The sequence below is a fragment of the Camelus bactrianus genome, chromosome 6, assembly GCF_048773025.1.
Source record: "Camelus bactrianus isolate YW-2024 breed Bactrian camel chromosome 6, ASM4877302v1, whole genome shotgun sequence".
NCBI classification, from domain to species: Eukaryota; Metazoa; Chordata; class Mammalia; order Artiodactyla; family Camelidae; genus Camelus; species Camelus bactrianus.
This window is the reverse complement of record NC_133544.1, coordinates 34,775,165-35,063,522: the sequence shown is the minus strand read 5'-3', so window position 1 is coordinate 35,063,522 and position 288,358 is coordinate 34,775,165. Positions and strand designations below refer to the sequence as shown.

The 288,358-nt window shown below is 43.6% G+C and overlaps 2 protein-coding genes across 3 annotated transcripts; one reads left to right on the top strand and one right to left on the bottom strand.

The window, feature by feature from the left end:
* Positions 1-49,410: 49,410 nt before the first annotated feature.
* On the bottom strand, positions 49,411-53,049 carry TMEM30B (transmembrane protein 30B). Its single transcript, XM_010962234.3, has one exon. It carries the CDS (start codon positions 52,576-52,578, stop codon positions 51,517-51,519), a length of 1,062 nt encoding a protein of 353 aa, XP_010960536.1. The 5' UTR covers positions 52,579-53,049; the 3' UTR covers positions 49,411-51,516.
* Positions 53,050-80,998: 27,949 nt separating this feature from the next.
* Positions 80,999-287,770, top strand: PRKCH (protein kinase C eta). Of its 2 annotated transcripts, XM_010962235.3 has the most exons (14): positions 81,009-82,352; positions 142,458-142,521; positions 187,556-187,706; positions 190,193-190,227; positions 193,588-193,676; positions 195,201-195,330; positions 197,550-197,677; positions 201,144-201,287; positions 201,471-201,644; positions 223,966-224,120; positions 263,757-263,895; positions 264,560-264,748; positions 284,964-285,107; positions 286,484-287,770. In XM_010962235.3, exons 1-14 carry the CDS (start codon positions 81,990-81,992, stop codon positions 286,628-286,630), a joined length of 2,052 nt encoding a protein of 683 aa, XP_010960537.1. In that variant the 5' UTR covers positions 81,009-81,989; the 3' UTR covers positions 286,631-287,770. The 2 variants fall into 2 exon arrangements, with proteins under 2 accessions (XP_045378034.1, XP_010960537.1); XM_045522078.2 differs by lacking the exons at positions 284,964-285,107; positions 286,484-287,770 and adding an exon at positions 284,390-284,957 and having other exon boundaries at positions 80,999-82,352.
* Positions 287,771-288,358: the final 588 nt, after the last annotated feature.

The following is a 288,358-nucleotide window of genomic DNA, read 5'->3' as shown; positions in this document are numbered from 1 at the left end:
GTTTAATGTAAATGAACTTAAAACATCTGGATCAAATTTCCTCTCATACAAACAGTGTTATGAAAATAGGTGGGTGAAAAATATCTTCTGGCCAAAAGTATTTTGGGTTATTCCTGAACCCAAACTGTCTGCAGTTATGGTTTCAGAAGGGGGCCCAGGTGAGGCTGCTCTGTTGCTTTTATGGCAAATCGGGCTGGAGGAAAAAGGACTGACCACATGAGTCATCATCTTGGTAATGCAAAACTGGGAGCAATTAATTCCTTTCACAGTTGTTTACTGAGCACCTGCTAAAGGCAGCTATTATGCTGTGCTCAGGGGAAACTGCAGGAAACAAGACAGATCCAGACCCCGCTCTCCAGGCGCCTGCGATTTCAAGACAACTTAGAGGCACATACGTTAGGCAAGCAGTTAGCATAGAACATGGTGGTTGTTTCAGGTGCTGTGGGTGCTCAGAGCAGCCCAGTGAGTCACTGACTGAGTGTGGGTGGACGGAGAGTGTGTTTCTGGGAACGTGGCCTCTGTGCTGAGAGCTTGAGTGTCTGGATGACTTCTGCACCCCTTGGGGTCAATCTCCATGCCTGATACCTGGCAGGGCCTCCAGAAATATCTGCTAAATGAATGGTTCTCCAGACAAATGCTGACAGGGGAGCTGGATGAGGAGGGGAGGGGAGTGTGATCAGCCCATGCCCAGTGCTTCGGGGGAGAAGGAAGTCTGGTGGGCTGGAGAAAGAGGGGTCGGTGGGGAGGGGGAGAGTGGAAGGACGTTGGAAGAAAGAGGGGTCCTGATATTGGAGGGTCTTAGAAGCCCAGTTAAAAGTATAGATTCTACCTTAAGGACAGTGGGACATCCTTGAATTCTAAGCAGAGAAATGCCATGATCACTGTTTTATTTGGGGAAGACCCCTCTTGGCTACTGTATGAGAATGGGGTCATATATTATAAGGTTGGAATCCAGGGGCTGTTGTGGTCGTCCAGCAGGAATGAGATGGTGGGTGGGGACAACGGGAAGGAAAGAACTGGACAGATTCCAAAGACATTTAGGAGGCGGGCTCAGTGGGACTCAGTGGTCATTTGAAGGAAGTGGATGAGGGGATTCTGGGAGGGGGCTCATCCTGAGACAAAGATGCACCTGCCAGTGATTCATTGAGGAAGTGCTCCCGAGTGGGAGTGGCAGAGCAGGAGGTGACAGAGGCTAAGCAAGGCTGTGACTTTCAGGAAAAATCCCACAGAGTGTGCATTGTCTTGACCCTATGGGGGAATTCTAACATATCTCAAACCATTTTCACTCATTTATTTATTCATGCCAAACTTGATCCACATAGGATTTGAGGTGGACTCTAAGGATATATAAAATACAACAGGATTGCATAAAGATCTAAGAAAAGAAGAAAGGAAATGGGAGAGGAGCCTAAGGAAGATGCCAGGATTGGGGATAAAATGTATACTTTAATCAGCACACTCCCCCTACATGGGCCACGTGCTTGGCTACAACGTGAAAGGGAAACTTGGTCAGTTATGCAATTTGATGTTCAGAAAATAAATACCAACTTCAGAAGTGCAACTATTTTTGATGCTAGGATGGGATGGGAATTTCTTCCAGAATGTTCATAAAGAGACCACTGTATAATTTTATAAGTAACCTCTTACAATGTCCAGGAAAAAAAAACAATGAATCTCATGACAATTTTAAAAATAATGATTGTCAATAGAGGCTGACAGCATCTCATCAAAAACACAATCCAGCAAAATCCACCTGTTGGGGGATGGATATGTTGTGGGTCAGATTACCAGTTCTCAGCTGCCCTTACCTGACCCAGAAGTAGATTTTAGAATATCTCACAGACTATCGCTTGAAAAATAACAGATGTCCTCCTTCAAGAAGCCCTTCCTGTTCTTTGCAACTGAAGGAAAGCTAAATATTAACTTAGAATGCACTTGAATTTTCTTCTCTATTTGCTATCAGTTGCAGTTACTGTCTATTTGCAGTTGATTGTAGACCTACATGACTTGGTAGACATTTGTTCCAGGGGAGCACGTGTGGGCAGGGCACAGTCTTCTCAGACATCATTTTGAATCTATGTTAACGCACAAGCTGATGAGCTGCCAAGGCTAAATGTTCTACTCACTACACCACAGTTGTATCAGTTTCATCCTGGAAAAAAATTTCAAGGAGGTATAGGCAGAAGTCTATCTCCATAAGCAATGTGCAGTTCTGGGTCTGGCTTGATTAGGCCCTTACCTGCATTTGATAAAGGTGGATAACCTTAGAATAGTGTTTAATCAGTTCTGGAGCCACAGTGTCTTCCCATGGTGCTTCCTTCAATCAACGTTTTAAGATCATCTACACAGGGAGCAGGTAGAGAGTGACCTGTGACCCACACAACTGGGGCCATTGGCCTTACTCTCTGAGGCTAACAGAACTGATTCCTCCAGGAATCAGCAAGGATCCAGGTTTCTTTGGGGAACGTATGTCCTGCAGTAACTTTCCAGGACAAATAACCCACCAAGTGGCACAGTGCCAGCATTTCCTGCTGATTTTGCCTAGGAAGTATCTCTTGGATTCACCCTCCTTCCCATGCCCTTTGTCCCCCAAGTACAGGATATTGTGACCCCTCTCTTTGCTTACACCCTGGAGTCGACCTCTCCTATCCAGTTTACCTTGCACACAGTAGCCAGACTTTCTGTTTTCCTTCCTAAGAAACCATTTCCTTCATGCCACTTTCCTGCTTAAGCATATAGTTGGTTACCAATTTCCTATCATGCTGCGACCAGATTTCTCTGACTGGACCCTCTACACCCTGGTTCTGCTCTACGTTCCCAACTTCATTAACCATTCTCCCTTTTCTTCTGTGAATTAACACGGCATTTTGCTCATTCTATTTCTGTAACACTTGCCGCTTAGAAACTTATATACTACACTCTTTTACATTGTCTTCTGAATTTTTGTTTTATATATTAAATGCATATCAGTTTAGAATGATGATATCTTGCACTGACCCTATTTACCACGAGCACAGCAAGTTTTTTTTTTCCCTGTAAAAAATCTACTTGGTGTCATAGTAAAACAGACATACCAAATTTCTCTTGGTTTATATGCCTGAAAAATGATATTCTACCCATTTACTTTAGACCTTTCTATATCCTTATGAATCTCTGTAACAGCATATATCTAGATTTTCTTCTTACATTTATTTTGGTTACCAGTGTATTTACATTTATTTCCATTACTTTATTTTGCACCTTCTTTTTTTTCTATCTCCTCTGTTGCTTTATTTTTCTCTTGGCTTATTTTTGTATTGAATTACATCCTTTAGATTTCTCTTTGAATTAGAATTCTTTTGTATTAAACTGTCCATTTTTGTTTATCTGAAAGTGTCTTGTTTTGTACTTGTTTCTGACAGTTTTTCTGGGTATAAAATTTTTATTTGATTTATTTTTTCTGCACATTGTAAATATTACTCCACTGTCTTTTGCCTTTCACTTTGCTGCTGAGCACTACTTGCTCCTTTACATTTGTTCTGTATTTTTCTCTGCAGATTTTTACTCAGCTTTTTAATGTCTTTACTATTCCTTGGTTTCATTATGATGTGTCTAGAAATGTTTTCCTAGTTATTTATCTTACTCAGGTTTCACTGGCTTCTTGAATATCAGGTTTGAGATTTTTCAGTCATTCTAGAAATAATTGGAACACCTACTAGGTTTATGGTAGACTTTTGTGATTTATCCATGATTACTAGCCACTTTTTCATATTTTCTCTTTTTATTCCTTGGACTAATTTCTGGATAATTACTTCAAATCCATTTTCTGGTTTGTAAGTTCTCTTTATATCCATTTAATCTGCTAGTTAACATATCCATTGAATTCTAAACTTCTAGAAAATCTATTTTTATAATTCCCTGTTTTTTGCTTATATTTTCAGGTCTTTCTATTATTTCTTAAAGCATAGTGAACCTATTTTTATATTCTGTATCTGATAATTTCAGTTCCTGAAGTCTTTGTAGATCTAATTTTGCTGACTGTCATTTATTGTGCCTTGTTTGTTTATATATTTTGTGATTTGCGACTGAGAGTTCATGTTCTTGGTGCCTTATCTGTGGGAATTCTTTGAAAACTGAGTTGCAGTTGACAACTCCAGAAAAGATTTGTGCCTCCTTTTGTTAATTGCCCAAGGGGAATTACAACTTGGAACTTCTTTTAATTAAATTCGTCACTTGAGATTTTAGCTTACAGAGATAGTATGAATTCAGATCTTAAACCTATATGAAGACTGGCTCCATCCAGTGTCAAGTTTCCTTGATAGTGCCCTCTGCAGAGTGAGCTTATTTCCAGCCTACTCTAACTCAGATATGTGTCTCTCGGGGATCCTGGCTTTATGCAAAAGTCTTCTGTTTGATTCCCCATCTTGGTTGGATCCTGGGCTTTTTCTCTCATCTCCTGTCCTGAGCAGTTATCACAATAAAAGCACAGTCACCAGAGTTTTATGGATAGCCTCCTAGAGTTCCTGCTTTCAGTGAATTTTTGGCCTCTGCAGATTTATTATTTTCCTTTAGTTCAAGAAATCATTTAAAATTATTTTTTAAGTTATAATTTTAAAATACTTAATCAAAATGGCTTTTCAGATGATCTAGTTGACCATATTTTTGTAGAGAGACAGGAAGGCACTTATGTCTTCTCTACATTGCTAGGTTATAAGCTTCTTGAGGAAGGATCATTTCTTATCAGTCTTTGTGTCTTATTTTCCATGAGTGTTATCCATGGTTCCTAGCACAGTGTTTAAACAATTAAATGCTATGGAATTAATTTTCTGTATTATGGCTATAGTGACAAGTCATTTGATCAAACACCAGTCTAGGTGTTGCTCTGAAGGTATTCTAAAGATGTGATTAGCATTTACAACCAGCAGACTTTAAGCAAACCAGATTACCCTCCATAATGTGGGCTCGCCTTATCAATCAGTTGGAGACCTTAAGAACAAGTACTGAGGCTTTCCAAAGAAGAAACAATTCTGCCTCAAGACTGAAACATAGAAACCCTGTCTGAATTTCCAGCCTACAGACTTGCCCTCTGGATTTCAGATGCAAGATTTCAACATCACCTCTCACCTACATTTCCTGCCTGCCAGGTCAGCCTGTAGATTTCAGATTTGCCACCTCTACAGTTGCATGAGCCAGTTCTTTAAAATAAATCTCCCTATGTACATAAAAATATATCCCACTGGTTCTGTTTCTCTGGAGAAACCTGACCAATACAGACACTCAAAAAATATTTATAAATATCTGTTAAGCGAATGTATTTGTAAACAAAAGGCATCTAATGAGTGTTGGCTGTTTAGTTGTTTGATTTATTAAAGCTTCTATCCTGAGGCTTGCCTCCTTCTTAGGGCTTGCCCCTTCCTTCCTTCCTTCCTTCCTTCCTTCCTTCCTTCCTTCCTTCCTTCCTTCCTTCCTTCCTTCCTTCCTTTTTTAGTAAAAGAGTTAACCTAAGCTCTGTTCCACTTTCTATTTAGCAATAAAGCTTTGGGAGATATTTCCAAATTCAGATCCTGTTCCTCAACCTGTGTTCAATTTTGTGTGACACAGGAGACCTTTGTGCCAGACTCAGAATCAAGACTGCTGCTCAGAACTGATCCAAATTTTAAGAGACATTCAGGAGAACCACCAGGCATCTAGGGCTGCACAGTCCCCTCTGTACAAGGTCGTGGTATAAAGTCCTTGGCAGATTTCACACAGTCTGCTAATAAAATGTATGGTTCAGGGCTTGAAGCATTTCTGGGCTATTTCTCTCCACATTTATTTTGCGATCCAGGTCCTAGGCACCTTTTATTATCAGGTTGGCAAAAAAAAAAAAAAAAAAAAAACCTGGGGATAAAGAAAGAAAATCAGAAAAGTCAAGGGTTACCAAAGAAATAAGAAGCAGTGATAAACAGTTGGAGGACACATTCACAGACCTTCTGGAGAAAGAGTCTAGAAAATTCCACCTCTAACTTCTCCAAGCTCGTAAGTCATGCTTCTATCCTCACATGGAAAGCCCTTCACTGCTTTTTAGGCTTAAAAGAAGCTGGGTTACAATGCAGGGGGAGGGTAATAGCTCAAGTGGTAAAGCATACGCTTAGCATGCATGAAGCCCTGAGTTCAACCTCCAGTATCTCCACCGGAAAAAAAAAGTTAGGTTGCCAAAGAGTTGGTTCTTGAGTTGCTGTCACATGAGTGAGTTTGACTAGGCTCAACAGCAAAAGTGAAAGTGTTCCATTGTTTTGTGTAGCTTTGTGTTACAAAATTAAGGTAATTTTAAAAAATTGTCATTAATTTAACATAGTTGTTTCTCCATGGAGAAGACTTGGGGCCAGGCCAGGAGAGGTTATTCTGTCTGACATTAAGTATGAAACTCTTACACATGGAATGTTGTGGTCGGAGCTGCCTCTTTCGGAAACTCCAGCCCCTTAATCTGGTAGTGGCTAGATGGGAACACACATTTGTAAGAAGTCATCAAGCTGTGTACTTCCGGTGTATGCTCTTTACTAAGAGTGAGCTGTACTGCCGCATCTCAGCTTAAAGGAGAAAAAGAGGCCCTTCGAGTGTAGAGGGTAGATTGGCATGGAATTCATCTTTTGAGTTCCCGTTAACACTTAGGTTCACAGTCCAGTGTCTCCTTAGTCCTGCCGTCTCCACTTACTGCTCCCACATGTCTTCTTGACCTCTCCACAATTCACCTCAGCCACAACAGGAATGTCATCACACTTTCCCTCCCCACTGACTAATGGCAATTCCACTAGAATAGGTATGGGAAAGGCGTGCTCCAGGCCTGGGAAGAACATTCCTGTGGCATATAAAGGAAAGGATACATTGCTGTGGTACCGCGATACACGGCTGTGCACCCTGGATTCACGGAGCTGACTCAGATCTCCGCTAGGATCTTTGACGAGCAATCTTCTGCTCTTCGAAAAATCCCTCTTCTACTTTTTAAAAGAACTCCCATTTTGTAAGTTTCCAAACCTCTCTCAGGCCAGAGCAGATATTGTAAACCTCATGCTAAGGCAACTATGGGACCTGCCTTGGGGGCTTATGAAGTTTTGATTTTATCTTCTGTTTCTTTCTCCGGCATAGCTGACGTTATGTTTCTGGTTGGTAGACGTGAATGCGGAGCTACCCTGAGGTGGGACGTTCCGGTCCCCAGCATACTTAACTTCGACTCACTTTTGTTTCTCTTCTCTGGTTCAGTCAAATTCATGAAAGAGTTATCTGCTGGAAAATGAAGTCAAAATAAGCTAGTTTCCCTCCAAATAGCAAAACTTGAAATATTTTTAAAGGGAGGGGGACCACATCTACCTCACTTATCACAATCATCCATCCTATTGGCCTCTGCCTCCCTGTCTCCTCATCCTCTAACTCTACACCCTCTTCTTGAGCTACCCACACACCCATAGCCAGCCCTTCATCAGATCCCTGTAGATGCAGGTAAGACATCCTCCCTCGGGGCTTGAATGATAAACTTTGGTAAGTAAATGAACACATTCACCAGATTTATGGTTACCAAATGAATAGTTTTGTACATTCCAAAATGGCCAAATGCACCTAAAAGGTTGTTAGTCAATATAGCTGCAAAGTACGATGTTCTCCTGCCCACCCTCCCCAGATTTCAAGGGGAAAAAAAAGCGAGAGTGGAAGCAAAGCCTACACAGACACACAGACATAGTTTGGCAGCTTAAAAAAAAAAGTCTTAGAAAGTTTTAGTTGAACCTTGGCTTTTGTCTCTAAGCCCTCAGGGGGAAAATGTGAGCTTGTTTCCTCATTGAAAAAAATATCATAGCACTTGACAGGCTGGATGCTTTGATCCTCAAATATTACAGTGATTTCTCCAGTGCCCTCCTACACCCTATCCCTCCTCACCCCCCAGCCTCCCAGTTACAACTGGGGCTTTGTAACCTGATGCTCTGTAAAGAACGTTTCCACAAAAGCATTAAGACATGTCCTCGCATAATATTAAACCTGTCCCCCGATTGCCCTCCTCCTCCTCTCAAGCACAGTCCCCTCCCGAGGCTTCCACCGTGAGACTGGGCTGGCAGGAGAAGCTGGCTCAGCTGTTTCGAATTAGGGGCAATGGGAGGCTTCCTTGTAATATACGACTTAATCAGGAGTCCCTGAAGTAAACAGTCCAAACCGAGTCTGGAAATGACCCGAAATTGGACTTCATAAGCCTCCTTTGGCTTTGGAGCTGGGAAGGAATTTGAACCTCTCGTAGGTGTGTGACACGTTATCATTAGCAGATGGATAGCTGTTGTCCTCGGACCCCCATAGGGATGAAGTATGCTGTGTGGTGGCTGTGTACTCTTAGGGTCGCCAGAAAAAATATAGGATGCCTAGTTAAGTTTGAATTTCAGATAAAAAACATTTTTTATACATATAAATGTCCCAACTATTGCATGGCAACCATTGTGTTCTAGTATTATAGTGTCATTACTGTAATTTTCAGGAGTGAGGGAGCCATGCTGTTCGTTATGTTGCCTCCTTCCCATCACGGTAGGGGTGGTGAACTTCTCTAAGGCTCCATCTGAAAACCTTGGGTCATTTCTGTTTCTGTTGGTCCATGATTTCTCCATACGACCAGTTCCCTGTCACTTTTACTCTGATGAGCAGCCAGAGTTAGTGTCACGAATAAGAAGGAAACTGCTGCCCATGAGCACTCCCCTCTCCCCTTAAACCCGAAGCTGAACACTTAAAATGTTGTCATTATATGAATCAGTTCTGTGTCTTAGGGCTTTAGTACCCGAGGAGACATATTACTTGATGTTACTCAAATGAATCATTACCAATACCCACCATTAAATAAAAACAGAAACATACAAAAAGGAACATTTGAGTTGCTATCATTTCCTCTAATGGTAACCATTTAGAAAATTCTGTCATATTTTTCAACTTTGCAGCAAAGCTTCTTTATAAGTTACATTTGTCTTCGTCGTTTGAGAGCCACAGAAAAGTGGCTTGTGAGAAATGAGGCCGAGATCTCAGAGCCGCTTTATCAAAATATTGAGAAAAGAGTCAGAAGGCTCAGGGACGTGGCAGTGTTAAGATGGACTTACTATGTAAGACTTGAGAATCTGCCACTCAATTCCATTCCTTGGGAGGGCTTAGAATATCTTCTTCTCACTAAAGGTAGAAGGACTGCATGCAGGTGGGGCATCCATATTTTTGAGCTCAGTGGTTAATTGTGGGAGATGCTGCGCTGGTCCTAGAAGACCCCTGGAAAGGCACAGTCCTAGGACCCCAGCATCCCCCTTTCTCCCAAACCAAATCACTCCAACAGCAAATCCCAGCTTCCCGTTGCATGTACCCTGCCCCAAAATGGTTATGCCAATGGTGAATTCTCCTGACTGTCCCCGCCTAAGGACACCTCCTCTGTCAGGTGGCAGGGTCCTGCTAGGAGGTGTACACTCCAAAGAGAAACTTTTTGATCACCTCAGAGATATAGCTAGTGGACTAAACAAGAGGAAAAGCCCCCACAAAATTCGAAGTTTATTAGATTGGGTGAAGGAAAAGGAAGCTCCATCTCACCCTGCATGCCAGTCAGGCAGGACAGGGCATTTGAGGATTAAAGAGATTTCTCAGGAAATACAACAGGAAATGGGGGCGGGGTTTACAAACAGTGTTGGAAGGAAACACTGTGACAGTGAAAAATTAGGTAAGATTTGCAAGAGCCAACAATGAGGAAACCAAGAGATAGTCTCGTGGCACAGAGCACCAAAGACAAAGAGTTCAACTGGAAGGGCTCACTCCACACCAAAGACATAATAAGAAAAGGCAAGAGAGGAAATTGTTCCAATAGTGCAGGCAACCTGCTTGCCTGGAAAATTCATAAGGAAAGGCTAGGTGTATTAACATCATCAACACAGGAGTCAAAAACAAGGCTAGGTAGCAGTAAAGAATATGACGGTAGGAGAAAAGGAGGGAAAGAAAAGGATTAAAATTAAAAAGGAAAACTAAGCCAGCAAAGATACAGAATTTAAATTTTTTTTGGTATTTATTCCTGTTCCCACATTTTATTGTATTTCCCTGGCAGACATCCACACTCTGGTAAGTCTGGGGGAGAGGGAGGGGTTGGCAGAATAATGTTGCTTTGGGGACTTAAATCTTATTACTTGGTGCTGTTAGGGTTGGGTAGACATTTATAAAAATTACATGCTGTAGTGGCAGGTCATTTTTTTTAAAAAATTAATCTTGAGCTTCAAATTTAGGACAAAGGTGAGGGTTTAAAAGAAATGAGGGGAAATAGGATGAAGGCAAAAAGAAAGTGGGGTGCCAGTGGGCAGCAGTTGGCTTGGAGGAAGGTGGAGAACCCATTGGTGACCGAGAATGAGGGAAACCCAGCTTCCAGATCCCTGATGAACCAGACACATTTACTTCCAGGAACTTGCCTTTTGGGATGCTTACTTCCCTAGGGCTCGTCCATTAAATTAACATTATAAGCCACACGCTTAGACAAAATCACTGGAGTTGGGTTTGGAGGTTAGATACCATCATAATTAGCCCTGCTTTTCACATTTTTATTATTATTTTTAATCTCGCTCTTTGCTTGCCCTCATGTTCTGCTCAGGGAAATTTTGGCACATCTCACTTCCCTCGTGTGCATCCCCCCACCCTCTTCTTCCCTTTGCTCCTCATCGGAGGCTCATATTAGGGTGACACCTGTCTGAGGTCTGGGATCTGAGCTGCTGCCTCCTGCATTCCTCCTACATTGATTCTGTCTCTAAGGATGGGATCTGACCTCCTCCTGAGAACCTCACTGCTCAGAGCACAGCTGTCTTTGCAGAAGCTTTTCCACTTCTTGGTCTTCAGGAGGATGGCATCCTTCCTCCAAGCCAGGCACTCCAGACTGCCTTCCTCTTCCTTCTTGCTGCAGCTTTGTAAAGTCATTTTCTAAAACATTCACCTGAGGAGAGAAGAAGGGTTACAGGTGCCTATTTACCCCAGTGACTGTTTGCTAAAAGCCCACCTGGGAAACTATTTACAGTCCAAATGGTCCACAGGGATTGTCTCCCAGTACAGTGTCCCCATTTAGGTAAGAGCCCTCTGGGGCCTGAGTGAGGGGAGGTAGGGGCAGCTCCCTCCCCAGCACCGCCTGACCTGGCCCTTGTCACCGCAGCGTGCTGAGATCACCTTCTGAAAAGTAGATTCTGTAAAGTGATATTTTCCTCTTTTCTAATCTCAGAGAAGTTGTCAGACCAGTTCTGAGCCTCCCCATAGGCACTGTTCTTTGCTACACAATTTGATATGTGATGCTGGGTTTAATCATGAAACTAGTGTATCCAGGACCATCAAAAGATTTTCGCAAGGAAATATCTTTGAAATGATTCTCGGTTGCTCAGTGTCTTGCTTCAGTTTTGTTCTTATTAGATTGTGTGCATTTTTGTTATTTCTTCAGAGTGGTACAGCCCAGAGGAGCATTTCCCTCCGTAGTATCCTTGTGTGTATATCTCTTTTAACTCCATTATTAAGACATAAGTGGCATTTTACTCCAAAACTCCTTCATACACATGGACTTGGAGAGATACAGACTAGATTCACATTTCCTGTATTGAAATACTTGCACAAAAATGCTGTTCCTTCTGGTTTATCAAGTAAGCTAACGTGTCTCCCGAGCATTTTGAGTTCAGACATGAACAGCTCCGTGAACCTTTTTGTGTGTGAATCATTTGAGCTTTGGACGGGTTTCCTCAAGGGGAGATACGATTGCATAACATTTTCTGCTTCTACCTGAAATGTTTCATGAGATGATCTTTCAGCAAAGACTGTTAGTTTTACAATGGCTAAGCAGTGTTTGAGAAAATAAACTCTGTGTGGACTAAAAGCTTTCAGCTTCTGGCTTGTATTCTGTCTTCTCAGAAGACCAAAGGGCTGTCATGAGCTCATGAAACTTGAACCTCAAAGATTCCATTAATTGATCTATTCCTGCTTCCACATTTTAATCCCAGTGGCCAGTTTCACACCCATCACATTTTGGAGGCTTGGAAAACTCAGGAGATAATTTCAGCCTGTCAAAACACAGCTTTTTTTTTTTTTTTCCTTTAACTTTTGAAAAAGTCATTGATTCTCATTTTTTTTGCACCAACTAGCCCAACTCTTCGTCTTGTTGAATCACCCCAGGGGATTTAAGCTCTGCGATCCATCTCCCCTCAAGCAAAAATATTTCACAGGCTCTTAGAAGTGGAGAGGACCCTAGAGTTGTTTAGTCTCACCCATTTCGTCAGGGTCAGCACAGGAAAGGATCCAGGGAGAGGAAAGAGGAATCCTACAATACTGGGGGGACTTTACCCAGAAAGAAAAGATTGTTGCAGCCTTCAGATTCCAGACACTTTCCACCATGAAGGCCCATAAAATGGCGGACATCACAGGGACCAGAAAGGAGAATGGGGTAAAGGTTAAAGATTTTCCTTTTGGTTTGAGTTTAAAGTGAAGTGACAATGTTTCCCTACAACCCACTTCAGCTTTTAGATGGTCTGGAGTGTCTTGCCTTTGAGGCTGCAGCCTGAGATGAGTTAGCACAATTTCCGCTGCCTGCATCCTATATAGCTTCGTCCTTGGCTCCTACCATTTGGCCCCAGCTCAGCTTCTCTCCAACTCCTGCCCTCCTCCCCAGCCTCCTGGGACGACTCTGTTGCCTGATCTTTATTGCTCTTTTCCCACACTCCATCATCTGGCGTGATACCGGCCTCTGAATTTATTTATTAGGACTCAGATCTACCGTAGACAACCCCACGCTTCCTGTCTGACACAGCGGCTTTGTGGCAGAGCACAGGAGGGGCGCTGCTGTCATAAACAGTCGTAGGAAGTCAGCGCCCAGAGAAGTAGGGCCAGAGGCTGGCCCCCGAGCAACCCTCTGGAGGCCTCTTGGAGCCAAATTGGTTTTTCAAAACTTCATACTCAACAGTCCCCCAGTCCAGATGGGCAGCCACAAACAGCTGCTCGTGGGGGAGTGCATTCGCCACTGGCAACCTTCTACCCAACACGTCTGGCCTTCACTGAGGACACTACCTCTATTTTTAAAAAATTAGCATTTTGCTTAAGAAGCTTAATCTTTGTCATCAATGTTCCCATTCAATATGTTTAAGCAGCCTGCAGACCTAGACTGTGTCTTTTATTTTTTTAAAGCAGGTAATACATTCACGTTGTTGAGAGCTCAAAATGATATTAAAAATATAGACGTGAAGTCTCACTCCTGCCCTTGACCCTGTGCCCCCATCCCCACCTGCTGTGCGTAACCACTTTTATTAGTTTCTTATATACCCTTTCAGTGCTGCTTTTTATTTTCATTTTTCCACCTGTTTTTTAAATAAACTTTTTATTTTAGAATAGCTTCAGATTTACAGAAACATTGCAAAGCTAATAACAGAAGTTTTTGTATTCTCTTCACCCAAGCTCCTCTATTGGTATCATCTTATAGTACCTTGGTACCTTTGTCACAGCTAAGAAATGAACGTTGTATACGACCATTAACTGAATTCTGCATGCTTCATCTTTCACTGGTTTTTCCACTAATGTCCTTTTTCTGGTCCAAGATCCCATTTAGGATGCTGCATTAGTTATCAGGTCTTTTTTGGCTCCTCTTGGCTGTGATAGTTTCACAGACTCTGCATGTCTTTTTTAAAAAAAATTTTTTAATTGGATAAATTTGATATGTAACATTGTGTAAATTTAAGGTATACAGCCTGGTGTCGCTTTGATACATTTATATATTGTAATATGTTTGCCATTGTAATGCTATTTATCACGTTATATACTTACAGTATAATGTTATTGTCTATATTCCATATACTGTGTATCAGATCTCTGCAGTTTATTTAGTACTCATTACAAGTTCTTACTGTTAAACATCACCAATCATCCGCTCCTGCCATCCACTGGTAACCACTGTTTTATTCCCTGTTTATTTACAGGCTTGACTTTTTAAGATTCCACATACAAGTGGTATCACACAGTGCTTGTGCTTCTCTCTGACTTATCTCACTTGGCATAATGTGCTCAAGGTCCATCTACATTGTTGCAAATGGCAGGATTTCCTTCTTTCTCCTGGCTGAGTAATATTCCACTGTGTGTATGTACATCTTTTTTTATCCATTCACCCACTGGTAGACATTTGAGTTGTTTCCACATGTTGGCTATTGTGAAGAATGCTGCAATAAACATGGGAGTGTATCTGTCTACAGTTTTTGTTTCCTTTGGGTTTATACCCAGAAGTGAAATTGCTGGATCACATGATAGATCTATTTTTAATTTTTTGAGGACCTTCCATATTGTTTACCAGATTGGTTGGACTAATTTATGTTCCCACCAACAGTGTGTAAGGGTTCCCTTGTTACTACCACCTTGCCAGTGCCTGTTGCGTGTTGTCTTCTTGGTGATGGCCATTCTAACATGGGTGAGGTGACATCTCATTGTTGTTTTTAGTTGCATTTCCCTAGATTTGTCTTGTATTTCATGATTTGGACAACTTAAGAGTACCTGGTTGGCTATTGTGGTAGAACATTCCTCAATTGGGGTTCTTCTGATGTTTTTCTCAGGATGAGACTGGGGGGAAGACCCCAGAGCTGCACTGCTATTCTCATCACATCATCTCAGCAGGTACGTGCTGGCAGGATGACTTATTGCTGTTGATGCTGACCTTGCTCACCTGGCTGAGATGGTGCTTCCCAGGTTTCTCTGTTGTCAATTTACTTCCCCCTCTTCATTTTTCATACTCAGTTCTTTGGGAGCAAGTCCCTAAGTGCAGCTGCATTCTCGGGGGCCTACTGAGTTTCTTAATCTGTATTTGGTAAATTGGCGGGGTCCTTATGCATACCAAAACTTATGCCAGTACTGTTTCTCTGAGCCAAAGTCAGGCTTTCTCAGCAGGATCTCACCTCCTGACAAACTCACACACTCTCGCAGGCAATTTGTACACTTGCCAGATTGCTAGGCCTTCACGCTGTCATTTTAATCATGCTTTTATAGTGACCCCTCTGCATCAAAATCCACTTTTACGAGGGTAAACACCACAGTGTTCTGGCACTAGGAAAATGCTCTCTCCATTAAATTTCAGTGGATTTGCACTGGATTTTGTTTTGATCTGAGTCCTGAAAAGGAACGCGTGGCTCACAGGACAGTCAGTGTTTGGCGGGGTGGGGGGTGTAGATTCACGTGGGCTTGTAATTGCCTGTGCAGTCCTAGCTCTGGACCGTCCTGTTGGGAAATCAAACGCTTAGAACTTATTTCTGTTTTACCACTGCGTCTCACACTGTGGGCTTGGGAAATTCATTCTTGCCTCCTGGGACCTCAGTATTGCCACCTGCCAAATGGAGAGGGCAACACGGGTCCCTAGCAGGGCATCCTGCTGGTGTATATTTTGGTCCAGGACAAGTGTATTGAAAAGCTTTTAATAAGTCATCTAAATACTTCATAACCGGGATCAGACGGACTAAAGATGGGCAGCTCTTGATGTCAGAGGTGATGTGCTACGAAGACTCTGGGGCACAGAACTCCTCCTCTGTCCCCTGACGGGGAGCCTGGGTGCATGACAGCGGCTGTGAGCTCTCCGAGGTTCTGGGAGAGACAGCTCTACTTACACCTGAGCAGGTGTTGTCTGCTCTGTTACTGCAGCAGTAACACGGAATCTTTCCTCTTTTTTTTTTTTTAATCAACTTATAAAAATCAAAAAGGCAAAGCAGCATTCTCTGGTGTAAATGTATAAATGTTTTTGAAAATAATAAATATAATCTCCAGAGTGGGAGTGGTCCTAATGAGAACCAAAATACCTATGTCAACCAATATGGCTCAGAGAACAAACTGACAAAATGAAAATCACCTGCTAAAGTCTGGCAGTCCCTTTAAGACCCTGCTACAGTCTTAACCATAGGTGAGTTACACCATGTCAAGTTCTCAGTACTCACAGGCTCTTTGAACCAATAAGCATCTTTTGGCCTCCACTCTAAGCCAGGCACTGTGTTAGTTATTCATCCTAATGAGCATGAAAAATATTGTTCTAAGTGTCAACACTACCTTCATAACTCTTTAAAATCTTTTCAATACAATGGTCCTGGACCAAAATATACATCTTCAAGCCAAAGATTATATTTTTCCTTGGCCACACCCTTCAGCACGTCATCTTTTCTTTCCCACAATCTGCCCTGGCCTCGAAGAGAGTCAGGAGAGGAAAGTGTTTGTGGGATGTTGCAGGTCAGCCAAATAGAAAGGATGTGACCCCTTGATGTGGGTCTGTGATATTTCACTTGGTTTATAGCAGGCTGGGGTGACAGATGTGTATGGGGCAACCATGTCATACTCCTTTTGCTTTCCTTAGTCACAAAAATGTGCCAGAAAACTAGGTGGTATTGTGGAGAGACTGAGGAATTATGTATTTGGCAGTGGTTGGCAGACGATGGTTATATTTAAAGCTCCTGAGTTCTCTGAAGTTATCTCTTGTGAAGCAAACATCTGAGCTTTTGGTCAAACTGACAAAGGCCTAAATTTTATGTCTAGGGCTTGTCTTGTCCTATATGCTGAGTGAGCCATTGGCTGATAATGGCAGAGGCTCCCCTACCCAAGAATATTCTATCCACCACACCCACCACCTCCTATTACCACCATCACCTCCCACCAACATACCTTTCTCAGATGTCTTTGGCTGCCACCAGTAGTCTCTGAACAGTGCAAGTTCTAGTGAAATATACATTTACTGAAATGGGTAATGCTTTGGTCCACCATTGGCCATTAGCAGACTGAATTTGTTTATCAGATTAACTTAGCCCACTCTGCAAGGACCAGACAGAATAAGAGGACAGGTTCTAGAAAAATCCAGAACAACAATAAAAAATTGAGATCGATTGAAAAGACAGAACAGTGGTGAATCATGTCCTTAAGAGTCAGACTGCTGCCCTCACATTATAAGCTGCCAGTTCCATGACTTCTTACCGCTTCAGCTTCTCCATTTGTACGACAGGAATAATGATAAGAGTACCTACCTCGTAAGATTGCAGTTGTGAGGATTAAATGAGGACATCTGTAGGTGAGTGCATAGGAATGCCTGGCATACAGCAAGTGCTTAATAAATATTACATCTTGGAAAGAGACTTGAGCAACCAGATGTTAGCACCAGAGCCCTGGCAACCTTGGTGATGTGGAGGGGAAGAAGAAACATCCCAGAGCCAAACACACTCACAAATAAAGACTCACATTCATTTTACTAGAAACTGGTTTCCATCCCTAAGTGGATGGAAACTTGTAAACTCTTCTTGTCAATCCTCCCTCGGATACCTTCCAAGATTCCATCCACAATCAACAAAGGTATTATCTGCCTCAGTTTCTGGGGAGAGTATCATTTTACCCTTAAACCAGAAGTGGGGACCCCCTGGGTCTTCTGTCTCATGGGTCAAGTGCGGTCAAGTTTTCCATTCATTTCACAGGGAGGACGTGGCTGAGACCACACCCACACCCAGTCGCTGCAGTAGCTTGGGTGATAAGTAATTCAGTAATTCGACTATTGAACCTCCAGGAGACAAGAATTGCTTGAGTCCAGTACAGACACAAGGACAGAAACAAGGTCAAAAGTTGAAGCTTGGAAGACAGAAAGAAAAGGAATCTTTTCAAGTCTAGACAGCATATTAACAGCAAGGGCTTAATGTGTTGCTCTGTTTATAGGAACTTTTTGCTGACAGCGGTGAATCTGAGCCCTTTTTTTTTCCCCATCATGCAAGTTCCCTTCTGCTGTGTCGTTAAAAGCCACCTCTTTGGCCGTGAGCCCTTGGAGGACTGGCAATCAGAAGCTGTGGCTGGGGTCTGTGGGGCAGGGGGAAACGGGAATGGGAAAAAACAAGCAGAGGGTTTATATTTTGGGGGTTGAAGGTGAATTCATCACATTAGTCTCATAGCTGCTCACAGCTGTATTTTAGTCCTCCCATGACTTTTTCTAGAAATGTTATGGTAATAAACGAGGGAATAGGCAGACCATCAAACATTTTCTATATGCTTTTATTTTCCTAAGGAAAACAGTTTGGGAAAGATCTTTTCTTTCATTTTTAATCATTTTAAAAATCATGAAATGATGTTGGTTAGAGTGTTGGGCAGTAGCCTATGGGAGTATAAATCCATCTCACCCTTCTGGAAGGCAATTAGGCAGTGCATAATAAAGTGCCATCACAAAGGCCATATTCTTGACCCATCACTAGGACTTTATACTGTGGGAATAGTAGTATAAATATCTATATGAGAGAATGTTCCTCACAGAGTTATTTATAATAACCCCCCCAAGTGGAAATGATCGAAACACTGAAACAGGGGACAGGTTAACTAGAATACAATGGGAATGCCAAACAGCCACTCAAAGCCTTACTTAGCAAAGTATGTAATAGCAGCGAGACGTAAGGCAGGGCTTAATTTCACAGACTTCCGAGGCTTTGAACTTGAGCTGCTATGTGAGGGTGGTGATTCCAACCTCACAGGGCTGTTTTAAGGACAACTGAAGTAAAGGAGATAAAAATGAGAGTGAAGATGAGACCAGTGTGATTGCTGATGGTGACGTTGTTGAGTAAAAAAGCAGATTTCAAAACAGAATGGCCAGCATAGTCACAATGTACCATTTATTTAGATATTTTATATATATACACACATGCATATCGTTGATATGTGTATACGTATAGACATTGTGTACGTACGTATATGATATGCATAGAAAAAATACAGGAAGGATATATACAAAAGGTTAAAAGTAACTAGCTCTGGGTAGTGGAATTATAGGTGAATTTAATTTTCTTATTTTTATGTATTTTTCAAATTTTAAAATTCTGAATATATATATGGCTTTTGTCATCAGAAGACTTCATACAACCAAGAGTAAAAGGCACCATTTTAACCCTGATATTAAAAATGCTAAATCTGTTCTTTGTGAAGAACAAGAATCTATAAGGGGGTGGGTTCAAGTCCATCGTACAAGACTCTTTAACCTGGAGAGAGACCGCAGGAGGGACTTGATCTCCTGGAGGCGTCCAGCTGTTGGAACGAAGTTCCCCTGTAGTCAGAGACCGCAGCTGTGGGACCCGCCGGCCACTGTTCACCTGAGGCACCTGCAGGAGTGGACAGGTTCCTCTCATTTGTGTATGGGGCTCTGGTTACATAAGCCGCTTGCTGTTTGCATAAATGGCTACTTTACCCTGTTCTGAATTGGAAGGAGTCTATTTGATAGAACAGTTTATATAACCGAAATCTGAGACTGAAGGAAGGATTTGGCCGGGACTGTTGATTGCATTGGAGGATGGGTTGGAAAGGAAACTTCCAGAGTGAGAGGCTCTTATTTTGAGGCAGTGAATGAGAACAAACTGTCCCCCGTGCTCCACCTAACCACATCAGCACACAGCGGGATCAAGCCCATTGAGAAAAATGGGTTCTGACCCCCTTCCGGGGAGGGAACAGGGCTGTTTCTCTCCAAGGATCAAACTAGGCTGACACACAGATGCGCAGAGGCCAGGGGGATGCCACATTTCTCAGTCATTCTGTGGCCCGCGCCCCGTTGACATTCCAGCCCCCTTCTGCTTTTTTTTTTTTTTTTTTTTTTAAGCTCAAAAACATTTTCATAAAGGTTTTTTTGGGGTGGGATTTTATTTTTGCAAGAGTGGGTGTGCTTGTTGTCTTTCTTCCTCTTTGAAAACTATTTCAATTTTTTCCTTTCCTGAATTTTAAGGGTCCTGAGAGTAGAAGTCTGCCAGAATTTGAACATTCTGAGAAAAAGGATCCAAGATCTTCCTCTCTCAAAAACTGGCTTAGCGAGCATTTTTCCGGCCTTTCTCCCACACCCATTCAGCTTAAACCACGGAGCCTGCGTGGTGCCGGCCAAGGCCTAGCGCTGTAAGCGCGTACGCTTCCTGTTTTGTCTTTCACCTCATCTGGACCCCGGATGAGACTCAATTCTCATCTCTGAGGCTCTGTTATTTCAGTCTTTGGTCTCCATGTCACTTAATCAGGAAAATGCTAATTCCTCAGCAGGGAGAAGAAAGTCATAACTCTCTTCTTAGCTTTACATTAAATCCCCCAGAACCCCCCCAACAAGTAGCCGACGCTCTTCCCTCTATTTTTCCGTCTGTAAAGGAAGAGCTGTAACATGTGTTTAGTCCTCAGACACAGGAATCCCTGAAAGCCGTTTAGGAATAGTTTAGTTTGTGCCTCGTTATCTCAAAAGGTATAGCGAAAGTATCCGATCATTCAAGCGGCACTCGTCTTAATCAATACATAACAAGTCATGTGTGTGTCGGTCTGTATTTGGAGTAGAAGTGTGCTCTCATAGAAGCACACAGAGCAGAGAAGGTGGATGCAAACTCTGACCACCCCCGTGTGCTCAGTGGTTTCAGGGGGATCCTGCCACTCCTAGTTCCTTCTCTGTCCCTGCCTCCACCAAAAGGACCCCCTTTGAATTCAGAACCCCACCTCCCTTAAGAACCTGTCCACATTTCATACCAGAGGGATGGCAGTCTTGTTAAGACAGTTTTTGCAGTGGTGTGACTTGCTAATAAGATTAATCCTGCTGAGGAGAGTTGCTAATTTTTGTTCTAGGATGTCCGGTATTGTAAGCTTCACCATCAATTTATTAATAGCTTTGAGGGGAGAGGGGAAAAATGATTACATGAATTGTACACATTAACAGGGAGATAACATCCCAGGTTCAGGGCAGGAAAACGCATGAGACATTGAGAGCTCTGCCAAGGAGGCATTTGATCACCAGGGATAAATAAGAGTGGAGACTCAGCGAATCGCCTGGATAAGATCCCTCCACCACAGTCGGCTGTGTGACCTTGGACAAATGACAGCCTTTCTGTGTCTCAGTTTCCTTGATGGTAAAATGGGATAATAGTGCCAATCGCATAGAGTTATTGCAAAGATAAAAGAATTTAATACGTGTAAACTGCCTAGAACAGTTCTTGGTAACCAATCAACAAATACTAGAGTAATTGTTAATCCAGATGAATCTTTATTTTTCTTGTTCCAAACAAATCTGATGAAATATAGAGATCTCCCCAGGAAAAACACAAAATCTGTGCAGACAGACAAAACTGATAAACAAGCTCAGGAGTTTTCAAGGCTCTGTGAAGTCCACTCATATTTCTGATCCACTTGGTGGAGTCTGGAGGAAGCACCTCAGGGCAGCGTGGTGCGGTGGCTCAGAGCCTGGGCTTTGGAGTCAGGCCGTGTGGTTTTGACCCTGACTCAGCCGCTGACCAGCTGTGTGGCCATGGGCAAGTCCCGTGACCCTCTCTCTACACCCTGTCTCCTCATGTACGAAACGGGCATAACCACAGTACCTGCTCTGTGGACTTAGCCCACTGATAGGAATGCGTTCTAGGTAAGAAACTGTGGTAAGGGAGGGAGCAAAGAAATCAACCTGTTATCTGGGGATGGGGATTACCCCGTTGCTCCCAGTCTATTTCCAGACACTTCCCCCTTTACACAAGAGCTGGGAATTGACAATCTGGTACCACAATTCTGCAAAATGTCCCCTATAATATGAATCCGGGGAAGAGTAACAGCCATAGCTACAAAAATTAAACAGTGAGGTGACATATTTCCAAATATTGAAGAAATTGTTCCTTTACTAAAAGAGTCTAAATAAACGTTCTTAAAATGACAGTGGAGCAGGGTGGGAAGATCCCAGAACTTGCTTCCGGGAGCTGGTTTGTAAATCCCTCACCAGCCTTAGAGGGCAGAAATGGTGACAACCCTGTTTAAACTCACCCCCACTGACATCAGTTTTGGACACCAGGAACCTGGTGCATTTTAAGACTTTTCTAAATGTTCTTCAGACCTAGCTTTCAGCAGGTAATGTTTATTTATACACACCACAAATATTTGTTTTTTAAAAAAGGACATAAGGAAATACAGTGAAATGTTAATAGTTGTTATGCCTGGGATGTAGAGATATAGATTATTTGAATTTTCTTCTTTATATTTGTCTTCACTTTCTGTAATTCATTTTGTGATGAGTATGCATTATTTAAATAATTAATTCAACAATTAGACATTCGTCTATATGAAAGCTACTCTGCTAGGCCCTGAGAATACAGCATCCATTATCTTCTGATGTCTACAGTCTAGCTGGGACCAAGGCATTGAATAAGTAATTACACTAATAATGCATTGCTTCCAATGACAATAGGCCCACTAGAGAGGCCTAGAGGGCTATGAAATCAAGAGGGTCTTGACCTAAGCTCGGAGCTGGGAAGGATTCCCTGAAAAGATAATATTAAAGCTAAATCTGAAAGAGCTTCGGAGGAAGAAAGAAAGAGGAAAATATTCCAGGTGTAGAGATTAGCATGTGCAAAGACCCTGAGGCATGGTGAGTTCAAGTAGCTAAAAGTAGGCCAGCGTGGCTACAGCTTGGGAGAAGGAGGAAATTCAGACTAGGCAAGCGCCAGAGCAAGTCTGGTCTTAGAGATCGTGTTGATGGGTTTTGCATTTGAGTTTAAGAGAAATAGAAAGCCAGAGTTTTAAGCGGAGGAGTAACATACAGCTATTTCCATTTTGGAATTTTTTTTTTAAAGGAAAACAACCACAGAGGTATTTCAAATCATGTGTTATCAGTAGTTTAGGAGTTCTTAGATTTAGATGTTTAAGGTCAACTCAGTAGACTCACCCTGTATATTAAAATATTGGTTAAAGCATTTTTATAATAAGTGGCTGTTTGTGAAACACTAGCTTCCTTGATACAGGGAGTCTGGGACAGAGGCAGGAGCTCTACACTGTGGCCTGGTCTCCCTGCCGGCCCAAGGCCATGGGGCATGCTGGGAACCCCAGGAGCATGAGCCTTCTGTCCTGAAACTTCACATGCCGTGGAAACACAAAACGATGCAATTCCCAGACCAGCTTTGGTCAAAATACAGCTGGACAAATGACAGCCTCTAGAGCCTGACATATCGTGAGGGTGTTTTTCAGCTCCAGGGTTCAGCGTTGAGTCATTGTCATGCCAATTAATGACAGCGTGAGCTCAGGCAGTGACCTCAGGGACTTCTATCCATATGCACCCCAAAATGCTGTCTTCAGGATACTGACACACTACTGTGGGGTGTACCTTGGCTGTGATGCTTTTGCGTTTATTAAAAAAAAAATTGTTTTTTAAACCACTGTGCTCTGTAACAGACGAGATGTTTCCAGCAAATGCTCCTCTCCAGTGATCCTAAATCAGCGGGGTGTGTCCTGACCTCCAGGTCATTTGAACAGCAGGGAACTGCCGAAACCCACTCTCACTCCTGGAGTAACTCAGAGCTTTAGTGGGCTCTGGAGCCACGGTAACAGGCATCTGGTGGTCAGCCTTTTCCTGTAATGAGGAGTTATTAAATATTCACGTCAGGACTTGGGACTTCTGTCGGCCCTCAACTGGTCTTCCAGCCTGTTCCCTATTATGCCTCACACTTTATATACCCCCCAACACAACAAGAAGAAACTTGTGAGTGTTCTATAAAACCTGCCACTGATATCAGGGTGGGTCTTTGAGGCTTATGGTTATCCTAATAAAACCAAGGAATGTGTAACAGGCTGTAGCCAGCAGACCACCAACCACTTTACTGTTGAAGCACAAAAGAAAACCTCCGGGAAACCTCCCGTACCTGAGGCGCAGCGCGTGGCTTGGTCTTAACCCTTGAAGATTTTGTTATGCCCAACTTAAGACGACATCTGCATGTTACCGGTTTCCCTCCCTGGGATGAGTCTACTAAGTTACACACTTAGACAAGAAATATCTATTGATGGAGTGGTTATGAATTACAGATTGGAGGTTACAAATCAGTTCAGGATTTTTTAAACATAAATTCAAACCAGATCTGTGAGGCCAGCTTTTCCTCAGACAGATAGGCAGCCACACGGCCCTATGAGAAGTGTGAAAGAGGTCTTCTCTGACCCCAGAATCCTCTTTCTTGATCTCTGCCTTTCTCCATGGCTACCTTCAGGCTCAGGAGCTCAGTGCCCTACCCCTGTCGAAGTAGAAAGGCAGGAAAGGACCTGTATCTGCAGGGGAATGGCAGGAGACTCTCAAGAGAGTTAACTGAGGAGAACTAAATGAAGTTACTATTTAGCGAGGTGTAGGCTGGTAAAGGGAATTGGTGAGAGGTGGGGCAGCCCTCAGGACTGTCACAAGCAGGGAGCTGTTCCCACCCCAACTAGGGGCCAGGGTGGCGGAGCCCTTTTGAGAATCCAGGAGGAGAATCCTGTGGCGCTGCCTATAGCAGCCAGCCTCCTGGGGCACAGAACAGGCTGTGGAAGCACCGACAATCCACCCAGAGAGGCAAAAAGAAAAGAAGTAGCATAGGCTCTGACGACAGATTACGCAGTCTGTTACTCTGCTCAGACTCTGTGGCAGCCCAAGGCTAAGAAGTATAAAAGAAAAATTGGGGGTCACGCAGTTACCTTGTTTGTAATCTCTGTACTGAAGGGTTTTCCAGCATCACTGGGCTGATATGGAAAAGGAGGAAGAAGGGGAAAGAATTCTGTTTCCAGAACCACACCCAGTGGTTGGTGGCCTCTGGTTTGGGGATGTTCAGGGGTGAGGGAGAGCTTCCAGAGGAGGCAGGGTACACACGGTGCACTAGGTCTTCCGCCGTCCCCAAGCGCTCCCAGCCACCGGACAAACAGGGAGTGCGTGGCAGCGTATCTGCATCTAGAAGAGCTCTCCCACTAAGCTTATTTAGGTGTCATGAATCCATGCCCCTTGTCTTGGTCCTAAACTTTTGACAAACCTTTTGCATTTCCCTGCTGGTCTGGCTCCCTCCAAGCCACCATCCTCCACATAATCATCAGGATATTATAGCTAAAAAATAGTAAGTCCCTGCTTAAAATCCTGCTGTGACTCCCCATTACCTACAGTGTAGACTGCAGACCCCATGATGGACTCCCAGGTACTTCCACACCCTCACCTCCTTGCCCTTCAGGGATCAGCCACGTCAGTAATTTGACACATGAGATTCGTTTGGGGGTCTTCTGCCCCCATCGCCGACCTGCCTGACTTCTACTGGTTATTTTGAGAAGCAGCTTAAGAGTAAGACCTCCAGCCTGAGATGCAAAGACTCTGCCACCCTGACGCTCCTCCAACACCGCCCCCCCTCCAACATCACATTGAGATGTCCCGTTGCCCCACTGGCACTGGGAGCACCATCAGGCCGGGACAACGTCCTATTCATTAACTCATCTTCCTAGTGCAGTATCCAGCAAGAGTTTACAATAGAAAACATTTGATGAGCTACACTAAATTATGACTTGCCCAAAACAGAGTGCTCCTCCAAAGCAGAGTTTGAAATTTTTTAAACACCGTAAGAACCCAACCTGTATAGGTATTCAATTATGTTTCCTACGTCTCTGTCTATATTCTGTCTACACCTCAGCTCCTTAAGAATTGATTTAAATGATAAATCAAATAATTTTGAAAGCTGGTTGATTAAAGGGTGTTTTGGTAGGGTGACTGGAAAGAATTAGAAAAATAGGGGGAGGGTATAGCTCATGTGATAGAGCGCACGCTTAGCATGCACAAGGTCCCAGGTTCAATCCTCAGTACCCCCTCCAAAAAAAAAAAAGTAAATAAATAGAAAAATACACCATAGAGCATCTGACTTAGGAAAATGCCCTCCAGCAGAAGAAGTAGAGTGACATGTATCCTGAAGACAAGAGTGAGGATGAGCTGGAAGCAGCAGCCTTGAAAGGCTGACCTCCACGTCCTTGTGGACTTAATTTTTTTCTCTAATTCTAAAATGGCTTTAAAATGCAGACTACTTCATGGACTTACTAGTGGAGACATAATCATTTCATGTCAGTTGTCTCACCATCGCGGGGCTACCAGGCCACCTTGTGTAGTCTGGGTCTGTTTCTAGGAAATGGGCGCGCTTTATGAAGTGCTTTGAACATACCTCTGTTCTCACAAGCTAAAGCCCCTGGCAACATTATTTGTCCTCCAAAATCAATATCCTGTAGGTGTCTTTATCCTCCTGGTGTTCTCCAGTGCTCCTGGGATGGTGGCTTGGACCGAATCTAGAATGTAGTTTCATCCATTCAACTGGAGCTCACTCACTGGAGTTACTGGATAACGTCCATTTTTACCTTCAGCACATTACCTCAGCCATCAAAATAACCTGGTGTTGGTTTACTTTTTGGAAAACCATTTGTTGCAACCCTCCCCCCCCCAAAAAAAACTGTTAGAAAAATGATGTTAAGGACAGAGAGACCTCAGCAGCGTCAACAAAGCAAAGATACCGGCTGGCACCACGCAACCCGTAGACGGTGCAGTGGAGGGCTGGCATTTCTTGGCTGTTAGCTCTCAATCTCCAGAGTAGCTCACCAACGCCGAACCTACTGGCGTCATCTGGGAAGTCTGTGAGTTCAAAAAGGGCAAAGAAATTACCTCAGAAGTTCCAGCTCCTTTTGACAAGTATCCAATGCTGGGATCCCAAACTGAAATCAAATTGACAAGAAGTTGACATAAAATTGATGTCAATTTTCATGATAGCCCCCCACCCCTGCACACCACCACCTCCGATGCACCATGATGTTTTCTTTTTTTGCCCCCCAGAATGTGAAGTTGAAATGAATCAGATTCATTGGCAACTGGAAACCCAGCATAATAAGCAGTGTATTTCATTGTGTCTGGTTTGGTCTGATTCTGGATAAACCACTCATAAAGCCGCCTCCCCCCACTTTTGTTCCCAGCTGAAGAGGCACCAACAGCGACTGCAGCCTCTTCTGCAGGGCTGCTGCTCCTCTGAGCATTGCCACTCAGATGCAGGGCCTTGTCCCGAAGCTGATGCTAGAATCAGGGAGCAGAGGGAGCAGTCATCCACCTGGACGTAAGCTCCAAACATGGGAAAGCATCTGCTGTGTAATTTTGAAGGTAGGATGTTGACACAAGCATTTTGAAGACCACGAGGAAAAGATATTGAGGTTATCCCTTGATCCAGCAATCACTGTACTTGGCACTTACCCGAAAGAGTTGAAACCTTAAGTCCACACAGAGACCTGGACCTGGATGTTTGTAACAGCTTTATTTATAGTTGCCAGAAACTGGAAGGAATCACAATGTCCTTCAGTAAGTGAATGGATAAGTAAACGGTTGTAGATCCAGACAGTATTACTGAGTGCTAAAAAGAAATGAGCTATCAAGCCATGAAAAGACATGGAGGAAACTTAGATGCATATTATGAAGTGAAAGAAGCCAATCTGAAAAGGTCCCCTATTATAGGGTTCTGACTATATAATGTTCTGGAAAAGGCAAAGCTATGGAGAGAGTAAAAAGATTAGTGGTTGCCAGGGGACAGTGAGGTGGGGGGGATGACTAGGTGGAGCACAGGACTTTTAGGGCAGTGAAACTAGTCTGGATGGGCCCACAGTGTTGGAGACATGACATTATACGTTTGTCAAAACCCACAGAATGTACAACACAAAGAGTGAACCCTAATGTGAATGATGGACTCTGGGTGACTGTGATGTATCAGTGTAGTTCATCAGCTAGAACAAATGTACCGTCTTGGGTGGGATGCTGACTGTGGGGTGGGGCAGGCAAGTCTGGACAGGGGGTATGTGGAAACTCTCTGTACTTTCCACTCAATTTTGCTAGGATCCTAACACTGCTCTAAAAATTAAGGTGTATTTTTTTTTAAGTCTAGCGTATTAAAAAAGAGAAGCAGAGTAAGAGTGAGTCTTAAATATTTCATTTAAATACCTGTGTTTGGTCACTGAGCGTTTAGAGTAGTCCAAAGGGATGCTTTATTTTTAATATGCCTTTATGGACGCAGCCCCATCCTCAATGGACCACTTTCCTCAGTACTAGAACCCCACTCCTGCCTTCCTCAGTATCAGAACCTGGCCACGCGGGAGCTGTTTCCTGTTTGCTCTGCCCCTGAGGCCTCAGGAGAAGGCCCTGAAGTGTGGGGAGGTAGGTAGACCGTGCCTTCCCCAGCACCCCTTCCGCATGCACCCGCAGACTCGGGATCTGGTCTAAAAGGCCCATGTGAACTCGCCCCGAGTTCCTGGAGGAGGACGCTGCTACAGCTGAAGACTAACTTCCACCCAAGACTGGACAGTCACTAAGGATTAGACAGTCATTGCTCTCCAAGGTGCGTGCAACCACAGGCTAGGCTGAACCCGAAGGAAGTATCTGGCTGACAGTGGCCTGGACAGACAGAGGTACATGCAGCCCCACTCCCCTTTCCCTGCTTAGCAGCCTGGTAATGACACAGTGTATACTCAAGTTTAACAGCAAGAGTGAGCAAAGGCTAATAATTTTGCCATAGGCACTGACGATTTATTTGTGAAGTTCGTAGTACAGACTTGAAGGCTACTGTTCATACACAGAGTCATTATTAAAGCACCCGTTTCCCCAACATTGCAGTCCCACCTCCCAAACCACAGTCTCTCAGGCCTGATGTCTTTGGTGTATTTCTTCACTCTGCTGCCTGGAATAAAGGCCCTGTACTGAATAGTAGAGACAAGCCCCGATGCCTTTTAAGAGTATGGTGGGCAAGAGTGACCCCTGCTGGATGAATGAGGACAAACGTGCACAGCTCGTGGCTAACACTGGAAAAAAGAAAAATCGTTTCGAGTGGTGTTTCTGGAGGAGAAGAAAAAAATTGTTTAATCATCTCTTATTTTAACTTTATTGGATTAAAGAACAAATCTGAAGGATTTATTCCTCTTTAGGTTTCTAGAAATAAACTTTGTGGAGTGTTTGTCACTCCTACAATATGTTGATACTTACCTAAAGTGATTTTTTAAGAGCTCCGTCTATTCTGTGCGCGGGTTCTAAAAGCACTTAATAGCTGAACTGTTTCTTTTCTATCTAATTGCCTGCTAGGGCTCCAAGTTATTTGCGCACAGGCAGAAATGTATCTGCTTCGTGATCAGGAGTAATTCTGATAAGTCTGAAAGCATATGGTGGACTTCAAAACTGAGTTTTCAGAACTGCCTGGGGATAAGGGATGTGTCTGAGATGGGTCAATGGGATCAGAAACATTCAAAGAGAATGTGACACATTTTGCCAAACCTTTGCCTTTGGCCACAGTGTAATTTGGATATTTTCTGAATCCTTAGATCCCTAATTTGGAGAGTGAGAGCTTTTTTTTTTTTTTAAAAGAAATTGTTACTTATACATAGCACATATCTTGATGTGTTAAAATATGCTCTGCTTTGCAATATCCTCTTTGCACACTCTGTTTTGGGGGCCTGGAGAAGACAGAGTTTGGTGTTTCAATTCACGGCCTCTCATGTCAGAATGCCTGATCACACCGTTTTTTGACTGTGCCACTCCCTAGTTAGGCAGCTTTGGGCATGTATTCTAAACTTCCTAAGGCTCAGTTTCCTCCTCTGTAAGATGGGCTTGCTTACAGTGCCCACTTCAAGAGGTTATTGGGAGGATTCAGTGAGATAATGTGTGCTCACTGCTGAGACAGCCGCTGGCCTACAGTAAATGCTCAGTGAATACAAGGTATACTTACTGGGAGTCAGCTAGCCCTGCACACAGACGGGTTCCTTTTTCCTTTCTTTCCTTCCTTCCTCTTTCAACAAACATGTATGGCATCTCTACTATGTGCAGAACTCTGTGCAAAACATGAGGAGTCTAAGAAACTAAAAAAGACACTTTTCCTCAAGACGCTTTCAGTCTAATGTCTTATCATTTGAGGTTAGTGATGCTAAAACTTGTTTGCTCATACCTCAGGATAATCCCAGTTAGGTTTAGATGAAAATGTCCAACTTTGGAGATAAAGATATAGAATAATCATGATTTTTTAAACATGCTAAAAAAAGTTAGCAATTACATATGCCAGTTTTTGAGAGGGAAGTCATTGATGGTAGGCAAGCCTTTAATTTGGGGTAAGAATAAAAATTATGTGGTTTTAAGTTTTCTCTGGCTAAATAAACATCTCTACTGAAGGACAGGGTGGGAAGCCTCCAGGGAATTTCAAACCACTTTTCAGGAAGGAATCTGGTCTTCATGGTATAGACAGGCTCCCCTGACCCATCATCAGTGCAACATCTCTACCTCCTTCATCAGCTCTGCACCTGCCAGGTGTTGGAAGAGGGGTTCATTACAAAGACCCTACCCCTGCCCATGGGAAGTGCCCACTTTGTAGGGGGAGGGGAAGAAGGCTTCTGAGTTCTTCCAGATCTTGAGATTTGCACCATTCCATCCTCACTGCCATCCGACACACTCTCAGAAGGGCCCGTCGAGATTGGTGGCGGTCATCCTGCACTGACCAGGATTCGTGTTAGAGCTGAAGACACAGAACAGAGCAAAGCTAATTCCTTTCAAGCCCATTCAGCCAACTGGTTTAGCCAAACTAATTTCTCAACATGGTCCTTTAACCTCTTGACAGGATTAAGGGAGTGTCTTTCTCTTCCATAATCAGACTGTGGACCTCACAAACACCTAGCAGGAAAGAGGTTAATTGAAAGGGTTTGGGTTGTTAAGTATATGCCACATAAACACCCAACTGGTCCTGGTCTTTGCGTTTGGCCGTATCTCAGCGGGATTGTAGGATGAACTTGACACCTGTGGGACTCCCAGGAGAGGTCTTGGGATTTGGGAATGTAGACTTTTGAAGTTTGCCATCCGCTTCAATCTATTCTTTAGGCCAAATCCTCATAATCACACCTGTTTTCCTTATGAGGGTTTGACTGTGGATGAGGCAATTTCTGCCTTTTCTCCCCAAAGGAGATCATTATCTTAAAAAAAAAAAAAAAAAGACTGTCTTATAAGAGGTAAGTTCAAATACAGATGGAAATAATAATATGACTTAGCATTTCCACCCCACCTTTCATCTACAGAGCTCAAAGTACTTGGCAAACATTAATTAATTCTCAAAACACCCTTGTGAGTAAAGTAGGGTATTATTTTTATAATAATATATAAATACTGGCTGGTTCATGAAAGTAGCCACTTTAAAGGGACAATTCTGCAGGATCAATTTCAAAAACAACTTTCTCACCTGGCATAGACTTTGTACTTTTGTGTAACACATTTGGGAGTGCCAAATTTGCTAATAATATGATATCCTAGAGGGAGCATAGACACCCTTTCAAAATGATTTCTTTAGTGATTTTTGACAGTCTTATCTATTTTGAGGAACTTTTTTTATGTTAAAAGAAATAGTAATTGTGATTCATTCTATCTAAAGGGTGTCAGTCTCTACACATGAAAGAATTTCAAACTGTCCTAGTGCATAAAATCTAATGGTGAGAAGTTGGGATCCTATTTCAAATGCATGTGGCTTTGAAGGGGGTGTGATAATTTCAGGGTGTTGTAATGTTTTCTGTCATCATCTTAAATTTTGAACACTTTGCAAACTGTAGTTCTAAGACTTGTCAAAATGGGTACCAGCCAGAGTTTCAAGATGAGAGACACTGACAGCTGGTAGAAACTGACCAGGAATGAATTAAATTCGCTCCCCTGCTCCACTTCCTTCCCTTCAGAAGGGTCGCACTGAACACTTCATACCAAAAGGTGGTCTATTTTTATTTTGTATCTGTCCTCTGTATCCCTTAGCAAACAGCATAGTGTTCCCTTTCCTGGTTGCTAACCTGGGTCTGATCGGCTATTTATCAGAGTTGATTTCCAGGCATATCTTACCACACGTTACCACGTTCTGTCGTACGAAACTTCATTTCCATTTACACTCTTCCTGATGACCGTGCTCATCCTGGTGAAGTCTGACTGGCTTTTTGATCCTGGAAAGTCAATTCTTTAGGCTAGTAGAAATTAGACTTTTTCTGTGTCTTTAAACTCACTCCGCATCAAGAACTGCATTGCATCCAGGAAGCACTCCATAAACAGCAATTCAGGATTTACTTTGCTCTGCTGAAATGGAAAAACATCCCCCGACTCTGACTGAATTCTTTGTTGGGTAAATCTTCTCCATGACAATTTCATGTCTGTTGCTCTGAATTTTCTGTTTACTGATCCTAATAAGTGCATTATTCTGCTAAACCCTGTAAGAATCCGTATGTACCGCTTAACTGTGCAGCATTGATTCCCTCAGTCTATCTGCTTGCCTCGGTCAATGGCTTTACTTAGGAGCCTCAAGAGAGAAAACCTGGTTTTGGTCTCATAACTTTGGTTGAGCTGATGGTCTCCAATCTCCAAAGTGGGATAAACCAGATTCCTTTGCTGTGTTTATCTTGGCCCGCCATGTCTCTTTATGGAGAAAATGGTCCAAATAAAGTGCTTCCTCTGTGTATTTTGACAGGAAACACTACTAATATGCTTTCCTTTTGTTGTGTGCCTTGCTCCTTTCTCCCAGTGTTGTTTAAATATTTTCAGTACAATGACAAATTTATTAATCCACTCCTCTCTGCATGGGGCACGAAACGATTGGTTCCTCTGTAAAGCCCTCTTAGAAAAGGTGGTTTCTCCAGCGAGAGTTAATAATATTACCACTATTCATGTAAAAAACGCTGAGACAATCTCTTAAAAATGGAACACATTTATCTAAAACAGCTGGTGAAGAAAGCACACAGGCCCAGCCAGAGGCAGCGAGGCCAGAGGTCAGGGTTAACACCGATCTCGGTGGAACTTTGAAGCTGACATTTTACAGATTATATGTGTCTCAGTGCACAGTGGGCATGGCATATAAATTGGACTTAGAGGCCCCTATTTGTTCTCTGCATTTTTATGAGCCCACAGAGCTCTTCTTTGAAGCAGCATACATAGAAAATAAAAACTCATTTTAATGTTGTGGAACTATTTACAATAAATCACATTTACATCCCGGCTTTGCTTAAGTATAAGGGCCCTCTGTCTTTCTCTCTTTCACACACATGCATTCAGAGGGTCTATTTTCCAACTTGGGTAGCTTAGTTTTTTTTGTTTTTTTTTTTTTTGTCTTTACTCTATTGGAAGCCCAGCTTTTCCTCTTTCTCCTTGCTTTGACTTAGGAATTCAGATCATAGACGCAGCTATATTTAGTACCACAAGGACACCTATTGTAAGTCATGTGGGGTGGTTCAGGTCGAATGAGCTACTTTTTCTCCCCTGGGAAAACCCCCCTGATACCATAAAGTGCTGGTGATAGCACGGCCCTTCAGCACTAGAAGAAAGCATCTGATTTCAAAGCTATTGAGTTCCACTCTGGATCTAATTATATCATTCGTTTTATGGATTTTTTAAGTTGCTAGGTGTTTTAACTGGAGAAGGCTGGCGACCCAGAGAGAACCATGGACCGGTGGAGTCTGCTGTGGGCACTTTAGCCACCTAATTAATTTTCAATAAAAGCTCACAATCGTTAATTTGCTCTCGACCCAATGTAAATCAAACAGAGACAAATAGGTTAAAATTAGAAATGTGTGATGGGAACCATGTTTATGGTCAAAATTGCCTTTCACCCTGGAAATAACATGCATTGACAGGGAGAGAAAATGGGACCACACAGACTTTTGATTGATTCTTAAGTGAATTTAAGATTTTATTAAGGAGAAAACTGGAGTCTCCCCCCCCGACACCTCCCCCCACCAAAAAAAAAGATCTGAGATCTACGGAAAAAAAAAATCTTCCTTAAAGCAAAAGAATAGTTTAGAAAAATGTTACCTTAAAAAAAAATCACAGAATTAAGACATTGTTCCCATTATACCAAGTTGCCTCATTCCACACCCCCACCCCCACCCCAGGTTTAACTTAGTGCGGGTATAATAGTAAAAATACTATAAATTTGTTAAGTTCCCAGGTCTAAATTGCCTGACATGCCTACCCAGTGCTATTCCTTTAGCTCCTATATTTCAAAACACTACTTTCTAACATCAAACAACCATTTTTACTTTTATTAAGAACATAGACAGGTTTTTTTAATAATTTTATAATGATACTTCAGGCCTCCAATTAAAATACCTAGACAATATAGATATCTTTGGCCCAGTCCATTGGACAAATATTATTATTAAGCTTCTCTCCAGGATTTTATATTTGCAAAATATTTTGTGGGCTTTAATCATTTTAAGTTGCCTCAACTTTGCCCATTTTCTTCATTCCTCTCTGTTATTCCTCAAGTAACCATTTCATTTTAACCCCCGAACTGCTCATGTGATGCAAGGTGAACTACGCTAATTTTTTTTTAACATATTGGAATGTTACTCTCAGAGTTTGTTAGCTTTTCCCTTGTCCTTTGCCGAACATGGCAATTTAAACCACCCCTGGATTCTATTTTTATTTCGCTTTTGCCAAGTTCATGAAGTGAATTCTCTCTTTTCCACTCAGTCTGGTTTTCCCTCATGCCCCAGAGGAATGATGTTGTCACCATAATGTCTTCTAATGCACTATAAACGCCGTGATGAATTGGAGGCAGGCTGGCTTCTTCTGAGCAGGAGTCCATTATCCTGTCACAGTGTTCCTTCCCTGTAACTTAATTTTTATTGTAACAAATGACTAAGTACCAAAAAATGAAACAATGTGATGGGCCAATCTAAAGTGGCCTGACTCGGATGGTAAGTGCCTCCGCGGAGGGACAATTGCTTGCAGCTGCCTTCCAAGGGCCCTCTCCCAGATGACATCCACCATCCAAACTGGAGTTATCAAAAGCATTTTCTGGATGTTTATGTAAGGTCTTCATCCACACTGACTGACTACCAATGCTAATATAAATAAAGTGCTTTGCAAAAGACGAAAGATAAGCGTTAAGAATAAGAATTTAAGAGACAGGCTTAACTGTGTATAAGAATCACCTGGAGATTTGTTCAGCAGCATGTAGGGGCCTGGCTCCCACAGGAGATGCCAATTTAGTTGGCTAAATATGGGGCCGAAGAATGTGCATTTTAAACAAACATCTCTCCTAATTCTGTTGAAGGAGTTGTATAGATTATATTGTGAGAAACCCTTGAGCAGAACTTCTGGTCAGTCAGTCTTTTCAATAAATACCCACTGTACACTTGACCTGTATTTTATAACAAGGAACCTTTTTTGTTTTCTCTGATTGAATTTCTAACTATGGTAGTTCTCTCAAATCATAGTTCCAGTTTGAATGTGATCTGTACCCAAATAGCACACTTTCCCTTCATTTGTTTTATAGATTAACTATCACCAACATGTCTGGAAGATTAAAATCACCCCTATGTTACTGTGATAGGAGAATATTATTCTGGAATCCATAAATTGCAGGAAATTCAATCAATTTGGTGTGCAAGTGACTAGTCTTTTTAGGGATTGGAGGTTTCATAGATTTCACCATATTCCCAAATGGGTCTGTGACCCCAAAAAAGGTTAAGGACCACTGTCCTGAAAGTAGGCAAACTTAGTAGTATTGGCTTCATTAATATGAAACTTCTACATCAAATAAATGGTTGGAATATCTAAACAGTACAACTGATCACATGTCTAAATAGTACAACTGATATTAAGATTATAGCTTTATAGTTGCTAAACAATATATACCCAAAAAAGGTTTATTTCAAACCTTCTCACATATTAGAATGTTGTCTGATATTTGCAGTTTAATATGTAGTATTATCAGATTGTTCCAGAAGCACTGATACTTCTTTCCTAAGAAATACTTAGTCACAAAGGATAGAACCACTAGATTTTGCTTCTAGTGGCTTAAATGGTGTTCTATTTTTGAGGTAGTGTGAAACTGAACACGTTTGGGAAGATGGTGAATCTCAGCATTAATTCATCTATTAAATATTTATCGAGGACCCATCAAGAAAAAGAAAAACTATCATGTTTATTGGAGCCTGAAGCTAGCCGATTTGTGAAATATCCCAGGTTCGTCTAAGCATATGCACACCTGTGAATTCTCATGGTGGAATTCCCCAGTCATTAAACTCTCAATTGGAGAATTTCAGTAAAAATCACAGTTTATCAATCCATGCAATTTATAAGAACAAAGGGGCTGACTTAAAAAAAAATTTGACCGTCACTTAGTGAGCAAGGCTGGAGGAGAGTGGGAGAGTGTTGAATAAAAGCACAAATCCTTAATCCATTGATTCCACAGGATAATGGCAACCATTTTGGATAATCATTGTTGGTTGTTACAAGAGTGGAAGACATATCAAAGAAATATCAAATATTCTAGCTATACCCAAACCACTGGTAAGAAGACAAGATGTCCTTTGAATGCTCTCCAGTATTTCATTTTAATCATAAACTGTGAGGTGTTAAAGGAGTTAATGAGGTCTCAAGTCATTGTCAACTAATTATCTTTAAGTTGTTGTCATCACTTTCTAATTGTTATGCTTCTGCCAGCTTCGCCACTGGGGGTCCCCAATCTTAGAGTAATTGGCTACACACACACACACCCAATGGTTCACCTAGCTCCTGCTTAGTTTGTTAACCTAAACCATTGCTGTCTCCAGCACACACACATGCATGCATACAAACACACATACATACTTGCATGCAAAAAGCTTTTAGGAACTTTCATCTTTTTAAAAGGGCAGGGAGAAAAATCAATAAAGTGGTAGCCTGGCCAGCAGTAGGGGATGGTTGAAGCAGCATGGGTGGCTGAGCTGTATGAGAAACAGATGTAAGCTCTTTGGGGTTAGGCCTTTCTCTTTACAGCCAAATCAACCAATGGAAAGCAATTAATGTCCCTACCATCGGTCACCGGCACCTTCCCACAAAAGATTATTCAGTCTGTCTGTTGAAGCCAACAGCAGAAAGGGCCATCCACCCAGCCAGGGAACCTATGATTGAGGCTCACGCTTCACTCAAACCGTATGTAGTCTTAAAAACAATTCGTTTCACGGTCTGAATCGGCAGGGAAGTGCTCTCTTGCTGTTCTGTTTTGTACATTCTACCATCTAAATTCACCTATTGCTGTTTACATTCATCTCTCTGTTTAAAATTTGTTTCCCTGGCCTGGGAATCGTTTTGGAGTTAATAAAAGACAGGAACCTGACACAAATGGAGCATTGCTGGTATGGTTACTTAATCAGCTTAAGTTAGATGTGACCAATGTAAGGATCTGTAATGATTCAACCACTCTGGAAAAAGGGCAGTTTTTTCCAAAAGATAAGCAGGCATCTATCTACCCTACCACTCAGCAATTCCACTTCTAAGGATTACCCAAGAGGAATCAAAGATGTGGCTACAAAAATAATCATATGAGAATGTTCATAGCTGCATTACTCACAATAGCTCCAAACTGGACACAGTCCAGATGTCCATCAACAGGAGAAAGGATAATCAAATTGTAGTATGTCATACAGCAAAATACTACTCAGCAATAGAAAGGAATGAACTACTGATATACGAAAATATGAGGAATCTCAAAAACATTAGGTTGATCAACAGAAGGTGGGTGTGATTCACTTATATGAAGTCCAAGAATGGGCAAAATTAATTGACAATGATAGAATTCAGTAGTCAGAAAGAGATTGCCTCTGGCAGGGGGGTAATTGACTGGAAAGGGTCACACAGGAGCTTTTTGGAGGTGATAGAACTATTCTATATCTTGTTTTAAATGATGGTTATGCTTGTGAATACAATTGACACAACGCATGGCACTGAACACTTGAGAGCTGTACCCTCAAGGGTTTTGAAGATTAAAAAGTTAAGGATTTTGGAAATACAGATGCTGCAACAGGAAAAAAAATAAATGGATGAGAAAATCAGGAAATGGGGGAAATTGATGATGCTGCAGGAAGTTAGACTCATTAAGGATGAGAACATTTGTGGATATATATAGAAATACCTAGCCAGTTACCTGAAATTTTCTTGAGTACTGTGTACCAAGCACTGTACTAATCACTTTCTTATATATTATCTGATTTCTTCCTTTTTTCATTGACCCTCCAGTGCACAGAATTGGATTAGTCCTATTCCTTCGTTCATGATGCATTCTCATCATTGGCCCATGCATGGCTAGTTTTATTTAATTAGCTAGTTATTCTTATTCACATTAGGTACTTGTAAGCCCTCCACCCAAGAACAAACTACATAGAACCTTGACTCTAACCCATTATCCTGGCTACATAATCCCAACTCCCAATCTGCACCTTCCCCCAACTCAAAGTAATCATCATCTTATACCTTGTATTTACCATTCCTTTTCTTTCCTTTATACATACAATTTTATTAATGCAGGTGAATTCTTACACATCTAGGCGTAATCAGTACTTAGCTTTAACTTTCTGAAAAAAGATGTTATACATAACCTTTTGGGATTCACTTTTTCCCCCTTGATATATTGCTAAGATTCATGTCAATTGTTATGTATCTCTGCATCACAATCTTTATTATAGCCCTATGAAATAGGTGTTTTTAGCCACACACTAAAGATAAAGTTGGGGCTCAGAGAAGTAAATTAACATGCCCAAGGACACACAGCCAGGAAGTGGTAGAAGCAAGATTCAGAGCTGAGGCTCTTAACCAACATGTTACACTACCTTCTCCATTCTATGTTGCCTGATGTTTATGACCACGTCTCTGTCGCTCCCTATACCTCTCCTTATCCATACCCACCACTATGCATACATTCATATAAACAAGAATGTCAGTAAGGAGCCTGGGTTGTGGAGTATGAAAGAATCAGTCAAGTCCATCTAGTAATTTATGGGTTCTTATACTCTTGTAGAGAAATAGAAAATATAAAAGTTATATATGCATATAACTTCAAGGGTTTTAGTCCTTTAAAATTCAAAATATGCAAGCAGGTAAAGTCTGAGGAAAAGGGCAGTAGCCTGTGAGCTTGCACACACGTGCTCATTTGCCTTCTGGCATGTGTCTTAGAATAACATCCTTATTTTATTTAATCTCATACTCTAGACAGGCAAATGCATGGGCAATGTTTAACGGAGTCGTTGCTCTGCACCTTATAACTGTATACAGGAGGCTACGGAAACTGGATCGCTCTCTCAGGATGCCATTACAGCCAAGCAGAATCTCATTAAAAATCAATTCCTCAGGTCCATAAAGCCAGTTTATTTTATCTTCCTGGAGTGCCTGCTGCTAGCCGTTACACAGTTCCATTGTGTGGCAGTCTTGTCTGTGAAGAACATTGCACAAAACAGCCATTTAAAGATTTTCCACTTTTATGTTAAACTTTATAATTTTGCAGTAGTTTAAGTTTACGGGGTTTGAGTCTCAGGCTTAGGGTATCTTGTTACACGTGTTAGAAGCAGCATTGCCGGCCCTAGGTCTCACTAATAAAATATTTGCCTTTATAAAATAGATGTTGTCCGATGTGAATGTGCAGATTTAATTGGATAGCAGGGGCTCCAGAGCTAAGAATGTCTGACTTGGTCAATTTCTGCAACTTCTCACCCGTTCCTGCTTTCTGACTGTTGAGTTGTCCCTGTGGCCTCCGCACACACAAACATCAGGTAGGGAATTTGCTCTCTGTACTGATTTTAATTCAAGTATCTCTATACATTCTAGAAATCAGTATGTATGGGCCAAATTTTATAAATGGGGAGTTGAAAGCACATAGAGATTTAGTGACCTGGACGGGTCACACCCTGAATGAGCAACAGAGGCGGAAGAAATCGGAGAGGCTGCTCTGGCCTCATCTGGAATCTTTTAACTCTTTTGACCCCCTTCAGCGATTTAGGGGCGGGTGGATTTCAAAGATCAGTGAACTTTTTGGAGCAGCGCTTGGCAATGAAACATAGGGGCTTGGATTCCTTAGCTTCTAGCTATTCCAGGATGCAGGCTCAGTTTGCATTTTCGAAGAAAGGATTCTGTGTTGAGAGGAGAATAAGGAGGATGGAGAAGTGGGAGCTGGGCTGGGATTAGACTAGGAAGAGGGCTGAGATCAGTACAGAATCCAAGTGCTCCTTTCTCGTATGTTGGGGACTATATAAGCATATCATTAAAAAAGAAAAAGGTTAGAAGTTGACATTGGAAGGAACCAAGTCCAAAGTCAACCTCAATGTGATCTTTTAAAAAATTTCCGTGGAAAGTGACAGGATTCTCCTCAGTTATAAACTCTTGCAACTTTGGCAATTGCCTTTCAAGAAACCATCCCTGGGCATTCTCCAAGATGCCTTACGTGGAACCCTATAGCTATAAGATGGTAATTGGTGTTTGAACAAAAAAGAGATATTTGTTCAAATACATTTGCATAGTTTTGCAACATTTGACCTCATTCCTGGAGATTTATAAGCATATAAGCATGTCGAAGGCTCTGAAAAGTCCTGCAGAGAATAAACCTTATTTGAACTCGTCTGACCATTGACCTTCCGCGCATTGCAGCAGAACAACTACTAAAAAATAAATACTAATCAAAACTAAAATATAGCATCTCATGAAAATAGAAATAGTCTACAGAAGATATTTCAGGGGAATGACAAATCCTTCAGCATTAAAACAAAAAATTAGTCCTATGCCCAGACTGCTGCAAAAATTTCCATCAAAATCCCAAGCCACAGAATTCTATCACTGGAAAGGAATCCAGTGGTTAGTCCAAAAGCCTCATTTTACAGAGGAGGAGGCACAAAACATTAAGTAACATATCTGTCATATGACAGAAAAGTGACCATCCCCAGCATCTCCACCTCCCAAGCCAGTTCTCATCTGTCACCGCCCTGTCACTCAAAGATCTTTAATACTCCCCCATCTAAAAATCATCTATGAAGAATAATTTTCATCTGGGCTTGAAAACACAAAACTGAAATGTTGCTCCATCAGTGTTCTGTGCTAATGTTTGCCTAGGATGAACCTAGGCTAAGAGCATTGAGAGCTTGAAAGAAGGATGCTACAGGGTGGGGAAGAGTTTTAAAGATTCCTAATGCTTTCCGAAATATTACAGATGCAGAAAGTATGCAGTGTCCAGTAAACATTGAAGCTGCTTAAAGCCAGCAGGTGAGAAAGTTTTCAAATGCAAGGAATGTTTGAGGGTGCAGAAAAGGTGGAGTTTGTTGCAGGGAAACGCTACCACTATCGCTATGGGGAGAATTACTCACCAGTCTTTGAACCAGTGGCTTGATGCAGTGCTGGAACAGGGATGGAGGGGGAAGGCAGATGGAGATGGATCTTCTGAAGGACCAGAAAAGGAATGGTCTTGTAAGAAAGTGTAACTAGAAACAGCTTTCTATGCCGGAGTCATCTATAAACCTGCTATTCCCCATATTTGTGTATATTTTATACTACTGAAAATTGGCATGAGTCTGTGTACATTAAAAAAAAAAAACCTGAATCTGTGAACTTTGCTCGAGAAGGAGGTGAGGAGGTGGGGGATGGATGGTGGGGAACAAGAAACACATTTTTGAAGGAAAAACAAAAACCTGATTCCTTGGTCTGGGTGGTGAGGGTGGGGTTGAAGTGAATCTTCAACCAAGCTGAGTCTAAATTGACTTTTATTTGGAACTCTCCCCTGGCAATGTTTTATCACAGTATGGTTTCCATTCTTGGCCGAGAGAAAGAACTGAGGTGGAATGGAACTGGCTCTGTCTAAGCTCTGACAAGACAGTCATGATAATGGAAGACATCTTTTCCCCATAACTTTGAAAAACAGGAAAGCAGATATTGGCTCTGAGTATGTCTGATGGCCTAACTTTATTTCCTGTCAACAGAAATAACTCTGATTTATACTTGGTCATCAAGTTCACACACTCACATACGGCTCACATTGAGAGAGCACAGAGAGATGTAATACGCAGAGCCGTGATGTATGCCTGTCCGGCAGAGCATCCTGGTCCAAAGGAGACCTCAGGGGCTGAGAAAGACACTTCAGTATTCTCACTCTCCTAACACTGTATCCCCCGGTGCGTCCTTCCAGTGAGCTATATTAGACGGGCTTCAGATGAGCTACGTGTCAGCTTTGATCTCCGAGCCCTTCACCTCCGCTCTTTGTGATCCAGAAGGTTGGTTGGCCTGCATCCAGTCATTACAGTGAGATGCTGAAGGCTGAGAGGCTGATCTGTGCTAGCATCTGGCACATTGTTTTATTCTTCTAATATCTGCGTACCTCAGAGGAGTGAGAGAATTTTTAAAATTCCATTTCCATCTCAAAATTGATCGATGGTCCAGGCAGTAGGAATTGAGTGAATATACCTTTTCAGTTAATGCTATCTTATGTCATCTGGTTTTGAATTCAGAAGCATTCCTTCCACCACCCTGTTGTTATGTCCTGTAAGTCATTGAATTTAAGATGCCATCAATCATAACATGAACTATTATTTTATGTACCACTATGAGAAAATGCTGCCAATTAAAAGAGCAACTAATAATTCCTTACAGTTAAGTTTTTATATTTTATCCTTATGAAAGGGATTCTTTTATATTTATTTAGATAGTTTTATTATGGATTCCTCTTGTGCAGACATAAAAAGGAAAGTATATGAAATAAATAAATTGGCTATGTTCCTCCTGAAACTTTTTCACATTCCGAGCCCAATTCTCCCAAAACCCTCTAGGGACAGATTCTTCAATGTGTTATTATCCCAATGCTATGTTTTGCCGCAGACTATGATAACAGTGCAGCACAGCGACAATGACATCATGACTGTGGCCTGGCTGGCAGTGAGTCTAAGTGACAGCAATTGTAAGAAGCTATGGACAGTGAGAAGCCAGGAAATTGAGACACATCCTGTTTCAGAGATGTTACAGTGTGGTGGTGGGGGAGGTACGTCTTAGAATGGAAGAAATATGGTGTGCTTCAGTCTCAATGCACAGTACCAGATTCAAGTACACAAAATTTAGAAATATTTTACAAAAATTTCTATTCTTATTTCTGAGGTTCAAACATCAACCTCAGAAAAGAATGCAAAGTTTAAAATCATCCATCACTGAATTGCTGTTTCATTGTACACAATTCACAGGATGCTAAATCAGCATACTTATTTTGCATCTAGAGAGACTCCAGAGGCTTTCTTCTTAAACAAGTGGCCATGGACAGGGCTTATCTATTAACCTATTAAGAGTGTGAGGCAAGTTCGTATAGTTCCTGGGAAAGGTGCCTGTCACTATTTATTGGCCTTTCATTGTAAAAAAAAAATCTAATTTCTAATACATAATGAAAATGTCTAATAAGAATTACATATTCATGCCCATCTGGCAAAATTGTTTGGTGAAAATAAGAATAGTTGCAGCCTTTTTCATTTTTTTTGTGCCTAAGTTTACAAGAAAGTAGATGATATATACTTTTTCAACATTAGCTTCAAGAATCTTTTTTATGCCATAGTTCTAAAATAAATGCAGGATTTTTAGAAGAGAAAACCTTAAATTGGTAGTAACTCAAAGAATTATATCTGAAGGAACTATTCTAGATTATTTGAATACAAATTAAACATTCCAGTTTCTTTTTTGATAGATTAATTGGAACGTATTAAAGTTCACAGAATTATTTGGAAATTTACAAGCATTTGTATTTTATTTACTCTAGGGAACTTTAATTTCACAAATGAATGTTCCACATGAGCATTACACAATCACATAAAAGCAGATTTTTTTTCCTTCCCACCTGCGTTAGGCCCAGAGGTAGTTAAATGCTGGCGATTCTGTCTCCGTCCAGCAGAGGGTAGTAGTGCACATCTTTAGACGAGGGGTTCCCAGTTCAGATTGGACGAGCATCAACCTGGGAAACCGTACACCGCGTTCTGTTTCTCTTGAGTCAGGCTCGGGTCGCAGCCCTTGACAGGGTCAGCAAAGTCACAAGGAGCTGGCTTCAGGTGGCCAGGTGGCAGAATTGAAGACTCCTCTTCCCAGTCCTGAGGGATGTTCTCCCTCAGCCTGGGGTGTGCAATATAGGAAAAATGCGAACCCTTGTGACATGCAAAGGATCTGGGACCAAACCTCACTGCTTGGCTACTTGAGTTCACCTGTGGCAACAAAGTCGAGGAAATGTGGTTAAAATGCGACTCATTCCCTTCCCAAGATTTATGCCCTTAGGTTGCATTTCCTCTTGTTCTCTGCTCTGATGAAGGACAATGAGGAAGAGACCAGAGGCTTTGGTCCTGTAGGGACATCTTCTAATCCAAAAACTGCCTCCCCATCCCACCTATACCCAGAGCTTGGCATCCTTTATGCCGTATTTGGACAAACGACATCCCTGCCTCCTTCTTCCATCCATTCCTCCTCTCTCAGAGGTAACCACTCTCCTAAACTGTAATTGCTTCTGGGCTTTTCTTCACAGGATGCTTCCCTCTCTATTCTGTTCCATTGTTCTAGTTGTCTATCCCTGCACTAAAATCACCCTGTTGTCTAAATTACTGAAGCTTTATCGTAGTCTTCATTTCCGGTGGGTCAAGCAGACCTTCCCTTCCAACTCCTCACTCCTCCAACCCCTGTTCTTCCCCCGCCCCCCGGGGTGTCTTGTCTTAATATTCATAGAGGATGAAAAGTCCGGTGCCTTAGCGTGGATCCTCAGTCTGATGAGCTAGTTTGAAGCCTGGCTCTTCATTACTCTCTGTGCTGCCTTAGGTGGGTTACTTAACCTCTCTGAGCTTCAGCTTCTTCATCTGTGACACGCAGATTATGGTACACCTATTCCACAGGATGGCTGTGAGGATTACAATGTGGTAATATAGGTAGGGCACTTAGAACGTTGCCTGGAAAGCGTCGCTGTTGACTTTGACTAGCAGGGAGCTTCTGCAGTCACACTGACCTCCTGGCTGTCTCTTGCCCACCATGTCGCCTTGGACTAGTTTATGTATTTTCCCAAACCTCTGTTTCTGTGCATGCCCAGTGAGGATAATATCAGGGTTGTTATGAAAATTAAGGGAGAAAACCAAGGGAAATTGCTTAGCAAGTTTCTGGTGAGTGCGTAACAGTTTTGTTTAAGAATTTTAACTGTATTTAATTTTAAAAGTGAATTGCCCCTTAATGCTAACAACTGTCTCTTCCTTGACTTCTTGGTATCTACAAAAACACTTGCCTGGGAATCCAAAACATTTGCCAGGGAGAAGAATGCTGGTAGTTAAGAGAAGTTTGCAAAACCACCTCTTGCGTTCTTGCAGCTTTGCTTTGCTTTCATCTTTTGGAGGTCCAGGATTCCAGGGAGGAGCAACTGCTCCTGATTCAAGGTCAAACTCTCCTTCCTAAGCCTTCCCTGGTCCCCACAGCTTGCTTTGCCGGCTTAGGGCTGACCAGGCAAAGCCATTTCTTAACGTGTTTTCCAGAATCAGAGGAAAGCTTAACATAACAAAATTTTATAGCTCCTGCCCCGTAACATATATTACTTTAGAAAAATAAAAATACCTTTCCCTTATCATGCATTATTCTTTTACATGTACCATTTTCCTGACGTATTGAAGCAATATTCCACGGTTTGCTATGACTTGGAGGTTTATGGCCCTTTTGTGGCAGATCAGACTAAACATAATTCATTCATAGCTACTTAGTGCTCAGGGAAATAAACCCCTGAACTTAAATAACTATGGTGTGACCTCTGTAAAATATTATTTATGGTTTTAAAACTCCTATTATGTAGATATCAAGATGTGCCAAATGTTATAAACCAAACACCAGCCGGCAAATGGGACAACTAGTATTCCATTTATTTTTGCTTTTCTTTCTGCATATTTCTTTATGCAGGCTATTTTCATTTAAATGGATCCTGGGGTAATTATCTGGCAGAGGAAAGCAATGTTCATTTACATTTTGCTATAGAATACTAGAGCAAGTAAAAAATTCTCTATAGAGAAACTCCACAAAATGTAAACATTCCATTAACTTGCTGCAGTTTAATAAGAAGGACACTGATTACCTTTGAGTATAAAGTAACTGTCCCCACTATCAATGAACTAATGTAACCCATCTGCAGTTCATTTCTGCAGATTAGTTTATGGGGGAAAACCCAATTGCACATGTAGGTTATCCAAATGAGAACCCTAAGCTTAGCCTTTTCATGCTCTTAAAAATACATGTGCGTTCTTGGTACTCCTGATTCGATGATTTTCAAAAGTTTAGGGTGTCATCTCCATATCTCCTTTGTTTCCTCAATTATTTCCTAGACGTTCAACTGTATTGTAAGAAGTAATACGTTCAGTGGCAGGAAAATCCTGGAATCACTGGTTTCCTAATAATTCAATACATGTTTGAGGACACACCATATGCCAGTTGCACAGCCTGGCACTGGCGACAATAAACATAAATGAGGAAAAAGGATCCTCAGCCCTCAAAGAACTAAGTCTGAAAATGGAGGCAGATAAGCAAGGAAGCAGTTTGTAGGCAAGCATCAGGTGCTGTGAGAGAGGAAAAAGCACACAGGGAAAGTAGGCTGAGGATGGGGGTGGAGGAGGCAAGGAGGGGTTGCGGAGGACTTCACAGAGGAGAGAGGACACAAACTCTGAGCCCACGTGGTCCTCAGGATGAATAGGGAGAGTCAGGTGGTCAGGTGGATGTGCGAGACCAGTGCAGGCAAAGACATAAGGGGATGCTGGGCTCAGGCCCCTTTAAATCACTCAACATGGCTAGAATTTGGTGGAGACTTGGAGGCAAAGGGGATGGACATCTAGAGGGAGACCCTGAAGTCCCTGCTGAGGAATTTAGACCTCCTCCTGGAGGCTGTGCATAGCCATGAGAGATTGGAAGTTGAGGGTGATATGGTAAGATCTGTGTCTTGGCTAGCTCTCTGTGGCTGGGAATAAACTGCAGTCCAATTAGCAGGCTCCTCCAACTTCCAGATGAGAAATAACAAAGTCCCGGGCCAGGGCTGTGACAGAGAGAGACCTGATTGAAAGTGCATTTGGGATATGGAAGCAACAGGATCTGACAACCAGTTGAACGTGGGAAAAACAGAGGAGGCGCCAAGGAGGCAGTTCGGGTTTTGGGCTTGGATGATGGGGCGGGATCGATGAGTCATTTTCAGCATCTGGGACTAGCCTTGGAAGAATGGGTTTGGATTAAATGTCAGTGAGTTTCACACTGACCACGTGGAGCTTGTGCTATTTGTAGGACATTTAGGTGTGTCCCAGAGGCAGCTGGACATGTTTGGAGAGAAGGTAGGGTGGAGATAGAGATTATGCCATTTACATTTATGATGTTCAACAATGTTTTTAAAGATTCATCAAAGTGAATATTGAGCTAATTTGCCCCCTAATGGTATGAAAGATACCATCATTCAATGATTTGCAAATTATGTTGATGTAACAAGATAAAGTCTTAACCCTGAAAGCCCTGTAGGAAAAAACAAACGGAAGGAGTAAAATGTGTTCTACCCTCTATCCTTTACTATGACTAGGAAATGATGCAGCTCTCATTTTGGATTCTTCAAAAAAAAAGTGGGATGTCTTTTACTAATTAATATCATAACAAGAAATAATCAAGTCTTCCTTCGAGAATATTTAAGTGGCCCATTGAAATGACTATCAGTGCCTCACCCAGAGGTTATGCTTTTTTTGTAGAACACTGTTTACTTTTGTAGAGTTCTGAGCAAAACTGAGCAAAATAGAAGGGAATATACTTCTCGCTCGTGGGTCCTGATGACTTTCTAAACGCTCATGCGTTTTGATGGCTGAGATTAATGAGACCACATAGTGTTAAGCACCTTGGACTTCCAGAACAAAGGCCTTTTAGAAGCACAAAGCATCATTATTAATGACACATCATTTGCAGTTTTCATCAGTAATGTAAGGTTTCAGCCACTTTAATGGGACCTTAGTTAAGAGCTCAATATGGAAAGCAAGGCTATTAGGGAAGGTTCTTGACAGTAATACCTTTTGCTTCTAAGGAAAAAGATAAATCACACACTCAAATTGATCAAAAAGACAGGCTGAGAGGTTCAGAGGTGAGCCACCATCCGCTTACTGAATTTCTCAAAGGTCTTGTCATCAGTGGGTCCGCTGGCGGGCTCTGCCCTCTGCAGTGGGCTGCCTTCGCAGCCAAGATCCCCATTCTAGACACCCTGCTGGCCCAGAAAAATGCCTTGTGCTCCAAACCTCACCTTTCCCTTGGATTACCCCTCTCCTCTCCCTCTGCACCCCCAGTCCGTGTTGGGTTTCACCGCCTCAGGACTTTGCTCTGTCCAATGGCTCAGCCAAGTGCATGAAATAAAGGAATGCCACCTTGCTGTGGGAACTAATTTAGCCCTAAAGGTGAGAATCATAACGCCACATGGCAAACCAGTGGGGAAGTATTTTTTCCTGAATACTCATTGCCTGTCTTATCAGGGAAATTATGGGGGATGGTGTATAGAGTCAATGCTATTTGCAATTTTTGCAAATTCTTTACACAAAGTGCTACTCTCATGTAATATCTCTCCAGGACCTTAATGGGTTTCAGTTAGATTCATTAAGACCTTTTTTAATGACACTTCATAAATGAGTTTGCTTTTGTGGGAGGGAAATTATGATAACTTCTCCTGGGGAAAAAAAATGAAGTTAAACATTTTTTTTAAAATGTTGTCATCTAAAATCAGTCAGCCGTTTTAGCTGCAGGGAAAAAAAATCAGAATGCAAAGAAATGCCCGATAAAAATAAAGGAAGAGGGAATTTACTGTTATTACAGTTAACTGATGACTTATATCCAGGGGCATATAAGGAACTGATTACACTGCAGCTCTACCAATAACTCTCTTTGGGAATTTACTCCAGATTGTTGAGATCCCCAGTGACAAGAAGAGAACAGAGATTATGAGGTAGAAAGGGTTGTGGTTATATAGTGTGAACTGTTACTTGTTACTAAAGGAAATCACAGACTGTTATTCTGTCTCTGATTTTTAACTACGGTTGTTTAGTTGATTTGATTCTGGAGATTCTTGGAAAGTCTTTCTTGTTATATTATTCTGTTTGGGGAGTTCCCGCCAACCACATTAATGTCTCTTTTGTTTGTGATTTATTTCACAAGCACATTTCTAGTCCTATTGTTGAGGTTCACTCTTTTCTGTCTCATTCCAGATGACAGAGCTCTAGCTAGGAGGTATTTTTTTGGACAACATGAAAATTCAAGCCCAGCTAGAATCCTACAATGCCAAACAAAATGCTACAGCACAGGAAAATATTTCACTTTTTGTTTTTAATGTTCCTGAGGTTTTTGTAGTCCAAAATACCCAGCAAATAATTGCCATTTAGAATCTGAGTAAGGGGGAGGGTATAGCTCAAGTGGTAGAGCACTTGTCTAGCAGGCACAAGGTCCTGGGTTCAATCCCCAGTACCTCCTCCAAAAATAAGTAAACTTAATTACCTCCCTCCCCCAGCCAAAAAAAAAAAAAAAGAAAAAAAGAAAGAAAAGAATCTGAGTAAAATGCAGAAATAGAGAAGATTGCTGCAATCACATTCTGTAGTAACTGTTAATACTGAAAATTATTAGAAATTGACCATTTTACCAGATTCAAACAATAGTTGAAGATTGTCTCATTTGTACTACACATTGATCTTGATATAAGTTCAAATTCTATTGATTCTGTTGATATAAGTTCAAGTTCACTTTAAGTTTTATTCTGAAAGATGATTTTCTTGCTGCATTATAAACCTAATAACAAATGAGCAAAGTGGTTGGTATTGGTATGTTTTTTAATGTTTGTGCCTTTAAGATCATAGTTCGAAAGAATTAAGCAAACACGATAACAAAGGAAATGCAAACATAACCTTTATTCTCTTTCAAAAACCCAGAGAACAGAGCCTGGAACCGTACTCATTGATTTAATCAGAAAACCTTAAGTTTTGTAGTCTCATTTAAAATTTTACAGCAATAGAATTAATATTGTAAAAATGATAGCAAAAGACATGGTTGCTCTCAACTACGTAGTAAAAAAATGTGGTAAATTTTCTTATCCATCATAAAGAAGGGCTAGGCTAGTGAGCTGCTCAATCAAACATTCATAATAAATAAAAATTACTCTATATACATATGATCATATATTCATAGGCTAAAACCACAGTACGAAATCTAACAATAAAATTGTGTCACATTCAAGAGTTGGGAAGCCAATAGATAGGAATTATAAAACATTTTTTGTTTTGTGGGGCAGAATCCCTTAAATCACAACTGCTTCAAAAGATCTGAGACAGACTTTGGTGAATATGCCTGCTGTCTATTGATGATTAATTTTCAAAGAACTAGAATAGAGTAAAATAAAATGAAAGTAAATTATTCAATACAGATCAATATTTTTGACAACTTAAAAAAAAAAAAGGAATTCAAGGTCTTGCACTGCTTCACAGGCATGAGCAAAAATTGTAGCATTTGGGAAGTAGCCATAATAGAGAACAGGCACCAAGAATTCTGATAGAAAACCAAATAACTGTTTGCTTTCAGTAAATAAACTGGTTAAGATGATCTCACTTTTTTGAGTTACTTTCTCATAAAAGTCCATTTTCTTAGAATAACTTTATAGATATGAGAATGATTCTAGAGTAGTCAGAGTTGAGCATCATCTCAAAGGTTCAAATAATTCTTAAGATTCTAGTTTATGTAAGGCTCTATTCCTTCGCATGCATTCAAACATATTACTACAGACAAACATGCTTCATTTGAGAACATAGATTAAATTTTTTTCTTAGACCCAAGGGGAAAGGTACAAATGTAGCCCTTTCTAAGCATAAAAAAATCATTTAGATGACAGAGGACTGAGTCAGGAGATGTAGATATGACTTTAGGGAAATCACTTTCGCTTTAAGATCCCTTCCAGCTATCTTATTCTAAGGTTAGAACATCCCCTCTGAGCTATACAAACTGACCTGGTATTTTCAAACTTCTACACGGTACTTGATTAAAAAAAAAAAAAATATATATATATATATATATGTAATATATATGTAATATATATGTAATATATGTAAATTCCTCACACTCAAATATCAAATGAATTGATACAAACCCCACTATACAAATCTGTATGCCAGGGAGCTGTCTTTACTCATTCGTGGAGAAGTGCCAGACCAAACCTACAGCATTCAGCTTGTCATTGCCACTGGTAACAAATAACTACCTGAAAAACTGGACGCAGTGATTGCTTCAGGCCCAGCCTCAGACACACGAGGAAACTGGGAAGCAGGCAGTGTTCTACTTGCTCCCTGGTTCAGGGCACTGATTCCCAAACTTGAGGCAATACAGTGGAAATCTGCAGATGGGTCTCTTAAAACTGCAGCTTGGAGGATCTCACTGCAGCCTTGCTGTGTTAGAATCTCTGGGGATGAGGCCTCCTCATCTACCTAACATTTTTAACCAGTATGTTCTCCCCAACCCCTCCATGCCTCTGCAGGTTACTTGGGGGCTTCACTCTCTACCTCAAACCGCCCCCACCCCCAACGCCTGCTAAAAGAAAAGAAAACCACTGTGCTGTGGTGGTTAAATCTCTAGAGTCAGGAGCTAAGGAGTAGCTGCTAGATCTCTAACGAGATGTTTAACTTCTCTGGTCTGTCTCTTTATCAGATGGGAATTGAATAAGAGGAGTCTCTAACCGTCCCTTCTGCTCTCAAAGAACCTAGCGTGTCAACTCGGTAAATCCTGAAGGACGTGGGGACAATTTGCAGGGACTTCTCACTCTAGCAGTTCGAACACCCCGGAAGAGTCCAGAAGCTCCCAGTTGGGTTTAACTCCCCTCTCTCTGGTCCCCTAATCCACAACAGGAGGCGAAGTGAGGCAAGGTTGGAACTGGGTGAGAGTCGAGAGGGAGAAGCCAAAAGAAGCTTGCAAGACAATTTTGGCAAGAAGCAGAAAGGATACTCTGAAAGCAAGAATTACTCCTCGTCCTCGTCCTCGTCGTTCTGGTCCTGGTAGCGAATGTAGACGACCAGCATGACAAAGCCCATGAGGATGCAGAGGGAGCCGACCACCAGGTAGGCGATGCCCAGGAACGGGTTCTTGCCGCCCATCCACGAGATGCTGCTGAAGATGATGAGCTTGTGGCCGCCGAAGGCGCGCACCGGGTAGTTGTAGGTGATGTTGACGCGGTAGGCGCCCCGCGGCAGCCCGGTCGAGTAGTTGCCCTGGCGGATGCGCGCGTACAGCTTGCGGAACGTGGGCAGCGCCGCCGTGCGCATCCACACCACGAAGTCCTGGTTGATGAAGCCGGTGTTGTTGGGATCGGTGCTGAGATCGTAGACCGGCCGGTGCCAGTTGGGCGGGGGCGCTGTGCCCTGGAAGGCCAGCGCCAGGCTGCCATTCACCAGCGGCGGATTGCGGAACTTGACGTGGTAGTCGGTCCACCAGGCGATGCCGGTGCGGTCGAGCGGCACCTCGACGTAGGGCCCACCGGCCCGGCGCTGGTGCCACAGGGAGAAGGAGTCGTTGAAGAGGCTGTTGGCGATGGCGCCGCAGGGCGCGATGGGCAGGCCGGCCGCGCTGAGCTGGTAGGGGGCGCACTCGTTGGCCGGGTGGCGCAGCGCGCTCGGCAGCCCGCTCAGCTGCTCGTCGTCGCGGGACACGCCGTAGCGCCGGTAGTTCTGGTAGAAGTTGGTCAGCTCGTAGTACAGATACACGGGGCCCTGGAAGAGCTCGGGCAGCGAAAAGTACCAGGCGCAAGAGCAGCGGGGCGGCGGCGAGCGGCCCTGGCCGGCCGCGGCGCACACCGAGCAGTTGCTGGTGCCCAGGTCGCCGGTGTAGTCGTACTCGAGCTCCTTGATGCCGTTGGAGGAGTAGTAGAGGCCCAGCCCCAGGCCGATGAAGGCCAGGCCGGCGCAGAAGAAGAGCGGCAGCGCGATGCTGGCAGACAGCAGCGGCTGCCAGGCGGGGAGGCGCTGCTGCGTGAACGCGGTGTTGTCGGGCTGGTGGGCGCCCCGGGCCGTGGCGCTCCAGGTCATGGCGGCCCCGGGGACCCACGGAGGGTCGCCGTCACCTCCGCGCCGGGTGAGCCCGGGGCTACTCCCGGGGCAGGTTTCCGCCGGCTCAGGTGAGTTCGTGCCCCGGCCCCGCCTCCGGCCCCCGCACAGGTGCGTCTCAGTTCCAGGTTCTTCGTGCTGTGACCGGACCCCTCAGTTCCGCCTCGGCCAAGGTGATGCGGCCGGCTCCGCCCCTGCTGGTAATCCGGAGCCGCGCCCCGCCTCTTCGGAGGTGAGCTGGGCGGGCTCACCTGGCCGGCTTGGGGCTCACTTTTCCTCTCGATCCAGGTGGGTCCGGACGCCAGCTCCTCCTCCCCGAGGTGAATGGCGGCCCAGGCTGCCTCTGAGTGGCTCATACCTTGCTCAGGTAACTCCTTCCCTTCCGCCTTCCAAGTGACTATAGTGCCTGGGCCAGTCTTGACCGACATGGTAGGAGCTGCAACCTTCAGCACAAAGTTCCACTGAGCGTGCATCCTGGAGACTTGAAGATTTCAGATAATTAATCCTCTTTTATCTGAACGGAAATAAAAGCGTCTCTAGACCCTCTTGTCTTTGTAGATTCACTTATGAACCCCCTTTCAGTCAACTCAGCCACAAATTGTAAGGCCCGAGGGGATTGCATTATGGTAAATCTGTTCCGGATTCAATGTCTGCATTTAAATTCTAGCATATACTTTTCAAGGGAAAATGATTTTCCGGCCAGGTGCCCCAATCTGGCTGTATAACTAAGAAAAGTGGAAAGTTCTTCTCTAAAAATAAAATGAGACTTAAAAAAAGAGAATCAAAGAAGGCAAGAGGTTCAGAGCCTTTAAATGTCTCTCTAGCTAGTGGAAAAACCACACAAGGAGAAAAATGCACTGGAATCCTTGTGATTTTTTTTTCTTTTTCAGAATATTTCCATGACTGGAAAAAGGCTGGATCCAAAGTCCCCAAAGACCCAGCTGCTGTCCACAGTCAAAGATGTTGGGACTGTTTGGCTTAAGGAGGAACTACAAGGATTTATAGGACTTAGGGCAAAAAAACCCAAATTAGGTCTGAACATTGCTTGGGATTCTGGCTTTTATATCTCAGTTGGTACAATATACACAAGGGGGTATCAGATCAATTCAAGTTGGTGCTAAATCCTCCTTAGGTATTCATTCAGGTGTTCCTGCTTCTCCTCCAGCTCATAAAATACAAATTAATTAAATAATTTCTATATTATACTTCTGCACCTAGAATAATACATTACATTCAGCAGTTATTCAAAACCCATTGAAATTTGGGAGGTTAAAATACTTGCTTAATTAAACAACAGGTTTGTTTTTTTTTTTAAGCATCTTCCATGTGTCACCCCTATGCTAAGCAATGTAGAAGACAGAAGAGAATTAGACTGAAAAGGACCCTTGAGCTCAAGGCATTTGCAATCTGACAAGGGTCATATTACTTATAAGTAGGAAAGAATCAACATTGCCAATAGATGGCATGTACTCAAGTACCAAATTATACTCTGTAAGAATGATACCAAAGTTAAAAAGTAATATTATTATAATAATGGAAAAGTCATTCCATCTCATTGAATGGAATGAGTGCAGGTTGAAAACTTCAGCTGTTCAAGAACACTAGGGAGACCCAGATGACCTGAATTCCACTTCCCTCACTTCTAATCCTACCTCAAGAGAGGAAATCCCAGCGTTGTCCATAGGTTCCTATACTGTGAGCCAGTCTCCACTACACCTTTTTTTCAACAAGGTAAAATAGTAAACAGTTCTCTGTATCATTTTGGTGGCTTCCACCCACCCCTATATCATTGAGTCATCAGGTGGCTTGATATTTGAGTCCACAAATCTAGTCTCTAGGAAGGAATTCAGTTCCCCCAACTTAATCTAGTGGATTTTAAGTCTAACAACTGCCCTGCCACCACTTTTCTGAAGCCCTCCTGTGGAGCTGAGAGCCTTGCCAGCTCTGCTCTCCCTGGATGACCTGAAGGCATCCATTTATTCATTCCAATAACTAAGGTAACACTAGAGTGTTCCGAAGCAGAGAATATATCAAGACAGGGAATGGTCAACAGGGTAAAACCCAGCTGAGGGTTCAGCGAGGTAAGAGGTGAATTTGTGGGAACAATTTGGGTGGTGGGATGGGAGGAGTCTGGCTTTCTCCGGGGAGGGAAAGAAGACAGGGAGATGGCCAGAGTAGGACAACACTCCTTTCAGAAGTGTCGGGGAGGGGGGGAGAAAGGCAAGTTGTCATCATTTAGAAGAGCATGTATCCCAAGGGAAAGGCTTCTTTATAGATGACAGCTAGGGTTTATTCTGGGGGAAAAAGATAACAGCTCAGTCAAGGTTGAAGAGAGGAGCAGGAAGCTCATGGATGGTACAAAGGCAGGAGTAGTCAGGAGGCGCTGGGTCCAGAGGGCAGGTGCAGGGTCAGCTCATCTCTGAACCTGGAGGGCAGGGAGTAAATACGGATGCAGAATGCAAGTGGGCTTTGGGCTCGGCTCAAGTGGAGACTAGTTTAATGTAAGAATTTCTTTCTGTGCAGTAAAAGGCATTGGGGGAGCGAAGAGAAAGCACAAGATCAGGGAAGGCTGCAAAGAGGAGGAGAGGGAACTAGCCGGGGTTACGTTGAAGGGATGCTGGATGGCTTCGTCTAGGAGAGTCCTGTAACCCAGGCTAGGAGAAGGCAGGTGATCGGATATATGCAATGCATGAGGGTTTTCAGCACAGGTGAACTGCAGATAAAGGCTTAGGACACTGCACTTATTGTGGGGGGCTTGGCTAAAGTGATAGGCCTTAGTATCTAAGCAGAAAAGCGAAGAAAATGAAGCAAAGCTGGGGAGTCAAAAGAAAGCGTGGGGACTAGCAGACTGGCAGTCCTAACTGTGTTAACGAGTAGGTGGCCTGAAAGCTGGGAGGGGAAAAATCCTGGTGTGTGATGGGATGTTAGAGATTTTGCAGGTGGAGCAGTGCCAAGATCCATGTATATATCATATTTTCCCTACCAGCTTCTAAGTTCCGAGAGGTCAAGGACTGGTATACATTGTTGTGTCCCTCAGAGTTCAGTGCATAACAAGGGCTCTGACTTCATGTCTTTCATTTGGTTATATGTTATCATGATGCATGAAAGGACACTTGGTTCATGTAAACTCTTCCCAGTCCTAACAAAGAAATGGGTTCATTCGAAACAATTCTTTATTGCATCTCTTTATTATGAAGAGAACTCAAAATGAACGAAAAAGGCATTCCCAACCCCAATACTCCTAAAAATCACTTTATTTTCCATTTTATTTTCTGGATTTTATCCATAGAATTATTTAATTTTTAATTGATTATAATTATGAAAAAAATATAATTATTATCATTCTCTGTGTTAAATTACCTCCTTATGGAATGATATGAAGAATAAAATAAATATTTTTGTTTCTTCATAATTTTTAAAATAGTTCCAAAATTCATAGGTCTGCCATATTTAACTACTCTCTTGTTGTTGGGCATGCAGATTATTTCAAGTTTTTCAGTATTCCAAAGACTATGGTAGTAGATATCTTTTTGCTTATAACCTTCTATTTTATATTACTTCCTTAGGATAAATTTCTAAAAGTAGGAAAGGGGCTTAAAAGTCAAACCTGTTAAAGATGCATACTGCTAGAGTCTTTAGTGCTGCCATGACATTGTCTACTTTGCTACACTCACCAAAATTTTGCCTCCAAAATCAATTGTTAACCACAGAATATATTTAGTCTGTGCTAATAAACTATCTGATACTAGGAGAAGCAGTATAGGATAGGGGGAAAAATTACCTCACATTAAAGAAGTCCAAGTTCTACTCTAAAGTTCATCAAGAAATAGCTGTGTGACCTTTGTTAAATTGCTTAACTTCTCTGATCTCCTCATTGCTTACCTGTATGTGAGTGTTTGCCAAAATGATAGTATCTCTTTCAATGCAAAGATATTTGTTCCTAATCATCCCAAGAGGTCTTCCTTGCACAGACTCATTGAATAAATAGTGAACATTTCTTGAGGACCTACTGTGGGCCAGTCACCCTGTAGGCACTTCATATATAGTATCTCATTCACACCTCGAACCTAGGTGGTAGGTACTACTATTATAATACCCATCGAACTGATGCAGGATCTAGGCTAAGGAAATGGAGGCTGGCCAAGTTCTTACAGAGGTAAGTGGGAGACTGGGGAGTCTAAGGGATACTAAATTCCAGCGTCCTACATTTCCAGTCACCACACTGTAATGCCTGGGCATACGTCCTTTTAAAAGAACCCCAAAGACTTGAACCAGTTTTTAGTGTTGCAGGTCTTTTATACCCCAAAGATAAGAAAATTCTGTCCATTTATGCATAGTCCCGGGACATCTGAGTTGCCTTACTTTTGTTGAACAAAAGCTTTTGTTTGGAAGCCAACTTTTGTTCAGCATGTCTTTTTCTCTTGCTAAAGTAAAAATAACTTCACTTGTCTGGCTGTACTCAGCTTTTGCATTTATTTCACTTAATTCATGACTATTTATCTTACCGAAATAGAGCCAAGGGTTTTTAATTGGCATTCCCTTATATAAGTTTATACTGTGCAGAATTGTTGCATATTACTCTGCCCATGGGGCAGCTTTTATTTAAAAGGAATCAAATTAAAGTGCTTCATAAAATTACAGCATGTGTTCAGAAAAGTTTGAAAAAATCCACTGTGCCTGGACTTCATTTTTCATTAAGAACTGTATTCAGCAGACTTCCTGTTTTAAAAATTATGGGGTGGTACCCCCTAGTGGAAGATGCAGAGAAACTTCAGTGAATGAATACTGTAAGCATTGGAGGCAGAAAAGATAGACAGGAATTCTTTCCACTCCTTGCTGCAGTAAGTCATTAACTTACTGGGAAACAATGGAGGTCAATTGTGAGCAGAATTGGGTAATCTGAGCTGCAGAGGGCAGTATAAAATGAACAATGGGACTGAGATAGGTGACAATAGGTCTTAGGTAGCCTAGGCGTTCACTATGGAATGGCCAGGTTAAAAGACTAGCCAAGTCAGCAGGGATGGAATTGGACTTGAACTGTGTACATGGAGTTTGGTTGTAGGAATTGTGCTTGGTGAGTTGGCAGGAGAGAGACCCAAAATATCAGGAGGACAAGTTGGATGACAGAAGTGAGATAGAGGGTAAGGAAGGGCTTTGTAACTAGAAATAAGAAAGAGTTAAATCAAAACTGAATTGGGCTATCCAGGGTGAAAGGTGAGAGGGACATATGCCAGGGTGAGGATGGGAAGAGGGAGGGGACGCCTACAGAGCAGTGTCTATGGAACCAGCCCGTCCATTGAGGCTAGAGCCCACCCTCCCCTGCCATCCCCACCTCCCTGCCGGAGTGAAACTCACTGGTTTGGGGCTGGCCCCACTGAGAAGTGTAGTATACACGCTGGCTTTCCCTTTCACACAGTGACAGTATCTAGTTGAAACTCAGGAATTCCTCACTATGTATTAGGAGTGAATAGTTAAACATTTAAAAAATTCAACAAGTTATCAGATTGTGACATTGAATAAAGTAGATATCCGTCATCACGCAAAGCCCTGTATTCTAACACCCATAACCTCAGGAGGAGGAGAGACATCTTCGGAAAAATTGAAGTGCTGAGGAGAGATGTGCCTTAGATGTTCCTTCCTGTTTGATACACATACTTTCAATGCCATTATCTAGGTCACTGATTCAAAAGTTTAAATACCTTGGCCCAGAACCTGGGAACCTGTTCTTGTCATGGGTGCTGATCAATACGACTTGTTAATATTCAATCTGGAGACTGTGTTACCCTTGGAGACTGCAGGGGCCCCTGACCTTTCCTTCTGAAACATGAATTTTAAGTGGTTGGGTTTAAAACTTTAGGGTTTTTTTCCTGTAAGAAGGATACTGTGAGGAGAACTGCATCGTGACTAAGACCCTAGACGATATTTCCTCAGCGGTTCCCGCACTGGCCAGGTAGCAACATCACTGGAGGCAGAGGAGTGGTAGTTAAAAAGATACATTTCCCAGAGTCTGATTCTTGCCACTAAGGCACAGTCCCCAGGACTGGCACCCAGGAAGCTTACTCACAGCGGTGGGATGTTCGCCCAACCTCAGGGGCCGCTAATCTACTCCAGCCTCATAATCCAGCTGGGGACTGGCTTTGACTGTAGTCAGGGATTTCTGCGGAGCAAGGAACAGCTTCAGTAGTGGGCAGCTATTGTTCAGAGGTGAGGAATGTCACAGGGAAGGAACTGAGGGGCCTGGATCGGGCTCTCACAGGAAGAGTCATCAGGCTTCTCCCCTCTCTCTGCACTGTTTCTTGCCGCTGCCTCTCCCTGCATTTCCACACCCACCTTCTTCAGCAAGGCTCTTAGTTTGCTGCTCTGGATCTTGGGCTTTGCATGCTTTGGGTTGCCACAGCTCTGACGTGGACATGGGTGCAGGATCACCTATCAGCTCCTGCCGACTCTGGCAGTTGTGTTCTTTAGTTCAAGGGAGGCTGCAGGTTGGGTCGAGGATCCAGCCCTTGTCCAATCTATTGTGGCAGGGGTGGGGAAGGGTCCCATGACAGATACGTGGCTGCCTACATCCACCTCTTCAATAAAAGTTGAAGGGACTCTCCAAGAGGAGGGGATGTGATCTGGTTGAGACCTTTGTAACTTCCCAGCCAGGGGGTCTTTTGGGCTCTGCTTGAACAGCTCTTGTGACAAGAACTCACCAATTTGTGAGGTCCCCTCCTTGTCCAGTTCTAAGATTTGACAGCTTTGGGGGTAATGACCATTCTAGGTTCCATCTCTGGAGTAATACACAATAAACTTACTCCTTGCCCTTTAAGAATTATGAAGATGGCTATCATGTTCGTCTTGAGATTGTTTATTTCCCGAACATACTTGCTTAGTTCCCTGACTTGGTCCTCTTTGGGTCTAGACCCTTATCATCCTGGTCTCCTTCCTTTGCACATGGCTTGAGTCAGTATATATTCTTAATAAGAATTTGCTTATATATAGACATATTTTTAAAAGGATTGAGGTAGCTTTAAAATATACAATAGAGCAACATACAGAAAATACTTCAAAACAAAAGAATGAAGGCAAAGAGAATACATTTTGTTAAAAAGAAAAAAGTGGAGCTGAGTGATAAGTTGGTTCATGAAGCACCTATCATGAAATCATGTGGCTTACTGGGAGTGGTCTGCAGGCTTGCTTCTTAAGCTAGTTCTAGGGGCCAGCCCCACGGGGGAAGAACCAATCTCTGCCTCCATGGGAGAAAACAAACCATTAGCTCAGAAGAACTTAAGTGATTTCTGGTGTAAAGAATAGGAAACATTTTATCCTTGGGCAGAGATGTTGTGAAACCAGGCACAGAATATCTTTAACAACAACCTTGCAGTAAATATTGCAGTCGTCTCCTAGAACTGTTTCTTACAGTGTCTGCTGGAGTGAGATGTGATGGTGCTTGGTCAAGGCACAATTAGTGAAGCCATTCTGGGGAGGACCCTCGATCCAGCCTGCATGTGCCAGTCTGCTTCTCTGCCCCACTGTCTAGGGAGGGGTGTTAGAGGATCTAATGATGGCTCTCTGGCTATGCTCTGAGGGGCCCATCAGTGGTGGGACTCCGAGCGCCCCATCCCTTCCTCGCATCCCATTCTCTGACCCTGAGCTTCTGAGAAAGACATGGTTTGAACAAGGATTCTATGGTTAAAAAAGAAGTTTGAAAACGACTAATCTAAAAGAATGGGTGCACTGCTACCCTTCAGATCTTCCATAAAGACTGTTCACTTCCCAAAGTTCTTCTCAGCTAAGCATCTGCTGTGTTTAATCCAAGATTAAACATCCTGCTAATTTCCTGGATCACAGAGCTTCTGTGTTGCCAGTTAGATTCAGAGCCATATGTTTTAATAATCAAGCAAGCTAGGGAGGGATTGACAACTTCTTATTAAATCTGAGGTACCGAACAAGGACATATGGTGGCCAGACGGCCACTGCATCTCCACTTAGAGGTGGACTAAGAAAGGACCATCTGTCAGGGCCCAGATTCTCCTTAAGAAACAGTTTGGCGTTTGCTCTAACAAGATGATGTGCAAATACAACCTTAATAATTTTAGCTTGGAAAAAAATTAATATCTCTTATAAGCAAACACCTATTCTATTTTATCCCCAAGCAAATCTCAGTCAATCACTCATAGAACATCTGACTTTTATGTTGAGAAGGGTCTACACACATTGAAAAATACAGCAGATATGTAAAAGTAGGAAGTTGATGGCTTGAGATTTAGAGCAACTGGCTTTTCTTTGTGATAATTCTAGATGGGATCAGCTGGCTATTAATGCCTGTCTGGTCCTTGATACGAAAACCCTGGGTTGGTGTACCAGCCAAAGCCCATCTTTCTCTTCCATGTAACTGGAGGAAACACTGTATCTGATCCATCGATGAACTGTTATTCCTGATCTTGAAACTCAGAGGATGGGACAGAGCGTGGGGAATCACTCTGGAGCTTGTATATCTCAGCCTACCATGGAGTTTAGTCCTCAGTATACAAGATTATGGAAAGAGATAAAAGCAGTGAACGCTCTTAGGTGTTTCTTGTTAGATTGTTCCACAAGGTTGACAAAGAGTTTAATAATGATCAGTGGTGGAGTAGCTGCCTCACTTTGTGTAGAACATTGGCCCAGCAGTCCTGGAAGTTACAATCTATTTTACAGGGACCACCTAGTAAATCAGGAGATGAGTACATGGCTGTCTTTAGGGGAAATGTGATAGACTTAACTGTGGTCCAATCAATAAGGAGAGATTTCCCATTAAAATACCACCAGTAAAGTTCTTCCCTATCTATTCACGAAACCACGTGATAACCATTTTTAAGAGAGATCTGCGGGAAGAGTGTATACACATGAGGAGCCTGTGTATTTAGCTGCAGATGGTTGCAGAGTGAAAGTGGGAAGTTGCAAACTTAATCAAGCGTAAGCTCATCTTTACTAACCTCCCAAGTTGGCAACAGCAATCTGTTAGGGCAAAACCCTAAAATGCCTGATGGACCACAGCTTCGTGAAATGATAGGCCTCCCACCTTCTCAGAAGGCCTGGCAGCTAGTGCTGAACGCGGAAACCTCTGGTTGCCTGTAGGCCTTTTTTACATCATCTCAAATGACCATAGCAGGGACCACACCCCAGAGCCCAAGAGCCTTGCAGGCTGGGGAGCGAGGATGACAGCAGCAGAGAACAGACTTGTGAACGACTGGTCTCAGGTCTTCCTTCTAGACGTGTGGGTCAGACCCCCATTGTGCCCTCCCTGTAGGTTCACACAGCCTACCTCTGGTTGCCCTTCCATTCAGCTGGGTACATGGCATCTCTTCCCCACGTTGAAATTGCCGAGTGGCCCCTGCCCAGCTCATACAGACACTTATCTGGAAACCAAATCTCTTGGTTCCCCAAACAGCTGAAGAGAAAATCTTTTTCTTTCTTTCTTTCTTTTTTCCAGCAAATAAATTTGCTAAGATCAGAGCTCTCGATTAGAAGTGATCTGTGGGTGATCAATGTTCTCCGGGAGTTTTATTTCGCTCGATTTTTAAATCATGCTAAGTGATAAAAGAATCTTGCTATGTCCCCATCCCTGTCTGCAAACAGAGCAGTCAGCCTTCTCCTGACAAGCTGTGAGAAGTTAGCCTCTGAGGATCTCAATGTTGGGGCTCCTCCCAGGAAAACCCTACTGGGGAAACTGCCGCAGAACCTCACCTATCTGGTGGGGTGACCGAGCTCTTCTGAGTAATGATACGTGTATACTGAGATTTGCATCTTACATGTTCCCGGGTGGCCATTTATAATTCGATTTACCACTGATCTTGCTGCACCTTGTTTGTTTGTTGATGCCTGACTGAGGTGGATGGTTAATTTGCCTGCCCTATCTTTGTTCCCTTCCTAGATCCAGTGTATGCCCCACTCTCCAAAATATGGGGTTTGGACAGAGAGATACTAGACAGACACTGTTTGAAGTTTTATATTTGTTGAGTTTTATATCAGTTTAGAGATGATTTACATTCTGATTCTTTAAATCTAGTGTGTTAACCATCTCTGCCAACTTAGTGTCATCCAAATATTTGATCAACATACCCCTTCATCTCAGTCACTAAGAAAAATGTTGACTAGATTTGACTCAATGTTGACTTGTTGACTAGGCGGTAGATTTATTTGATGGACTATAAGATGAGCTTCAATGTGTTGTTGCAGATCTGTTCATTGCCATGCAAAGATATCCATAATACAGGGGAAACTGGAAGAAAATCACTGATTGTGCGTGTTTCATTCTGTTGTTAAAATATGTGTGCTGTACATAAATACAGAAAAGGGCCTGGAGAGAGATGCATCATAAAAAGTCAGTGTTTATCTTTAGGTGGCCAGACTACTAGTGATTTTTCACTTTTGTTTTTTAATTGAAGCAGAGTTGATTTACAAGTTTGTGTTAGTTTCTTGTGTGCAGCATAGTGATTCATTTTTACATATATATATTCTTTTTCATTGTAGGTTATTACAAGATATTGAATATAGTTTTCTGTGCTATACAGTAGAACATTATTGTTTATCTATTTTATATATAGTAGTTAATATCTGCAAATACCAAACTCCTAATTTATCCCTCCCCCTGCTTTCCCCTTTGGTAACCATAAGTTCGTTTTCTATGTCTGTGAATGTTTCTGTTTTGTAAATAAGCTCATTTGTCTCATTTTTTTAGGTTCCACATATAAGTGATAATATGTGGTATTTGTCTTTCTCTGTCTGGCTTAACTTCACTTAGTATGATAATATCTAGGTCCATCTGTGTTGCTGCATATGGTATTATTTTATTCTTTTTTTATGGCTGAGTAGTATTCCATTGCATATATATACCACAACTTCTTTATCCAGTCATCTATTGATGGACACTTACATTGTTTCCACGTCTTGGCTATTGTAAGTAGTGCTGCTATGAACATTGGGGTGCATGTATCTATTTGAATTAGAGTTTTCTCCAGATACATACCCAGGAGTGGGGATGCTAGATCATATGGTAAGTCTATTTTTAGTTTTTTAAGGAATCTCCATACTGTTTTCCATAGTGGCTGCACCAAACTACATTCCCATTAACAGTGTAGAAGGGTTCCCTTTTCCCACACCCTCTCCAGGATTTATTATTTGTGGAATTTTTAATGATGGCCATTCTGACTGGTGTGAGATCATACCTCACTGTAGTTTTGATTTGCATTTCTCTGATAATTAGCCATATTGAACATCTTTTCATGTGCCTATTGGCCATCTGTCTGTCTTCATTGGAGAATCAATTTATTTTTAATGCTTGTATGTATCTTCTGGAAAATGATTTAATGAGCATGGCTTATTTTTATAAATAGAGGAAATAACATAGAATTTTATAGTTTAAAAAATTCAAAAGAAATAAGGAAAAAGATCAACGAGAGCCCTATGGCATGTCTCTAAAGACCTTTCTCCAGGTCCGATAAAATGGTTCTCAGACCATTATGCTAAACAGAATTATTGGAAGAGATTTTAAAAAATATCTCCCCTGGGAGACTCACCAGGTAAAACTGCTGTTGCCAGTCCCTGGACCACCAGTCCCTGGACCACCCAGAGGACAGAGCCACTTAACCAGCTATGAATACACCTCATTTCCCTACCTTTTACCAGCTGTGGGGCCTCAGATAACTAACCTGAGCTTCAAAAAATTTTTTTCTGATCTTCAAAACGGGATATTAACATCTATCTTGAAGGATAGATGGCTTACTTAGTGGCGAGGTGGTGAGGCTTACATGGAGTAATGCTCACAAGATACCTAATCCAGTGCCTGGCATGTGGTAAAGCCTGGGGAGTGATACGTTGGTCTTCGTGGCATCTTACCCAAGGTTCTCAACTTTATCCTCAAAGTCATTCCTTATCACATCTCTTCTCCCTTTCCAGCACATTTTAGGATCTTATCTGAATCCAAGAAGAAAGCACAGAAACTGTTTGCTTAATATTGATGCCAATTTGCAAAAATCATCATTTCTAATGATCTCTATATAAAGCAATAAGCCTTCCACAAATAACTTAAGTTGTAACCTTTTTATTTAGACTCTTTGCTTCTTTTTTGTGGCTTCCGTATTACAAAATCCCCCTTGCATTCTGGTAAGCCTGGAAGTTAATTCAAGAAAGATTTGCAATTGTACATAAAGCAGTGTGTGATCTTCATTCCCCAAAGAACTTAAAGGCAGGTGGAAAAGACTATGCAGTAAAATACTAGCTTTCCACATCATAACATTTTAGAGGAATTTTTGTCATTTTGAACAGCCTGTGATAAGGGAAGAATGAAACAGCATACTTTAGTTTTTAAATCCCTTCTCAATTAGAGCAGGATATTTTAACAATTCTTATGAGAAGTTGTCTATTTCTTTATCATATAGTTCAAGCCACCTCAGAAAGGCTGAGACCAAAGTGATGTAGCCTGGAAGAGACCAGTGAGCTGGCAGGGAAGGTGACTCATTTGACTCGGGAGACTCACAGCCAAGCCTCAGTCTGGGAGGCATTGTTCTTGGAGGAGGAAGCTTGACTAAGATGGTACACAACCACGTTCCTCCCTTCCCTTCTCGCACTTAGGCCCCAGAGCTGGATGGTGCGTGTGAGGATTGGAAAATTCCCTTGATCCCAGAATTGGTCTCAAAGGGGAAGGATCATGCCACACGCTACAGCTTCCCAAAACAGAAACAATAGATGGCAGCTTCACTTTCTTTCTCTGAAGTCCAAGACTCATGCAGTAGTCCCATAATGTCCCGAGTCCTGAGGGTCTGCAAGGAGAGTACTTAGAATAATTGTTTTCCACGCAGAAGACTGGTCCCGTGTTAGCCTTGTAGAAATCAAGATAAAGTCCTTCCATTGATACCCCTAATTTACCTACTTAAAAAAAAAAAAGAATCACCCTAGTTGAACATATTATTTCATCCAAGGTGTTTCTGATGATTTTGTGATTTTTTTTTAAAGTATGTAATTTATGTTTATGGGTTTGTCAAGAATTACTTAAATTTGAAATGTGATCTATTGCTATCTATGCAATATGATCATGTGTAACTCACATTACAATGATTAGGGAAAAGATAAAATTGTTGTATGCCAAGCCAGTTGACTAAACAATTTTGAAACTTTAAATTTATTTGATTTACTTTTATCATTGTTAGTATTATTTTAGTTCTCATCTTCTTTCCTTCCTCTTTCTGTTGTGGTTTGCGGCCATTAGATGGCACTGTGCATTTCAAATGTGAAAAGCACATGGAATTCTAACGCTAGGCTGTGCAGAAGAAAACAATATGCATTAGTTAACATTGTCACGTGCTTGTTTCAACGAGGACAGATACATTTTATTTTTCATATTAAATTTTCCAGTATTATAATTTACTAAATAATAACAAGAACATAATCCCACAGTCCCACATGAAAATTTACTTGCATAAACAAAATGTTCCTTCCTTTGTGACACAAGAGTAATGCCTCTTAGACTTAGAGATTTGGGTGTGGGACTCCTGAGTCAAATGAGATAATCTAACTGCTTTACCTCCCCTTTGGAGCATCGTGCCCCTGATTTGCTAATAGTGTTGCCGAATTTAGTGTAGCCATATTCTCTCATTTAGAGGTCCTTGTTACTGGAAGCATTTACTTACAGATAGAATGCAAGTTCATTTATATGTTATCTGAAATGCTAGCTTTAACTCTGGAAGAGAATAAAATTTATTTTGACTTTCTTAGGGATCAGTCCCAGGGGCTGGCTTCATTACTCTCATTGCTAACCAATCAATGGAAGGTGTTACTCAAGTTTCATGCCCAGATCGAAGTATAACACAGCCCCTGCTATGCCTTAGTCTCTGCCCCCCTTGCTCTCATCCTTCCCTCCCACTGCACACCCAGTCACTCTAGAGCTCAGCCAGAGGCTCCTCATCCTCTCCTCTCTCTCCTCTCCCTAGCAGTCCCGCCTGTGCCCAGAACTCGAGTTATCTTTTGGTGTTGATGTTTCCCAGTGTATATCTTCAGCCCATGTATCCACTTCTTCCACTTGGATGTCTTCAGGCTAAAAGTGCCTGAAGAACTTAACTCATCTGAAATGGGACTCACCATGCCCAGCACCAAGCCAGCGTTCCCTCTCTGGGGCCATGGCCCCTTCACCCACGCAGGTGCCCATGAAGAGATCTGAGGGTCAGGCTCTACCTCTCTTGCTCTCATCTCCCACGTCCTTAACGTTCACTCTGCCACTACCACAAACCTTTGCTTGGTGAAAATTACTCATGCAATCCTTGAAGGGTGATTAAATAATGTTATGAGTGTGCCACAGTTTCTGAGTGGGGCTGTCAGAGTTTCGGGTGTGTGTGAGGAACGTGTGTGTATTCTGACTACGGTTTCCCTCTTCTAAACGCTCTTTGCATTCATTTCAAAGGAAGGGAGTTGATTATCCATTCCATAGTAATACAATACAGTAAAATTTTTCAAGCACATACTATGTGTCAGACAGTGTTGTAAGCATTTTACATGCTTTAACTCACTTAATCCTAGAAATAACCCTTTGAGACAGGTGCCAGCAAGTATTATCATTCCCTTCTTAGAGATGACAAGACTGAGGTACCAAGAGGTGTAGTACTCGCCCAGGGATGAGTGGAGATCCAGTATTTGGATCCAAGCACTTTGGCTCCAGATTGTGACCTTTTATTTACTGTATTATAGAGCTAGCTTGACAGGAAATACATTTTTAAAAATTTTTAAACAACTTTATTGTGGTATAATGATGAATTTTGATAGATGTATAAGGAAATACATTTCTGATTATTTTCGTTGAGGATATTAGCAACCATTTAACATTTACTGAAACATTGTGACGTGGGCCTGTGTCAGTATGCAGATACCTGTAAATAAAAGGGCAGTTTGTGACCAAAACCTCCCCTCTCCTCTGCCTCAGACCAGAGCCTTCCCAGACACAAACCTTGCAGAAAACCTTGTAACCCTTTGCCTTTCAGGTGGTCAATCCTACTTATGTTCTCACCTCCCATGACACTTTTCCTGAGGCAAGCAAAGCCTTGCTCTTTTCTCCACAAAGAGCCTTCTTTCTTGCTTTTCTTGATCACAGATTTCTTAACTGCTAAGTTACTTTCCTTCCATCTTCCTGATCCTAATTTAGAGACTTCTTAAGTTTTACAAGATCTCTTGCTAAACATTATTCACTGCATATGATAGTATACCACACATCTTGTCCCTAGGAGTTCACATCTATCTGAGTACACCCCACGTACAGGGAAATCAAACTAGAACACTGCAACTCCCAACACAGCTGCAGAAATTAACAAACTGCATCGTCATTTGACAACACAGTGTGGTCATATGTATTGATCTGTTATTAGAAAGGATATTTTAAAGTAAATGTTTCAAAGCATAAATAACATTTTTTTCATACAGTTTGAATACTATCTGACCTTTTAGGAAGTGATTTAGAAAGATCTTCCCATACGTAAGTTTTCCATCCTCTTATAATCCAATGCCTGTGTCCAGTATGTCCCTGGTCTCATGTCCCCACTTCATTTTATCTCACAGTTTTCCTTTATCTTTTCTGTTTTTCACTAAATCTTAAAATGGAGCATTTGTGAGCATTTCTTCAGTATCACCCGTCTAATGTTTTTGTTTTATTGGATGTTTTATTTTTCCTCAGGGGTGCTGGCATACTCTTGTTAAACCAAGTTGGCAGATAGAATTCTTCAAATCATTTGTATCCTTATTAATCTTTTGCCTAGTTCTTCTATCAGTTACAGAGAATGGTGTTAAAATCTTCAACTGTGATTATGGGTTTTTATATTTGTCCTTTAAATTCCCATTTTTGCTTCTTGTACTTAAAGCCTTTTTAGTTTCATAGATATTTAGAATCTGTATATCTTCATGATGAAATATCTATGTGACCATTTATCATTAAGAAATTTTACTCTTCAACTCCAATCATTTTCCTTGACTTGGTGATAGAAATCAGATCAGTGGGTTGCCTATGGAGGATGGTGCATGGAAGAGGACTTGAGAGAACTCTCTGGAATGATGGAAGTCTCCCTTGAAGTTTATCTTCTATAATGATATCAATACCACCTTTCTTAGATTTGTTTCGTCTGTCTTTTTGCCTCCTTTTACTTTTAACTTCTTTGGGTCTTTAAAATTCAAACAGTATATAGTTGAATCCTGCTTTTTATTCATCCTTGCAATCTCTTCCTTTTCATTGGATTGTTCAGTTTGTTTACATTTAATGTAATTATTGACACAGTTGGATTTAAGTCTGTTATCTTGCTATTTGTTTTCTTCTTGTCTTATCTTGTTTTTTCCCCTTATTTTCTCCTTTTCTGTCTTTGTTTGGGTTAACAAAACATTTTTAATTCTCTATTTGATTTTATTCTTTTAGAGTTGGAAGACGTCAGACATTCATTTATTTAACAAACAATTGTAGAATTTCTTCTGTGTGTCTGACACTGAGCCTGGCTGCATACAACAGTGAAGAAAATGAACATTCCTGCATCCGCTGAATTTATAGGATAGCAGATCTAAGATGACTAGTATTCTATTTTAATTCAATTCTCCTATTGGTTTTAAGTCATACATCTGTGTATTTTCTTTTAATTTTTTTAGTTGCATTCTTCAACTAAACTTTCTTCAGTGATGAAAATATTCCACGTGCTTTTCCAATATGGGAGCTCAATATATAGCTATTAAGACCTTGAACTGTGGTTAATACAACTGAGAAAATGAATTTTAAATTATATTTAAATTTAGTCACTTGTGATTAATGACTCCTGTGTGTGGACAACACAACCTTACCAGTTTACTTAGAGTTAATATTGTACTACTTTATGTAAAATATAAGAACTTTATAATAATATAATATTAACTCTATTCTTTTTGTTATTGTTACCATATATATTTACTTCTACATGAGTTAAAACCCCTACAACATATTTGTCTTTAATCAATCTTTTGTCTTTTTTTTAATTGAAGTATAGTCAGTTACAATGTGTCTATTTCTGGTGTACAGCATAGTGTTTCAGTCATACATATACATATGTATATTCATTTTCATATTCTTTCTCATTATAGATTACTAAAACAGTCTTTTGCCTTGTAAATAAATTATGAGGAGAAGGAAAAGAGACAGTCCTTCGTATCTGTACACCTGTTTGTCACTTCTTCCTTCAATGCTCCTGTGTTCTGGTGCTTTCTTCCTCTGAGGAAGCTTTCCCCTTGCTGCACAGTCACTTCCCATCATACTAAAAACTCCTCTCTTACTACTTCCTATAGTTTACAATGAATTCTCTCAGCATTCATTCATCTGAAAATGTCTTTTTCGTTTTCATTTTTGAAAGATACAATTATTGTGTATATAATTCTCAGTTGACCGCTTCTTTTAGTATTTTAATAACATTCCATTTTTTTTCTGGCCTCTGTTGTTTCTAATGAGAAGTCAAATCTCAGAGCATTGTTCCCCTCTGTATGTAATGGACTTTTTTCTCTGTTTTCAACATCTACTCTTTATCTTTTATTTTCAGTCTTTAGACTATGATGTACCTAGGTGTGGTTTTTTATATTCATTCTTGTTGGATTTTGTTGATTCTACAATCTGTAGGCTGATGTTTTCCACCACATTTGAAGAATTTTCAGCCATTGTTTCTTCATATTTTATTCTACTCCATTCTCTTTCTTCTCTCCTACTAGGGCTCAAATTATGTGTGTGTGTGTGTGTGTGTGTGTGTGTGTGTGTGTGTGTGTGTGTGTGTATGTAATTTCAGAGAGGTACTTTTTATTTCTAATATATCTAGTTGGTTTATTTACTTGCTGATACTCCCCATCTGTTTATTCAATATATTTTATCTTCTCCTGTGCATCCTTAAATGTATTTATAATAGCTGTTTTAAGGACCTCATCTGCTAATTCCGATGTTTGCGTCCTCTTGGATTCTACTTGTATGACTGTTCCTTTTCTTGATTATGGGTCACATTTTCCTGCTTCTTCACATGTCTAATATTTTAAGTATTATTCTTGAATGTTGTTTTATGGGAATTATAGACAATGGATTATTGTATCTTTCTTTAAAGGGCATTGAGGTTTTTTTCTATCAGGCTGTTAAATTACTGGCAAACCCTCTTGACCTTGTTGGGCTTTGTTTTATGATTTGGTCGGACAGTTCTATGTCAGTTTGTCCTTAGTCCCGGGGCATGGCCCTGTCTCTGGCTCATGGTACTTACTCCTAAGGTGTGGCCTCTTTGGAGTTTCAGTTGAATGCATGAGGTGCTTAGTAAGGCCTCTCCATTTTGGTTGGGCCAATGTTCTCATGTTTGAAGCATTGCACAGCCTGTGACATCTTGGCTCAGGTCTCTTACCTGCAGATCCATCCTCCCTTAGGACTCATGAAGTCTCATCCTACACATGGGCTGTCAGGGAACACTCATGACATCTTTGTGCCCCTCTGCACAGCTCCTTCCTGTCTGATATCCTGCCTTACAAATTCCAAGAACCACAGACATTCTAAACTCTATCTGTACCTATTCAGCTCAGCAGGATTTCTGTATCCCCTAGGATTCCACTTCCTTATATTCCAGTTGGTATCCCAGGCAGAAAGCTGAAGATGTGGCCGCACTCTCTTTGGGTTTTCCTTCTCCCGAGCATTGCAGCCCTATGATGTTTATTGCCAAATGTGTGAAATCCGTTACCTCAGATATTTATAGTTGTTTTCAGTGGGAGGGCAGGTCCAGCACCAGTCTCTCTGTACGGCCAGAAGTGGATGTCCTCTGACATACATTTTGGTATGGTTTGTACATCTTAAAAATCACTAAGATAAAAAAATCACTTTTCTTTTTTCACTTAAAGATCTTTGTTTCGTTTCTATGTCAGAGCCCTGGTCTTTGATGATTATTATGTGTTCTTAACCTGGCCTCAATAGTTGCTAGTTTGTTGAAGTTCATTTAAATTATTATAATTAATATTTCTAAAGCACAATGATTAATAATTAACATTAATATCTGTGAAACTCATTACAGTGTTTATCGAACACTGAAAAGACATTTTACAAGACTTTAAAGCAAAATTTGGGTAGAACAAAGTGTATTCTAATATCCTATTTTTAAAAGTGGGATATAATAAAATTGAGATAGTAAAATGATCTATGCAAAACTTATTGTTCACTGGCACAAAGTTCAATTTGTAATTCTATTTAAAACAACAAAAATTACTTTTTTCAGTGGTTATAGTTTAACTGGAACATCAAAGGAAAATGCTAGAAACAAATTTTCCTGATACTGTATTTCTAAGAAACTGATATAAATCATCAACTCTACCATAATGTATGTGTTTTACTTTATTGTTTAACAAAACATATCAAAGCAATATGAATGATACTGCTGTTTATATAAATCCCTTAGAGATAAGGCATGTTGAGTCAGTAGTTTACTTGAGAAAGGGACCTGCTCTGGGGAGCTCTGGCTCCACATTCTGAAGACCCGGGGAATGTGTAATAAACAACATGAGAAATGCTTGACTTCCGTTTCTGACTCTTCATCTTTGGGATAAAGTTTTGGTCTCGAGTTCTCAGGCATGTCTTCCAGGTCAAAGGACCCATCTTTTTTGTGTTCTTATTTCAACTTGTCCGACCCATCTTCTTACTGCAATATTCTATTTTTGTTTTCCATCTTAAAACATTCATTGTATACATTTATTTCATCTCAATGACAGCTCTGTTTCTGGGTGCTCATAACACGCACTGGCTAATTACAAATGGGAAAAGGAAAACAAACATGGGGCTAAATGCCAGGTAATTTTAAAACAAAAAAGAAAGCACGTATCCCATAAGTACAATGCATTGAGTCTCTGATTGCTATGACAAAAACAGACCCAAACGAAGAGAAGTGGCTTGTGCGTTTACATGGAAATACAGACTCTGGAATGATATCACTGCCTGCCATCAGTTATCTCAAACCGAGTCCAAGTTTTTAAAGTCATTTCCTAACTAATGTTAACAAGCACAGGTGTTTCCTGATTTCAGTTGTTCGGACTCTTAAAAAAAAAAAAGAGTAAGTCAGGGAAATGTGTAAAATTCCTTTGTTGGCTTCCGTTCGCCTGTATTGAGCCCAAGTTTCATCTCAGTACTATGTGTGGGTGGCTTTTGTGTTTCCATGCCTATTTAGCCCGTGAGCTTGGTTATACTCACCAGCGGTTTCTTTTGTTTCTCTTGCTACTGGAGGGTTTTTTTTTTTTTTTTTCAGGTTTCCCTCCATATTTAGATTCTCAGTTTGGACTGATTCTATTTGAACTAAGAGAATGTGTTACAAACTCTGCCACTGATTTGCAGAGTCTCTGCGGGTGGTGGGGTTGAGCCCCTGCGAGGCCATGGGTCTGTGCCTGGTTCTGCAGTACCAATGCCTCACCCCGGAGGGACACATGGCGTGGGGTGTGAAGAGGCCAGGCCGAGGTGGGGGGATGGGAGAGTGAGCAGCAAGACCAGTAACATGTATATAATGCGGCAGGACTTTGCCACGTGCTTTTGAGCTGGGTTCTCATTTAATTCTGTGCAATTGTGTGACTTCTTTAAGGTCATCTAGCAATTTGGAGGATGCAGACCTAGGTCTTTGAACGCTCTTGTCTCTTGTGCCTGGGTTTCTTGAACTCAAGTACAAAAGAATCACCTATACTTGTTCAGCTTTGTCAAAAGTGCCAATTCCTGGGCCATCCAACTCCCCACTCATGCCCAAAAATCATGGCCAGAAGGTCTGAATTGCCCTTCTCTCACTTGTTGGCTTCCAGAGCTAAAATTATGTTAACTGTATAGTGAGACTTCATTAAATTATTAGAAAATAAACAGTACCTTGATTTGCTACGAAGTATTTACCTACTTTCCTTTTCTAGTATCTACAATAAACATTTGCTAACTTTCTCTATTCTAAACAAACGCCTCGTTTCACAGTTCTAAGAAGGGAAAATGGGAAGGGACTGGGGGGGACTATGTATCAGTTTTGTAGACAGTTAAATTTTTCTCTTTGGGGTTGATATGAAAATTTTACACTTCATTACCAAGATTTCAAGGACAGAGGGTTGTTTTTTTTTTTTTTAATGCCTCCTTATTTTTATGAACTATAAGCTCCTGGGAAGAGGGGCCAAACTGCGTTTTCACTTCCAAGAACCAGAAGACGTTCATGTTTCACCAGAAAGATGACAGGAAATGATTACAATTGAAAGAGTTAAAGTCCACCTATCTGTGATTTGGTGTGCAGCATTTTAATATTAGCTTTAAGAACTGAAATTGCTGAAATTTTCATTATAGAAAAAAAGAAAAATCACAAAATACAGATAAATGATAAGAAGAAAAAGCCACCCATAATAATAAATGTTATAAAGTTGCTTACTATGTGCCTGGCACTGTTTAAAGGGCTTTACAATCAACTTCTGTAGAACACAGTAACCCACTTTACAGATGAGAAAGCTAAGGCCCAGTAAGGTTAGGTACAGCCTAAAGTTACACAGCTATAGGAGACAGGATTTGGGTGGAGGTATTAGATAGGATATGGGTGGAGGCTATCTGGCTCCAGAGTCCCTGTTTTCAACCTCTATATTAGCCAGACTCCACTCTGTAATCTATGACCTGCAATAACCATTGTTCACTTAGGCGTCTACTCTTCCAAATTTACACGTGCACACACACACACACACACACACAAAACATACAATGTACACTCTACACGGCATAGGATCCTGCTGAATTATAGTTTAATAGCCTTTTTTTTTCACTAACTATATATTGTGAATATCTTAATGGCTACTGTCATAAGTAGTAATGGCTACATCTTGGTAAAATATTCTATTTAAAGTGAAGCTCCTCCCATCTCCCTGCTTACAACGATGTAAAAGCATAGCCAAGAAGGCTGGATTGATCTTCCTATTAAGATTATTTGAACTGACAAAGGCCATTTTATGTACTAAATTTTATCACTATCTATTATTCAATTCCAAGGATGAAAGAACACGTGGAGGGTGTTACAAATGACCTAAAGGCAATTCCAGGGGACTTTGAAAAGTATGAGCATGATGCCCAATGACCAGAATGGAATTACTCGTTAGATGGCCACTGAGTACGCCAGAAAATGTTATCAATGAGACGTAGAGAAAACCCAGCAAAGGGCAAGAGAAAGATGCTATTAAAGCAAAATAATCATTTTCCTCTTACAGGTTTCTTACACAAGCCATAAACTCTAATAACTCAGTTGCTACTTGTAGTTAATAACCACTCAGCTTATTAATGGACTAGGACCAAATGATAAAAGTTAATGGACCAACCTGACCATTAGCTGTATTAATAATAGGTTTAGAGAAAATTATTACAATTTTAAACCATATTCATTTGCTTCTATCACTAGTGATTTTTAGAAATATCAAAGTATTAAGAAAAATACTAAAAGGAGGATTTACAGTAAGTTATGCATTCAGAAATAAGTAATTTTAAATTATTTAAGTTTGAAAGATATTTTGCCTCATCTAATGACATGCTTCTCTGGGTTGTAATTACAGAAGTGGGTACAAAGAAATGTTTGAGGTGACTAAATGCAAATTAGTCTTGGCTCCCCTAAACTATTTCTCTCTTATTGTACATGAGATATGTCTTTTTTTTTTTTTGATCCATAAAACTATAATTCAGGCTGAGGACTTTTATGAATCTGCTTCTTAATAAAGTGCCTGTAGTGTTTTCTAGGGTTGCATCCACTACTAAGAAAGGCACTTTAGGTAATGTGGAAGATTTCAAATGAAAATATTCTAACATGGGTAGATTCAAGTAGGTGAGTTATGTCAAAAAGTAACACAGCCATGGGAGAGATTTGTGTTTGTTCTTTTTACACACAGAAAATATTTAACTGTACTGGAGTTCCTGTTAGAAAACAATGGCAGAAATGTTTTCTGGAGTCACTGCTCCTGTTCCCCAGGCTCCATCTAGGCCGTGGTCAGGACGAAGTGTGCTATCAACTTGACTGCTTTTTACGGGGGTATTACTTTTATGTTTGCACTTCTGTTCTGATCTCAATCCCTGGAATCCGTCTGACTTAAGTGGGCTTTTGAGGCTCTTCTCTGAGAAAGGCTGAGGAAGGGTGGGAAGCCCAGCTGATCTACTCCGTCTGCTATTTTAGGACTTGGCCCCTCAGACTTCCTCTCCCCCCTTCCCTCTCTCATGATGAGCTGTTCATCCAGTGACACACTGACTGACTGACGTGTCACGACCCTTTGGCTCCCTGAGGATCTTACTACTCTGATTTCATCCCAGACTCCCCTACCCCACCCCCTTTGCCTCTGTTTCTTCCTTCAAGTCATTGAAGAGCTTCCTTTTATCCTGGCTGCAGAAACCTCACAATGATGTGTCTAAGCATGGTTCTTTTTTTTTACTCATTCTGCCTATTACACTGTGTACTTTTTAATGTGAGACTTGTGTCTTCCTTCCATTCTGAGAAATATTACTATACCTGTGAAGTATCTTACCTTTTTCTATTTTTTTTGGAACACTTGTAAGTACATGGTGGCCTACCTGTGCCACACCTGTACTACCTCTGTACCTTTATACATACACTATTATGTATACGTACCTATGCATAGTTAGAAACCAAGGGGAACAGCATTGCTCTAATTCCTGCTCTGTGTACCACTCTCTCCTGCCTCCTGAGAATCTCCAGATTTTTCCTCTTTGTACTCAGTGTGTATAATAGTTTTCATTCCTACTATGCATTAAAACTACCTGGGATGTACTCCTAGGCATATATCCAGAGGAAACTCTAATTTGAAAAGATACATGTACCCCAGTGTTCAAAGCAGCATTATTTACAATAGACAAGACATGGAATCAACCTAAATGTCCATCGACAGATGACTGGATAAAGAAGATGTGGTATATCTGTATACACACACACACACACACACACACACACACACAGAATGGAATACTACTCAGCCATAAACAAGAATAAAATAATGCCCTTTGCAGCAACATGGATGGACTTGGAGATTGTCCTACTAAGTGGAGAAAGTCAGAAAGAGAAAGAAAAATACCGTATGATACCACTTATATGTGGAATCTAAAATAAAGGACACAAATGAACTTATTTAAGAAACAGAAACAGACTCACAGACATAGAGAACAAACTTATGGTTACCAGGGTTGGGGTGGGGCAGGGAAGGAGTGGGGAAGGATAAATAGGGAGTTTGAGATTTGTAGATACAAACTACTATGTATAAAATTGATAAACAACAAGTTCCTACTGCATAGCACAGGGAACTATAGTCAATACCCTGTAATAGCCTATAATGAAAAGGAATACAAAAAGGAATATATATGCTGTACTATGCTGTACACCAGAAATTAACACAACATTGTAAATCAACTATACTTCAATTAAAAAAAAAACCTGGGATGGGGCTTAGGCATGCATTTCTGCAAAAATGGGCCAAATCTCAGCTCTTTCATGTATTTACTACGTGATCCAATTCAGTTAACCATTCTGGCCCTCAGCTTTCCTATGTATAAAATAGGAGCTAAGAACATTTCTATGGTTGTCATGAGGCTTAAAAGAAATGTTTGTCAAGTGCCTTGTCATAATGCAGGCGCATTATTAAGTGAGAATATGGCAGCCAATGTAACAGCTGAAATGTACGATGTGCTTGGCAATGTATCACATGCCTTATGTGAATTATTTTATCTTCAAAGCCCTTGTAGAGAAGTACATTTCTCATTCATTTGTAAATTCCACATCCTAAGAACTATTTTCACTTATCTGTGTTGCATTCTAATCTTAATCCTTTGGTATACATATTTTATGTGCTTCATGGCACATTTATATTTCTTACTCTAGATTTTTTTAAATGTTATTTACTAGCTTTTTTCTGTGCTGCTTATCATATGTCATTTTAATAACTATGTAATATCCCACTGACTTGTTATTCTATAATTTACTTGGCCATTTCACTATTGCTGGACTTCTTCAGGCAAAGAAGTGAATTCTTACCTTGAAGCTTTTGATGTATGGTGTCAAACTGCCCTCCAGAGGGTGTCATTTTATGGTAACATGGGGGTAGTTTTTGACCTGGCTGCATTATTCTCTAATTCTATTTTAAAGTGGAATGGGGGTTGTGTCAAATATTCCTAAAGAAATTAGAAAAGTGACAGTGATTTAGTCAATCAAGCAGTCAATCAAAAAAGCATTTGGATAAAGTATTAAGAATTGTAGACAGGGAAGTCCAAAGTTATAGTGTGATGAAGACAAGAAAAAGTGACAGTGATAAAGGAAGAAAGAACAAACCTCTAGTCCATAAAAGAACCTATAATACATATTTCAAAACAATCTATACAGTTAAGCAAGTTGCAGTATTGCATTGTATACAAGCCACCAGGGAGCAGGGTGGGATGTGTAGAGAGGAAACTTCTTGCTCCCCTGCCTTTCTTAAAAGTCAGCACCAGCTCTGATAACAGCAGCTGCGCTGGTGAGGTTTGTACTGGCAGAAAGTCCTTCCCTACAGGGACTCTGTCCCATGTCCTGTTTACTACCTGTCTAGTGTCCCCCAGGAGCCACCTAATGACACATGACATAGCCTGGAGACAATCAGAGTCTTCCCCAAGATTGATTTAAGGATGCTATTACAGAAAATCCTCCTTCTGCTGGGGCTGTTAAACTGGAAGTCCAGGAAGTTGGGGCCTCCGGGGACCATCCCCTCTGGCTGTATGCGGGCAGTTTTAGACAGCAGGCTACGAGCCCCAGGCATAGGTGTTTCTTTTAAATGAAGGCCCATTTCTTCACCTGTGTCTTAAACGGCATGCCCTCCTGCGGGCTCAGAACTGTGCCATCTCTTTCCTCCCTTGCGTTGCTCCTCTTACTAAAAAAGCCCTCCACCTGGTGATTCCATTCTCCTCCTCAGCTCCCACTGTCCTCCCCACTCCAGCCAAGCCTCTTGAGAGTGTCCACACTCACTCTCTCCACTTCTTATTTTCCACCTCAAGCCCACCCCAAATAGGCTTCACTTCCACCCTGCTGCTCAGTCAGCTCAAAGAATATTCAGGACCTGTCCACCGCCAGCTCCATGGGCCTGCTTTCCACCTGTTTGCTTAATCGTTTAGCATCCTCTGACCCAGCTGACCTTTCCTTCCTGCTTGAGAACTTTTGGGTTGGTTTCCACAATAACTGGATATCACATCCTCCTGGGTTTTCTCTCACTCCCGCCTGCCAGTCCCAAGCCCCTTGCCTGCCTCTCTTTCACCTACAAATGTTGGAGTTTTTGGAAGTTTCTTTTCTCAAGCTACATTCTCTCTCTCTCTCTCTCTTTTTTTAAGTGGAGGTACTGGGGATTGAACCCAGGACCTCATGCATGCTAGCACATGCTCCACCACTGAGATATACCCTCCCCTCCACATTCTCTTCCTATGTTTTCCCATAACGGTGATCTCATCCACTATTCTAGCTTTGATTGCTATCTGTATATTGATGGCTCCTCCCTTTATGCCTTTAGCTCAAGCTCCACCTCTGACCCCCACAGCCACCTAGCCGACTGCCCACTTCAGATTTCCACCTAAATGTGTCAAAGGTATATCCAACCTGACATGTTTCAAACTGAACTCTGCATCCCCCTCCACAGGTCTGCTCCTCCTCTAGTGTTTCCTAGTCACTAATGGCTCCGTGATCCACGCAGTTGCTCAAACTGAATTCCTGCAAGCCCTCCTTGATACTTTCCTCTTCGCCATTCCCTCTATTCATCCCATCACCGAGACCTGTCAATTCTACCTTCCAAACCTTTCTCAAACCCACCTCCTTATCCTCATCCCTGCCACACCACCCGAGCCCCAGTCACCGTCTCCCCTCTGGACTTCTGCAACAACGTCCTTCCTGGTCTTCCCATACCTGTGTTGCTCCTTCCCACCCATGCATCTCACAGCCCCAGAGAGATACTTTAAAACACCCATCTCACCCTGTCCTGGCCCTGCTTAACAGCCTTCCAGAGGCTTCCAGCTGTTCAGAGTTAAAAGTTCAAAGACTTTCCCATGACCTACCAGTCTGGTCGGTCTTGAACTGTGAGCCACCTTTGCAGACTCATTTCAGCCACTAGACCCTGCAGCCACAGGAATCCTCCCTGGTCCCCAAACAGGTCAATCAAATGGTCCCTTTTCTCAGGAACTCTGAGGAAACTGATCCTTCTGCTGTGAATTTCTTCAGGGGGCCCTTCCCTGACTACCCCTTCCAGCTTACATTATCCCATGGCACCTTGGCCATTCCTCCCCTGCATCCTCTAGTCATTGAGGGACTGTAAGTCCCAGGAGGGCAGGCTCCATGCCTGTCCTGCTCAGTGCTCCGTCACCACTTCCCACCTCTGCCTGGTGCTGACTGATGGGGCAAAAATGGAGGTAAAGTGTCCCTTACCTCCCAACCCTAGGGCAGCTGTGTATCTGCCCACCATTTGGGGACTATCTTCTTTTAGTACCAAAGTCCAACAGCAGCAAATCTTTCAGTGGTTCTTAAAGCCAGAGTCCCACTCTTTGGAGGAAAAGGAGACCAAGGAGACCCAAATCGTCCCCTTGATCTCTTCCCCTGGAGCACTAGGGCCAGACAGGCTCTCCCTGGATGTTTGGGAGCTTGCTTTACAAGCCCTGTCTAAAGCTAAGTTGTCATTAGGGTGATTTGCCACATCCTGGCCCTGTTCTCCTAAGGAAGTTCTGGTGTTTTTAATTCCTACCTCCCCTCACTGACCCATTGTTCTTATTTGTTTTCATTCCATAGTGTGCCTAGGTGAAATGCTGAGGACCTAGGTTTGAGAGCCCCCATTAGGGCACTTGGGTTAGGGGGCTAGAAAGACTGACCTCCTCTCAGGAGACTCAGAGTCGCCAGACAGAATATAATTAAGTATCTTAAGAATGTCTGAGGCTCTATGGGAGACACACTGGTTGCTCTGGCCCTCAGGGAGTAAGCTTCAGGGAGAGCTGATTACACTGAAAGGAGTATCCAGGGGACAAAAACTGCAGGAACTATGGGTGGGGAAAGACACCAAAGGCTGCCCGCTCTGACTCATAAACAGAGCAACAGCCCAGAGTGTTCCTAGAAGAGACGATTTCTTTGGCCCACATGTGTCAGGGACAGTGTGTGTGAACATCTTCTGTCCTCATCTTGTAGGGCTGGGTGGACCAGGAACCACCCCGCCAGAGGAAGAGATTTATGACGTCTCAGCCATCTCTGTCTCCAGAACTGACCCTTCCTGCTCTTTGTGCAACAAGACACACCTCTCCGAGAAGGAGGCAGACAGGATTTCCATCATTACTACTGTCCTATTAAAACACACACACACGCACGCACACACACACACACAACCACCATGTAATTACTCTCTGCAGGAAAGGCACACAAACAGGATAGGCCCAAGCTGAACCGGGATGAGCCACCCCTGTAAAGATTAGGAAAAGGAACCTCCCCGCCGTGCACCCGCGTCCGGCCAGGGCCTCTCCCAGACAGCCAGGCAGGGTCGCCAGCCCACCTCCTAGGCTGGTAGGGAGGGCGCGAGCGACTCCCAGGCGCGCGGGTTCCCAGCTCCTCCTCCCCGCCTTCCAGCCCTCCCCGGGCTTGTCTCCCACGCCTCAGGTGTTTGCTCCGGCTGGGCCGAAAGCCCTTCCTCTTTTGGCCGCCACCTGGGGTAGCCTCCAGCCCAGAGCGCCTACCAGACCCTGATGCTGGGAGCGCGCGCGGAGCGGTGCGAGCGGGCGGGCGCGGGGCTCCCAGGGCGGAGTGACCCCGCGTCTGACGGACCTCAGGGGCCGGCAGCCGGCCGCGCGCCACGCCCCCGGGCTTCAGAAGGCGCGCGAGCCCGCGCAGGGCTGCCGTGAACTTGGAGCTCCAGCTCGGGATGCGGCGGCAGCTGCTTCCTGGTTTGAAGCTCGCCGAGTGGGGGAGAGCGTGAGCCCGCGGAGGCGGGGGCAGGAGCCGAAGCGGGAGGAGGCGGGGGCAGGAGACGCTCGGGGCTCGAGCTAACCGGACGGGTCGCTCCGGCTCTTTGAGGAGAGGCGCTTCCCGGCCCTGGCGAAGGGGCGAGTCCTGTGCGAGCCCCCGGGAAGCGCCGAGCGCTCAAGAGGGACGGTCGGGCTACCCCGGCCCGCTAAGGGCTTGGCGCCCGGCTCCCCTCCTTTCCACCTCGCTAGGAAGGGAGGGAGGGAGGGAGGGAGGGAAGGAGGGGAGGGAAGGTCCCGCGGAGAAGGCAGAATGGCCGGTCGAGGGGGGCTTGGGCGCTGCTTTTCCCGGGATTTGCCTCCGCTCCTGCGGCCGCCGCGAGGACTAGCCTGAGCGAGGGCCCCCTGCTCTCCCTCTGCGAGCCCGCGCCGTCCCCAGAGCCGGGGCAGCGACGCCGGCATGTCGTCCGGCACCATGAAGTTCAATGGCTACTTGAGGGTCCGCATTGGTGAGGCCGTGGGGCTACAGCCCACCCGCTGGTCCCTGCGCCACTCGCTCTTCAAGAAGGGCCATCAGCTGCTGGACCCCTACCTGACCGTGAGCGTGGACCAGGTACGCGTGGGCCAGACCAGCACCAAGCAGAAGACTAACAAACCCACGTACAATGAGGAGTTCTGCGCCAACGTCACCGACGGTGGCCACCTCGAGCTGGCCGTCTTCCACGAGACGCCCCTGGGCTACGACCACTTTGTGGCCAACTGTACCCTGCAATTCCAGGAGTTGCTGCGCACGGCCGGCGCCTCGGACACCTTCGAGGGCTGGGTGAGTACCTGGAACCCTCCCCTTTGTGTCCACTCGGCACCCTCTCCCTGCTCCGTTTTTTAAAACTCGCCGGGTCTCGCTTTCCCATCCTCTTCCCAAGCTGCGCGGCGCAGGGAATTCCCTCCAGACTTTGGTCCTCGCCCAGGTGGCCGCGGCACTGGTGACGCGACCGCGTGGGGGTGTGGGGGCTCAGATGTGTCTCTAGGAAAACATTCTGGACACGGTCCCCTTTCGGGATGGCAGCTTGGACTAAGGAGAAGTCGGGGTAGGGACAGTCACCCCCTCCTCTGTCCAGACTTTGAGTAATGCACCCCATCTCTTTTGCTCACGGATAATATGCAGGAAAGGCAAGGAAGGTGTGATAGGACAGTGATTTGATTTGGATAAAGTACTTCAGGAGCTTCTTAGGAGAAGGCCATACATTCTCGCAAGTATTATTCATAATGTTTACGGATACGTGTTGGTTCTGCGGCTCAGACGTGCACGCGTGTTTCGGCATGCACATCCATTACATCCCAGAGGTACATAACCTACAATGGCAGGGATCGGAGTGCCTGGGTCTACAGTTGGCAGGGTTTTCTTAGCAGTTTTCCAAGGAGATGAGGTTTACATGTGTTTACAAGTAACTTCAACTCAGTTTCGGCTTGAGAGATATGATCCTTGCAGTGTGAGTTTCTGCTGTTGTTGGTCTTGAGAGCTTCCAGAGCTCCTCAGCCGTTTGTGAACACCCGCCCACCCCCCCTCTTCTCCCCTCACCTGCTGGTGTTTCTGTGTATTGACGAGTAGTTACCGGCAACTTCCTACTTGCCTGTGCTTTTCACATAGTTCTCATGAGGCAAAATTTCTGCTGCAAATAAAATTTCTAGAGACTCTACACAGTGCTAAAATGCTTTTGCTTCTTAATCTTCACGTTGTCTTTGATGCCGGTGTTACTCTTCCCACTTTTATGTTTTATGATTATTGTAATGGAGTGGCCTGATTTGGCAAATTGGAGTAAGCTGTTTGAAGACCCTCAGGAGTTTACTGATTTAAATTCTGAAGGATGTCAGTTTTGAGCCCAGAATGTGAGTCAGTATTGAAAACCTGTTTGAAATTAACTAGTGGGGGGAATCAGATGGACAATAAGGAAGAGTCATTTAGATAGTCATTTTATACTTTGAGGAATTGACAATTTTATCATTTATTCTGTAAAATTACAGCTCGCTTGTAGCGCTCTTACATAGGAGTGAAAAAGCCATAATGGCTGTTAAACCGTACCATCAAATTATGTTGAGTTAATTTCCTTTCAGCTGAATTTACTTTGTGAAATTTAGAAGTGGACTGGAGAGGAATGGCTAAAATAGAGATTGACATTTAATCCTGTGAATTTCTGTATAGGAAATAGAGGTGAGCCTAGGAATCTGCATGGAATTATTAAATTAGTGTCTGATTAGGAGTTAGGTTGTGCAAAGCTCTAGAACAACTAGGTTCTGATGTGTGGTGGTGTAAACTGACCAATGGCCATTAGAAGCATGTTGTCCCAGAGAGATCCTAGGCTGATTCTTTTTACCCCCTAGTCTGCATATTTGAATCACCTGGGGAGTTTTTTTTTTTTTTTTTTTTTGTTGTTGTTGTTTGTTTTTTTTAATCCCGACTTTTAAAGACTCTACAGGAATCTCTAGCTGGAGGACCCCAGCATCAATATTTTTAGGCTCTCCAGGTGCTTCCAATGTGTAGTCAAGTTTGAGAACCTGTAGCCTCAATGAAGACTGAAAGATTAGGACTGGAAGAAGCATAAGCGTAGGAAGATTCAGGCTACCTGACAAGGTAGGGGTATTTTGAGCTGCTTACTGTCCCACTGGATGAAGAGATTTAAATGTAAATTAAATTTCTGTATCTATAATTATCTGAATTAATTATATTTAGATGTTTAATATAACCCACTGGTGGTATTCCAGAAAACATGAGTGTTTGGTAGGATAGGCCAGCATTTAAATGACCTCGAAACCAATGATTTGTCAGTCAGACATTTATATTCAATAAGGAGGCAGAGTGTTTTTTTTTTTTTTTTTTTTTTTCTTTTTAAGTTCTAGGTATTTTGAAACTGTGATGATAGGGTAGATAGAATGGATAATGTGCTTCCTTTTTAAAATTTTTGTTAAGAAAATAATGTTAAGAAAATACTTGGAAATATATGGATTGTTTGTTTTTTAAATGATCCTTTATAGGTCTAAAGGTGGTTTTAAAATTTAGGATTACAGAAGTACTTATTTATCTTTAGCATATTAAATTAAAATGTGTAGCTTATTCAGAAAGTTACAAATGGAGTAACTTACTCCACAATAAATTTATTTGTTGCAATTAGAATTACAAATTGCTAAACTTCAAAAAACCTAACAACTTACTTTTTGCTAGATTATGAGAGGAGACAAAAACAGATGATACCTTTATCAGAAAACAAGGTTGTTATGCTTTTTTGCATAACATACTTTCTAAGTATTAAGAAGATAATCATTGACATTGATTTTACACGAATTTCATCAATGTTTTCTTCTAAGCTTGATGAGAGAAGGAGTTAGATCTGTTATGCAGTATATTCCTAGAGCCAAGCACAGTGCCTGCCATGGATCTGTCAATCAACTATTTCTTTCCTAACTATACACATTTCATTTAATTTGCATTATATCCAAGGAGGTGGTGGGACACAACTAAAGAAGCTCTTAAGTGGAAATTCACAGCTTTAAACACTTAAATTAGAAAAAATCTCAAAGACCTGAGTTTCCACCTGAAACTAGAAAAGAAGAGCAAATTGAATCCAAAGTAAGCAGGAAGAAGGAAATGTAAAGATAGCAGAGGTCAGTGAAGTAGAAAACAGAAACAATAAAGAAAACTTAGTGAAACAAAAAGGGGGGAAAATAGTAAAACTGATAAACCTCAAGCCAGACTCATCAAGGAAAATAAAAAGACACAAATTACCAGTTTTAGGAATGAGAGACCATCACTATAGATCCCATGGACATTAATTTTATGCCAGTAAATTCCATAATTTAGATGAAATGAACAAATTCCTTGAAAGATTCAAATGACCAAAACTCAATCAAATAACTTGAATGGCTTTAATCTCTATTAAGGCAATTGAATTTGCAGTTAAAAACCTTCCACAACGCAAACTCAAGGTCCCAGATGGCTTTACTGCTAAGTTTTATCATACATTTAAGGAAGAAATACTGCCAACTCTACACAAACTGTTTCAGAAAAAGAAGAGAAGGAAACACATCCCAGTTTATTTCATGAGGCCAACATTACCTTTATACCAAAACTTGATGAAAACATTACACGAAAAAGGGGAGCTAAATGATCATCCTAGTAGTTGGAGAAAAAAATATTTGGCAGAATTCAATATCCATTCATGATAAATACTCTCAACAAATTAGTTACAGAAGGGAACTTCTTCAACCTGATGAAAGACAACTGTGAAAAACCTATAGGTAACATGTTAATGGTGAAGAAATGAATGATATTCCCCTAAAATCAGGAGTGACCAGGATATCTACTCTTACCACTTCTGTTCAATAGGAAATTGGAGGTCCCAGTCAGTGCAACAGGCAGTTAAAAAAATAAAATAAATAAAATACACATAGAGGAAGAAATAAAACTTTATTTGCAGACAAATGATTGTCTATAGAAAATTCTAAGACAACTACAAAAGGGCTACTAGACCCAATAAGCTAGGCTGCAGGATCCGAACCAATACACAGAAATCAGTTGTTTTATATACTGTCAGCAGACAACTGAAAACTGAAATAGAAAAATACAGTTTAAAAGAGCATCAGAATATGAAATTGGATAAATGTGATAAAACATATGCAATACTTGTTCACTGAAAATAACAAGCCATTTCTGAAATAAGTTAAAAATATAAATGGAGAGATATTGTGTTCATAAACAGGAAGATTCAATATTGTAAAGACCTCAGTTCTTCCCAAATTATTCAATAGATTTAATGCAATCTACTCAAAATCTCATCATGCTTTGTTGTAGAAATTGACTGATTCTAAATTTTTATGAATATGCAAAGGCCCTAGACTCATCTAAGAATAATTTTGAAAAAGAATGAGTTGGGGAACTTAAACTATCTGATTTCAAGACTGACTGTAACCATAATCAAACTGCTACCGTAATCAAGATAAGGTGGTATTGGAGTAAAGAGAGTCATATAGATCAGTGGAATAGAAGAGAGTCTAGAAATAGATCCATACTTAATAAATTGACTTTTTATTTTTGAGCTATAGGTTTAAAAGATGTCAAGGCATTTCAATGGGGAAATGATAATTTTTTTCAACAAGTGGTGCTTAAACAGTTGTACAGCCGTGTGCAGAAACTGGCATTGACTTTTACCTCATACCAGACACAAAAATTAACTCAAGGTGAATCATAGACTTAAAATACAGAAGAAACTCTTAGTGACCTTGAGCTCAGCAAATATTTTTTAGATAGGACACAAACATGTATTAGAAAAAGAAATCAAATCAGACTATGAAAATTAACTGATATAGTCACACTGAAAAACACTTTGACCATTTTCTTAAAGTCCAGTAGATGCTACTCAGACTAACAAAATTAACACTTAAGAAAACGAAAACACAAGCCACTGGGAGAAATTAGTTGCAACATATAAATCAGACAGAAATCTTTCAATGAGAAAAGTACTCAACTTAAAAATGGGATGAAAATTTGAATAGGCACCTTTGTAGAAAATAATACATTAAAAGATGCATAAAATCGTTAGTCAGGGAAATGTGAATTAAAACCAAAACCCATGGGAAAGACTAAAATTAGAGACTGATCAAAGCAAGGGTTAGTGAGGAAGTGGAGCAACTGGAACTCCTGTATACTACGGTGAAGAATATAGTCACATTGAAAAACACTTTGACCGTTTCTTAAAGTGTTAGACATATGCCTGTCATGGGACCTTGCTACTCTTAATTATTTACTAAGACAAATAAAATTATTTATACAAAGGCTTGTATATGAATGTTCATAACTCCTTTACTTGTAATAGCCCCCAAATTGGAAACAACTCAAATGTCAGTCAGCAGGTGAGTATTTAAATTAATCGTGTATCTGTACATTGGAGTACTATCCAGCAACAAAAAGTGATGGATTGTCGGTGCATGCAACAATATGGATGAATCTCAAAATATGTAATTTACACTGAGTGAAAGAAGCCAGACCAAAAAAAGTACATACTGTTTGATTTCACTTACACAAAATTATAGAAAATGAAAACTAGTTTGTAGTGTTAGGAAGCAGATCAGTGGTTGCCTGGCAATGGGGGAGTGAAGGTGTTGGAGGGGTAGATTACAAAGGAGGCACAAGGAAACTTTTGAGGGAGGTGAAGATATTCATTATTTTGATTGTGGTGATCGTTTCACAGCTGTCTACTCATGTCCAAGTACATCAGATAGCTCACTGTTACGCATGTTCATGTTATTGTATGACAGTTATACCCCAATAAAGCCGTAGGGGAAAAATGAGGATTTATTGTCCTTATTTTACCGAAGAAGATGGTAAGTGCCTTTATTAGATTTGAGCCAAGGCTGACTCTTGAAAACTACATAGCCTTTTTAGTGCATAAAATATATCAGAGTAGGAACATTAAAACATTCATTAACTGTAGTTTCTGACTTTTGTACACAGTCTCATTTTCTAAATTGTCACTGTCAGCTTTTTTCCTGTTTCTTTTTGAACTGGCTTATTTTGTATAATTTCTTGAATTTCTGAAACCTGAACGATTGTCCAAATTAAAATTTGTCCTTATTTCCTTTTTTTCACATATTTGCTCTTGACTTTCTGACATTCTGAATGGGGATCAGCACCTACATAGTAAAGCAAAGTAAAATTTTAATGCAGGGCATGGGGACATGGGAGGGGGCAGGAGGAGCTGGAGGCTGCGTCATGGAAAGACCTTGGCATTCCCTCAGGAAGGAAGGCCCTGCTTGGCGGGGTCCCAGGCTGCCTTCCTGGCTCAGCCATCCTGAAGACATTGTGTTCCCCGCAGCCCTGGAGGGCTGCTTTCTCTCCACTTCTCAGGGAGGTACCTGTGTGGTTGTCTTGTCAGGGAAAGCAGCCTGGTTACCACTGGGCAGCCGTGGGTTATCTTTCCCCTTGATCCCTGGATCCAGTTGCATGAATTTATAGCATTAGATCGAATCTTCTAGACTCATTATCTAGTGGTTTGTTCTCTTTTGTACTTTGTAGTGCAGTTACTCATCTTTCATAATTTTTTCAGAGCCAACTGGTGCTGAGGGGATAAACCTATCTTAGCCTCTCTAAGGAGGTTGAGTCCAGTGTCCGTGGATTGTGTTGGATGTGTTGTGCCTTCCATTTCACCGTAAGAATTTTGCTCAGTGGGGCTGGCTGTTTCTCATCACAGCTAAGTTGCAACTCAGATGTTTCCCCCTCAGAGAGCATTTTTCTCACTGCACTATTACCTGTCACCCTTCATTGCACTCATCACCCTCTGAGATGATTTTGTTCATTTATTTGCTTATTATGCCTTCCTCCTTTAAAGGATAAACACTTTGGGAGCAAGATCCCACCTCTCTTACTCACTGTTCTAACTCCAGCACCTTGAGCAGTGTCCAGTGTATAGTGGACACTAAATATTTGTCGAAATGTGATTTTAGAGCAAATGAAGTATAAGTGCTCTGGGAAGAGCTTGCCTTAAACATTTTATCCATCTTTCTAAAACAAAGAAATGAGGTAACTGGGGAGGGACCAAGTATCACAATGATTACAGTGTCCCTTTTTAAAAACTAATGAACGACATACCAACATGTGCTTGAAAGACTGGGCCAGACCTTTTTTGTCCTTCAAATATGGTAATGGATTGAAAATGGTGTTTAGAAATTTCTTGCTTTTGTTTCATTTGAAAAGACTGTGATTTCTAAACTTGTTAGTATGTTGCAACTTTGTTCACCAGTCATCTGTGAGCCTAACTTGTTAAAGTCAGGCTGAAGCAAGAAATAAGCATTTAAAGGTTGGGCTTCAACCTTGGAGAGCTAACGAGGTTGGTGGGCAGAGTGAATCATTTTATCTTACGTAACTCTGAGCACCATTTTTGTATCTAGCAAGTGTTCAGGATGATGACTCTTTGTAATAGTAAAAGTGCAGTGCATTTTTATGAGATGAGTGGTATTTACCTAGAATCAGAGAGGTGCCTTGGATTTTGTGTAGTCTTCTGTTTTAGCAAACAATTGGCTAGATCAGGCACTCCATTTGTTTTGGTTGGTTGCTCCATTTTGTTAGAATATGATAAAAATGAAGCCCAAAACTCAGTGCCTGACCACTTTTTTTTTCCATTCTCGTCATTGCTGTATCCAAAATGATCTTTCTCAGTTGCCAAGCTGATAGTCATTCCTTTAGTTAAAACCCTCTGTGGTGCCCCACTGCCCTTAGATGAAGCACAGCTCTTTAAAATGGTGTAGCCTGTTCTCCACGGTCTGGACCCTGATGGCCTCTTCGGCTGTATCACTCACCTCTCCCCAATCCACACCATGCTCCTGCCACAATGAGCAGCTTTCAATTGCTCAAGATCCACCTTGCTAATTCCTACCTGTGCTTCAGGTCTCACCATAGACACCACTGACCCAGGAAACTTCCCCTGACATGCCAAGTCTGGGTTTGGTCTTCCTCTTCCTTTGTGTTTCCTCAGCATCCTAAGATGTCCATTGCCCGCCTCCTCTCTATCGTGAAAGAACGATGTGTGAATAGGTTGGCTTCTCATGAAAGGGTGTGGTATTTGTCAGAGGAGTTCAGGGTTTAAAAGTACGAGTGAGTGACTGAGATTCATCCCCGCTCCTCCTGAGGTAGCGACCGTAACAGACTGTGACCCGTTTTTCTATGAAATGCTCATCCACCACTGAGTATGTCCTCTGTACCAGGCACTGCACTCTACCCGGGAGAGGTGAGTGGGCAAGACAGACATGGCCCTGTCCTTCACAGGCCTCGTAGTTCCAAGGGAAAGAGAGATTGGGGCAGGGGGACGGGGGGACAACAACCAGGAAAAGACAGAACAGAAGTAAGTACTAAGATGCTGGTGAGTGCATGGTTTGGGGAGATCAGAAAGATTTCCCTGGAGGAAAAACAGCTGATTTTGAAGACTGCAGCATAGACAGCATAGCCTCAGGCTTGCTTCAGTTAAAGGCCTGTAAAAACTCCTTCCTCAAAAGAAGAAAAGGCACTTCTGACCTGATACTACTTTCCCAGAGAGACATCACAGATCCCTTTTGGAAGGTAAATGTTCTCCCGACCCGTAGAAATCTTTCCATCTCCTGGAAGTTTGGGAGGGGACTAAGTTTCGATGTCTGTGAACAGATGACCCGAAAGAACTCTTAACTCTCCAAGGCAGAAAACAGTAACACCCTTTTTGAACCATCAAATACACTGAGCTTCATAAAGATGGTATGAGAATCATAGATGTTGAAGCAGGAGGGTCACCTAGTTCAGAACAACAACGAAAAGCCTGACAGCTCTCAGGCCCATGGACAGGCTGCAGACATGTTCATTTGGCAGAGATGTTCTTAATATTGAATCTGAAGGCATTTAGTTCTGTGGGGCTCCAGTTTGCCACAGATCCCACTACTCCCTAATACTCGGCCTTCTTGACTCATTACCTACTTGGTCCTGGGAAGTTTTTGAGTTTTTGAACCTACTATAGCTCAAGCCTTTGTCTTCAGAATGTGGGAGCCAAAGCTCTCGCCAAAGCATTACTGTTGCCTTAGCTCATGTGATGTGTGACTGACAGACAGACCCACACTTAACATCAACATGCATATTTAAATGTATTTAGACATGTATTAATTTATAAATACATTAAATTAGATATTTATATGTATATATATTTGTGTCCTAAAATTTTAGTGGAAGCCAGCTTATAAGTAAATACATGGGGAGTTAACTTTAACTGCAAATTATTATAGTATTAACTACCCAATTAAAAAAGAAACTCTTTGTATTTCATGGTACAACTTCCAGCTCTATCTAAGTGCTGTGCTATGGAGCCAGGAGAGCTGGGTTCAAGATGTGGCTTTGCCATCTGTCCACAGTGACCTCAGACAAGCCTCTGTGTATCAGGGTCTCAGCAGCTTGGTTTGTATCAGGAGGGAGTTGTGCTGGAATATCTCTAAGGGCCTTTCCATCTCTAAGGCTTCTGCCTCCATGTGTTACACCATTACATCATTTCTTTGCTTTTGGAGTAATTGGCTTGGTTTTAAGCAGTCAAAATGAATTATGTCTTATCAAAGTTAGTAACTCTTAAGAATTAAACTGATCCAAATCTAAATTGCTCAGGCTTGGAGAGGATTTAGCTCATGTCTAAATGACTTTCAGCATTAGTAGTGAAGTAGTACTTGCTTGGCTTAGAATCAGCCTTGAGGAATTACAGTGGGTCCTCATTTCAAGCCATGAAGTTACATTTCTTGATTTACACTGATGGACTTGTACGGGGTGGTTGTAAGTTATGTGCCTGTTTTCTTACATCACAGACAGACTGAGAATCCCACTGTTGGAGCTTTTGCTAGAAGCCATTCTCACTAGCATGGTAATTAATGCTTTGTAGTCATGAAATATCTGTAGCCACCAGTGTATATATCCACCCTATGTCATGACAATACTATAAATCACTTTAGGACAGACATTATATTAGATGGAGGAATGAGCCTAAGGGTATTGGCTATCATAGTGTTTAAGTGCCATACTGAACAATTTTATGAGATCAGCAATTTTTGTTGAGAATCATGGTACTATTCAGGGAGATTTATCAAGATCATTATATTAGTGTGTTTCTGTAGCAGCAGTAAAGTAAAGCAGTGATTGTCAAAGCACACAGAACATTTTAGCAGAAAGCCCACTGAATAGAAGACCCACCAGCAATGCTTTTATCATGTGCTGCCTTCTGGAAATTTCCTTTGATTTTTACATAAGTTTTACCCTTGCACAACTTTGACCTTACAGGGAGAGAAATGCTTAAAAGGTAACCAAAGATATTTAGTTTGTGCTGTGGTTAAGAAAAAAAAAATAAGAAATTCTCCAGAGGATAGAACCATAGTCAACATGAGCCCCTCATAATTACCTTAAGCAGATAAATCATATGGGGCCAGCGTGAGCATGTTCTAGAAGTACTGCCTGTATTCCAAGTGCTTAAACCCAAACCACAAAGCTGCGTTTTCATTCTTAAGTCATATTTACCCCTCGTACTTGCTTAGCACTGTTTCTGCATCTCTCTCATAACACTTTACATGTGATGGGCTTTGGTGTCCTTGCCTGCAATGGCAGCGACTGGGCAGCCTGCGCTCTGTGGCCCTGTCTGGTATCAGAGTTATGTGGTTCTAGTCCTTGCTCCCTTGGACAATGCATACCCTGCTCCCTTCGGAAATATCTTCTGGAGACTGTTCTGCTGATGCTCAGGTTTGTGCTGGGCTCTGAAATTATTTTTGGAAGAGTACACAAAAAGCCATATTTGCCTAATTTCCTAAACAGAATGCATTTATTAATTTGTGTGCTCTGGACCAGTTAAGGGCTCCATTAAATATTGCTCTTCTTCCATCACAGTACAGAAGAGGTCAGAACAGATATTTTTTGCAGAAGCAGTGCTTCAAAAACTGTTTTTGAACCCTGGACCTTTTCAGCGATGATTAAAGCTATGGATTCTGTTTCTAGAAAAATGCACATCATATGTGTGTTGACAATATGCTGGGAAGGGTGCCATCAGATTAGTGGTCCCCTGAAGCCTGACTTTGTACACAGGAACTCAGGTTAAGAAACCCCAATCGAAAGGGGTTTGACAAGATGAGGTTTTTTATTAACTCTTAATTCCCAGGACGTGGTTCTGATATTTCCCCCTGTATTTGAGGACATTTTCACTTCAATTAATTATAAGAGATAGTTAATTAGTACAGAAGAGGAGCTATATATTTTAGAGAAGAGGATGTAATTAAAATGTGTTCTTACTTACTTCTGGACTCCTGGTGAAATGTACTAGATGGTGACCCATTTTAGGACCTATTTGGTTGTGTTATTTAGGTATTTTCAAGAGCCTCTGCTGTTGAAGGGGTTTCTTTGAGGTTTGCAGTAGATGAAAAGTTAAAAAAAAAAAAATGAAACTAGGACAGTTTGACCTTGGTTTGGTGTCTTTTGTTAATATAGACTTTTCCCCTGTAAAAAGAAATAGAATTTATCTGTATACTTAAAACAGTTACCCTCTTTTTGAGCTATACTAGGCCTTACGGTGAACTGCTGTGTTAGTCCAAGACAAAATGATGAAATCAGTGATGCTTGCCTGCCTCCTCACCCTGTGACCCCTGGGCTTCTCTGAACCCACAAGATTTTCTGATCTGCTCTTGAATTCCAGCTCCCCTTGCTGACACCTTGGCAAAAAAGCTGATGATGGTAGAAACTGAGCTGAATGGAGGTCGTCCAGAGCGCAGGCCCCTAGCTAGATGGAGGTGAGGCTGGAATCTACCTCTCTGGACTTGCAGATTCTTTCCTGATGCCACCTCAGTGTGTGGTGGAGGCAGAAAGCCGTTCAGTCATTCATAGACCTTTACTGAGCACCTGCTGCGTGCCTGACTCCAGTCCAGGGGTTATAGATGGTGCAGAGGATTCAACACCCAGGATCTTGGCTCTCTCAGGGCTTCTACCCTCGCATAGAGAGGCCGATGGAAAGCAGGCAAACAGGTGATTATGAAAATAGCAAGTGGTGGTTAGGTGCCAAGCGGCGAGTTACAGCAGGGTGACGTGATGGAGTGTGACAAGGTGACTGCTTTTCCTAGAGTGGACAGAGGACTCACAGAGAGGTGACATTTCAGCTGAGACCCAAGTGGCAAGAAGCAACCAGCCATATGAAGATTAGAGCATCCCAGGTAGAGGGGACGGCCAAGACAAAGGCCCCAAGGTGGGAACAAGCTTGACGTGGGAGGAATGAGCAGGAGGAGAGAGGGTAGACGCGGTGCTAGCAAGCGCGGCGCGTTACCCCAGCTCTGCTTCAGTGAGCCCGTCTCTTGTCTCTGACTCTTCTCTTCTGGAAAATGGTGCTGAAGTTAGCTACCTCATAGGATTGGTGTGAAGATTCGAGTTAACACTTTAAACATGCTCAACACAAAACAGGTCCTCAAGAAACGGTAGCTTTGGTTGCTTTTAATCTCCCAAGGAAATGACTATTTTGACAAGGGCCTTCTGAAAATAATCATAATGGCCAAGGAGAGACATTCAGAGGGTTGTACTGTAGACAGTGGAGGTGGTGATGTAAGTTTCTTGGGGGTAGGGTAAGGTGTAGTCTTGGGGGTGTCCCTCACATGACACAGAAGCATCTGCGTGCTCTCCCCTTCTTTCAGTGTTGTATTCTCTAAAAAGAGAATGGGGAAAAGAAACGAAGACACTCAAGTATATTTCAGATTCTTGAATTTTTGAATGATATTCAATATGTGTTTTCTATGGTATCGTAAGTATTAATGAAAGTTTTAATACTTAAAGGGATAAGATAATTGTACTGCAATATTATTAATAGAGTCCCAGCTGTTTTTATTTTCATTTTTTTTACAAAGTAATAAATGTATACATGAGAATTAATAAACATGGCACCAGTAAGCATAAAGGAAATAAAACCTCAGAAATTATGAATAACTAGATGCAGTTGATTCTTACTGACTACTGAAAGCTCATTTACTTTATTGACTCTAATTCTGTCAATTAACTCTGGATAATTTTGTCTGTTTTGCATGATTTTGGGTCATGCCTATTTTGGCATCTCCCTAACCTTCGGAATATTTCCTACTGTCCCTTCAATATCCACTTGGTTTGTGTTTAATGTAAAAAGACACATTAGCATTTGCTTAAGCCACATAAATCAGGAGGCAGAATCTACAATTATGGAGTCATAGCAGACAAACACAGGCTCGGAGGAATAGTTATTGGGCAACTGCCACAATTATCAGCTCATCATAGTGTGATGTTTGGGTGTCAGCCAGATTGGGGTTCAACTATTAGTTCTGCCAGCTTAAATCTCTGCCAGCCCTAACTTTCTCATCATAACATAGTACCTACCTCACAGGCTTATGTGAGAATACGGTGAGGACTTATGTAAACCATCTAGCACAGTGCACATCCCATAGCCCTGCAGAAAAATCATCCATGTCACTGTCAGCATCATCATCACCACCACCCCTCTACCCCAGTGCTTAAATATGAAGTCATGGGCCCAGCCTTTTCTACAATTAACTCTGAAAACAGTAAGATATTTATTTACATAGAATTTTAGAATTTTTAATTTTGGAGAACTTAGAGTTTTTAGAATTTTAGAAAGGATTTTTTGGGTCCAGCCTTCTTGCTGTGTTTGCTTTTTATTTAAGATTCTGGAGTGTAAATCAGCAGGATGGTTACTGGTGGAAGAGGGGATGGTTTCCTTTTCCTGGATTTGAGGTACATTCGGCGCATATGTCCATTCTGAACAATCTTGCAAGGAATAGGGGGAAAAGAAGCCAGAATTACTAGAATTGCAATGTTGCCAAAGTTAGTTTCTGGGAAACCTTGAAACTGTGTCTGTTGGATTTGCTCATCTGATATTGGACAGATAGAAATTTCTGAGTCAGTGTGAATAACCAGAAAGATGTAAGGTTGTAATATTTAGTGGCAAAAGTCTGACAGAGTCCTTTGAAAAGCTGAAGAGAGCACATTTATTGCTGCAGTTAAAAGATGGTAAATAGCCTCCTTAAACTGACATTAAAAGGCATTTCTTTAAGTCTGAACATATAACGCGCTCATGTGAATTGTTCTTTCATGCTTTCAAGGAGGAAAACTACAACTCTAAAAGTGCATCATTTGGACTTGTGGATTTATAGGTGGATCAAAGGTACCAATAATTTTGATTTGGTTTATAGAAAATATAAAGTTTTCCCCTATGTTGACTCATTTTGCAGGTGATTGCCTCTAGTTTTATTTGTTGACTGGATACTTGTTTTGGGTCCCACATCTTTCACGGGTGATTTTAAGTTAGAGGCTTTCTGAAGTGTGCACATTTACTTTTTCAGAACAAAAGTTTCATTTGTGAGGCCAGCAGTATTTGCAGCAATGTTCAGCACAGCCTTGGGTTTGGTTGTTCAGAAGCTGTGGTTAGCTCTTGGGCGATGCGGCAACTACACGGCTTTTGTATCTCCCTGCTGGGCCTCCTCACCTCGTGCACATCTGGTGCCTGGGCTGTGGTTGTGTTGATTTGCTGGGGCGCTGCTCTTGCAGATGTCTGGGGGTGATTGGGAGTGCGTTCATGGGCGTTGACTTCCGTTGAGCCGCTGACCTCTGTTCAGCCCAGTGGTACCTCTTCGTGAGCACCAGCGACCCTCAGCCGCACCGCCACCTCCTGCCCCTGGCAAGTTGCCCTGTCCGTGGTAGGGATGCAGGAAACATTTGTAGAATGAAGAAATCCCTCCTTGTTCTCACGTGCTGGGTCTGCTTCAGAATTCCAATAGTGTCATCCATCTTTGCTAAGAGATCTTCTCTTTAAAAAAATTTGTATTTCAGATACTGACATTAATACTTGATGTGAGTTTAAAAGTAGCCTTAGGAGTGGTTCAGAGAGAATGTACATGCCAGCATGATTTGTGTTCCCTTGATTATTTACATAAGTGTGAAAGGTGGGTGAGAGGACAAGCTGAATCCCAGGTTCCCCAAATAGAATGTTAACTTGTGATTATGTGATAAGAGACGGTTTTCAAAGTAGGAAAAATGGACTCAAACCATCTTCTGGTACACCAGGTGTCAGGACTGTATTAATGGCAGCCTGCCCTTGGTGAGAGCAGGACACCCACATCATCACTGGATCAGGGTTCAACTGTGACCTTTGAAGGAATAGTTGCCATTTAAGCTTATTTTAAAAAAAAATCTCTGTTCTGGCAAAATAAATAAGGAGCTCCTGAAGTTGCCACATTAGGTGTACAATGTGCAATTTTCTCTTGGACCAGAATATCTGATAGCTCATTGTCCACTCCTTCCACTATAATTTGGTCCCATTGAACTTGTGTGTGTAGAATTTTGTTTTAAAACAGGAAAAATAATGCTTCTGAAAAATTGTTCCTGTCAAGATATTAAATGAGTCTTTCCATTAATACCGTTTCCATTAATATTTTGGAGTCAGATGACCTAGTGACAGTTTTGCTTCAACGAAGCTTACACTAAAAGGAAGAAAGTGACTGAGAGGATGGAATGAAGGAGTGAAGTCTCCCCACTCTCCTCAGGCCCCTCCCTTCACCAGCTCCACTTCCCCTTACTCTTAGCAGGACCCTGGCTTTCTTACTTGTCCTCTGCTGGGCCATCAGTTGGAAGAGCCCAGGTCAGAGTCAGCATTATAATCAGGGAGAATTTAAGTTTGTTCCCTGGCATCCAAATTCTTCTGTGTAGTCAAGGGCACTGGTGTTCCAAGAACACAGGGGTGGACGGGTGTCACCTTCCTGCTCCCACCTGTGGCAGTTTGGGCAAGAGGCCCAGCCCCACACGTGCTCTGTTCAGGTCCCCTCTGTGTGCCCCTCGGATCAAATGTTTCATCCTCTCCCTTCCTCCTGACACCTTCCCTTTAGAAATGACCCAGATCTCCAAGCACTCAGCATCCCCAAACCCCACAGAAAAAACCACCTAGGACTCTCTTGGCCTTCTTGTTTCCCTTTTGAGGGGGCTCGGTGTATCCCCTTCCCATCTCAGTCTCCTCTCCAAAGAGCCGTTAGCCTCTGTCCACCCCACCCCATCCATTCTTCTTCCCATTGTGGGGATATTGTTCCTGCAAAGCCCAGGAATGAGCGTGTAATCATGTCACCTATTTGTCTTGTTGGCTGCTACCTTCTCTTTGCTTCCCTGCTTCTGTGTTTCTCCAGCACCTCTGGGGATTTTGTTTGTTTGTTTGTTTCTTTTTGTACCTCTTTTATCATCCCTGGATCTCCTTTAGTGCTGGTGTTTCCTGGGGGTTTGTCCTTATGTTGTTGTTTTTCTCACTTCAGATGTTCTCATCTGCTTTCCTGGTCTTAACCAAATTGCGCATATATCAAGGACTTCCAAAGCTCTGTCTCCCATCTTTGTCCTGAGCCCGACTGCTGCTTCTAGGACTGAGGCAGGCTCCAGGCAAAGGGCTTTCTATCCTGTCTCCTTCGATCTTTATAGCAGTCCTGAGGGAAAGAGCGGTTTAATGGAATCTACATTTCCTACCTGAGGAAATGGTGGCTTTAGAAGGTCCAATAATAGGTCCAAGGTTTCATGTCTACTGTGCTTGCTGGACAGACCTATTTGGCTTCCTTCAGGCATCTCTAAGTCAACACTGTCCACAAGTGAATACTCCATCTTTATCCCTGCCTGCTCCACACCCCTTCTCACCATCATTTGATCACCTAGGCATCATTGTGGGGTTTTCTCTCCCCTTTCCCCTCTTTGCCCATTGCATTCAGTTGCCAAGTTCTGCTGAATTGGTTTGCTAAATACTGTTGAGTCAGTATTTTGTTTTTCTTTTTCCCATCTGCACCACACTTGTTCAGGCCCTGATCACATAGACAGATTATTGCAGTAGCCTTGGAACTGGTTCACCATGGATCTACTCCCTGAAATCCATCCTCTGTAGAAGTACCTGGCTGAGCTGCTGAAAACTCAACCTTAACCTCTCTCCTGCTAGAAATCTTTTAAAGGTGTCCCGTTGCCTGTAAAGTTTGGGCTCCTGGGAAAGATTCCCGGTCGTCTGGCCCTGGTCTCCCTCCCCTACTCTATCTCCCTCCTCTCCTGGCCGCCTAGGTCATGATCTAGATTTTCTTGCTTCTACTCATGTCTAATTCAATTTCTTTTCCATGCAGATTGGGGGAGGAGAGCAGGTATTCCTCTGACGTTTGTACAGAGGACTTGTTATGTAACATTAGAAAAGACAGGAGGGGTGAAGGAGGTTACAGAGCAAAAATATGTCACTTTCCATGTAACCACACACACCCACAAACAGGCCTGAGCACGCACATGTGCATACGAACACACGCAGCATTCCAGAGCACCTGCTACGGCCAGAGACCATGTCAGATCCCAGGGGTGCAAAGCTCAGGGAGCTCACCGTGTAGTGGAGGAGTTGGCACAAGCCCACTTTCTCCTCGCAGGATAGTTGAGTCCCGGAAAAGAGATGTGGGCAGGACAGTCGGGGATTCCAAGCCTGGCATTCAGGGAGAATTTCATGGAGGAGGAGATATCCAGGTTCAGTCTTCAGGGAAAGTCAGTATTCACCAGGTTTAAGGTGGCAGAGACACCTTTCCCTGTGTCCCCCTTGGGGATTTGTATTTTTTTCCATGGAATTTTACCTGCGTGGGTCATTTGACACAAGGCTAACAACACTTTAGTGCCTTTTAAAAGCAAACCGTGTCTGGTTCAGAGCATCGGCAGGAACTAAGTTCACGAGGGCAAGGAAATTGTCTTGGCCCCTGTTTTTCCTCAGCACCTGGCCCTGGTAGGTGCAATATAAATGGTTGCATGGGACGCCTTGAGGTGAGGGGTGAGAAGGAGTTCTTCTCCCCTTTCCCCCTGAGGTGGTACAAGTCAGTGTGATAGTTGAGGCTGTTGGGGGGCAGGCCCATGGGGTCCTGGGTAGGTGGCCTGTCTCTGTAGTGTCACTGGGCTAGCTCATGGGAAGGGCAGAGTGTAGGCTAGATGTCCAACTCTGTTCTGAACATGAGGGCCAAACTCATTTGCAGCCGAAGGGAGTGCCCTTTTAAAGGCTCAACTAGTAATTAAACTCAAGCAGAAGGGTGGTGAAGATGGAGCTAACTCATTTATTAGCATATAACATGATCACCCCAACTCCTGCAAAGGTAGCTGATGGTGCTTGGTCCTTTCCCAACTGCGGAAAAGCCTGGGAGAGATGCCCTTGATTATGAGTTAGTCAATGAGCAGCTGCTGGAAGATCTCAAAATACCAGCATATGTCATCTCTGTGGGCTTTGTCCTCTAGAATTACAGGTTTTTATCTCCACCTGTGTGAAGCTGATGATGATCTTGGTTTGGGCTCGGAATTATCTACCCCAGACCCCCTATTCCGCTGGGCCTCGTCACTGCATACTGCTGGTGTGCAGGCTTTGCTTTTTTCCACCAGAAGAGTCACACTGTAAGTGTTTCCACAGGAACTCTGTTCTTTGCCAGTGTCATTGTTGTGGCTGTTCAGCAGAACCCACAGGGCGGAGGTGTTTTAGCTCTCAGTGAAAATGCCACAGATCTTTCCATCTCTCACGGCAAATTTTCCAGTGTGTTCTGGTCCACTGTGGAGCCTTCAAACCAGGTTAGTGATCATCGTGTGAGAACTGATAAGTTGATGTCATAAGTGATCCATTGAAGACTAGCATCCGGAAAGGTCATTCAGCGTGTCTTTCCAGCGGCTAACATTAGACAGTGCCACGTAGATGCTGCCGTTAAGGTCTGAGACCTGCATGGCTTTGCTGTTAGGACAGCCAGGGAGGCTTACCTCTGACTGAAGCAATTTTGTCCCCCTCAGTTTCCTCAGTGGATCAACAGATATTGTTCCAATTGAACCACTTGTTTGTTTCACTGATACCTCTCACAGAGACGTCCTGCTTTCCTTTTTTCCCGAGTGCTTACTAGGTAGCCTGGGTTGACTGTTAACTGGTTTTCATGCTCTGCCTGGTTGTTTATGGTGGAGCGGTTGCCACTGTGATCTAGCAGTTATTTGGATTGATAAGTCACGGGAATGGCTCGGAGGCTAGTGTACTGTCTGGAGGAAGGTTCACTGTAACTCTAATTAAGAAATTAATGAATCCGAAATGATTAGAACCCAAATGAGAGATCTTACAAAAGACTGCCCCTTGAGAGATCTAGTGACCAGTTCATTGAGAAATAAGACACTAGGCTAGAAGAAGGAGACTTATGTGTTCAGACTGCTTGATTGCTGTTATGAACTGTGAACGAACCAGGCTTTAGAAGGACAAAGTCTTTAATTTTCATTTGTTCTGGAGCTGGGATAAAGCAGGGACTGGACAATACAAAGGCAGTGAGACTGATTTCTTTACATGCTTGTCTTAAGGATAGAACATACGTGAAGACCTAGCCTCTTTTTGTCACTAAGCAATATTCTGAGTAATATTCATTGTGTAACAGCACATGACACACTGTGAAATTATGAAAATTGGTTAAAAAAATGATATGAGTATGAGGATGTTTAAAAAGAGTCTTGTTCTTAACTTTGTTAGGATGAGATGGGTGGAGTTATATTTGGCACCAGGAAGTTGGTCTGGATTATTTAGAACCATTTTTTGCCAGGTTCTGTCTTTTGCGTATAAGCAAGCACACAGCCTGACCCCTTGGCTTTCTCCTGGGTCCAGGATTCTGACTGTCTTCTACCCCCAGAATCACGTCATCTTTGTGCTCCACCAGGCCTGTACATTCTAACAGTGACTCTTTTGGAAGGTGACTTCCTGCCTTTAGTCACCTCTCCTCACGGTCCTGAAGTGATGTCCCTTTCCCTTTGGGACATGGTGAAGGCTGTCGTTTGAGGGACATGGTGTGGACCGGAGAAAGAAGAGGTGTAGCCTTGGTGTGGGTTGTTGATGGACCCAGGTGATCTCTAAAAGTTCCCCGAGCTCTGAGAATTCTATGTGGTCCATATCCGTCGCCAGGGTTTTATAGCTTCTTGTCGCTGGAGGTGTGAGGAGAAAAGGAGGCAGGAGAGACGTGGCTTCCGTGGGCCAGCAAGAAGTGGGTCGGGAGTCGAGTGAGACAGTGCCTTGCGTTTCCCGGCCACACCAGTGCAGAAGTGGCTAGTGATGCAAACAGTCAGGCCGACGGGTCCATTGTGTGCCATGTGTTCCCCTGAAAATACGCTGCTGTGTGGCCAGCTGAGCACACCGCAACCTGGAATGAGTGATAGATTTCATCTTTTTTGTTTCTTTTTGGTGATTTGCTCAATGAAGTGCTTAATGTTTGTAAGTAACTTACTTGAGGAAAGAAGAGCCTGGGAAAGTGCTGGCTGGCTGGGGAGTGACCAGACCTGTTCTTTTCAGGCCGGCAGAGCCAGCTGCAGAGATAGCTGGGGCAGCTCCGCCGCCTGCAGTCAGCAGGTTTGCTTGTGGATGAGGTGGGCAGAGTGGTCACCTGATGACCTGCTCTGATGAAAGTGCTGGGCCTGCTGATATTTGCTTGGGTGACTGTGTGTATGTGTGTGTGTGTGTGTGTCTAAAAGCTCCTCCCACGGCCAGCCTGTGCCTGTGTGACCTTCTGCTTTCCCCAGATCCAGGTTGCTAGCTCCTTAAAACTAAAGGAATCTTGGCTATCATCTAGGACCAAAGTTTTCTTTATTTTTTAAATCCCAGTGACCACCTCCGACTCCACTTGAGAGATTGGGGCCGCGCTCGAATGGCTTACCATGTCTCCTGCTTAACATGCTAGTTTTCCGGTTTCCCATTTGAGGGAATGACCTTCTCAGGCCTGCGAAGGGCTTCTTTCTGTTCCAGTCACAATACCTGGCTGCAGGCTCACTGGCCCTCAGTTCCCTTTTCTAGCATATTTCCTCACAAATCATTTTCCTCTTTGCCCTATTTTTAGGAGAGCAAGTCCTAAGATACATACAGAGGACCTCCCTTCTCAAACTTCCCTTTTCTGGTGAGCACATACATGGAGGACAGTCTCTGTCTACGGTCTCCTGTCACCTGTGGTCCCTTTGAGGCTAGCATGAACAGGGTGTTTTCAAGTCTTTTGTAAGAGTCTTCACTTAATGTTTGATTATCCCAGACTATGTAGGTTTTAGACCTCGAGTAAAGAGGGATCTGCATTAGGTGTCTTACCTCTCGTGGCCTCTAGTTAACATCGACCACTGCATTGGAGTAGTAGGTCCTTTGTATCCTTTCCCCATCCATAGACTAAAACTTTCAATATTAGTATCTGGAGACCAGATGGACACAGCCTCAAACAGTAATTTGATGGCAGTGGAAATCAGATGTGAACTGTGCACACTGAAGAGGATGAATGATCCTCCACCATGAGTCTCAGCTTGTCCCTGCTGTCTCAGTTCTGCTACAGGGTCCGGAGGGAGCAGGGAAGCCATGGGTGGAGTAGGTGGGGGTGGGGTAATGCATGATAATGGCAGGTACTCAGTAAAGGTTAATTGTCAGGCTAAGAGCTTCACATGCATTAACTCATTCAATCCTTAAGACACCTTTCAGATACATAGATCTTATTCCTTCCTTATGAGGCCATTGAGGCCCAGAGAGGTTATGATACTTGCCAGGTCAGTGATGGAGCTAGAGTTTGAACACCTGCTTAGATCCACTAGGCTGCTTTACACCTCCTGTAGGGGACGGGTAGGAGGCAAAACGTAAAACTTGCGTTTCCCGTGTGTTTGCTGTTTGAGGGTGTATGTCTCTTAATTTTGACAAAGTGGCAAAGAAACTATGAAGGGTTTTATAGTCCAGAGGGCCCTGGAGGGGGACAATTTTCTCTGCTTCTGCAGCAGATGACGACCTGTCATCTCAGCCTTGTGATGCCTGCCTTAGCGATGGAATGAGTGAAGTATCAGATGGTCCCATGGCAAATTCGATTGACTTTCTCTGGGACTTAACCTCCCCTCAAACTCTGTGCTTGCTGCACTATGCCTTTCTTCTCTCTTTAATTTTATGCCCTCTTAATAGAACCGTGAACGGCTAGGTGGAGTCCCGGTGGCTTTATCAGCAAGCACAAGCGTAGTGCAGGAGGTGTGAGTCTGCTCTACAAACAGTAACTGGCGGTAGGTGGGGGACTTTCCCAGTGCGTTAGGCGGTAGCCGACACTAGTGGCCTTTTTTTCCCCCCTCTTTTGAGATATTTAAAAATTAATTGTAGCTTTGCCAATGGGTTCAACACTTTCTTGGAACAATTATTATGTGTTTGGGGTTGTGTTAGATACAGATCACGCAGAAATAAAAAGATAGATTCTCTGTCCTCAAGGAGCTTATCTCTTAGGGGAAACAGACTCCTAAGTACTTCTAGGGACCATAGATTCTGTGTGTGTGATGTGGCCTTAATGCAGCACTCTGATTGACTGAAACACCGTGAGCAAACATCTCATGTATTTCCGTTCGTGTTTTGTGAACCATTCTGTGAATGTGGGCTTGATTTGAAGTCTACCTGCAGTCCTGGACTTCAACCAGACAGCCACTCTAGGAATGAACACTGAAATGAGTCCCTTTGCCTGAGCATTACAGCCTTCCTTATTCATCTTTCCATTCCATGATTAGCTAATGATATTCTCCCAAGTCATTTTTAAGTTTAGGGATGGCTTAGGAATTGTACCATATATTTACTTGGGCTTGTCTGTGGCCCCTTGTTTTATAATATGTTCAGTAGTGATTGCGTTGTTTCTTTGAGTCCCTTTGAAGTTGATGGTGAGAGGTGGGGACTGGTGGGAAGAGGAAACAATGATGGTTATTCCTAAAACTGTGAAGGTATTTTGGTGAAAATCCAGGAGATGCTGTCACGTTGCTACTTATCTAAGGCGGTTTGGTTTGTGCCAAGTTTGGAGGGAACTTAATTTTAAAAATGCAATTGCTTTTGATCTCATTGTTTTCCTTAGAGTCGCGGGGCTGGGTTACGGTTTAAAGCGATTTCCTTGTGCTGGTGGTAATTTTCTGATCTTCAAGGCTGCAAGGGAAGTGTCAGCACAGGTCTGTCTGTGCTGTCCTGCTTCAGCTGCCTTCACCTGCGCTCTCCCAGGCCTCGGTGCCCACATCCAAGCAGTTGCCAGCCACCTGGTACCCGGTACCTCTCACCTGCTGGGCTTAACAGTGGTGTTTCTGGGCCTAATGCAGTTGAAGCTTATTTGTAGCTTATTCCAAAATCCTCATTTTGTGGAGTTTTGTGCTCTTAGCTTAGATTTAATTACCCCTGAGTGGTGGTCAGTGTTAACTAGGGGTCATGGGAGGTAAGACACCTAATGTAGGTCCCTCAGAGAGAGGTGCTTGGTCTGTTTTCATCAGAATTTGGTTAACCATGCGTGTCTCTGTTGTACACACCGGAAGCCTGATGTAACTAGTAACAAACCTCCTCAGTCATTTTATACTGGCAGATCCGAGGTGTTAGGGGTTGAAACATTTCACACCGTGTGTATTAACCTCACTGAGTCGGTGGAGTGTTCTTGGGGTGAGGGAGGGTGCAACCACCTCTACCCAAATAAAAAGGAAGGGAAGACCCAGGTTTTTCAGTGAATGGGATGAAATGCACTTTACTGAGCTTGGTGGGGCAAGGAGCGGGAGTTAGCAGACCTGGGGAGGAGGGCATCTCGCTGCTTCCCAAAGCTGATTCATCCAGGCGCCAAGAAAGCTGTCGAAACCCACAGAGGAATTCCCCAGTTCCTTTCCAGTCCTCTTTCTGACACGATCTCGGACGAGTTGATTTGCTGCCTAGCTGTCCAGTTTTGCTGGCCCTGATCACTTTTACATCCTCCTAAATGGCAGCCTGTCCAGTGTGGTGTTTTCTGGGGAGGGAGTCCCAGCCAGAGCAGGGGGCCCTGGAGAGGGCTGCCTGCCCAGGTGTCAGGGCGAGTTGTGGGAGCTCGCCCTGCATTAGAATGCTCTGGAGGAGTGTGGCCAGAAAGCGAGTTTTGAATGAATTGAAGGAAAGGCTGGGTGGATCACAACATGAGGCCTTTGGAACCACCTGTGGCCTCTGGAGAGGCGGGAGGTAGGACAAGTTTTGGTGGCAGATGGAGGGAAACAAAACTCTGCCTCCGATGTGCAGTTTGGGAAGCCAGCTTTCTGCTTGGATGGTGTTAGGACGGGGTGGGGGGAGGGGGAGCTTCCCTTGTTCTTTATTGGATCCAGTAAAAGAAGGGCCTTTATTACTTGTGTTCTTAGTTTTAGTAAGCTCTGCTGAGCTGCTTTGTCGACCAGCCTTGGTTCGTAACTTCTGGGGCTGTGTATTTTGTCTTCTTTCTCCCCTGTCTCAGTCGCCAGAAGCCAGTTAGCCCTCAGTTAATGCCATCTTTGCTCCGAGTCCTCCAGGCTCTGTTTGTCCCCCACTCCCATTTTATCCTTGCCTAGTAACTGGCACTTCTCCCTGGTAGCGCCTTGTACACAGTTATTTACAGTTGGTTAGTTATCCCCTCCTTGACTGTAAGCTTCGTGAAGGCGGAGTCCACAGTCGCTCAGCATCCTCTGCTCCCTGCACATGCTTGGCGCACAGCAGAGGACCCGTTAGTACTGGTTGTCCCACTGACCAGGAGGCTGACAGCCTGACCCAGAGGCAGTCTTTGCAAGTGTTGTTAAGTGGAATCATGCTGAGAATTTGCTACAGTGATGATGGGTATCAGTTGACACTCTGAAAAGTCTGCCCTTGAGACTTCTCTGAGTGGAGGTTTGTTTGCTTAGCCATTTACAGTTTTCACAGTATTTTCTGTTTCCTTTCTTGTGCATTTCCTACTTTGACCCTCACGGTCATTCTCTGAGGGAGGTAGATCATCATTTCCATTTCAGCTGAGGGGACATAGGAGGGACAGCCTGTAACCTAAGGGGTGTAGCTGGAACTTGATGACAGATCTTCTGATTCTACATCGGGGCTCTTTCTGCTCTCTCATGGCCCCGCCCCCCTCCATGTTTATGGAGCACCCATCCTTAACATATCTTATTTAATCTCCTGTCACTTCTGCTGAGGTACATATAATCCCCATTTTACAGATGAGGAAACGAAGGCTCAGAGAGGTTAAGTAACTTCCCCAGAGACACACAGTAAAAGGGACAGGAAGAGTCTGGTTCACACCCAGGTCTCCAGTGCTGGAAGGCACAGCTGTTGTCTGCAGAGTGCCTTGCTGACTCTTCGATGGGGACTGGGGAGCAATGCTCATCACTTCAGAAATTCTGGTTGATGTCTCTACGTTCATTCCTTTGTTCATGGTAGTGTTAGAAATACTGTATTTCTTTGTTGTTGTTGTTTTGTTGCATATTTTATATATAACAATATTTGCAAATCTCATACTCCCCATTTATCCCTTCTGAATTTATCTACAAGACAGAAACAGACTCAGACATAGTAAACAAACTTATAGTTACTGGGGGTAGAGGGGGTGGGAAGGGATAAATTGGGAGTTCGAGAAATACTGTATTTCAGGTGCAGTGAGATGCCAGGACTCTGTTTGGGGTGCAAAGATGAATAAGGTGACCTTACAGAGAATTATGACAATATAATATGTTATCAGTGTCTCCCGAGAGGTCTCTGTGAAATGCTGGAGAGAGAACCAACATATGTATTCATATGTTGTCTCCTGCTTTCACATCCACTCCTTTTTATATTCTTTCTCCCTCCCTCTCCATCCCCTTCCAGTCAGGGCTGAGGTTCAGACAGTAGCCCATCCAAGCCACCTGTTGGCTGCCAGGCCCTAGAAGAACACCAGCACGTGGGTTTGCCTGGCTTGGGTTGTGCATAAACAGTATAAAAACAGAAGAGAACAGACAGATATTGATCTAGAAGCTTGTACAGAAAATAAGAATTACTTCTTTTTTTAATCTGGACAGTATTTATGCCTTGGCTGCTGGCTCCATCCTCCTCTAGGGACTAAGAACATCTCATTGCCTCTCAGAATCATTTCTGAACCTGAGCCTAGATACTGCAGCAGAGTCCCTCTCCTCACCTCTTCATCAGAGTCCCATGCCTCTTGAAGACACTAACAGAGTGTCTCCTCTTCCCCATGTCTGTCTATACCGGGGAGCTCAAAGTGCTTCACAGCTACACTTGCCCCAGCATCTTGGGGGGCAGGAAGGGAATATTGTCAGTGCTCCATTGGGGCAGAGATGTCACCATGACAACCCTTGAAAAGCCCTTCTCTTAGCCTAGACCCTCATATAATTCCAAAATATCCTTTCTGATTCCGTCTCACAGCCCTCAGAGATAAGTCCCTGAGTGTCAGGGGTGACAGACATTTCTGTTGAGGGATTATAAGTTATTTGTTGACTCTCCCTGGAAGAGCCACTCTGTCTCAGGCAGACTCAGCCAAGGAAATGGTAGGTTCGGTGCTTCCTCTTCACCCCACGCATTTGACAAAGCCCTGCGTGGCTTTGTTTCTGGGATCCTGGGGTGAGCTGCTACATGTTTCTCATCTCACAGTCACTTTACACAGCTTAAGCAGTGCTCATTTAAAACATTGCAGAGGTTTTGTGAAATGGTACCCTGTTAAAAAAATTTGAAGGTGGCTACTGATGCCCCTAAATATATGATGGGGCTGTAGCCCCAGGCATGTTGAGTGGGGGCTGCATCATGTAATTATTTCCCTTGTCTTGGTGGGGTGAGGGTTCCTTTGAAGGGCCACAGGATTCTGGAAGAAGGTGTTTATAAATCTTCTCACAGATGGCCCTTCTAGCTAAGGTCCTGTGGGACTGCATTCTGCCACACTTCCTGCTCTGGGCGTGCAGACCTAGGAAGTGGGGAGTGCGTGTGGTTGGGGCCATGCTGGGGAGGAGGACAGGGAAAGATAGGCTGATACTCTGTAGCTTTAGTCCGTCTTTTATCCTCCTCTGCTTTTCTGTATTCTGAATTGTAGGATTGGATGCCTAGGCACATTTAAGCTTTGCCCTATAGAAACAAAGGCACCCTTGCTTGCTGGGAGGGGCATATTCGCATGAACTATGCGGTGTTTGGAGGCAGAGTAAGGGGTGGGTGGATTCTGGGGGCGACCCACTCAATGTTGGTGGTTTACCAGTCGCTAGAACAATGTCTGCGTTCTCTTCTCTGATACAGGGTTAGCTCTTTGGGGCCCCAGAAGACAAATCTAGATTAGTGAAAAAATGACATGTTCTTAGCAGGCACACTGTGGCTTGTACTGAGGAAAAAGTGACCCAAATTTGAACACCCAACTTAGTAATGAATTCAAAGAGGAGGTGGCTTTTCATCTATCTTTCTGTTTATCTATAAAACTATAAAAATGCATGCTGGGACGTTAGGAGGCTGCTCCTCACAATGGCAGGAGAGCAGACTTCTACCCCGACAGCTTGGGCTCACCCTGGGAGCAGTCTGTACTCCCTCACAGAGAAAGTTGCTGTCACATTTTTCATATCAGTGTGGCGGCCCTCACCCGGGGAGTGAGGAGTCTCAGAGCAGCAGCACTGAGTGTGGCAGGAAGAGTCAGGTATTTGGACTCCAGTGTTCCCGCCCCACATCGGCTGCCCAAATAGCAGTTCCGTGTGAACTCACGGAAACCATCACTTCTGTCTACACGGAGGTTATCTTCTCAACAGAAGAATCAGGCCATTATTTCTAAGGGCTTTTCTGGCTCTGAATTCTGTGATACCGACTCTTGGAGACTTTCCCCGTTTTTGTGGGTCTGATTTTTGAATTATATACCCTTCCCTTAAAATCAGGGTTCTCCTTTTTCTTCTTATCCTTTTACCTCCTCACTCATGTCCACATGGCTGTTAAAGTATATAGTGGATTCAAACAATAAATTCTGGAGAGGGTGTGGAGGTAAGGGAACCCTCTTACACTGCTGGTGGGAAAGTACATTGGTGTAGCCACTATGGAGAACAGTATGGAGATTCCTTTAAAAACTAAAAATAGAGTTACCATATGATCTAGTAATCCCACTCCTGGGCATATGTCCAAACTCCAATTCAAAAAGATACATGCACCACAACCTTCATGGCGGCACTATCTACAGTAGCCAAGACATAGAAGCAACCTAAATGTCCATCAACAGATGACTGGATAAAAGAAGATGTGACATATACACACAATGGAATACTACTCAGCCATAAAAAAGAATGAAATAATGCCATTTGCAGTAACATGGATGGACCTAGAGACTATCATACTAAGTGAAGTAAGCCAGAGAAAGACAAATATCATATGATATCACTTAATGTGGAATCTAAAAATAAATGAGACAAATGAACTTATTTGCAAAACAGAGATAGACTCAGAAAACAAAATTATGTTTACCAAAGGGGAAAGGGAGGGTAGCAATAAATTAGGAGTTTAGGATTAGATACAAACTGCTATATATAAAATAGATAAACCAGGTCCTACAGTATAGCACAGGGAACTATATTCAAAATCTTGTAATAACCTATAATGAAAAAGGATATAAAAAAGAAAATGTGTGTGTGTATATACATATATAAATATGTGTGTGTATGTGTATATAAATATATATATATATATATATATAGAGAGAGAGAGAGAGAGAGAATACAGTTAATTGTTGTGGAAAGATGTCCTTGATGTGTTATTGAATAAAAAAATCTACTTGCAGAGAAGTGGGCATGGTATGGTCCATTTCTGAAATAATAATGATAGTCATATTAGTACAAATCCACATCTTTTATTTGAACTCTTGGGGCCAGATGTGTTGCTGAATTCAGGAGTTTTCAATATTACATAGGGCCATGTGTTGTCTGTTAAATAATACTTCCTCTGGGGGCTGGGATGGCACCCTTCATTGCTTCTGCAGTGAAACGTGAATAGTCATTCAAAGTGGGATGAATGAAAATGGCAAATTGTCTTACATTTGTTGCAGTCAGATTTTGACAACAAATGTTATAAAAGTTTTCAGTGTTTTGGAGCATTTTGAATATCAGGATTGTAGGTAAGGGATTACGGACCTGTGTAGCCAAAGGGGAAAAATTCTGGAAGAGTGTGTATTAAATTCTTAGTGATGGTTTTCTTGGGTGGAGAAGTAGGGTGGAGTTATGGAAGACTTTTATTTTCCAAATCATATATTTTTTCTGGTAAGCACATATAATGTCATAATCAGAAAATGTGAGTAAGGACATGTGTAAAAATAGGTAGAGACACATTTAACAAATCTATAGCAGTGTTTATGTAAGGACATCATGGTTTGAATGATTTTTTTCTCAGTTTTTCAAACTTTTGAAGTGTGACTATTTTATATATACTTACATTTTCTTCTAGATAATATTAGAAAAAATATAAAAAGGATATGTGATAATAATTAAGAAGTGGTAAAAAATAAGCCCCTTGTAGTCCCATGTGGGAAATCAGGAGACACCTCCTCCCTGCTGCTTTGTACAGCACATTATATGAAAATCACATGGAAGAAGCAAATGATGATAGACAAAATACAATGTATAGGAGAACACTTTAATGGACACATAAGACCTTAGAAATAAAAGGTGTTATTGAAGTAACATTGCCATTCTTTTGGGGCGAGAATGAATGGAGTTAGTGGGAATTGGCTTTGTCTGAAAATTGACTGGAAGAATCCTTCCAAAATTGAAGGAACTTGGAGTTTTATGTATGGAAAGTAAGTGCGATGGTTGATAGTTGATTGTTTAATTTTATTAGTCAATATATAAGGATCTAATTATTCTTAATTTTCACACTTTTTCATAATTCTAATTAAAATATATTCATTTGTTGCTTTGCATTATTTACTGTCCTCCTGTTGCTATTTCTTTTTCTTTTCTTTTCTTTTTTTTTTTAACAAATAACACTTGTCTGTGCCAGTAGCTCTTCCTTTTAATCCCCACCCCCCATATCTAGGGGTTGTTTTCTTATGAAAGATTTTCTAAATGCAGTAAGAACTTAAAGTTTATTCCATAAGCATTTATTGAGCACCTACGATGTGTTGAGGCTCTGGAGATGAATTTTTAGAACCTATGCTTGAGCTGTATGCATTTCCTGGAACTCTTTCCCTATAACCTGGTTAATTCTCCATTTGAATTCCACTTCGTCAGGAAGCCTTCTCTGAGTCCCCCAAAGCAGTTTAGGTTTTTCTTTGCTTTTTCTTCTCATTTAATCACAACTGTAAACAAATAGTCACTGTTGGATTATTTGTTTCATTTCTGCCTTCCTCATTAGACTGTCATCTCTGAGAAGAGGTCCCATGTCTGATTTGTTCCCCTTGGGGCCCTCTCTACCTGGTACTTTACTAGGCACTCAAATATCTCTAATAGATGAGTGCTTGGATAAATAAATGAACAAGTGTTTGCATGTGTTCCCTGCTTTGAGAAACTTAGAACATTAGAGGTGAACAATGGATTGGGTTGATCATTTCAGTGGTATGTAAGTGCTTTATGAAAATAAACTTTTTCCCCTTTGCAACAAAGCCCCCAGAGGAGGACTCAATGCCAACGTGTTATTCCATGTCTAATCTGATTCTGCCCATATTCTGCAGTAGGAATGGGCTCATCTTAAGGTTTTTTTCTGCTAAAGGTGTTGCTTTTCTGTACAAATCCTTCTTTATCTGTCATTGCATTGTATACCATTAACATTCTCCTTTTGGACTTATTTTGACATTTTTGTTGTCTTGTTTTCCTCATATTAAAAAAAAAAAAACCCTGCTTTTTCAGGGTCTCGTTTACTGGTATCATCTGATAGCTATAGCTATTTTTGTCTTTATGCCATTTTAAAATCTTCTGGTCCCTTGAGGAAAGGGATGGCTTGATCTCCGATAGTATCTAACACAGATTCATTCAGAAGACAGTTGGTAATAAAAATTTAAATAGGATACTTTGGAAGATTCATGTTCTTACGTATGTTTTAATGTATCCTTTGGGTTAAATGGAGGACTTTTTAAAAAAAAATAATCATCAAATAAGTATTTGAGTAATTGGACCAAAATTTATCTTCTTACCTTTTTATTAAAAACATACACTAAGTAATTTTAAGGGAAAATTCGGTAGTCTCATGTTCAAGATTGAAGTCTCTTGCTTTGATTTATCATTTGCTTCGTTGGTGGCTTCTGAATTCCTTTCTTGGAATGTTGCTACTCAGGGCCAATGTTGTTAGTATTGCTACGTCATAATTTTATTTGTTGCTACTTCCACATTCTAGCTGACCTGGACTCTAGAAGGTCTCCACCAAAACACCTGTAAAATTCAGTCTGAATTTAGAAGTGCCACTTGCAAGAGAGCAACCTCAGGCTCATGAGACGCAAATGAAGTTTCCTTTAATCATAGATCTCCTCATACATAATAAAAACTGGCAGGTGACTCACCAGGGGTGGAAGCCTGGAAAACAACCTGCTGAGGAGGGTAGTCTTTCAGGTAACACATCACCACCCTTTTGAAGCATCCAGAAAACCTGAAGAGCAGGAACTGCCAGTCAGACTGACTGAACGCTTGGCATTCTTTCATGGAAAGATGACAGCTCATCCAGGATGAAAGAAGAAGTGGAGGGGGGCATGAAACAGGAGGGTGACCTGACATTTCCACTGTTTGTAGGCTTCTAGCTCTCGTGCAGTGGTTGTTTGAGCGAGGGGAGGAGTTGGAATCATGTACTTTACTGTTGATGTCTAAGAGGATGTGTTGTACCATTTTGTCGAGGAGGGGAATTTGTACTCATTTTATCCTTATGTCAGTTCAGCATCCACTGTTTATAATCCCTGCTATTCCCCTCACACTGAGCCCTGGGACTCTACTGATTGTAATTCTAGCATCATTTTAAGAATTGAGACTCTCCTGTGTCAGCTTTTTGTGAAATTTGAGAGCCAAAAGACTTTTTACAGGCTATTTCTGGCTTTGCCACTAATGTGTTTTGAGTGTTAGTTGATTTTTGTCTCAATTTAGAAGCATAAGTAGTAAGAGTCAAAGGACTTAATTGAGTGTTATTTTGGTAATTTATTAAGTGTCATCTTGGGAGATCTTTGGGGAGAAAAGAAAGTTATTTTCCTTAGTTCTTTGTTACTTTGGGTAGAACCCACCAGGGAGTCAAACAAAGACTACATTAGACATCTGGTGGTGAGGAGGGAGGATGGTGGTTCATCTGAAGACTGATCAGTCCCCCAATTCTATAGTATATCTGTGCTTCTACCATCCTTGCCCAGCAGCCCCAAAGCCAGGACTGCCTTCTCCACGCCTGTACTGGGGCCACCATGCTGTGCAGGGAGAACTGAAAGCTGGGCAGGTTGATGCTGTCCATTTCATCCCCCTTCTACTGAATGATTAGTCCAAGCAGTTGGTTCTCCAGAAGGCCTCTCCACCCCCTCACTCAGATGACCCTACATCTGACTCTAGTCGTCTAGAATGATCTCCACCAATTTCCTGTCCTGATGCCTGCAAAAATGTGGGTAGTCACCTCATTCTCCCAACCCCTCCTGCTTCCTCCTAGGCTTTACTCTATTAGTCATTGTGCCTTCATCTCTAATTTTCAACCTTTGCATCTTTACTGTCTCTTTCCCTTTGGCTGTGAAGTGCTCTCAGCGTTTCCTATGTTTGTGTTTCTTGTACCTAAATGAGCTATCTGTCAGATCCAGTGGATGTAATGCACTCTCTTCTCCTGAAGAGTCTCTGGCTTCTAGAAGGGATGGTCTATGCCTCTGCTTTTCCTGCTGCTTCTCTGTCTTCTGTCTCCTTTGTGGACTTCCCCTCTTTTATTCAGCCCTTGCTGTTCAGTTCTGGGAGTCATGCTCCTCTATTCTCTACTCTGGCTTCAGGGCTTCATCTGCTCATGGGGTTTTCATCACCATCTATGTCCCGTGATCCCCTAGTTCTCTGCCTTACACTGCAGCCTGGTGTCCACATCTGCTGTTTACCACATGGATGTCTGAAAGCCTCCTTAATTGTACAGGGGTTGAATGCACCAACTTTCCTCCTAAAGCTGCCCTTTTCTCCCATCTTCAGAGACTGTGTTGCATGGTGGTGAAGGTTGGCGCTCTGGAATCAGAAAGACCTGGATTCTGGCACTCCTTATTGTTGGATCTTGAACAAATCATTTCATTCCCAAGCCTCAGTGTCTTTCTTTTTAAAATTGGGATTAAAAAATAGCACCTATCTCAGAAGGTTCTTATGAGATAGATTCCAATACATCAGTCTGGTGGCTGGCTCAGAATAAGAATGCAAGAAATACTGGTGGTATTCTATCCTCACTCACTGAGTCATCCTTAATACCTGTTTTCTTTAGCTCCAAATCCAGCCCATCACCTTGTGTGGCTGATTTCTAATTTCCGTTTATTTCCTAGTTCAGGAAATTTCTGAGTTTCCTCTCCTCTTAATTCTCACTGCTACTGCCTGCATGCAGGCCCTCATTATTGCTCTTCAAGATAAGGCTACAGTCTCCTGCCTTTTTTTTTGTTCCTGCAAGTCCAGTATGCTCCTAGGTGGCCTCTCTCTAATAGGACCACTTCCCTGGTTGAAACCCTCTCATGACTCTCATTATGTGTAAATCAAAGACAGCCTCCTTACCATGGTATACCTGGCTGTCCCCTGGCTCTTGGTGGCATTTTAGTCTATTTTTTCACCACTCCCTGACTTCAGCTTACTATGTGAACAAAATGTCTCTCTGTTCCCTATGCATGCCATGGGGTTTAGACTCTTTATCACCTGTATTATCCACACTACTAAGGAATGCTTCCTTCCCTGCTCTTGCCTTACTAATGCCTTCTCATTCTGAGGACTGAGCTCAGTTGCCACCTCCTCCAGGAAGCCTTCCATGACTCTCCCAGGATAGATAATCTTCCACAGAATCCTGTCATTCTCTGTACTCATCATTCATTTATCATGTTAAATCATGATCAGTTTATGGTCTTTGCTTCCAACATAAATCCTGACAGGCCGACACTATGTATCATTCAATCTGATATAGTTTGTGCCTAACTGAATGCTTGACATGTAATAGGTACTTCTGAAATGTTTGTTAAATGAATGACTGAATTTAAGAACAAGCAAACCTCCAGTTGACCTTGGTTTTCCTGTTTGTGTGGACTACAGGGGCAGGGCTGGGTATCAGCAGTTCAAGCCTTGGCTGAGCAGCCACAACAGAAGTAGACACCCTGGTATCTCTTCCTTAGAGACCCTAGTCCTAAGTGACAGTCCTGGAGTGAGACTGTCAACTCAAGAATGTCAGAGCCTGAAACTTATTCCTTTGAAGAATAAAATATTTTACATTATTGGCTTATTTTTTTTTTCCAGGGGACATGTTAATATTTTAAAAACCTGTGGTAATGTTAACACTTTCTATTTGTATGAGAACTTCCCTGATGGGAGATAGTGCAGGTGTAAAGGTTTCTGAGTAGTGTTACAACACGCTGGAACTACTTGCCATCGAGGTGGAGGTAGAGAATACGTGTATGCTCTGAGACAGAACTTCTTTAGAGATGGAATGGACACTGACCTACTTTATAGGCGGCCTGTTTCCTAATGGCTGAACACTGAAATGCTGAGGACATTTTAGAACCCTGCTGCCCAATTCAGTGGCCATTTGCCACATTTGGCAACTTCCATTTAAACTAAATTGAAATTTTGAAAATTCAGATCCTTAGTCACATTAGCCACATTTCAAGTTCTCAATAGCCACCTTGTATGGCTAGTGGCTACCATATTGGACATCTCAGATATAGGACATTTCCTGCATTGCAGAAAGTTCTCTTGGACACACTGTTTATGAATGTAAAAGTCTTGATGGATGGTATCAAAACCACCTTACCACAGAGGGAGTTTTGCAGAGCTATGAAATAAGAATTCTTACTGGGAATGCTGTGTAATTGCCATGTCATTTTATGTTGTTTATATAGCATTATATCACCTTATCATTTGAGCTTGTGTTTATCTTTAGGGACAACAGCATTCAGACACCAAATGTTCTATCATCTGTCTGGAAATGTTTTCTTAGACAGCTGAACAGGGAAAATGAGGAATGAGAGTTGATAAACGGAATTATTTTTCTTTGCTTCACATCATCAGAAAAACTCAGAGTCTAAATGTGTCCTGGCACTAAATATTTACATTTCTTAAAGAAGGCTGTGTGTGCACATGGGCGTGTAGGTGTTGGATAAAAGGGAAACAAATGATTTGTCTTGTGGGATAATATAAAAACACTTTAAAAATTAAAAGCAAAATGAAGGCTAGATTGTCTGCTTTCTTTTGTTTACTTCCGCATTTGCCTCATCCATTTGGCTTCCAGTGGCCTAAATTAAGAAATTTTAGAAGCAAGCATAGGCTTTGTTGACCTGGAGCCATGCTAGGAAGCCCTAGCTGTCTTGTGGTGCCATGGAACTCACTGGAATGTTTCATGGTGGAGCAGCAACTTTGTACACTGAATCCCTTGGATACCATACCGTGGACGGATAGGAGGGACAAGAGTGATCATTCAGAGACAACAAGAGTGGGAGACCCACACAGCTCATCTCACTCACACACAGATTCAGCAACAGCTGCCATGCGCAGAGAAAATGGTACGAGCTATTCCATGATTAAAGACCCTGGGAGGCCAGAGCTGACTCCATCTGGACAGCTTTGGAACCCAGTTCAGAGGCTGCAGCAGGTGGGCTCTTTTTTGGATTATGGAGACCTGTTTGGTTTCATATCAGCACCTTCTTCCCCCAGCCTGTGTAAGACAGTGCCTGGGGATGATATTAGGTTTAACTTTTTCTTGAGAGGAGGGATGTGAGCTTGAGGGTGAAGGGCACAGAATTTCTACTCTGACCCTTCTCTGCCTTTGTCTTCTTAGGGCGCTCCATTATTGAGGAAGAAAATAGAGGGCCTCTAAGTTGGAGTAGCATGTGGAAAGGTTTGTAAGAGTGTAGAGTGAAGGGTTTTGATCCTAGATAATAATCACAGTGGTTGTAGTGCAGGCAAAGTGGGCTCCGGCCCCACGTTACAAGTGTATTTTACCAATGAGCTTTTATTTAGCAGTGGAACATTGGAATTTCAGAGTTAATTATTTGTTCATGGCTTTTGTAAAATCTTCAACTTTGTCTTCTTTAATCACAATGGGGCTTATTTTATACCCTTAGCCTAGTGTTACGAACGTAGGTTTTGGAGGAGATAGACAGGGGATGGAAATCCATGGTCACTGTTTGGACAAGTTATTTAAATATCTGAGCCTTAAATTTTACAACCTATAAAATGGGAATAATAATGCTTACCTCACAGACAAGAGAAGGACATCTTCATGTGTGGAATAAAAAATTAAGTCAGGTTGACTCATTTTCAGAAAGGCCTTTGGACATTAATAAACATGCCGTATTTCTTGTTGTATTTTATGATTGGTCATTTTTTTGAGTTTTACCACATGTATCCATTTAGTGTTATAAAATTATAAGGAGAAAGGGCTCTTGATGAAATCAATCTCAGAATCTGCTGCTGTTAGAGTTAATCAGAAAATAAAATTGAATGTGATCAAAGGATCTGTTCCTTTTAAGACAAAACATTGTGTTATTTCAAGGAAAACAAAGGAGTCAGGAGACATGAGAAAACTAGGAAATTCAAAGAATATTCATTAAAAAAAACCCTTGATTATTTGAACTTTGGAGTAATATCATTGTTCACTGATTTCAATCCAGCCTAAGAGAAAAAAAAAGAATCCAACTTAACTTCCAGAGAGTTTCTGAGGACAGACTACTCAGTTTTGAGTGATCATGTATATTATTACAGACTTGCAAAAGTCAGGTTTCATGTGACTGTGACACAGAGGAGGTGGAATAATCAAGTGTTCCTCCTCCCATGAACACTATGCAGTGATCATCACGGAAGGAAACGAAGTTCCCTTTCCTTAATGGCCTGGGCTGCTTGAGGCAGCATTACTGAAGGTGTGTTTTGTTGAAGCCACAACATGTGTTGATGGCTCTCTTTGCACCCAATACTGGGCTAATCTCTGGAGGTACAAGAATAGGTAAAATACAGTCCCAGCCTTGGAGATGCATATCATGTGGAAGGGAATGTGGACATGAGCACAGGCAATGTCAGTATCAAATGATGAGCACCAATACAGGGAGCTGGGAGACCACAGAAGACAGCTCCTTACCCTGTGTGAGAAGAGCAAAGGTCAGGAGTAGGCTTCCTGGAGAAGTCACCTGAACTGAGTCTTGAGTGATGAGTAGGACTTAGATGATGAATGGGCAGGAGAGAAGGGCATTGTCTGTAGGCTAAGGGAATAGCATGAGTGTTAATGCATTAAACAGCCTGTTTATACTGGTAAGTGCAAGGCTTTCAATGTTGACCAAGTATAAAGCAGGGGGTTGGGGGTCAAGGGCTTTCAGGGGAGTAGTGTGGTTGAGGGCCAGACCATGAATAGCCAGGCATTCTATGTGAGGGCTTAGGGTATATGCTTTAGCTGATGGGGAACCACTGAAGAATTTTAACCAGATTTGCCTTTTAGATGGGTTGCCATGGCAGCTCGGTGGCTCACAGATTTAAGGCTGAATGGCTGGAAGCTATCATGGTAGGCCAGATGAGAGAGGATCAGCCATGCCAAAAAGGGCTGGAGAGAAGACAGTTTTGAGAAGGTCCCATGATGAGAAGTTTGTAACTTGGATCGCTTGGCTATTGGGAGTGAATGAGATGGAGGAGACCAGAATGACTCCTAAAGTTCCGGTGTCATTATGGATCTAGGGAATGTAGGAGAAAGAATTGATGTGGTAGCCAAGGTGATATACTGATTTTAAAGGGGGTGGCAAGGGATAAATTTGAGAGTTTGAGATTTGCAAATGATAGCCACTATATATAAAAATAGATAAAAAAATGAATTTCTTCTGTATAGCGCAGGGAACTAAATTCAGTATCTTGTAATAACCTTTAATGAAAAAGAATATAAGAATGTATGTATACATATGCATAACTGGGACATTATGCTGTACACCAGAAATTGACACATTGTAACTGACTATACTTCAATAAAAAAAGAAAATAATAAAGTATCTACCAGCCAACTGAATGTGGGTCTGAAGCTCTGGGAGGGTGGGTAGCTGGAGACAGGGACCTGGGAGTCACCCAAATAGAGGTGGACATTAGAATCAGATGAGTATTTTGATGCTCAAAGAGAACACAGAATGAAAAAGGTAGAGGGCAGAGGATGAAGCCCTGCAGAATAGCAGACAGAAGTGGAGGGATGGATGAAAGAAGGCATTCCTAGAAAAGACTGAGAAGAATGAGTCTGAAGATAGAATCTGTGTTTATCGTAGACGCAGGGAGGGGGAGACTTTGAGGAGGCTTGTGGTTGAGACAGCGAACCCTAGGTCACCCCAAGTATTTGATGAGGTAGTAGTCAAGGTGGAGTGGGTTTGGGAGTTTGAAGAGAAAGGAACATTCCAGTCAGAAGAAAATGGGAAGTGAGTTGATCAATGAAGAGTGAATGAAATGTGAAGAGGTGCTGAGGCCTGAGATGAGAGACTCTTACCTTCACTGGCCCCATACATGGGGCTCCTCAGCCTGTATACAGAAGCAGAGGCAGCAGATGATGAGATTGGTCCAGGGTGGGGTTTTGCCAGTCAGAGTGGCAGAGGAGCAAGGTGTGAGGACATGGGGGTGCTGGCAAGAATCGGGAAGGAAATGTGGCCCAGAGGGGGTCTCAGAGGTTGGAAGGACACAGCTCGTGGCCTTGGAGGGCTCTGTGTGGTCAAAGGACAATTGTAGCGGGAGCAGGCAGCGGGCCGTAGGGTGGTGCAGATTTCAGGACAGAGCAGTTGCAGGTTGTGATCATGGGAGTGGGTGGCAGAAGTAGCCTGGCATAGAAGTAGCTGAGTGGAGGACAGACCCTGAGGAAAACTCTAGAAACAGGACTTTGATTCCACTTGGACAGGCTTGTAGGATTCACTCTGAATTACAGAATAAAAATGTATAGAATAAAAAAGTGTATTGGTGTTTAAGCACACGATAGATAGGTGTGTGTCCAAAATATTGTGAGCAGTCTGGCTAGATGTGGGGGCATCTCACCTTTGTATCTCTGAAGACACTTGTTGGGATTCTGCTGTCATTTATTCAAGGTGTGGAAACCAGTCTGGGTTTGTGACTCTTTAAGGACGAAAATAAGAAAGCTTCAACGATGAATATAATTTATGATAAGACTTTGTATGTATATATACTTTTCAAAGTTGTTTCAATGTTTGCTATTCAGTTTAGTTTGGTGGTTCTGGGTAATCTATTAAAAGTCAAGTTTTAGTGTGTTACTTTCTGCAGAGAGGGTTGAAAAAGAGTACATAACCCGCATATTTCACTGAGTAAGAGAATGGGTTATTAACAAAAATAACTGAAAGCTCTAAATTTAAGTCTTTTCCTCATGCTAAGGAAGGCAATAGATTGATGCTGAATTATATGTGCTTCTATGAAATCCCCCCTGAAGTCTCATTTGTAACTTTCTGTGTTTCTGTATTTGGTATTTTTTTTAACTGCAGGTATGTCTTCTAAGATGAGAAAAAATAGAAATAAATCACATTAGTGTGTATTTTCTGGTCTCCTACCATGTGCTGAGTGGTGGGAGAATGTGAAGATGCAAAAGACTTGCTTTTTGCATCCCAAGAGCTTCAAGTTTAGTTGAAGAAAGAAGACGTAAACACAGGAAAAGTTAGATAATTATGCAGGATGTAAATAGCAAGGCGTGACATGACTAATGGACAGAGGCATTGTTCAGGCAGCAGCTCCACAGGAGGTCAGGAGAAAGGCCATTTCTGGCAGTGACGGCAAAGGAAGGGGTGTAGTGACAAAAAATGAAGGGAAAGAAGGAAGGAGTTAAGTAGAGGGACTGAAACTTGGGAGTTACGAAGCCTTGTTCCACAGCTTCTGCTTTACCTTTTGCCTCGATTTCCCAATCTGTAAAGGGAATGATGGTGTGCCGCCTCCCAGACAGTCAGAAGGTGAGACGGTGATTGCAAAGGTCTTTGCAAATAAGCCTGGTCCTTCTGTCACATGTATGAGTACAAACTGCACACCTTTGGAAAGTACATGAAGTTTTAGTTATTAGGGTCTCATTTCTGTTGTTCTTGAGAAAAGATAGGAATTCATAAGCCAAACAGGAGAGGAGCCAGATTCCAATTTAGGAAAGTAATTTGTGATTCACTTGTTCACCCGGCATCCTTAAATAAGTCAGTGGAAGTTGCAGGTTGGCTAGTGACCACTTTGGGTGACCCTTGGCCCCCAGCATTTTGGAGACCATGGCCTCAGATTTCATGAGCTTTCTGGATACAAGGACATGAGTGTTAGTCACTTCAACTTTGTTCTTAATTGCTTTGGGGATGTGAATGGTGTTCATTAGGCAAGGAAGCTTGTACCCAGACTGTAACAAATGTGGACCCTTCTTGTACAACCAGTGATCCTTTATCTCTGTATTCCAGGTTTATGCAAATATTTATACTTGCCTCAATTGCCAAAGACTTTGAGGCATTCAGGGCTCCTGGGATCTTAGTGTAGTGGGGATGAAAACTGGACCTTAGAACTTTAACCTTAAATCCACTGAGAGTACTTCTCTGTCTAGGGAGGTGGGGCCTTCTGCTGTGGTCTTCCCTTCTCTAAGGCAGCAGTAGTGAGATGGACTAGAAGTGAAATTTCAGAGAGAAATATTTTGAGTAGGGAATTCTCTTATCTTCGGTGCCTCCACTTGCTTACATGTTTTGTTGTTCCACTCCTTCGCTGCTTCTGGAACTGGTGACCCAACGGTCCTCAGTGTGATTTTTTTCTTGCTTTGGCTGATTGGGGACCTAGAGCTAAGAGAAGGCAGGAGGTGTGACAGGAAACTATGCTGAAGAACAATGGGAAAGAGGAGGGGCAGGAAGATGAAGAAAGCATGCATGACAGACACAGGGAGGGGTCGGGTCAGCTCATAGTTCTCAAAGTGACGTCTGCCCCTTCCCCAGTCTAAACGTCCACACCTGACTCAACGTCCTCAGAGGACACGCACCCAGAAAAACAAATAGGAGATGGCGCGACTCTAGTATTGCATATGTGTGTGTGTGTGTGTGTGTGTCAGAGGTCGGCCCTGATGTAACTGCCTCTGAGGTCACTGTGGGTGAGGTTACTTGTAAGAGGCCCCACATGCCCGAGCCACCCCGTGGTGCTGCTCTCCTCCCATGATTTCCCGATTTCCAGCACCCACCTTAGTGCCTGGCACACAGGAGGTGCTCAGGAAATGTCTGCTGGGTGAATGGGTGCTACCTCTGACCTTTGCCGGAGGTTCTGTGACGTGGAGTAATTCTACAAAGAGCAAGAGGGCCCAGGGTGGATTTGTGTCCTGCTTGTGACTTTCTTGTAACAACTGCAAGTAACGCGTTACCCAGAGAGACTACGGGCTCTTACCTGGCACTCCTCCGAGGAGCCTCCAGGCATCTGAGGGCCTCCTGAATAGGATGCAAGGTTACGATTTTCTAGGGAGAGAGCCAGGGAGGTCTAAGACCCCACCTGGCTGAGGGGCAGTGCTTTGACCCAGCCTGACCCTCCCATGGGCATTCCAGTACCTTCTAGTTCCACATCTAGTTCCTAACACAGCCCACCTTTTGCCTCTCATTATGGGGGGGAGAAAAAGGAGAAATCGTGCCTCCAAGATGATCTTCCTTTGAGGTCCGTGTGTGTCTGGACAGGGAAGAAGGCCTCCTGCTGATGGCCGTCTGCCTAATGCCTGAGACGGAGAGGCTCCTCTAGACCGATTTGTAAGGAGCACCTTTAAAGGCAGAACCGACTTTATGGAGCCTTGCTCAGCAGACACACAGATGTTTATGAAGTAACAAAGGAGGAGAAACTAGGCCAGAGGTCAGAGGACTTAACGTTGATGTGCCCTTTGGCAACTCATGTAAGTAACTCTCCTGCAGGTATTTTCCATCTGTAAAACTCGGGCTGGGACTGATCATCTCCTGACTGGAGCTGACAAGGTCAGTGTGCCATGGAGGTCTGAACGTTCTTGCAATGAAAAAAAAATGTAAAATAGAAAGATGTTTGATTATACATGGCGATCCCCCCTCCCTTTCTGCCCAGTAAATTCATTAAAATTTTTGCAGCCTTTGAAATGATGCATTGGATATAGGCATCCAAAGCACAGCTGATAATAATTGGTACTTATGGGGAATTGCTTGAAGGCTATTCAGCCATGCATTCATGTAGTCACTGCTCATTTATTCAGAAAAATGTGTAGAAGTCTATCTAATGTGTGTCAGGCCATGGAAACATTTCAGCCCATGCTTCCTCTCAACACCCGCACTGCATACTTGGCCACATGGCTTGGGTTTTGTAAATCAGCTTTAGAAGAATGCTGCTAGAATTTGCTGCACGAACTGCACCGTGAATTTATTGTTGGGATATTTCTGAGCAGGTGTGTAACCACTTTCAGTGCATCCTATATGAAGATGTACTGAAGCAGTGGTTCTTAAACATTAGACTGCGTCAGTATCGCCTGGAGGGCTTGTTAAACCACAGATTGCTAGGCCCACCCCCAGAGTTTACGATTCACAGCTTAACTATTGGCAGTTTTAAGGAATGTCCGGGTGATTCTGATGTGGCTGGTCTGGGGACCACACTTAGAGAACCACTGCATTCGAGATATTTCTTTAAACCTAACTAAGGGCTTTGGAAGCTCTGTCCTCCTGAGGGATTGGAGTGGTTTGATTATGGTTAATGTGACACATGTTTGTGATATTTGATTCCTTTTTTTGCTTTACTTCAGAAATTTGGATTCAAATATTTAGTTCAACTTTAATAAAAGTTAAACTGTTCACATTTAATCTTGGCCCTGGCCTTGATCTCCTATTTCATTTTCCCCATTCTGATTGGTTTGACCTGTTTATATTTTGCAGTTTTATTATATAACTTCCTGTAAACTGACTCTGTTTTGTGGAATATAGTATATATTGGTAAAAACGATAGCAGTCACTGTTCTTTTCTTGGGCTTTTGACTTTCAAATCAGCTATAAAATATTATGTTTTTATTTATCTTTTATAAGCTATTGGGAAATTTTTCTTTTTTTAACATTTTTTATTGATTTATAATCATTTTACAATGTTGTGTCAAATTCCAGTGTTCAGCACAATTTTTTAGTCATACATGGACATACACACACTCATTGTCACATTTTTTTCTCTGTGAGCTACCATAACGTTTTGTGTATATTTCCCTGTGCTGTACAGTATAATCTTGTTTATCTGTTCTACAATTTTGAAATCCCAGTCTATCCCTTCCCACCCTCCGCCCCCCTGGCAACCACAAGTCTGTATTCTCTGTCTATGAGTCTATTTCTGTCCTGTATTTACACTAAAATATTATGTTTTAACTGTTCAGTGTATTAGCTATGGGAGTCGGTTCTCCAGAAAGGTTGAATTATTAACAGCAACTAACCCAAGTGGACTGCAAATAAAAAACTGGGTAGGTGGGTGAGAAAGTTCCCAGTAAAAATATATGGAGCTTTTTTTTAAACAATTGGCACATAGATAATATGACGTAATATGTATGATATAGATATAAGCAGAAATCTACATTTTCTGAGAACCTTACTATATAAAAGCAAACTGTACAGTTTCTCAGGTTGTGGGACGAGCAGAGAAGGGATGGAGTGGTGAGAACAGAGAAGGTAGGACTAATTATAGTGGTTGCCAAGCTTCAGCGGGCGTCTGAGTCCATTGCCTTAGGAGTTGGTTACCTGGGATGCTGGTTGACCAGGCCTGGGCTTGGGGCCTGCATTTGTATTAAGTCCATCAGGAGATTCTGGCTCAGGGTGGTGGGGTGGGGCACCTGGGAGAAGTCTTGCAGCTTTTGCCCCTTTAACCCCGGGGAGAAAAATCAAAAGTGAGGGTGTCTTGGAAACCTGTTCCCAAGTCTGTTTATTTATTTTTATTATTATTTTTTGGCGGAGGATGAGGTTCAGATTTTCTGCAACTCTTTGTGAAATCAGACAGTGCAAAGGGCATGACATCATTTGAATTGCACAGCCTTGGCTTTCCCCCAGAAGTACTCATTATGCTTGATGCCAGCTGGAAGCAGTATGTAGCTGATTTCTCTCTATCTCTCTTACTACTTTTAGTTTAAGGGAAAATACTTCACCAGTAGGTTGTCTGAAAACAATTTGGAGAAAGGGAATGAGTGGGAGTACTAAAAAAAAAAAAAAAAAGTCTTGGGGTTCTCACCGAGGGTCTTCCCCAGGAGAGTGGAAGAACACTAAACGCTGCAGTATGAAAACTGGCTCAGACTGGGGTGTGCTGACCCCGCGCAGGATGGGGAAAGTTGGCAATTGGGACAACCTAGCATTAGTATGGTCATGCTGCCTACACGATCAAAAAAGCTCAGGTCGCCTCTTGCACTGCCGCCTCCGGCTGGCTTTTCATCCATATTTTTCACCTGTAGTACTGTTACTAATTCAGATTTTAATTTCTCTAAGGGTTACCTGGATATAGGGCTCCACGGAGGCAGGTTTTATTTAAAAGCTACCTTTCTTAAATAGACGTTTTGTTTTAGAACAGTTTCAGATTTACAGCAAAATTGGGACGATAGTACAGAGACTTCCCATACGCCTCACGCCCAGGTTCCTCTATCATTAATGTCTTATGTTAGCCTGGTACATTTGTCACAGCTGATCACCCAATAATGATACATTATTACTAACTAAACTCCATTGTTTGTTTAGATTTCTTTAGTTTTTCCTCATGTCCCTTTTCCCGTCCAGGATACGATGTTATATTTAGTTATCATGTCTCAGGCTCCTTGAGACTGTCACAGTTTCTCATTTTCCTTATTTTTGGTGAGTTTAAAAGCTTGAGGAGCACTACTCAGGTATTTTGTAGAAAATCCTTCAATTTGGGGTTGTCTGATGTTTCGCTTGAGGTTAGACCAGAATGAGGGGTTCGTGGGGAAGACGACCAGAGGCCAAGTGCCATCTTTCATCACATCCCATCAATTACGTCACTACGCATTACGTACACACAGCCTTGCAGACAACTCACTGCTGTTGATATGACCCTTGATTGCCTGGATGAGCTCTTGTGTGTTAGGTTTTTCCCATAGGTTGCTCTTTCCCCTTTTCCCATCCAGTATTTTTTGGAAGGAAGTCACTATGCACAGCCTGCACTTAGGGTGTGGAGTGTTACAGTCCACCTCCTGGAGTGGGGGGCAGTGTGTACACACATTATTTGGTGTTCTGCTTGCAAGATTTCCCCCTCCTGTTTATTTATTCAGCACTTTCTTTAGGTCCACATGGACTGGTGGATATTTTCACTTCAGGTTGTAAGCCAACATTCCATTATTTCATTGCTCCAACTGTTCCAGCTTGGTCTTTGGGAGCTCTTTTAATAAGCTCCTGTGTCCCTTGATGACACGGACCCATCACTGTGGTTTTTTTTGTTTTTTCTTTGTGCACTTTATTCCTTCCAGCACTACATGATGCTCCAGGCTGATTTTGTGTGTTCCTTGCCCCAGCCCTTGAATCAACCATTTCCCACAGAGCACCAGTTCCTTTTGGCGGAGGATGGTATTAGAAACCGCGGTCTGGGCACTGGGTGTCCTTGTTGATCCTGGAGTGTCATTGCTTCTAGGTCCTCTCAGCAGACATTGCAAAGAATGAGATGTGTATATACTAAGCCTTGTGTGTGTACACATATCTCTTAAGTATTTCTCTCTATATTAAGCCAAATGTGAGTTGACACTGATGTCTTCAACTCCCATAGCTAGTACAGGGATTGTTCTAGCCTTTCTCCCTTGCTGGTCTGCAAATTCCAGCAATGAAATTTGCTTCCCACCACCTGCCATCCATTTACTTACACATGTAGTGGTTTCAGAATGGTTAACTGGTACATCCTACCCCCACCCCTCAACTTTTCCAGCTAGAATTCAGTGCTTATGTGAAGTTTCTTTTGCCTTTAGTCTTAAGAGTCTCCACTCATTTCCAGAGTTACTAGGTCAGTGCCTTTTCCCTTCCTCCCTTCAGTGAGGTCATCTCATATGTTTTGAGTGCACTTGATTCTGGAGTTGTAGTCTCTGCTCCATCCAGGAGATCTCTGATCTCCCTGAATGCTTTTTCTCTAATTGCATACATTCAGGTTCACTGTGCTGTAAAGTTCTATGGGTTTTGGTAAATGCTTAGTGTCCTGTATCTGTCGTTACATCATCATACAGAATAGTTTTACTGCCCTAAAAAAATCCCTTGTGCCAATGAAGCATTTTTAAGAGCTTGAAAGTGTGGCTAGGTGGAAGAAATAGGAATGAACATTAGAAAACAGCTTCTCATGAGAAGGCAAGGGCTGGTGGGGCCTTGTTTGCTGGTCTAAGAGAAGGCAGAGCCTAGAGGCCAGAGGATGTGTTCAGGTTAGAGTCAAGTGATGTGACTGAGGAAAGAGTGTGGGGTGGATTTTTCACTTCAGCAAAAAGCCTCCAAAGAGTCCTAGTTCAAGTACATCTAATTTAGATCTGGGGTGGGAGGTTGGGTGGTGGACATCCTGTCTCGGGCCTCTCTTCTTTCTTTCCAAGCCCTACGGTGGTCTCATCTCGCCCTTTGGTTTAACATCCTGCCCAGAGTCCTGCCAATCAGTTACCTCTGAAAGCAGTTATGTTTTGACTTCTAAGTGATGTTCAGAAACTTGTGTGCTGTCAGACTGTCCCCTGGCTGAGGCCCTAGTTGGGTTTCAGCTGTGGTTGTGAACTAGTTCCTAAGAGTAGGCAAAGTTGGTTTAGAAAGAAGTGAGAGAATGGGATAAGTGAACTTGAGTAAACCTTCTTGGGTGGCAAGTATTAATTTATCAGGTTTTTCGAAAGCCGTAAATGTGTTAGGATTCTATTCACAGGGTGGGTGGGAATGGGACCTGAGGCCCTAAAATCCAACACTAGTTCAACCTGCTCGTTAAGTCATTTACCTGCCACCCCTACCCCGGTGACTATGCAGTACAGCAGGGATGACGGTGCTGTAGTTTCCCCGGCTCATAGGGCAGTTGTGAAGATAAGTGGGAAAAAATGTGTGAAATTGCTCAGGGTACCCAAGGTAGATGGAGTGCTTTTCTGCATCCTCTTCCTTCTCCTTTGCTGGCTCTGCTTTCTCCCATTCTCTCAACATGGCTTTGGTCCCTGACTCAGCTCTTTGAACAGTACCCTCTGTCCTTGGGGTCACTGTCCTGCGATTCAGTTGTCTTTATTGTTTGGATGACGCCCACAACTCTGTCTAGCCCTCTGTTGTAAGTTGCAGGCCTCATCTGTCTTTTTACCAAACACTTCTACCTCAATGTCTCCTTAAAAAACCAACATATTTAAAACTTAGAGTCATCCTGAATCAACTGACCTTCTAGATTCTCTTATTTCTTCCAGGATAAGTCTTCCAGGCTTCCCAATCCTGGAACCCTTTTTGGTCTTGCATCCTCCCTAGCCCTTGGCCGACAAGTCATACTGAGCTCCTCCTGTAATGTTTCCTTGCTGTCTCCTCCATCACCAACCTGCACCATTGGAATAAACTCTCAACTGTGTCCTTTATCCCTAGTCCAGTCTACCCTCCTCTAGCTTATCTTCCAGCCTGTCCTTTCCTATTGCTAGTCTAATTTTTCTTAAATTTGAACTGTGCTAAGCATCCAAAGCACAACATGCATTTCTAGCTTTACCTTCCCACTTAAACTGTTTAACTACATGTTCCTTCCTGCTCCCAGGCTGTTTCCTCTCCACCTCTCCCTCCTTATCTTGACAGGGGAAATTTTAGAAGGGGAATTAAACTTGCAGTTGGAAGGGCAGAGATATGTATGGACTTTACCTAAGTATGAGGAGGCCCTTTCCACTACAGCTGCTAAAGATGAGCGGGGTATCATGGAAGAAGCCCAGCTGTTGCCTCCCAGTACCCAAGCCTCCTGGAGATCCCATTAAAGCCTTTGCCCTCCTCCACCTCTGCAGCTCAGGGCTTCTCTTCTTTCCTGAAGCTGCTTCCTTCCATGGCCCATGATACCACCCTTGGGTAAATCCTCTCACCCCTCGGATTGCATCCCTGGTACTTCTTTCTTCCACCTCCTATAAATGAACTTGTATTCTCATTTCTCCCTTTCCTGTGCTCTGTCTTGACAAGTTTCAGGTTCTTAGTGATCACCTTTTGAGAAAGATTCCTAAAAGAGAACTGCAGCCTGATCTCCACTCCACAGTTTGTCTTTAGTTCTATCTTCTTGCCAGATGTTTCTATTTGGGTTCCTTTGTGTCCAAATTCGAACTCATTTCCTTCCTTCTAAAACATGTTCCTTCCCCCTGAGTTCCCTAGTTGATTAATGGAAACAGAGGTTAGCAGACTTTTTCTGCAAAGGGCCAGCCAGTAAATATTTTTGGCTTTGTGAGCCATAAGGCCTCGGTCACAACAGCTCATCTCTGCCCTCGGGGCACAAAAGTGACCATAGATAATATGTAAACAAAAATAGGTGTCGCTGTGTTTCTATAAAACTTTACTTACAAAAACAGGCAGTGGGCTACAATTGGCCTATGGGCTGTAGTTTTCTGACCCTGATCTGGGTCACCCAGGCCTCAAACTCAAGATTCCTTTGACCTTGTTACTGCTTTTGTTTACCCGCTTCATATGATTTTAATTTCTGCGGAGTCCACTCTTATGAACCTTTGCGTATTTCTAGACCACAATCTCCCTCAGTCACTGGTCTATTAGACAAAACACACCTTTTACATGTTAACTGTCCATCCATTTACATAATCAAAAACCTCCACCCACTCCCCTTGGTCTGCATAGTAAGGTTCTCTAAGTGCAGCTTTTTCTATAGTTTTCCAATAACCTTTTCTTACTCCTCTATGTGGATACTCTTCCATCCACACTGGTTTAGCTTGTGTTCTGATACTGGTTCTCTCTCTACTCACCATGTGTTCACAAAGGTCTCCCCTCCCACTTACTGAAACTTGCCTTCGGACCTCGACTCAGGCCTCAGCCCAGCTGAAGCGCCGTCCCCACCCAGTGGTTGCTCCTTTTCTCCATCTGAAGTACTTTTCATGTTGTCCATACCGGTTCTGTGGAGACTGCACTGGGCAGTGTTTTGTATGTTTGTGGTGTTCCTACATCTCTATCTGAACTTTAAGAAGCTGTTAAAAGGAAGGTAGGTGTAGCTCAGTGGTAGAATGCGTGCCTAGCAAGCATGAGGTCCTGGGTTCCATCCCCAGTACCTCCATTTAAATAAATAAATAAACAAACATAATTACCTCTCCCCAAAACACAAACAACAACAACAAAAGAAGCTGTTAAGGGTGGCCCAGGAGATGCTCAGTTGACACGGTTAACAGTCACACAGAGAATTCTCTCTCTTTCCACCATAGTAGTCCATCCCTTTGGAGTCCCTGTCTCGGTTAGTGGCACCAAGATTGTCATTGGCCCTGGGGACTGTCTGTGACCACTTCTCTTTCACCTTCCACCCCATCTCTGATTACAAAGTCTAGCTGCTGCCTCCTCCCCTGTCTTTCCCTGTGTGTCTGCCCCCCTTCCCATCCTCTCTGCTGCTGGCTCCGCTCAGGTCACCTGCATCCTTCACTAAGACTGCTGGAAGGGCCTTCAAATGTGGATCCCCCCACCGGCTTCTCCCTCCTTATAACCTCAGCACCCTGTCTGTAGGGGGGCTGTCAGGTGGGTATGATCCTGTAACTTTGCAGATTGAAATCCCCAGTGGCTCCCCATTGCCCTGGGATATGGACTAGCCTCCCAGCATGCCAGGAGGTCACTTTTGATCTGATAGCCTTTCCCCTCCAGTTTCTGACCTGTCTCGTGTACACAGACTGTATTCAACCACGTGCAACCCTAATGGGTTCTCTGTGCATTTTCACCTACTTCCCCTCTGTCTCCCCTTCCTGGAAAACTACTACCTGTATTTCTAGATAGGGCACAAATGTCCTTTCTTCAGAGTTCTCCTCTCTCCTTCCCTCTGGAAGACCAAAAGGAGTGAAAGTGTCACAGGATAGCCACGTGAGAGACCTTGAGCTTGGTGTATTTTCTGATGTTCCGTCAGATTCACAGTCACCTACAACTGACCCAGAGCCTGAGCAATGAGAAATTAGAGAGACAAGTCTATAAAGCATCTTGAATGCTTTAAAGTATGCTGTGTATAGCTTTGACTTCTTCCTTGCTTTGGTTTTGCTTTATTCCTCCATTACAATGTAGAATAATTCTAGATTTATTTATATCCTTTTTTTTTGAGTGACATCTTCTGTGGCAGAGCTTACTAGACTCTCTACCTCCTAATATTTCTCCCTTCTTGTGGGAGCTTCGCCTCAGAAGGCGGCTCACAGTGGGGCTGACGGCTCTCCCCAGACAACCCACAGAGGCTGTGAAGAAGGAAGGGGGCTGTGGAGCCACCGAGGAGGGTTGGGGGCGGGGCATGTGTGACTTCCTCACCTCCAGCCACAGTCTAAAGTCCTTCCCTTTCATTTAATACTTCATCCTGGCAAGGACAGAGCATGTTCTTTTTCTAGGAGGGTCTATGGGCCAGAAAAGAGCAGGGTGGAGATCATGTAGAAAGTGCCCCTTTAAAGCGTTCTTTGATGTGGGGGACATAGTTACTGTGTTTCCTCTTTCACTTGAGGATCTGTTCTGGCACGAGGTCCTGGTGCGGGGGCAACACCTTATTGGAGGAGAAGGTGCCTTCGTAGTCCTGGAGGGTGCTGTTCTGTGAGTCCTCTGCTGACTTCCAGGGTGGGTATTTGCCTTCAGAAGAGCTTGGCCCACCCTTCTTGGTCCACCAGGAGTACAGCAGCTCTGGGTCTCCTGGCTGGGCAGATCCCCTCAGAGCCTGTCATCATTCGCAAAGAAGCTGTTGGGTGGGCCTTCCGGCGCAGAAGTAAACTCCCTAGGAGGTAAAGAGGGGGGAGCTGTAGTGCAGTGTGAAGAGCCTAAGACATCCTTCATCTAATTTATGTTTTCAGCCCCTCCCATACTGGAGTCAAAGATTGAGAGAAACACACACACACACACAGCACTTACACAGCGAGACCGTTTCTGTCTATCCTTAGCCTTCTCCTTGGCAGAGAAAAAACATTCTAGTCCTCAGAGATACACAGCCTGGACTCTTTATTCCTGATTTTTTGTTTTGGTCAGAGGAACTTTGAAAAACTACTCTTTTTTTTTTTTATTGACTGAATATGAAGGAATTTATTACTAGACAATGTAAATTTTAATATATGTAGATTTGTGTGTGTATATTTATATATACATGAAGTGTATACAGATATGATTTGTTACTTTTTTTGAATTTTATTTTATTTTTTTAACATTTTTTATTGATTTATAATCATTTTACAATGTTGTGTCAAATTCCAGTGTTCAGCACAATTTTTCAGTCATATCCCATGCTCTTGGATTGGAAGAATCAATATTGTTAAAATGGTCACACTGCCCAAGGCAGTCTACAGATTTAATGCAATCCCTATCAAATTACCCAGGACATATTTCACAGAACTAGACCAAATCGTAATAAAATTTATATGGAACCATCAAAGACCTAGAATTGCCAAAGCATTACTGAAGAGAAAGAAAGAGGCTGGAGGAATAACTCTCCCAGACTTCAGACAATACTATAGAGCTATAGTCATCAAGACAGCATGGTATTGGTACAAAAACAGACATACAGACCAATGGAACAGAATAGAAAAACTACTCTTAACACAAAAGAGTTGGACTTCTGCCAGGAGGTACATTTTTTACACTAGGACGGGGGGGGGGTACTGGGCTGTGAGCTGAAATAATTCTAAACTGAAATTTACAGTGATTTTGTGGGTATGCTTAGCTGGGTGTGGGGAAGAGTCATCATGAGGCTTAAGTGTGCCTTTTAGAGACAGACTCATCAGTGGTCTTTACTTCCTCTGGAGTTCAGAACCTGTTTCTGGCTTGGAATCATAGACTGTTAGATATAAGAAGGGGCTTAAAGCCTAGTCCACTTTCATTGTCTGAGTGCAGAAGCCAGGTGACCTGCCCCCAGAGCTGTGGTCACAACCTAGGGCTCTGTCCCCACCATCCTCTTTGATTGCACGGAGGGTCCAGACTTAGCGTGATGATGATCTAATCACTGACTAAAGATGTTGTTTTCCTTTGCTTTAAACTACAGTCAGATTTGACAAGTCTCACTTTTCTGTTCAGCTTTTGCCATCTTCTTTTCCTGATTGTTTCCAACCTGTGGTGCTTCCCAGTGTGCTTTTAACACATAAAGCTTGTCTGATGATTATAAGTGATGAAAACAGAAAATCAGCAGGGGTGTAGAATTTGCCTCATTCACCCGCTTTTCCTTTAAACTCCTTCCCGTGGTGAGGGGATGTGCTGGGTGTCCGCAGCACATGACACTGACTCGAGTTCTCCAGGCAGCTGACTAACAGGACCCAAGCTGCCCACTGCATTTTCCCGGCCCCAGCACAGACCTGCTGCGCTGGCCAGCTCCTGCCTTGTGCCCCTGTCTAGAGCCATCAGGCCACACCATCAGCCAGTGCCACTCCCATTGGCCTTGGCAGCGTGGAGGCGAGGCTGGAACACCGAGGCCTGGCATTTGGCAGGGAGCACGCTTAGGAGCTGAGGGCACAAGTCTAGCCCAAGTTCCCAGGGAGCTAGGTGATATGACTGACCTAACATGCCCAAGCCCAGCCACCTAGCCGAGAATCTGAACATCACATATGTCTGACTCTGGGTGAACCTTCTACCTTTGCCCAAAGGAAGGATTGGGTTTTTTCCTTTGAAGATGTTAGATCCTTTTGCTTAACCCAGGCTGAGATGAATATTAAGCAGCCAGAAGTTTCCTGTCTGTGATCAATTCTAATGCCTTTTGTGAAGGGAAATGGTTGTAAATTATTACCAGTTAATTAAATGAGTGTTTCCGTTGGGTCCTGTGTGCAGGCTTTTATCCAAGCCTGTTTAGAATCATGGAGCATTAGAGCTGGAGAGGTTTTTAGACAGTCCTCTTGTTTCATGGGCAAGAAGACCAAATCAGGGATATAAGTGACTCACCCAACTTCTGCAAAGTGGTGCCGAGGGAAGGGAAACACTGGCTCAGGGTGTGTGTGAGAGGAGGGGGTGCTGGTGACCTGCTGGCACATCAAGCTAGCAGAGTATGATCCCCAAGCAGTGGGCCTGCGTGGTTCATATGCTCCTGGTTTGCCTTGGAGCCATCTCGAAGTGCTTTTATATTTTATGAAGTGCTGTTAGAGTATTTATTACAGGATGGAATACTATCATTCCTATTTTATGGGTGATGACGTTGAGGTGTTCAGGTGACCTTCCAGTTCAGCTCATTAGACCACATCAACAGATGTTTGCTGAGTGTTGACCTGGTTCAGGGAACTCTGCTGGGCCCTTTGGGGAATATAAAAGTGTCAGATCCCACTGGAGTAGAGCTTGCAGACTTACTGCAAGAGATGAGATGTAAGTCTATGCAGTTTCATGTAATTGTTCAAGGGCAGAGGTAAATACTAAGATAATGATCGAGAGGGGAATTTTGAGACTGGAGGGGTCAATGTGCATGTCAGGATCTTCCTGGCAAAAGTTGCTTCCTTCAGCTCCTGTAGCTACGTCATCTTTGCCAGGTGCACTCCGTTGCTCATTCCTCTGGCAGCCCCAGGGAGCTTCTCTGGGGAATCCTGAGCACCTGGCAATGGTCCTGACCCCAGGAGTCATCCAGTCAAGGTTGGGATGAATGAGAGGGGAAGAGAGAAAGGCTTTCTAGGCAGAGACAGCAGCATGAGTGCAGGTGTGGCTGTACCACAGTGAGGAGACGGGTCTGACTGGAAGAGCAGGTTTGAAGCATGGAAGTGTGAAAAAGAGGTTTGGGTAAATTAGTGGGGAGGCAGTAAGAGGGGAGCCCGCGGTGCCCTGGAAAGCCTGGTGAAGCAGGGTGAGCTTTCCTCTGAAGGCACTCGGAAGCCACTGGAGGCTTACATGGAGAAGAGTTGACAAGAGTGGCACTTTGGGAAAGCCATTTGGGCAGTGAGGTGTAGACAGTTCTGTTTGTCTTTATAACATAGAAATTTTACATTTGGGTGCAGTCCAATTTATCTTTTTTTTTTTTTGGTCACTTGTAATTTTGATGTCACATCTAAAAAGCCATTGCCTAAGGTCAGGAAAATTTATCCTCTGTTTTCTTCTAAGAGTTGTACAGTTTTAGCTATTTTAGGTCTGTGATCCATTTTGAGTTCATATTTCTATATGGTGTGAGGTAGGGGTCCGCCTTTATTCTTTGGCACGTGGAACCCTGTTGTCCTAGCACCATTTGTTAAAAAGAGTATTCCTTTTCCATGTAGTTGTCTTAGTACTCTCCTGCCCCTTTCTAATACTTCTCTATCACCTGTCTTATTTCCCTTACCTGTCCCCTGGCAACCGCTGATAGGTTTTCTGCCACAATAGAAACTATATAGTCATGTAAAACTATATGTTGTCTTGCCTTTTCTAGGCAGAATGTACTCTTTTTCGTTTGACTTCTTTCATTTAGTATTCTGCCATGCTGTTACATGCATCAATAGTTTATTCTTTTTATTGTTGAATACTACTCCATTGTATAGCTATATCATTTTTTTTTAAAAAAGCCCTTGTAATCATTTGCATACATATCTTTGAACATATGCTTGCTTTATTCTTGACTAAATACCTAGGAGTTGAATGGCTGGATCAAATGGGAGGTGTGTGTAACTCTTTAAGAAAATGGCTGACTGTTTCCAAAGTGATGGTACCATTTTACAGTTCTGTCAACAACATATGAGAGTTCCAGTTGCTCCACATTCTTACATTTAGTGTGATCAGACTTTTTAATGCTAGCCATCCTAAGAGGTATGTATTGTTACTGCACTGTGGTTTTAATTTGCATTTCTGTAATGATTAATGATGTTGAACTTGTTTTCATGTACTTATTTGCCATCTTTATATTATACCTTCTTCAGTGAAATGAAGTGATGGAGCCCATTTTTTAAAAAAGTTTTCTTACTGAGTTTTTTGTGAGTTCTTTATTCTGGATACAAGTGCTTTGTCAGATATGATTTATACATATTTTCTCCTGATTCGTGGCTTGTATTTCATTCTCTTGACAGTGTCTTTCAAAGAGTAGAAATTTTAATTTAGATGAAGTCCAGTTTATTATTTCATTTTTTTCATGGATTGTGCTTTTGGTTTCATATCTAAGAAATATTTCCCTAAACCAAGGTGCCAAAGATTTTCTCTGATATAATTTTCTTGAAGTATTAAAGTTTTCAGTTTTATATTTAGGTCTTCAATCCATGTTGATTAATTTTTGTGTAAGTTACAAGGTATGAGTTGAAGTTCACTACTGTGCATATGGACGCCTGGTGGTTACAGCACCATTTGTTTACACTGAGTTTTGGTGATTTATCTATTTGTGCATAAGAATATCATTTTTCAAAGATCATTGCTTTCTGGGTTTTGACAAGGGCCCACGAGTCACCCTCCTCACTAATAGAAGAGGTCTGTAGGAAAGAGGGGTTTGCATATTCACTTCTCCCTGAATGACTGTTACAGAAAGAATGCTCAGTGCATGGATTTCTGTGTAAGACCTCCTTAGCCCTCTGACCTCAGCTCTGTCCTGGTGGACATTCTGTAAGTGCCTTAGGTGGTGACAGGTTATCCCAGGACCTGATTTGGCCATAAAGCTGAGGAGGAGGGTGACTGAATGACTGGATTTGGGATCCTATCTGCCTTGGGGCCAAGAACAACCAGGTGAAATTTCACAGAAAAAATACAGAGCTCTTAGGATTTGGGGCCTAAGCACTGCACAGGATGTGGGAAGCAGAGCCTCACAGCATATGGAAAAGATGCAAGGGTTTTAGCTGATGGCAAACTCAAGCTGGACCACTGGGGTTTGTCCAAGTGTTTACAAAGTCTGTAGCTGTATCACTACGGGACGCTGTCAGTGTTGAAATCCAGGTTGGTGATAACCTTGCTTTGCCTTGTTAAGGTTTGGTTCCACCTATGGGCTGATGTTCGCTCTTTAATGGGGATGTGGAGAAACTGGAGCGTGTCTGGAGGAAACTGATCAGAATGGTGAAAGACAAGAAAAAGGAGGAAAAGCTGCTTGGAATATCCATATGTTAACTTACTCGCTCATTCACAAAACCATTTATGTGCAAGGCAGGGTCCTGAGAGGCAGGGCGTCAGTGCCTGCAACCTGAGTGGGTTCCAGCAATGGTCTCCACCATGGTGTGGGGTTGCCCAACTGTCTAAAGGAGGTCTGGAAAGGTCTTCTTGTAAAAGGTGAGTTTTGAGTTGAGTCTCAATGGACAAATAGGAGTTTGATAGGTGAAAAAGAGAAGAAAGGATTTTTTACAAGATCTCATGTCCCAAATCACTAGGCAATAAGCTTCAGAGAGGTAATGGGTATTTTTCACGATTTGGACTATATTCTCCATTACACTGTCTGACACATAACATAGTTTGTTCTCTCAGATTATAAGTGAAATAGCACACCTGCCTGGAGAGTCTACACGTAGTTAAAAGGGGCTGAGATGCGGATTTTATGTGTCTGGGGTGGTGAGGAACTACATGCAGGGCTGTTGTGTACCTTGCGAAGGAGTTTGGATGTTATCGTGGAAGGGAGAGGGAACAGAGAAGGATTTTAAGTGAGGACATCACATGGTCAGAGTGTCATCTTTGAAATGTCACTGGCAGCAGCTAGAGGACAATGAGTCTGGAGACAAAAATCAGCTACAGATCCACCACCAGAGGCTAGGTGAGACATGGCAGGAGGAGTGGAGAGGAAGGGGTGGGTTTCAGAGAGGCTCAGAAAGTGGACTCACTGGATCCGCACATGGTGGGGAACTCGGGCTGCTGGGGAAACAGTGGAGTCAGGAATGGGAGGTGTCAATTAGGGGTTGAGGGTAAGACTTTGGACTCTGGACAAGTTGAGTTAAAGGAACTTATCCCAGTGAGACACTTTCAGAAAAGGTGCACAGGTATGTTTGAGAGTAAAGTCTGTGCCCGAGGCTCAAGAAAAGAGTCTTGACGACACCCTGTTGGAGGTTCTCTTATGTTTGTTTTTCCTCCTTCTCCTACCCCAGAGAATCTCAGGTAGGTTTGGAAATCGTAAGTCTGAATCTTGCAGTGGAAGGAAAAGAGGACTTAGGAGCCTCAGGGTTTAAAGGCAGCCAGAGAGATGTGTGCCAGCAAGGAGCCTGAGAGGGAAAGTTAGGGAAGAGTGATGGGAGGACCAGGGAAGAGGGGAAGCAAGGAGCCAGGGAGATGCATCAAGAAGGAAGCCAGCAAGAGCATCAGATGCTGCGGAGAGGCCAGCCAAGGTGAAGCATCTTTGGATCTGACGCTGGAAGGTGACAAGGGTTCCAGGAGCTGTTTCAGTGTCAGAGGGAGACAGGGAGCGGATCGCAAGGGATGGCGTGGATGTGAGAAGGTGTAGAGGGGAGGTGATGATTGTCTTTAAAAACATGACTTATTCTCTTTGGCTGCCAATTTAGATGAGTCTTTTTTGGTGTGAATGATAGAAACCCCTCCTCAAACTGGCCTTAAAGCAAAAGGATTTGTGGGCTCAAATAACTAAGAAGTTCAGAAGTAGGGAGGCCTGATCTAAGGGTTTAAATGATACCAAGCCTTGGTCTCCTCCTGTCTCTCAGCTCTCTCTTCTTTGTTGGCTTCATTCTCCAGCCCAGCGTGGTGACAAGAAGGGGGCCAGGCACTCCTAAGTTTGTGTGCTTCCAGACTGAAGTCCAGCAGGAGTGAGACTCTAATTCTTCCTTGTAGATTCAGGATGCCTGATTGGACAGACTCGGATTTTTGTGCCCACACCCAAACCAGTGACTGAGGGTAGGGAGTAGCATTTACTCAGGTGGCCAGATACAGGGCACATGTCAGCTCCAGGCCAGTCCTCGCAGCCGAGGGAATTCATTGCTCTGTTGAGCAAACCTGGGTCACGTGTCCACTCTGGAATGAGGGATAGGATCTCAGCTGAGCCATTTGGGCGAATGTGAGGGTGAGGCAGTTTTCAGATAAAGCTGAAATGCTGTTCCCAGAAGCTGGAATGGATGTTCACCTGGAGATAAAATACACTATAGCTGTAGAGGCAAAACTGGCGTCAGTGAATGGAAACTATTGGTCCCTGCATTTCTGCTGTTAGAGAAAGATCTTCCTTGGGGTACAGGAATGAAAGCGGCCGGCTGTGGTGGTAGTGAGTTGGCTGTCATTGGAGGTATCTAAGCAACCACCATGAATAAATGCCAGCAACTGTCAGCACTATGGAGCTGGAACAGGTAACCGCTAAGGCCACCTTTTCCAACTATTTCTCTGTGACAGAGTAAGGAATACATTTTACCCTAAAACCCACTATACCCTTATACATGCATACAAAACTGCAAACAGTATTTTCATTCCATGATTCTTGTTCTTACTATTTTGCATGTTAACATTTTCTGTTCCACTTGATTCTACTTAAAGGTCCCTGTTGTGTGCAGCCTACTACATTGTTTTCCTGTCTCACTAATGAGTCTCGACCTGCAGTTGGTAAAAGCTGTTCTCAGGTCAGAGGTCATAGATGGACTAATGCTTGAAGACGGCGTTGGTGTCTGGTTTTTCCACCGGGAAGGTGGCATGGGGCAAAAACGACGAAGCAAACCTGTCGAACTGTGAGGGCTTCTGGCTCCAAGTGCTGGAGTCTCCTGCCATCTGTCAGAGCTGCTCCTGGCCCATCGGGGTGGAGTGGACTTCTTTGTGGGCCCCCCGGGCAGTGGTGGAGGGAGCGTGTGGGCTGGATTGCGGAGGCAGCCTGTCAGTCCGTCTGTCCAGAGGCTGGCGGCAGCTCCTTCTGCACCAGCAGCAGATGATGTTGTGAGGTCGAATGTGTGTGCATGTGTGTGGCTCTGCCAGGCTTTTATATTTAAAGATGAGGGAGTGGCTTTCAAAAATAACATATTTTTGACTTGAAACAAGTCAAGGCAGATTGGAGACAATTAGAGACTGACATCCTGTTTAGTCATCTCTCCAGAGAGCTCTATTTTCAGAATTGTTCCATCAAGGTTCACAAGTGGCGTTCAGATAGTTAAGGGGATATCGTTAAGTGAGCAGCAGTCGTGATGCAAGAAGCTGATGTGAATACAGGCGAGTTACAGTGTGGTAACCGCACTGATGGCGGATTCCATGAAGAGAGAGGCAGGGTTTATAAGAAGAGGCTGTTATATAGATGAAGCTTTCTGAGTCAGTTTGAAACAGGTGTCTTTTATTTTGAAAAAGTATACTCAGGGTGTAGTGTTTAAAAATAGGTGGTGGTGAGCTTGGATAAGTTCAATGCATTTTTTTTCCTTCTTCAGTATTTGTCATCTATAGGTACAATAAAAACAGTAAATAGTATGATTAAGGCTCTTTGAGATGGTGGGATGGAAGCCCTGTCAGAAACACTGAGTAATGACATCATGGACTTTCCGATAAGAGCAGTGAAGCTCGGGATGGCTAAGGACCTTGTCTAGAGTCCAAAGCCAGTGGTGGCAGTCAGATGGGGGCCCACATCCTGGTCTAGTCTGACACTGTACCACATGATTTGCAGCTCATTTAAATTTAATATTCTACCCCAATGGCCATCCACATCTATACTCAGCATCTCTGGACCTCTCTCTTTTAGATGAAGTATCAAAGACAGAACTGGAGCCATGGGTTAATAAACCAGACAAGATTTTATTCAGGACAATTGTAAATTCATGTGTTTGGGTCCAGGAGAACCTCGGAGTCCATGGCCTCGAGGTGTTCACAGGTAGTTCACAGTTAGCACAAGGAGGGCAAAGCCTGCCTGCCTGGGCCAGGGTGGTCAGAGCAGATGTGGAGGGCACTGCCGCGTCCTGGGGATGTACTGTGGAAGGGGCTTTGGGACACAGGAGTGTGTACCGAGGACGGGACCTAGTGAGAAGACATCAAGCTGCCTCATTTGCAGAAGTTGCGTCTTATTTTCTCAGCTCATAGATAAGAACTTGAAGGAAAGTTGATGTTCCTGGAAAGTGTTGAGAGTATGGAAGGCACAGTGCGGGTACCGCCTTCCCTGCTGCTTCCTGAAGATGGACTGCACTCAGGTGGAAGTAGTTCAGAGAGAGACAGCACTCTTCCAGTCAAACTCATCCCTTCCTGCAGCTACAGGCTTGCCGCTGACCAGCCACGTTTGCTCATGGCCTAATGTGTTGCCATTATTTCTCCCCTTCACACACTTGCCACATGCTTTAATAGAGTGTTGTTCTTACAAATGGTGCCTGTAAATTAGAGGTGTCTCCAAAACAATGACCATGTTTATGGATGCTTATCAATGTCACAAAGAGCCGAAGTGGAAGAGGAAAAAATCGAGATTGAGAAAACACGGCAAGATGGATCTCCTTCAGATTGCTTTCCAGCCATTACAGTTTCTTGCACTATCCCTAGTTGCTCACTGCTCTACTGTTTAATGAAAGGCTGAGATCCGATCTGTGGCTGCGATTTGCACATTGAGGCCTCTCTGTAAAGCGTTATAAGAGGCCCACAAGAAATACGTCAAAATCTGACTATAACATACAATTTTTTCTCTTTGTAGGTGGATCTCGAGCCGGAAGGGAAAGTATTTGTCGTAATAACCCTAACAGGGAGTTTCTCTGAAGGTAAGAATGAGTTTTGGGTGTTTTCTGGTATTTGTATAATCTTACTTCATGCTCTGTAGGAATTTCTATCACAGAAATTATAAGAAGAGCATTTTGTAAAAGATGCTTTAAAAAAATTGACTGTTTAAATTAGGCTGGCTGGTATTTTGTTGTCTTAATGGTCTGTTGGTTTGGGTTGCCAGATTAACTATATTTGCTAACTCTGGTGACCTTGTGTTTTGTTTAACATACTCACTGAGTTCTTAATTTTATTCATCATCATCCTAGTTCTTAGTTCAAGAGGTTCTTGTCTCTCTTGTTTTATGTCTGTTAGACTGTACTTGAGATTTTTGGTTGGGACCAACCTTTTAGTTTGCCCCTGAATGTATTAAAAAATCTAAGGATCATGTCTTCTTCCTTATAATCTTTATCTCATTCTGTCCTTTCAGGGGTTCTGTTCCTCTTCCCTTGATACTACCCCCACCTCTCACTCCCCAATTTTTTTTTAAATTGAAGCAAAATTTATATACAGTGAAATGAATAGATCAGAAGTGAAGAATTTTATTTTGACAAATGCATACAGCCGTGAAACTAGCACTCCAGTCCAAGACATAGAACATTTCCGTCCTTCTGAAAGTTACCCGTGTCCTTTCCCAATCAGTCCCCTGCTGCCAGAGGCAATAAATGGTTTGTTTTGTTTTTCCACCATAGATTAGTTTTATCTATTCTAGAAGTTCATATAAATGGAACTACATTGTGCATTCTCATTTGTGTCTGATTTCTTTTGCTCGGCATAATTTCTATGAGACCCATTCACATCATTGTGTATATTAGTATTCTGTCCCTTTTTATTGCTGGGTATTCCATTATATAAATGTAGCACAATCTTGTTTGCCCATTCTCCTCTTGATGGGCATTTTGGAGTTTTCCCTGTTTGGGGTTATTATGAATAATGCTTCCATAGACATTCTTGCACATAAATTACACTTTGATTTCTTTTGGGTAAATACCCTAGAGTGGAATTGCCGCGTAATAGAGGAGATACATATTTAACTTTATAAGAAACTCTCAAATGGTTTTCCAAAGTGCTTGTGGTCTCATATTCCAACCAGCAATGTATGAGAGTGCCAGGTACTCCATATCCTCAACAACACTTGCTATGGTCATTCTCTTTAATTTTAGACATTCTGGTGGATATGAAATGCTATCTTGTGGTTTTAATTTGCAGATCAAATTCCCTCTATTTTCTGTCCCTTTCCTGGTTGCTCTCCGATGTTTCCAGTGAATTGTTTTATACTGTATTTCTAAAAATGTTAGTTTTTGGTTGGAGAGTTAGTCTACTACAAGCTTCTCCACCATCACTAAAATCCTCGTGAAGATCTTTAAATGTGTGGCTTAATGGTTTATCTGCTTGGCAGTGGCGTTTTGCAAACTGGCAACACCTTCTTTAAGAAACAGTTTTCTCTCCTCTCAGCCAACACTACTCATTCATGTGGGCAAATTGTCTTCATGTTGACATTTCTCAACCTGTTGTCTCAATCGTTGCATCTTATCTTTTTGCTCTGATATTGAAATTAGCAGAAACCTGGGATGCCTGAACAGGAAAAAACTATTTGGGGGTCTCCTGCCTGCTCACAGGTCTCTTAGTTTTGCTTGGTATCTTGTACATTCAGGATTTGTGAGAAAAATGAATCTACTCATAACTCAGTTGAACACAATGTAATGTTGTATCACAGAAAACTGCCGATAGCACATTCTTACAGCACATGGAACGTGTGCACAACCGTAGTATAGGCAAGCCCAGCAGTGAGAAAAGAGGCAAGAATGAGGAGTGGGTGAGATTTTGAATATGCTAAACTACCTTTCTGCACTAAGCGACAAGGGACCAATGGAGTAAGGCCACGCGTGTTAGAACCAGGCCTGACGGTGCCATAGTCATTACTTGACATCTTTTTTCAGAGCCCCACTGGCTGTCTAGGACTAAATTTTATTACGTTTCTATCTTCCTTCATTGTAAAGTAGAAAAATCAAGGCAGTGGCACTGGAATACTCGTTGGTGTTCTCATAGTATTAATTTACTAGTTTTAGTGGTAAGAAGAAGGGAATGTCAAGTCTTCCCAGGGGTGAGTTCTTTCCAGGTCATTGCAATTGTATTCCTTTCAGAAGTGACCCTGGGTGAAACTGTGAGGCAGGCTGAGTTCATCTTTGGTAATTCTGCCTCCCTTTAAGTTAGTCCTTCCTGCTTTGTTCCTTCAGCTGTCTCTTAGTCCAGTAAGATGCCCAGGGATCTCCTCTCTCCAGGAATACTCGCTAATAAGGAAGATAGTGAATTCACAGACGAATTCACACTAAAGTGATAGTGATTGATATCTTAGTACTAGATCCTTCTTGGGTGTGTCTGCATATTTTTAAAGATGCTAAAAGAGCTGTTTTAGCCATGAGAAATAGATTTTTAATGTTGACATTTCAGGAGCTGTGGCGTCACTGCGTGGGCTATGTTTTAAAAGCTCAGATCTGCTTGCTCTCTCTGTGGGAGGCTTGTCTTGTTAGTTTTCTCCTAGGCTGGGGGCTCAGCTCAAGCTGGCTGGTTGCCACTGCCTTAGGGCTCAGCTGCCTTGTCAGCTGCAGAGGACGTGGCAGCAGCCTCTGTGTGCATTAGACAAGAAGGGAATGGAGCCCCCCAGCCCCCATACAGCTGCCTCTGCTGTGGTAGCCCTAGACCCAATGCTGTGAGGATGTCGCTGGCTTGGCCTCACTCCTATCAGCCACCCTGGGTGATCCCTGGCCATCAGGCGACAGGTTGACTGATAGAACATTTGGGGTTTGAGTTCCCATTTCAGACACTGAAGGATTTTACATGAGGGAGCAGGATGAGGTCAGACTTCCCCAGTGTGTCTCAGGTTATGACAGGGGCATTGACCTGGGATCCCAGAGGGGTTGTCAAACTCAAGATATGTTGGTAGAGCCTTGGGGTGCATCTGATCTATCTCACAGGGTCGTTTTGAAGGTCAGATAATATAATGCATAGGGAAGGGCTTTGCAAACTGTAAAGTGCTCTAGGAAGGCATGCAGGTGGGTTCTTATCCCTGTGTTCCTGTTGTCATGGCAGCAGGATTCCTGTTATTCTCCCCACCCCTGCCTGGGACCCCATGTATGCCCAGCAGGTGTGGTTTTTTTTGACAATGCCTTTATTTTATACTAGATGCCTCAAGAATTGAGTGGACAGTTTCTAATATGATGTTGGCTTATCGCCATGCCTGTTTCCCTTTCATGGCCTCCTATGGGGGTTCTGCCCTTAGCCCAGATACTACAGTCCCAGAGTTCTCCTTTAAAAAGCAATTGCTGAAATGGAGATGTAGTCTGTGATGTACAGGACTGGCATTAGGAGCTACTGACTACTCCTTATTTCATCCTGTCTCGTCTTCTCATCTTGCATTAATTATGCCGAATTAGCAGCGAAGGCAAGAAAGTTTTTATTAAATACCATATAGGATTCAGAAGTGTCATGAGAAACACCTGCTGATTACAGACCTGTGATCTCATCACAGACGCTGAAGAGGTAAAGATGAACAAGACATGGATGCTTTGGTGAAGGAGCTCACAGGACTGGGGGCAGATGCAGCCCATGTGTGCAGTGAAGGGGCCCAGGTCCCAGCGCAGGAATGAGTCCAAGGCACAATGTGGGCTTGTGGGAATATGTGATCAGAGCAGGCAGAAGATTTTAGAGGAAGCTTCACAGGAGAGGTGATGTTTAAATCAAGTTGGAATGATCAATAGAAACTTGCCAGGAGGGGAAGATAGTTCAGGAGGGGAAGATAGTTCAGGAGGGGAAGATGGTCCGTACACAGGCGCAGAGGTGAGAAAACAGTGACGGGTTCTGGAGACTGAAAGTGGTGGTGGGGGGCGGGTGCCAAAGGTGGGGGTGCAGTGGGAGGTCTTGCAGAGACTTGGGAGGGCCTCATGTGTCAGTTTGCCTGGGATAGAATGAGTTTATTTGCTGTACCAGTATAACTATTAACAACATCACCTGTCACTCTCAGAAGGATCCCAGGTTAGAGGATAAATTGCATGGTCACACTACTTCTAGGCTAGTAGACATGATGGGGTGCCATTGAGGGGCTTTAAGGAAAGAGAAACAAAATGTGACTTGGTAGCAGTGGGTACAAGGGGCTTGGGGGAGGGGGTTGTTAGATCATAAGAGGAGACAGGGGTGTGGACAGCCTGTAAGAGACTATTAAAGTTGTCTAAGGGAGAGATTTCTAGAGCTCGAGTTAAGTTGGAATCTGCGGGGATGGATGCAGGGGACGGGACCGCTATGAGAAATGCATAACTCATGAAATCAACAGGAATTGGCAGTTCATAGGGTGTCAGGGATGGAGATGAGCCTCCGATGATGCTCAGAGGATGTTGTGGAGTCATTTACCAGAGTAGAGACATGGGAATGGAATGTGATGAATTCAGCTTTGAACAGGTGGAGTTTGAGAAGCTTGTGGGAAACCCAAATGGAGATGTTTAGTAAGAACTAGAAATAAGAGTCTAGAGTTTGGGAAGAGATCTCGGCTTGAGATATATCTCTGGGAGCCAGTGGGAGACAAGCACATGGATGAAGGGATGCAGTGAGAAGATTTAGAGAGAAAACCAAGGCTGACTAACAGAACTCTGTGGAATACCGATAATTAAGGACCTGGCTCACAGATCCTAATTTGTCAAACTCACCCCAATGATGTTGATGGTTTATTTAATGAACACTCATTTTATTAATGCATTCATTATTCATCCAATAATATTTGAGTGCTTACTGCATGCCAGGGACTGCTTTGCCAGATGGTATAACATCTTCCAAATTGGCATCAAAATGTTTGATAATGAAGTTTGAAGAAAAGACAGGACATAAAAGGCTTTCTGGAAAGTCCCACTTGAATTGGTGTTAACAGTCATAGCTTCACAAGGTGATGATCCAGTGTGCTGTGTGCAGGTTTCTGCTTAATGCCGAGGTGAGGAGTGAGCCTGCTTAAAATCCTGCAGTGAGGGCTCTTCATCAAACTGAGATGGAACGAGAAAAACTCTTTGTGGAAGTCTGTCGCAGCGCCGAAGGCATAAGATTATCTACTGGATCAGAAACCCATTACCATTGTTTATCTAAGAAAGGTGTTCTCACTCTTGATCAGATACAGAACTCTCCTGAGCATTGCTGCTGAAATAGACACAATAGAAGTGATTGATTACTTTGAAAAAGCTGTCTCATGTCACTCTTTATTTCATTCTGGCTAAGCCTTTCTGGAGGCAAACAACTGGATCGACCACCTAACCAAGCTGAAATTTATTAAGGCGATGACAGAGACCTGGCTTTGTAATTCACAATGACAGATGCTGTCACTGTGACCCTGTTTGATCATCACTTTATTGGACTAGTTCTTACCTGGGAGAGTGGAGTGGATTAAAAAAAAGAGGTTTGAAGAACTGAAGAAAATGCATTGAACTAAACTCAGAGCAGCAATAATTGGAAGAGAAGCAACACAAAGAAATTAAATGGTGATAGCCCCTTATGTGAGAACAAATCAGGAAAGATGTTGCTGCACTGTAATGTTATTAAGAAATACGCAGTAAGATTTGAAGATTATGTAGTTTTCGCATAAGTGAAATTTGCCTGGTTTCAGGGCACCTCAAGCTTAAATGATGGTCCCACAGAGAGAAAACCAGACAATATGTGCTTCCTGATGGGAGCCACATGCCATCTGTGAGGTGGTCTTGTCAAGAAAATTGAGCTCAAATCTGGTCAGGCTTCCAGATCTAACTGCCAGTTGAGAGGAAGTATAGGGGACAGGGGCACGTTTTAAATGACACCATGGGATGCAGTCAGGAAAATCCAGATTTTGGAAAATTTTGATAGGACAAGAGACTTGACTAAAAATTGGAAGAAAAGGGGGAGAAGAGAAGGAGGGAAAACCAAAATTACAAAAGAGCAACATATTAACCAGTTTCAACATGTGGAACATGTCAAACACAAATGGCAAAACAATGACTCCCAGGACGCAACTGAGAAAATGGGCCTGGAGACTGTATACACGATGATGTGAAGGAGTTAACATTGTTTCACTGTGATTGCGATATTGTGGTTGTTTAAAACAAAAGGAACATCTGTTAGACATCCATATCGAAGTGTTTACGGATGAAATGACATGCTATCTGAGATTGACTTCAGGATAATCCAGAGTTGGGAGGAGGGGATAGGGTACAGATAAAAGCAGCTTAGCCACAAATTGGCTGTGGAAGCTGGGTGTTGGTTACATCTGGGTAGGTTTGTTGTTAAGTCTCTGTCTACGTTTGCATGCATCTGAAATTCTTTTTAATAAGAAATTGAAATTACACATTTAAAATATCTGTTTCCTAGACAAAAACCAGAATCTGGGTTGCCTCCCTGATGTCGAAATAATGCTGTAACTTTGAATACACGCTACCCATTCTCATTTATAAATTAAAGCTGGTGTTTTTTGTCTGTATGTATTTTATCCTTAATTCTCAATTTTTATATATGATGAAGAGGCAAGTTAAAAGCTTTAAATGACTAAAGTACTTCAGAAATATCTTTAAAAGTTCCAAATAAATATGAGGCCGTGAGTCAAAAACCGCAGGTAGGAAGACATGAGTAAGATAATTCCGTCCGTTCTGTCGTAAAGTTCTCGCTTAGAATGAATGACAAGTGCAGCGTCTCCTACTAACCATTGCATAACATTTGGCACTTGCAAAGTTTAATATTAAGATAGTTTCCTAAAAGAAAAAAGTAAAGTGAAAGAATTAATGGGAGAAGTATCTTTACAAAGACAGTAAGACAAAAGTTCTGTGTGCACATGTGTTTTCCCCCGGAGTTCCCAAAGCAAATTTGAAAGTATTCAGCTTTGGAAAAGACAAACAAAAACACAACTGGACAAAGCACTTGTCATTTGCGGATGTGAAGCTCCTTGAGAAAACTTGGCTGAAACTTTAGCCCCCTGCTTTCGGACTCTTGTTACCTTGTTTGGAACTCATACGTATTTCCCACAGGAAGAATATGAAAAATGCTTAAATTTTGGTAGCTGCTTATTTCTTCTACTAAGGCAGCGCATTATGGAGTAGTATAAGCATCTGATCTTCTTCTTGAACCATTGCTTCATTTTTTCACTCAAATTTCTTGTGTCAGACCACTGCTTTACACATAACTATGTTCTCTGCTAAATCATTGTGGCCACGTGCACCAAGGCTGATGAAACATGCGTTACTGCTTGAAAGCTGCCACCCACAGTTTTTCACTGTTATCTGTTGCTCACAACATACGACATTTTTGAAGGAGAAAAAGTAATCTCTGATGGCGGTTGATTTTCAGTTTTCCTTTCTCATGTTTCAAGCCCAGTGACAGCTCGTTGATTTCATTTTTAAAATTTAGCTTTTTTCTTTTCTTTAATGTATTCTTCCCATATCTTCAGACTGAGGAATGAGCGACTTCTTCCGTTCTCCTGCCGGTCCTTCCGTTCTCCTGCCAGTTTTGTGGCTCCCATTGGAAATGACTGCTGGGTTGGGGGACAGGGTAGGAGAGAAAGGAAGAGACTTTAAGGGAATGGGAGAGAAAGGGGAACTGGAAAAAGAAGTGACCTCTGTAAAGGCTTGAGACTAATTGTCCCATGTCACAGTTGGCTTGCTCCTCCCACCCGTGACAGCACGTTCATGTATTGAACCCCTTCTGAGGAGCAGACACTGTGCTAGGCTGTAATTGAGCAAGTAGCAACAGCAGCCCTTGTTTTCTTTCTGGCATCAGGACAGCCTCTTACCCTAGTAATTGATGACTTCGGTATGTTCATGCCACTGTCTGTATTATTTCATTTGCTCCCCACAACGAACTTCTGAGGCTGATGTGGTCCTCAGGATGCAGATGGTAAATCCGGCGCAGAGACACTGATTTGCTTTGGTCTCATGGGTAATGAATGCCAGAGCCCAGATACAAGCTCAGGCTGGGATGCTGAGGTCCAAGATCTTCCTGGGCCATCCGGCTACCGGGCATGCGTTTTTGTGTTTTCTCTTTATCCTGCCTTGGAAGAAAACTGCCTTTGAGATGGTATAATTCCACCCTCCTCAGAGTTTTGTCATTTTGAGGGATGATGTCTTTTTGCCAGACTTTCCTTGGATTCCTCCTCCTTACACCTAAAGCTTGACATTGACCTGGGAAAGGTGCCACCTTCTCAAATGTGAGTCATGGATCAGAGAGCTCTGGGAAGACTGAGCTTGAGATTTGCTCAAGTTTTACTGTCATTGTCTGGAGGTTCTTTTACTGCAGACCTCAAACTAGAACTTGGAAGAAATTAAAAGTCAAATAAATGAGTTTAGCACAGGGAATAATAGCTGTATTGGCCTGGTTATACCCCCAGTCATCAATGGCTTCCTCCTGACTACTTCTCTTACTTTCGTTGCCCATCGATGATAAACTTTTAAGTGGTGTTTTTTTTCAAAATTTTTCATTTGGTTCTCAGCGTGGCCTACAGACCTCTGGGGACATTCTGGGGACATTCTTAAGAGGTCTATAGTGCAAAACTATTTTCCTTATAATACTAAGATTTTACTTGTCTTTTTTTAATGTATTGATGTTTGCACCAATGGTGCAAAAGAAATGGTGGGTAAAATTGCTGGCACTTTGGAGTGAATCAGGCTACCAAGTGTGAGGTTGTCAGTGTAGCCAGTGTAGTTATCCTTCATTGCCACACAACTGCAGGGGAAAAAAAGTTTCACTTAAGAATTTCTTTGACAAAGCAGTAGACATTATTATTAATGTTCTTAAGCTCAACTCTTGACTATATATCTTTATAATATTCTATGGGATGTATGCATAAGTCACTTCTGCTACATCCTGAAATACTATTATGTCTCAAGGAAAAAAACACTTGTAGGATTGGGTTAACCACTTTTTTTTTCCATGGGACACCATTTTTACTTGAAAGACAAACTATGGTTATGGAGACTTGGGATTTTGTCAGATATTTTCTCTAAACATGAATGAAGTGAGCTTGTTACTTAAACAACCGTGAGTGTGACGCCAGTGATAAAATTGGATCCTCTAAGCCATACTCAGAATTTTGGAAAATTTATATCCACCATATAAGCTTGTCAGCTTGCAAGATTTTTCTCATGAGTTGGTTGTTGATATTAACAATTGTGATTTTTTAATACTGGATAGTAAAATAGGTCAACATTTGGAAGAGGATCTGCATAACTCAGTAAACCTGTGCCTGGGTTTACAAAACCATGCCTGAGTCAAGGATCCATAAAAAGCATAAGATAGCCTTATGTAATAGTATAAAAAGTTCACTGATTATGTTTTTAATGTAACAGTATAAAAATTCATTGATCATGTTTTTAGATTGCACGTTGCAACTCACTTTTAAGAAACTACCACTTGTCAAGTCTTGATGTAGTATCAAAGAATATTCACAATTACCTGAAAAAGCTATTAAAACATCCTCTCTTTTTCAATTGCTCTCTGTGCGAGGCTGGATTTTGTTCACATACTTCAACTAAAACAACGTTGCAGCAAATTGAATGCAGAAGCGGATCTAAGAATCCAGCTGGACTCTTAAGTCACACATTAAAGAGATTTGCAAAATTGTTAAGACAATGCCACTCTTCTCACTTAACTTTGTTTTACCAAATATAGTTATCTGTCTTAAAAACGTTATTTATATTAACATGCAATAGACATGTTATTGTTTAAGACGAATAAGTATCTTTAAATGTCTCAATTTTATTTCTAATATGGCAAATATCAGTAGAAAGAACACACAGAAACCAAAACTCTTTGAGTCCTCAATTTTTAAGACTATAAAAGGGTCCTGAGACCAAATTATTTTTAGGACTTCTAGGTTATTTTCCCCCTTTATCCTTCTTTCAGAAGTCTAGCACTATGAATTTGAGTGAGAATTTAGAGAGAAGGAACCAACAGACATTTGTGGATGTTATATTGGGACCGATGGTAGGTGGCAATTAGGTGATAACACGCGACAGGATAATTCAGTTATTTTTTTGAAGCTGTAGTCCTTTTTGTTTCGAATTATTTTTGCTGTGCATGGTACCTTTTCAGCCGGTTTTTGTTATAAGCCCTTTCTCATAAGGATAAGGAGGTCAGGAAATGACGCCCAGACAACCCAGAAGCCTATGTTGGTTTCTAACTGTAGCGGTGCCTGTTATGGGCAGCTTTATGCTAAACCTTTGCTTGATTTGAGCAGAGCGAGCCGGTCACAGTACTTCTGAGCAAGTGGTCAGAGCTGTAAGCACTAAAAGCTGAACTGCAAAAATAGCTCAAAAGTCTACGGATGGGAGCATCAGCAGTTTCACCTTATGTGACACTCATTTACCAGCATGTTCCTTTGAAATCAAGGTTCTTGCAAAGCACAGAGGCTGACTAGTATCTTAATTTGCCTGAGCTGCATATTTCTTAGTTGAAATTACACTAATATGGTATTCTTTCAGTGGGAGCTGAGATTTGGGGAAAACAGAAACGATTTAATTTTTTGATAGAAAAATTAATTGCTCCAGAGTCTTGTTTCATGGCTCTTCAATCTCATTTCCAGCAACCCCAGAGCTCTCTGCTCTTTTTGTTTCAAATGGACAAGGCAGCAGAGCTTCTGTTTGCCAGACCAGTTATATTGACATCCCTTTTATTAGGTTTTCTCCAATAATGCCAGGGTCAGTGGGCAGGTAAAGAGGCAGGAAGACCTGTTTCTTTCGTTCTCCCCTAAAACTTGTCTCCAGCATCAGGATGTCACCCCGGCATCTGAAATGTCTGTTCAGCCCTAGACGACTTCCTATATGAGGCTGAGAGTGGGCGAGGAGGGCCACAGTGGTCCAGGGTTGCAGACACACTCTTGGTGTATGTCAGAGACTGCCCTTGATTTTGGAAGTGGCAGCTTAGTTCTAACATTGTTTTGGAGAAAATCAGTTGCCATCTCTGTGACTTTACATTTGATTACAAAATATACTGGATCAAGCAACACTTCTAAATTACCTTGGGTCCAGTGGATCCAGAGAACTCTCTTGACACACAGAGAGTATTTATGTATGACATTATGTGATATGTATGTGCATGTATATATGCATGCATGTACTTACTAATGACACTGAGTTTATTCTGATGGAACTCAAAGTTTGGTGTGTGGGTGGAGACACAATTAGCCAAATTAACATAATATGCCTAGTGGTAAGTGCTATGGAAAAAATAAGGCGGAGTAAGGGGGCAGAGAGGAAGGCTGTGAGTGTGCTGTTCTGTTCAGGTCAGGTGATACTTGAGTTGCAGATCTGAAGAAAGGGAGAGAGTGCACCACGAGCTTTTGCTGGAGGAAGAGGGAACAGGATGTACAAAGACCCCACGGCAGGGTCATGACTGGTGAGTGAGAGTCAGCAGTAGGGAAGGGCACATGGCCGAGTCCTGAGGTCCAGGGGAGATACCAGCGTCGGTGTCGGCACAAAGTCAGCACCCTGTTAATGTCACTTCCCTTTTTAGCAACATACCTTTGTTAGTTAAGTGAAGTTCACCTGGATTCCATGCTGGCCTTCCGTTTGGCTGATGGAAACCTTTGGCTTGAAAAGCACCATTGTATCCACTTAAAATGATTTAATGTAAGTTGTTAAAGTAAAAACTGTTAAATGTATCATGAAGGCTTTCCCAAGTTCCCTGCATTCTATCAGGGTTTCTGATTGTTCTAAGCTACATTAGGATCCATTACATTGCTTAGTAAGCATTAAACGGTCCAATGTACTCTCTGGAGACACATAACAAGTCCATGCACTGTGAAGTGTAATTAGCTATAATTCAATTCAAATTACAGGTTATTAAGAAGTTACTGTTATTTGTGCAGCTCACCCGTCTGAAACACAGAAAACTGAGGTCCAGCTAGAGTCTTCTGTTCCTGAACGTGGTGGGAACTGTCATCCGTTAAGTTTTAATAAATAAATGATGACACTTCTACCAAGCATCTGGAAAAGTGAGCAGGTTGAAGGTCAGTCCGGGCACACTGTAGGGACTTCGTATACACCTTTTGGAAGGTTAATTCTTACAGCGTTTGATGGTACTTCCTGTTTCAGGTAAATGAGGGCACTTACATGATCCGAGTCCTTAGATTGGAATTCACCCAAGTACTGGAACTAGGGCTTCAAACAGTATGAAATGGCGGGAGAGGATCTTTCCTAGAGCAACGGAATCACCTGAGAATTTTACAGTCTCGGCCCCAGACAGAATCGAGTCTCTGGGGAAGAGGCCAAGGAAGCAGATCCCTAACAAGCACGTTGCTGGTTCTGACGGCTGGCCAAGTTTGGGTGACCCTGTCGTACCCTCAATTATATCTAATTTGATGACTGGACATTTTTGGTGACTGGGAGGTCTGCTAGCTGCGGGGGGAGGGGGGGACACATAGAAAAAAAAACTGCATAGCAGAATATATTACTTTTGTGTAGTCTTTTGAGAGTTGACAAAACCCCAAAAGCATTTTTTAAAGAGTCTTTAAAATGCTGTGACATAAACAGGCCAGGTTACAGGTTTTTTCACTTTTAAGAGGAGAAAATGAGACTCAGAGGTAAAGGGCCTTGCTAAGGCCTACACTCGGTGCTGATGCTGAGACGCAAAGCAGGGCCTGAAAGCGGTTAGATCAGAATGGGAATGTTGACTTTGAGCAAGTTCTAGGCATTTCCTTTCTCTTCAAGTACCTGGGACCAGGAAAAGGCAATTTAAAGTGATCTAGCTACAATAGGAGCCAGCTTCTTTTTTAATAGTATGTTTTAAAGATTTGATTGGTATTCTGTCTTTTAAAATGATGACAGAAATGGTTGAAGTTTCTTGCGTATTCTGTTTATCAGCATTTGTGTTACGATGGCACCTGGATGCTAATTCTTAGACCCAAGACCAGGTCAAATGTGTGTACTCAGTGTGTGCGTTTCTGACCTATTTGAAGGCTCAATACCTTCCACTTCACGCTGACTTTCTCAGCACTATCGTAAAAAAGGATATTTTTTGCAAAAATATTTGGAGGTGAAGGTATCATCAATTTTTCCAAAGGCTGGGCAGGGCTCCATCAGTGTTGATCTTTTCTCTGGTGGTGGACCTGACACCCGGGTTTACTTTGTCGGGGGTTTACCTGTGATTGGAGCAGCTTGTCAATTGATTTCAAGACCTGTGTCAGCTACAAGATCTCACTATACCCTGCACCTGATTTTTATCGTGTGAGTTGTGTTGTGAGATATTGCTGATACTCAGAAAATGAGAACAGCCGTTGACATGTTGAGCAAGAAGGGACTAATTTAAAAGTGGTCAGTCTGTTCTTTGGTGACTGTTTTTATGCTTTGAGCATTTAGTTTACCTGCATCAATCTCACTATTATGGGGATTTTGGTAATGAAAACTCACATGATGAGTTCGGGTGTCACAGTAAAACGAATAACTTCTTTCTTCGGAAAGATGTAGTAAGTCTTATACAAGTCAGTAGTGTTCAGATACCATTCTGTAGAAGGGGTTGCATGTCTGGGTACCATCATCTCATCTAATAGTTACTTACAATCCACCCAAAGGACTGCCTGACAGAACCCGGACGGGTCTTTCTAATAGTGAAATTTAGGAAGGAATCATTGATGAAGACGGAACTTAACTCTCGAAGGGAACCATTGATTTTGTTCAAAAGAGTAATGGGTGATGATTCAGTAGGACTGAGACCTCCTGTTGGCCCCTCAGGACCCTGTGAGACACTCAGCCAGGATGCAGAATGAGCAGTTTCTGAGTCCCACTCAAGCATCTTCCTGACCATCACATCTTGTACCACGCCTCTGTCTCAGGTGTGGCATGTCCTTATTAGAGACTCTAATTCCTATATTCTTAGTTTTTCCTCTGTGAATGCTCAGAGGTCACTGTCAGTCCAGTCTGTGTGGGCCCTGTCTCTAACATGCAGGATATTGACTATGAGTTGACTGTCTGCTTGGTCCTCTTTCTCTCTCTCTCTAACCAGGAACCATGAGTTGCTTCTGGCCTGAAACTGGACCACAGACAGGTTTTGTTTTGTATGTGGCACAGAACAATGCTTTACAAGTGTTTTAACTTCTTCAGAGCAGGCAGGGTTCTCCAGGGCACCACTGTCCCCTGCGCTCCCAGTGTCTGAATTCCCTCTGACCTCACACCGCCGTGTCTCCACCTCTCAGTCTGTAATCCTGAATCTGAGTGTTTGTTCACTGTTTTTCTTGGCAGTGTGTAGGTGGCGTGGGGCACTTGTAATTTTCTTGGAAGGCGAAGGATCACTTTTTCACTGGAGTCAACTGAAAACACTTTCCCTTCGCTGAATACCTTAGAGTTCCTCTCTTGCACCATTGGGCATCCCTACCGACCCCAGTGGCACTTCCACTTCTGGTTTGGGGTCAGGCAGTCTCACTGTTCTGGGGAGCTTCAGGGGGAAGGGGAGGGAGAGAAATCTCTTTGTTTTTTGGGGAGGTAAGTTAAGCTTTTAAAGACTAGGTCTCTTTTAGTGATACCTCCAGCTTCCTGAATGCCTGATAAAAGTTCATTTCTGGTGTTAGTGTTAATATTTTCGTTAACAAAGCCTCATGGACAAAATCCCCTGGGCGCTGTTGTTGGAGATCTCTTACTGTGCTGGAGATACAGGCTCGGCGGTAGAAGGGCATCAGCTTTAGATCAGATGGACCTGGCTCTGCCTCCTGTACTTTCCAACTGTGGGTGGCCTTGAGCAGTGGTTGCCTCATGTGAAAAATACAGGGCTGGTGGTGTCTACCTCTAGGATTGTTGTGAAGGTTATACGAGATGTTACATGCCCACAAGTGTTGTATTACAGCCTGATGCAGATTATGTGCCCACCCATTTGGGAAGGAAATCTGTACCCAATTTATTTCCATGTCCTTTATGGTGAATCATCTGAAAGACATTGGGGAAAATATGATGACAGTAGCTTCCTTTCTCAGCCATTGTTCAAATCCTAGACAGCAGTTGAACTTCACATGTATTTCATGTTCTGGGAGGATGCAAGGTACATTCCGGTCTGTGTGTCTAAGTGCCTTTGATGGGAGCTGCCATCAGTGAAGCCGTGGATGGGTGAGAAGATGCGGGAAGGATTCACTCCCTGTGAGGAGGGGGCACTGCCTAGCCAGGTTCCTGCCTGCTCGGCTGCCGGAAACATGGCTCCCTTCTTCCTAAATCCACCCACCAGAGCCAATGCTCCGTCTTTTCCCAAGTCACTCTTTGAGGCTCTGGCTCATGCCTGGATGGCTGCTGCTGCTGCTCTGTGTCTCCTTGTGAGGGCCAGTGGTGTTCATGGTGTGGTGTATGTGCAACAGCCCTGGTACTCCAGAGGGATGTTGGTAGGACAGCAGGACAGGCATCAGGGTCTACTCTCCTGCCTACCATGACCCAGTGGCTTCAGAGAATTGTTCTTGGAGATCATATTGAAAACCAGCTCCCATGATTGGCTGGTTCCATTAGCACAGTTGCAATGAGAGCCTTCTTCCTATAGTTATGTTGAGAAGAATAAGTCAATGTTGATAAGACATTTCCAGGTCCCAGAAAGAAGGGGTTTTAAAAGCAGATTGCATTGCTACTTGATATTAATTCCTATCCATAGAGAATAGTTTTAAGTGCCAGGGCAGACATTGTGAATTGTCAGACAGCGTTGGTCCCCATCCCCTCCCTTTTCCCCTGTACCAGGATTTTGTTAGGTGTGGTCACCAGCCTGATGGCCTCAGTGCTGTCCATCAGCTTGGAGCTGCCCTGCTGTTTTCTTTGTTATTTGTTCACACACTGAAGTTGGTTCACTCCGTGTGGATGTCTTTGTAGCCTTTGGTCTTTTCCCAAATATTTGCCTTAGTTTATTAAATTAGTTTCTCATTTATCAGTTAAAATGTGTGTTGACTTTTGTGGTTTTAATTTTACAGGCTTCATTGTCTTTGTATTACCAGATGATGTCTCTTGTTTGAGTCCGTAAGCAGGGTTTGTTGCCCTGCTGGCTTTTTTTGTTCAGAGCTCACCCACCACCCAGTTCCTTCTTAAGGATGGTGTTATATTCAAGTGAAAATCCACTTTAAACCAGGACTTAATGATTAATTAAAATGTTTCTTGTGTAAATTGGAGGCAAAACGACTACTTTGTTCCACATGAAGGAGGAGCAGGTGCTGAAAAACTGCTGACTTTTGTGTGGACTTGGGTCAGTCTCTTTACTCTGCTCCCTGGTGCCTGCAGGGAGGGAAATAAGGATCCAAAGGGCTGAGGGGAGGGTAGGCTCAGCTGCTTCTGGGGAGCCTGACAGGTATCATCAAAGTATGTTAATGGCTCTTTTCCTCTAGGGTCTTGGGGAGGCTGCTGCCTGTGAGGGCAAACAGAATCTAGATCTGAGTGCTTCCAGCACTATTTCTGGCTCATGGACTGTGACAGTGGGTACTGTTATGGCTAAGTTGCTCCTCCTAAAGTCCTCACCATATCCTTGGATGCTCCCCTGTCCCCTCTCTCAGGTGGTGCCCAGGGGACTCCCTGAGTTGTGGAGTTAGATTTGGGAGTCCAGGAAGACTAAGGCAGCTAGAGATCACAGGATAGAATACCAGGGAGGAGACAGCTGCCCAGAGAAGGGACTCCAGAGATACACAAATTGTCCCCCTTGAGTAATCAACTGAGTTCTGATCAGTATAAGGAAACTCCCCTAGGCCAGGGAGTCATCCAAAAGGATTAGAGAGAACTGTGGCTGGTGCTCACACAGGGCCAGGAATGGAGCCTAGCCCTACCAGCCAGACTGGAAATCCTCAAGATTCATGGAGTGTTGAGTTGAGTATACAGAAGGGTCTTGCCTCCCTAGTGGGGAGTAACTAGCCCTAGGCTGAGCACTGTTCTGGCCCAGCTAAAAAATCTAAAAATCAAAATCTAATAGGATCAAACTATTTCCAAGTAACTTAACTGTGTCCCCAAACAAAGCTCAGGAATATTTATGGGAATACGAAACTATCCAGTATTCAACAGATAAAATTCACAATGTTTGGGATCCCATCAAAAATGGCCAGATACACAAAGAAGCAAGAAAATATGACCTATGTTGGAAAATCAGTCAATCAGTTGAAACTGACCCAGAACTAACACAGATGTTAGGATTAGCAGCCCAGACATGTAAAAAGTTATAACTATCCCATACATTCAAAAATTTCAATTCAGAGAAGGAAGGTTAAAAAAAAAACCCCACAAATTCGATCTCAAACATGGTGTGCCTACTATCAGTCCTTACATTACTTAAACCTTACATTACTTCCACCAAATCCACGTGACCCAAACCTGGCCCCTACTAATTTATCTGCTCCCTAAGCCCATCCTGGTCCACTCAGTGTTCTCTTGACTCTGGGGTCCACTCAGAGGCTCTTGACTCTGCAGTGCAAACTCAGTGATGCCAGGAGTCAGCTGACCCTTAATCTTCCTTTATGTCTGCCACACCCATGCCAGGTCTGAGCAGTCATTCTGCAGTGCTGCTCCTGGGACAAAGAACGCACCTCAATTCTCAGTGTATAACCAGGTACCCAGCAAAAATCCAAGTGTGCTTCTTGTTTTTTCAGCAACTGCAAAACCTTTATACTTGCAAGCCTCTTTTTTTTTTTTTTCTCAAACACAAATTCTGGTTCTAATACTCTGCTAAAAAAGTCCTTCAATAACTTCCATCTTTATGTGCCCACTGTCCCTCAGTATAGCCATCTCCTCTCTTCCTTTCTGCTGGTTGCCAGGGTAGCCTTTCTTCTCATAGAGGCTACATCCTTTTCTGGGCAGATTCATCTCCTCTGGCCTCTGAACAGATTCTTGATCACTTATCTGGTCTGACTGCACTTTGTATAGTCCCTCAGTCTCTTTGGGTTGTTGCTGCTTTGGTCATGTTGGTGGGAAAAAAACTTCTTCACCTGATCCTCATCTACCATCCTTTCTTTCCCCCCTTTGTAGCCAACTCTCTTGGCAAATACTCTGTACCAGCTCCTCACCACCTACTTTGTCCTCAGTCTGTGATTCTCTCTCGTTCAGACACCTAATTACAAAACCTACTGGCCTTTGTCAGCGACCTTCCGCCCTGACCTTGCTGCTATATTTGGTTCTGTTTCCTGTTGGCTTCTTTTGGGAGCCTCACGTCACCACTGCACGTCTCGGCGCTCTGTTCTGAGTGGTAATCCTCACACTTCCGTCTCCTTCTCCCAGACCCTTCAGTGATGCCTTCATCTTCATCATTCCCTTCAAGGCCCCCGTTTACCCCGTGCCTTCATTTGAAGCACAGGTGGCCGTGCTTCCTAAGTGAACGAGAAAGCTGCAGCAGGCGTGACTTCCCTCAGATACATCCCACCCCAGACTTTTTCTTCTTTCCCACCCACTTTTACTCTTTAGCCTCCGTCCCAGGGGTTAGTTGTCCTTGTTTTGGCCAGACCTGAGCTTCCTCGAGGACTTTGTTTCCCTACCTCTAACTTCTTCATTTCCCTCTCTCTTGGTTTCCTTCCCCAGTCTGCAAGCATGGCCAAGCCTTCTCATCCTAAAAGTCTTCCCTGCACCTCCTTGGGTATTTTCCGGGTTGTTTCCTCCTTTGCATCCAGATATCTTCAAAGTATAGCCTGTGTCCACTCTGTCCCCTCATTTGCCTTCTGTTTTCTCCTCCAGCCACTACTGAAGCTCTCTGGCTTTCTTCACCCCGACTCTGCTCAGGGAGCTCCTGATGAGGTCACCAAGGGCATCTGTATTGCCAAATTCAGTCAGTGGTTTTCAGTCCCCATGTTACTGGTCATCTCTGTTGCATTTGCCAATGCTCGTCACTCCCACCACCTCAGAGCCTTCCACATTTTCCCTCTGCTGCTCTCAAGTTTGCTAATATCCTCCCTGACTTTTCCTTCTCTGTTTCCTCGGGCCTCTCTCCATCCCTCTGCAGTTTGTATTCTCGAGGGATCAGCGTTCAGCGTGCGACTGTCCTCACGCCCCTAGGGATCTGTGTTAGTCTGGGGCTTTTGCTCTGCCTGTTGCTCTCTACCCCGACAACTGTCTCTGAAGTCCAGAGCTCTCTCCTGAGTGCCAGCTTCCTGTATCCGGTCCCATGCTGGGCACTCCCACCTTGGCGTTCCTCCATTCTTTCAGTTAGCAGGCATGCATCTTCTATCCCCATGTCCTGTTGACTGTGAAATCTTAAATATGATGAAAGAAAGCATCCCCCATCAGTGCTACACTATTCTAATCCTGTTCCCAACTCTTTCCCTTCCTCTTCTTTCACAGGCTTCCACTTCTCCTATGTCTTGAACGTGGGCACCTGTCCTTACAAGGGCTTCCATCTTCAGGGAGACCGTCCACTATTATGTTCAGCCTCATCTTTCCCTTAAGCCCTGGTTCAGTGATAAGTTTCAAATACCTTCGACTCAGGCCCAAGTCATCATTTTCCTCCCTTCTCAACCCCCTCTGCTTACTCTGTTTCTGTCCTTGCCACTTCTCTTCTCCTGGACACCCAAGCTCCAACCCACATATTTCCCCCACCTACGCATTTTGTCTCTGCAACTAAAAGCAAAAGCAATGTGAAGTTACTGTTCTGTTGTGTAGCTCTGTCGGTACCCGCCCCCCGCCCCCGACACGCTGATATGTGAGGATACAAAATGAGGCAAAGAGAAGTGGTTCCTACCATTTCCTGTTTTAGCAAGCATCTGCAGGGCCTTTACCCACCTCCAACTTTGACATTAAGTAATCATGTCAGAAGTGATACTTTTGGAAGTGGTTTCATCCAGACTTCCATTTCCAGCCGGAAGGAGAGCTAAGAAGGAGGATTAGCCACTGAAAGATGAAGATGTGGAATCAGTTTAATGAGGCTTCTCACTGGGGATATTGACAGGAATTCTTCTAACAATACTTACTTTAGATAATTCCGTTATGTGGCACCTCCTTTCCCTTTGGGTAGCGGATTCCGTCACACCATATGGACCAGTCCCGTAACTTTCCTGTTACCTTCAGTGTCTTTTTTCAGCTTTATTGAGGTACAGTTGACGAATAAAATTACAAGATGTTTAAAGTATACCTCGTGGTGATTTGAGAGCATATGTATCATGAAAGGACTCCCACATCGAGTTAATGAACACATCCATGACTGCCTTCAGTTGTTTTGAAAGTTATTTTTAATTGTGGTAAAACACATTTAACATAAAAATATACCATCTTAACCATTTTAAGTGTGTAGTTCAGTGGTATTTATTACATTTGCATTGCTGTGCAACCATCACCACTATCCATCTCTAGGGCTTTTTTTTTTTGAAACTGAACAGAACTCTTGTGCAACTGAAATTCTATCCATTAAATAATAAATCCCATTCCCCAACTCCCCAGCCCCTGGCAACCACCATTCTACTCTCTGTCTCATTGAATTTGACTACCCTGGGTATCTTACATGAGTGGAATCATAATAGTATTTGTCTTGTGACCTGTTTATACCACTTAGCATAATGTTCTCAAGATCCCCCCATGTTGTAGCATGTATCAGAATTCCTTTCCTTTTCAAGGCTGCATAATACTTCATTGTATTTAAATGCCACATGTTGTTTATCCATCCAGGCTTTATCTATCAGTGGACACTTGGATTACTCACTTTCATTTTTAAAACAATCTCATACTAGTAATTTTAGACCAAATTCTGTTCATTTTGAAAACTTTAATTTCATACTCAGTTGAGACCTCCTTGACTCATCTCTGCCAACTGTGGCCTGGCTGCCTGGAGTGAAAAAGAGGGTGAAATCTTTTCTTTTTAGATATAATTGATAAATAACATACTTGTTTCAGGAGTATGACATAATGATTCAATATTTGTGTATATTGTGAAACGATCACCACAGGAAGTCTAGTTAACATCCATCAGCATGCACAGTTACAAAAATTTTTTTCTCTTCTGATGAGGACTTTTAAGAGCTACTCTTTTAGCAGTTTTTAAATAGACAGTCCAATATTGTTAACTGTAGTCACCATGCTGACATTGCATCTCCATGGCTTATGTATTTGGTAACTGGAACTTTGTACCTTTTGGAAGGAGGGTGAAGTCTTCTCCTGAGATCCTACATCCCCTTCCGTCCTTCCCAGCTTCCCTTCCTGCCCTCTCTTCCTCCCCTCCCTTCCTCCCCTCCCTTGCTCCCCTCCTCTCCCCCAAGAATGATTCTCTGGGAGCCTCCCTCCCTTTGATTCAGTTTGGGAAGAGAATATTCTCTCACCCCCTCTAGCGCTGATGTCCCCTTTTTTTCTCTGACTGGTTCTGACTTTGAAAGAAGGTGCAAAACTGGTGTTACAGATCCTGTGTGATGGAGTCCTGCTGGGAGGGGGCTCTCAGAACTTAGATTTTTGGGTACTTGGTACCTTTTGTCCTCAGCTAAAATACAAAGAGAACAGGAAAATTCCCACTCAAGATGCTGGTCCACTTAAAAAGTTAAAGGGAACCTAGTTCCATACGATTTTTCTGAGGACTGCACAAGGGGCCCTGAAATGATGTCTTCCTCCTGCCTTCCCCTTTCTAGTGTCCCTCATACCTGAAAAGGAGGGCTGGGGTCCGGTCCCGGATGGGGGTTAAAGCCCCTTCATTAATCACTGACTGCAGCTTCAGTCTCTCCAGAGGTGAGACCCGACCTGACGGTGAACTTCTTTGAAAGGGCTTCCTCCCGTTGTCCGCACCCCAGATTGCTGTACCGATTCGAACCCCTATTAGTGTCCCCCTGGCAGTCTTTGGCAGTCTTTCCTGATCTCTCATCCTCAGTTTACCTGAAAGAGCCTTATTTCTAGGGCAGTAGCTTTAAATGGGCTCGCTTAGTGGTTTCTCACCCTGTTGGTTACCAAGGCCTTACTAAATTTCCCAGCCCCTCGCGTAAGTGTAACTAGTTAGACTCAGTGTCTTTTGGGACTAATAATATACTTAATGGCAAAACTAAATTCAGTGAAGTCTTGAACTGGATTTTTTTTTAAATTTATGAAGTATGTAAACGCTAGTTGTGTATATGTGTTTGGTGCACTGTGTATTCATCTTCCTTTAAAAGGAGTCCATCCCAGCAGTTCTGGCCCACAGCTTGTGAATGGTCCCAACACCCAGTTTTCTCGAAAAGAAAAGAAAAGAGCCTATAGAGTGATTGAATCTTTATTTTGCAAAACCTGAGAGTCTAAATGAAAGCATCTAGGTTGAACGTATGCTTGTGTGTGCAGCTGGCTTGGGTGTGAGGGCTTTTTTGTGGCTGCATCTAAGGACTGGTGAGGAAGCCACACCAGGGTTGTTTCTCTGCTGACAGTGTAGAGGCAGGGTCATCTGACCCACTGATTACACTTAAAAAGGGAGAGTGTGTCTTTTGCCATCTCAAAGGGCAGCTGTTTATTGACTTTCTGTACCCTGCAATTGTTTCCCATATGGAATGGTTCCTGGAGAAAGATCTAACATCTGCGCAGGTCTATCCTGTTCCTCAGCTGTGTTTACCAAAGCGAGTTCTGCACTGACGTTCACACACTGCAGACTGCACGTACGGCGTGAGGGCAGGTCTGGCCTGCAGTGTCCAGTCTGCGGAGGTCATACTTAGAAGCGTGTGGCATGTTTGACAGGTCAAGCTCATTCAATCGCTCATTAGATATTTAGTCTCTTCTGTGCCAGGCACTTGCCTGTGTCCTAGTGATAAAAAGGTGAGTGTGACAGCCTCCCTGCTTTCAGAAAGCTCACAGTCTGGAGAGAAAGGTGGTCATCTAAACACAGCAGAACGTATAATGGTTCATGTGCAAAGGGCCAGGGTGCCTCCCAGAAGAGGGTCTGGTGGCCTCAGGAGAGAGGGACAGGTTCAGAAGATGAACCTGGATTCAGGAAGAAAGCCACACGTGATCCATTATGTAGACTCTGTCTTTGTATCTGGAAGGATAAACCTAAGCCTGGGGTGTCTGTTTCACGTACTGCGAGATGTCTCGGAGACCCTCAGTAGCAGCAGATCTTTGTGATTGGACAACTGTGTTTATTCCCCTGTCCCCAGAATCAGAATTATCCCTGTGCTTGGCATCAAAAGGCTCTTAGTCCTTGGGTGTTGCATTGGAACTGGTAAATAGAGAGTTCACCTGAAGCCTCTTGAAAGCTGACCCACAAAAGCAAGGACATTAACTCTGAACCTAGGCCACTTTCCATCCTGGGAATTAGGCTCTGCCGCTTCCTAAATTCCCATTGTGGTTTCAAATGTAGAGGCCATTGTTCATTTTCCTTCCTAAAAGAAGCAGTATATTTAACTTCTGGCTTTCTGCCTGACTGATGGAAGGCTGATCTCTATGAAGCCAACACCCGCGGCTTCCCATCAGGACAAACCCTCAGCCTGCATCTGATCTTCCTCCCTCTGCTTGAAGTTATTTAGAGTCTACACCAGCTCGGTAGGAGTCTTGTGTTAAGTCCCGCTAGGTGGCTACATGGCCTTGATTCCCACCCTGTGTTTAAAGATAAAAAGACAAGGTCTTAGCTCTTCTAGCAGCTAGAGATTCTCCAAAAGACCTATTATGGGAATTTAAAAGCAAATGTCAAATAGGAAAATCTGTACGCTCTCAGGACTTTGAAGCTCAATACAAATGAGTCTTTATCAGTTGTTGAATAGTTTGGGTCCAGGCAGGTGTCCAAGAGCAGAAGTTTTCAAACTTATTTTTAAGCAACACAATACTTTTCTTTCTTTCTTTCTTTTTTTTTTTTTTTTTTGCCAAATGAAATCTACAGAATCAAAATACGAGGTTTCTTGACCTCGGCATGATTGACATTTGGGGTGGGAGAATTCTTTGTCAAGGGGGCTGTTCTGGGCACTGCAGGAAGTTTAGCGGCATCCGTGGCCTCTGCATTCTGAATGCCAGTAGCAACTGTACCCTCACCCTAGTTGTGACAACCAAAAATATCTCCAGACATTGTCAAATCACACCCAGTTGAGAACTAGTGCAATAGAGCATGTAAAACTGATGTTTTAAAAAAGAAGGAACCAATGCTTTGGAAGTGGAATTAAACTCCTTCAGAAGTCTGCCCACGGCCCCTGACCCTCACTCATGGTATCTGAAGAACTGGTGTGGAGCTCTGAGCTACACAGTTGCACAGTCCCACAGGGATAGATTGTCACTTTTAAGGTCTGGAATATGGGGACCTGGTTACAAATCAGAAAACTAAAACTGGAAAAATGCACAAGTATTTTGAATCCAAATGTGCACTGAACAGTTGCATGTGTATGTAGGTACATTTTGTAGGTGTACTTGGTTGTATAGAACAAGGGAAGAATGATGGTTGGATGATAGCCACCTTATTCCTTAGGCTCTGGGGTTTGGCTTCCACAGTGTGTCTCATTTTATGAGAGATGCCAGCGTGTGGTCTCAGCTCCATGGCAGACCCGTGTGAACCCCAGCTTCCATGAGACCCAGTAGAACTGGCTTCTACTCAAGGTGGGCTCCAAGGGGGGCTAGTGTCTTTCTACCAGATGCTAGCTGGATCCTGGTTGGGACCCTAGTTGTTGCACAATCACGGGATGGAGTTCTACACTTCTGCACTTCATACTTAGGGAGTGACATGCGCTTCTGTACCCATGTGTGTGTGAGTGACCACGCCTCTCCTTCAGGGAGACCAGTGCTGTCTCCTCTCCCCTGCTCCTCAAGCACCAATCAGGGGGCCCTGGGAGCTTGGCAGATGCTTCCACCTCTTCCTCCCTAACCCAGGCTGGTGAAAGTGTGTGGAAGCCTGTCCCAGAGGCAGACTCTGTAGCCCAGGTATGTGGGTGTCAGTATAAACAACATTACCATGGAGTGAGTCACTCTCACCTGTGGGAAGACGCACGGGCTCAGGGAGGGAGGGAGTTGGTTGCCTAGAGGGCTCAGCATCAGTCTGTCCACCCTTCTGACCCCACACTGCAGCTGGAGTCCAGCGTTAGGTTGCTGGCTTGCTTGTGGGCTCACCCCTCATCCTAGCCATCTGTTTGGCTGCTTGTGAAGGTCTTTGGCACTTGCAGCAAAGTTTGATTCCCCCAAAGATCATGCAACCACTGCAGTTAGCTATGGGAACACAGGAATGAATAGAACTCATTTTATCTACACATCCATCTGTGGATCTCCAACCCTTCTGAGAGACCCACTCACAGAAATCCTGCAGGAATCCTGCAGAGATTTGCTCAGAATTCCTGGATGAGGCTGACAAGAGCTAGCTGTAATGGTTCTCCATCACCCTCTTCTCTCTCATTGCTGCCACATGGGCTGGAGGAGAGGTGCTCGGGGGACACCTTGGGTTGGAACTTGGGTAAGGGACCTGAGCTCCCCCAGCTCCCTCTAGCTCATGATGGAGAAGCTTGCTGTAAGAATATTTGGAAACAAGGTTGCTACTCCTTGCTTAAGGTTTGAAATCAGTTTGATTCTCTGAAATCCTTGGTTTGGATTATTGCTGTCAGATCAGTATTACAAACCATCAAGCCCAAAACAGGCTCAGCAAAGTTTACCGGTGATACGCTTGTCTATAGGAGACGTTATCTAGCGGACAGTTGTATGAGTGACCCATATGTAACTGGTTTGTTTTGAAAGAGGAGTGGAGTTCCCAGGACTCTTCTCTGCAGGGCTTCTTTCCTGACCTCTGCACTTTTGTCACCTTTTATCATCGAAATATGCACCCAGTTTTAGGTAATGCTGATGGGGCTATGAGAACTAAACATGAAAGACTGAATGGGTTTCAAAACTAGGAGTTGCATAAAGTATTCTTACACTTACTCTTTATAATGCGTGCATTATTCTCTCCTCTAATCGTCACAAGCCAGCCCTTGTGACCTAGGTTCCCTCTTGACCTTACCTTGAGAGAATTTAGGGAATCTGATGACACTGAAACCTCAGTGTCTTCCTGTGATCTGTGCAGACTCACGTCGCTTCTTTCTGCCCAGGTCTGGTATTAACTTTCTGTTTAAATTGCGTCTCTACTAGTCCTTCATAACCACTGCAGTTCCAGCTGTAGTATACTACTTGTAGGGACCTGAATGGGACAAGCTCTATTATACTTCTCTTTACTTATTCATTTATTCATTCACTCACTCATTCATTCACTCATTGCAATTTATTTGCTAAGCACTAGGGAGACAGCTCCCCTCTCCCACAGACCCCTAGTTCACAATCTAAACAGGTAAAAGTGAGTCTGTGTGATAAGCGCTTTGGTGTTGGTGCTGGAGACTTTCCAAGGAGGGCAGTCCAACCCTGACTTCAATAAAGTTCCATAAGGCAAGTCCTGAAGTAGGCCATTTTCATGGGCGGGAGAGTGGGAGAGAGGAAGGGGAGGAGAGAGGAGGTGGAGATGAGGCAGGGATGGGTTTGGTGCAGGCGGATAAACCAGCAGGTGTGCTGCTTTAGGGAGCCCTGAAGCCTGAAGGCAGCCCTCAAAAGGTTTTTAAGTAGGAGCGTGGCTGGGTGCAAATGGCTCAAAAAGACTTTCTTGGATATTTCCCGTGCCTTCGCTTCTCTCCCTGATACGAGCTGCTCGGGCTTTGCATTGAGTGCAGGCATTGCCTCCTCCAGACGCCTGGGTACTCTCCAGGCTCCCGCTTCTGTCTCATAGCTTCCTGGACAGGCAGGTTAGAAATAAGGCAACAATTGCTTTTGTATTTTAACTGTCTATTTACTTGTGCACCCTTCCTGCAAGATCACTGGTTCTCAGAGTTTAAAATGCAGAGTCTTGCTTGGTTCCTACCCACAGATATTCTGATTTAGTTTAGAACAGAGTCTGGGAATCTCCACTTTTTCATAAGCAGAAATATGACAGTAGACTGTGAGCTTAGTGAGACGCCAACTCTTACGTATGTGTGTACATGCTATGCAAACACACACACACACTTTTACACCCACACACTTTCTCTTTATCATACTTATAACCATATTTAACCAAGTACCTGGTACAGATTTGCTCTGCTACAAATATTTGGTCTAATGAAAGAAGTTGCCCAAATTTACACATCTAAGAGTTGCTGGAGCCTAAATTAAAGCTCACAGATGATTCTGAAGCCAGGCCCTTTGACAGAATGCTACATTACTGCTGCCATGCACTATGATGGTCCTGGAGAAGCAGGCCATCTCATTGAACCACAGCATCCTAGAGACCCAGAAACGGGGACAAGGGATCTCTAACTTGCATCTTACTGTTACAGGAAAAATGAATGTGGGGCAAGAGGATGGCTATGTCCCAGGTCTCGGTTAAGTCCCTGGGACACGTCCCGCCAAGTGTGAGTCCTTGGCTTCATGCAGGAAAGAATTCAAGAGAAAGCCACAGTTGAGTAAAGGTAGATTTATTCAGAGAGATATACACTACATAGACAAGAGTGTGGGGCCGTCCCAGGAAACAGGGAGTGAGAGGCCATGCTTGGCATTGCTAATTTTTATGGGCTTGGTAGCTTCACGTGCTAACAAGTAGGAAGATTATTCCAACCACTTTGGGGAAGGGGCTGGGATTTCTAAGAATTGGGCTACCACTCACTTTTTGACCTCTTCTAGCCAGCCTCGGAACTGTCATGGCACCTGTGGGAGTGCCATTTACCGTGTCAATATATTACAGTGAGCATATAATGAAGCTCAAGGTCCACTGGAAGTCAAGTCTCCTGCCATCTTGGGCCTCAAGATCTACTGGGAGTTGAATCTGCCACCATGTTCGTGTTAATTGCTGCTGTTTCTTGAATGGCTGTGCCCTGCCCCCTTCCTTCCTGTCTCATTACCAGATTTTCAATTGTGTGTTAGTATGATTGGCAAGGATTCCGCAAATGGGTGTTAGACGCTCATTGTGATGGCTCCTGTGAGGATACAAAACTGTATCTAGCTCTGGCCTCCAGGAAACTTTTGGTCTACTTGAGGTCAAAGGCAAAAATGTGCAGGCAATTGAATGACTTTGTAAGGTGGTGAAGCCGGCTGGGATGCTTTGTGTTGGGGAGTCAGAACCTTGTGGCGATAATGAGGGAGGGAAGAGAACGCGGGAGCTGGAGGGCTCTGCAGACACCTTTGGATGAGGAAGCACTTAGATGGGGACAGGCTTGGGGAAGGGGAGAAGCGTCTCCTAGTGAGGGGAGTGACCTGAGCTGAGTCTGGCTAGAGGAAAGGCTCTGAGTGCCGAGACACTAGTTGGGAACAGATTTGTGTGGGGGGTCATGGTTGTTAATCTGGAAGGGGCTGTTGGTCCAGGCTTGGCCTGGTGGGGGTGGAGGGACTTATAGGAAAGGCAGGGGATACAGTACCTTTTAGCTTCAGTCATACTCAGTTCTTTGAAAGTCTGTTGTCTTTGTCCCTCACTCCATTTACCTTACCAAAGTCATGCATTTCTGAATCTAAGATAATAACCATAGCCTCCTCTTTTTGGAGAGCCCTGGCCACACTGGAGCTCCAGGTGAGTGAAAAGCTGGCCAGGATGCATCAGTCTTGTCTGGCTTCTCCTAGGAGAGGAGTGTTTTCATGTCCCCACCTGTTCCTGGTGCCCATGCCCTGCTCACACCGGAAGCTGTCACGTCCCTGTGGTGCTGTGCATTTGCCAATGCCTTCAGTGAAAATATTTAAAACATCAGAACTATGATTTCCTTGGTTATTAATCCAAAACATGGTGCTCGGGCCTCCAGACACATGACCTAGAACACAGCTTTCAGTTCACACTGACCCTGTCACTGCTGAAGCAAGATTTGTAGCTCTTTCCCAAGTCTGGGCAGACCACCTTGCCAAGAATGTTTTTGTCAGAGGTGTCACTTCATAATTACCTTTGATCCAGGATCACTTGTTCATAGTCTTAGATGGTAATTTTGCCCCGAGGACGTCCAAGAGGTCTCCCTGAAGACTCTTGTTTTGTTTAGCGTTTGCCACAAATACTGGCAGAAGAAAGTCTTCTGTGATTACTATTATTTATATGGTTCTCAGTGAAAGGTTATGGCTTATTTTAAAATAGTTTCTGTTCCAAGTCTTTTATGTACAATTATAGTGGGAAGCTGAAATACCCCGTCCTTACGTTCACAAAGGAATCTTCTCACACAAGTACAAGAAAATGCGGAAAGTTTGGTTTGAGGAAATTCTGTTTTTTCATCTCTCATGAGTCACTGCTTCAGGAATGCAGTTCGTCAAAGTGGATTAGAGACAGTTCTCAATGGGGAAGTGTATGTGCTCACAAAAGCAGCGGCAGGGCTCTCCTCTCTACATGCCCACCTTGTTACCTGTCTGCACCAGGTGCTGAGAGACACTGAGCCTGTCTATCCTCTGAGGGGAGGCCGTAACTGTTTGTTGCGGGGCCCTCACCAAAACAGGTTGCTGGAGAATTGGGCCCCTTTATGTCTATGAGCAGAGCTTCACCTGGCACGTGAACACCAGAAGTGCTTCATTTATTTCCCTGGGGGCTCTTCTTTTCAGAATGTGAAAAACTTCTGTCTGTCAATCACAGAAAACAGTCCCCATTTGTTTGATTCTGAGATTCAGTCATTGCCTATGAATTTTTTTTTAAGTATCTTTACTTGCTAGCTTTTTCTCTAGATGTCCCTTTTTAAAATTTTATTTGTTATCAAAGTGTAGTTGATTTGCAGTGTTAGTTTCAGGTGTACAACAAATCTAGATGTCTCTTTAAAAAACCCCTTTTCTGGAGGGGAGGATGAGCTGGATCAAAGTTTTGGTAACAGTAGTTTTTCCTTTTTCACAGAGATGGCTTAAAGAGTTTTGAATGCCGTAGTTCCTCTCCTACTTCTATCCCCTGTTCCAGGTTCCAGGCCAAAGGTTAAAAATCAGTTCTTCAAAGAAGCACCATTAACACAAGAGAGAGTTCTCTCTTGATTGTTATAGAGAACTCCTACAGTTTTGCGCTGAGTTTCCAGTTAGTCTGGAGGACAGAGGGACACATGAACAGCTTCATTCCTTACAGATCAAGTGAAACCGGTTCCAATTTTCTCATTAACTACAAGTAAGAAACAGAAAAAGTAGACTCGAAGGCCAGAAAGAGCACAGAGGTTTTTTGGGCCTCTTTCATCAGAGTTACTATGTCACGTTAAGGAACCAATATGTAAGCTTTGGGCAACAGTTCAAATAGAAACCTGTTGGAACTGAGCAAACGCTCTTTTTCTCAAGAGCAAATGGCGAAGGTTTATAAACGCTTTACAGCTAGGGGGCACGCTCTCATCCACTGTTTTTGATCTTTGTGAGCAAAGATGGATATGAGGTTTTTTGTTGTTTTGTTTTAAAATCTGTCTGTACAATGATAGCTAAGGACGCTACCTCCAAATAAGGTGAGCAGGCACACCCATCACTGATGCTTCCAGAGCTTCAAGATCCTGGGATTCGTGGATCCCGGGATACGCGTCCCGTGGACTGTGCCGAGGCTGACTAGGGGCAGTTGTTGCTAAAAGCAAATGTATTTCAGTTAATAAAGAACTTGAGAAAGATATTAACAACACTCATTTTAATGAGGCCAGACAAAAAAATCTGTGTGTGTGTGTGCGCGCCAGGAGTTGTAAATGGAGATGACGTAGAATCAATTTAATTGGGATTATTTTGTTAAAATTGTATTATTTTATTCAGCTAGAGATGGTATGAAAAACTTGGTGACAGTGATTTTTTTCTTCACCTGCTGGTCAGGATAATACTTTGTATGTGGAATTTTAAAACCTAAGTCTAGATCTTCTCTCCTCCCTGCCATCACATATGTATAAAAAGTAGACATGAGCCCTAGTTTCTCTGAAGCCCTCAGTCTCGATTCAATCCTGGGTAGAAAGTCCTCAGGTGAACTGCATGGAACTGAATTTTCTCAACATGAGAAATAGTTGCTAACTTCTCCCCAAAAGTACACAGCTATATCAGAAAGCCATGGTTACAGATGGAAGACAAGTCATTTTTTAAAAAATAGACGAAAGATTGGTACAGACGTTTTCTCAAAAGAAGAAATATGAATGGCCAATAAGCACATGAAAACACTCAGTAAAAAAAGTCAAAAAAAAAAAAAAGAGAAAAAGAAAACACGCTTAACCTTTTTAGGCAGTAGAGTGTGAACGAAAAATACTGCAAACCATATCAATAAACAAAGAATGCTGAAACCATCAAGTCATCAGAGGTTGCCGCCACCCCCCAGTGAAGACGAGCCTGCAGCCCAGCCTCTGCAGGCACTCACAATGGTGCACTCTGAGCGGACTCAGAATAATAAAGGACAAGATACTGGCCCTAGAGAGCTAGATGTTTGTCAAAGGAATGAATTCAATGAGCCCAAATGTTTGCTTCCTCCCACACACAGAAAAGCACTAAATTCTTTAACTTGAGATGCCTGGTTTTCTTTAAATAAAAAGTAATCTTTTATTGTTCCAGCTACCTGGTGTTTGTTGTAAAGCTCGTGTATATCATAGCTCCTCCCTACCTCTTTGGAGCAGTCCCTCAGAGCGATCTGAGAGACTGTCATCCCAGTTCTAGTCCTCCCGCCAAATAAAACATAATTGTCAACTTTTAGGCAGTGCATTTATTTCAGTCGACAAGGGAAATGCAAATGAAAACCAAAAGATACCACTAGAGTGGCTACAATTTAAAAGATCAACCACACTAAATGTGTGAGACTGGAGCACTACAAATTTTTGTATTATTGGTGAGAGTGCACAGTGGTACAACCAGTTTGAAAAATGGGCGGGCACTTTGTTTTAGAACTAAGCACAGATCTGCCCTGTGACCCAGCAATTATTCCCTTAGATATTTACCCAAGAGAAATGAAAGCTTAGCCCCATGAATGGAAACCAGATGCCAACTATAGTATGATTTTGAACAACTGACGGGATGAAAGAATAGAGAATGTATTTGAGCTTGACATTTGGAATGTTTCTCTCTATCAGGGGTTCCCCGAGCAGACACCTAGAGCAGGGACTGGAATCCTACCGCACTGCTCGAGTCCTCAGTAAACGATATGTACATAATGAGTAAATGCCATTTGTTAGTTTCTTTTAAATCTGTGCTGGGAGATAGATACAAGTACTTTTTTATACCCTCCAGGTGAAACAAACCTTTTATCGTTACACAGCCACTTCTTTTTATTTCTAGTAATACTATTTCCCTTACAGTGTATTTAATCTGATATTAATGTGGCTATTCTGCATTTCTTCTGGTTAGTATTTGCCTTGTCTCTTCTTTGATTTTTACTTCCAAATTTTTTTTACCTGTGTTTTAGGTTTGTGTCTTATAAATGGCAAGTAGTTACCTTTCTTCTTTGTAAAGTTGATTGATATTCTCCCCATCACCATCTCCACCAATTTCACTTTCCCCCCCTTCTGGTTTGGAAGCTAGAACCTCTTTATTTTTAATTGGCTATACTTTGGACTTTTCACACATCTATGAAACAAAATCTAAAGTTGGCCACTACCTTAGCCTCCTACTGAGCAAATAAAGATCTTGAAATGCTTCGGTTCCAGTCACCTTCCCCCTGGCTCATGTGCAATTAATTGGTTGGTAGTCTAGATTTTTTACTTTCCTTTTGAAGCTCCATTAACTAGACATTACTTACTTATTTCATCATTGTTTATACTCACCTACATGTTTATAATGTTTGACTCACCATTTTCTTTTCCTCCTTCTTGAAGTACATCCTTTAAAAGTTTATTTAGTGACAGTATTTGGTGGTGAACTGTCTCAGCTTTTGGAAACATCTTTCTTTTGTCCCCGTTCTTGAAAGCCAGTTTCACTGGGTGCACAGACTCTTAAGAGTTAGAAGGAACTTGGTCGACCATGTGGCTCAGCCTTGTCCATTTCCTGAGAGAGCGCCTGCCATGGGTCATACAGCTCTTCCAGGGTCCCTACGGCCTGCAAGATAAATACAATGTCTTAGCCTGAAACTGAAGATGCCCCTGCCTTGCTCCTGTTGTCTGCACTCCAGGATCCCCACCGTCTCTGCTACTTCCCTGTGGGAGGCTTTGTATTAGGGGAAGTTGGATTTCTCATTGTTCCCCAACACCCATGTACTTGGGCTTGTGTCATTCTTCCCAAGCCTCTCTCTTTACTGTGGTCTAAGTCCTCCTGTTCCATCAAGGCCTACACTAAATGCCATCTCGGCCATGCAGCCTCTCCTGACCACCCCAGCCCTCAGGTATCTCTTCCTGCCCCTTAATCCTCCAACACTGGTTGATTGCACTTAGCCACACTGCTTGGTGCTTTTCATTTCTTGGTAGCTTGTGTCTCCAGCTGCAATGTAAGCCCATCTGGATGAGTGGCCTCCAAACGTTTTTGATCAAGCCAACTTCAGTGAACAACTAGTGAGCATGCACCCCACATATATGTATATTTTCTTTAAAATTATATATATATATCAATACACACACACACACACACACACACACACACAGAGTTCTATTTATGTAGTACTATGTATGCTATAAACACAAAGTATCCAGAATTGAAATAAAGAATGTGAGAACCAAATCAATGGAAGGTGCAGGAGTTTCTTCTGGCACCCCAACATCATGATTTGAGAGCCTTCTTGGAGTACTCTTTCCCAGCTGCTTGTGCTCTCAGCCCTCGTAAATAGTAGACATTGGGTAAATATTTGATGATGATGGCCAGTTACTAGGCATTCAAGTGATGAGGTCAGGAATATTAGGAATTTCTTGAACCTTGTATTCTCTCACTCTGGATGTTGGTACCTGCTGTTTCCTTTTCATGCAACATTTTCCCCCGTTGTTCCCGTTCCACCTCCTCTTCCCTTGTTCTGAAAGTCGTGGCATTGCTGTCCTTAAGAGAACCCACCTCTGGTCGTTCTGGGTAAGGCTCCTGCCCTCCCACACTCCCATGGAAATGTATACTGTGCATGGCAATAGTCATTTACAGTCTGTCTCCAACGCTAGACTCAGATGTTGAAGGCATTACTGTACCTTGTTCACTATCACACCCTTACTTCCCGTCACAGTACCCAGCACTTAATAAAGTCTCAAAATCTGTCGACTGAAGAAGCCTGTGATGGAGAGAGGGGGAAGAGGTTGTGTGTCCTTAGAGCCTATGAGGGGACCAAGGTCATAGCAAAAGATGACCTGCCCTTTAGTGTCCAAAATGGGGCAGAATACCTCTTTGCCCCCAGAGTGATTTGTAACTTGAATGACAGTTTAGGGTTGAGAGGTCTGTTGCCCTTCATTTTCCAGTGGAATCCTAGCAGTTGGTTGAATTATGTATTTAGACTGTGTTTACCAGATTATGATAAAGCTCTAAACTAAAACTAAGATGTCCAGGCTTTGGTTAATGTGATGTGATGTGATGAGCTGGTCCTAAATATTTTGGAAGACAAAGGCATTCATCAGCCTTATCAGCTATTTGATGTGTTCTTATATACATCTCTACTTTTTCTGGAAAGGCATGAACCCTTATTCAAGGATGTAGACTGCATTATTTATGGTAAGAAAGATAGAACCCTTTAAATGGATTTTAAGGAAAGAGAATCCATTTGTCTTTGACTAGTGGAATGTTCTCTATCTGGTGGCCCAGGGATAACAACAGTAGATCCTGAAGACAGGAATTTACTGCAAATCCAAAACTGTATTTTCATCAGTGGGTTCAATCCCTGTAAGTACCAAACCTTTGTATATATATATATATTTTAAGTTCATCTCTTTTAAATTTTAAATTTCCTCTTTGAGGCATAAAACAATTGTCAAACAAACAAAAAAGCCAACCTGATAGCCAAATATATGCTTCTAAGTTGTTAGCCTCTAACAGGAGGTGACCAGATGATATAAGTGACATTTGATTAAAGCAGCTGTCTCCCCCACTTGTTTGAACTATTAAATAAAGCTGGCTGAGGTTCAGAGCCCTGGCATCAGTGTTGCAGGAGGTTTGGTTATGTGATAAAGGTGTTGTACCTTCAGTGTTAGGTTTTGAATTAGTCTGTTTGCAATAAGCAATGATGCAGTGGTTTTAAAAATCGTGTTGAATCAGCAACATGGAGGAACAGCATTGCTTTCATTCCAGCCATGTAGCTGGAAAAGGAAATGATTAGGCATCATACTCCTCCTGGCTAATATCCTGCAACGTTTTTTAAAAATCATGAAATCAGACCTTGAGAGCTTAGAAGGGACTTCAGAAGTCTGCTAGTGGAAAAGGAAAAAAGAAAGGGAAGTGGAATTAGCCAAACTAAAAAGCAGGATTCTTTTAGTTCTCAGCAGGAAACACATGTTTATCTGGAAAAGATTTTGGTTGGACAGATTGTTTGTATAAGAATCTTTTTTGTGAGGAAGGAAGACCAACCTGAGCTTGGAGACTGGGGTGGGGGTGGAGAGAGCAGTCTTGAAGCTTCTAGTGAATGAGAGGAAACACGGAGATTTCAAATAGGGAAACTGCTTTCACAAAGATGATATGCTAATGCTATTTGCTTGCTTAAAGTTAGTCATGCTGTATATTCATTTTGTAAGAGATGATTAAATGATAATATTAGCATTAATTGCTATAAAAACAAATAGTAACTTTTTAAAAGATAGGAAAAACTTATGTCCAGGCTAAAACCTGCACATGGATGTTTGTAGCAGCTTTCTTCATAATCGCCAAAACTTGGAAGCAGCCAAGATATTCCTCAGTAGGTGAAAGGATAAATAAACTGCAGTACACCTGGACAATGGAGTATTGTTCCATGCTAAAAAGAAATGTGCTATCAGTCCATGAAAAGATAGGGAGGAACCTTAAATGCATATTCATAAGTGAAATAAGCCAATCTGAGAAGGCTACCTACTGTGTGTTTCCCACTATGTGACATTCTTTAAAAGGCAAACTATGGAGATAAAAAATCAGCGGTTGCCAGAGGTGGGGCGAGGGGAGGAGAGGAATAGGGAGAGCACAGAGGATTTTTAGAGCAGTAAAAATACTCTGTATGATATTATAATGATGTTATAATGATGAATGTGTCATTATACATTTGTCCAAACCCATAGACTATACAATACTAGGAGTGAACCCTACAGTAAACTACGTACTTTGGGCGATTACGATGTGTTAGTGCAGGTTTATCCTTGGTAACAAATGTACCGATTCTGGTGAGTGATACTGATAATGGGGAGGCTGTGCCTGTGAAGGGTGAGGTACACATGGGAAACCTCAGTACCTCCTCTCAATTCTGTTGTAAACCTAAAACTGCTCTGAAAAATACAGTCTTTAAAAATATATGGAAAGATGTTTTGATTAGAAAATAGTTAGCAAACTAGCACAAAGAGTACGACACCACTTACGTAAGATTTTATCTCTGTATGTTGTATATGTCTGATATGTTCACCAAAATTTTCAGTGATTATTTGTATAGTAAGATTGAAGATAATTTTCAAAAAGAATTTTTTAAAAAATTTTTCTATAGCAATCATATATTATCTTTATAAACAATAACAACAAAGGAGCAAAAAAAAAGATAAATGTTGCTTATCCTCTGACACGTGAAACCACATCATGGCTTCATGGTCCTCTTCAGTTAGGTTCAAAAGGTTGTCAGGGGAACAGGAGGCACCATAACTGGGACATTTTCTCCCCAGTTAAATTTACTAATGAATGATAAAAGAAAAATTGCCAGATAACTGGAAAAAGCTTCCATTTTTAAGCATGTAAAACTGATACTTTAACTTAAGCTTAGAGTTGTGGATAATGCCATTTTGAGATATTTTGCAGACAGTCAGGATGACAGTGAGAGGGATGATGGGGACATACCTCCAATGATCCAATACAGATTTGAAGGCACAGAAACACATTTCCTCTTCGTACTGAGAGCTGGTGGTGGTGATCCACTGAGCAATGTTTAATTTTCATTAAAAAAAAAACAAACAACTGAAGAATGAAAGAGTGGCAGCTGGAAGTCTATTTATGGATGAAATCAGTAGGGGGAAATGAAATACTTGTAGTATCATACCAACAGAGTAGAAATTCTTACCATTTTTTGTAAAGGGGAATTGTAGGATTCTTACATTTGATCATGGGGAGCAAGAGGGACATTGCTGTCGTTAAATTATGTGCGCAGGATAGAGTTGGCACAATAATAGTTGAAGACTGTTATTGTAGAATTTTCTGTCTATACTTCACCTCATTCCACCAACAGTTTGAAGCAGCTTCTTGGGGATGTCTTGAAGAGATGCTGAGACGCTACTTAGAAATAAGTTTAATAATTAGAAGCCGGGGTAGAGCTGCAGATTTGGAATTCCTCAGTACACAGGCAATAGTTAGAAGTCAAGAGATCTTATGAGTCTTGGAGGAAATGAATGAGCCCTCAGAAAGACCAGAAGAATGGCGTGCAAAGAGCTTTGGGATACACATATGTTTCAGGATTGAGTGGAAGAGAACAGCTGGTGAGGGAGGCTAAGGAGGAGAAGTTGTGGAGTCAGAGGTGCCAGATGTTGTTGGCGCCACAGTACATTTCTTCTAGGACTGAGAAGGAGGGTTTTTAGTTTGGACTGTACTCAAAGATACTAGAGGTGAAGAAGGTAAGAAGGGGGCGAGGGGACGATGGGAGATCAGGGTCTCTTCTGACAACAGTGTGGGGAGGGGCCCTTCCCACAGCTTCTGATGGATTGGTCCCATTTCAGATGGTCAGATCCAGAAGCTCTGTTGCTTCTCTTTCTTATGTTGCCCATGGTAACAAATGTACCTAATCTGGTGCATTGGAGGAATGGATGAGGATGGGCTTGGCTTCCACAGTGCGATGAGCCATGAGTCCTGTGAGAGAGTCAGGCTAGTTACACGTTATTTTTCCCTCCTCCTCTTGGCAATGATAGCTGTCCCCATGGGTTGATGAAGGCTGGGCTTCCTCAGAGGGAGCCAAGTCCCTAAGAAACACCTGAGTATAGTCCCTGTGGAGCCTGGTCTCACAATACATTGACTCTAATCACTCGATCTGAATTCGGAAATATCTATGAGTCATGTGGTTAAGCTCTTTCCAGAACACAGAAGATGCTGTCCTCCTCAGTGCCTTGTGGGGGCCTTTGCTTGCCATGTAGAATACCAACACCCTTTGTCACAGCCATTGTCACTGGTGCTGGCACAAATTGCCGGAATCCTGTCCCTATCCTGATTCACCAGGTTCTCCTTCCTCTTTTCTAAACAGCTGCTAATCTCAGCCCATTTATGAAGTCTTCCTCAATTAATCAGAGGACCAGGTACACAACTCCCGCAGTTCTCTTTTCACTCTACGCCCACTAAATGCTCTCACCCACTGGTGGTGTGTACTTGTGAAGACTCACTGAAGTTCTGTATTTGCTTAATACCTGTGCTAATCGTTTTCTGCTTATATCATTATTGGCTCAGTCAGGAATCACCTAGGTTTAAGTTCTTAAGCATCATTTTTACGCACACAGTGCTGTGATCAGATGGTTGCTTACTGCGTGTTTGATAACACCAAGTAAGAATCTCTGACTACCTTAGCGTACTACCTTCCAGGGGTATGTCTTACAGACAGAAACAACATAATAGTCTCTGGTTCTTTCTTGGCTAGGAACTTTGGGTTAACACTCAGGTTTTCCTGTTTGTTTTTGTCACAGTTAGACCCTCCCTTGTGCACACATGATGAAACGAGTATCTCAGGAAGAAGAAAAAAAACATTCGATAGCATTACTCAGTAGTTCAACATGGCAGACAGGGGCTGGCGCCCCGCTGCTGTCGTTGCTGCCTGACCTCACTTAACCTTCCTGCTAGTTTGTTTCCTCACCAGAAAATGTATGACTTTCCAGGGATTCCAGGAGACCCAGTGTTCATAATGTGAGGAAAGGCCCAAGTGCAGTGTGGTGTTACCCAGAGGGTCTGCGGCCAAAATCCAGGGCAGAGGATTCTGGGGGTGGGTCTGGTACTAGCTTGCTGGATGAACCCTGGGGCGTGTTATTCCTCTAGGTGAGTGTTTCCTAGGTGTTGATTCTTCTTCTTGTTGAATTCAGTCAATTAGGTGATTGAATGAAAATCCTTCCTATTCCTTGCACGCTCTGGTAGTTAGAAGTAAGAGTGTTAACCACAATTATAATAGGTATAACACTTAGTTGCTACCTGCCAGGTACTTTTATAATGATGTTATACTTATTATCTCAACAAGCCCTCAAAATGGCCTTTGAGGAGGGTCCTCTAGTGCTTCATGTTCTACAAATGAGGAAACTGAGGCACAGGAGACTAAACGACTTGCCCAAGGTCACCGAATTGATAAGGGGGAGAAGCAGGATTCAGGTCCAGGCTCCAGATTCTGGGCTCTCAGCCACCGCACTCTGCCTGTCACGTGTAAAGGCCGCCCACCCTCCTCTGCACAGCCCTGCAAAGACCAGTAAACCAAGCATTGTTGCTGCTAAGCAAATTCAACTTAAATTGCATTCTACAACAAATCAAAGATATTCGTGTATGCGCTTTTTTGATCAATAAATCTAAAAATTAGAAAGTGCCATGCTAGAAATGTTCTCTCTGATTAAATTTGCTGAGAGTCATTTGAATGAGAGTCATTTTCAAAAACTGGGAGCTATGATTGATGCTTTTGGCTCACATCAGACTGTTTCAGAAGTACCTTCAATACGGACGTCTATGACTGGAATATAAAACCTTAAATTCAGGTAGGTAGAGCAGAACAGGAAAAAGGATGAAATATTTACTGTTTTTGAGATAAAGTTAAGACAGTTTTACAGAGGCTTCAGAGAGCCACTCCTTCCCCACAGAGCCTCATGTCAGCAACACAAGTTTCAGACCAGCACAGCTTTTTGCGATTAAAAACTTACCCTGGGGTGGTTTGGTGGCTTTTGGTCACCTGTGCCTTCTAATGTTCTGGAAGAGTGTGTGGGATGACAATCGGATTTTATGAAAAACAGTTTTCTTCCAAAGTAGTTCATATTCGTTATTTTTGATATAATTATTCTCCACCCTGTGGTTGGGAGGACTTGTCGAAACTCACTCAGTGTGAGACAGGTGGGGGCTGCAGTCCTGCCCACCTCCGGAGGCTGGCTTGTGAGTGGCCTTGCTGGAGCACCGAGCCAGCTGCCTGTTTACTTAGAGGCATTGAGCACCTCGGGAGCAAAACAGGAGTTGTAATGCAAGTTTTGGCTGCAAAGCACGTTAGGATTGCTTGACGTATTCTACTAACATGTGATCTGAAAGATGTCTCAAAGCCCAGGTTCGTTAAAGGCACAACAGGATTGAAGAGTCTTTTTCAGCCTTTCTAACTCAGTCCTAAGTCAACAGAAGGCCGTGCAAGCAATGAGGAAGCTGCCTCTGACCTCTGATTGTAGTGTGGGGGTTGAGTCTGTTCTCAGGGAAACAGAGTGCAGTCCAAGGGCTTGTTCTTCCTGAGCGAGCATCCATCAAGAGAACGGTGACAGCGAAAGCCATATGAAGCCATGGGGACCCCAGCTTTCTTAAATGACTTAAGTTTCTTGCAAATTCCCAGCTGTGTATGAGTGTGTGTGTGTTTGCTTTTTAAACAAAAAGAGGCACATGTGCAGAATACAGGAAAGAGATGAATGAAGTTTAGTTAAAATGACCTCATGTGAGGTGTTGTGAGGCACCTGGGAGAAGGAGGTGAAGGAGACAGCCCCTGGTGTCATGGGATGAAGGAAAAGATGGAGGTGTGCTCCCAGGTTGCTATGGGAACAGAGTGGGGAGGAGCATTTCACCCTGATTCAGAATTTGGGGGCGGCTACTTGGTCTCTGAGTCAAACCAGAAAGTCTTAAGCAATAAAAAAAAAAAAAAGAGGGACGAGCATTCCAGGAGGGGTGAAAGGTTGACGTGAAGGCATTAGGGTAGACGACTACAAGCAGTTTTTTCCTGTGTCCTTCTGGCCATAATGAATCACCTGGAAAATTCATAGTTCAGGCTAGTGCCATGGTAATAGCTGTTGAGGGGAGGAAAAAAAGGATTCAATTTATGAAATATTAAAATTGCAAGTGAGATGCCCTTTTAATTAATCTTTTTAGTATTAAGGGATTAAGTAAGTAAATTATTGGTAATTAGACCCCCCGGGGGGAATTTAATTTGCATCTAGATGTGGTAAGTATTTAGTAATTCAAGTTTTGCTTTGAGCTGGGTCTTAGGTTGGTGATAATGTAGACCAGACATATGATGATATCATTAGGTGAAATTTCATCATGTCATTATGAAATTTCATCCATGTCAACAAAGGAGCATTAAAATCTGTTTATTTTGTGGTTACTAAACGGCTTCTAGAAGTATTGTGGAGGAGAGAAGCAGAGGGACTTCTGTGCTTCTGTGACCCTTATCTAAAATTGTAAGACCCTCTCAGGAGTATTGATTATGATACTACCCCTGTAGGGCTGAGGACAGGGGTATATTTTAATCTTCTTTAGACGGACAGGAAACCTGAGAATGAAAGTAATTAGGCTGCTTGCCAAAGATTTTACACACACACACCCCAAAACAAAAACTAAAGCAAGTACAATTCTAACTGTGCTGGAGCCTCTAAAGAACTGGTGTCTTAGCCAAATTTATTTTGACTTTTTCTGCATTTTATTCCTTGAGATTTCTTGGGTTGGTGCTAATTTTTACTACTAAAAAGAGTATAGCACTTGATATCTATGTAGCATACATTCTTGCTTTCTGGTATTTTTTATATAAATAATCCTAGAAGTTGAATTGTTGCATGAAAGGAAACACTTGGACATACTACATAATACTTGGACAAAGGTGACAAAAACACTAAGTCAAAAAGATCTGTACCCCGACGTTCATAGCAGCATTATTTACAATAGCCAAGACATGGAATCAATCGAAGTGTCTATTGATGGATGAATGGATGAAGTGTGGTGTATACACACAATGGAATATTGGCTATAAAAAAATGAGGAAATCCTACCACTTACGTCAACATGGGTGGATCTTGAAGACATCATGCTAAGTGAAATAAGTCAGACAGAGAATGACAAATACTGTATGATCTAAAAAACAAACAGAAAAAACAAAACAACAAATTCATAGAAAAAGAGATCGGATTTGTGGTTACCGGAGGCGGGGAGTAGGGGGAGGAGGAACTGGAGGAAGGTGGTCAAAAGGCACTTCCAGTTTTGAGGTAAGTAAGTACCAGGGATGTAATGTACAACATGGTGACTACAGCTAACGTTGCTGTATGATATATAGGGAAGTTAACAGAGTAAATCCCAAGAGTTCTCATCACAAGGAGAAAATATATTTTTCCTTCTTTCTTTTTACTGTATCTATCTAAGAAGATGAATGTTAGCTGAACCTATTGTGGCAATCATTTCACAATATATGTAAATCAAACCATCATGCGGGTACAACTTAAACTTATATAGTGATGTATGTCAATTATTTCTCAATAAAACTGGGAGGAAAAAAACTTTGACAGATATTGTCAAATTGGTCACCAGAAGAAATTGTTTTTGAGATAGCTGTGTGTGTTGAATGCTACCTTGTGCCTAGTGCTGCTCAAAAATATTTTTAATGTATTACCTTGTTCAGTCCTTGGGGAAAAAAACCTACGGAGAAAGCACTACCTGGTTTACAGATGGGAACACTGAGGCTTAGCAGGATAATTAGAGCCAGAAGCTGGCGGGGCCAGGACCAGAGTCCAGTTTATTGGTAGGAGTGCCAGCACAGGTTGGAGGTGCCCCTTTCCCCACACTGCTGTAAGAACGGGCCTGCTAACTATCTTCACAAGTATTTGCCAATTTAAGAGTTAAAATGTCATTTACCTCATGTTTCTTCAGTGTCTATCTTGGATAGGATCGGACATCTTGGCATGTTTATTGTCTGTTTGCATTTACAGTTTTATGAATTGCCACATCTTCTGCCTCATTTTTACTAGATTGTTTATCCTTTTTTCTTAATTATTTATACATATTATAAATTGTAACCCTTTGTCGTGTGTGATGTGTGCAAATCCTTTTCACCCCAGTTTGTTTCTTTCCAGTCTATTTTGTGACTTTTCACAATAAGACTTTAAATTTCATACATTGCAAATCTGTGGATCTTTTATGGCTGTAGAATCTTGTTAATCCTCATCCCATCCTAGGAGTATATTTTCTTCCCGTGTTTTTTCTTTCTGTAATTTCCATCTTAACATTTATCTGAGATTATTTTGGTGTAAGGAGTGAGCTAAAGAGGTTTCCCAAAAGGCTCTCTAGTTGTCTAAACACCATTCATTGAATAATTCCTCTTTTCCCACTGTTTTGAACCACATTCTCTTTCAGCCAAATTGGTTTCTAGCTTTGCACTCTTCTTGAGATGGTAGAGCACTGCTTGAATTATTGTAGTTTTAGAATATGTTTTAACATGCAGAGCAGGTTCTCCCTCATTAAAATTTTTGGATAGTTTTTAAATATTTGTGGTACCCAAAAACTTCAAAAAAAATTTCAAGTTAAAAACATCCTTGAGGAATGTTGATTGAGATTTTGTTGAATGTAGAGATTGGAAAGGATTGACAGCTTTATATTGTTAAGTATTCCTATCTAAGAACTGCATTTCTATATATCTTTTCATATTCTTCAGTTGTTTGTATAGTCTTTTTCATAGAAATTTTGCACTTCTTCTGATAAAGCATTTCTTAGCTGGGGTTTTGTAGCTGTATGAATAGGATTTTTAAAATTATATATTCTAATCCGTTCTTTTGATATACTAAATTCCTTGACTTTTAGTGATTTATTATTATCCATTATACTGAACTCTTTTTTTTTTTTTTTAAACAGATTAGGCTGAATTCTCCTGCGTTTTCTAGTCATGCATTCAACAACTCCAAATAATGGTGTCTTTGCCACCTCTTCCCAATAGTTTTATCTTTCTTTTTTTTTTTTTTTCTTTCTAACAGTTTTGGCAAGTACTTTCAGAATAATATTAATAATAATGGTGATAATTGGTCTTATTTGTTCTTAACTGTTACAGGAATTTTTTTTTTTAATTTATCATTCAGCTTGATGCTTTTGACCTGTGAGATCATGTGTTAATCATGCCAAGGAGACAATCTTCTTGTCTTTTCAAAAGGATTTTTTATTGGATCATAAGTTAAATTTTATCAAGTGCCTTTTCAACATCTATTGAGACTGTCATTCTTTTACCTATTAATAGAATAAGCTATAATAGATTTTGTAATAATATACCCATTGTTACGCTCCTGAGAAAATTCCCACTTGGTCACAGTGAGTTTTTCTTTTAAGCTAATTCTGGGTAAGAAGTTTCTAGTTATTTGAGTGTAATTGCTACTGGGAAAAGTCTACATAACATGTATACTTCAAAATGCAAAATGAGATGTAGCTTTTTAAAAACTTTATCAGTTTCTTCCCCCAAATTAGACTATTTGGTTTATGTAACTCTTACTCAAGTAATTTTGATCATTCATATTTTCATGGAAATCTTCTATTTCTTCCAGATTTTAAAATTCATTAGCAAATTATTTTTACATGATTCCTTTAATTTCTTTTGCAGTAGTGATTTCATTTAAAAGCATTATTGAAGAAGAAATCTTTATTTTATAATCACATGTCTCTGCGTACATTGGAAAAGTTCTAGAATAATTATGTGGAAGACATCATTTACCATCTCTAAATGGTGCATAGTTTTCAGAGATTAAGAGTCACTATTTTTAGAACATGAGATTAGAAAAGGAATTTGGCACGTATTCACAGTTAATTTCTGCCTATTCCAGGGTAACAGAGGTGGTGCTGGGACTGATGCTTTAGGCAGGGTTCTCACTGTGGGTGTTGGGGGCAGTTCCCTTACTCAATTTGCGAGGATACCAGAATGAAAGGGGAGTAATGAGGAGCCCTGTTTGCCAGCCAGTTGCTAACAGCCAATCAATGAACCTGAGGTCCTAGGCAGCTGGACAGGGGTTAGGCGGCCATGCTGCTGACACACACCGGAGCATGGGAACCCTGGGGAATCCATGCTCTGTGCTGGGGAGACTGGCTCAAGGCAGTCAGTTACAACCAGGTGATGGGGATCTCAGGGTTAACATAGGTCCAACTTTAAAAATTGAGTCCTAAGGTCACTAGGAAAGCATGATGGTTTTCCTGGGGTGTTTTGCATCTTGAAGAAAGAAAAAACAATTTGGGGAGTGTTTGAGCTGCCAGACTTTCTCATACATTAGGCGCAGGTAGATTCATTACGCATTATTCCTTTTTCCCTGCTTTTAATATACAGCGACTCTCCAGAGAGACAGACTCTTCAAACATTTTACCAGGAAGCGCCAAAGGGCTATGCGAAGGCGAGTCCACCAGATCAACGGACACAAGTTCATGGCCACATACCTGAGGCAGCCCACCTACTGCTCTCACTGCAGGGAGTTCATCTGGTAAGAGATCCCCTGGTTTCTCTCCTCCTAAGAGCTGAGACTTCTCTGGTTGTGTGTGATTTCAGGACAAAGCATGATTATTAAGAATTGTTTTAGAATCTGATTTTTTTTCCCTCTTCTTCTAATATGTTGACCTAGAAATTTTAATCCCCAGCGGAAAAAAAAGATGACAGTTCACAGATTAAGTTTTAGATGTTACCTCTTTTTCCAATCATTTTGGTAAAGGTGCTAATGGCTCATGAGCTGGTTAAAAAGCACTAATTAGAGGGAGAGGCTAATGAGTTAATAAATAATCTGCCCCTGAGGAGGAAAGAAATATCAAGGATATTGTTTTAAGAAGGCATGAATCACGGTGAGTTATGGGAAATAATCTCTGCGAATAAACTAACTAAGCACACAGTAGTCTTCAGCCTTATGGTATGTAGCCAAAGGTAATAGCTTTCAGTGATAACATACTGTAATCCCTGGCATTTAAGAATTAAGATAATTAATAGTTGAGAAATTCTAGATGATCTGGGGCAACATCTTACCATGCACATCACTCAAGCTTTTAGTCTCTGTGGCAAATCTAAAATGTAAAATAAATTTTAGTAATAGTTGCCTTCAATTAGAGGCAACATTAAACATACTTATTTGGAGAGGGTAAGAAGAAATAGACCCTCGCACACACAGAACGTGCGCATACACACCCCTGTCTCAGCAGGAGAAAACAGTTTCGTATCTGCAACATCAAAGGAGATCTATGTTTTTGTTGCAAATTTTAGTCATTTTGTTGAAGGCAGAAACATTTGGTTCAGATTAATTTCTGAATATTGATCAATTACTTTGTATTTTTGTGTATGTGTGATTACTTTGGATTTTATACCTTTTAGTGGTCAGAATCCAGGCTTAGTTTGGGTTTCTGGCACTTTTAACCAAGAATAGAGTCTTGTCTAGACCAGAGGCCCTCAACTGTATGAAGCCTACAGCTGTAGTCTTTAGGAAAAAGTTCCTGTTCCATTTTTTAATAAAAAATCAGAAGCTCTGGCAACTTTGAGCCCATTTTCCTTCTTGGAAGCTGTCAGCCTGCTCCCTTTAGCTGTAGTTCCACCTCTCAATGGGTTTGCCTGACCGGAGGGTGACTGTCCGTTGCTGTGTATTACACATCACAGCGTTTTGCTCCCCTCTTCATGTGACCTGCCTGCCTCTGTAGGCAACTGTGGTGACAACCTGTGATCTCAGCTAATGCTCTTAATGGAAACTTACTTGATAGTTTCACCAGAATTTTTTCCACCAAGGAAACTTTAACTCCCACCTAAGCAGCCTTGTGACAGATACACACACGTGCGCGCGCGCGCACACACACACACACACAATACTGGTCTATGTTTTACATATCTGTCATTCAGTCTTATCACCAACTACATGTGTGTACCTAGACAAGTCATAACCCAGCAGTGTCTCCACAGTTGCAAATAGAGACAATTCTATTTTGTTTATATAATATATAAAGTAAAATACATAATTTTATATAATATATAAAATAATAAAATATGTAATTTTATATAGTAAACATTTATATGCACTTACAGTATTAGGCACTATTCTAAGTGTTTTATATATCAACTCCTTTTATCTGCGTGATAACCCCATGGAGTAGGAACTGTTATCATTATCCCTCTTTATAGACTAGGAAACAGCAGCTCAAAAAAGTTAATAACTTGCCCCGAGTCATGTCCAGGCCATCCAGTTTCAGAATCTATGCTCTAGGCCATCCTATCATATCTGCTGCCTCCCAGGACTTTTGTGAGGATTAAATGAGATGGTACAGGTCAGCTGCTTGGCTCATGCCTGGCACATCCTACAGGCTTAGTAAGCTGTGCTTTTTGTTAGTGAGAATGAGGATCATATCAGCATCACTTAGAGACTGTGTTTGGGAGAGACACAGATGGAAGATAGGGGCATGGTGGGCATATTGTGGCCCTACTTCTCCTCCCTGGTGGACTCTGGAGTGATGTGGGCACAGGGAGGAGGGAAGGTGTCCCAGGTCAGGCAGCTGCACTGGGCTCACCTGTTTATGTCTGTATGTGTATCTGCATCTGTTGACGTCACCCTCTGCACATCTTTACATGTATATGAGAGAGAATGCTGAATGAGATGGTGAGTGACACTTCAAGTGGAGGCTCCATCACACACGCAGATGAGGGTTTATTTTCATTGAGGACTTGGGGGGTTGCCACAGAGGTGAGCAGCATGAGAGGTGAGCAGTAATTCTCACCTGTGTGTATCATCTGGAGCATTCTAATTCATCAGACAATTTCCTCCTTGTCTTGTGGTAACAAACAAGTGCTCAAAAAGGAAAGCATCTTTTGCTGATTCTCTGAAATTGTGTTGTTTATAAAGGACCAGAGGATGAAATTTGTTTTCCTTAAGTACTGTAATTATAGGAGCATTGTTGCTGAAATATTTGACTGATGGTTACTTTTTTTCTCTATTGTCTTGAACAGGGGAGTATTTGGGAAACAGGGTTATCAATGCCAAGGTAAGAAAACATTTTAAAAAACTACGTTCAGTCTTGTTCCTGTTTTAAAAACTGATTATACCAAGAGAAAACAGGATACATTCCATTAATATTTTGATAAATAACTCTGTAGGTTAAACGAGACCCCCAGGGAATTACAACTCTTTAGTTTTGGTTAAATTTTGTCTATTTTTTTTTTTTTTTTTTGTAGACAAAGTAGTCGGAATGTTTTTATTCCTGAATCCAGGATACCTAATAAAGTTTAGTTGTTTAAATAAAGTTTTATCTCTGCAATAACATGAACATACTAAAAGGTAATGCCATTTTATAAGCAGGGCCCTTGAGTCTTGAAGGTAAATTTTTGGTATTTTACAATCCCCTTGTCAGGAGGGGTGAGAAGAAGCACACTGCTGTTTTCTTTTTACCTCCATTGGAAATAGGAGGTATTATCCAAGTAGCTTTTTTGATTTTCTGATTTTTTTTTTAAATGTGAGAATGTTCAAAGTTAAGCCGTTAATGATCTTGCAAGTTATTATCCATTCACATTATTTTGCTTTTCACAATTGTAAGATAAATTCAATTTATTAGTGTTCTGGGAGAATTGAAACAAGATAAAAATGGGAGAAGTGAAAGAAGACTCTTTACTCTGGAGATTTAGCCAGGCTGGACTGGGCTTGTCTTTTATTGGGCCTCCCTCATCATTGGCTTGGGCATCATCTCGTGATTTCTATATATGGTACCTGTTTTCTTCATTTACACTCTACTGATGATTGGTAAAATGGCACTCCCTATCCTCGAGTGGGAGCGTGTGAATAAATGAAGAAATCCCACCTTCTCTTCTGAAGGAGGTGAAGTAAAACATTATTTTCCTCAGAAGAACAGAATAAGACATACTCTTGGATGTAATTTTGACTTTGTATGAGCAATTCTATCAAATTCTCAAATTTAGAAAAAAAACAATATATACTTGATATGATAACAACAATTGATCTGACGCTACTAATTTCAGCCCCAGGTGAGAACATAGTTCACAGGTCAAAATCAATGTCACTTTTTGGCTTGGACCTCTCCAGTACAGGGATATGATCTGTCCATCTTATGGATAAAAAGATAAGAACCTCTTGATGGACGAGAATACATTTTTGAGTTAAAAAAATACATGATTTGTGATGTGTCTGTTGTTATTTTAATTTATTTCTTCTTCCATGGCATGTAGTGCCAGAATATTTAAAGAGATGATTTTCAGTGGGCCACCTGCTACTAAAAGAGCAGGAAAGAACATTGGTCAGAAGACATGAGGACACTAACTTATTTACATCTTGCTAAGGGATATAAAACCAAATGCCTAGTTGGAAAGATATACCAATCATGCTAACACTAATCAAAAGCAAACAGATAAAGCAGACTTCAGAACAAGGAAAATTATAAGGGATAAGGAAGGGCATTATGTAGTGATAAAGGGATCAGTTCTCCAAAAAGATGTAACACTCTTTAATGCACCTAACAATAGGGCATCAAAATACTTAAGACAAAAACTACAAGGAGATATACACAAATCCACTATTATAGTTGGAGACTTCAGTATCTCAGTAACTGATAGAGCCAACAAGCACACAATCAGTAAGAATATAGTTGACCTAAACAGCACTATCACAACTTCATCAAACTGACACTTACAGAATACTCCATCTAACAGCAGAAGAACACATGTTCTTCTCAAGCTCACTAGGAACAGAACATTTACCAATGTAGACTACATTCTGGGCCATAAAACAAACCTTAACAAATTTAAAAGAGTATAAATCATAAAAAGTACATCCTCAGACCACAATGGAATTAAACTAGAAATCAATAACAGAAAGATACCTGGAGCACTTTAAAATTTTTGGAGATTAAACAACAAATTCTAAACAGCGCATGGGACAAAGAAGTCTCAAGAAAAAAAAATCATTGAATCAAATGATAAACAATTTATCAAAGTTTGTGAGATGCAGTGGAAGCAGTGCTCAGGGGAAAATTTATAGCATTGAATGTGCATGTATTAGAAAAGAAGAAAGATCTAAGATCAATCATCTACGTCTCCATCTTAGAAAGGAGAGACATTTAAGCCTAAAGTCATCAGCAGAAAAGAAATAATAAAATTAGAGTAGAAGTCAGTGAAATTGAAATTAGGAAAACAATAAAGAAAATCCACTAAATCAAAAGTTTGTTCTCTGAAAGGGTCAATAAAACTGATATACCTGTAGCCAAGCTAACCATGAAAAAAAAAAAAAAAGCCTCAGAATTTAAGATATTTCTATGTGGAGGATTCCCTCATATAAAAAGACCAGTTCTCTGGGCACTTTCAGTTGGTTTCTCATGAGAATTCAATCTGATGAAAGCTAGATTTGTTTTAAATTGTAGTTTTGTTTGCTGATATGTCATCTGTCTTGCTGTATTTAATCCTAAAAACTCCCATATGTCTTGAAAGATCTTTAAAGTGATGTATATTTTCATATTGCTTCATCGCACATGTTCATCCTTTAATGGAAACTGGACTCTGCACTATATCAGTTATCTAAATGAAAATGAAAAAAAGAGTTATTTAGTAAGTTCCAACTATTCAAACAATTGAATGAGTCATTCTGCAAATTCTTACTGGATGCCTGCTTTGTTTAAGGCCTCACACTGGCTGGGAAACCTGAGGACACTAGAGGCTACATGTGGACAATTTTAAGTGAGGGGGGCAGGTTAAGGGTTGTAGGAGATCGGGGAAGGAGAGATAGTTTCAGTCTAGAAGGGAGCCAAGGGGAGTGTGTTTTCATGGAAGAGACATTTTTTAAAGTTGTGTCTTGTTATAAACTTAAGACTTAAGTAGGCGATAGGAAAGGAAGATCTCTTAGGAATTGAAAAGGACATGGACAGCATGTGGGGGAGGGTGAAGACTTGCTCCAGGAAGAGCAACTAGTCTAGTTTTAAATGGAACAAGGAGCCTCCATAAAAGAAAGGTGACAGGTGAGCCTGGGGAAGGCTCTGGAGAGCCTAAAACCCATCTGGGAAATTTCAACTCTATTTTGGCTAACAGTGAGACACCATTGAATTCTTTAGATCACAGGGCTGAGGTGTCCAGCATCATGAAGTGAGACGATTCCACTGGAGGTGGGGACAGGAAGGATTAAAGCCAGGAAAGATGAAATTAGTGCAGGACTTGAGCACGAATAGTTTGAACATGAGTTAAGATGATGGTAAGGAATATAGGAAGGACGGGAGCTCCAGCTGCCATCACGGGGGCCCTGCATCTAAATGTAGCCACGATGACATGGCACAGCCCTTGTCGACTACTGAATCGGCCTAGACTGTCAGCCTCCAATAAACGGATAATCGCTGGGTTTAATTTCCTAGTGTGCACCTGTGTCGTCCATAAGCGCTGCCATCATCTCATTGTTACAGCCTGCACTTGCCAAAACAATATTAACAAAGTGGATTCAAAGGTAAGAGGATAACAGTTTACTGATTAAGTGCCTGCATGAGCTCATGTGTGCACATTCTCCCTGCCTCTCTCACTCCCCCCACCTCTCCCCGTCTCCTCCCCGCCACTTTCTCCCGGTCTCTCTGCCTCTCTTTCTTTCTCTCCCTCCTTCCTTCCCTCTTTTTCTCCCTCGCTCCCTTTCCCACTTACCTTCCACACTCCTTGAAGCCAATCATGGTATCAGAATTGAAATATCTCTCCTTTTTATATCATGGCATTTGTATTTCTGTACTTACGTAGCTTGACCTGCCTTTAAGATGACTCATTGGTTATCAGCCGAGTGAAAGCTCTAGGGATCAGTGCTACTAATTTGGAGAGAGATTTGGAATCATGAGCAGTTTCCTGTGTTTTGCATCAGATGACTGGGATTTGGGTGTAGAGTCCAGCCCCTGCTAGCTGGCTTCTTTTTCAGCCTCCATCTTAAAATGGGATCATACTCATCACATCAATTCTATCTTGCAGTGTGTTGTTAACTGTAAACTGCGCTTCCCAAATAAAGGGACTGTTGGCCCTCTCTGGGCTCTTGAGGAATTTCAGGGAGAATGTGTATCGGTCCATAAATGCTTGAACCTCACTCTTGGCACCTGCATTACATCCAGCTGGGGTGGGCATGCATTCTAAACTCTGGAGGCAGAAAGCAGGTAGAGTATTGCTGACAGTCAGCATGGATTTATAGGTGCACTGAAGAGGCTGACTCTGGAACTCAGTGGTTCTTTACAGCATCCACCCAGGTTTGCCACATAGTACACAGAGAGGCGTTTGTGCTTTCTTTTATGAGAAAGAGGCCAGAAAAGTTTCAAGAGGAGTAACACTGCCCCAGTCCTTGTTACGTGTGGCTCTGTTGTTATTGCCTCAAACCGTGATGTAGCCTGTCGCGTATGTGCCTAGTCTAATTATGTGTTGGAAACAGTATATGAGATTACGCCTGTCTGAGAAGTGGTTGTACGTTAGATTAATACAGGGTCTTTGCAGGTATCAGGATGCAAAGACAAGCAAAGGCTGGAAGGGCTGAATAAGGTCACCACTTGAATGTCACTTTGGAATAAATTTCTTCCGTGGTTCCATGTCCTCTGGGTGCCACCTTCTGCACCCCTCCCCATGACATAGCTTCTGGATTAACTAACGATGTAGTTTATTAAAGACTTGTGTAATCCTAAAGTCTAAAGGTTCTGGGAAATAGACCTGAGTGTTAGGGCATTGGTGGGGAGAGAAATAGAGCTTGAATATAAAAGGTGAAATGAAAATTTAAATTTCTCTCATTCTCCCCAGATGGTGAACCATCTAATGCACACCACCCATTTCTGTCCAGAATTGTTTGTTAGAAAATGTGCTTAGTGTGCTTGGTAAGGCCTGAGTAATTAATTGTGGCTGAGCAGTAAAATAATATACCCAGCTCAGGTGTCATAGTAACACTCTGCTGTTACAGTTTTTACACAAGGTGCCGGTATGGAATTTCAGCTCTTGTCCTCCTGTTTCCTTCTTACAGGTTGCTGAGCAGAGGTTCGGAATCAACATCCCACACAAGTTCAGCGTCCACAACTACAAAGTGCCGACGTTCTGCGATCACTGTGGCTCCCTGCTCTGGGGGATAATGCGACAAGGACTTCAGTGTAAAAGTGAGATGCTAGGGTTCTGGGTACCTACTTCCTCATGAGAACACCATGCTGCGAGCTTTCAGAATTCTGTAGCTCAGAATCTGACCTAGGACTGATGGTTTTAGATACTGGGCAAATTAGCATCTTCATGGCTCTTTATTTCTATGTCCCTTGCCAGGCACACAGCGTACAGAGAGTGACGTGTGATGCACAGGTTTTCTAACCGTAAAATGTTAAGTCAGTTGCTAAATTGAATGTTCCATCTAGTTAGCTGGCCTGCTGGCTGTCATCTGTTTAGTGCTGTTTCAGTAGGTATTTGAAAGGGAGAAAAATGTGATCTGGTCAGAAATGGAAGATGATAGGTGGCGAGGTGGCCAGCAGAGAAGGCTGGGTTATGGGTAAGGACCAGCAGGAAGTTGGTCTGATGACCTCACCAGTAATAAGCAGGGATCGAGTTACAAAAGCATAACTAGAGTTCCCCTGCATCTTCTCAAAGATATTGATAAAGATTGGAGCGGGTGGGTGGAATGAAAGACACTTAAGCTTTGGCTGTGAGCTTGCACTGTAATCATGCCCAGTGGAGCCTGAATTTGACCTTTTACGTCAGCAAAGTGTCTGGGGATGACAGCTGATCCCTGTCCTGTTAGGAGGTAGGCGACTGTTGACCTCGAGTCATCTCGCATTGAGTGCTGATGTAGCAATCTGGCTGTCATGGGGTGCACTGTCTCCAGCCGAAATACATGCAAATTTTAGCCTAAAGCCTTAGACGCATTGAGTCACCAGGGAAGGCAGAGTTTGTGTCAATAAAACTGGACTCCTTCCACTGACTGCCTAGACTTACCAAGCCTGCTTCTGTTAACAAAAGTTGGCCAGTCACTTGTCTTCAAGAAAGGCAAATTCTTATCTTTCTCCACAGCACCATTCAATTATTTTTTTTCATGGATACATGAAATAATTCTTTTTCAACCAAGCAGCAGCCGACTCACATATGGCTTTGGCTTGGTCACTGCTTGATCATTAGCTAGACAGCCTCACCCAGGTGTGGGCTTCCAGCATGAAAAGTCCCTTCCTGCTTCTGTATGGCTGTTGGGGACATGCAGAGCCATGGGTGGGGCTCATCTGCATTGCTCTTGTCCCTGCCTGTGCTGACGGTGGTGCACCTACAGTGTTCTGGCTCCTGTAATTTTCGCTTGTATGGTCACATGGTGCTTTAAAAAGGCCACTGCAGGCTTGTGTGTCTCCCTACCAGCCTTCCTGAGAGAGGTGGATTTCCTATGAAGCTAATGAAACTTAAGCCTTGGAGCCCCTCCCTTGCAAGCCACCTTCCAAGCTCTCTACTTGATTGCATATTCTTTCTCTTAAAGAGAGCAACCCCAAATTGCATAACTTCAGGCCCCACAAAACCTGGATCTGTGCATGCTCCCAGAGAGGGGCTGACACGCCCAAAACACGTCTCTGGCTGCTTCAGTTGTGCCTCCAATCAGCAGGGCCCGAGTCAAGAAACCATATCAGAACTTTGTGCTGATTAACCCTCAGGTCCTTCATCGTCCTGCGGCAGCTTCCTGTGTACCAGGAGCTTAGCTTGCTTCGCTCTCCTCTCCCAACTGCCACTTAACGTGACCTTTAAGAAGTTGCTTTTCTTCACCCACGAAGCCACAGGCTGCAAGCGCTGAGAAACACAGCCACACAGGATGCCGCATTCTGTGCGGTGAGGGCTGCCCAGAGACAGTGCTCAGAAAGAAAGCTTCACTTAGAGGTTCTTCTCTCGGGAACACCATTTCCATCCTATTGCAACACCAATCTCCACGTGGCTTTTCGATTGCTCCCTTTTATTGAGAGATGCAAGGAACAGTATAAAGGCAGCTGGCACGATTCCTTGTTATTTAATTGACTGAACTGTTGCTGGGATGAACGTTTTGATCTCTGTCTTGAATCATGCTGTGAAATCGGTGATGACTGTTAAAATATGATTTAGGAGAGTGTCTCTCATCAAGTCGTGGTGAGAAAGAGGTGTTTGAAATTTATTATTCATCAGCATGCCAGGCTTCCTGCTCTGAAACAGCAATCAAGAAGATGGCAGGGATGGATGTAGGTGTAAGTTTAACTTGATGAGAAGACAGCATTGTCCGGCCTGTACCGTTCCCCTGCCACAGTCTTTTGGGTTACCAGAGTTCTCTTTCACAGCGTGTGTTGATGAGACTTTTTTCTGAATGTGAATTCCCTTCTCCTCTTCTCTCCAGTTTGTAAAATGAATGTACACATTCGGTGTCAGGCGAACGTGGCCCCCAACTGCGGGGTAAACGCGGTGGAACTGGCCAAGACGCTGGCGGGAATGGGCCTCCAACCTGGAAATATTTCTCCAAACTCGGTGAGACCTCACTTTATTCATGTCCTGTAATTTAGAAGTTGTTCAGTTGTGATGAGCCCTGGTATGGCGTGTGGCGTAATTAAAGTTCCTCATCTCACTGGGTAACGTTTACAGAATACTTTACAAGTTTGACTTCCTTATAAAGACTTTTCCAAAGTAAATTAATACATGATATATGATTTCTGTTGTCCTTTATACAGTAATCCCCCAGTCTACTTGAACACAAAGAATAACTTCACATTTTAAGTTTATCAGAAGGTTGGGACCATTTTAAAGAAGTTAAATATGGAGGATTTGACTTTGTTCCGTAAATGTTAAATCAATAACAATAACCTTTGAATTCCTTTATGATTGGGTTAGACGATGACTTCTTAGACTGAACACCAAAAAAAAAAAAAGAAAAAGAGAAAAGGAAAAAAGGTAAACTGGGGAAAAGAGTTCTTAATCTCAGCAAATATAATAAACAGATTTATTGCATTTTGTTTTGTTCCACAAATAAGATTCTATATACAATTGCATGACAAGAAATAATGAGCGTACAGATCTACCAAGAAGCAGAAGAAGGATTTTTTTAAAATCAGCTTCCTGTCATTGTGGTCTGCTGAAAAGCCTGGAATCCAGGGGCCTGGGCTGCACTCTTGGTGGGGGTGCCTGGCTGTGCAGTTGACCAGTAAACTCTGGGGCTCTGCTTCCTCCTCTCTGCAAGGGATTGAACTTGAAGATCTGTGGGGTTCTCCACAGCCCTGGAATCCAATGGTTGTGCAGTTTTTGTTTATGGATTGTGAATTTATCTCAAGTTCAGTAACGGACAGGAGTTCCTTCCTCTGAGCTCTCAGGAGTGGGTGGAGCATGTCAGTTGCTGTGGGCATGTTTTGTCTTGCCACTTCCCTGAGTGACCTCCCCCTGCTGTCCACTTGAGCCTCAGCCACACCCCAGGGCCTCGTCCTATCGCTGCCTTGCTGGCCAGGGGCTGCCGAGAGCTGGGAAAGAGCCATGGCTACGGCTGTGGTTTCTGGAAGGTGTAGCTTGATGTCTGGTTCAGGAAAGTTCTAGACTTAACTGTCAGATATCTCTGGGTACTTAGGAAGGGACGTGCAGTCACTGTCAGGTTCTTGGTTATCCAAAAAATGTCATCCCTAAACGCCCCACTTTCTTTTTGCTGAGAGGCCCCTGCCTGGTAGATGGGGCCTTGGATTGTCATTGTATTCCTTGATTTTAGGAAGGCATTGGCGAAGTCCTTCAAGTCTGCGTGTCTTTCTTGCGAACAGGCAGACAGGGTGCTATACCATGAGGAGGGTTTCTAACGCATGGGACGGCTGTGCCTGAGGGCCGTGGGTTAAGGATTTCAGCCTGAAATGCCATGTGAACAAGCTGGCCATGCGGCACAGTCTCTAGCAATGGCTGGTGCCACTTGTCATGTGAGCCAAGTATCTTTAATGTGCTAATATTTAATGGTGAGAAAACCGAAATTACCTGTTACTTGACAGTACAGCATTCAAAAGAGACACCTTTAGTCTATCAAGAGAGAAGAATGGGTTAAAAAAAAAAAAAAAGATTGAGAAACACTGGCTTAGATTTTTCTGGCCAGTGCCAGCCCAACCAAGGGAAGTATTTAAGTGGAGGAAGTGAAATTCAAGCTGGTAAATTTTTTCTGCCTTTGAAAAATTTATGATCGGAGATCTAGAGGAGAAACTGCGAAAACAGTTGGATTTTAAAGATGACCCATTTTGTATCTTCAATCACTTATTTACTGGGTTAAGTAAAATCCTCGCAGTTACAGGCTATTGCCCAGCTGTTTATTGCAAACATTGCTTAGAAGTTGACCCAGATAAGGTTTTTTTTTTGTTTGTTGTTTTTGTTTTTGTTGTTGTTGTTGTTGTTTTTAGCTAAATAGGTCAAATGCTCCCAGATATTAGACTTTCAGTCTGCTGTCTGGTGGAAGCTTGTCTTATAAATATCCTGAGGTGGACATCTGCACATCACCTTGCCTTTAGGTAGCGCCCCTACCGGAATGGGTCTTGTACCAGGGGAATGGGCTGGAGCATGCGCAGAGAAAGCCACACCTACTTGTAGTTCCGTGCGGTGCAACTAGAGCTCTCCCTGTGTTGATGGTTAACCTTCCTAGGGGGCAAGCAAGTTGACCATGAATCAGAATTCTTCAAAATTAACACGGTGGCCCAAAGAATTCCCTTTCCAGAAAGTTATCTTAAGGAAATAGATGATGATCATGACCATAATTGGGATTGGGAACACAGCTTAGGTTTATTTATTTTGATACAGTATTATATGTTACAGGTGTACAGTATAGTGGGTCACAAGTCTCAGAGGTCATGCCCCATTTACAGCTACTATGAACTATTGGCCACATTCCCCACATTGTGCCGTACGCCCTGGTGGGTTACTTTATACTTGTAGTTTGTATACCTCTTGCTCCCCAAGCCAAGTGCTGATCTAAGTACCTGAGGTGCAGTTGCTCACTTTCTCCTCATAACAACCCATGTGTCAGGTGCTATAACATCCCCTTTGTTAGGAAACTGAGGCACAGAGAGGTAGGTAACTTGCCCAAGGCCACAGGGTTAGGCTGCAGAGCTGTGATTTGAACCCAGGCAGCCTGCTTGAGAGCCTAGACTCCTAATCATCCTGATTTGAAGATTTCCATGCAGGTATGGTCACTGCGGTCACTAGCGAAAAGTGGGAGACAACCTGTATTTCCAATAGCAGGGGAATTCATAAATCAATTGCTATATATCCGAAATACGGACGATCAGACAGCCTTTAAAACTCATGTTCTTGAAGGATATTTAAAGACACAGAAAATACACATGACAAAATGTTAAATAAAAATTGGTGTTATGAAGCAGTAATTTTATTATATTTTTAAAAACCAAATATAAAGACAGATGTGTGTATATATATGTTTTTATTTTTTGAGACGGATGGTGAGATTATAGGTATTGTCAATTTTATTCTTCACCTCTTCATTGTTCCAATTTTTACATTAATTTTTATTTTCCTTCTGTAACTTAAAATACTGTGTATGAAATGATGCTTCGTTCATTCACATCCTGGTACCCAGTGGTCCTTGATTCTCTGAGCAGACCTGAAAACCGCTCTTCGCAGAACATGGACACCAGGCGGCGCTCTTTGAACCTTTCTACCCTGTAGAAAGTCATTGCAAAAACCTGAGGGACCAGACTGAGACGTTTGTGGTTCTCTGCACTCCCGTTTGAGCACAAACTGAAATTTAGTGGCTGAGATATATTCTGAAGCAGTTCTTACCCAGATACAGAAAGCACAGCTCAGGAGCTGGTACTGAGGCAGTTTTGCACGGCAGAACCTGATCACATGTCAGGCTCTTTCCCCGTGTGTTGTATTGAGGGTTGAAGCTGCATGTAAGGTCTTCTTCATCCATCCGTGCTTCATGCTTCACTGTGATTTCTGACTCGAGGCATTCTTTTCTTTGCAGAAGCTTGTTTCTAGATCGACCCTAAGGCGACAGGGAAAGGAGAGCACCAAAGAAGGAAATGGCGTCGGGGTTAACTCTTCCAGCCGACTTGGGATCGACGACTTCGAGTTCATCCGAGTGTTGGGGAAGGGCAGCTTCGGGAAGGTGAGTCCTGGCTTCAGCTGTTTGAGTTCAAGGATGCATGCTCCCAGTTTGTGGCTGGCAGGGGCACGTGTGTATCCACACACCCATTTCCCGCCGGCCGTTGCCCTTCGGTCCTGTGCGAGCCCCCACTCTGAGAACTGCGAGAGTTCTCGTGCTCATGCTCCTCCTCCTGCCTTGCCACAGGTGATGCTTGCAAGAATAAAAGAAACTGGAGACCTGTATGCTGTGAAGGTGCTCAAGAAGGACGTGATCCTGCAGGACGATGACGTGGAGTGCACAATGACGGAGAAGCGGATCCTGTCCTTGGCCCGCAATCACCCCTTCCTCACTCAGTTGTTCTGCTGCTTTCAGACCCCCGTAAGTGTGACCCCCATGCACCACCTCAATGGTCCCCCTTCTTCAGAAGCTGAGCCAACAGAATGTTGACAATTTCACAGAGTATCAGAAACTTCGGGAGCATGGACTCCCAAGATAGGGCCCTTGGAAGGTCCCAGTGACTTCTGACGACCCAAACCGATGAACTAAGCACTTCCTTTCATGCTGTCCTGGAGAAGGATCACTTTGAGGGTTGTGTCCTAAGATTGAAAAGGTCTTCACACGGGCGTCTCCTCTAGCAGAGGGGAGGTTACAGAAGTCTAAGGATAGAGTAAGTGTCATGGGACACTTATCTTGGTGACTTGGGCCTTGGCCCCACTGCTTAATGCTAAACTGGTTCGGACCTGGGCACAAGAGTTCAGACCAGGATAGGCCCAGCGAGGGCACCCTGACTCGTAATATCCCAAGGCATCGTTTCCAGTCTGAATCAGGGATTTGCTTGATTTTTTTTTTTTTTCCAATTTGCTTGATTCGGTGGTCTGATCTTAGGAGACCAGTCTGTCCACTCCATCATGATGATGTGCATGAAAGGAATGCTTTTGGCTGCAGTTACAGAATACCTGACCAACAGAGGTTCATGAAATAAACAGGAAGGATGAGTTTAGTTTATTAGCACCGACTTTTTGTCTTGAGAAGTCTGGCAGTAAGAATGTTTGGGTAGGATTAGTTGCTCAGTGACATCAGGCGTCCCTTCCCCTTGGGGTCTTAAGGTAGTTGCCACAGCCGTAAGTGTCACACCTCGTATGACAGCACCCAAAGCAGGAAGCACATGGGGCAGAGGCAGAAAGTGCTTCCCAGTCGCTCTCCTTCTATCAGGGAGAGAAAAATCTCCAAGACTTGAGTTACCTGCTCACCTGTAGCTGCAAAGGAGGCTAGAAGAGCACATGTCTAGCCTAGCCTGATTCCCTTGATCAGTTCCCACTGACCTGGGTCAGGGCACTCTGCTGCCCACCTAGCCCTGGGCTTCTGTTGTCGGTGGTGAGGGAGGAGGACTCCTGCGAAGGCACCAGGAGTGTCTGCCACAGTTACCTCCTAATCTTCTCACTGTCAAAGGCGTTCTGAAAAAAGGAATTCGGGACATGTCCCTTGTCTGCCACCAGCAGGGCACTGGAGGGTGAGGTGCGAGCAGGATGGGGCGTCCCACCTAGTCCAGGGATGCTGCAGTGCATTTTTAGGGAAGGTAGCAGCCAAGTGGAACCAGAGGGCCAGTTAGAATTAGTCAGGCGAAGAGAATGAAAGTGAATGTAGTAAGCAGGGTGAACAGCTCAGGCATAGATCTACCAGTAAACGGGAACAGGAGGTGTAAATAAAGCTCAGGAGCATAAAATGTGAGGTTCAGGAGGGGCGTGGTGAGAACCGAGGCTGCAGAACTGGGCCAGGCCGGGGCCAGGCAGTGTGGGCCTTGTGGGCTGTATTAAAGGAGCTTGGATTTTAGTCCTAAAAATAAATGGAAGACATTTTAGCAAAGGAATGACATAGCAGATTGCATTTTTAAACTCAAAAAAGTTTGTTTTAAGCACCCGCCAAGTATCCATATCCTTTCTTTGAAAGAAACAATTATTACTTGTTTCAAGGGTAGTCTTTCAGAGTTCTTTGCACATAAAAGCATACATACACACCATATGTATGTATCCATATTTATTTAAAAAAAACACACACACACACAAGTGTCAGTATATATTTGCCCTGCATTCTGTACCCCCCTCCTTTTTAAGGAGACAAATCCAAAATGGTTTTATTGAGAGAGTAAATCTCTGTAACGCATCTTGCAAAATTTACACATTTTAAAAAACTTAGGTATAACTGATGTGTAACACTATATTAGTTTCAGGTGTACAAAATAATGATTTGATATTTGTGTACGTGGTAAAAGGATCACCAGAATAAGTCTAGTTAACATCCATCATCATACATCATACATCATAACATCCAGCATCATCAGAGTCACAGAATATTTTTTCTTGTGATAAGAACCTTTAAGAGCTACTTTCTTAGCAACTTTGATGTGTGCAATACTGTGTTACCAACTCTAGGCACCATGTTGTATACATTACATCCCCAGTCACCTTATTTTTTTTCAAAAATGAGATAACGTATCTTGAGATTATGTCATATTTGTATACACCTGGCTGCCTCGTGTTTTAATGGCTGCATTGCATTCCATTTTTAAGAATGTGACACAATTTATTTAACTTGTTTGCTATTGCTATATATTTAGGATGTACTTAGACTTTAATTTTAATCAAAGTTGCAGTGAGTTCCCTTGTGTTTTTATCTTATTATGTACTTGTACTAGGATTTCTCTATGACTCGCTACTAGAAGTGGTATTGCTTGGTCAGAGGGCTAAACATTTATAACTTTGACAGAGTCTAGTTGGCCTTCTTCCCCATAGTGCTTAAAGATAGCTAATGCTTCAACCCTTACATACCAGCCCCTGTCCTAAGTGCTTTCTTACAGTAATCACATGAAGCAAATTCTGTTAACCTCACTCCCATTTTACAGATGAGCAAACTGAGACGGGAAGAAATTTAGCTTCCGAGTGGCAGAGGTTTTGAGGCCAGACAATCTAGCTACTGAACCCAAGCTCTTAACCATTTGCTTGTTGTATTCCTAAATTCACACACCCAAACCATGTGTGAGAAGGCTTATTTCCCCCACCCTCTTCCTTTTGTGGCATGCTAGCTATCATTTTGATGATGGGAGAGATTTTTTTTAAAGGTGTCTTTGAAGTTCTAATGGGCATTTCTCTGACAGTGAGTGAGGCTGGACATTCACACATGTTTAAGGGTTACTTGCGTTGGCAGAGATACATGTGCAGCTTGAACACGGGGTGGGGCCGGGAAGATGGGCAGGCAGAGACAGGAGGTTGTGTTAAAGGAGGTGCATGGTGTGCACTCCCAGGCTGTCCACGCGTGTGTGAAGGAGCTGGGGGGTCAGCTCAGTTTCCCCTGCACTCCTCTGTCATGCTGCCCGTGTGACCTGGGCTCCTCAAGGGCACACTCTCCTCACTAGAATCCTCAGTGCTTCCAGGAGCCCCAGAGCCCCTGCTGGCCCTGGCGCCTTGCCCCTCAATTCTCAGCTTCCCATCTCCGCGTCCATGGGCCAGGCAGGGCTAACCCCAGGTCGTCCTCCCAGGGCCTGCACCAAAGAGCAGACATTGGATTAGATGAAATTAATGGGCTGATAACCCTGAGTCAGACAGTTGACTGATGTGGTTGTGCAGTGGCTGTTTCAAGTTCCTCTGATAAACAAATAAAGAAGTCTCTCCTATCGAGCTCCCAGGGACTTGCACCTACCACAGGAAACCCCCGAGATTCTACAGAAAGCAGTCTATCAATTAGATGATGCTATGGTAGAAAAGAAGTTAACCTGGAACAGATCGGGAGACCAATGAATATAGAATACACAATGCAGAATTTTTCAGGAAAATATATACTGTGCAATATCCCCAAATATTAGTGGTTACGTGGGATTCCACTGTTCAGCAAGTGAAGCCTTTATGTTAACATTGGTGATCCAGTTTTCCTAGCGGCAGTTTCATATATGGCCACAAGGTGGCAGTCGTTACTGCAAGGTGATTTTTATTTCTCCACTAGAGAGAGGTGCCGACTTTGGGGTTTAAAATCTGCCTTGCAGTAGATGTCTCCAAAGCAAAGGATAAAGGGAATTTTCCCCTGCCATAAGTCTAGATGATAAACCAAGTGTTGGGAACCAACTTAAAAGAATCCAGTGCTTTTTTCTCATGCTGAGATAGAGCTATGCAGTCTTCAGGTTTAAGCCTTCTCGAATTTCAAGGTATCAGGCTCCATAGCATGCGTGGCATTTGCTTTCTGCATCTGTCCATTTGTCACAAATCCTCAGTCACTATCCCCATTTACCACTGAAAAACGAACTCTACAGAACAGAAAATGGCAGTTACCATGAAAAATTACAGCAGGTAAATTATGACTGTTTAGCTACTGGGTTTGTCAGGCCCTGCCTCTAAAATGAGATGCTCAACAGTGTGTAACTCTGAGCTGTACAGATCTCCCCTGCAGAATTTAGCAGTGAGCCGGGGTGAGGTGTGGGAGTCACTCCCCGGCTATCTTCAGTGCATCACTTCATTGTGAGGATGCTTGTAGAAGCAGCCCTGCGGAATGGGTGTCCCTGAGGCCCAGAGAAAGGGAGCAACTTGCTGAGCATCCCTTAGGCTGTGAGTGGTGGAGACAAGGTTCATCTCTGGGTCAGGCTGACTCTGGAGCCCGGCTCCATCCACTTGTTGTCTTCTGCAACGTTTAGGTTGTTGATTCAGCGTGTGCTTAAGCCTTTCCTGTCTTGCTTGGCTCCCCTCCCATGTTCTGATATGGAAAGAGCTTTGCCCTTAGAAACGGAAGACCTGAGGTCTTCCAACTGTTTTCCTCTGCTTGAATGGCTTGCGACTACCTTCAGATTCCTTTGAGCCTTCAAGTTCTCATGGTTGAGATGAAAGCAGGATTGCCATGAGGAGCAAAGGTGAGAATGCAGACTCGCTGTTGTTCGACGAGCGGCACTGTGACCTCCTCCTTCCTTCCACACACCAAAGACAAAGGTCCTGGGGCTTCCCGGCACAGACCTCACGTGGAGGGTCCAGTAAACACACACAAAGTCGGAGTCTGGGAGCTCCTTTCATTCTTGGCCAAAACAAAAAGACAAGCCAATTACAGATAATGGATAATTTTTCAAGTTGGCTACACAGAATTATGAGCCCATAAATTATTGCCTCTGATTTTTCCATAATCATGTTACTTGCAAGTATATCACTACATTGGCATCCTCATAAATTTCTGAAAGCATCGTAATTGCTAATAGTTTGGGAATAATTTGGTAATCTGTATCAAGACTTAACAAAAATGTTTATGCTCTTTGATCAGTTGATTTTATTTCTGATAATCTAGCCTGAGAAAACAACACAAAGAATAAAATAAACGTCATGCATAAAGATGCTGAATTTTCAGTGCATTATTCATAATAGAAAAATCCCAGAAACAACTTCAGCATTCAGCAGTAAGGGTGTACTTAAGTAATACGCTATTTAAAATTATTTTCTTTTTTTAACATATATTTATGTTTATTTATTATTATTTTTAATTTTTCCCCTTAATGGAGGCACTGGGGATTGAACCCAGGACCTTGTGCACGCCAAGCACACACTCTACCACTGATCTATTACCCTCAACCCCTAAATAATATGCTATTTGATGAAGATTTTCAGCCAATAGAGAAACAATTGAATATCAAGTAGTTACATGATTGTGTGTCGCTGTCATAAGCATCCAGCAGATATTATTTGTTGCATACAATTCTTATAACAGCCCTAGAAAATAGGTACAATTGCTCTCTATTTTGCTGAGTGACGAAGTAAAGGAGGAGTTAAGTTGCCCTAAATCCAATAGCGTAAATGGTGGAGCCAGGAGGTGGGAGCCTAGGAAGTAGTACAGAGTTGATGATGGTTCAAGGCATGTGTTCATGGCAGGTTCTGCCCAGGACAGTGACTTGGCAGACCTGGTCCCTCCACGAAAAAATAAGGCTGAAAGGAAATGATGCCAGTAAGCTCTCAGGGACTGCTATTAAGGTCGCAGAGTCGTGGATGATTTGTTTCCTGCTTTGTTCTGTTTTCCAGTTTCTGTGATGTGTTTCTCCTTCTCTATCAGAGGAAGCGGGAGGAATGAGGTGCTCTTCAGCCAGGAGGGCCCGGGGTCTGGGGTGCGGCCTGGTGAATGCCCCGTGTCCCACTCTTGCAGGTTAAATTCACTTCACACTCCTTTCATCTTAATCAGTGACTGGGCGGCTGAGCCTGCTGGCCTTGGTGGCCTGGAATCCCAGTCTCCCCACCCCCAGCTCCCAGGGGCTGGCGGTGGCACCCCTGGAGCCCTCGCTGAGCACTGAGCGGAGGGCCGAGACCCAGAGGAACAAAGACGCTGCGGCGGCGGGGGCAGGAGGGGGAGTGTCAGAGTCAACACTGGTCAGATGCTTCAGCCTTTGTTCGGAGACCCAGTTTGTGAAAGCAAAGGTTTCCGTTGGAAAAACATAAGACATGCTATGCCCGGTGCCCAAGAGCTGCCTCTGGTCAGCAGGACTCGGGGCACATCGGAGCCATAAGCCTGGCTGAGCCTCGTTTTGGGGGGAGAACTTAAGTTTGCATTTGTGATCTGTGCTGGAAGAGGGGGTACAGAATGCACAGAACCCCCCTGTACAGGGACAGAAACCCAGCACTCTTAGCTCCCTGCTGAGGGTGTGTCGGGGTGTCGCCGGCTGGGGTTTGCCGCAAAGTAATGCACCTGGAGTTTCCAGCCGGGCCGGGGCAGGGCAGGGCATAGCTTATCCGAAGAAGAACCCTTCATTGTGGGTTAACAAGGCAGAAATCCTGCTTTTGAAGGGTGCGGCAGCTGGGAGTCTTGTGACTTTAGTGCTGTCAGCTTACACAGTGGTGCAAAGTGATCTCAGGGCACTTAAATCACACTTAAAATACATTTAAAAATCACCCGGCTGCATGGCTGCAAGAGAACAGTCGTTTCTCTGGGTTATTTGCTCCACTGTTATATTAAATATTAACAAAGGCATGTACATGTGAGAGACAGACAGACAGAGACAGACAGAGACAGACAGAGAGACAGGCAGCAGGACACTCATGTGTTCCTGGAATGTATCTTTTAGAATTTCATCAGGGGGTTGACCACGCCGTAGCCTTCAGTACGAGAGCTCTGAGTTCTGATGCTCACTTAGATAATAGCTCCTTTGTCTTGAGGAAGGTCCTCCGCTGGCTTCGTGCAGGTGGGGGTGCAAGGTGCAGCCCGCCCCAGGCAGCCCCGAAGCCCCGACCGCCTCCGGGTCCCTCCAGCTCCCGGTCCCTTTCCCAGGTTCAGGGAGCATCTGGCAGCGGCGGCCAGGCTGTTCTCCTGCTGAGCCTGGGGAGGTGAAGACACACTTGGACCCTGGTACGGCTTTACCAATGTGCTCTGAGTCACAGTGACATCCCGGTCAAGGGGACAAGGCCCTGTGACCATGAGTTGGAGGAGGAGAGGGGTTCCCTGCAGCCAAATGAGCTGGAAGACTTCTCCCTCCGCAGGGTGAGGGTTCGGAAGAGGCCTCTGTTAACGCCTGCCGTGGTTGGTCGGTTCTCGAAGCCTAGCTGCACCGGCTTCGCAGGAGGCGTGGGTGAAGGATGAAGTAGCAGCGGCTGTTGTTCACTGAGACCCCAGCCTGTGTCCTGGGGGCTTATATTCATTGCCAGTGTCTAGACAGCTGTGCATTTTGGTATTTCCATAGACTTCTGTTACATGAAACGTCTCATTTAATACCCAGAACAACCCAGGGAGTTGTAGATACTTTTATCCTCATTTTAAAGGTCTGGAAACTGAGGTTCAGAGAGATTAAAGAACTTGCCCCAGGTCCCACAGCAAGCAAGAATTGGGCCATGGATTCTTAACCAGGTCGTCCAGCTTAATGATCTTCCGTTATGCCACATACAGGAGACGTCCTTTCTCTGCCCTGTGTGCAGCTGAGGAGAGGGTCATCAGGCAGGAATAAAGGCAGCTTGTCACAGCATGCAGTTTCGTGGCCTTTTACAAAGTACCTAAGGAAAGTCCCTTTGCTCTTTTTGGTTTGGAACCGAGTTTCCTCCTTTCCCTGAGCAATGACTCCCACAAACACAATTTGGTCTGCTTATGGGTCATTTGGTCTCGTTTGCCTTAGGCTCAGATCAAAATAGAAAACGAGCCAGAACATGGTGTTTCCCAGTTGGGCACGTTCCCAACTTACTAATCGTGTTCCAGCTGGGGACAGATGCACTCAGGCCATCTCTGGGCTCTGGATTTCTGGGAGGCTTATTTAGAACCTTTGCTTCTGTCCTCTGAGACTTCCTGGCTTCCGGACTGCCTGTGACTTTGTAGGGCCCTGACAATGAACAGGAAGTAGGGGAACCCGGAGTTCCTGCTGCTTCCTTCGGCTCCCTCAGCTCAGGGAGGACTTCCAGAACACTCGGTGTGACCGAAGGGTCTGCAGGGGTGGGCATGTGTTTCCCTGTGAGGTTGTTCTGTTGTCATGGGCCCTGTTGTCACCTGCCAGCCATCATAATGCTTATGACCGAGAGATGGTGTAGATCCCCTACCTCGGTGTTGGGAAGGTGGCTCGTGGATTGCATGTCCCGGCCCGAGACTCACCACAGTCCGGCTCAGCCCCCGTGTTCCCCACTGACCGACAAAGCCTCGTGAGTTTGGTTACGGTTTTTCCTGACCGCACCTGGGAGCCTGCCAAGCTGCAGATACTCCGGCCTCAGCAGGGCCCTATTTTAAAGCCCTGGGCTGGAAGTGCCGGGTGTGGCTCCCAGCATGAGAGTGCGGTGGGCTTTCTGCCAAATAGCTGAGCGAGAAGCCAGCCAGGGAGTCCAGGATCACGCTGAGTCAGTCCAGGACCACGCTGAGGAAGGGCCAGGCAGCAGCAACAGCTCTTTTAATCCTCAGTCTAGTCGGGAAGAGAAGGTTAATACACGTGGAATAGATACCGTCATGACTACGTTGACTCTATGCTGCAAAAGGAAAGGCAGCTGAAAATGAGTGCTGGCCACTAGGGGTAACCTTCCCCGCGGGCCGGTCTTTCCTCAGAAGGGAATGGCTGAGACTGACAGTCCAACTAGCAGCCAGGGTGGCCCGCAGGTGTGTCCTGGGAGGCTGGGTTGTTCCCTCCAGGACCAACTAAAGCTACACCTGTGAGTGGCTGGAGTGGATCCCCACCCCCGAACCCAGAACCCTGCAGTGTAGAAACCCAGCTGCTCTGGGTGGAAACCATAGACCATAATGTAAGTCTGGTTTTGAAATACTCGCATTTTCCATAATTACTTCATCCCTGGTAAGAACCCAGCTGTGTCCATCTCTTCTAGGCCCCAGAACAATTCCAGACCTCTCATGACAAAATCAGCCCTGTCCTTCAATATAAACTTAGCCGACTTGGAATGACAGAGATTTGCCCACCAGCAGGTGAAGATCAGAGCTGTTCACTCATTCGGCAAGTGGGCACAGAGTTCCTTTAGGGTGCAGGCTGGGCTCTGAGCCATGAGGATGCAACAGTGCACAGGGCGGAGAGGACCCCTTCCCTTATGGAACTGGTGTTCTCCCAGAGATTTCGGGGGCCTGAGCAGCCCGTCCATAACGTTGAGTTGGCTGCTGACTCTCCATGGTGGGCTGGTCATGGTAGCAGTTCTGGGATTGTTATTTAGAACGGGCTTGGAGTGGCCATCTGCTTAAAAGAGGGTCCAGGGGACTTGTCTTGAAGCTGCATTTGGATGTGAGTTCGACCCGATGGAGATGACTGGGTCATGGGTGGTGATGGGTTTCATGGCACCGCTGGGCTTGGGGCCCCAAGCAGGAGGCGTAAGGGGAGAGCAGCAGTCCAGCTTACGTACCGTGCTCACCATTGCTATCTATACCGTGTTCTTTGTCCGGCTGGGGAGACTGGTCTCCTCCCTGACAGCCCCATACGAGGCTGCAGGGACACCAAGTGCCATCAAGACTGACTGCTCTTGGGTAGGGCTCCTTTTCCTGCCTTCTGCTGTCAGATAGTCCCTTGGCTCCGTCTCACTAGCAGCCCCTCTCCGCTCCACTGGTGGGCTTTGGCAGGCTCTTTCTTCCCTTTGGGGCCACCCAGGGAGTTCCTGTTTACTGTCTGTGCCAGGCATCCAACTTTTAGTGTATTTGCACAGCAAAAGAGCCCACTGTGTTTCACGCTCACTCCTACCCACTTCTTTAGGACAGTCTGTAATGATATATTGCTTAGGTCTTACAAAGGGAGTCTTGGAACTCTTCCCAGAATCTCTTAATTCCATTCTTACGGTGTATGATATTTTCAACATTAAAATGATGTAATGTATAATTCCCCACTGAAACAGAAGAGGAAAACCCTTCCAGTAAAACTCCTCCCCTCCCCCAATGCATGCCCTCCCCCTCCTGTGCAGTGGACCATGGGGAGTGCCTTCGTCTGCTTCCTTGTCCTTCCTCCCGCTCCCTCGCTCCCAGAGAGAGATGAGTGCTGTTCTCCCTGTGAAGTGGGGACTAGCCCTAGCCCACACCTACAATAAGCCCAGACCTTCTGCACTGGCGTGTGTCTACCACTGATGAAAGGCGATACAAGATGAGTTAGACACAGCCAACCAAGAGGGAAACCTGACCCAGAGACTGGTTCAGGTTGCTCTTCTGGAAACCTGTAGAATAGAAGGCCTGCTCATGAACTCAGCTCGTCCCTCCTTTCTTTGGCTTCAGGGTAGATCTGTAGAACGAAGTTCCCTCCCCACTGCTCAGAGCTTTACCTCTACCACCTTGACCTTCACCAACAGGTCAATGGTTTAAGTAATTGAATGACTGGTGAATTTTCAATCTTTTCAGTAAAAAAAATAAAAAATAATATATATTTTTAAAGTTTAAATCACATATTTGCATAATGTGATGTCCCTTGTCCACTCCTAATACTTGGGGGCAGAATAACCCTTTGTTACGGGGGTGGGGGGGCCTGTCCTGCGCATTGTGGGACCAGCAGCATCCCTGGTCCCTACTCCCTGTGTGCCAGTAGCACTTCCCTGGTTATGACAACCAGAAGTGTCTCTGGACATGACCACATGCCCCCGGGGCAAGAATCTCTCCAGTTGAAAACCACTGCCTTACATGAGTGTCTGGTGCTCTGGCCTAGATATGGGAAGCCAGGTAGGTGAGATCATTTCACTTTTTACAGGGGCCAAAGCAAAATGTGTTAGATATTTATAAAAACATAAGCATTAGTTCTTTTTTTTCCCCCTGAGTTTGTAGACAGGCAAAGTTCCTCTCTGGGGAACAACAGCTGTCTGTGGCTGCACTGTGGCATTTTTAGGGACTGGGGCCCTGGGCTGGGAAGAGGCAGTGGAAGTAAGGGGTCTTGTTGAATGTGAGCGAAGGTTAGCACCACGCTGCCAGCAGTTCTGAACGCTGAAGCCTGCTGCAATAAGACAGAATTTTCAGAGCCTGGGGCATCCAGGGAACAAAAGATTAGCTCAGTGAGCATATATTTCAAATGAGTTATGTTAAAAAGCAAGCAGTCCAAATATTGCAGCTTCTCGTGTTTCGGCATTTAATAATGATACTTCCGCTTTACCAACAAGGCGTCGACAGAGTGACATTTTATGAAAATCATCGTCATCACCCTGATCTTCTAGGGGTGCCTGTCCATAAGTCAGATTCCCATCCTGTGCGTCTGGTGGGAATATGACTGGGTTTTGCAAACAGAGATTAAGCGTTAAACGTTTCTCAACCAGCGCAGAAAAATGTGCTGGTAGCCGTACAAGTGTGCTATGGGGGAAAGCAGACTTGCTGTTTTCTTTCTTTTGTTTTCCATATATGGGGATGCCATTTCAACTTAAGATACAGATACCTTAGAGGCTGTCTGCAAAACTCAGTGGTCCCTGCATATTAAAAGTAGATCCTTGCCACTGGAGACATTGCCTGTTAATATACTGAATGGTAATATTGTATCTCCCTTACATTTTTAATTCAATTCAATAGATGTTTACTGAGCCAGGGACATGATATGCCAGGCCCAAAGACAAAGGGAAGAACAAAATGTGGACCTGCCCTCTGGTGGCTTTCAGTCAAGGATCATCCTAAACACAGATGCCTTTTATCACCGGGTGATAGAAGAAAGTTATAGCTTGGGGAAGTTGGAAGGGCCTTCCGTTGGGAGGGGCTGTCTGAGTTGTATTTTGAGGACAAACAGGGGCCCTGCAGTGATGGGAGGGGCACAGGCCTCCCAGACAGTGGTACCAGCAGTGCAAAGACACAGAGGATTACAGTTATATGATGTGCCCAGAAACCCACCCCACCAGTAAATTGATGCAGCAAGATTGCAGGAGAAGAAATGTGGGCAGTGAAGAAGGCATCTTTTGCTGAAGAGGTTAGACTCAATCATGAGGTGAAAGGAGCTGGCAAAGGATTTGAAGTCAGGGAGCAACCTAGGATGTGCATTTTAGGAGGGCTGTCTTGTGGCTGTCTGCAGAGGGAAGCGACTGAGAGTAACAGACCTGGTAAGGCTGTGGATCCACCGTTCTGCTGAACCTTCCTGCCCCAAGACAGCAGCTTCAGGAGTGGAGTCCAGGGAACACTCAGGAAGTAGAATTGATAGGACTTACAGGGTAAGAGAGTGAGAGGAGTGGCCAGAGTTCTGACCAGTTGGGAGCCTGGGGAGACAGAATATAGTGGGTTCGCTTTGCAGAAGATCCAGTGGTGAGATGACTGTTGTTCAGAAACACTTTCAGTTGGGAGATTAGATTTTGGTGTTGTCAGTGTCTTCTTGGTATAGTAGTAACTAATTTAAAATATTGCAGTGGGTGTTTATAGATGGAGAAGACAGGAAGGCTGAAGAGGAATTTCTTAGTATAAGTGGCTCAGGTGAAAACAAAGGAGAAGAATCAGAAGGAAGTGGTTTCATAGGAGGAGGCATCAAGTGCTGAGATGAACTCAGTTCACCAAAGGACTCTAATGCCCATTGGGTCTGGGATGCATTATTAGTCTTAACTAACATCTTAGTCACTGTTCTCATCCTTGGGCCAGGAAGGGCCCATCCAGACTTGATTTAACAGGTTAACACCATGTCCTCTCCTCTGGGTAAACCCTTCAGTCTATTTCTGGTTACTTTGCCCCTCATCTTAGCAGAGCTATGCCTCTTTTATTTGGTCTCTCTGCCTTTATAGTGAGATCTGCTTCTCTCTTTCTCTATGGACGGTGGAGATCCCTCTTCCACCCACACTGCAAGCAGGGTTTGGGAAGAGGTTGTAGGGGACTGTAGGGGATCTCATTCCCCAGCCAGAGGGCCAGAGAAAGACATGTCAGAGCTGCATCAGGAGCATCAAACTCGAAATAGCACATGGAAGACCTGTCCCTAAGGGAAACTTCAGCCGGCAGGCAGCACCGTCAAGCAGCAGAAGGAGCAGGCTTTTAGCCAGCAGATTCCCAGGCATCATCCAAGGCAGATATGGAATATTCTTGGCCAGATTTGATATGTCCCCAACTGGGCAAGATATGTAATCCGACAGCTGTAACCTAGAATCTCCTCCCATGGGGCAGAAATGTCTAATTAATCCACAGATGAAAGGGAGGGATGGAATCTTGACTTCTTTCGGAAGTTTAGGAACCTCCGTCATGAAAAAGGATCTAAATAACTGAAAAGACATTTTTACTCTGTATTCTCTAGCCCTGTACCAGCTAAATCCATCAATATCTTCAGTAGATTTTCTCCTATTTAATGCTGAAACCAAAAATCTTTATATAAAGAATGTACTATGTGAAATTATGATTTAAAGGAATCCCATTACACGTACTTCTTAAGTGACCACACCTTTTTTCAAAAAAGTGAATAATCACATAAGGTATCTTCTGAGGGAATCTAAGTTCAGAATTAAAACACCATGTCCAGTTGGTAATAGTCTGCTCTCAGAGATGCCTATTTTTACAGGCTAATAAAAGTGATCTTTATCATAGCACAGTGACTTGACTGTCAATACCATGTCCTCATTTTCTCATCAGCCTCACCAGAAGTCCAGATAATTGTAGGAATTCATGGAAATGACATTGGGAGTAGTATGCAACTGTTAAGAAATCATGGTTTTGGTGACTAAGTACTTCAGGAAATATTACGTAAGATAAGTGAAAAAGAAAGAATGTGGTTTTTTTTTTCTCTTTTTCTGTTCTTTAGACATGTTATAACATGTTAAGTATGGTTAGGACATAAGAGGGAAATAAAATGTAGTTAAAATTACCTTGTAAATGTCCTTTGTGCCCTGAAACCTCCAGTTCTTGGGATGCTAAAAGCCCTAAGTAGTTTTATTTCTCCTTGTATTTAGCCTTCATCTCTGGGTGTCAGGATTATAGGTGATTTTGTTTCCTCCTCAATTTTCCAAGTATTTACTTTGTAATTACATTTGAACGGAGAACGTGTAATTACTTTTATAAACAGATAAAAACCAAAGCTTTATAAATAAAGGGAAATGAAAGTGGCGTCAAGCAGACCTGCTTCTCTTTAACTCTTCCACAAACTATTTTAACTGTGGGCAAGGTACTTCACTTCTTTGCATTTGACTTTCGCAAAATGGACGGATAAAACTAATCTTGGCAGTTTGTTCCAGCTTTCCTAAATTTTATCAGGAAAAAAGAAAAGCCTCTTTCTATGTTAGTTCCTCAAGGGTTTATTAGCTGTTTTCATGGTCCACGCACTGTGGGTGCTGGTACTAGAGATACAGCATTGGCATCTGGGCTCTGCCTTAAGAGGTCTCAGGTCCCCCAGAGAAAACAAGACCAAGGGCACAGAGCCAGCACAGCCAGCACAGTGATGCTGGGCAAATGTGTGTGGACCAGAGATGCTGAAGGAGGGCTTGTTCTGCGGCTTTGCTCTACCCCTGCTCATATGTTTACTGCTTAATTATGCTCTAAGAAACATCCTGGCCCAGATGTCTCTCAGGGTGTTGAACTGCAAGTTTGATTGCTTCGTTGCCCTCCCCTGGTACATACGCCAGTAAGCCTTGTCGAGTTTCATTACAAGAGAGGACTAGTGGTTTACCAGGAAAATATTTGGTCTCTGAAAAGAGCTGTGTGTTCCTCCAGGTTTAAAATGCAAGTTCCTAAGGCCTTGTTATATTGGAGACATACTTCACCTTCTCAAAGACTAGTCTGAACTCAGAAGGGACATGTCATGCCTGTGGGCTTAACAGAAGAGTCTCTGGGTGATTGAATTAATGTCTCATATCTTCTGGGCTGCACAAACAATAAGTTAAAAAAAAAAAAAAAAAAAACCACGGCGCCAATAAGTTCCCTCTCCTTGTTTCTTCCTTGAAGCCTTTGTAATCGTTCTTAGTGTGGTTAAGTTCAAGCCTGGCGCAATCAGGTTTCCTCACCAGGGTGCTTTGCCACTGTCACCTCTTTGGCGTCAGTAACTGTTTCCTGTTGACTTGAACTCCCTATTCACCCTGTAGATGACTTCGTCAGAGAAAAGTCATAAAGCAAGAGGCACTTATGAGAAATTGAACACGATGCTGTCTATTACTGGGAATCTCCTTTCCCTTGTCCTCAGCCCGTCAGTAGCACTCTGCGGGTTTTGGTCCAGGGTTGATGTGTTACTCATTTGGAAGTCATTTCAAAGTAATTCTTAGAACTTCGGTAAGTAAGTATAAATGTGGCTCCCAGCTTAACATTGCCTTTAAAGCAGTACCTAAATTAGTCATTAATTCTAAATGTTGTTTCTCTTCTTTGAGTTATTTCCAAAAGGTAATCTACATATTCACTGTAAATACATCTGTAAATGAGATTTATGTGTGTAAATGGCAGTGACTATGGATTCTTGCTTTAAACAGAAAGCCCTTTCTCAGTCTGTCTGTAAGAACAAATGGACTTTATGGAAGGGGAGAAGAGCTACCATAAGAAGCCTCATTTGCCGTGTGTTTGCAGTTCATAGGGGAGCACGTTTGCTTTACAATAATTATTATGATTATTACAAAGCTCTTAAGATATGAATTATCATCTAATATTAGAAAAATGGAAAAACTTACTGGAACTGAAATTTTGGTTAATTTGCTTTGGTTTATCCCATCTAGTTTTGTAACCCCTTGGTTAGAACTCACATCCAAGAGAGAGAAGTCCTCCTTATCAGGTCAAGGCCTTGACCACACAGTATTAGGAAGTGCCCCTGCACCCAGCAGCTGGCCCCAGGGTCCTCCTGACTCCCCCAACCCTGGAGATTCCTGTCCTGAACTGAGGGTCGGGGAGCCGCTGCAGAAGTGGTTAGGGCTGCTCTTTGGCTCCTGTGTGCTTGGCCGTCTGAGAGCTCCATGAGCGAGGTAGCACCTCTGCATCCAAGGCAGGCAGCTCCCTGCCTGGCCGGCTGCAGCCCCCATCCCAGGGGCGCAGCCCCAGGAGCAGACCCCGCCCAGCACCCTGCTGGCTGAGGCGGTGGTGGGCGTGGTCATGAGGAGGAGGATCACTGGCCCATAAAACTTGCTGACGTTTATCCAGCCCTTACTCTGTGCCACGTGCTGTTTGAAATTCTGAGCTTAAATCATTTCATCCTCAGACACCTGTGAGTCCAGTCATCCTATTATCCCCTTTTTGCAGATGAGAGTTTTGAGAGAGAAAGAGAATAAATACAGCAGCGCGGGAGCTGCACTTCATCTTGAGCTTCCTGGCTCCCGAGCCCTGGGCCCTCACCACTGCTCTGCAGTTCCTCTTAGTGACACCAGGGGCTTCAGTGCTGGGCACAGGGTCTCCCAGCTGCAGCCTCAGCACCTTTGTGTGATGTAGTAATGACAACAGCTTCTGTTTATTGAGATCTCCTTCTGGACCTGGTGCTACGCCAGGCACTTTGTTTCCAGTTTAATCCTCACACGACCGGGTCAGTGTAGTTCTAGGTGTTACTACCCCAGATGTGTAAATTGGAAAACCTCCTGCCCCTTAAAAACTGGTGTGTGTTTCAGTTAGAATTTTCCTGGTAGTAAGTAATGGGGGAAAAAAACTTAACTAACGTCATGCAAAAAGGGAGAAGTGAAAATAAAGATGCGGAGGTACAAAGGGCACAAATTGGCTGCGTCTCTCTGGGGATCTGAAACTGGAAAGGCACAAGGGACCGAGGGAGTTTCCTTCTCGACTCATTCACGCTCCCTGGTCTCCCATCTCTGCCTCACACTATGTTTCTGCCCTCTTCTTCTCCCTTGTTCATCTGTCCGTCCATGCACCCAGCTTTCACCGCTCTGTTGTACCAAGACATTTGACATGTTCACACCACAAAAGCAGCCCCAGCTCCCTAATTCATGTTTCCTCAGTTCCTGTGCACAGCACAGCCTGCAGGATATCCTGGCTGTCTCAGTTCCACTTTTCTGGGAATGAGACTGGCGGGAGCTGGGGAGGAACTTGGTCCAACTTTGCCATCTGCAGGATGTCTGGCATTGACCCACATGACCACACCAGGGCGGTTCCCTAAGCAGGGGAACTGAGCACCTCTCAAGGTGTCTAGCACACTGACCCTAAAGGGGGCACATCCCTAACCTGTGCACACTTACAGCCACCCTCCTTAGGTGATGTCACCTTGTCACAGGTACCCTAGCACTTTTATCTACCCGGGCATTCTGTCTCTTAACTTTTCTTCGTGCAATTGCCTGTCAGTTTTACCTCCTAAAGAAGGATCCTTATGAGAGGCTTTAGGGAGTACACGTTGCTTACACTTACAGCCACTATCAGTTCAGAGAATATTTTTATCCCCTTTGGCCTGGGGCAGTAACAGCCTTGAACTGATAGCAGCCAGGGCAGACTTGGCCCAGGCTGCAGTGGGTTAATGGAACCAGGCAGGTGACGACAGGAATTCTGATACTAACCAGGCACCAGTTCCCTGCCTCCTGTAACTCACACCGGGCTGGTTGGGACAAAGGCATTTCTGAGTTGTTTTTATTCCCCGAGGTGTTCCTCACCCTGTGTCAGTGACTTGCATTTGTGGCTGATTGAATCAGGGACAAAAGAGGGGAGCAAGGGACCGACAGAGGCCTGGGCCATTTGACTTTAGAACTGAGGCTAAACCAACCAGTCTGTGGGACCTTAGATCTCTTACCACGCAGGTCAGGGCAAGATTTCCCTTACAGGAGCCAGAGGCCTCAGGGAAAGCCGTGCAGGTGTCCAGGCTCAGTGTCTAGGAAATTGGATTTTAGAAAAACTGGAATGCTATCTACACGGGCTTAGATACAGAAACAGCCTCCTGCCCTCATTGCCCAAGGTGGAATTTGGACACTCTTCCCTGCCCCAGAAATGACTCAGGGTAGCCTTAATCCATCGTGTGGTAAGCGCCTCCCTAGATGCCTGGATCCTAGCAGATGCTTCCTCTCGCCGCTTCCCAGTTGGGTTTGTTCAGCGTGACTTAGCTGTTTGTCGAGTCATCAGTGAGACTAGTTCGTAAGCAGCACAGATTGAGTGGAGCTGTAGGCGGGAGGTGATCTGCTGCCTTGTTGCTTCATCACTGCTTTGTAAAGGGCGTCTGCCAAATGGGGTAGGTTTCCAGGTTGATGGAATTTAGTCCCTAGGAGTAGAATTCAGCTGGAGTCGTTGGTGTCTGTAGCCGATGTTTTATTATTTATGGCAGGTTCCAACACTCACCGGAGGCTTTTTCAAGCCAAGCCCTTGAAAAAGCATAGCTGCGGCCTGTTTTAGCCCAGACGCTGGGCCTGTAATTATGGCCGGACCCGAGAGGTGAGTGACTGAGTGTATTAATAGGACTGAGGCCCTGCAGCTCTCAGCTGTGGGTGACCTGGGGATGGGGTGAAAGGGAGCATCCTAAGAAGCCTTTGCCTCTGGTACCAGCGTCTGACTGTGAAAGCAGCATGTTTTACTGTGATGCCCGCCCCCGCCCCCACTCCAGCAGCCTCAGGGCTTGGGGACCATCTCCCTTTGCCATCACTGCCGCCTGCCAGTGATACTTCAGCTGTTCATTCACCCTGGCTCCCGCCCCCTCCATCCCCACTGTAGCCTGACTCGTGCTTCTTCACCCTTTCAGGTTGGTAAATTGGCTCCTTGAAATCCCACGCCCGTCTTCAGGCAGCTCCCCTGCCTCTGCTGTGTGTCCACATGACACCCCTGTGCTCCTCTGCTGCACTGAGCACCCTTGGCTGATGTGTTCCAACTGTGGGAGCTTCCTGAGAGCACGCCTGGGGTCTGATTCATTACATGGCGCTTGGTCCTCACCCAGAGCCTGGCAGAGTGCGTGCTCAGTAAACGTTCATTCTTTCTGGTTGAGGACCTTAGAGGAAGCATGAAGAATCTCTGAAAGACTCAGCAGACCCTCTAAAGCCTGCGCACCAGAACTCAGACCCTCTACTCCCAGTGGAGCCACGGGGCCCAAACCAGAGCCAGTTGAGCCTCATTTTGGATGCGACCCCAACAAGCCTGATGGCCTGATTACCTCAGGCATCGAAACGGCTATTAAGGGAGAAGGTGGTTACTAGGGGCCCTTAATAATGGGCAGCACGGGATGTGAAGGCCCTTCTTTCTGTAGCTGCTTTCACCTCCACTGCCTCGGTAACTGCTCTAAGACAGCCTCAAAATCACACTTTTCCAGTGTCCCATCTTTCAGATGAAAATGAGAGAACTAGGGAGGAAGCCATATGTGGCTTTGGTTTGTTTCTAATTATAAGAGTAATACGCCCTCGTCATAGAAACCTTCAGAGACACTGAGAATTATACAGAAGGAGTGTGTCGTCCCGGATCTCACAGCTGAAGGCTGGCTTGTCATATAGATATTTTTTTCATCCTTTCTGTGCATATCTGCATCTTTGGCTACAACTGAAGTAATTCTGCACATTCACATATATGATCCCCCCTTTTTTTTTTAACTGAAAACGTCTTTATCTTCACAGCCAGTAGCAGCAGCTGATTCTGTTTACTGCACATTTTCTAGAAGCCCCACCTGAGGACGTGTTTAATGAAAGTTTATTGCTGATGGTGACTTCTCACTCACGCCCACCCTTACCTAACAATGAGTGAATCTTCTTGCTCAAGGCGGGAGATTTTTGTCATTTACCTCCTCCTCTGCAAAAGAAATCTTAGAGAAGTTGCTGCCAGATTTTAACTGCCTCTACCGCAGACATTTTAAAATAGAGTGAACAGAGCTATATGGAAACAGAGGGTTTTGTCGCGGCAAACACAGTTTGCTAGCTGATAAACATGTTTTTGTTTTTCTACCTTGTGCCATTATTGTACGCATTGGATAGGATGGGCCATTACTTTTCGTTAAATCGTTACTGGGTCTCAGCCGGCTTGCTTTCCCTTCCTGCTTGCTTAAAGAGCTGCGTGTAGCCCAAGGGGTCTGAGCAGTACCCTCTGTTCTGGGTGGTGCCAGACAGGAGTTTAGAAAGGACACTCAGAGTGAGAAGAAACCCAGATTTTCGCCCTTCTAAAGCTTGTGGCCTCTGGCTGTGCATCCCAGGGGTGGGTGTCTCCGTGAACCCCTGCATTGGTGGGGCTGACGCAGGAGAATGACCGAGATGGGAAGGCAGTATTCCCTTCCCCAGATCTGGAACTTAGCCCAGGCTCAGGGTTTTCAGGCTTGAGTTGATGAGAATTATTTGGGGGGGGGGGTTGGAAATGGATGAAATTTCCCTTGGGATGCCCTCATCTTTGTGATGCCTAATGTCTGAGAAGCCCTTGCTAAGTACACTGATTGCCAGCAGTCTGAGGAATAGCCACTTACCTACTGCCCCAGTTCTAGTAATGAGGTATTTTGAGCTGTTGGAATTCATGGGACTGCCAGTCACAGCCATGGGAAGCTGAACAGGCCAGTGAACAAAAATATATAAGACAGACCTACTTGCTGAGGGATGGTTTGGGGTGGCTTTACCACCCGAGTCTTCACTGGGGACCCTGAGGCCCCTTCATCTAAACACAGCATCGGCATAACAACTTCCGGTGTGGATGCGGCTCTCAGACAGACGACTGTGCACACTCACCCGATGCCCCGCCCGCTGCTGACCTGCTCCTTCCACCCGGTGCCTCCCATACAGGAAGTAGGGAACACCAGCACTTGTCCAAGCTCGACCCGCCCAGCTCTGCCTCTCCCCTTGTCAGTCACACTCAAACACAGGCCAGTAGCTTCGTCAGATGGCTTGATACGTTTACTTTTCCGTTGGCTTATATTGGCCAACCTGAAGAGTTGTTTTATTGACGCTTGGGTTTTGCTATTCCATCTTGACTCTTAAATTCTTGCTTCTTATTAGCAGGAAGAGACATTTCATAGTCCAGAGGATTTTTTTTTTTCCTTTTAATTAAGGTTTGTCTTAAAATGGGGACTAGGAGGTCCTAAGTTGTAGTGTCTTCTGATAGCAAAGGGCCTGATTAACCATGATTAAAGCAGTGACGGATTGGAGGTGAGCACGAGCACACGCAGTCTCTGAGCCCCGTTCGGCTGTGGATGTGTGGTAACGCTGACCAAAGCGGCAGCACACGAAACCACAAATAAAGATGGCACCTGTGTGCGCGTATACACGTCCTTTGTGAATTGATAAAACACCAGTTTTTTTGCAAAATGACCTCCCCTCTACTCCCACAAGGATGGTCACTTGTCCTGATTGCACTCGTTCTGAAGGTCTTGGCTCACACATCACTTGCTCAGAGAGACCTCCCCTGACCCCGTCCCCACCCCAAGCAGATGACAAGATGTCATTTATTCCTCCGCTTTGCCTTCGAGCATTTACCAGAATTTGTAAATTTGTTTGTTCATATGATTTGGGTTTTTTAAAAAAATAGTTATGTCTCCCACACCAGACTCCATACAGGTAGAGGTTGTGTCTGTTTTGTGTCTGTTTTATGCCTGTGTTACTCTCTCTTGGGTCCCCAGCCCCTAATTCTATACCTGGCTAGCCTGGGACTCCTTAAGTGTTAATGAAAGGGAGTGAGGAAGTCCATTGATCTTAGAGGTTCCTGAAGCAAAGCATTTTTACACTGTCGATCTTGGCAACATGCCTTTCTGAGCCTTGTACCCTTCTTTCATTAAGCAGCCTTAATTTCCACAGCACTTGGTACGCTGACTGTAGCAGTGACTTTTAAGAGCCCATTTCACCTGCTGGGTTAGAGTTCCTTCCAGACAGACACAGCATCTCACTCATCTTTAAGTTCTCATTTCTGATTCAGGAACCTTCTGATGGGCTGAAGAGACTTTCTAACATCAAGGCAACTCCGAGGCTGTCATTACATAGTTGTTTGGCTGTTTGTCTAAAGCATTTCCCTTTTTCTGTGATTATTCTCTGCCCATGTGTGAGGATCTGTTCAATGACTTACTTGCTGTGACTAACCTTTCTTGTTCCAGACAGAGAGGCATGCACCTTTAGGTTTGTGCTGCTCTCTCCCAGTTTATAAAACCCTATGATTTTGGTAGGGATCGCATCATTGTTCTCACCTTACTAATGTTGAACATCTGAAAAAAGTTAAGTTCAAGGTTACATGCCATTTAAGGAACAGAACTAGAAGGAGAACCAAAGGCTTCAGATGCCTTCTCTACTTTTTGTTTAATGCAGAAATTCAAGATTGTGTGGAATTACTTAAAGGAGATTCAGGCATTACTACCCCCCTCTTCCCTCACCACCCCAAGGATAGAAGCCACCAGACCCTCCTGCTTTGCCAGCTGTCAGGATGTTTCACTGAGTACCTCCATTGAATAACCTCTTCTCCCCATGCTGCAGCCCAGGGTCTAGAATGCTGACTGAGCTCTAGGGTGATGGCTACACCGTGTTGGACCCTCTCTTGTGTTTGTGCCCAGGATCGTCTGTTTTTTGTGATGGAGTTTGTGAATGGGGGCGACTTGATGTTTCACATCCAGAAGTCACGTCGTTTTGATGAAGCACGAGCTCGGTTCTACGCTGCAGAAATCATTTCAGCGCTTATGTTCCTGCACGACAAAGGCATCATCTACCGGTGAGTCTGAGTTGCTGGTAACCCATCTCGTACGAAATTCATCCCCATTTCATTCCCCTGATTCAGCCTATCCTTCCATTTCTTATGACGAGCAATTGAAATCTTTCCAGAATAAATTCACAAAGGTTTGCCTGTCCTTTAGAATAAATGAACAACACAGTGGTTAACATGGCCTGCAAATTAAAACTTGCCCCCACGTGGTATTCGTAAAACAGGCTTGAGAGTCTCGGAAGAGACTGTTCATGTGTTTGTTCAGCTGGGATTTTCTCAGAGCCTGTTATAGCCAAACCCTGCCAGGGGCTGAACATATTGCTGCTCTCTTTTTCCTGTTTTAACATCGGGAGTGATTCATTCCACTTTCAGAATCCATGCCTAATCCATGGCGGAGCGTGGGTGCCTGTTGCCCTAAGTTGCTGTAATAAGAATCACGGTCTGTGGGGCTTGGGTGCGCCAGTCGAGGAGCAGAGAGATGACCTGTTGACGAGCAGTGTCCTGCTGGGTGATTATCGTTTGTAGCCCCCTCGCAGATATTGTTTGATTCCATTTCATGACACACAGTCTTTGATGGTGATATAATGAACTTGAAATGGGCTTGACGTCTCGTTAATGCTGTCAGATCTCCAGGGTCAGGGAATGCCAAATGAAACTAGTCAGACACAAGGTTGGATACAGCGAGAACTGTCATAGTGAGTCAGACAATTTTTATTCTCCATTTTTCCTTTTTTCCCCTGTTGTCAGTGTCCTCCTACTCTTTAAATCACATTATAATTTAGTTGCCACATACACTCTTCTTTTCCTCTTGAGTGGCAACTGTGGTTTTCCTTTGAGAAAAATTCTCTCTCGTATTAGACACATGAGTGTCGAAGTGAAGAATTTTCTGATTGAAATTTGCTATTTATTAGCTTTGCTAAATGCTGTTCCTTTTGTGAGCTCATGACAGTATTGACATCATTATTAAAGGGTAAGTGAGCTCTAAGAACTGACTATTCTTAACTACCCTAGGAGAAAAAAAGACAGGAAAAGAGGAGTTAGACCAGTAAAGAATGCAATGTGACTGGTCAACAATGCCAGAAAGAAGTGGGAAACCAAAGTTGATAGAGCAGGCACTCTGCAGAAATGTCTTCTAGTAAATTCGCAGTGCGGAGCTGTACAACTTCCATTAGATGCAGCTCTTCCATCGCAGCCCCAGCTGGGAGTTAGAAAAAGGGTACAGAGCAGGGAGCCAAGCTGGATAACCGGCCATAGGGTCATCGCTTGAAGGTAATCGGGGTTCTCCGCTCATTCCTGAGTCATGAGGTGGCCACAGGTTACTTTGGATGACCTTGGCTGTGAACTTTCTCGACCAGACTGTGATGTTCCCCTGGATGTGACATTCCAGCCATGATGTTTCAGTACGGAATTTCTCCCATCTCAGCTTTCTACCCAGTGTGTGATGGGTGGTGGTGGCTGACATAATCTGAGAGTCCTTCCTGGTGGCGGTGTCAGATGCTGGGCTGTGTCTTCCACATTTGTTCTCCTCTTGATGGTATAGCTACCCATCTCTGCTCTGTCTATCCCAGAGAGAGCCTTCCCCAATTTAATTTTTAAGAATAATCACTTCCCTACTTGATGGGACTTGTAAATTAAAAAAAAAATTAACAATGACAGCAAGAGCTAAACCGAGTACTTGTTACAGGCCCTGCGCTGACCTGCATTTCTGTCTTAATCCTCCTAACAAGAGTATTATATAACAATAATAGTATTTGTGTTAGATGAATAACTGGTCCTTCAAAAGGCTTGATAACCAGACTCTTAACTGGTAGTGAAGCCAGAATTCAAATTACATTCTCAACTATTGGTCTACACTGTCTCCTCAGGAGAGACTTGAACACTTGGAGTGCAATCTTAAAGTAAATCTTCAAGTAAACCCCTTGAAGAGTGGGCGTCTTACTCCCCTTTTGGTGATAGGGCAACCTCATGAAAGTGTGGCGTAGTGGGTGTCTGCCGTAACATACTGCATGGCTTATAAACAACAGAAATTTATTTCTAACATTTCTGGAGAATGGAAGTCCAAGATCAAAGCACCAGCATGGTCACGTTTGGTGAGGGCCCTCTTCCTGTGACCTCACATGGTGGAAGGGGCCAGGGATCTCTCTGGACCCCCTTTCATAAGGCACTAGTCCTATTCATTGGAGCCCTGTCCTCATGACCTTAGCACCCCACATAGGCCCTACCTACTAATACATCATCCCCTTTGAGGGTTGGGGTTTCAACATATAGCTGGGGAAGTGGGGAACACAGACATTCAGCCACAGCAATGGGGAAGAGCAGGAAGGCCTAACCTTGTCTTCTTGAATACCCAGGCTTCACTCAAGCACCACGTCACCTTGACGCGAGGCACACGCTTGATGACCTGTGTAGCACATGACTGCCTCTCCGTCTCTGTGTCTCACGTGTCTTGAAATATGGAGGATGGGCGGTGTAGCCTGATGTGGTTTCTGGCAATGCAGAAACCATCTTCAGCCCACCTCTTGAGAAATTTTATTTCAATTCTTGGGATTGTGGTTCAAATTTGGGAATTTCTTTTAATTTACTCTTTGACTTGAATTCCACGGGTAAGCTCTGACTGATACGTTTGACTTCAAAGGGAGCACATTTAATTAGGATAGATTCATATGCTATTTTTAGCCCTAGGATTTATTTCACAGGATAATTTAATTCCACTCAGGGTACTGGCCTGAGAACAGAGTCTTAAGGATAAGCCTTTGAAAGCCAAGTCCTTGGAATTCACACACAGCAAAGGGCACATGTGGGTCATGGAGGGTGTGAATTTGATCCAGAGAGCGCAATGAGAAGTACGGGAGCATCGGACAGCCTCATTTATCATGCGTGTCCTGGGACGGCCTGTGTCTGAGCTAAAAGGCTCTCCCTGGATGATGCCTCTGACTTGTTCAGAGTTGTGGTGGTGGTTGTAGTTGTTTGGTTGTTGTTTCTGAGGGACGTGTTTGTTTTCCAGCCAGTTAGAAAGATAGTACCATTTGCAAGTCGTCAAATGGGACTTCAGAAGGTCGTGCCTTAGGCCTCCTCTGATGGGACTTTCCTCTCTCTCTTGGCCGACTGTGCCTTGTGTGAGAGGAGACAGGCCAGGTGCATTCAAGGGCTTTTCTGTTCATGTCCTGACCCTGATTCTCACATGTGTTCACTTGCATTTCATGGAGGAGCACAAGCCCAATTCTTGGGAGTTACAGCAAGAAGACAGTCTGCCCCTCTGGCCTTGGTTGGAAGGTCTGGAGCTTGCCATGACCCAGAGACCAAGAAGAGAGGGCTGGGAAGTAAGCGGTCAATGGATTGCTCTGCTCAGGGGAAAAAATAGACTATTCATTCCTTTGTCCTGGGCTTGCTGGCTGAGTGGAAGCCCCGATAGCGCTCATGAATAATTCACACAGGCGCTGACTTTTTCCCAGAGTCAGGTCCCACAGCAGAGGGGGAAACAAAGGGGCACACGTCCCATTCACCTGCCCGCCAGCGTTTCGGGCACCATTTTCCATCCTGTTTCATAAACTGTATTAAAGGGGAACTCAGCCATCACTGACATTTCAACCCCCACCTCCTAAAGCCAGCCAGCACATGTTGGGTTTGGTATTTTGGACAAAGCATGGAATGTCTCTAAAATTTGCTGAGTGAGGAAGAATTTATGGAAGAGCTCATTTCAAGTTTTGATTCTCTCTTACCATGTTATTCTTGAACACAGCGCATTTCAACACACGCTCCTCAACTCACGCATCTGACCACTTTGTGTCCCGTGCAGTTCTTGGCATGCGGGGTGCATGGTAATCAGTGTTTACTGCTAAAGCTCCAAGTGCTCTCCGTGGTAATTGTCTTTCCCATCACCCAGATGTGGAACTGGCCACAGAGGCTGACGTCCAGACCTGACATATTGTCTTTTATACTTGCATGGCACATAAACTTTTAAAGAAAATCACTTTTGATCTCTTCTCAAATTTGAGAACAACCTCTGCTTAATTTGACTATTTTAAAGATTCAGAATTTGGAAAGAGTAGCAGTCTCCCTCCCAGATGAGATCTGTTAAGCTAGACTCTGGGCACAGCTGTTGGATCTGACCCTTGTTTCTCAGACACCATAAGGGACCATCAGGTGCCTTGCTGACTCCACATACCTGTGTGAGCTGACGTTTGCTGAGCACAGCTTTGCTCTGAGAGCCCATGCTGAGGCCGCCTCTGAGTGTTGCTTTTGTGTTTGAATTCATAAGTCATGTGTTTTCACATCAGTTTGTTGTTGGGTTGGTGATGAATATCACTTGCTTGTGTCATTGTTCTCCTGTATCTGGCTCTTTGCCCTCTTGAAAACTGTAGCAACATCTGTCTGGTTCCCATTTCCTGGGACCTTTCTCTTGTTTTTATGTTTTTTTATTGAAGTAGTCAGTTTACAGTGTTGTGTCAGTTCCTGGTGTATAGCATAATGCTTCAGTCACACATGAATATACATAAATTCCTTTTCATGTTCTTTTTCATTATAGGTTACTACAAGGTATTGGGTATAGTTCCCTGTGCTATACAGCAGGACCTTGCTGTTTATCTATTTTAGATATAATAGTATCTAGTAGTTAGTATCTGCAAATCCCGAACTCCCAATTATCTTAACCCACACTCCTTCCTGCACTGGTAACCGTAAGTTTGTTCTCTATATCTGTGAGTCTGTTTCTCTTTTGTAAATAAGTCCATTTGTGTCTCTTTTTTTTTAGATTCCACATACAAGTGATATCATACGGTATTTTTCTTTCTCTTTCTGGCTTACTTCACTTAGAATGATAATCTTCAGGCCCATCTATGTTGCTGCGAACGGCATTATTTTATTCTTTTTTATGGCTGAGTAGTATTCCATTACATATGTATATTACATCTTCTTTATCCAATCATCTGTCGATGGACATTTGGGTTGTTTCCATGTCTTGGCTATTGTAAATAGTTCTGCTTTGAACATTGGGGTGCATGTGTCTTTCTGAATTATAGTTATCTCTGGATATATGCCCAGGAGTGGGATTGCTGGGTCATATGATAAGTCTATTTTTAGTTTTTTAAGAAACCTCCATTCTGTTCCTACCAACAGTGAAGGAGGGTTCCATTTTACCCACACCCTCTCCAGCATTTATTATTTGTGGACGTTTTAATGATGGCCATTCTGACTGGTGTGAGGTGATATCTCATTGTAATTTTGACTTGCATTTCTCCAATAATTAACAATGTTGAGCATCTTTTCATGTGCCTGTTGTCCATCTGGATGTCTTTGGAGAAATGTCTATTTAGGTCTTCTGCTCCTGGGTGGGACCTTTCTTACTCTAAATATTAGCAGACTTTCAGAGTCCCCTTAGGTCTTTCATTTGAGCCTGGAATTTTGGGCTCTTACCTATATTCAATTCTGTATTTAGATTTAGTCTCATTCTAGTAAGAAAGGTGGTCTTTTTAGATAGAGATTAAAGTCAAATTTAGGAGCTCTGTTTTCCCTTTGCCATGTGCTAACATCATTCCTTCTGCTCCAAGAAGTAGGTCTCCTCTTTCTTGATCTACTTGTCACAAAGACAGCTACAAATTGTCTTTTTTTTTTTTTTTAATCTTCATAGTCTTTCAGGATGTGCTCACCTGGAATTCTCAATGCATTAGTAACTTACATCGGATTTTGGCCCTTACCCAGGTTGTTACTGGAGCACCAGATTTTTTAGTCATGTTCCCGCCTTCTCTCTTCTTAGCTTGCCCTGCTTGTTCTGCCAGATGCTGGCCTCATTCAGTGCCTGCTCTTCCACCGTCACCAGAAAGTGACTTCAATCCCTAACTCCTAAAATCCTTGTTCAAGGGTGTAATGGGGAGCTCTGAGGATTTCCAGCGTATTAGAATAGCTTGACAGGGCCCCCAGATGAAACTCATTGGCCACTAATAACAAGTGTTTATTGACTGGGTCAACACTCTCTGCCAAGGGTATGGACACAGTGGTGAGCAAAACCAAAAGTGGTCCCTTGTGGAGAGTACGGTGTAGGGAGGGAGAAGAACATCAGTCACATGGTCCTACTAATAGAGCAGCCTGGCTGTGCCCAGTGCCATGAAGAAGAGGCCTGTGTGGCAGTGAATGAGAACCTCTCCCAGTGTGATTCAGTCTGGTCAAGGAAAGATGGAAGATTTTCCTCAGGAAGTGACTCAGCAGCTGAGGTCACTAGTGAAGAGGGAAGGAAAGAGCATTCAAGACTGAGAACAGCAAATGCGGGTGCCCAGTATCAGAAGGTAGCGTGGCAAGTTCAAGGGCTTTTAAAGAAAGCCAGCGTGGTTGGAGTAGAGGAGGCATCTCTTCCCAGAGTCGGCATTTCATTTTCCTAGCATGCTCACTGTCCTCTGATGACTCTAAGACTTTATGAGGTACTCCTTATAAATAATTTATTTAAAAGTTGGGTAAGGCTGGTCATGTGCCAGTCCCTGGGGGAGCCATGCACTCACAGTGAGTTCCTTGTGTCCAGATCTATGTGTTTATATTCAACAATGGAATTATAAAATGTCAGAGGCAGCTGAGACCTCCAAGATTACCCAGTGCCAAGTTCCCAGTTATGGATGAAAGAATTCAGGTCTGAAACCACCAAACAGCAAACTGCTTCTCAGAATGGATGTTTTCTTAGGATGGCTTACTTGAAACTTGTTTTTCATCTCCAGAAAAAAAGAAAAAAAGATCACCTTTAGAAAATTGTGCTTCAATATTCAATTTACTGCTCATCTGAAGAGCTAAGCAGGACATTCAGAAGCAGTGGATATGTATTATTCACTCCACTGCAGTAAGGAAAATGCACTGGAGCTCAGAACATAATTACTGAGCTCCCACTTGCATTTGAAAGAGAGATCCGAAGTAGTAGATGTGGTGTCTGCTCTCTGAGGTTCCTTTTGTGGGGTGGGAGAGATGGCCCATATGCAAGTAACAGCAGGTTATTAAACATTAATAGCAGGTTCCAAAACTGCAGTATGCCCAGGGTCTTATGGGAGCAGAGGGAATGGCCACTTGGCCTAAGATGGAGCTTTAGGCAAACTTCCTGGAGAAGGTGATGCCTGAGCTGAGTGTGGAAAGTTAAAAGCCGAATAAAGATACAGAGGATGTTTAGGGGGCAAGCTTGAGCAAAATCTGAGAAGTATGAAAGTCCAACGTAAATATGTGGGTGGGGGAGAAAACTACTCAAATTTTGGTGGTACTAGCCTAAAGTTTGAAGTATGGTGGAAGATAAGGCTAGAGAGGTTGACAGAAGTGAAGCTATGAAAGGCTTAACATTCCTGAGATATTTGAATTCTGTATCACTTAGGATTTGGCACCATTGTCTGGCACAGGAAATGTGAAATGACAGTGGCTTACACCAAATAGAAATGTATTTCTCTACCCTGTATAAAGTCTGGAGATAGGGAGTCCAGCTCTGCCATGAAAGCTCCATGGAGCCATCTGGGACCCAGATTTCTGTCTTTTGTGTTCTGTCTTTGGAGTCACCTCATGGTCTACGATGGTTGCTGCAGCTCCAGAAATCTTCTGTGTATTCTAGTTGAAGGCAGTAAGAAGGGCAAAGGGCACTCCTTCCAGCTGAGTCAGCTCTCTTTAAGGATCCTTCCTGAACTTCCACATAGTACTTAGCACAGAATTATCTGGAATTTGGTCACATGGCTGCACCTAGCTGCAGTGAAGGCTGGGAAATTATTACATGGCCATGTTCCAGCTAAAAATTAGGATTCTCTCATTAAGGAAAAAGGGGGAAGATAGTTATTTGATAGAAAACTTACAGTGTCAGATGTAAACTTCATACCAGGGAGTTCGGGCTTTATGTAGCAGGTAAAGGAGCGTCTTGGAAGAATTTTCAACAGGTTGCACGACATGAGTGGATTTATATTTTACATTTATTTTGGGGAGGGAGTGAGTGGACATGTATATGTGGGGGGCAGGGGGAGGTTCAGTTTGTGACTGTTACAGTGCTTGAGGTAAGAAGATAATGAGGCTTTGAACAAGACATTGATGGTAGGGCTGAGGAGAAGGGTCTAAGGTTAAGACCCTTCTGTCTTCTGTTATAAGATACTCCCAAGTAGAACAGATAGGACTCAGTGACTGGGTGAACCCAGGGGGTGAAGGAGAAACCTGGGGTCATCCCTAGGTGTTTAGGTAGAAGTTTGAATAGATAATGGTACCATTAGCTAGGAGAGCTCATGAGCCCATGAAGAGATCTAGGCAGAAGAAGAAGAAGACGGGATTTAGAAATGTAGCGTGTCAGGTACCTGAGACACATTCCAATTGAAATGCTTAATGAGCGGGTGGATTTGAGTCTGAAGCCCAGTGAAGAGGATTGGCAGGAATGAAATATTTGGAAGTTACCAGGACATAGCTATTAGTTCTAATCACAGGACCAGATGAGCTCACCCAAGTAGAGCGTCTTAAATGGAACAGTGAGCCACGGACAGAACTCTAGGGAATCAGGCCCCATGAGAAATCTGCCTAAATTTGGCTCCAGGGTTTAAAAAATTTCTATATACTGCATCATTTAGAGTGAGTGTCGTCAAAGTATAATTCCATTTAAAAGATAATGCTATGAAATAACTGGAAAAGATCACTTGTTTTAAAGTAAGTTTGAGAGGCAGCATGTGTTCTTTCAACTGTAAGAACGCTGGGAGTGGTTTTCCAAAGACCTTGGTGCTAGGATTCAGCCCTGCTTCATACTGGTCCTGAGGATGTGGGCGGGTAGCTGAATGCTCTGAGCCTGTTTGCCCATCTGTCCAATGAGGGTATCACTGATATAGCTTCCCTGTAGGGTGGTGATGAGGCTCCCACCAGATGGAAGTGAAGATGTGAAAGCTCTTTGAAACACGCCATGTCAATAGAGGAGATGATTCTCTGCATGCTGTCAGCTGATTTGCGTTTTCTTTGTAGCATGGGCTTCAGCTAAAATTTTCCTCAAGATGCTTGCTCGAGAATAGAGAACTCATCACAGAAATTGGAGTTGTAGCCTGTGAAAATCAACCCTCTGTAGACCAGTCTTTAAATAGTAAGCTAAATCTGATTATGCTCTTCTTTCAAACTAAATCATTTTCTTCACATTTTAGCCATATTTTGAACTTGTGTGTAGTTAATATATTTACCATGTACTTACCATAAATCCTTAAGATAGTTTCCTTAGGAAGCCCTGGAGCATATGGGGCAGATTGTAAAACTTGAAGACTCTACTCTTGCATTTTGTTTAAATTTCAGCTGTCTCTCTAAGGTTGGGGAAAATCATCAAACTCATTTTGAGTTTACTTTTTCCAGTATTGCAGCAAAAGTGTTGGTTGGTGATTCATTTGAGGGGAGATTCAAGATCATTTTCAGACCATTACTGGAGTAAATATCCTGGCGCAGATTCTGAGGACCTAGATTAATGGCAGAAAGACATTTCAGCCCTGAAACACTTTCTTTCTGTTCTTTACTTTCTGTGCTTTGCTGATTAAATCAGAATGCTGATCCTGGCATGCCTCATCAGTGTTTGACCTTTGCATCAACAAAGGCTGTGGTTATTTGGAACAAATTGATCAGTGTGTTAATTGATTCCACTGGCTAATGAAATCAACCACTGGTTGTGCTCTTCTCCGACCAAATTGATCAAGCAATCTCTTGCTTCCTTATAATTAAACACAATCTTGGATTTATTTGCTGGGCACAAAAAATATAGTCATTGATCTTTAGGTATCAGATGAACACCGCCATTTATAAAAAGTGATTCAGTTGTACAGTTCAACAAATGCTTATGGGAAATGTCTCCTCAATGCAAAGCTTTATGTCAGGCCCTCAGAGAGTAAAAGAAGAGTAAAGTATAAAGAAAGGCCCTGCCCTCCAGCTTGGGTTACTTACTCATTCCTTTAACATACGTGTGCTGAGCCCCTTCTGGGTGCCAGGCACTGTTCTGAGCTCTGGAAATAAAGCTGAAAAAACCCTACTCCCAGGGAGCTTAAATTCTAGTGCAGGGAGTCAGACAAACAAAAAGTAAGTACATTGGGTGTTGAGGTGACAAATTTTATGGAGGAAACACCACGTCTAGGGAAGACAAAGTTCAGGGAGAATGGTTTTACTGTTCACACAGAGGATTCAGGAAGGCTTCTCTGATCGGGGCCATTTGATCAGAGGAGCAGAGACCTAAGAATGTGGGGAAGCAGGCTGTCTGGGAACGTCATGGGAGAGCATCCCTGGCGGAAGGAACAGTGGGGACACACAGCCTCTGGGGGCGGGGGTGGTCCTCGAGGTCAGGGTGGCTGCGCAGGGTGTGCTGGGGCCGAGCGGAGGAGGTGATCCAAGTGCTCTCCCTGATTCTACGATACAGAATAATAGCCCCGTGTGCTGAGCATCTAACTCGTGTGGATAAATGCCTGTGTAAGGAGTCTGGCCTACTTAATTTTAACTTCTGAGGACCTCTCTCCCAGGAAATGGCATCATCCGTATTTTACAAATGAGGAAACTTGAGGCCCTGGGAAGTCAGATAACGTGTCCAAGGCCACAGACCCTGTGGTAGAACCCCTCAGTCCCACCTCAGTTTTGAATCCATGAAGGTGCCAGTTGCTTCCTCCTACGGCCTGGGCACGTGCATTTCCCTTTGCCCGAAATGTTTCTCCCTCTCTTTGCCAAGGGAGCTCCTGCTAATCTCTGCAGTCTCAGCTTAGCTGTCACCTCCCATGGGAAACTTTTCCTGGGCCGCCTTGCCCCCCACCTCTTTCTGGGGTAGGTGCCCGCCCACTCTGCTTCCTCAGCATCCTGTAATGTCCCTCCCTCAGCACTTTTCCCGGGGCCTGTGCCTCTCTGTGTATGGGCCGCCTCACAAGGGCAGGGACCATGCCTGTCTAAGTAAGCCCCTGTCCACCGCCACTGTTACACTGGCCCAGACCCATGACTGGCTCAGAAATCAAGGTAGTATTTTTCAATAAATGAATGCCTTTTGAGAATGTGATCTAGTGAGAAGAATATTTGAGCATCCATAATAGTATTTTTCAAATGAGTTTTAATTCTTAGGGATTTTTAAATTTTGGATTTTCATTTCGGTGATAATAATTCTTTCACCCACTTTATAAAGGCAAACTTTCTTCCTCGTGATTGTAATTCTCAAATGAAAGTTATTTCATAGGAGGAGACATGTCTATCAGTGTTTCTTCACACGTGCTTTCAGAAGGAGTCATACGGTGCTTGGGTTTGAGAAACAGTGGTGATCTGTGCTGTGATTCTTTTCTACCTGCTGATTTAGGGCCATAGGATTAAGTAGCAAATTTCAGTTGTGTACTCTTGTTTAAGGTGATGCTGATTCCCCTGAGTTACATTAGATCTGTCTGCTCTATTCAGAGGGCTTCAACAGTAATCTATGTCAGTTTTTATGCCTTTCTGCTAAAAGCAAAGGTAATAACTTCTTTGAGATCATTTTTATAAACTGGACATTGCTTTGTAAGTTCCTTAAACCTACCATGTATACTTTATATATACATATATATAACTGTGGTAGAGACCCTGGTGATTTCACCATTTTTTACAGCTATGTGTATGTTATTGAATAACATTAATACCCTAAAATTATTAAGGGGCTTTAACAAAAATATTCTTCTCGTAAAAATGTGTATGTATAGTCTTCATGGGCTATACATTCATTAGTGAGAGCAATAGTTTTCCCCTGTGGTTTTTTTTTGTTGTTGTTGTTGTTAAGTAAAAATTGATTCTTCTCTAATTACAAAAGTAACATATAGTAACTTGGAAATTTTAAATTAAAAATTAAGTCACCTATAATCCTACCACTGAAAGATAATCATTTTTCTTAAAATATACTTCCTTAAAGTTTTTAATTGTATTTACTTCAAAAAAGGAAACAAAATTGAGGTCATTCTATGTATACATTTTTTAACCTGATTTTTTTTTTTACTTAACCTGTCACGACCATTTTTCCCTATCATGAAAGTCACTGACATTCTCTTTTAAACTAGTATTTCATGATGCAGAGTGGTCTATCATATGGGCCTATACTTAATTTATGGTACTTTTCAGTTGACTTATTAATAATGATAAGTTGATTATATCCCTGTACACGTCTAGTTGGATCAGTCTTTGATCCTTTCCCTAGAACAGATTCCTGGAGGTATTACTGCTGATTCAAAAGGCATGCGTGTTGTTACTTTTTCCTGGGGTTTGAGGGACCTGAGTTCCAGCTCTGCCTTGCCACTTCCCAGCTGTGGCATTTTGAGCAAGTGACTTTAGCCCTCTTAGCCTCAGTTTCTTCATTGATAAAATGCAGATCCTGGAAATGCAAACCTGAGGGGGTGCCTGTGAAGCCTTTAGCCCAGAACCTGGTATGTAGTACAAGCTCAGTCATGTTCAGTTTTTGAATGTTCTTTGGAAAAAAGTATCAAAGTGCATGTTTTAATGACGGGCATTGGTGTTACCTAGTGGGCTGTATTGGTCTTTGCAATTCACTTCCCCCCGCAGATCTTAAGTGTACAATTTGATATGTTTTGACAAATGTACACAACATGTAACCAACACTCCAAATAATTGATACAATGGTTCTATCATCCCATAAAGTTTCCTGGTGCTCCTTTCAGTTAATTTCTGATCACCCCCATAGGCAACCAATGTTGATTCTATATGGACACTGTAAGATGTGAGTATCTCCATTAGGATCCTGAAAGTAAAATCCCTTCTCAGTAACAGCCTTGTGAGTAGAAGAGGATGGGGTTCTTCAAGGTGACTGTGTGAGTGCAGAGATGGTCGTGGGCAGAAGAAACCCCCCCAGAAGGAGACCTCATTCTCTCAGTCGGCTTCACTCTCTGTAGAGAAAGTAGTTCCAGGAGGATTAACGTCAGTGTCTCAGCAGTGGTCGTCTGAGTGCCTGAGGTGGTGTGTTTCTTCTCTTTTTAATGCTTTTCAACTGTTCTACATTGAACAAACATTGCCTTTTTAATCATTAAAAAGTGTTGCTTTCAAAAGGGGGCTCATATATGATATTGACTATATCCCAACATAAGTTTTTCAGCATGTAAGTTGGTGGCTTGTCACATGTAATGTTAAAAATAGATAACTTGCCGCTGCTGTACCAGTTAAGTTCTGCCACTCCTTGACCTACGGGCTGTGATCACTCCTTGTCTGTGAGTCATCGTCCTGGTCTATTCAGGCTGCTGTCACGAACGCCATAGACTGGGGGACTTAAACAACAGAAGTTTTCTGTCTCACAGCTGTGGACGCTGGGAAGTCCAGGATCAGGGTGCTGAGCAGTCTGGTTTCTGGGGACGGCTCTCTTCCTGGCTTGCAGACAGCCACCTTCTTGCTGTATCTTCACATGTCTGGTGGGGGAGAGACAAGAAGCAAGCTCTCTTCTTATAAAGGCACTAATCCTCATGGAGGATGGATGGAGGCCCACCCTCATGACCTTAACCGTAATTCCTTCTCAAAGTCCCCATCTCTAAATGTGGAGTGGTCATGGCTTCAACATATGAATTTGGGGAATATGCAACCATTCAATCATTCATGCATTTATTCAGTTTTGTGTTTTCTATTATATTAAGCCAGGTGCTTTGCAACTACTTGAAAGTGCAAAATCTACCCAGAAATGATTTGCGCCCCAAGGAGAACAGCACCTGCAAGAGAGGAACCTGCCTTAGACTGACACAAGAGAACAGCTGAGGATTAGATGATGGCCTTGTCATTCTTTTGGCTCATTGAGCCATGGATGTTAGTCCAAGAGCTATGTTTTCCAGTTGTATTGAGACCAAATCCTTCTCCTGGATGCCGGTACTTAAGCCTGGCAAGAGAAATAGCTGAGCAGAACGTGATGTTATAATTTGCCTTTTGATAAAGAGTCTGCGTGAAGGTGGCATTTTTTCCATTATTTTGCAAATATCAGATTTTACTTATCAGCAAACTTGCTAAGAAGAAATATAACTTGGTGCAAGCACCCTGTTACTGTTTGGCAAAAATGCCCAGACAGTGATGAATTTTCAGGTTCATTTGCAAAGAGGAGTGAGTGAAACTGACAGGAAAACTGCCCCACACCTTGGAAAATAAGATCGTTGAGGGATCCGGTTCCCAAAGTGTGGGCGTGATGCTTACAACAGGAAGGTGGCAGTCTGGCTGTGTGACCTTTCATTTCCCCTCCTCCCTTGGCACTGCTTCTACCCTCCAGAATACCCCTCCAAACCTGTGCTTTTGCATCCAGAACCCCTGTCCTATACAATTCTTGATACTTGCATCAAAACCTACCTGATCCATGTCTCACTGACACAATTTTCAAGTGTTTGAGTTGGAAGGGTGTTCACAGTTACATACCCTTCTCTTTCAAAGCTGAATACCTAACAACCTGCTGGGTGGATTTTTTTTTTTTTTTTGCTATACTTAAACCCCTCCAAATGAAGAGGCACTTGTTTTCTCCACTTTTAAGCACCAGCGACAATTAGAAATTTCACCTTTGTATTGGCTCCAACAGTATCTCTCAGTATCTTCTGTTGACTGGTTATGGACCACATGAAAGGAGGAGACTGAAAAAGCACAAATCTTCTACAAGAAAACTTTTCAGATATTTGAAGGCAACCTGGATCTCCCAATGTAGTTTACCTATCAAAGAAGGAAATACGGTTAGCATGATAGTGTTCATTCAGGTTATTTTTTTGTAATCACTGATTTATTTCTGAGTAGTCATCAGCCATGTAGTTTGTCATTCTTGATTCAATATCTAGTTGAGGTGTTACATTCTTCTTCTTTTTTAAAATTAGAAGTATAACTAGTAGTTGATTATCTACTACTCTTAGGAATTGTGGTGTTAGTAGCTCATGTTATCCCTCCTAGATAAGACTTGGGCTTTAATTGAATTTTGTTGATGCTGAATACAGGGGTAGCAAGCATGGCAGGAAGTTGATAGTTGTGCCTTCAGAACAGGGTGTTCAGAGTTGCCTTTGGCAATGATGAGGCCCAGGATGAGCACAGGTATGAGAATGGAGGAGACAAAGATCTGAACACCTCGGGTTAGAGGTACCTGTGGAATTCCTAGTCAAATGACCCATCTCAAAGTTGTAAATACCAGGCGAACATTGAAGACAGTGGCCATAGACTCCAGGTTGGTTGCAGGGCAACAATGTGCAAATGAGGCAGTGCTGGCTTCTAGTTAAGAGTAAGGCTCTGGAAACTTAACTTGGATTTGAAACTTACCACCACTATATACTGGAACTGATACTGGAGAAGCTTGTTAACTTCCCTAAGTCTTGGTTTCCTAACTTACATACAGGTAACAGTACTGCCAATCCCAAGAGGTTGTTGTAAGAATTCAATTTATGTGGCTGGCTTCTCCCCGGGTCTCGTATCAGTTAATGCTCCACACACATTATCAGTGATAAAGAAGAAAAGTGATCCAGGGAAGATGTTTGAACAGTGAACCCATTTAAAAGGTGGACCAATTTAACAAGGAAAGGTTGAATAAATTACTGCATACCCATCCTGTGGAATACTATGCAGCTATCGAAAGAAAGAACGTGTTAGATTTGCATTTATTCACCAGGGTGGTTTGTCCCCAATAGATAAATCAATGAGGGAAAGAAGTTAAAGAGTAGTATGTATGCTCATTTCTCTCTCTCTCTCTTTTTTTTTTTAAGACTTAAAAAGTTTTTTTTTTTAAGTCTTAAAAAAAAAAAACCAACAGGAGCAAAATCCATCAGTACCTAGATATGTGTGTGGAAGAAGGTAAGGAAGAGTAGAAAGAAAACAGTTTAGGGTGGGGTAGATAGTTACTCATTTTTCATTATGTATCTTCATATTGTATCACACTGATTGGGGTGAGAATGTGTTACCTTCGTAATTTTTGAGAACCTTTTTTTTTTTTAAATAAGCAAAAAGAGAGAGAGATGGGCAGAGGAAGAGGAGAAATCAGTCAGTAGGGTGTGGGAGGGAAGAGATGTTCTCCAGCAGGGTGTAGAATTAGAAGCCAAGAGACTCATGCTCTTTCTCTCGTTTATCATGGCTTTTTCACAGCTCAGCATCCAGAGCTTTGCTTTCCTTCTTCATTCTCATTTGGTGTCCCTCCATTTGTGGCACATGGATAGCAATATTTCTTATTTCTTCTCTTCCTTTGTGTTTTCTTTCTTGCTACTGAGCTTGCCTGGGGGAATACATTGGGAGAGATACATGATATGAAGATGGATATGAATAGGGTGTTAGATATTGACTAATGAGCAATGTTGATGTGATTTAATTAGATGAGTTAATGCCTACATAGGATACAAAAAGAAATGCTTAGCTGTTCTAAAAAGATGGCAGCGACAGCTAAGTCCAGCTCCCAATTTCTCTTTCTCAAGGCAACAGGTTACCTGTTTCTTGTATGTCCTGCCAGAAATGGTTTATGTATGCACAAGCTCTGTGTTTGAGTGCATTTCCCATTGAAAAACAAATGGTGCTATGGGATTCATGAAGAACAAACATTTTTCTCAAGCTTATTCAAAAGACCAGCTCTAAAGTCCTGTAAAAAAATGTGGCAGTTTTGAGCCTCCATGTCTTTTTTGAGATGGGTCTGTGGGTAAGGGTTCAAACCTGCAAAGAATTCTGCTCTTGTTGGAGAAACTGTACGGGTCTGTTCCGATCATGCAACAGGCTTATAAAAGTTTATTGCAGTTACGTAGCTATAAAGAGAAGTTCATTTCCAGCCCTACACGTTGCTCAGTTGCATCAGTGGTTATTTATAACCGGATTAAGGGGCAGCCGTACACACGTCCACCACTGCATGGTGCTTGCTCTGCTTTGGTGCAGGAGTGGCTTGGTCACTTACCAGCAGCTTCACAAACCCCTTTCTCTGCAAAGCGCTGGAGCAAGCACTGTCAAGGAGAGAAAAACATCAGGGACAAGCTCCTGTGCTCTGAAAACATGTGGTAGCCATCCAGATCTTGTGAATTAAGCAAAAGCAGGTGTTAAATCTTTGTTTAATCCAAGCAATGGGAAGCTCGCCTCTCCCATCTTTGCCCCTAGTGGGGATTTTAACACTCCTTTGACAAAGAAATGGGACTGAGCAGTGGAGGAAGGCAGGTGACAGTGAGTCATGAAATTCACCCTTCAGGAGAACAGCTCTTGCCTTCCTGAGGCACCCAGGGCTCTTGTGTTAATTCTTGAAGGAAGGGAGGGAGGGAAGAAGGAAGACCTGTTTTTTGGGTTTGTGTTTGTTTGTTCCAATTCCTCTACTCAATGCTGGAATTTAGAAAAACACGCTGCGGCAGTGAAATTAACTTAAGGCTTAATTTACAGCTTGGGGAGAAATTTTTGACCAAGCAGATCTGAGACCTAAATGCTGTCAGGCTGGCCACTCTGTTGCCACTCTAAAAAAGAGGATTCCGTTTTGACCTAAAGAACACTGAAGTTCTGTTTTCTTGTCTGTGAAGAGACAGGTTCAAACCTGTCAGAGGCGGCAGCTGAGTTTCCTTATGACTGACTTACGAGTCGTAGTGATTTTTCTTTTTTCCCGTAAGAATCTGGTTGAGTAATTCAAAAAGTTAAAAACTAACAAAAAAGGCAGAAACGAGAAAAGCTAGCCAAGGTTTGCCACAGATGCCAGGAAGGTCCACACAGACGGGAAGGATCTGTGAGGTCTCTGTTTGTTTCTCCCCAGGCAGACACTCCGCCTTGCTCTGCCGAGTTTGAGGGCCGTATCTGTTTAGCTGCCATTTAAGAACTAGGACTCTGTTCTCCGCAGCTTAGTCCTTGGGGTTTCAGAATGTAAAATATGAAGTGTGTGTGATCACAGTTCCCAGCATTTCTTGGCATTTCAGCTTTGGCAGCAAGAACGGGAAAAACTGAAGCTTTTATGGCCAGGGAGGCTGAGTGTAATCTTTGTGCTGTGGCATTACCAAAGAAAGCCAGTATGTTAAAAAGCACTTTCCCTCCAAAGCCCATCGGAGGGGCTGCTGGGCTTCATTCAGTTCGCTGTGGCTCTCGTATATCTGTACGTTCTATTTGCATCAAAAGAAAGGAGAATCGAGGGCTTAGATGCAGAATATTTTACAGTCTCTGACTTGATACATGATCCAGGAAGGGCAGCGCAGGTCACACTTGATGTTTGATGAGTTATTCTAAAACTGGCAACTTACCAGAGAAGCTCAAGACGCTGTACTTCCGAAGAATGAATAAAATAAAAACTCAGCAAAGAGTGAAGATGAGAAGAATTTGGTAAAGAACAGGCACTTTGAAGAGAGGAAGAATTTCAAGAAACTGCTCTAACTTTGAGTAGATGAACTTACAGGGTGAAGAGGCGGGTCAGCCCCAGGTCTTAGTTTGCCCAGAGAAATCCCAGTTTGCTTCTGCAGCCCTGAACAGCACTCCATTTCCCTCTCAAACTCCCATTTTGGACAATACATGGCATGGTTACCCTACAAAGAGGTGTCCACATTATACAGCCTTTTTTCTGTGAGGGGCGGAACCAAAGAAAAAGGGGGTATTTTTACAGGTTGAGCAGGGTCCCCTCTGTAGGAGGGGAATCCTCCCAATATTTTCCTCTCATGGGCTATTCTCCACTCGGGCATCATTTGGGAATTTAGTTACTAACCATTTAAAAATTTCTTTTTAGCATTGGTCACTATCTTAATTTCAGAGACACATGGGGGGAAAATCGCCTCTCCCCTGAGTCCCATGTTTAATTTCCTTCACATGGTACTTTAAGATATTTACATGAGATATAAATTTGTTGGTAGTCATAATTGTATGTGTCTGCATTCATCTATTTATTTATGCATCCATCAAGTCGTTCATTTATTCATGCAACAAATATTCCTTGAGACCTACGTTGTGTCTAAGGTTATCATAGGGCCCAAGATAGGCCGAGACCCTGCCTACAGGAAGCATGTATTCTAGTGTCAACATACAGAGAAGTGAAAGTAATTACCAGTTGTGAAAATTACATGGAAGGAAATCAGTGAGTTTTTCATTTTTAGTTTGACTTCATAGAGATAAAGCAATAGGGAGATTAAAGAGACAGACAGACAGATACCCTCTCAGTTCACTTGTTTGGTTGTTGAAGGTCTAAAGTATTTGACCTGGGGCCTCAAACTCAAATGTCTTCAGAATAGGGACCAAAGGGGACCCCACAGTTCTGACCAAACAGAACTCACAGATGTCTGCACAACTGAAGTTCATTTTAAAAAAGGAACCCAGGAGCCCAGGGCCAGACCAGCAGGAGGTGTCCTCACTCCGTCTGGCCCTGGCCGCTGGTTCCCTTCCTTCCAGTCTCCCAGGTGCCCTTCGCTCCAGACCAGTGCCCACGGGCCCAGTGCCGCCTTCCATTTCAGTAGGTCCCCCTGTGGGCCTCTCAGGGGAAACGAGGGCAGTATTAGAACTGTGCAGCCACATGGAGCTTTCCCACCTCCCTGTGGAAACTTTGAGCTACCCCTCCTCAGGTGGGGTGGCAGAAAGACTGTGCTCAAGGAAACCTGCTGGAAAATCTGAGTGCTAGCAGAAAAGTCAGGGAGGTCGTCTTTCAGCGTGGAATTTCCACACATTTCTGTGGTGCTCAGTGAGTCTGCAGAGGCCACTTCACCACACTGCAGCCCAGGCCTCAAATCAGAGGGGCCGTGGCCATCTCCCAGCCCCAGCAGGGGTGTGCAGGGAGTGTCACCACCCACGCCTGCCGGGATACAGGCTCCTCCTTCCCAAATGAAGTCTGCATTCCTTGGGTCCCTGGGTGGGCCGTCTCTCTGGAAAGCTCATCTTCCCTGCTTCTTGAGCCAACACCCGCCCCTTGCCACTCTCCCAGAAAGTTTCTCTTCAGGGCCAAGAATGAGTCTCCTAGAAAACCAGATACCATCCTTAAGCTAGACTTGCATGAACGATGGGAGAGGCTGTCACTCACCCGCCCCGAGGCTCTTTCTCAGCCCAAAAAAGAAAGAGAAAAAGAAACCCCGAGAGGAGGGGATCTGACTGCCTCTTCTTCCCTTTGGCCCCTCAGTGACTCCTCCTGAACAGACATTCAATGCAATACTTGGGTCCTAATAGAATAGGAAAGTTCTGGCCTCCCACGAATCCTCTTATAAGGCATTGGTGTCTTCAGATGGAGTTACCTAGACTCTGTTTTCTTTGAAGGTGAGCCAGTACGCAGAAGTTCTAAATCTCCCTGTCAGTATCTCCTCCCCTTTGGTCCCCCAACCTTCAACACAGCAATTGACAAGGGGAACACATGCTAATAAATACTGTATATCCTAGACTCCAAGTAACCAAAGATCACAAAATGCTCCTGGTGTCTGGTATGATGACAATGAGAATACTGGCAGCTGGCAGGCTTTTTGGTCATTCCCTTTAAGGAACTTCCTGTTTCAGAATCATTCAAGGGGATGGAAGGGGCACAGATCTTAGCATTAAGGCAGTGTCGAGGCTGGAATTTTATTCTTCTCTTGGTATGACAGAGGGTGTTTTTCCTCTCCGGGCACAGTGATGGAGGGTGGTTTGGTTAATGGTATTATTAAGGCATTCCTAGTGACAGTGAAAGGACAGCAGAAACCTAGATGGTCAGAAAAGTGTATGAGCAGCTGGACTCAAAAGCTCTTACCTTTTTTCTGTGCTGGTCCGGCTTCTGCAGGAGGACAGGTTGTAAAGAGCAGTGGCATGTGCCCACACCCACATCTCCCACTGTGTCAGGGAAGCCGAGTCACTCCACCCCTCCCTGGTTCCTGTCTCAGTAGATGTGTGCTCCTGGTCATTTCTCTTCCCCAAACTGGTGAGTCCAGTCTCAGATAAGAGCCAGTTTGGATAGCCCAGTATTACATAGGATAAAGATGAAAAAAATGCTGGTCAGGTGATTAGTCTTACACATGAGGCTCTGTGTTGTAAAGTGTCTTTAGTGGATTTCTCGTCTGTAAATGTACTTGGACAGTGGTGCTCAAGGATGTTATTCTATTCCAAACTTACAGTCAAATTTGTTGCTATGTCCTCAAGACGGGGCTACTAACTAGATTTGTAAGCATCCCATTGGTCATCACATCATTCCCATGCAAGTTCTCACCTTTCCGAGGTGAGCATTATTCTGAGTAACGTTCAAATTCCTGTAGTCTGTTATTAGCATGGGTGATGGGGCTGGGCCAGTCCCAAGGCTGGAGAGCTATGCAGAGACACAAGGGGACTCCAGAAAGAAGCCCCAAATCCTGCCAACACTCTTCCAAAATGCTGAGTCTCAGCCTTCTGCCAAGAGCTTGTGGTTTGCAGGAATCACACTGGATGCAGGTTGTGAGTTATGGCATCAATGTGTGTTTCTCTTAAATGGACTTTTTGGTTTGGAAATGCCTTTCACCCCGCCTCACATACCCTGGTGCACTCATTTGCCCCTGTTTGTTTGGCTGGGGCTTGGAAACACACAGGTTCAGAGCAGACCATCGTTAAGTCCTTCTGTGGACTTTGACCATGAAGGAGCCGTCTCCACCATTCAGTTACTTATTCAGTGCATCCTGTGCATCTGCTTGGTCCTGGGCTTGGCTCTGAAGAGACCAAAAGTTAAATAAAGTAGGTTCCTTGCTCTCAAGGTTTTAGTCTATTGGGGGCTCCAAACACCTCCGTAAATTAACAATTTAAGACCCAGTACCACAAATGCTCAAAGTAAAATGTACACAGAATGCAATGAGAACACGGAAGAGGGAGCTATTAATTCAGATGGAGAAGGTCTGCATAGACTTTGGAGAAGACATAGCATTTGAGCCATGGGTTTCCAGTTAACAGTGAAAAATGAAGTACGTGCCAGGTGGATGGAGCAGTAGGGACAGAGGCCTGGAGACAGAACCATGTCCTCTGCTACAGAATCATGAGGACTCGGTGTGACTTAAGGACCAGAGCAGGGGGCGAGTGGCAGTTAAGGTAGGTTGGGGTGAGAACACGGAAGGTTTTGAATGCAGGCTAGGAAGTCTGGGCTTTCTTTGCCTGTCAGTAGAAGTCATCAGAGATTTTTGAGAAAGAGATTAACAGGAAATAAATGTGGGGTGTTAGAGGGCAGAGGAACAAGTCTGGAAGCTAGGCATTTAGGTAGGAGTGCTTAGAATAACTCGGGGAAGACATAGTCATGGCTTGCAGCAAGCCAGTGATGGTGATGGAAAGAGAAGGGGAATGGGGGTAACAGTGCAGGGGAAAGCTGAGAGGACTCCGGTGAATTGGATATGGGGACCAAGGAGTAGGCATTAAAGATGACTCCGAGATTTCCAGCGGAGGACTCTAAAGCTTTTAACTGAGCGAAGACAGCAGTGGGGGTAACATCCAGTTTCATCCTTTTGTATTTGAAGCACTGAGACTTCCCTAGTAGCTATGTCCCAAATCAGTTAATCTCTAACTTCTCAGGCAGCTCTGGGTCTCCCGAGAGAGGTGTCAGAGGAGACCTGGACTTGGGAGCCGTCTGATCAGGGTAATATTTGACCCCATGGGCTTCAGCTGCACAACTGGGCAGACTGTGCGCTAAGCAAGTCCAGAGAACACCGCTCCATCCTAGTCATTGATGACATGTCATGACTATGAATTTTCTAGGAGGTGGTGGTAACATGTCTTGAGAAAGGGGTGCCTTTCTGTAATTTGCACAAAGGCGCCAAATGGTCTAGCAGTAGTGCTGGAAATAAACTAGGCAAGGGCCAAGAACAGAACCTCAGGGAACCGCCTACCCTTTAAGGGAGGGTGGAGGAGGACCAGCCCAGAAAGGAGACACTTAGGAGTGGTGAGCGACTTAAGGAGGACTGTATTCAGTTGCCTTGGCATTTACCTGACAATATAGTCCAGGCTCGGTGAACTCTCATCTTACTTTGGTTTAAGGACTCAGGTGGAGCCTCTGCTAATAACATCCCTGCTTGCCCTTTCCACACATCCTGTTGGTTTTCCTTGGCCCCAGCAAATGGGGTGGTTCACAGTCTCCAACTGGTTAGAACATAGAATTATCCATCCTGTGGCTCTGCTCCCTGAGAGCCAATACTGGGCAGGTGAGCATTGTCCAGGGTGAATAGATGCCTCAGGAATGACCATTCCAGAGCCTGCCCTGGGGGCTCCCGGGGTGCAGGCCATGTTCCCTATCCCTAGGAGAGGGCCCCTCCTCAGGCCACTCACCCCTGTCGCATTTGGCTCCAGCCAGCCAGAAGTCAGGCCACTCCCAGCCAAGAACAGGCAGAACCTCTCAGATGGCCCTGAGCCCTGACCTCTGAGGGTCTGGCCTCCTGAGCCACATGAGAAAGAAAAGCACCCCGAGAGCCCTTGGAGGCAGCTTGGAGGCTGTGTCATCTCATCTGTGGCACAGACAGCCAAGCTCACAGCCTCCCCCACCTGTGCCAACACAGAAATGCTTCTTGCAGAGGAGACAGCATGTGCCCGGCCTTGGCCGATGAGTCTCTGCCCACACAGACCTGTCATTGCTGCCTCCTGGCACCTGGGACCTTGGCATTGGTGGAAAGTTACAGGAGAGAGATCACCACCTTCCTAGCCAGGAATGTGTCATGTGACCCAGAACAAAAATTCCAAGCTCATGTCTTGTGTCAATGGGACCCAGCCTCTAAAGGCAGATAAAATACTGTTCAGAATGGCCCTAACACTCAGTAAGACTGGAGCTCACCAGAGCAGGTAGAACTCGATTGCTTGTATGTTACCTAGATCAGTTGGCTGGCGTGTCCTATTTTCAAAATAATTCACTTTTTTTGGATCATAAACGTTGGTGATTGTTCTTTTATCAGCTGATTCTCTGTCTTTTTAACTTGAATGAGGAAGAGCCCCTTTTCCAACGGGAAAAAAAAAATCACTTGGCCCATCTCTGAGGCTTGCTGGCTTTGTTACTAACCATAAGAGAGCCCGGGGTCTGTGGCTTCGTGCGTCAGAAGCCCTCAGGAAGTCCTGGGACAGTCTTATACCCTACATCTGGACAAACGAGCCAGTGATTACATTACTCCCTTTTAAATAAAGTTCTCTGAAGCAGAGAGGGGTAGAGGGAATTTGTCCACAACTTCAAAGGGAAAATCTAGCAGCAGAACTCAAGAGGCTGAGGTTCAGGAAATGTATTCTCAAACTGCCTTCTCCGGAAAATGCAGGGACCACTGGTTCCCAGTGAAAATTTTGGATTTATCAACTTTCAGAAAGAAATTAGTTCCATATGATGGGAATCATGTTCTTTGGTTTGGGCTTAAAGAATTTTCTGAGCCTTTAAATTGTTTCTTCTGTAATATTCCATCCCTTCTGGTTTTGGAGTTTTCCATGAAATGCCTTTAAAAAAAAAAAATCGAATGAGCTTTCCAACTTGATGAAGGACTTCAGGAATCTCATTATTCTTTTTCTTCCTGGACTGACCTTTTACTTTTATGCAAAACATACAGGGGTGATTTGTCTTGTCTGATTACAATACCACACTGTTGTAAGGATGCGTAATCACAGGCACACACATTAGTCACGGGCTGTTGTACCTACAAGCCCAGCTTGCTTGTATTAACTCTAGGACAGAGAATTGAGTTCAGCTGGATGGATGGTATAAAGAAGTCACCACCTGATGCAGAGAGCAGCTTTCATCGTTTCTTCCTCATTTCCTAAGTACCCATTAGGGACAGAACACCAACTAGGCATGGGAGGGAGATACACAGGTATGCCAGATACACCAGAAGAATTTTATACTCAAGGGGTGTAGAGATAAAGGGAATATAACTAGAGTTTAGGGTTAAAAACTTAGGGCTTATTCTGTTCAATCAACTCTTAATTCTGTTCAACCCCCTCAGCCCTGTTCCAGGTACCTTGTTCTGAGGTTAGAGAGCTGAACTAAGCATGGGAAAGACCCGCAAGGAAACCAGCAGTTGCAGTCAGTGTAATAAATACTGTGATTAGAAGTAAGCACCCGAGCGCCGTTGGAGCACCGAGGAGAGGCAGCAGAAGGCTTGTCCGAGGAAGGTGCACAGAAGGCTTCTCAGCAGAGAGGCTTCAGTGGGATGGAAGTCAGACAAACCTAGTAGAGGAAAGGGAGGGAAGCTGCTGGCCAGACCACCTCAGACTATCTGCAGTGGTAAACCAGTGGGTTTTTCTCCTTTTCCAATCCCTTTAGGACCAAATACTTTTATCAAATGTGATAAAAGTAAATGAATAGAAAAACAAACTTTCAAAGAAATGTAAAGAGAAGCCAAAATTTTTGGTAGATTCAACAGACATAAAATTACTGTCAGATAGAAAAGTTTCTACAAGCTTACTCTCAATTTTTCTACTTACTTCATTGCTACTTCATTCATTTACTCATTCATTCGTTCATTCATTCATTTTCTACTTTATCGCCAGCCAGGGGCAGTTTGCAGGTGAGTACCAGTCCACAGACCACACTTTGAGCAGTACTGTTCTAGGCTCGGAGAGCATTGGTCCACCAGAGAGCACAGTGCTCATCTGGGAATGTACAGCGGGGGAGGAAATAAGGCTGGTGGGGCAGGCAGAGCCCCGGTGGTGGGGCATTACGGTGCTACAATCAGATGGGAGCCTCTTAAACTTTCAAGGGATACGATCAGAATTGTAGTTCAGAAAGATAACTGGTAGAGCATGGAAAGTGGAGGAGAAAAGTGGGGAGAGACCAGTAAGCAAATGCACTGATGCAGCTGGGAAATGACGGGCTGAATGGAGCCCAGGGCAGCATGGTGAAGGGAAGGTGTCTCATTATAAATATAACCAGGAGGTGGAATTGCCAGTCCTCAGTGATGGACCGGATGTGCGCAGTGGGGAGGTTGTCAGCCAGTCCCAACCAGTCATTTTACAGATGAGGAAACTGAGGCCAGAGAGGTGGCAGAGCTGAGGCAAGAAGCATTGCTTTCTAACTTGGAACAAGTGTTCTTGTCCCTTGACTAACTGACCAGACAGTGCACCAGATAATACCTGCATTCCAGCTTGTCCACCTGACCCCCTGTGCTGCCTCTAAAGAGAGGGTAGGATGTGTGTCCATCAGAAGGTTCTGGTGCACCAAGATGCCAGCCTGCACACCAACACCTTCCCCCCACCACTGCTCAGCTGCACTCAGCCAGCTGGCCTGACCCTCTGCTCTCTGCTCATTGCCACTGTCTTAATGACAGAAGCCACTCCCAGGTTCACTGTGTTCTGTAGTAGCCAGTTCAGTTCACATAAATCCTGTTTATGGTGATCAACAGAATTTGTTAATGTCTTCCTTTTACGGGAACAAAGGTTGCTTTCACCTATCAGCCAAACACGGACAGGCAGTCGCCAAGCAGAGGCAGTTTTCCTTTCTGGAATCTCTTGGTTGGAATTGGTTTGGTTCTAGACGGGTCATGAAGGATTCATGGCTGGAGTGGGGAGGACTTGATAGTGTGTTCAGAGCCACAGAGCTTCCTGGTATGCAGTCCTGGTCCTAGGTTACCCCCAAGACAAGACCCCAGCAGGCAACGGTACTTTCACATAGGCTCCAGAGGGTCCCAGATGGGTGCCAGGGTCCCAACACAAACCAGAATCACCCAGCTGCCAAAGAGTCCCCAACGTCCTCACTGAGCTCTCAGAACCAAACCAATGCCAGATGGCAGAGGGGGCTTCTTGTTAGAACAACAGCCATTTATCAGGGGCCCAGTATGTGCAAAGCACCGTGTGAGGCACCGAAGGGAACTCAAAAACACAAAGATAGAAAAATGAAAACGGAGGAACCTCTCCAGGGAGATCCCACTTCAGTTGGGAAAATAAGAATCATAAAACAACAGCAGCTGGAGGCAAGATTTTGGAACTTGCCCCCTCTGCCTGCCCTTTCCTTTGGACTACTCATGACCTTTGTTGGCTGCCTGTGGCAAAGGAAGGCGAACACCAGCGCAGCAGCATTGATGGAAATTCTTAAATGTAAGCACAGTACCTGCAGTTGAGTGCGCATTTGCAGAAACACACGGTAAAAGATATTAATAGGTTTGGACATGTCAGAACGATACTTTCATTTATCACAGCATTGCTTAAACAGTGACCAGCTAGAAACAACATCCCCCCAAAGTGGCCTTGCAGGGTCTGGGTCTTACCACATCACTGCCTCTATGAGACCATCTCCTTAACTGGGTGTATGTCCTCAGGAAGTAGGCGGAGAGGAGCGAGGAGAACACGAGGCCTGGCTGTACCAGCTGAGTTGTATTTGGTTGCATTGAGGGATTCTATGTCAGTTCTCCAGAATGGAAATAAATTTCCCCAGACCCTGGGGTGGAATGGATAGCACCAGCAGGACTTGGTGACTTCCTTCTCCTCCTCCAGCTTATTCCACTTAAAAGAATGGGCCACCTGGAGTAAACTGCCTGGCATTTGACAGACGGGGATGGAACTGGGCAAACTCAAACCAACCTTTTTTTATTGTGCTGGGTGGGGCACAGACATGCTGAACAGAGATCTTTGTTCTTATATCTGAATGCTTCAGAACGTGGTCTCAGCAAAGATGAGCAAAAGAGACGAAGGTGTTGGCTGATGGGGCTTCACCAGTTCTCAAGACATTTCACTCGTCGCTGGTGCCAGGCTGGGACCCTGCATGATGACCACCCTGCTTTGCCCTCTTGCTCTTGTACATAAATAAGAGCCATTTATAAGCCAGATGTGTTACTTAATAATGTAATAGACCTACCTGCCCCAAACGCAAAAACTTACAGAGTAAGTATTTGCAAAGTCCGTGTATCCTCTCCATGGGTCTTGATTCTCAGAAAAATCTTAAGCAACAGGCTGTGCTGTTATCTGTCATCTGGTTTTTTGCTGAGGAAATAATAGATAATGCTTCCAAAGCACATCACTGCATTGCAGGCACTGTTTCAAGCAATTCATATTTTAAAAAATCCCATAATTCCTATGAGTCAGGAACTGTTGTCATCTGCATTTCGTGATAAGGAAATAAACACAGAGTGGTGAAGCAAATTGCCCAAGATCACACAGCTAGTAAAGAACAAGGGCAAGACTCACACCCAGGACACCTGGCTCTGGAGTCTGTGCCCTTAACCTCACTCTTCACTGCCTCTTGGGAACAGACAGAAGTTGGTTGAATCTTCCCCAAATTTACAAGGTGGGGGTGGGGTGAGGAAGCAGATTGAGGGGAGCAAATGGTGGGGGGCTATTGCTACGTAAGAGCATAGCTGAGTATTTGTCCTTGGCCTCTATCTACCTATCTTTCTTGACCACAAGTCCAGATTTGCTCCGTCTCCAGAACTGGTCACTCTGGATTTGTTACTGGATAAGATCTTCAGCGTGGACTCCTGTTCCCTAGTGGGGCATGTAAAATATGCCCCACTATTATTGCTATACGAAAGCTTCTATTTGCAAAAGGTCTTTAACTACCTCTGTAAAGTACGCATGGATATATGTATAATGTTGTGGCATAGGATATTTAAGGAGTGAAATCCAGGGTTAGTGACTGTTTAGACTAAGGCTGGTCGATCACCTTGTGACCTTAACAGTGTTTTCACACAGGAACTGAGGTGCTGGGCAAACTGATCAGACTGAAATAGCCATTATTTTTTGGATCAAGATTAGTCCAGCACTGAGGCAAGAAGGTTAGTCTCCTCTCAAAAGGTGTGTTCATCTGCCACTTTGGTTTACAAGTTTGGTGATGTTTTCTATACTAAAACTAAGACACATAGGCTAAAAATAATTTTCGCCCTGATTTGTGAATTCTGTTGACTTTTAAGAACTTAGTGGGTTATGATAACTCTTACTTATGCATTTAATAGATGACCTCTATGAAGACGACTATTACCACATGAAATCGGCAAATCTTTGGGCAGCATCTCTACAATATAAGTACTCATATATTTAAAAGTGAACAACTAAGCGGCTGGCTTGAAAGACCTTGGCTCTTTGGTTATAAGACCAAGTACTGGCAACAGAGTGAGCGGGTGCTCAGGAAATGGCACCGAATTCTCCCGAAGGGAGTGACTTAGGGGGAAATTCGAAGCCTTGCACATTTTGTCATGCCATGCACAGCGCTGGGAGGAAATCAGGAAAGTTCCTCCATGGAAAGGCGCTCGGATGTGGGTTGCTGTCCTGTGTCCAGCCTGTGATCAGTGGTCTGGAAACGACCTGTGGAATATTTCAGGCCTATCCTTGGGGTTTGCCATCTGATTGGGGAAAGCAAGGCTTTTTATGCAAAACATCATTAGAAAACAAAGCAATAGTGACTATGACCCAGGACTAAAATTTGAGGTCCGTGTTTAATTCTGAGGGCCTGGGAGTGGTTCTGAACTACAGATGTCCTTGGGGTTTTCAGAGACTTCGGTTGGGACAGCTCAGGTTTCGTCTCTGATGGGGAGAGCAGGTAACCAGATGAAACCTGTCGATATCACCAAAAGTCCTGGTTCAAGTTGGAAGGCTCCCCGCCCCTCCCCACCCCTCTGATATTACTGTTGCGTAAGGCATTACTAATGCTGGCAGAGGCTTGTGCTGAGCCATTTGCCAAAATCAGCCTGCATGGCCCTTCCTGGGGTTGATGCTATAAACTATTCCTTCCTGTCATAAAGCGTTCTCGTTACCCACGCCCTGCTTCGCACGCTCTGCAAGGCTGTGTGTTCGGCCAGCGGATGGCCGCAACAGCTTTTGCTGCATATTTGCCCCAGGTTCTAACCCTGGCAGAGCAAGGGCATTACTGTTTCTTCTCAGTGGACTGTCTTCAGCGAACCAGCCTCACAGCTGACAGGATCTAGGCCCCTTAGAAGAGCCCTGGGTTTTCTTAGAGGGAACCAGCCACAGCTAGACAGGTTAAGCTGTCTCACTGTCCCTGACAGTGTCTTCCATTATCCCCATTGTGTCCAACAGTAACCGTGACAACGATGGCCAGTGGTTACCTAGTGCCATGTGCCTGAATGTTAACAGAGTTTCACTCTCTGAACCTGTTTGTGTCCAACAAAAAATCCTGTGGGATCCATCGGCCCCTGCTCATCCCTCCTCCACAGCTGCCCCGATTGTCATTAACATCTTTTTGCTTAGTAGGGAGCCATGCTCTGAGCCTCCATAATGGAAACCTCCCCATCCTTCATCTTCACATACACCTCCTGCAAGCAGCCAGCCAGTGAGGAGCTCCTCCCCACCAGCCCTGACCCTGGCTGGCAGGCTCTCAGAATCCCCATGACTCACTGATCCTATTTGTGATCTTGCTGTAGGAGAAATTCCATTTCCTTGTTGGATTTCTGTGGTTGGGAAGCCAAGCTGCCCCTGGCAGCTGGATTTCCGTGGGTCAGCTGCACTGGGCGTGGGAGAAGTCCTGAGGAATTAACAGGATTCAGCTCGTTGACCGCTTTGTCCCCTCTGGACCACAAGTCCAGGGATGCCATCGGGCCCAGCATCCTTTCTGTGGGGTCGGAGCTAGGTCCAATGGCCAGGAGGCCCCTAGCAGCCAAGGGGCTGTCATCTCCTTGATGTCTTTCTCCGAAGCCCTCCACCCTGCCTCCTGCTTTCTCAGTGAATGCTGCCAGGTACCACATAGGAAGCATTTGGCAAGAAGAGTTAGTGAGAGAGATTTGCTTGGCAACTTTAAAATAAAAGTACTGTAAGGAACTGCTAAATAAATTTGTGCTGCTCCAGCCAGGGAATTTCAGCCCTCCTGGGAGTAGGGAGCATGGAATGAACAAATACATGGAGAAAGCTCAACTGCCTGTTTGATGGCTCATTCATGTGATGGTCCTAAGGAGATGTGTGATTGGCACATTGTGGACATTATTCAAACTCATTGCTTTCTGCATTTGTCCAGAAAGTCAATGAATGCTTTCTTTGTACATTTTTATTTTCCTACCACAAGACAGGACAAGGGGAAATTTCTCAGTTAGGTTGGTCCAGTGTGTACGGAGGGGTGCAAGTGGAAACAGGCTTTCTGCTTATCAAGGGCATGAAATGCCAGGACTGGATAGAGCCCAGCACCTGGCCCATGGGGGTTAGTTGGTGTGGCCCTGGCCCTGTTTTAAAAGGGGTGTAATAGCCAAGCTTGTGCAGTCATTTTTAGGATCATTTCCCATCTCAAGTAGCTGTTGGGAAGACATATGTAAGGGTAGTGAGGAAAGAGCCACCCAGGAGCCTCGGGAACACTTCTGGGTTGGAAATTGTTTCACTGACTTTCATTCATTAGAAAATAAGTTATTTTGCATTGAGCCTCATAATGATGAACATTCATATTTCAAATATTTGTACTTAAGCTGATGTTGCAATAGATCAGCCTCACAGACACCAGATAAAGAGTCACTTCATGAGGAGAAATGGCACGGGGACCTCCTTTAATATCGAGAAAGTCGCTTATTTTTGCCGGGGCCTCATTTTCGAACTACTGTTGGTTAAGGCTACAGGGACACATCATGGGGCTATGGAAAATATCAGTGTCATTGGTGACAATTATGTAGATGGTAGGCACTTCAGGTAATTTCAGTGGTTAGAAAAAAATGAGCTTGTGATAACAGGTTCCGAATTCTGAGCCCACAGATGTTCACCTAAACAAGTAAGGTGGCTTTTTTCAACATGTTTTTGTAGCCTGGGTTTTTAAAACAACTCCTTTCCATTCCTAGCAGTAGAGCATTTTCCCTGCGTGTCTTCCTTGAGAATGACAGCCTGAAATGGTAGGGAAACCAAAGGAAAGGATTAAAGCCAAAAGATGTAAATATATGTTTTAATGGCTTTTTCCTGGTTATCAAAGTAAGACTTAATTCCTATAAAAATTTAGAAAATACAAAAAAGGAAAAATAATTCATAAATATATCACTTAGGCACAGGCTTTCAATCAGTCTTTCTCGTTTATCTTTTCTCATCTTTTCCTTTTTCCCTCTTGTCTTTCTTCCTTCCCTCTGCCCTCCCCTTGACAACAGTCATAACACAATTAAGAGGATATTGAAAATACAATTTTGTGTCCTGCTTTCTCACTTAGAATTGTATCAGCCTATAAATAAGTCATGAAACCCAGCAGCTATAAAGACTGACAGATTTGACTCTATAAAAATATGAAAGTTGCCATAAACAAAACAAAAACAGACTGGGCAATAATATGTGCAACCAATATAACAAATTGCTCCTATCTGCTGTGTTATGAGCCTCTAAAAATCATTTTTTTAAAAATCCCAAATTTTAAAATAGGTAAAACATTTTACCTGTTTTTAAAATACATAAAGCAGGCAACAGAAGAAACACAAATGACCATTAACCATATACATACTTTTAAAGCTTAATATCATTAATAATCAAGAAATGAAATTAAAACAATGAGATCATTTTTCCCTAGCAAATTGGCAAGGATACAAGAATGATTACATCTAACCTGAAAACGGAAGCCCAGTGGACACTCCTGTACACTGCTGGTGGGAGTAAAATTTGGTGTCAGTTTCTTGAAGGGCAGTTGCTCAACATCTATTTAAATTTTAAACATTTATACCCTGTGACACAGCATCTCCACTTTTTAAAATTTAACCCTTCTACAAGTGTGCAAATAACGCTCATTACTCCGTTGTCTGAAGATGCAAACAATCAGAAACAATCTACATGTTCATGAGAGGTGGAGACTAGGTTAATAATGGTACATCTTTATGATGGAATTTTATGTAACCATACAAAGAATGAGGCAGATTCACAGGATATAGGAATATGTCCAAAATATTTGTTAGGTGAGAAAAGCAGTTTCCTTCAAAATGCATGTTAGGGCAGCACTGAGAAGATTTGAAGATTGTGAACGCATCATCATTTTCTCCGTAATTTTTTCAGGAATGATTGGATGTTACATAATGAAAACAGTACTTTTATAATCACCAAAGACATAGTTTTCAAAAGGCAAAAAAATTCTGTCATAAACATTTGCCTGCCTTTTTTGTCCTTCATAAAATGTTAACAGCTTTCATAAAATCCTGTCCTGGATATACCATAATTTATTTCGCTGTTCCCTTATTAATAAATAATTTAGCTTGTTTCCAAAATTTGCTGTCATGCATAATGCAGCAATAAGCATCTTTGTAAAGTAAGAAGGTAAAATATAAAAAAAACTTAAGTTTACACTCGCAAAAACATCACATCATGTAGTAGAGGTTGAGAGTTTAACCTAGAGAGAATCCATCAGATGATTCTGGTTGAAAAAGGTTAACGTTTTCTAACCCTTTTAAACCTAAACAGGACTATGGATGGCCTACTGGAGGCAAAAGATCCCTGCTTCCTGGCCCTCAGCTGAGCTGCTCACTCTGTTCATTTCTCGCTAGTGTTTGTGGTCTCAGTGTGAAAAAAAACGAGGGGTATTATCCTCAGGATGCTCTCACCAAGGCTTAGTCCCAACCCGTCTCCTTTTCATTCCAGTCTTTCTCCCCAGGTGAACTCATCCCCACCCAACTAATAACTCGCACATTTCTATCCCTGGCCTGCCTGACCTGCCCTCCGCATCCTAGCTGTGTATAGTCAGCTGCCTGTTAAACATCTCTGCTCGGACATCTGAAAAATAGCTCAGTATGTCCAAAATAAATTCTGTGAGCTTCTCCCCTTTTACCTTCTACATCTTTCCATTACTAAATCCCATTACGTTTTTCCCCTAAAAGTTCATCCACCTAGTTCTCTGCACCCTACTGCCCCACCCTGGTCCAGCCTCCATCACTTCTTTTCTGAATACTCCAGTAGCCTCCCAGCTGGTCTCTCCATGTTCTAACTCATCCCCTCTGACCTGTTATCCATATCATAGCTGGAGGCTTGTTGTAAAATCACAAGTTAACGCCACCCCTCTCCTCTGTAAGAGCTTTCAGAGGGTTCCCTTTCTTCTTAGGCTAAAGACTGGAATCCTCGCTGGCCCCACTGTATCAGGCTCCTGCCATCTCCTGTCTCCTTCTGAGCCCCCTGCATATGCCCGGCTCATGGATAGCAATCAAAGATTTGTAGGGTGGGTGAACAACTGAGTATCTTCTGTTAGGTAGTACATGAAGGGTGCTACTATCTGACTTGGGATGAAACCACATTTTAGGCTTTTGCTATTTCAGTGACTATTTAAAATTCTTTTTACCAGTTTAATACAATCAGTCTTGCTTTGAAAAGATTTCAAGTTTATATAAATCCAGACATTCAAAACACAAGCCAGCCCTGAATGGTTTTGTTTTGAAATTTAGATCATAATCCAAATTCACTCTCTTGGCAAATGCCACCTCTTAACTCTTGCCCACATGCCAGCCTCTCTTCCCTGGAAGAGGGCAGCATGCTATCTTCTGTTTGACAGCTAGAGATCTGCTGTGCACTCCCTTACTCCTGCCCCTTGAAGGATTGTATAAAATCCATTGAACTTTCTCCATGCACAAGCTAAAAACCAAGGCAAAAAAAATTTTTTTTTGCAGAATTTTGATTATGCATTTAATAGTGATGTGCACAAAAATGTCCTTTTGTTCTAGTTCAATCTCAGGGTATTTGCTGATTCTCTGATGGCTCTTGTTTGACTTGATGAAGTCCTCTCAAGAAATAGCCTACTAGGAGGATTAGCTAGTAACATAATACCGAACATGGAAGAGAATGTGCCACCTGTAGTGGGTCAGGAACCCAGGCCTTGAAGAGGGGTGAGCAGAACTGAGTTTGAATCCTGACTTCATCCCTGGCCAACTAACTGATGTTGGTGCAAAGCCTACTTCATAGGGTTGTTTTGAACATAAAATAAGACAATAAATAATAAAATATAGATAAAGCACTTAGCATTTGGTGAGCATCCCAATGTATATTAGCTAGCAATGACACTCATTATTTATTATTATTATTACCCACAGAACCTTTTTTTCAGGTTCTCTGGATACACACACATACCAACAATGAGCAAACAGACAAAACTCAATGTATCAACAATAAATAGTATGTTGACTGTATATTTTATAACTAATATCAAAGTTATACTTTGTTAAATAATTGTTATGCATTAGATTCAGATATTAAAATATGTATAGATGAGATCGTTTCATGTTTTGGATTTGCATCCAGATCTGCAAACAGATGGATCAGGAAGGGAGTAAATGTAGCTGAAACAAGGTTGGGCGTGCATTGATTGCTGCTGATGTGGTATGATTGCTACAGGAGATGTTACATTATTCACTGCACTTTTGTAAATATGTAATATTTTCTGTGATAAAAAGTTTTAAAAATATATTAAATATAGCACCTAAATAGCCTCTTAGATTCATTCTTGTTCAAGGAGTCAGCTCTTAACTCACTTTTTATTTCTTTTGGAAGTGTAACTGATTCCACTGATCTAAGCAGTAAGACTCCTGTCATTTTGTTTTACGACTCTCAGAATAGCTCGTGGTGGAAACAAAATAAATACAATTTCTGAATTTCCTTTGTCTTGAACCACTTGAGAATCCTCTCTGAAACCACTGTGGGCATTTTAAGTAACCCTGATTACCCAGCAAGAACAATGTACCTTTCAGGCAGTCAGGGAGGATAAAGTAACTCTTTCTACCCTTCTGTGCTTGCAGAACAAAGGGATAGCTATTAAATCCCCGCGCTCAATACGCTAATGAACGATGAGCCCATAATTGTGTGTTTAGCATTTTAGGACCTGAGCCTCTACCCTGTATGAACCTGTCATCCTCATTGTCTAGCCTTGTTAACGCTGGCTGCTGAGTTACATGTTGGCATGGGAGGCTGCGGAACTCCAAAGCCAAGAACTGACCTTTGCATATTTCATATTCAGTTCAGGAGTCAGAGGGTGACTTTTTGGCTTTTGCTTTTTTTGTTAAATGAAGATGACTATTTACCCTTAGAGTAGAAGCTGGCCATGACCGTAAATGGCTGTGTAACCTTTGAATGTGTTTGGCTAACCCTCTCAGTGTTCTGCTCGCCCGTCTGGACGTGAGCCAGGGAAAGTATTATGCCTGAGTCCCCTCTGCTTTCTGATTGCCGCTCCTAAGGCAGTTTCTTTTCTCCAGTTTCACTAAAGCAAAGCATTTGAACTTATATTTCAGGGTTTTTCTTTCCACAGAATCTATCTCTAGGGGGTAAATCACATGGGTTTTTATGAGTATAATTATTTTGAAACAAGGGTCCCAGTGATGTTTACAGAACTTCTGTCTTTCCCCTGAAAATAAGTCAGGCTCTGCATTGGTCATTATCTACCTGAGATGCACCTGTTGATCTCTTTGGTCAGTGTCTTCTGCCGGGACCAAGCTGAGGCTAGGGAGGAATAGGGCTCAGCCCCAGCCAAGGGGGGAGACAGGTGCAGATTCTTCAGGAGTACAGTGCAAGGTGTGCTGTCGGAGAGGTATCTGGGGATGTCAGGACCGATCTCACAGTGGAGGTGTAGATATTGGGGCCAAGGGCAGAACTGATAGCCTGGGATCTTACGCTCTTAATTGAACCCCCTGAGGATCCTGGTTTGAGAGTTTTGTCCTATTAGGTAGCACCTGCTGTGAAGCCAGCAACAGCATTTCCCTCAGGGCTGGTCCCATTCTGAGCGTGCCTAAAATTAGACTGAGAAGTCAGGTTTGAGGTGTATAACCTGCCTCTGTGCCCCGGGGAATCATCCCGTGACCAGGCTGAGTCGCAGCCCTGTGCTGCTCAATTCTGTGTCCTGAGCAGCAGGGTTGTGCCCCAAGACTTCTGGGTACAGAGGGCATTGTGACAGGCAGCTTACAGACCTGATGACAAAGCCCTTTTCTCTCCCTGAACAACTCCTGTGTACCTGTACCTGTAACAGCTGCCGAGTAATAAGCAATCAAGCCTCTTCCCTGGGACGTTAGTCACAAGTTCTCCTGAGCAATCTCAGGTCAGCTCTTTAGACCGTTGTGGGTTTCTGTCTGCACTTGTTTCTGCTACCCCAGGAAATCCTTTCCGAGCCCTTACCAGTTATAACGGCTTCGGGAAAGTTCAGAAACTCAGGCACCCTGTTTGGCCATGGAAGAGACTCAGAGCACTCCGTGCAGGCTCTGGGTGCAGGGCCGCAGGGGCCTGGACTGCGGGGCGAGAACGCGGTGCTGATAAAGCCAGCTCCCGGGCTCTCCTGGGGCCACAGGCTGTAATCTCCAACCTCAGCCAGCCCCCTCTGATGTTTGCCATCATCAGTCCCCAGAGGAGCCAGACAACCAGGCGCTAATAGGGCCTGGAGTCTGAAGCCACTTCTGGAAGAATAACTGAGCTAGACCGTGCTCCTGGCAGTGGTCTCCCTGCCCACCGCCCCGGGCTCTTGTGATTCCACTTTCACGTTGGCTGAACAGATCTAGCTCATGTGTGTCGGCGTGCAGAGGAGGACACGGGTTCCGCAGACCACAGCCTGCTGCAAGCAGTTGCCTGTGTAGGAGGTGGGATTCTTCACAGGGAGGGGGTGGGAGGCTGACTGGAGGTTTAGAGATGGAGGAGCCTTGCTTTGCAGGTGACTCCGCAGGTCCGCAGCACACCTCTGCCGACCCCCGGGAGGTGGCTGCCGGGACACAGGTGCAGAGAGGGGGCTGCTCTGCGAAAGCTCTACTGCTTTCACCTCGCTTGTCAGGGATTCCTGGAAAACAGAACTCGGTTTCCATTCCTGGGTGTCTTCCAGCCACCACTGTCTGTGAGACCAGCGTGATCAGGCTGGATCCAGTCGTGGGGCCCGGTGTGGAAACCAGCCGCACCGGTTCTGTCATTACTACCTCCTCCAACCGCAGCGTTACCCTGGGCTGGACAGAGACCAGCCTCTTCCCTCGGGCCGAGCAAGGGTAGGAAAACAGAACTGTGAGTGCCCTGACACCACCCACTGGGGATGCCAAGCCCCAGAACAGCAGTCAGCGGCCCCCACTGTGAAGATGCCCAGTGCGGGGCCACCGTCACTCCCAGTGGCCACCTCACACCTGGCAGTCGACTGCAGACCTCTGGGTGCAGGAAGTCACCTATCATCCCCGGCAGGCTGGGCAGCCTCCTCACTGATTAGCCCGTGTGGTTGCCTTTGAGCACGCCATTGCTTCAAAAAGCAAAGCATAAAGTTGTCGCCCCATAGGCAAGGCTGCCTGTCTCATCCTCTCCAGGCTGAGCCTAGAGCCTGGCAGTGGTGTTGGTCTGTAGGATGCTTTCCCAGGCTGCCATGGTGCCAGGTCTCCCTCTGTGATGATGCCTGGATCTGTGTGGTGACAGGAGACAGGAAGACAGGTGGTGCTTGAAGCCCATGTTGGGGAGCAGGCATTGAGGGAACATGGCCTTTTATTTGCATACAGTTTTTTCAGGTCTTTTACCAAATAATTCTGCTGCTGGAAACTCACTTCCCTTAAGTGGATTCTGCTCCTATGGTTGGGGAAGGGAGGGAAGGTGCTTTTGTCCTGGGCTCACCGTAATCTCTGAGGCTCCTGTGTAGCTAGGGTGCACCCAGACCAACCCTGTTATTACTCCTGTCTTGCTTTTCCTGGGTTATTAACGTCCCCGCTAACCCACTGAGTCTCAGCAGAAACCCAAGAGTCATCAGTCCTGCCGCTTCTCCTCATCTCCCTCTAAGTGGTCCTCAGGCCTCCACACTGATTGTGCGTTCACCGAAGCCCTGCTAACTGACCCCTTGCCTTCTGTTCCATTTGACGCTGTCCTAGTTCAGGTCCTAACGTCTCTGCCTGGGACTGTTTGAGCTGCTGCTAGCTGATCTTTTCTGTTCAGTTGGAGATCTTAATTAGAGAGCTTCCGTGGGTCACTTCTGCCTAATAGCTAACTATCAAAATTCCTTAGTGTGGCATTCGGGGCCCTTCACAGTTTGGACCTAATTGTCCTTTCCAGCCCTGGCATTTTGATGGCCCCGGTGTTCCAATGCGGACTCACTCTCCATCCATACTACACCTCAAAGAGTTCCCGAGCCTACCTGCCCATCACGTCTCCGCGCCTGCCTCCATGCACCAGCTCTGTCTACCTGCCCACAATAACCTTCTCACATCCCTCCCCTGTATGGAAGGCTCTGACACACCACTTTAAGAGCCAGCTCAATTTTGCTTCTACTGTGGAACTATCCCTCTCTCTTCCCACTAGAAGGGATTAATTATTCCTTCCTGTGTTCCTCTCCCAGCACTGAGTTCGTGCGTCCATCATGCCACCTGTATTATACAACAACTGGTTTTCTCTTCCTCCCTCTCCCGTTTCTCTTTCTCCTCCCTTTCATGTATGTATATATAGAGATGCGTGTATATGTATCTATGTATACACACATCTCTATGTATGGATTTTTAACAAATATTTATGGAGTGCACTATGCCTAGCACAGTGGTGAACGACATCAACCTGCTCCCTCCTTCGTGGAGCTAATGTTTGTCTCCCCAGTGCTCTGCGAGCCCCTTAGGGAGAAGGAGCACCTGCACTCTCGATGCCTTTCACAGTCCGTGGCCCACAGCGGCCACTTGCTCCGGGAATGTTCCCCGAGTGAAGCCCAGTGGGTAGAAAGATGCCAGAGTGGATAACAAGGTGGGGGTGGGTGGATGTCTTGGGGGTATAAAGTAAGTGGGAAGCCTGGAAAAGTCACCTTCTCAGTTTCTAATGGGCAGCCTGTGTCTTAATATCTGGAGAGTCCATTCAGGTGGATCCAGCATCCAAGAACCACAAGGCACATTTTGAGAGTTGATCTGCATTTTTCATCTAACTGACCCAAAGAAGCATTGTTTTCCTTTAAAGTATGTGTGCAGAAAGCTCTCTGGGCCGCGCCTGGCCCCTCTGTGGTCTGATCACCCATTCCGTGACCCAGCTCATCCAGGTGGATGGTCTGGGGGCCCCGCTGCCCCACCACATGCCACTCTTGGTTTCTTTCAGAGATCTCAAGCTGGACAACGTACTGTTGGACCACGAGGGTCACTGTAAACTGGCCGACTTCGGAATGTGCAAGGAGGGGATCTGTAACGGGGTGACCACGGCCACCTTCTGTGGCACGCCCGACTACATTGCTCCCGAGGTGAGTGCCCTCGCTGTCTGGGCGGCTCTGCAAGGCCCAGAGCTCCAACAGCCCTGTCAGAGATGCACAGGCCATTCGTGCGCCGCAGCCTGTGGGCGGCATGGAAAGCTGACGCCTCCATGCTCCTCTGTGGCTCGTTGGGTGAATGATGGCTGAAAATGTCCTCAGTTCCTCCAAATAAGAATCCAGGTCAAAAACAGTTTTGTAAACTTTGTAGCTACTTCAGGGTTTAGCCCTGAATGAGGACAAAGCATGCTCCACGCACAGCTATTCAAGTTTCTTCTTTGCCTCTGTTCAGTGCTTTGACCCAAGCCCCATTTAGCAGAAATAGATAAGCTCTTGAGCTTTTCCCCATATGGGTGAGTGAGCCCAGTCTCCTCTTCCTTCTCCACAGATGCAGTTCCAAACCCTTCCTGGTTTGGATCTGCATCTACTATCACCTTGGCCTAAGCAGGCCATAGACATTTGATCACCTACATGAGAAAGCCTCTGAGTTGAGCCCCGGGAAGACAGACCACTCTCCAGAGGTGGAATGGAACACGCAGGCCAGCACAGGGAACTCCCTTGTGGTGCGGCCTCTCCTAATCCATCATTTTCCTCAGTCATTAGGACGCATTTGTTGATCAGAGGCATGAAGCAATTCTCACATTGCCCCTTTGCACAGATCCTCCAGGAGATGCTGTACGGGCCCGCGGTGGACTGGTGGGCAATGGGCGTTCTGCTCTATGAGATGCTGTGCGGCCATGCGCCCTTCGAGGCAGAGAACGAGGATGACCTCTTTGAGGCCATACTGAACGATGAAGTGGTCTACCCTACGTGGCTGCATGAAGATGCCACAGGGATCCTGAAATCTGTAAGTTGTGCTCACTCAGCCAGCTTTCCAGCTATTGCATACCAGCTTGCTGTATGTGCTTCTTGATTTGAGTTTTTTTTTTTTAATTTATTTATTTATTTTTGAGGGGAGGAGAAGGCAATTAGGATTTTTTTTTATATTTAACGGAGGTACTGGGGATCAAACCCAGGACCTCGTTCATGCTAAGCATGTACACTACCACTGAGCTGTACCCTACCCTCCTGGGTTTGTTGTTTTTGGTTTTTTTAAATACCACCTACCAGTAAGCTCCCAGCTCTAACTGAAATCTGTGTTGTAATCTGTAGAATCAAAGAACCAGAGTTCTCTCAGGCTGTTTTTTTTTCTCTTATGCAATAGTTGTCTTGGGGCCAAACACAATAGCAGCTGATAGTGTTGTCTGCTATAGATCAAGTATTTCAAGCACTTGTGGCTTTATTGTGGGTGAAGTGATGCTCCCCCTTCCTCCGGTCAGGACAGACGAGGCTGTCGGGTCACGTGAATGACATTTCCAGTTGTTTCAATATTGATGGTGTTTCGGTCATCAGCATCCAAGAAGCAGGATGAAGGGGCCTTTCCCATAGTACTGGGAGAGGAGAGATTTTCCAAACTTTCGCAAGATCTCATTTGCTTCCATGTTATCCTTGTGCAAGCCTTACTGTGAAGTGAGGAAGAAAAAGGAATTGATTCCCTTATGTTGAGAACAAAAAAGTAACAAGTAATAAGAAAATAACATGTAATTTGGGCCAGTTTTCTATTCAGAAATCATGTATTATTTCCCACTGTATGCCCAGGGGGAATAACAATGAATATTCTTCATTAGGGAAAAATCAGAACAGTCCATCTCTCTGTTGGATGGTATCTATGGGATAACAATTACTTTCCTCAAATCATGTCCTTTCCAATGATTTGAGACAAAAAAACTAGATTTGGAAAATATTAGCCACGTTGGTGAGAGACTTGTCTCTCTTTAGAACTCCCCAGTCATATGATTGGTGTCATTTTAAGAACACTTTGTATACAGATCAGTGTGTCCTGGGGCTGATGGCATGATTGTCCCTGAGAATTATCCACATGACAAAAAGAGAAATGATCGCAGAACTCCTTCCCAGGCAAGTAGTGCCAAAGCAAGTCATAATCCATAACTTGATTCTCAAGTTCAGGGGCCAATACTCTAACGATATTGAGGAAGCACTAACTGCATATAGAAATAAAAGTGAAGTGCTTTTGTACAAATGTCCTCTATCTAGCGTGTTTTCATAAGAAAAATGTGTATATTTAGTAGAAAATGTAGACTAAGGAAACCAAGAATGTGACTTTTATGATTTGATCAATTACAAAATCAGGGAGAAGGGCTCGTCTGTGTAGATTTATGCCCCGAAGTGTCTTAACGTCTGGAGGGGAAGTGTCCTTACCTCAGCTGGCTACCTTTGATGACCTAATCTTTGATAACACCACAGATTCGTGCTGCAGGGTCGGGCTTACTGCACATTGTGACCTTCACAGTTAGCGGGCTGGAGCCGGGGTCTTTGTGATTCCCAGGCGTGCTAATCCCCGTGGCCTGCGGCAGCCACCATCACAAAACCGATGGCTTTTCCTGGCACACGTATTTAGTCCACTTACTACAGCTGATTTGGGGAGTTTTTTTAATACTTAAAAGAAGGACCGCAGAGTTTATAATTCAATGAAATTGAATATAATTTTGGATGAAAATGCTAGTTCAAGCCTAAAGAAACAGACATTGGTGGCCTTGGTGTATAGAAGTCGCTCTGCTTGGTACCATGGAGGGTAGGAAATAAAAATCGGTCTGGGCCTCAAGAAACTTTAATGGTCTCTATTTAGGGATTAACAAGCTAGTTCAGGGTTTCTCTAATAAACACCTCATACCCTTTGAATCTAGGTCCAATAGCACTCTTCAGAGGCCACATCCTCATTTGAGTTGAACATCACCCACATCTGCTTCTCTTAATTTTTTTTACATCCTCAGACTCTTCCTAGTGTTTCGGAACCCTCCTGAGAGAATTCTTCCCGACTAAATCTGGGACCATGATTTCACCCCCACCCCCATACCCCAATCCCTGTAAAACCTAGACTAAGTACTAAGCAAGGTTAAGATTCATGCGGAACGATTAAGATGGTTTCTTCTTAATCAGGTCAATCTAATTAACTTTAAACTCTATCTTTGATGTGTATAAATTGTTTTGGTAACTTGGATATATGCTAACCAGGAACATCCTCCCTCCACAATCTTTGTTCTGGGAGAAAACAGAACGTCTGGTGTCTAAAGAGAATCCACCCTTCAGAGGGGACTGAGATGTTCCCTCTGCTTGCAGACTCGCTTCTGGGAATCTGTGAACCTCTCTACTTCCCTTTATTTCGGCTCCTTTCTAATGCCAGCTGCTCAGCTCGCCGCAACGTGTCACTGACTGAGCACTGATTCTCCTAAGTGGCTCTGTCTGTTCTCTGCGTGGCGTCTCCCCATAGGAAGGAGCTTAGGTTTCACTCTGTGAAGGGCTGATCTCCCAGCTCTGGGCTGTTCTGGCCGAGTGACCTCAGCGAGCCACCACACCTCTCTGAAGCTCCGTGTCCTTAGAAAACTGAGGTGATAAAATCTGTGTCATAGGGTTACTACCCAAATTCAGTGAATGAATACATGTAAAGCACACAGGAACCCACTAAGCCTTCTGTTTCTTTCTCCTTCAAGGAGTGTACCTTAAAAGTCATTTTCTGAAAAACACTTGAAAAGGTGTCAGAGCAAATTACTCAAAAACATTCACTGAGAGGATTTCTGAGACAGTTTTGTACACATCAGCCTCCAGGCCCCAAAAGCAAAAGCTTAAATGCCGTAGCTGGGGAAATGCAGCTCTTCTTGGCAGGGGGCTGAGACGTTGAAACAGAAGTGTATTCATGTATGACTGAAGCATTGTGCTGTACACCAGAAATTGACACAACATTGTAAACTGACTATACTTAAAATTAAAAAAAAAAAAGTGTGATCAGAGAAAGGAAGAAAACAGTGAGGACCACTCAAGACTTGGGTAGAGGCACCAAGGAGGGAGGCATTAGGGCATGGTCCCAAGGTCCCTGCCTGCTGGCTGTGGTACCTTGGGTACGTGGTGGGATTCTGCCATGCCTTGGTGTCCTCATCTGTCCCCTTGGGGTCTGAGATAGCATATGGGGATACTGGAGATGGTTCTTGGCACAGAGTAGGGGCTCAGGAAGCAGCCACCACTGTCATCAGTGAGAATGCATTTTTAGACTCTGCCCTCTTTCTCTGAAAACTCATGAGGATTTATTGTTTTAGGAAGAGGGTGTAATATAGCAAGTCATGCTTCACAAACCATTCAAACTGCTTTCTGGCTCTAATTGCACCTTGATTTAATTAAGCCAATAGAGTTCTTTGCTGGAAGAAACCTAAGAGATGATATCCATTCCAATTCCCTCACTTAATAGACCAGGAAACTCAGGCCTGGAGAAATTGTGACTCACCAATGGCCATTCAGCACCTTACTTAAAACAAACAGATAAATTAGAACCCCTGTGCACCTCTCATGGGAAGGTAAAATGGTGCAGGCACTGTGGAAAGTTATATGGCAGGCAGTTCCTCAGAAAATTAAACCTAGAAGTACCATGTGACCTAGAAATTCCATGTCTGGATGTATACCCCAAAGGGTCGAAATCAGGGGCTCAAACATATTTGTACATCACTGTTCACAGCATCATTCACAATATTTAAAAGGTGGAAGCAACCCAAGTGTCCATCAACAGGTGAATGGATAAACAAAACGTGTTATATGCACACAGTGGATTATTAGCCAAAAGAAGGAAGGAAATCCTGATACATGTCACAGCATGGATGAACCTTGAATGCATTATGCTTAATGCAGGAAGCCAAACACAAAAGAGAAAATATATGATTCCACTTATACGAGGTACCTAGGATAGTCAAATTCATAGAGACAAGAAGCAAAATGGTGGCTGCCAAGGGCTGCCGGAGGGGGAGTAGGGAGTTAGGGTTTAAGGGATACGGAATTTCAGTTTGGGAAGGTGCAGAAAGTTCTAGAGATGGATGATGGTGATGGCTGCACAACAATGTGAACAAACTTAATCCCACTGAACCGTACACTTAAAAATGGTCAAGAAGGTAAATTTTATGTTCTGTGTATTAGCCCTGGGATCAGAATCCAGATTTTCCTGACTCCCCAGTCCACAATTCTGAGTTAGACTACACCTGGCCATTCCCTATTTTTCTTCTACTTCCTGTTAATAAATGCCCTTTACCCTTAGAGCCCAACATTTTTAGCCCCAGGTTACCCCCTGATGTGATTCTTTCCAATTGTAAAAGAAACATTAGCCACTGGAGAAAGCTACCAGCATGCTGTGTACTTAATATCCCCCTAGCATCAATCTGCCACCTGTTTAACTTTCCATCGAGTAAGATATAATATTTATGATAATACTGTTAGAGTGTTATTTAAAGACTGTGTATTTGAATATTTCTCTTTTTGTTTTTAAATTGTTTTACTTTATTCCCCAGCTTTATTGTGATACAGTGGACATATAACATTGTGTAAGTTTAAGGTGCACAATGCAATGACTTCATGCATGTGTGTATTGTGAAGTGATTACCACAATAAGGTTAGTTAACACCTCCATCATCTCATGTAATTACTTTTTTGTGTGGTGAGAACATTTAAGATCTACTTCCTTAGCAATTTTTAAGCATATAATATGGTATCGTGAACTGTAGTCACCATGCTGTACTCTATTTTTTTCCCCCTACCCAAATGAGAATCCAAATCCATGAAATACAATTGATGATGTTGCCTTTAAATCTTTGTCTTTTGATTGGATTATTCAATCAACGTATTACACTTTTTTGGTGGTTACTCTTGAGTGGCATCTTGACTTATTAAAGTATAATAGAACTCAATGCTTTAACCATTTTCCTGACACCAGTAGTCAGCCAGAGCTCACTCAGCCCTTCTGTCTCTCCAGTATCTTAGCCCCTGCCTTGGTAGTTCTCTGATGTGTTTAGGTTTAAAAATATTATTCAGCAGATGAGTCAGTCTGAAATAACATGGTTCAGGATTGCTGCAAGCAGAATGGTTACCATTTTAAAATTTTGATGGACTTTTTTTTTAATTTAAGTGTAGTCAATTTACAATGTGTTATTTCTGGCATACAGCATAGTGATTCAGTTGTACATATATATACCTTTTCATATTCTTTTTCATTATAGGCTATTACAAGGTATTGAATATAGTTCCCTGTGCTGTGCAGTAGGACCTTGTTGTTTATCCAGTTTTGTGAAGATTTTCCCTGTAGTTGCACTTGTACAAGATCTGTCAGATTTCAGTAGATATTCTGTGAGAATTGTTCCACATGTAGATGTATTTTTGATGTATTTGTGGGAGAGGATGAGCTCTGTGTCCTTCCATTCTGCCATCTTGAAGCCCCTCTCTGGGGGACTTTTTGATTGAAGCATAATATATATATAGTCTATTGGACAAATCGTAAATACACAATACATTAATTTTTACAAAGTGAGCATACCTGTGTAAGCACCACCCAGATCAGGAGGTGGAACTTTAACAGCATCCTAGAAATCATTCTTATGCCCCCTAACAGCCACTACCTCCTCCTCTTCTTTCCAACATAACTATTACCCTGATTTCTACAGAAAAATCTTACTTGTTTTGAACTTCATTTATATTGGATTATTACAGTTCATGTACTTTTTTGTCTGGCTTCTTTCACATATCATATTTTGAAGACCCATCCATGTTGATGCAGATATTGGTTTATTTTCATTGCTGTATAGTATTCCATTGTTTGATTATATCATCATGTATTTATTCATTTTAGTCTGGCCTTGCCAAGAATTGATAAACATCCTAAGGGAAACAGTATATTGCAGAAAGTTGCTAATTGCCGTGAACCTCCCTTCTCTTCAAGATCTGGCTCTTCAATTCCTGCTTGAATTGGTTAGTCTTAGATGCCTCAAAGACTTTTAAAGTATTATTTTCAATGAGAACAAAAGCTACTCCATTATAATCTATAGCTGAATTTCATTTACTTGTTTTAATCCAGTATGCCTGTTTCTGTCTTTTGGTGGGTTTAAGTAATACATTTGCCTCCACTATTATTATTGGGTTATTGAATCTTAACCTTGCTTAGTACCTAGTCTAGGTTTTATAGGAATTGGGGGCAGTTGAAATTTAGGTCCTAGATTTAATTGCGAAAAATTCTCTCAAGAGGATTCTGAAACACTGGAAAGTGGTTGCAGACTTCTAAAAATAGGAAATACAAAAATTAAGAGAAGTAGATATGGGTGACATTCAACTCAGATGAGGCTGCAGCCTCTAAAGATGCCCACTGGACCTAGATTCAAAAGGTATGGGGTGTTTATCAGAGAAACACTGAACTGGCTTTTTAATCCCTCAATGCAGAAAATTAAAGTTTCCCGAGGCCCAGACCAACTTCTATCTCCTACCCTCCGTGGTACCAAGCAGAGCGACTTATAAACACCAAGGCCAACAATGTCTATTTCTTTTCCTATATTTGTTGTTCTTGGCCTGAGGTGAGCCTGTGGCCCTGGAAGGAGGAAGTGATACACTAGGGAATTAGAACCCCTATTGAGTTCAATTCAGCAAGTCCCTGTCTGGTGCCTTCCCTCAGCTTGGCCTGTGCTAAGTGCTGGGAAGCAAAGATGAGAAGACATGGCCTCTTCTGTTGCTCAAGGTCTAGCAGAATGAGAACATGTAAATGGATATACTTGGCTCTCTGCCAAGGAGGAATGATCAAAACTCCTTTCTGGAGGCCAGGACAGGGAAGTGACATAATGACAACAGAGAAAAAGTGGCATTGAGGCTGGGTGTTGAGGAACAAATAAGGGTCGGGTTGGGTTCACGAGGGAGAGAGTGTATTCAAGATGGAGGAAATAACTCATGCAAAGTCTCAGAGGTGGGAGGTCGCGCACGTGTTCAAAGAACTGCGCTCACCAGTTCTGTGCCTTCGGTGTGTTAGGTGCAGGGTGGGGACAGTGAAGGATGAGTTTAGGACATGGGAACTCTGTGGGGTCAGGGGGACATTCAGAAAATGGTCTATTCCTTGCAGTTGGCCATACGGGTCTCAGGAGAGCACAGGAGGTGCCCACTGCAGCGTGGTGGTGAGACGCGGGAGCAGACGTGGACTGCAGGGGAGGGTGAAAAGTGAAAGGAGGACAAGGGGGCCTGGGGACACCAGCGCTGGAGGTGTGACAGTGGAAGAGGATTCAGTGAGGAGGTTGAGGAGGAATGACTTCAGGTTGTAGAAACATCTAAATCTGCAGTGTGTCTGTTAGTTTTACTTGTGGTGAAATAGGCCAGCGGTTGTACAGTGTGATTCATCCAGAAACTGACAGCCGCAGTAACTTTTGAGTAGCGCTGGCTAGCTAGGAGCAAACGGTCCTCGGCCAGATAACCAGGGGCTTGGGGAACATGTCTGTGTTAGGAGGTAAGTATACTGAGACATTTTTAAGGACTCTGAGGAAGCATTCACTTTGTTGTACAATTCCAGATCAAGATAAGGTACACTGCTTTCTTTAAAAATACAAACTTCAGGCCTTTTCCCAGAATTTTGTGTCCACCTATGATTCTGGGCGCTTGGTGACTTCAAGAGTACCAAAATTATGAACCTGGAGGGTATCATGCTTAGTGAAATAAGTCAGACAGAGAAAGACAAATACTACATGACATCACTTATATGTGGAATCTAAAAGATACAACAAACTAGTGAGTACAACAACAACAAAAAAAAACCCAGACTCGCAGATATAGAGAACAAACTAGTGGTTATCAGTGGGGAGGGAGGGCAAGAGATGGGTAGGGGGTTAAGAGGTACAAACTACTATGTATAAAATAAGCTGCAAGGATGTAGTGTACAGCACAGGGAATGTAGCCAATATATTACAATAACTACAAATGGAGTATAATCTGCAAAAAGTTTGAATCACTGCTGTACACCTAAAACTAATATCGTAAATCAACTGTACCTCAATTTAAAAAAAAAATTCCCAACGCAGACTCCCTGGATGGTGTCTCTCACGGTCCTAAAAGCTGTCAGGAGGGCACATGTGCTGAGTTTCGGATTGTAATCACTCATCATAGAGCTTGGTGACTATTAGAGACGTAAGCTCAGGATTGCAGTGTCGGGAGAACTTCAGAAGCGCTTTGTCTAAACCCCTGGCTGGTAGATGAAGCTGAGGCCAAGAGGTAGAATGGAGACAGCACACCCTGGCCCTCCTGACACCGCTTTCCAGTCCTTACCTCCGTCACGTGGCGAGGATAACACTTCCAGTGCCCACTTCTAGTGAGGCAGCGCCCATGAAAGCATCTTCAAAGTGTCGCTAATGTGAGGAATAATTTCACAGCACGCTGAGGGGTGTCATTATCATCCTCCTCTCCTTGAACAATCCACCAACATCATTAAGATTATTAAGTGCTTAGTTGTATATGAGGCTGTGTTAGACTTTTATTCCAGAGAGAATTGTACTTCTGTTTTCCCAGAAGCTTTTTATCTAATCCAGAGTCACTTATGTGGCATGTAAATAGCCAAATGGATATTGGTCCTCCTGTTTATTTAATGGGCATGTATCAATGCATATGCACGTAGCAGCCACAGGTCTGCTCTGTTCAGGTGCTGTGCAAGGGGCTGGGGTTAGAAACAGACACATCTGGAATATACATAAGGAATATATGTACATATAGACATCATCCCTGCCCTCGTGGAATTTACAGTGCAGTTAGGGTAGGGAGGAAGACAGGTCTGTTAAAAAAAAAAAAAGAGAGAGAGAAATTATGCAAATAACTGTATACTTACATTTTTTTTTATTTTGTTTAAGTCTAAGTTGCTCTGAGGATACAGAACAGGCAGACCAAACCTAATCTAGGCTGTCCAGGGAAGCCGTCTTGAGAAGGTGACATTTAAGCCGAGAACAAAGGCTGAAGAGAAGTCAGTCAGGCTTACAAGTATGCAAAGGTCTTGAGACAAGAGAAGTCGTTTGGAGTTGCTGTGTTGGTGAGGCTGGAGTGGAACGAGCTAAGGTGTGGGGCGATGGTGGGTGCGGGGGATGCAGGAGACGAGGCTGAAGAAACAGCTGGAGCACGAAGGACACGGGGCTGAGCGGAGGAATCGAACCTTCCTCTGAAGGGCCAAGGTAGTCACTGAAGGATTTCAAGCAAGCATGAGTGACGAAAATCTTTTTTTCATATTTAAAAGATCTCTTTGGATGTTGTATAAAGAGGTGTCTTGGATCAGACAGACTGAAGTACTTGTAGATGAGATAGCTGGGATTTTTTCTTTTTCAAAATCATCCAGGGGTAGCGGAGAGGAACAGATGAAACAAGACTGGGCGTGTGTCAGGCTGGGTGATGGGTACATACTTACATATGTTTGGAAAATTCCATAATAGTATTTTTAATTAACATATGAATTGATCTCTTATACAAGTTCAAAGTGTGTGTGTATATATGTGCCTGTGTATTTGTATTATGTTTATACATATGCAGATATTCTAGAATGTGTAGAAAAAGTAAATTCAGCCTTCATGAATGATGCGAAATGGTTTAACAATACAAAAAGAAGCCACATATGACACGAGCCATATACCAGCTGTCTGATGGATCTAGCTACATCTTTTTTTAGTTTTGGGTTTTTTTTTTTTAATGTATTGTGAAATGTTCAGTAACAGTGACATCTTTTGATTCCCAGTAAGTGTCTCAAGGTCCTGGACTGGGAGTTTGCATCATCCTGGTCATGTTCATGCTGTAGACAAAATCAGCGGTTTTGGCACACTCATTCTTTACCATCTGTGAACATTCATATCTTCTCAGGAAGGGCCTCATAGGACGCAAATGAACTTATTGACAAAACAAAGACAGACTCACAGACACGGAAAACAAACTTATGGTTACCAGGGTAAAAAGGGGTGGGGGGAGGGATAAATTGGGAATTCAGGATTTATAGACTCTAACTACTTTATCTAAATGAGGTGAACAACAAGGTCCTACTGTATAGCACAGGGAACTATATTCAATACCTTGTAATGGGCTATAATGGAAAAGAATAAGAAAAGGAATATATATACACTTATAAATGAATGGCTATACTGTGCACCAGAAATGAACACAGCATTGTAAATCAACTAAACTACAAAAAAAAAGGAGTCCCTTGACCCCCAAGTTGAGTGCCTAGGCACACCCCAAAGAAGGTTTTTTGATGTGAGAACAGAGAGGGAGAGAGCCCTCATTGGTGAGCTCTGCCCACACCTCCGCGTGTGATCCTTTTCTGCCGGGCCAGGTCTGCCCCTCCCCACCAGAGAGGCAGGCGGGAAGGGCCAAGGTCCCGAGCCAGCCCTTCCTGTCCAGCCCCACGCCATCTCCACGTGGTAGTCATCCCTGCTGGGCTTCCTGAGATTTCCTGATGAGCTTCTCTTTGGAACATAAGGTCAGCCCTGTTCCTGGAATTGGTGTCTGCTGGATATTTTCCTTGGCCCCCCTTTTTTTCCTTCAAAAGGAAATGCTTTCTTTCTGACTGCCTTCTTACCTTTTTAAAGGGAAGGAAGTAGTAGTGGCCCCTGTTTGTGGACATTGGTTGGGTATCTATGTGTATAACACCACAGACGGAGTCAGAAATGTGCAAGACCTCAGGCTCTGGATGGTGTAATAATGGCAGTGAGGCCTGTGAATTTGGGGCGAGGTGGTGTGCTTATCTGTTGTTCCATGGAGGGTGAAAGGTTGAACAGGATGGGCACCAGCATCACTCCAAAGTCAGTAACTTTCCTCCCAGGCCCTTCCATCATCATCGTTACCACCCCTCCAAAATGGTGAACTTTGGAGTTCTTGGTGTATCGATGTCCAAAAATTTCACGTAGACTTGGCTAGGGGGTGGGGGACTTGCTTGTGCGAACATTCCCCGCAGAGCACAGAGTCGGTGGGAGAGGAGTGGCATTTACAGGTTTTAGCCCAGTTTTCTACTTGAAAAAAATTCCCAAATCATTAACCAGTGATCCTTCCAACTGGAAATAACCATAGTATTTGGCCAAAAACGTGCACATGGAAGAGTTTTTCTTGCGTGCCCTCTTCGCTCTCATTTCTCACCCTCACTGTAAAAGTACATATGATAAACGCTCACATGCGCGTGCTCCAAATGCAAAACCATCCCACCCCTGCTCTCAGAGGACAGACTGTAAAAACCAGCAACGACCGCAGAAAGGAGCCCAGGGAGGATGTCCAAGGATACACACCCTCGTGTGAGAAACAGATCCAGGCTTTCTAAGTCCCTGGACTTAAAGATGATTGTTTAAATGGGTTTTTGGTTTTACTTGGTTTTGGTATAAATAAATGTTTCCAATTAGCCACCATGACACAGAAGAAAATAGTTTGCTTAGAGCTTCTGTGGTTGCGCTTTCTGGCCTCATCTAGCTCCAGGAAGGCCAGGGAGACATCCTTGTGAGTCCCCTAAGCTTGGGAAAGTGATGGCCTCTCTCTGAGGTGAGTGTTCCTTTGTGCGAAGTCATCTCCTGTGAGAGAGCACCAGGCACCAGGGCTGACTCAGGTGGGGACAACACCCTTTTCTCCAGGCTCAGGCAGGGAGCCAGGTTAAGTAAGTGCTGAAAGGAGTTCGGTGCGTTCTCCTGAGTCACCTTTGTCAGTTTGGGAGGCATCGTAAGCTTGGATCAGGAGATGATAGCTTTACATCTGTGCCTAAGCTTTACAGAAGTTAAAGTGTGTGCGTGCACGCGTGGGCTTACCTGTCATCACACCTATCAGATTTCATCCTCAGTGCGTTGTCAGCAGGAGTCTTGTTTGCCTCTGTGCACAGAGGGGAAACCACATGTAATTCTGAGATCCTTTGTGTCCCACATCTGTCACCAGGCACTTGACCAGAGCAGCCTGAGTTTGCTCCTCTGCATTCCCTCCTCCCCTCCAGGCAGAGGTGGGGGGCATCCAACGCAGCAGCCACAGGTGGTCAGCCAAGAGGAGGCTAAGGAAGCGGAGGGAAAATGGGGACCAAGTCATGCAGAGGCTCCAGCTCTCGATCACGAGAGCTGGTTTTTCAAACACTGTTACGAGGAGGGTCCAAAAGTAAGTTACTAAAATGTCCTTTAACAAGAGGGATGGGTAACAGGCACCCTGGCAGCCCTTGTCCAGGACTGGAGTTCCCAGAGGCAGGCTTCCTCCTGAAACTGACACCTTCTGAAATGGACCGCTTACTCACAGATAGACCAGGCTCGTGTTGGCAGAAAACAGAAAAATACTGCTCTTCCTAGAGACTTCAATTTCAGCAGTCTTTATCATTTTTTTAAAGTTGTTGTTCTCAACTTCCTTCCCCAGTTTTAGGTTGTAAGTTTCCTAAAAATAGAAGTTCTAACATTTTATCTGTGGCAAGCAGTGTGAAGGATTTTTTTTTAATGAAGTACTTGTTCCACATGACTCTTTAATCTCCATCTCTCAGGCAGGAGGATGAGCATGCCAGACGTTTTGTAAAATGAGCATGGAAATCTTCTCTATGTAGAGGTTTGCTAACCGATATCTGTGGGTCAGAGGCACTTTTTAAGTTAGAAAAACTCTGATGAACAGAAGTAGCACACTTTGTTTTCTGTTGTTTGTCCCTGCCAGTTATCAAAGATGAATAATTTTGAGCAGTTGATGGTTTGGTTTGGACACCAAAGATAATGCGTGTTCAGGATAAAGAAAGGCATTGCCCAATGTTTCATCAGGAGGAAACAAAGCTGTTGTGTGGTATGTCTTTGGAGTAACCTTTTTTTAGCACTTGCATCCTTGCAGTAGCTACATTTGGGGGATCACAGCTGTCAGGAGAGCTGCCTCTTCCTTTAACAGTTGGGAGTTGCTGGAGAGCAGTGAACCCCACCCCGTCAGTCAGAGCTGCTCACGACTGGTTTGCCAGAAATAAAACCATCTTGGCCAACACTATTAGTGTTGGCACAAATGCCTAACCTTGGGCGTCCATCTCTGAGACTCACCTCTGACTTTTTTTTAGCCAGCATTATCTCAGGAGCTCCACTCAGGTCATGTGACAGACTTGGGTTTCAGAGGAGGCTCAGGCAGAGGGCTGAGAGCGCTGAAAAGGAATTGAATATGTGCCCATGAGAAGGCTGCGTGCAGGATTCCAATGACAGGATGGAAAATACAGCCCACAAGCCTGCTCCAGATTTGAGCCCTGTTCCCGCCCCAGTGCAGGAACAGGAACAGGACAGGGCATTTTTAGCACTTGTTTTCAATAAGAGGAAATAAAGCCCCCTGTAGACTGTGTCCCTGGAGGGAGCTCACGTTGTGCTCTGATGTGGGTCAGTTAAGGCATTTTCAAATAAACTCACATCCTCACCCACCCCTTCCTTTGGTAACTAGCCCATGGAGATCAGCAGAAAGAGTTTGATTTCATTTTTCTAAAGACAAGTGCACTTCAGACCCAAGGAAAATGTGGCGTCTTCACCTGAGGGGTAATGACAGGTTTTTTTCCCCCCCCAAATCCAAATAAAGAAGAAAGAAAGGGTAAGGTTGTACTCTTGATGTTGGCACAGACTGTGGGGGACGTTGGTCTCTCTCATCTGACGCCGACATGTCATTCAGGTCTTGTTCCAGTGTCTCCAAAGGACAGTCCTGTTCCTCCCAGGAAAGCCCCTTTTATCACTGAATGGCATTGAGTATTAGTGTGTTTTCATTTTAATTTTCCTTGCGACGTACTTACACATGCTCCTTTAACTTCCACTCCCTGAGCTTATTTCTCCATTCTGCACTGCCTCTTCTGGCCGACAGCACTTCTGGTATTTGGAAATACCAATGACCAACAGTGTCATCTTTTTTTCTCCGATATAAAGACCCCAGTGGTTGGAGTTGAAACCAGGTGGTCAGTATGAAGGATTCCTCAGGTTCTTTTCAACACTGTTCCTTTCCTGCCACATCCCTTAGCGCCTGCTCTGGGTGTATGGCTCAGTCACTTCTCCCTCCCTAGAGTCACGGGAAGAAGGCTGTCTCGTGGGCCAGCAAAGGGAGTAGCACATGAGCAGACAGAGCGCTGTGCCTTCTCATTCACGTGAAGCTCTGAGCATCGTCCCAGGGTTGCTCCTGACCTGTCAGTCCACGCTGCTCTTTGATCTGGAATCCGTGTGGGAAGATACTCGTAGCCTCAAAGGCAGGTTTAGCACAGTGACTGAGAGCAGGGGCTTCTCGTGTGAGATAGATCTGGGTCCAAATCTCAGCTCCACCACTCCCACACCGGGTGGCCTTGGGCAGGTGACCGAGGGGGGAGCACGGGAGGAAATACAGACTGGGAAGCGGAGGAACAGACCCAGCAGCTGGCTCACATGTCTCACCTTGTCCCTCTCACCACTGCCCTGGCTGGAAGGTGCTGCTGCCCACCCTGCCCTGGCCTGCAGGGGTGGGAAGGCAGCGGTGGGAGACTAGTCTTCATCACAAGGGCAAACTCTGCCTGTGACAGTGGCCAAAGACCCACAGGCATGCATTTTATCCACACCAGGGTGGCCATCGTGGCCGTGAACCATATCATACCCTGTTCTGTGTCCTCTCCCTCCTCAGAGCTCTCTGTAAAGCCAAAAAGTTCCTTCTTCCTAACTAGGAGCATCTCCCTGGAACACAGGCAGGAGCGCCCTGCAGCCTGCTTTCCTGCCCTCTAGCTTGCCAGCACGGAGCATGACCTCTCTGCCTGTTGGTTTGCAGTTGAATGAGAGAAGGAGATTTGTTTGCCCCTCAGCCACATCCACCTGTCAAGTAGGAAACATAGTGTTCTCTCTCTCCTGGAAGAAAATCTTAGATCGATTGCTCTATTTATATAACTAGTCTTCTTCCTCTGAAATCAGATAGGTTTTTGAAACAAAAAATACTTTGAGTCATGGAAATGCATTAAAATGTAGGCAGAGTACATTTGGGTCGTGTTATTGCTACACACAGGGTGAGTTGGAACTCTAGCCTCTGCAACACCGGGCAGCTCAAAACAGAAGCCACCTCGGGTGTAGCAGAGCCCACAAGACATGACAGGTACTATAGCTGACCTCAGATTTATAAGCAGAGGTTCCGGGTTTGGGGGTATAGCTCAGTGGCAGATCGCGTGTCTAGCACGCACAAGGTCCTGGGTTCAATCCCCAGTAACTCCACTCGGCCTGCACTTGGTACTTCCCTTCTGTTGTTAAAGCAGATAGAACTGCATGTTAAAACCTGAGTCTTATCTGCGTTCTTGTTTTCAGATTGTCTTTCGAAAACCTTATCAGAAAAATTGTTTTCTTGAGACCGTCACTGCCACTGTTGGAGTCTGGGGCAGCGGAGGCAGAAACAGAACTTGCTCTCTTTCCTGGCTGCACAGTAGAGTAGCAGAGAAAGCCAGATAAGCCTCAGATGTTCATCTCCCCGAGGCTTTTCAGTCCGTGCCCTTGCCGTTAGGTGGAACAGGATGGTCCTACAGGCGCTTAACAAGATGCTTGCTGATACTCACTAGCCTTGATTGAGGGCTTACTTTGTGCCAGATGTTTTGTGCTGATTATCTCATTTACTCATCATCACATTGTGAAATACAGGAAAATCTCCATTTTACAGCTGAGGAACCTCAGGCCCAGGGAGGGTAATAAATTGATCCAAAGCCACACAGCCACTGGTGGGAGAACTGGCATCCAAACGTAGTAGTCAGGCTGCAGCACCTAACCAGTTCACTCTGCGCCCTCCTTCAGAGGAGCTCTTACATCCTTTGTACATCTTTTCTTGGTTGGCAGGAGGCTTCCCAGGACAACCCTGTGCAAACCGGGCCTCCATCGCTTAACGTTTCTTCAGAGGGACACCTGGCTGACTGCTTCCCCCTGTGGCCGCGCCCTCTCTGCTGCCTTGAAAGAATGTTTCTCATTCTCCGGCAGGCGTGTGCTTCTGATTCCTGCAGAATCTTCAACATAAATTCCACTTTCACAAGGGCCACAGGAGGAAGGAGGAAACAAGATGCATCCATGCATTCTTGCCCCTGCCCTCCAGTGAGCTAGAGACGTACATTTGGGGTGGCCTCAGCTTTTCCACCCGACCTCCTCTTTGCGGCTTACAAAGTGCTTTTCATTGACCCCAGCAAACATTCTGCTTCCTTTAGTAAATGTGTCCAGAATTTTTCATGAAGTCACTTTATTTTCCCTCTTGGCTGACTTCCCTGTTGGGACCACAGTCGGGGAGAAGGTCAGTTGAGGTGAGGCAAGTTGTCAGTGGGACCTTAGAGACGGATGAGTGATCACCCTAAACACCATCGCCGTTAACTCGTTTGGCATTTGGGTCCCAGTCAGGACATGAGCAAATAGAAGAAATTTTCTGCAGCGGCATCATGCCATCATCGTCACAGCTGCAAGGACACGTCCTGGGCCTGGTCTCGGGCAGTAAACCCCTCCTACAATAGAAGATCCAGGCCTGGGACTGATGTTCAGTGTTCCTTCACCTCCCATCTCTGCATCTTTGGAGGAGGGTAGTCAGACAGGGGCTGTGACCACACCCCCTCCTCCTTTCACTCTTTCAGCACCACTGAGCACCCTCCTCTCCCTGGAGTGGTCCCTGTCCTGGTTTCTGTTTCGTGGTCTTTATCATCCTCAGGCTTTGTCATGAGCTCCTGCTGCCACCCTGGCCGCCTTCTTACCTTGTGCCAGGCTTAGGACCAGCACAGGCCTGCGTGAAGCCGGCCCGGGGTGAGGCCGCGGGGATGGAGGGCCGAGGGGCTGACCAGGGATCACCGGCCCCAGCTAACGAGGCAGCCCCGGTCAACTCCAGGCCGTTTTCACCGAGAAGCTGCGGAGGTCCATTGTTCCAGAATATCCCATCTTCAAGAGAATTTGGAAAACTTGACTTTGATGTGATGTGACATTTGCTACTTTTTAAATGTTTGACAAGTAGTTAAAACTATTTTAAAATCCTCGATTTGGGCCAAATGAAATGTCTGCGGCCTGGAGCTGTTTTCTGTTCTGTTCTCTCTCTCCCTCCGCTTTAGCAATTTCTCTCTCCCCAAACCATGTCCCAGAAAGTGAGATCTCTAGCCCGGCCTGCACCCCAGTCCTGCATGGCTCCTCATCTCCTGGTGGGTGTCTGCACATCTCAAACATATAGCACATCAGTGTCTCACACCAACTGCCTAGATCCGTGAGATCTTAAGAAACAGGTGTTTTGATTTTGGTTCCTCTGACAAAAGTAGTTACTCCTGCTCCTACTTCTGTTAACACTACTCCTCCCGACAATGATCTGTTGCTTTTTGTCCCCCATTTCCACTACTTGCCACCAATATTCCACTGGACAGCCGGAGGGCACCCTGGGACCTGCCACTCCTCCAGGCCCTTCCCCCCAGTTCCAGGCAGTGTAGAGTGTGCTCATTCTTCTGCCACAGGCCCTCCAGGACACCCTTCCTTTCCACTAACTAGAAACTAAACTCTGAGCTTGTCCTGTCTTCTCAGCCATTGCCTCAGGCTCCTGACTAGTCACTCCCAATCCCCAACAACCTCTGACCCCTCCGTTTGGGATTTATCCAACACACCGTGGCTAGAGTCCTCCCCTAGACCACAGGGCAGCTGCCGTCAACACCTCTTCGTATTATTTTTGGTGGGTCCTCGCAGCTCCCCGACCAACATGCGCATGGTTGCCGGCATCTGCACCACCTGTGTTCTCGGGCATCGTGGTCCTCTTCCTTCCTGCTCTGTTAATTCTGTGCATCCACATCATCTTGCCAAATGTCACCTCTTCCACGAGGCCATTGCTTCCCTGTGCACCATCTACCCCCAGAGATTTGCCCTGTCCCACTTTGAAGTTCCCACTGCACCTGGCTGTGTCTCTGCATTTCATCCAGCTGGGTGTTACAGAGAATGCTTGCTTGCCTCCGCCCTCTTCTCTTGATCAGCTCCTTCGTGGGGAGACACCATCCTTGTCATCTGTGTATCCCCCCATGAGGCATAGTGCGCTGTCTTGCACAGATACCTGCAAACCTTTGTAAATAGAACTTATATTTTTTCACGTGGAGGATGGCTGTATCTAAAGGGCTCAAGATATTCAAAGTTCAAACTGCTTGGTTGTTCAGAAGGATTTACCAGAATTCTAAGTCTAAGCTAGTGAAAGGGTTATTCTGCCTGACTCCCTTTCCAGGGATGCAGTTGTCAGAGGAGAGCAGCCCCATTGGGTCGGCCTCGCCTCGGGCAGTGCCTTTCCACAGTGCCCCTTGGAAGCTTGGCTTCTGGGCCACGGGCAGGGAAGAATACACAAAGTCATTCGGACACCAGGGCTCCTGCCACCCTGGCATCAAGAGCCCTCCACTGTTCCTCTTGCCCAAAAGAACAAGTTGTACCCACACATTCACAAGGTGTCCTCTGCTCACACCATTGGCAGGCCTGAGAATTTCCCACAAGCCATCTGGGTCTGTTCTGCTGGCCTTGTGGCCTGAGTTTTTCGCAGCATTGATTTTTGTTAATTAGACACCACTATTCCATCAGGGATTGTATCCCACTGATTTTGCTAAGGAGAGTGTACTCATTTCTTTTGTGTGTGTATTTTTTGCTGCCTTTCTAAGGTGCACAGACTTATCTGGGGAGAGGCCAGGCAGCGTGAACTGCTAGCTCTTCCAGAATGAAGTGGTTTATGAGATCTATTCCCTAAGTCTACGTGGACCCCCGTGCGTGCCCGGAGTGCTAACTGCCCGGATTGGACTCTGTTGCCCTGAAAGCTGCCTTTACTTTTGAGTTCTACCTCCAAATCCAGCAGCACCAGGCCTTGCATTCCTTGTGTCTAGGAGAGAGGAGAAACCATTCAACCCCATCAGTATCTTCACTTTTCACTCTCTGTCCTTTGAAGCCTTTTTTTTTTTTTTTTTAGCATTTTCGCATTTTACGAAGTCTCTCCTGTCAGATTTGCTTAGGGATTCTGCAGCCTCCTCCCTCCGTGTGATCATGTTCATGTGAAGCAACCCGGGAGGTCTCGCAGCTTTGGATACCTGGCAGGGCCGGGACGGCCACCTCTAAACCCTGCCCTTTCTTGTGTGCTCTTGTCTTGTGTTCATAAATCAAACTTGGAAAGAGGTGCTTGGGGGCCGTTATCAATTTGTTTAATGATAACTTGATTTCCATTTTTTTTAATTGAAGTATAGTCAATTACAATATGTCAATGTCTGGTGTACAGCACAATGCCCTAGTAATGCATATACATACATATATTCATTTTCTTTTTTTTCCATTTTTTTTAAGTTTGTATCCAAGGCAATTTTCTTTTGAAAATGGGAAATTAGCTTAAGTGTCTTTGAAATTGAAAATCACATGCCAGTTATGAAAAATGAATTATCCTATACTGGTCCTCAGTCAGGAAATGGTCAGAATACCCTTACTGACCATTTTGTGCAAGTAGAGTTAGCCCAAAACATCTTGCTAGGAGCTCAGACCCAAGGAAGTTGCCCAATTGATATAAATACCGAGGATTATATACACACATTCCTTGAATATATGGCAAGGCTTGTTTTAATTTTTGGTCTATGTAACAAGAGTCTCCATCATGAAACATTTCAAAATGGAAGGGCAAGAGAGAAGGGAGCATCTTACAGAGAAAAAGCTTTTCACTCAAAACTATGATATCTCTGTTGTAGAAATAAAAGCGACCACCTTTGTTTTTCCTGGAGCCCGAACACAGAACTTTAAGTTTTTCACCCTTGCGGCTTCTTCACACAGATTCTTCAGAATAATGACTCACACTCTTCTCTCTGTGGTCTTGTCAGAGAGCGGGCATCCTGGCTGGCCGGCCGGGTCTCCCAGGAAAATGGCACAGCTGTTCTGAAAAGTAGCCCCATTCATAAGCTGCCGGCTGTCTACAACTGCAGGGCTGGAGAAAGGACACTGTTTTAGAAAGACTTTCTTTCCTTTCAAGGGGAAAGAAAAATACATGGTATTTACAGGACAGAAAACTGGACCCTTCAGTTTTGTTTGAGTTGCCACGTCTGAAATGGAAGTGGGGAAGGCCAGAAGCACACACGAGCCCTTGCACCTTCACAGGATGATTCATTGTGCCCGTGCTGCCCGGGATGGAAAATTCAGCTGGTTAAGCAAGATCACAGCCAGGAAGCCTCACACGGGCTCTTCTGCCAGAGCTGATGCCTGCCATCTTAGGACACACTGGCTGTGTCTGACCGAGTGATTGACTGTCTCTCTCCCCTTGTCTCTCAGTTCATGACCAAGAACCCAACCATGCGCTTGGGCAGCCCCAGTCAGGGCGGTGAGCACGCCATCTTGAGACATCCTTTCTTCAGGGAAATCGACTGGGCCCAGCTGAACCATCGCCAAGTAGAACCACCTTTCAGACCCCGAATCGTAAGTGTCCAAGGCCACATTGTAGCCTTTCTTCTTTCTTAAAGTGTCTCTGTGTTCCATTCCAGTGCATGGAGCAGTGGCCAGTCTCCTGGGGAGTGACCGAACTGGAAGTTGAGCCTGACACTCTGAGAGGCAGCCTCACCCGGGAGGAGGCCAGGTTCCTCGCCACTGAGGCCACATCTCTGTGTGCCGGGTGACTCCTCAGCGTTTTCACCTCTCGCTTGCCCCGGCCCCACCCTCCATTAACCCAGGTTAAAGTTTCCTGTGGTCTAAGAGTCCTTGAAACTTTCCAGGTTTCCCCCAAAGAGTTTGGTTGAGAAATTCATTGTTCCCAGCCAATTTCCTCACGCTCCTTAGTCAGTGCGCCTTTCCTAGGCCCCCAGGAAAGTAGAGAGGATGTGAAATGCTCCGCAGTTCCTGAGCCTGGCTCCCCAGCCTGAAGAGCTCGGGACTGTGACCTCTGCTGCAGCTCTGGCCAAGTCCTCTTTGACCAGGAGATACTCTCCCAGCGAGGCAACTGAGTGGAGTGGCAGTCCTGAGGGCGTCCCAGGTCTTGGCCTGAGAGCTGAGCTCCTTCTCTTGTGTGGGGCAAGAGAGCCACCCCAGGTAGGGGAGGAAGGGGCGCCCCAAAGGCCAAGACAGAGGTATCGTTGCCTGAGGTAAGAGAGCTGAGAGGTCTCACGATCTTAGAAATGGTCTTTTCAGCATCAGTGTGTAAAAATGAAAAAGACACATCTGTAAACATCATTAGCCTAACCTGTAACAGCCTGCTCAGTTGAGACACCAGATACCCAACAATAAAGCCACTTCCTTTCCTGGGCAACCTGCTGTGGGGAGGAAGGAAAGCTTGGCCAACAGGACAGAATTAATCTGTCTGGTGAGTAAAGTGAGAGGCAGTCGTTACCTACACCCAGCAGTCCTAACAAGTCTTTCAAGAAAATCTCTTCAAGCATATAGGCCTGTGTACAAACAAGAGGTGGGCCAAGCGTGAACTTTCACAGCCTCTGTTGACTTGTGTGCCCCTCAGTCAGGCCCGCTGAGAAGTGGTACCTCGGTGAAATGGAGAGGACGTGGTGGACCAGCCAGCTGGGTCAGGTGACCAAATTAATTCCTTGGCCTCCCAGCCAAAGGCTGGCCTGCTCAGCAAGATTGTTGTGGGGTTAGTGAACTGGTGGTTACCACACGCCCTGATCATACACCATGCAGCAGAATTCATATAAAGCACTGTTTAATCAATTGTCATAACTGCCACTAATGCTCCCAAGAGAGGTGCAGAGCAGTTCTTGGAACTTGTGGGAAGGGGCTAAGTCCCATGGGAGACGAGCTAGTCTCAAGGGCATGAAATCTGAAGTTTTCCTTGTTTTCCTTTTTGACAGAAATCCCGAGAAGATGTCAGTAATTTTGACCCTGACTTCATAAAGGAAGAACCAGTTTTAACGCCAATTGATGAGGGACATCTTCCTATGATTAACCAGGATGAGTTTAGAAACTTTTCCTTTGTCTCTCCAGAATCGCATCCATAGCCCTGTGGGGAAGGCGAGCGATGGTATGAGATTCGAAAGGGGATCGAGGTTTTCCAAGCATTTCCTTGGTGGGGAACCCCCACCCCATCATCAGCCTTAGAACAAGAACCTGACCTGCGGGGAGCAGGTGGAGAACTCTGTGAAGGATGGAACGTCAAGAGAGCAACTGCTTCAAGCCCTGAGGGAGCCATGGTTCTGGAAAGAGTTGAGTTGATACTGAAATGTGATTTCAGGAAGAAACACACTGCTCAGCCTGTGCGTTTCCATGGCTACTTTGGGCCTGGGGTATATTAACAGGAGCCACAAGGAGAAAAGGTATGAAGAATAAACCAGATCCTAGAACTTCTGAGCCAACAAGGCTTGTTACTTCGACGAACTTAGACCTTGTATGGACCACTCCGAGGTGATCTTTATGCCTATGAGCCCCTAACACTGGCCCTCTGCAAGGAGTCTCTAAATACTAATGAAGAACTTGAAGAGAAAGGAAAAACAGGTGGCTTTCCACGTAGAATGATTTACTTTGAGGAAGCAAAAAACATGGTCTCCATAAAGCTCACAATTTCAAGCCCAGTATCAACAGCAGATGGACACCACTGCAACTGATACAGCTTCGTCTTTTCCCCTTCCTTTCGTTTAGTAGATATTTATTGAGTGCCCAGTGAGATGGTGCCACAGTACCCAGTAATGTCAACAACACATTTGCGTTCACCAAGCTTTCATTCTCAAGTTACCTGAGTGGTGTCTGCGTTCTGGGAAATGCTTCTCGCCGTTGCGTATGTCATAAGCGCTCTGCGCATAGCTCTTTTCACAGAAGGCGGCTCGCTGCCCGAAGGGAATCAGCAGGTGAGCTCCGGGTGCTTGCTGACTTGTCGAGTCTCGTCGTGAGGCCACGTCTGGTTACTCCTCTGAACTCATCAGTGCATAACCGCCCTCCACTCCTGTCCATGACCAGACTCACGGCTTCGCCCTTAGCAATTTATTTATATTTTAAGAGACAAAGATGTCTGTTTGGTATGCATTTTAATAATTAGAAATGGCTCTTGTAAGCAGGACATTTATCAAAGGACCTTATACAATGTACTCATATATATGCAGTTGGAGAATTTTATCTGGCTGAAATAAATGCATTTTGTAACAAAAGGATTTTTTTTTCTGTCTAAAAGGATTTAGTCCTATCCCCACCAGGAAAGGAGATACCTAATTAAAATAAGCTTTGAGCAGAATGGAAAGCAACTTCCTGAGAGCAAAGGTTGGCGTCACATTACGTGTGTTGCTCAAATGAACGTGGCCTGTCTCTTCCTAACCCCAGCTTTCGTTCTGCATCAGGGTCATGACTGATAAGCATTTACTAGGTCTAGCTACTGACACAGTAGGTATGGTGGAGCAGTGCTTATCTCTCCTTCAGAGAAAGTAGAGCACAAGTTCAGTAGCCCTCCTCCATCTTTTCTCCATGCCGTCTGACCATTGCTGTAGCAAGGGAAGGGAGAGATGGAGGCGGTGCTTACTGCTTACCTACCTTTCCTTGGAGGGACACATCACCTCTGCTCACGCCTGATTGTAGGTAGAGGAGGCCACGTTCTGGCCAAACAGGGCCAGGAACTACAGAGAAGCTGAGGGGTATCTGGGTAGTAGTGACAGTCTCCGTGAGGGTCTTTTTATTGCATTCCAAGGTGAAAAAAATGACTTTTGAATGAATAGAGGAGCTAAGAGTCTCCCTTTCCATTGAGC

What these genes read in the sequence shown, in the direction of transcription:
- TMEM30B (XM_010962234.3), bottom strand. Translation starts at nt 52,578, where the DNA reads ATGACCTGGAGCGCCACGGCCCGGGGCGCCCACCAGCCCGACAACACC.
- PRKCH (XM_010962235.3), top strand. Translation starts at nt 81,990, where the DNA reads ATGTCGTCCGGCACCATGAAGTTCAATGGCTACTTGAGGGTCCGCATT. An exon ending in AACAGGGAGTTTCTCTGAAG is followed by an intron (nt 142,522 to 187,555) that starts GTAAGAATGAGT and finishes TTTAATATACAG; the next exon opens with CGACTCTCCAGAGAGACAGA. An exon ending in GACAAAGGCATCATCTACCG is followed by an intron (nt 224,121 to 263,756) that starts GTGAGTCTGAGT and finishes GGTTTCTTTCAG; the next exon opens with AGATCTCAAGCTGGACAACG.